This window comes from Tursiops truncatus, chromosome 8 (genome assembly GCF_011762595.2).
Source record: "Tursiops truncatus isolate mTurTru1 chromosome 8, mTurTru1.mat.Y, whole genome shotgun sequence".
Lineage (NCBI taxonomy): Eukaryota > Metazoa > Chordata > Mammalia > Artiodactyla > Delphinidae > Tursiops > Tursiops truncatus.
In genome coordinates, this window is record NC_047041.1 from 108,102,823 (window position 1) to 108,372,363 (window position 269,541).

General features: G+C 57.4%; 17 protein-coding genes, 1 long non-coding RNA gene and 1 other non-coding gene across 84 annotated transcripts in view; 9 read left to right on the top strand and 10 right to left on the bottom strand.

Annotated features, from left to right (window-relative positions):
- Positions 1–1,850: 1,850 nt before the first annotated feature.
- RASSF7 (Ras association domain family member 7) lies at positions 1,851–4,614 on the bottom strand. The gene is made up of 6 exons (XM_033861568.2): positions 4,496–4,614; positions 3,801–3,931; positions 2,929–3,641; positions 2,621–2,749; positions 2,464–2,545; positions 1,851–2,381 (listed from the first exon to the last, which is right to left on the bottom strand). The coding sequence occupies exons 2-6, from the start codon at positions 3,922–3,924 to the stop codon at positions 2,350–2,352; spliced, it is 1,080 nt and encodes a 359-aa protein (XP_033717459.1). The 5' UTR covers positions 3,925–3,931; positions 4,496–4,614; the 3' UTR covers positions 1,851–2,349.
- Positions 4,615–6,711: 2,097 nt separating this feature from the next.
- LMNTD2 (lamin tail domain containing 2) lies at positions 6,712–11,219 on the top strand. 2 transcript variants are annotated; one of them, XM_073809415.1, is made up of 13 exons: positions 6,712–6,899; positions 6,989–7,141; positions 7,545–7,629; positions 7,741–7,896; positions 8,203–8,274; positions 8,357–8,445; positions 8,735–9,030; positions 9,448–9,559; positions 9,675–9,864; positions 9,957–10,076; positions 10,161–10,357; positions 10,600–10,727; positions 10,819–11,219. In XM_073809415.1, the coding sequence occupies exons 1-13, from the start codon at positions 6,712–6,714 to the stop codon at positions 11,082–11,084; spliced, it is 2,052 nt and encodes a 683-aa protein (XP_073665516.1). In that variant the 3' UTR covers positions 11,085–11,219. The 2 variants fall into 2 exon arrangements, with proteins under 2 accessions (XP_073665516.1, XP_073665517.1); XM_073809416.1 differs by having other exon boundaries at positions 10,208–10,357; positions 10,819–10,986.
- Positions 11,180–29,110, bottom strand: LRRC56 (leucine rich repeat containing 56). 5 transcript variants are annotated; one of them, XM_033861558.2, is made up of 13 exons: positions 28,972–29,110; positions 27,128–27,198; positions 26,493–26,680; positions 24,351–24,438; positions 23,786–23,846; positions 15,966–16,062; positions 15,695–15,895; positions 14,728–14,911; positions 14,145–14,321; positions 14,002–14,066; positions 13,758–13,900; positions 13,411–13,544; positions 11,180–12,131 (listed from the first exon to the last, which is right to left on the bottom strand). In XM_033861558.2, the coding sequence occupies exons 3-13, from the start codon at positions 26,667–26,669 to the stop codon at positions 11,839–11,841; spliced, it is 1,620 nt and encodes a 539-aa protein (XP_033717449.1). In that variant the 5' UTR covers positions 26,670–26,680; positions 27,128–27,198; positions 28,972–29,110; the 3' UTR covers positions 11,180–11,838. The 5 variants fall into 5 exon arrangements, with proteins under 5 accessions (XP_033717449.1, XP_033717448.1, XP_033717453.1 ...); XM_033861557.2 differs by having other exon boundaries at positions 26,493–26,683; XM_033861562.2 differs by lacking the exon at positions 15,695–15,895 and having other exon boundaries at positions 26,493–26,683.
- A 182-nt stretch (positions 29,111–29,292) lies between these two features.
- HRAS (HRas proto-oncogene, GTPase) lies at positions 29,293–33,988 on the top strand. Of its 7 annotated transcripts, none has more exons than XM_033861573.2 (6): positions 29,293–29,363; positions 32,344–32,505; positions 32,673–32,851; positions 32,942–33,101; positions 33,197–33,273; positions 33,623–33,988. In XM_033861573.2, the coding sequence occupies exons 2-6, from the start codon at positions 32,395–32,397 to the stop codon at positions 33,684–33,686; spliced, it is 591 nt and encodes a 196-aa protein (XP_033717464.1). In that variant the 5' UTR covers positions 29,293–29,363; positions 32,344–32,394; the 3' UTR covers positions 33,687–33,988. The 7 variants fall into 7 exon arrangements, with proteins under 7 accessions (XP_033717464.1, XP_073665521.1, XP_004318859.1 ...); XM_073809420.1 differs by lacking the exon at positions 29,293–29,363 and adding an exon at positions 29,605–29,742; XM_004318811.4 differs by lacking the exon at positions 29,293–29,363 and adding an exon at positions 31,015–31,150 and having other exon boundaries at positions 33,192–33,273.
- Positions 33,989–38,810: 4,822 nt separating this feature from the next.
- LOC109552690 (USP6 N-terminal-like protein) lies at positions 38,811–70,414 on the bottom strand. 31 transcript variants are annotated; one of them, XR_012333680.1, is made up of 8 exons: positions 70,276–70,411; positions 51,701–51,881; positions 51,394–51,533; positions 48,712–50,204; positions 46,374–46,547; positions 44,726–46,205; positions 42,752–44,431; positions 38,811–41,755 (listed from the first exon to the last, which is right to left on the bottom strand). XR_012333680.1 is itself a non-coding variant. In XM_073809421.1 (5 exons), the coding sequence occupies exons 3-5, from the start codon at positions 43,828–43,830 to the stop codon at positions 40,311–40,313; spliced, it is 315 nt and encodes a 104-aa protein (XP_073665522.1). In that variant the 5' UTR covers positions 43,831–43,848; positions 44,363–44,431; positions 44,726–44,865; the 3' UTR covers positions 38,811–40,310. The 31 variants fall into 31 exon arrangements, 1 of the variants encoding a protein (XP_073665522.1); XR_012333676.1 differs by lacking the exon at positions 70,276–70,411 and adding an exon at positions 65,400–65,685 and having other exon boundaries at positions 51,398–51,533; XR_012333675.1 differs by lacking the exon at positions 70,276–70,411 and adding an exon at positions 65,400–65,685.
- Positions 68,956–77,041, top strand: RNH1 (ribonuclease/angiogenin inhibitor 1). Of its 6 annotated transcripts, none has more exons than XM_033861575.2 (11): positions 68,956–69,152; positions 71,356–71,441; positions 71,600–71,705; positions 74,272–74,442; positions 74,680–74,850; positions 75,297–75,467; positions 75,548–75,718; positions 75,811–75,981; positions 76,242–76,412; positions 76,574–76,744; positions 76,834–77,041. In XM_033861575.2, the coding sequence occupies exons 1-11, from the start codon at positions 68,956–68,958 to the stop codon at positions 76,919–76,921; spliced, it is 1,674 nt and encodes a 557-aa protein (XP_033717466.1). In that variant the 3' UTR covers positions 76,922–77,041. The 6 variants fall into 6 exon arrangements, with proteins under 6 accessions (XP_033717466.1, XP_033717470.1, XP_033717468.1 ...); XM_033861577.2 differs by lacking the exon at positions 68,956–69,152 and adding an exon at positions 69,335–69,472 and having other exon boundaries at positions 71,356–71,469; XM_033861576.2 differs by lacking the exon at positions 68,956–69,152 and adding an exon at positions 70,528–70,724.
- Positions 77,042–78,531: 1,490 nt separating this feature from the next.
- On the bottom strand, positions 78,532–106,659 carry PTDSS2 (phosphatidylserine synthase 2). 3 transcript variants are annotated; one of them, XM_033861583.2, is made up of 12 exons: positions 106,437–106,659; positions 99,120–99,221; positions 91,796–91,878; positions 87,484–87,551; positions 81,807–81,941; positions 81,516–81,566; positions 80,650–80,763; positions 80,403–80,521; positions 79,919–80,033; positions 79,701–79,846; positions 79,423–79,608; positions 78,532–79,302 (listed from the first exon to the last, which is right to left on the bottom strand). In XM_033861583.2, exons 1-12 carry the CDS (start codon positions 106,616–106,618, stop codon positions 79,143–79,145), a joined length of 1,461 nt encoding a protein of 486 aa, XP_033717474.1. In that variant the 5' UTR covers positions 106,619–106,659; the 3' UTR covers positions 78,532–79,142. The 3 variants fall into 3 exon arrangements, with proteins under 3 accessions (XP_033717474.1, XP_033717472.1, XP_033717473.2); XM_033861581.2 differs by having other exon boundaries at positions 79,701–80,033; XM_033861582.2 differs by lacking the exons at positions 87,484–87,551; positions 91,796–91,878; positions 106,437–106,659 and adding an exon at positions 104,609–104,745.
- Positions 106,660–116,511: 9,852 nt separating this feature from the next.
- Positions 116,512–133,363, top strand: ANO9 (anoctamin 9). Its single transcript, XM_073809460.1, is given in 19 exon segments — positions 116,512–118,783; positions 120,036–120,110; positions 120,220–120,345; positions 120,535–120,680; positions 121,809–121,855; positions 121,970–122,028; positions 122,110–122,183; positions 122,417–122,551; positions 125,409–125,470; positions 127,788–127,963; positions 128,292–128,396; positions 129,903–130,025; positions 130,126–130,223; positions 130,366–130,493; positions 130,568–130,720; positions 131,451–131,598; positions 132,150–132,251; positions 132,323–132,416; positions 132,536–133,363. Coding segments are annotated over 19 exon segments (2,133 nt in total). The 5' UTR covers positions 116,512–118,774; the 3' UTR covers positions 132,809–133,363.
- Positions 133,364–134,690: 1,327 nt separating this feature from the next.
- Positions 134,691–142,084, top strand: SIGIRR (single Ig and TIR domain containing). Of its 5 annotated transcripts, none has more exons than XM_033861589.2 (10): positions 134,697–136,142; positions 136,711–137,965; positions 138,841–139,039; positions 139,549–139,682; positions 139,782–139,922; positions 140,320–140,463; positions 140,753–140,855; positions 140,920–141,070; positions 141,258–141,447; positions 141,747–142,084. In XM_033861589.2, exons 2-10 carry the CDS (start codon positions 137,959–137,961, stop codon positions 141,908–141,910), a joined length of 1,233 nt encoding a protein of 410 aa, XP_033717480.1. In that variant the 5' UTR covers positions 134,697–136,142; positions 136,711–137,958; the 3' UTR covers positions 141,911–142,084. The 5 variants fall into 5 exon arrangements, with proteins under 5 accessions (XP_033717482.1, XP_073665526.1, XP_033717480.1 ...); XM_033861588.2 differs by having other exon boundaries at positions 137,803–137,965; XM_033861591.2 differs by having other exon boundaries at positions 134,691–137,965; positions 139,763–139,922; positions 140,354–140,463.
- Positions 142,085–142,952: 868 nt separating this feature from the next.
- PKP3 (plakophilin 3) lies at positions 142,953–151,498 on the bottom strand. 4 transcript variants are annotated; one of them, XM_033861586.2, is made up of 14 exons: positions 151,302–151,498; positions 149,830–150,055; positions 147,580–147,656; positions 146,843–147,474; positions 146,631–146,754; positions 146,026–146,230; positions 145,562–145,736; positions 145,053–145,170; positions 144,808–144,978; positions 144,540–144,725; positions 144,091–144,244; positions 143,686–143,878; positions 143,507–143,594; positions 142,953–143,335 (listed from the first exon to the last, which is right to left on the bottom strand). In XM_033861586.2, exons 1-14 carry the CDS (start codon positions 151,380–151,382, stop codon positions 143,300–143,302), a joined length of 2,466 nt encoding a protein of 821 aa, XP_033717477.1. In that variant the 5' UTR covers positions 151,383–151,498; the 3' UTR covers positions 142,953–143,299. The 4 variants fall into 4 exon arrangements, with proteins under 4 accessions (XP_033717477.1, XP_033717475.1, XP_033717478.1 ...); XM_033861584.2 differs by having other exon boundaries at positions 142,953–143,352; positions 151,302–151,497; XM_033861587.2 differs by having other exon boundaries at positions 149,830–150,025; positions 151,302–151,496.
- Positions 151,499–155,431: 3,933 nt separating this feature from the next.
- TRNAG-CCC (transfer RNA glycine (anticodon CCC)) lies at positions 155,432–155,504 on the bottom strand. Its single transcript has one exon. It is a non-coding gene; the product is annotated as a tRNA-Gly (tRNA).
- A 2,850-nt stretch (positions 155,505–158,354) lies between these two features.
- Positions 158,355–170,683, bottom strand: B4GALNT4 (beta-1,4-N-acetyl-galactosaminyltransferase 4). Of its 5 annotated transcripts, none has more exons than XM_073809422.1 (20): positions 170,250–170,682; positions 167,215–167,318; positions 166,743–166,838; positions 166,569–166,664; positions 166,403–166,493; positions 166,226–166,326; positions 165,994–166,061; positions 165,722–165,800; positions 164,455–164,521; positions 164,188–164,322; positions 163,991–164,100; positions 163,772–163,872; positions 163,594–163,694; positions 162,622–163,513; positions 160,500–160,801; positions 160,186–160,339; positions 159,989–160,061; positions 159,735–159,888; positions 159,292–159,418; positions 158,355–158,810 (listed from the first exon to the last, which is right to left on the bottom strand). In XM_073809422.1, the coding sequence occupies exons 1-20, from the start codon at positions 170,398–170,400 to the stop codon at positions 158,462–158,464; spliced, it is 3,351 nt and encodes a 1,116-aa protein (XP_073665523.1). In that variant the 5' UTR covers positions 170,401–170,682; the 3' UTR covers positions 158,355–158,461. The 5 variants fall into 5 exon arrangements, with proteins under 5 accessions (XP_073665523.1, XP_073665524.1, XP_033717483.1 ...); XM_033861592.2 differs by having other exon boundaries at positions 158,551–158,820; positions 170,250–170,681; XM_033861593.2 differs by having other exon boundaries at positions 158,678–158,908.
- Positions 170,684–201,627: 30,944 nt separating this feature from the next.
- On the top strand, positions 201,628–202,852 carry LOC101334835 (interferon-induced transmembrane protein 3). Its single transcript, XM_033861597.2, has 2 exons — positions 201,628–201,975; positions 202,568–202,852. Exons 1-2 carry the CDS (start codon positions 201,718–201,720, stop codon positions 202,757–202,759), a joined length of 450 nt encoding a protein of 149 aa, XP_033717488.1. The 5' UTR covers positions 201,628–201,717; the 3' UTR covers positions 202,760–202,852.
- Positions 202,853–209,590: 6,738 nt separating this feature from the next.
- On the top strand, positions 209,591–216,918 carry LOC109552689 (uncharacterized). Its single transcript, XR_002179600.3, has 3 exons — positions 209,591–211,689; positions 213,404–213,520; positions 215,740–216,918. It is a non-coding gene; the product is annotated as an uncharacterized lncRNA (long non-coding RNA).
- Positions 216,919–219,636: 2,718 nt separating this feature from the next.
- On the bottom strand, positions 219,637–232,792 carry PGGHG (protein-glucosylgalactosylhydroxylysine glucosidase). The gene is given in 15 exon segments (XM_033861598.2): positions 219,637–227,585; positions 227,587–227,669; positions 227,772–227,983; positions 228,058–228,155; positions 228,230–228,325; positions 228,452–228,585; positions 228,726–228,862; positions 228,955–229,027; positions 229,236–229,347; positions 229,569–229,700; positions 230,139–230,258; positions 231,086–231,521; positions 231,598–231,808; positions 232,127–232,410; positions 232,654–232,792. Coding segments are annotated over 14 exon segments (2,451 nt in total). The 5' UTR covers positions 232,386–232,410; positions 232,654–232,792; the 3' UTR covers positions 219,637–227,237.
- IFITM5 (interferon induced transmembrane protein 5) lies at positions 223,080–224,527 on the top strand. Its single transcript, XM_033861599.2, has 2 exons — positions 223,080–223,271; positions 223,855–224,527. Exons 1-2 carry the CDS (start codon positions 223,080–223,082, stop codon positions 224,065–224,067), a joined length of 405 nt encoding a protein of 134 aa, XP_033717490.1. The 3' UTR covers positions 224,068–224,527.
- A 1,616-nt stretch (positions 232,793–234,408) lies between the features above and the next one.
- On the bottom strand, positions 234,409–248,201 carry NLRP6 (NLR family pyrin domain containing 6). Its single transcript, XM_033861757.2, is given in 13 exon segments — positions 234,409–235,489; positions 235,932–236,091; positions 236,094–236,098; positions 236,177–236,329; positions 237,371–237,463; positions 238,325–238,874; positions 238,877–238,975; positions 238,978–239,214; positions 239,217–240,070; positions 240,345–240,381; positions 240,629–240,909; positions 243,209–243,315; positions 248,184–248,201. Coding segments are annotated over 13 exon segments (2,733 nt in total). The 3' UTR covers positions 234,409–235,350.
- Positions 248,202–250,742: 2,541 nt separating this feature from the next.
- PSMD13 (proteasome 26S subunit, non-ATPase 13) lies at positions 250,743–261,193 on the bottom strand. Its single transcript, XM_004322498.4, has 13 exons — positions 261,027–261,193; positions 259,304–259,382; positions 257,403–257,437; positions 257,264–257,319; positions 256,989–257,032; positions 256,717–256,803; positions 255,591–255,762; positions 254,527–254,606; positions 254,321–254,446; positions 252,724–252,786; positions 252,053–252,133; positions 251,753–251,869; positions 250,743–251,186 (listed from the first exon to the last, which is right to left on the bottom strand). The coding sequence occupies exons 1-13, from the start codon at positions 261,119–261,121 to the stop codon at positions 251,091–251,093; spliced, it is 1,131 nt and encodes a 376-aa protein (XP_004322546.1). The 5' UTR covers positions 261,122–261,193; the 3' UTR covers positions 250,743–251,090.
- Positions 261,194–261,339: 146 nt separating this feature from the next.
- Positions 261,340–269,541, top strand: part of SIRT3 (sirtuin 3) — a 16,920-nt gene continuing 8,718 nt past the window's right edge. For 4 of the 7 annotated variants that reach the window (XM_033861600.2, XM_019950998.3, XM_033861601.2 and 1 more), the window contains exons 1-4: positions 261,903–262,030; positions 266,599–266,784; positions 266,867–267,099; positions 268,795–268,895. In XM_033861600.2, the coding sequence (XP_033717491.1) occupies positions 261,948–262,030; positions 266,599–266,784; positions 266,867–267,099; positions 268,795–268,895 (603 nt within the window). In that variant the 5' untranslated portion in view covers positions 261,903–261,947. The other 3 variants (XM_033861603.2, XM_073809426.1, XM_073809427.1) reach the window with 3 other exon arrangements.

The following is a 269,541-nucleotide window of genomic DNA, read 5'->3' on the forward strand; positions in this document are numbered from 1 at the left end:
TGGCCCTGCGGAGCGACAGTGAGGATAGCTGCCTGGTACTCACAGCAGGCAGGGTCCTGCCCTGCCATCCACTGGTTTGATGGGAGCTGGGCCTTTCCTCACCTCGGCACATTTCACATCATTGTTTTCAAAGTACAGTTTAAAACTCAAAAGTAAACTTTTCAGCAACTCAAGGATTTGCTTAGTGATCTGAAGCACTTCTGGCAACTTTCGGGGGGTGTGGAATTTTGTTCACCTGGAACAGCCTCAGAGGAAGGTTCTGCCTCAGGACCCTCTCTGAGCTGGAGAAGAGGGCTGTCAGCATCCTCAGAGGCAGCCTCAGGCCAGGGGCAGGTCCCTGCCAGTGACTTCAGAAGGAACGGGTGTTCCCTGAAAACAGACACGGAGACCAGGGGGCTTAAGTACGCCCAGTTCTGTGTCTGCCGCCCTTTGGGGAGTGGGGAAGCCCACGACACTAGGAAGGGCATGGGCTGGTCCTCCCCTTTCCCCTGTGTGTGTAGGGTGGTCCCTGGATAGCACCTGGCCTTGCCCTCTGCTGGCCTACGTGCTCAGCTTGGGAGATGACGCCGTGCTAAGGCTCAGGGCTGGTGCCCAGCGGCCCATCCAATCCTCTGGAGCACAGGTGGGGGCTACAGGTGAAGGGAGCAGGCCCCTCGGACAGTCCCCAGCCCTCCCACCCAGGGCAAGGCCTTACTGGCCCGTGCACTCCAGGCTGCACCCTGTGTGGCCTGTGCTTGGCCCTATCTGGAGTCACAGGTCAGGCAGGCGTGTGGACAGGTGAGGGGATGGGCTGGGGGCTCCACAGAGGAAGCCAGGGCCAGATCCCTTTTGCCACCAGGCCCGTGCAGCCACTCCCATCCCTGCTGCAGCTCAGGCAGGAAGTACCGGCTCCTGGTTACTCCCATAAGCTGTGCGCTTGGTGGTTTCCTTGCTCCTTGCACTCAGGACTTCACGTCCCCTACTGTCGGCCCCAAAGGAAGTGGGGAATGCCAGGCCCGGCTCAGGGGCCACCCCAGGAGAAGGCTGAGTCCATCCCAAAGTTGCCCGCCCCCAAACTAAGCACGAAGACCCCTGTGATCTAGGCTGTCCCGTCCCCTGTTCCTCAATACACGTGGCTGCACCCAAGCCTCAGAGCCCCCCAGGTTCTGACCGGCAGAGCTCTCCCATCCCAGCCACAGCTCTCTGAGCTGGGAGCCTGTGGCCCAGCCCAGGACCAGGGCTGTGATTTGGACCTCGCCCTGCCCCAATTTCAAGGCTGCAGGCATGCAGCTGAGGCTTCATGCCCACCTGGGGAGTGGAGGTGGGAGGCACACCCTCCAGGGGCCAGCAAAGCTCCCTGGGCCTCGCAGACCCAGGAGTCCCCACAAGCTCTGAGACTCAGGAAACCTGATGGACGGGTCTGGCGTGTCCTTGAGTCCTCATATCCAGGAGCCACCCCAGAGCGGGCAGCGCTTTCTGCTGCTGGTGGGGAGCAGGCCAGAGAGGGAAGCCAGGTGGGGGAGGGGTCCAGACAGAAACCCAGGTCAGTGCTGAGGCTGCTTCAGGCGCCCAGCACCACTCCAACCCCAGGCTCAGGTTGCCAAGGAGAGAAACACCCCCCCCAACCACCACCACCACCACCACCACCACCACCACCACCACCCCGCACAGCAACAGGGAAGGGCCACCCCCCCAGGGGGTGGGTGGACACAGCAGCCTGAAATGTGAGCCCCTGGGAGCTCCGGCTTTAGACCAACTGATGACTGGTCCCTGGGAAACCCCCATCTCAGGATCTTAGGCTGCTGCCAGCCCCAGGCAGCTCAGGGGACTACGCACGGACCCCACAGACCCTGCCCATTGCAGCCTTGGGACACACTTAAGCCACGTGGGGCAGTTTATTGAGGTTTTAGTGTCGGGGTAGGAAGGCAGCACACACACGTGTGTGCGCGCACCTGCACACACACGGACGTGGGGAAGGATGCCTCCCACACGCAAGCGCATACCTACAGGCTGAACACAGGGTGGTCCGTGCACCTCTCTTCCCCAGCAAGGAGCTGTGGCCTTTGGGGCCTAGTGATTTCTGGGCTGGCCATGCCCCGTGCTTCTCCAGGGGTCTGCGCAGATTTGACAAGGACTAGAGCAAGAGTCCTCAGCCTTCCCCTGCCCACTGCAGCAGAAACCCTAGGGCTCCGAGGAGTCCCATCTCAGACCCAGGGTACCAGGGCTTCCCACTGCATGGTGGAAGGAGTCCTCTGTGACCCCGAGCTTGCCTTCTGTCATCCAGGCTGGGCTGGCCTTGGCTGCCCTTGCTCATGTCATCAGAGCCCAGGGCTGGGCTGGCACTGGACGTCCAATCTGGGGCGAGAGCTGCTACCTCCAGGAGTTCTGCCTCATGGGGGTGACTGTGGGGAAGACATGGGCTGAGAGGGCTGCGGGGGCCACAGAAGGACCTCATCCCACCCAGAGTGGGGGAGACAGACATACTCTCTGGGCTCAGGCTGGACACCAGGGCTGGACTCGGGGGGGCTCCCAGCAGGGGCTCTTCTCTGGACGGAGGCAGAAGATCCTGTGGGAGAGCGGGTCAGCATGGAGCTGGGCTGGGCCTCCCGCCAACCTGGCCACCCTCCAGAACCGCTCTGACCTGCGTGCCAGGGGGAGCCCCATCCGGCCGTGGGGACGGGGACAGTGCAGCCCCCGTCTGCCGGATGAACTGCTGCAGGTTACACTGACGCAGCTCCCGGTTCAGCTCCTCCAGCTCCTGGGCCTGGGCCTAGGGCACACGGGACCCTCAGAGGCACACGGGACCCTCAGAGGCACACGGGACCCTCAGAGGCGCACGGCCGTGGAGCCGCACAGCCTCATGCTCTCCCTCGTCTGATCCTGAGACCAACACCCAAATCCACCCTGCGATGGAGGAACTGGCAGGGGTGCGGGGTCCAGCGGGCTCACCTGCAGGGCGTGCTCAGCAGCCTCCAGAGCCCTGCCCACCAGGGCAAGGCTGCCCTGCACCTCCACACTCTGCCGCTCCTGGGCGGCCAGGTCCTGGCGCAGGCGTTCTGCGACAGACGCTGTGGGTGAGGGGGGCCCAGGGGCCTCTGCGGCCATAAGTAACTCGGCCTCCAGGGCGCGGGTCTGGGCGTCCAGGGCCTGCAGCCGAGCGGCATGCTCAGCCGTGGCCGCGCTCAGCGCCTGCAGGCGGGCCTGCCCCTCGTGCTCCCGGGCCTGCTCCCGCCGCAGCTCCTGCTCCCAGAAGGCCTCCTGGCCCAGCTCTGCTGCGTTCCTGCGCACCCTTCGCTCCAAGCCCTGCAGGTCTGCGCAGCAGCCCGGCTTTGGTGCTACGGGACCCACAGGCTCGGGGGGTACAGGGTCAGGGGCCAGCCCAGGGAACCCCAGGCTGAAGGCCAGCGCTTTGCAGGGCTCACGGTCCGGTGCTGGTCGAGGCTTTGGGGGAAGGCTAGCTCGGATTGGGCAGCGCTCAGGGGGAGGGCAGCTGTCTGAGGAGGGCCTCCCAGCGAGGCTGGGTCCTGTCCGCCTCAGGACAAACTGGACATCGCTGGCAAACTGTCCACAGGTCGCCTGCGCACCCACGGGACACTCCTGGGGTAGCAGCTGCCGTTCCTTCTCTCTGAGACGCTGCACAAGCACGAAGCGGCCTGTCTGGCCTGGAGTAGGAAGGAGGGGTCAGTCAGTCCACATCCCTTACCGTCTGTCCACCTGGCTTGTGCAGTTGGGGGCAGGCAAGAGGGATCAGCAGCAGCCCCACCCTCCTCGGGGCACCCCAGGTGCACCTGCTGGGCCCATCCGTGCTTCAGGGGACTCACCTATCGCTTGGGCCAGTGCGATGACCACTTCCTGACAGGTGGTCTGCTCTGAAACCCCACAGACCACACGCTGGATGCCATCCACCCACACCTTCAGCTCCATGGCCGCCAGCCCTGAGAGCATCCCTGTCCTGCAGGGAGGGTGAAGGCCACAGGGTCAGGCTCTGCCTGGCCCCAACACAGCCTGGCCCCGCTCTTCCTCCTTGAGGCCTGCCCCTCACCCCCTGAACTGGCTCAGGACTGCTGCCCCTCAGCGTCTGCTGCCCAGCCCCACCTGCAGGCCGCGCATTCCTGGGGGTGGGGTAGCAAAGACCAGTGCCCCCCAAAGGGGGAACCAGTGTGCCCTCCCGCAGCGCTCGGAGGCTTCCCCACTTCCCAGCCTGCTCTCGCCCCGCCCCACTCCCGGAACAAGGCAAATCATTAACCAGACCCAGCCACCTGGCTCGGAGGGTACAGCCCCTCCCGCGGGGCGTCCGCCCGCAGACCTCGGCCCTCCAGACCCACCGCACCCGGCACGGGCGGCCCCTCCCCACTCCCGCCCGTCCCCGCGATCGCCGCGAGGCCGCTGTCCCCGCCCGGGGCGGGTGCAGGTGCGGCGCGGCCCCCACGCCGGCCTGGCTTGCGCCCCTCCGTCGGAATCGCCGTCCAGGGCCGCTCCCTGCGCTCTGGAAGTTCCGGGACCCGGCGCAGCTCACCTGGACGCTCGCCTGCCCCCGGAATCCGGACGCGAACTGGCTGCTGCCAGGCGCCGGGCGCCGCCGCAACCTGCCGCCTACAGCGCCGCGGGAGCGCCCCGGCCCGCCACCCCATTGGCCCACGGCCGGAGAGCCCCGCCCCACACACTTCCATTGGCTCCGCGGCGCGCACTGCCCGCCCCATGCCGACGCCCATTAGCCACCTACTCTGAGCCTCGCCCCTGGCCCTCCCCATTGGCTCCCCGCCCGTCCCGCCCCCGGCGGCGCCCAGGTGTGGGCGGGGCTCCGGGGAGCAGCGGGGCGGACAGAGCCCGGGTCCACGTACGCCCCAAGCCCGAAAGCAACACGGAAGCGCGTCCCAGACCGCGGTCGCAGGCGGCGCGTGGGGCAGGTGCCTGGCCGCGCTCCACGATTGACTTCCGCAGAAGCCGCCCAGTCTGAGGAGCCTCCTGCCTAGGGAGGGGGCGCCGGCCTGGGACCCCACGAGCCCGGCCTGCGCCTAGCGGAGCCGCGGAGCCAGAACCGCCCCTCCCCCGGCCTGATGGGCCCGCGTCGGAACGCACAGGGGTCGGGGGCTCGTAGCGGGAGGCAGTGGAGCTGGTTGCCCGCTGCACCTCTCTGGCTGCTGCCGGGCTGACAATCCTGGTGGGTGAGGGGGCCGCCCAGAGGTTGCCTGGGACAAAGGCCCTGGACTCTTTGAGGTTCCTTCCCCCCACCCTTTCCTGCCCTCAGTGGGGCCCAATGCCTGCCCAAGCTGTGGACACGCTCCTGCACCAGGCCAGTCCTGCTCTCCTGCAGGAGACCCCAAGCCAGCGCAGCAGCCAGGGCCCCTCGTAGCCTCAATGCTATCTGTGTGGCCCAGCGGCAAGGGCATCCAGAGGCTGTACTCGCCCAATCAGACGGCCACGGGCGGGGGTGGGGGGTGGGGTGGGGGGTGGTGTCCTCCCTCCCACCACAAGCCCTACCAAGAGCAAAAGCTGAAAGTCTGAATGAATGAATGGTGAAGGAATGAAGGTGGGGTGGGGGTGGGGCAAATACTGGAGGGCGTGAGTCTAATGGGTCAGGTCTGGGGCCTCACTTTTGTCCAGAGGCGCGGGTGAGGGGACCATTGTCATCGTTATATAAGTGTCCCCAGGCCTCCCTGCAGTTGCTCAGTGGTGGAGGTGGATGGGGGAAGGGGAAGGGGAGGCTTCTCTCTCGGTCAGGTAAATGGGCACCAGCCGCTATGGGCACAGAGACCGTAGGAGGAACTCAGGAGGGGTTCCACTGCTGGTTAGAGCTCAGCAAGCCCCTCCGCCAGGTTCTCCGAGCTCTCACCTGCCTCTCCCTCCTCCCCAGTCAGCTCAGGCCCCAGTGAGGGCCACATTCTCACGAAGGCCGTCCTGCTGGCCTGTGGACACACTCACAGGGCAGCAATGCCACCAATACCCACTGATCACCATGGTCAGGCTGGGGAGGGACGGTGGGAACCTGCCCCAGGGTCGGTTGGAGGTGTTGGGCTGCGCTGGGGACCATGGCAGACCCTACTGGTCACTCTGTGTCCTCTGGGCCTGCGGAGGTTAGCTGGGCTGTAGCTCAGCCTCTCACAGCTTCTCCTTCAGGCTGGACAAGGAGGGGGCCCAGGGTCCACTCAGGGCCCTGGTCTGGGGTCTCCCTGGAGACTCCTGGTAACAAACGGCCCCTCCCCTTCTGGGTGCTGGTATCCATGGTAACACTGTAGAGCCTTTCTCTCCCCAGGCCTGCTTGGATTTCAGGCCTCAGGTGAGTGTTGGCGGGAGGGCCCTGGGTCTGAGGGGGACAGGGACATCACCGGCAAAGGACTAGCACCTTTGGGGACACTTGCACTAGGCTGGGGGGGCAGGATTACAGCTCCTGGAGGGCAAGGGTGACGGGGGGAGATGACAAGGAATGTGTGAACACCCAAGTGACATGGTGCCAGGGGTGGGGGTGACCTGCTGCCCTGGCCTGGTGAGAAACACGCAGGTGTGGACACCCACGTGACTGGCAGTGTGCTGTCCTGTGGGGCAGACACACACACACACACACACACACACCCCTTCTTGGAGAGTGACGCCCTGTGAGCCAGCGGTACCACCTTGGGGCTGCCATACACACGCACGTGCGCTGGCCATGTAAGGAGAGCCCTGCAGGGGTGCCCACACACGGGACCCAGGGCAGCCCTACCATCCTTCCTCTGAGCTCCCTCAACATCAAGAATGGACCCTGAGTCTTGTCAGGAGGCTGAAGATGCCGAGGAAAAGGCTTTCCCATCCCTGGTGGACCGAGAACTGGTCAGCGGCCACGTGGGGCCCCCAGCCAGCGCCTCTCCTGACCGTGGGGCTCCCGCATGCCCTCAGGACACCAAGCCCAGCTCCACCAGGATGGTCTCCTCTGTCAACCCGCAGTAAGGAGGGGAGGGGGGAGGTCAGCCGCTTGGGCCAGGCCAGCCAGAGAGCAGGGCCTGATCAAGTGGAAGGAGCGCTGGCCTTTCAGGTCTGCCCCGGAGTCTCTGGACCCCCGCACTCTGCGGCTGCTGTGGAGGCAGCGAGAACTGGAGATCCAGGCCCTGCGGTGGGCGATCGAGAACCACCGGGAGGCCCGACACTGCCGTATCCTGCAGGAAGTGGCTGGGCTTCCAGCTGAGAGGTCAGCAGCATATACTGCTGGTCCCCCGCCTGCCCAGTCCCCGTGCTGACCCTAACTCCGAGTTCATGTCTGACTCCAAAGTCCACTGCCAAGATCGCAGCCCTGACCCTGGCCCTGATCTTCGCCTCTAGCCCCTGTCCTTACCTGGTCCTGATCCCCCGCCCCAGCCCTGAAGAAGTTAATATACTGTAAAGCCACCCAGACCCTAATCCCGAACATGTCTGTGGGTGCTGAACCCAACCTGGACGCCACCTCCAGCCCAGACCTCTTCAGGGCCTGACCTGGCCTGGCCCAGTTGCACTCTGTGCCCTCAGGCCCCTAATGACAGCGAAGAGGAGCCCCTCCTTCTCTCCTTGGCTGCCGACCCAGAGGTGGGGGCTGCTGAGATTGCCCTTTCCCCCAGGAGCTCGTGCAGCCGGAAGCTCTTGCAAAACCAGGTCCAAAAGCTGACTCTGGAGTTGGAAGAGCAGAAGGGACAGGCCCAGCTGGTGAGGGGCAGGTGGGATCAGGGAGTGGGGTGCGGACGGGGGGCGGAGGGGGCAGGCAGGGGTTGGCCTTGGCCGGCAGGGTCTGCAGAAGGCCCCGCCCTCCCCGAACAGGAGAAGGCACACCTGGAGGAGCGGCTGCTGCAGACCAGAAACACGCTGCGGCAGCTGGAGGCAGAGTTGCAGGCCTTGCAGAAGTCCTGCCTCCTGCAGCTGGCCCGCTCCTCCTGGGTGGGCCGCACGCTGCGGTCTTCCACGGGCAGTGTGGAGGTGAGTCTGGCCTCTGGGCACCCCCGCCCCCCAAGTCCGCCCTCCTCGGTCTTCCCTCCGACAGCTAGCATGTCCCCTTGAGACTGGCGCTTCCGCCGCAGGTCCCTGCGCTGCCTGGGAGGCCTGCCCCCTCAGGCTGCCTCTGGAACCAGGACCGAGGCCTGGGGCAGGGAGGAGCTACAAGCCCCGTAGTCCCTGACGCCTGGTGCTTAGCAAGTGTGGGCCTCAGGCACTGGGGAGGTCAGAGGGCAGAGTGACCTTGGGCAGAGGGCAGCGCTTCCCCCCAGCCTGCTGCCCCTTGTGCAGGTGGTGACGGCAGAGACCCTGGTGGACCCCGGTGACCTCTCTGAGAACGATCGGCCCCCCACTGCTGGGGAGGTAAGCGAGGCCCTCCAGGTGTGTTCTTGGCTCTGCAGTCCTGCGGGAGGGTCAGGTCATGTGCTTCTTGCTCCCTGGCCAGGGTTTCCGGCTGGAGAATGTGGACTGGAACAGCGTCGCCCACCGGTACCCCAACCTCTTCACCAACCTCGAGTCCAGCTCAGATCAACAGTAACTGCACTGGGTGGGGACTCCCTAGGGGGGAGGGGAGGGGAGGGCTTGCCTTGGTTGGTATGGACCAAACTCCAAGTTCCACCCCTTAGTGTCCCTGGACAGGTCACTTAGAAGGGAAAGGGCTCTGGGGCCATCTCTGTCCAGCCATGAGCCCTTTGCCCAGGCTGGATCCTAGGGACTGGGGCCACAGCTTGGTGTGCCCTGCCCTCCTTATGGAGGCTGGATGGGGGCAGGGCTGGGGTCCACGAGCTGAAGCCACGGGCAGCGAGCTGATCTCGGCCTGCAGGCACCCCTGGGCCCCGCCGCTCCCGGAGCTCCCACCAGCCACGCAGCCTGACCAGTGGAACTCAGAGCTGTACTGCCGGCAGAGTGAGCATCGTCTCAAGAGCGTCGAGTGGAGCTCCCTGCCCCTGGTGGGCACCAGCAGCTCCGGGGGTGCCGACTCTGAGTCCAGCAGCTGCCTGCTGGCTGCACGTTACCATGTGCAGAAAGTGACAGGGGACCCTCTCCAGGCGCCAGGCCACATTGCTGAGCAGAAGGGGGCACAGAGCCTCTGCGGGGACAGTCGAGCAACATGGGAAGGTGGAGTGGGCGGGGCTCCCCTGGTTTCTCCCCCTCCCACCCCCGCGGGACTGTGATCTCTGCCCAAAGTCCTAAAGGGTGTCCCCCACCCTCTGGGCTTTCACAGTAGCCCAGTTTGAGGCAGTTGGGGCCTTTCCAGCCACATCCCTAGGGGCTAAGGTGGTCTTGGAGGACGGCTGCCACCGCCTTTGCGCTCTGGCCTGAATCCACATCCCCCCACGCCCCAGCAAGTACTGCCAGGCGCTCCTCTGCTTCGCGCAGCCTCCTGGGTCCAGCCGTCTCCCCTTTCTGCGATCCGACCCTCACCTCATTGCTGCTCCTCTCCCACGTGGAGCCTCAGGGCGCAGTGGGCCAGGTCTGGCCTCACCGGAGATGTCCCCAGTGGACCCTCCATATTGGGGTTCCCCTCCTGGACAGGCCGCCTCTCCCTGGATCTCCGGAAAACCCACTCGGACAGGCAGGGCAAGAATGGCCAGGAGCCTGAGTCCCGTGCGGATCCCCACCCCCGGCATTACGGGCGCTGTCCAAGGTGAGGACGGGAGGCAGCCCCGAGCGCAAGGGCGGGAGCAGGTCTCCTAGCGGGACCACGGTGGGAGGGGCCCGAACGTCTCGGCACAGCTCCCCTGCCCGCGCTCCCGCCCCAGCCCCACGGGCTCCTGCCTGAAGATCATGGCGGTGAGCCACCGCCGGGGGTTCGTGCGCATCCTCAACCAGTCGCTGGAGGAGACGGCCGACCTGGGTGGCTTCGTGCTGCAGCAGCTGGTGCGCGACTTCCCCGTGTGCATGTACCGCTTCCCGCCCAGCACGCTGCTGGAGCCAAGGCAACACATCACGGTGCGCCCTGCTCCCCGCGCCCCTCGCGGCCCCGCCCCGGCCCCCCCGCCGCCGGCCCCTCACCCCTCACTGGCCGCCGACGCCGTCCCCAGGTGTGGGGCGAGGCGCCCAGCAGCACCAAGCGGCAGCCACCCTTCTCCTTGGGCCAGGAGCCCGTCCACTTCCACTCCAGCCGGGGCTGCGTGACCCTCCTCCTGAACCCCCAAGGCGAGGTCAGTGCGGGTCCCAGCGGGGGTGGTGGGAAGGGCGGGCTTTGCGGGGTGGAGGTGACCACCGTGTCCCCCACGGCCCCGCAGGTCCTCAGCGAGCACCAGGCCGCTCACTGCGTGACCCCCGTGTGCAGGATCTTCGCCGACAACACCGACTTGTCCATCGACCGTTTCCCGCTCTCAGAGGCCCGGCCCGGTGCCGACCTCGCGGAGCGGCAGCCCCTGCCTCGACCCCCGCGCAAGGGTCGGGTGCAGGAGGCCCGGGCCGGGCGCCGGAGGCCGGGGTGAGAACCTCGGGTCCCCCAGTCCGTACCTTCTCCCCAGGCCCAGACTCGACAAAGACCCCAGACCCCCTACTAGGACTGTCCCCCACCTCCCCAGGGCCCGCCCTTGCCAGGCCCACCCGCCAGCTATTCAGGACACCCCTCAGGTCCTCCACCTCCCCTGGCCCCGTCCCCTCCGGAACCACCCCTTCCCGCGGACAGGCTCTGTCTCTCACGACCCCCCTCACCGCCCTTCCCCCCAGGACGCGGGTTCAGTTGCCCCGCCTGAGCACCAGAAAGCTCCTCCGCCAGCGAGAGGTGCCAGGGCGGCCCGAGGGCGCCGCCGAGACCCACCCAGAGCTCCTGCCCGCCAGCCCCATCCCCGTCCCCGGTGAGTGCGCAGCAGGGAGGGACGTGGAGGGAGGGGCGGACAGCGAGAAGGGGGCGGCCGGCCGACCCCACACCCTCATTGTCCCGCGCAGAGGCCGCGCTGGGCCTCGAGGACTGCCAGGCTAGGAAGGAACACAAGGTCCGGGTGAGTGCTGGCGCGGGCGTCCGGGCAGCCCCCGCCCCGCCCCGGCCCCGCCCTGCGGCCACTCAGGCTCCGCCCCCCCAGGTGGGCCGGAAGAGCGTGGACCGCGGCTGTCCGATGGTGGCGCTGTCGGTGCAGAGCACGGCCGAGAGCAGGTTCGGCTTCCGCTTTCTCAGCTGCCCGCCCATCACCGCGGACTCGCGCTGGCCGGTGTAGGGCCGGGCGGGGCGGCGGCAGCGGCGCCTGTGCTCCCGCGTCTCCACGACGGTGGCTGCGGGGCGGGGCGGGGAGAAAACGCCGGAGGCAGGCGGTGCCAGCTGCATAGTTTATTGAACCAACGCCGCCTACCAAGTAAACCGCATTTCTGTACACCTGGGAGTCGAAAATGATTCGCTTGGTTTCCGGGTATCCGGCCCCAAGAGGAGGGAGCTGGCCACCCCATCCCCGCGCGGGGAACCCCACAAGTCCACCAGGGATGGGAGGCGTGGTCGCACCCTGGTTGGCCTAGGGCAAAAGCCTCTGCTCGGGACCACGGCAACCCAAGGGTGGCTCAGAGCCCTGGGGCGGCTGGAGGGCTGGCCAGGGGATGGACAGGGCCCAGCTACAGCCACCTCGGCCTGGGCCCAGTCTGCTGTCTTCCAGGCCTGCTCCTCCAGGGAAGGCCAGGCCACACGGAAGAGGTGGGCAGCTGGGCCAGCGGTGGTGAGTTGGACCATCCTCTCCTGGGCTTTCCCTCTTCCCACCCTTGGTGGTCCCAACTCCTAACTTCCCTCTACCAAGAGGGTCCTCTCCTGTACCAGGCTCACTTCCCACCCCCCAACACACCCGCCCAGGTCCTCTGGCTTCTGTGAGGCCAGAGTTCACACGGGGGCTCCCACGATCGCCCTGGGGCCCTTGCCTACTGCCCGGGCCAGCCTGGCAGTGGGTAGTGGTGTACACTAGGGGTGGGGCTGGGCTGGGGCGATGAGGTTCAGGTGCGGCATGCACTGGAGGCTGGGGGCCTGGCTGCTGGATCTGGTGCTGACTTTGGGCCTGGACAGCCTTCGGCTCGAGGGCTGGGGCCTGAGGCCACCTCTAGGGCTCTCAGAGCAGTCACTGCAGCCAGCCCCTGACCCAGGCCAGGCCCCAGACTACCCAGGGCTCTGAGGTGACGCCCCCGAAACTGCAGATCTGTGGACCCCCAGGAGCTGCTGCCCCTGTCATATGGCATGAGGGACTTGGGAGGAGAGGGGGTCAGGTTGTAGCCCAGGGTCCTGGAAGGCTCTGGAAAAGAAGGAAAAAGACGGCATGTCAGACAAGGGCCCCCAAGGAGTCACTTGGGGCGGTCACCATGGGCAGGGCTGCAGTGTCCACTGTGGCTCCTCCCCTTAGCCCTTCACCGCCCCCCAAGGCAGCACCCCACTGCCCCACTTCCTGTGCTCCCCAGGGAAGCTGTGGCCCCTCGGCCCTGTGACCTCTGACCTTTGCTTGAGCTGGACCCACCTCTGGGGAAGTCTGGGCTCTAGCTTTGGGTCACTGGGTCCTGTCCCCTAGGGCATGCTCACAGGCTGGTGGCCCTGGGGCAGTTCCCAAACCTCCCCTACAGAGCGAGGCCCTGGCACCTACCTGAGGGCAGGCTGGGTGGGTGTGTCCGTGGTCACCCAGAGCCCACCCGGCCCCGGACTGTAGTAGGAGGTCCTGGCACCCCTTTGTCCCTCACTGCCTGTCACCCCTCCAGCCACTCCTCCTGGCTGCCTGCCTGCTCCCCCTCCACCTTTCCACCCCTCCTGGCTGTCTCATGGCCCACCTTCCCCAGCCCCTCCCCGCAAGCCGCAGCCAGCACAGGAAGTGCAGGGCTTTGACCTGCCCTATCCCTGCTCCACCCTGGCTTCCTTGATGCGCACCCGCCCCCAGTGCCACGCCACCCCGGAGGGTCATTGGGCCAATCTTGCAGCCTACATTCTGTGGCCCCTGCTTACAACGCCCCCTCCCCGGGTTTGCCCACCCAGCTGTTCTGCCAGTCGGGTCAGACCCTTCCTCCAGGAAGCCTCCCTGGGGCCTGCTGGGTGAGGGGTCTCTCTGCCTTAAGGCCCTGCATTTGCTCCTTTCAGCCATGGTCACTCTGAAGCCAGTGTCCCTGAGGGAGGGCCTCGCCTGGCTTAATTCTGTGTCCCGAGCCCAGCACAGGCCCTGTCTGCAGAGGAAGGGCAGTCCCCCTCCCGGCCTTGGTCTCCTGCCCATCTGGTGGCCTTGCTCCCTTGGCTGGCCTTGTGCCGTGCTCCCCGCAGGACTTCTGGTGGGTCTGTCCTGCTTGCTGTCCCGGCCCCTCACTGCCCCCACCCCTGGGGACACTTGCTCTTTCATCCAGGACCCCTCTGGCCGCTGCTCACACTGTGCTTCTCTGGAGGGCCTTCTCTCTCTCTCTCATCCAGCCCCGGTGGCCACATGGTCCCATGGGCTCAGGGGAGGGGGACTTGGGGTTGGAACCCCTTGGTCGTGAGGCCCCACCCCCAAGAGAGGACCTCCCCGTCCCACCCATCTCAGAGCCGGGGTCGCGCGGTACCTGGGGCCAGGCTCGGGGGGCGGGGGCGAGTCGTGGGCCCAGCCTCGTCCTGCTCTTCCTCAGGGCCCCTCTGTGGGCCCCCAGGGGCGGCAGCCGCCTCCTCCCGGGACTCCAGGCACCTACTGGGGAGGGGACTGGGGTGCGGGGAAAGAGAGAGGCTGCAGCCCTGCGCCTCCTTTGGAGCCAGTCCCAGATGAGTGTGGCTCGGGCTGGTGCCCCAGCCTTGGGCTCCCGTGACCAGCCCCTCCAGCCACCAGGAGGACCAGCGAGCACTCAGCTAAGGCAGGTCTCAGCCAGAAGGGACACACAGGGTGGCGGGGCCAGGCTGGGGGGCAGGGAGAACCCACCGCAGGCGCAGCTCCCTCAAGGCCGGAAGGCTGGCCGAGGCCAGGAGGTGGCGGCTGTCTGCAGGGTCAGGCCCTGGCGCGGAGGCCCGGGCGGCCAGGTCTTCGGGCCCGGGAGGCGGCAGCCTCTCTGAGTGCGCCCCAGCCTGGGGAGGGACAGGCTGGTTCAGGGGCACGGCCTTCGGGGAGGTGCTGGGGCAGGCGCCGTCAGGCCGGGGCACGGCCTGCTGGGGGGAGCAGGCTGTACCTGGCACTGGTGCCGGCGCTCCTGCAGGCCTTTGGCGGGGTTTCCACAGAGGACCCGGCCGGCACCTGAAGAAGAGGGTGCGGCTGGGCCTAGTTCGGGGCTGAGGGGCTACAGGCAGCTTCACGCCGAGGTGGGTCGCCTACCGTGGGTGAGGCTGCTGGCGTCGTCCTCTGGGGCTGGGCCCTGGGGAAGAAGGCCTGCAGGCAGGGGGACCCCGGGGACCAGCAGGGAGCGGGGCCAGGGCCTGGGGGCCCTGCGCTGGGTCTCAGGTGAGCATAGCTCGGGGCTGCGTCTCCAAACGGGGGATCCGTGGGGAGAACCTGCACAACAGTCAAAATCAGAGGTCATCAAAGCCCACGCCAGCCGGCCACCCAGGATCCCCCCAGCTGAACCCTGTCCACGGAGCAGGGCCCCCCACCACCCAGCATCCGTGTGCCCGAGGCCCAGCGCCACCAGGGGGCAGGTTTGGCCCTCCTTTCCCCCTGAGGATGGTTGGGGAGGCCCCCACCAGGGCTGCTCACAGGGAGGGTGTCCTGGCCTGGGGGTGGGTGTGCAGGGCTCTGGGGACGGGGCAGGTTGGGGTGGGTGGGGGGGTTCGTGGCTGAGAAGGGACACGAGGCGGCTCTCCGGCTCTGAGAGACCTGTGGGCGGGGCCAGGGGTGGGGGGGTGGAGCCCTCTCCTGGGGCAGCCCCAGCCCGAGGCCCCTGGACGGCTTCCGTCTGTACCCAGCCGGGGGAGCAGGCTGTCCAGGACGCTGCCCTCCTTGATGGCCTCCTTCACCACGAGCCGGTCGTGGTCCAGCTTCCGGGAGGTCGTCAGGCGTGTGTGTGTGGCCGGCAGCTCATCCAAGACCTGCAGCTGGGGGACGAGCTTCCTGACCTCTGCCCGGTAGTTGTAGCCCTGGGGCACCTGCGGTGGGGGTGGCAGGCCTGAGTCTGGTGGGCCCGTCAGGCCAGCATTGCCCTGTAGCCGCTGCCCCCAGACCTGCTGGGGGGCAGTGCAGGGGAGCTGGGGGTCGGGGATGCCATCTCTCTCTGCCCAGGCGGCCAGGCCAGCCTGGGTCACTCTGGGAGAGCAGGGACTGCAGGGACCCTGGGCTCTTACCCATGCATGATCTCACTCTCTGGGCTCACTGCCAGGGTCCAGGGGTGCCCTCTGGCCTGCGGAGCTGCCCTGAACTCAGAGCTCTGGCCCAGTGGGCGGCCGCTGTGCACAGGCACCATGAGTAGCTGGGCAGGCGTGTGAGCTCTGGGAGTGCACGGGCAGTGCGGGGGTGTGTGCAGCCGCGGGCGGTGTGCACAGACCCCCGGTTTACGAGCAGCGCTGCAGGGGGTGGGGCTGCCTCTGCACGGGGCCTGCATGGGTGTGTGTATGTGAGCGTGTGTGCTTGTGTACATGACTCTGTGGAGACTGTACAGAACACGCGTGGTTCCCCATGGCGTGTGCACAGACCTCTTGGGGTGTACGCGTGGCCCTTCGGAGTCTGGTCCCGGCCTAGGAGGACGAGCTGGCAGCCGCCGGGCCTCCAGCAACATGGGAATGAGCTCCTAGTGAAGAAGCCCCGGCAACAGGCGGGTGTGCCCTAGTCGTGTGTCCTGGGATCCCCTGCGACCCGGCCGGAGTTCAGGTGGACAAAGCAGTGCCCGGGCCGAGAGGCTGGAGCTACAGAGCGCCTCCCCGCCCGGTGCCCACCTGGTGGGCGGGGCCGGGGCCGGGCCACAGGCATAGCGGGTTGCCCTCCAGGGTGAGCGTGGCCAGCCGCGGGCACAGCTGCAGGTAGCGCAGCTGCCCTGGGTCCTGCACACAGTTGCCCTCCAGGTCCAGCACCTCCAGCTGCTCAAGCAGGCACAGCGGGCTCAGGTCCGAGACGTCGTTGTAGGAAAGGTAGAGCTCCTGGGGGGCACGGGGGGGGCTCAGTCAGGGCACCCCTCCCCCCGCACTCCCCGGAGCGCCGCAGACCCACCTTCAGAGCCGGGAAGGAGCCGATGCCATCCAGGTCAGCCAGGCCGCAGCGAGCCAGCCACAGCACCTGCAGGCGGCCCAGGGAGGTGCCCAGGTCCCTGCAGAGGGTAGGGTTGGCTGGTCAGTGCGGTCCTGGGGCGGAGGGTCATGTCTCGGTGGCCGTGAAGGCCCTGTGCCATGCCTCCTGCCCAGCCGCCACCCACATCTGGCTGTCTCCAGGTTCAGGGACAGCTGTGACTGGCTTGGGTGGCCTCCAGGCTGAGGAAGGGGCTCCAGAGCCCCCGGGCCCCTGTCTTCCCTCCTGGCTGCAGCCGCCTGTCTTGGGCACCTTATCCAACCCCTGCAGGGTCCGGGCCTGGCCGCGGGAGCTGCCCTCGTGCTAGACGGCCGCTGCCTGCTGTAGTGGGTGCCCCTCCCCAGCGGGGTCAGCCGGGGTGTCCTCCCTCCCTCTTTCCTCCCGGCCTTTCTTGTGGATGATTTCCCTGTGTCACAGCCCCTCCCCCTGCCCCCACCTGGGACTTGTTTGTGCCACCCTCCCTTGGCGGCCACTCCCCTGCCAGTGGGCAGGCCGGGGCTCTCCCATCTGCCCCCGACCTCAGTGGGCCCCACCTCTGCCCGCGGGGTCCTCTCAGCCTGGGTGACCCTCGTCTCCTGTCCGGGCACCGGACCACTGTTGCACATCCTTTCTGTCAGCTTCTGGGATATTCCCTTTTGTATTTTCTCTCCTCGCAGTCTCTGCTCTCATATCTGGAGCTCAGCCTCTCACGTGTGGTCTCTGAGAAGGAGCTTGTTCTCATCCCTTCTCTCTCCCATTTCCATCTCTTTGCCTTTCCTCTGCTTTCTGGGAGATTCCCTTCTCTTCCAACAATGCTGGTAACATTTTTTGTCAGCCCTCATACATTTAATTCCCAAGCGCCCTTCGTTGTTCTCTGATCTTATTTCATGGCATTCTGGTTTTTTTTTTTTTTTTTTTTTTCTGGTACGTGGGCCTCTCACTGTTGTGGCCTCTCCCATTGCGGAGCACAGGCTCCGGACGCACAGGCTCAGCGGCCATGGCTCACGGGCCCAGCTGCTCCGCGGCATGTGGGATCCTCCCGGACCGGGGCACGAACCCGTGTCCCCTGCATCGGCAGGCAGACTCTGAACCACTGCGCCACCAGGGAAGCCCTCTGTTTTTGTTTTGAGGGTGCAAAGAAGCCACGTCTTCTTCCGTGTCTCTCAGAACATTCACTGAAGGTGCCTGGACGTTTTACTCCCCTCCTGGCATTGTCTGCTTCCTCTGGGGTCCTGTGGGTTTGTCCTGACTTCCCTTTCATGCTGGGGGTATTATACTATTAATAGCTTCTTGGGCATTCAGATTGGGAGTGAGGGTCTGAAATGCTGACTCACTGGAGATGCTGAGGTGAGGGGCTTCCCTGCGGTGATGAGGTAGCACATGTTGGTCCTTGCTGGCCGCCCTGCCCTCCCTGCCCCGGCTCCAGCAGCTCTGGTCTCCCCATGGTCCTGAATCGCACCTGCACTCTGGTGCCCCTGGTCTTGGCATCTGCTCTTCCTCCTGCTTTGGGGGCTCTGCCTGCTCCCCTGGTCCAAGTGAAGGCGCCTCCTCACCTCTGAGGTGTTCCTGGCCCGCCTCACCTTTCTGCGTCACTGGGGCCCATCTTCCGGTTCACAAATTCCCCTTCGGTTATGTCTCATCCACCGACTAACCTGTATGTTGCGTTTTTTAAGTTTTGTTCTGTTACCGTAATCTCCACCTTTAGTTACAGAGATTCCATGTTTCTCCCCAGTCTACTGCCTTCAATGCATTTTCCAATCATCTTTTAATTGGCTGAAATTTGCGCCTCATGATTCCTTCAAGAGGGGCTAATCAAACTATTTTCCTTAATTTCTTACTCATTCCAAAATGTTGGCTGGGTATGAACTTCTTGATTCATACCGTCTTTCTGCTGGGCTGTGTAGACATCATTCTACTGGCTTCTGGCTTTGAGTGTTTCTATGGAGAAGTTTGAGGAAAACGTCCTTTTTTTTCTCTTCTTAAAGGAAGACTTGATCTCTTTCCTTGGCTGCCCCCAATATGATCTGTGTCTTGAAGTCCAGGAACTTTATTAGGATACGTTTCAGGGTTGCCAATTCAGTTTCAGTTTTTTATTTCAATCTGTAGATGAAAGTTTTCTTTTATGTCTGACAAGTTTTCTTTATCCTTTAAACAACTGTTAGGTTCTACTGTTTCTCTTCACTTCTGTAAAGATTACAATTCTGCACATGCCAAACCTCTGCTAGTTGCCCTTCAGGATTCTTTTATTTTTTATTTTCTTTTATTTTAAAAAATTGTTTAATTTTTGGCTGCATTGGGTCTTTGTTGCTGCATGTGGGCTTTTCTCTAGTTGCGGTGAGTGGGGCTTCTCTGTTGCGGTGAGTGGGCTTCTCATTGCGGTGGTTTCTTTTGTTGTGGAGCACGGGTTTTAGGCGCATGAGCTTCAGTAGTTGCAGCATGTGGGCTGAGTAGTTGTGGCTCACGGGCTCCAGAGAGCAGACTTAGTAGTTGTGGCGCACGGGCTTAGTTGCTCTGCGGCATGTGGGATCTTCCCGGACCAGGGCTGGAACCCGTGCCCCCTGCATTGGCAGGCGGATTCTTAACCACTGCGCCACCAGAGAAGCCCTAGAAAGTTAGATCTTTAAATATATTTATCAAAAAACTGGAAGGAGTAGAACAATTAAGCTAAGCATTCAGCTCAAGGAGCCAGAAAAAGAACAACAGCAAATAACAAAAGGACATGAAGGAAAGATGTAATCAAGATTAGAACAGAACCAGTAATAACTAGAAAAAACATAGAGAAGATGAACAGAGCCTAGTGCTGATTCTTTAAAAACTTAATAGACAATCCTCTGGCAGGACTGATCAAGGATGAACAGAGGGACAATGCAAATAAATGTATGGAACTTAAAAAGAGGAATAATTATGGCTATAGCAGCAATTTAAAACAACAAAAACCATTATGAACAAACTATATACCAACATTCTTGAAAACTAGACAAAGCTGGTGCCAAAAGAAAGAAAACTAGACTAATAACCACTAAAGAAATTAAACAGTGATTAACACCCCTCGCCCCACCCCCGCCAAGTCCCCGGATCTGGATCAGTTTTAAAAATAAGATCTATCATGGAATAGACAATCTCTATCTTCCACAATAATTTCCTGTACAGGAAGTTTCAAAAAATTAAGCAGTTGAAGAGAACAATAAAAGGGAGGGCCCCGTCCAAGTCAGTCCTTGATTCCAGGACCAGAGAAGTACAAACTGGGGCATTAAAGCACTATCACTCACGAAGACTGATGTGAAAATTGCAAAGCAAATATTATTTTAAGGTTACAGTGATTTAAAAATAACTCATCAAGTAGTGTTACTGCAGGAATGTAAGGATGAATTACCATCACAAAATCTGTCAGTGGAATCCAGTGCATAAATAGACTAAAGGAGAAATATCATTTTATGATCATGTCAATAGATGCAGAGGAACCCAGACACATACCCGTTAAGATCAGGAACAAACCAAGGATGCCTGCTACTGTCATTGCCGCTGTCTAACATCGTACTGGCTAGTAGATCCTGGCCAAAGCAATAAGACAAGAAAAAGGAGCAGGAGGATTTGAGTGAAAGATAGCACTCGTAACTTGCTGATAACATCACCATCAGTATGGAAACCCATCTGAATTAACAAATTATTTGAATTAATAGGACAGTTTGGCAATAATGTTAAATACAAAACAAAGGTACACTATTGCCAGAGGTAATAGACCCATTTATAAAAATCAATTGTTTTATTGATTTAAAAAAATCTATTCTAGGAAATCCAAAAAAGAGGGCATATATGTATACATATAGCTGATTCACTTTGCTGTACAGTAGAAACTAACACAATATTGTAAAGCAACTATACTCCAATAAAAGTTAATAAAATAAAAATTTTAAAAATCTATTCTAAATCAGCATAGTGTTTCTCTAAATTTGCAACAATCAAACAGAATACAGCAGAATCAGGCCCTCATCCATGATTATAAAAATACTATAAGTATGTGGGAATTAATTCAGTTCTGGTTTCAGGGAGCCCTGCCTTCAGAGGAGGCTGGTGTCCTGCCCTGTCCCAAGTGGCAGCAGGGTGCACAGGTGGGGGTCCTGGTTAGCCCACTCCAATCATAATTCCATTCCCTTGCTAGTGGTTGGTGTAAGAGAGTGTATACATGATACAGTTCTGGCCAAAGAAACACAGAAGAATGCTGGGAACCTTCTTGTTCTTACTGATGGACACAGGAAGGCACATTTCCTGTTATGGGATGAATTGCATCCTCCCCCCCCCCGAAATTCATATGTTGGAGTCCTAACCTTCAGGACCTCAGAATGTGACCTGACGTGGAAACAGGGTCTCTGAAGATGTAATTGGTGGAGGTGAGGTGGGCCCTAATCCAATATGACTGGTGTCCTTACAAAAAGGGGGAATTTGGATCTGGACACAGGAAGAAGAAGGCCACGTGAGCTGAAGGCAGAGATTGGGGTGATGAGTCTACAAGCCAAGGAATGTCAAAGGCGGCCAGCAAACCCCCAGGAGCGAGGAGTGAGCTGGGTTCTCCCTCTGGCTCAGAAGGAGATACACCTTGATCTTGACTTGTGGCCTCCAGACCTGAGGGAGTCAGTTTCTGCTGTTCAAGACACCTGGTTCATGGTGCTTTGTTCAGCAACCCTAGAAGACTAGCTACCACACTCCCTCAGCCCACCAACGTGGCTGCAGCAGCCCCAGGCATGGAGATGGGGGCCACATCCTGGGGGGCCACCGGCTGCGTGAGCCACCACCGGGCTACTTGTGTGCCCTCAGAGACAGGGATTCTCACCTGTTCTGTTCCCTGACATATCCTCTGTGCTTAGAACAGGGTTTGCCCCGTGGTCCTTAGGCACTTAAGGGATAAACAATTTCTCACTGCTCAGGCCGGTTGGCTGCAGGTTTCTGTAACTTGCAGCTGAAAGCGTTCTAACCTATAAACTTTACAGAAGAAGTTTAAAGACTCTATTAAAAACATTAAAGCACACATGAATGGAGAGCTATACCATATTCATGGATGTATATAACATAAAAATTAACCCAAATGAGCATGTGCCTTTTTAAAATTCCGAAACAAAACAAAACAAAATCCTGAAAGATAAGGGTGTGTGAAACCCAGCAAACTGATCGTAAAACTCAAATGCAAGAATAAGTGCTCAGGAATAGCTAGGTCAGTTTGGAAAAAGGAAAACTACGAGGAGGGTAACACATGTTACAGATTAACACAAAGGCGCACCAATGAAGACTGTGATGACGGAGAGCTCCTCACTCCGCCAGCGTGTCCGCGTGGGCCTGGGGTAGACGATGCTGGGAAAACCAACTCACCAGGTGGTGCTAAACAGAACTGGGTCTCCATCTCATATCAGGAGTGGAAGCAACCTCACAGATAAGTAGGATTAAAGACCCCAAACTGAAAAGTGAGACCATAAGTGAATAGAAGAAAAAGAATATCTCCAAGACCTTGAGGTGCAGACAAACCTACTAAAAAACACCCACAATACCAGCCAGAACTGATGGGCTGGAACAAATCAAAATGAGGGGTTTCTGTTTAAGTGAAAGCCACCATGGTCTGAGATCGCGGGAGGAGGAAGGGTGGAGAGTCTTCAGGGGACACACACGATTAAGTTGTAGTGAGAACTGTCCCTTCAATCATTTTAATGATCTCCAAGTTAGTTGCTGAGTTTCAGAGATTGTTACTGTGGTTTCCCCACACAGTGGTCCTGGTGAAGGATGCTCTTGTCAGATGCTGGCTGGCCTGGAAACCAGCCCCATCTGTCCTCACGTCAGTGACACTTTCAGGGGCTGAATTCTCTCTCAGCTTCGGATGAAGTGACAGCCATCACATGAAAATTACTTTCCAGTCCTCATAACACTGCCTGACGTTTTAATGTCTTGACTGTCATCAGCTAAGCTGTAATGCTACTTCATCGCACTGTCATATGGAATTAGCTTCCTTTTACAAATATTTGTTTACTGTCACTCCGTGGAGATTTGCAAACAACATTTGGCCAAGTTTCAGGATTCGCTAACAGACAACTTAAACATTCCTTACAGTTTTCACTGTCGTTATCAAGGAACAGAACACATGTTTTATATAAATAATGATTTAATTTTTTCTTGGAATTGATTTTTTTTTTTGAAATCAAATATTTTGTTTTGTTACAAATGGTAACAAATACTTAATTTTATACCTTCCACTTCTCTTTGTAGTTTCCATCCTTTATATGTTTTCTATATATTTTATTGTTTTTTGAGCTAATTTGTAAGCCTTAATAATGAAGGAGTAAATATGATTTTTTTTGTCTTTGTTAACTTAAAGTATTGACGTCTCTGTCAGAATATTGCTGAACCATGTATAGGTACTAAAGGCAATTCTGAGAACCTGCTTTCCAGACCCTTCCTTGCAGGCCCAGGAGCCATGCAGGAGCCGTGGAAGCTGGCATCCGCCTGCTTGTCCCTGCCTACGGGGGCCACGCGGCCTCTGATCTTCTTTGCTTCCACTTCTAGGCTTTCAGGTGTTTTTTCAAATTCTTTTTGATGTTTATTCGACAAACAGTAGTACAAATAGGAAAAATCGTGCAAGGCTGCTTAATGAATACCTTTATCATCTCCTCTGGAAATGACTGTATACTTACAGCCCATTTAAAACATCAGGAGAACTTTCTAGAATTGGGACTGGCCTCCCACTGCCCCAAGACGGCTGTCTGGCCGCATAAAACCAGCAGGGCTGGGCTTCCCTTGTGGGGCAGTGGTTAGGAATCCGCCTGCCAATGCAGGGGACGCAGGTTCGAGCCCTGGTCCGGGCGATTCCCACATGCCGTGGAGCAACTAAGCCTGTGCGCCACAACTGCTGAGCCTGAGCTCTAGAGCCTGTGAGCCACAACTACTGAAGCCCACGTGCCACAACTACTGAGGCCCACGCGCCTACAGCCCGTGCTCCGCAACACGAGAAGCCACCGCAACGAGAAGCCCACGCATCGCAACGAAGAGTGGCCCCCACTTGCCACAACTAGAGAAAGCCCGTGCACAGCAACGAAGACCCAACGCTGCCAAAAATAAATAAATAAAATAAATTTATAAAAACAAACAAACAAAATCCCAGCAGGGTTTTCCTGACACCCATTTTGTTCAAACACCCAATAAACTCTGATATTACCTCAGCTTTGTTCTTTCCAGCCCGACGAAGTAAGCAAAAACCTTAATCTGTCCTGATTTTTGCATTTTGTCTTTTAAGCTATTAAGATGCTGTTGTGTTTCACGTGGGGCCTGAGGTCCGGCTGGGCAGTAGCGGCCATGCTCCTCTGCTCGTCTTGCTGCGCTGATGGGGGCCGGCTCAACCCCCAGCTACGGCCCCACCAGCACGGGGACACAGCCCTGGGCTGTGGTGAGGGGTGGGGGGATGCCCCAAATCCAGAAGCTGGTCGGTGATGAGCCGCCCAGGCTCGCGGGTTGGGGGTCCTCTGCCAAAGGTCCGTGGGCGCCTTCCGGGCACCACAGGGAGGTCCCTGGAGACCTCGTCAGCCACAAAACCTGGTGTAACCAGCCTGACCCTGACTGCAGGCTCCGGGTGGCTGGCGTCACCCTCAGCGGGGCCTCCAGCGGGCCAGGGGTGGGCGACGTGACCGGGGTGGGCGTTAGGGCCAGGAGCTGGCGATAGTGGGATGCCCAGGACCCCACCCAGGCCGGCAGCACGCCCTCCCCCGTGACCACCGCGGGGGGTGGACACTCACCTCAGGGAGCCCAGGCAGCTGCCGTTCAGCTTCAGCTGGCTGAGGTTGGGCAGGTGCAGCCCTGTGGGGCAGCAGGAAGAGAGGTCAGCGCAGGCCCTGCTGCCCTTGCACCTTCAGAGGCGTCAGCGCCCTTCGGCCCCTGCCGCCCGATGGCTGCTCTGAGGCCCAGGGGCAGCCTTGGGCCACATGCTGTGTCTGAGGCCCGGTTTGAATGACGCAGGCCAGCAGGGGAGGGTGCAGGAGGCACCCCGTGGGGGCAGAGGCACACAGAAGGCCACGGGGCCATGGGACTCTGTGGGGTCTTGCCCCCGGGCCGCCTCCCACGGGGAACTGCAGGCATGGCCAGACCACACACTGGGCTCCAGAGCACAGCCCCCCCAGCCAGTGTCCCAGGCTCCCAGGGCCCCGGGAGAGGGTTATCAGTCCCTGGAGAGCGGGGTGCAGGGCAGGTCTGTGGGTGCAGTGGTCAGAGACCAGATCCTGGTGGGCAGGGCCCGAGCAGGCCGAGCCTTCAAGCACGGCCTGGCCATGACAGTGGAGGGTGTGCACGGGCAGGGGCTCTCACCAAAGTTCCCCAGGCTGTTCTCGTGGGTGTTGACACACAGCTCCAGCACGCTCACCAGTCGGAGGTCATCCACCTGGGCCAGGGCCTGCTGCAGGGGTCGGTGGGGAGTCAGCCCTGAGAGCTGGACAGAAGTCACACACACCCCGCCCCGCCCCCCAGTGAAACTCCTGCTTTTGGCTGCAAGCCTGGAGCAGGTGGCAGGCGTTTCCCTGCCTCACCCATGTTGACTGTGGCCACGATTGGCTCCAGCTGGACGATAAGTGTGATGTGACAGGAGTGGAGATTGTGATCCTGTGTGGCTGGTGGGGCCGTTGCCAGAGAAGGGTGTGACCTGAGGTGTGCTGGTGTTCTAACGAGACCCATGGAACAGACCCAGTGCAGCTTGGGGCCTGGAGCCCAGCTCTGCTCAGCATGGCCGAGCCCCAGCCTCCTTCAAACTCATGGACGGTACACCTGCACTGTAAGCTGATGAGTTTGGGGGTTGTTTGTTACGTAGCATCACTATAGCAATAGCTGACTCATACAAAACTTGGGATCTAGGTGCAGCTCCAATAGCTACCATAACACAAATGATGAAACGATGTGACACTGGATGGGCACTGGTGGGGGGCGTGTGACGTGAGTGTTACTGAAGCTGGAAAGATGGAGACCCAGGTCATGTGACAATGGGATTTTTGGTAAAAGGGTCTCCTGTAGCAACCTGGATGGCAGAAGATGCACACAATGAACCTGTGATGGGGGTGGAGAGGTGCCAGGCACTTGTGGGCAGAGTGAGCTGGCCACAGTTCACTGCATTTGATGAGGTTTTACACAAGGCAGAGTTCAGAGCTGGTGGAGAGAGCCCAGGGGTCCTGGAACTCGTGGCTTGGAAAATAAAATGGCTTCTCAGCTCAAACCAGTAAAAGAAGAAATGAAGAAGGGCTTGGAGTTAGGATGACTCAGTAAGACTCAGCCTCAGGGAGAAACCAGTTGCCACATGCTGACTACATGCGAGAGGGTCTGGGAGGACAGAGGCCTGAGACCCCCGGTTCCAGTGACCGAGGGAGATGCTTCAGCAGCCACGCTTTGGCATGGTGGGCACCGGACTCAAATATGTTAGGAAGCAAGGGTGGTCCTGGGGTGCTTGGGCCACGCTCACACAGGCAGGCTCTCTCCCCAGCCAGGAGCTGGGTGGGGGAGGGGGAGGTCCCAGGGTGGACGGAGTAGCTCTGATCAAGGCGTGTCCCCAGCACCCAGCCCGTGCAGCAGCGGGGGCCGGCGGCCTGACGTGACGGGTCCACGCTGGACCAGGACCCTGGGTACTGTGGGCGCTGCAGGCCTGGCTGGAGGGCGGACACACAGGGGCTGCTGGGGGGTGTGGGGAGGGGGCCAGCGGGAGTGTCCTGTCCACCTGCAGTGACCAGACCTCGTGGACCCTTCTCCGAGTTGGTCAGGGAAGTGCGTGGGGACCTCAGGCAGCCAGGCTTCCTTCTGTCGAGTGTTGGTGGGTGCGTCACCCCAGGGTCTCCAAGGGTCCCTCACCTGGGTGCAAGTGTTTGTGTGGGCTGGAGGGGTGCTGGGGAGTGCCTGGCCCTTAGCGTGGCTAATGACGGGCGAGAGCAATGGCCAGAAAGGGAAGGGGTCCGGTCACCAGGAGGTGCAGGGCTGCTCTCTGGGGTCACTGGGCAGGCACCTGCAGGCGAGAGGGCTCTGCAGAACCTGCTGGGCCCCAGTGTGGGGGTGGGAAGCAGCTGCCACCGCACCCCAGGTTTGGGAGAGAGGCTTCAACAACTGCGCCAGATGTGGTCAGTGGGACCCCAGGATGCCCCGCCCTGCAGATGGCCTGCTCCCTCCTCTGCTCATGGCTCCCTGTCTGTGCGCCACGCGCTCGGATGGGCTGTCACCCTGTTTCCCACGGGAATGAGGGGCCTTCTCTCTGGTTCACGGAGGGGTCCCTGGAGCCCAGCGCACGGTAGGGGCTCAGCAAATCTGAGGCTGGGCCTGGCTCGGGCCCTTCTGCGGCCTGAATGCCTGGGGGATGTCTGTGTCACCAAACACCTGGGGTCGGCCCAAGGGTGGAGCAGGCGCAGGGGCCCCAGCGGGCCGAGGGCATCTGTCAGCCATGCGGGCCCCTGCGCCCGAGCCCAGCCCCCCGGCACTCACCAGTCGGGCAGGTGACAGGTGCTCCTCCGGCAGCCGCCCGCTGTGGCTGCCCCCTCGGCTGCCCGGGGCCTTGCTCTGGGGGCGGGGCTTGTGCCGGCCCTGCCAGCTCAGCGCCCGCACTCGGACACTGGCTATGCTTGGCCGAGGCCCGTGGGCTCTGTCCCAGGCCTGGTCCATTCACATCCAACCTGCTGGGTGTGGGCAGAGGGCAAAGCTGCTCAGCCTCTGCTCTTCCTCTGATCCACAGCCCAGCCGAGACCCTGTGCAGCCCTTGATGTACGCACGCACACAGCAAGCCCCCAGAGCCCACCTCTGGCCCGGAGAAGGCTGTAATGGTGAAGCCCCAGCCTGCCCGGGGGCCTTGCCGTCTCCTCCCTCAGCCTGGGCTCACACCCCCGGCCTGGGCAGGCCACCCTCCCTGTGCTTCTGCCCGTCCTTCAGGGTCCACGCGGGGTGCCAGCTCCGGCCTGCCCTCTGAGGCCCCGTGTAGGCCGGGGAGGGGGGCTGCCTCGAGGTCCCGTTTGCCCATTTGCCGCTGTAACCAGCAAGCCTGTGCCTCGGGCCTCGTGCTGTGTGTCCTTCTCCACCTGATGGTCTCAGGCACCCCCCCCCCGTGCCCATTGAGACCCCCTCACCTGGAGGCTGCTTTTTCCCACCGTGGGCCAAACATCTAGGCAAGAGGGCAGCATGTGGCCCCAGGCGGCACCTGAGGGAGAGACAGTCAGGTTGGCCTCCTGGCCAGGTCACCATGCTCGAGGGACCTGGGACAGGCTGGGCCAAGGCCACAGGGCCCAGAAGTGAGCAGATGCCAGCCTGGGGGCTGGCCCTTAGGTCCTTTCAACCATCCTGATGGGGCACCTGGCCCGGCTGACTGGAAAGACAGCCATATGGGTGACCGACGCTAGGGTGCCTCTGGGTCCATCCAATGCAAATGCTTGGTCTTCAAATCCCCACTTCCCTCCATCCCCAACTTTACACTCTCCAAAAGGGGTCCCCAGCCTGTTGCTCTGGACCATCCCCTGTGGGCTGGCCTCCCAGGCACCCTGTCCCTCTTGGGCGTTACCCCCAGGGCCACAGGAGGTGGTCCACCTGCACCAGGCTCACCTGGCGTTGCTCCTTAAAGACACAGATGCCTGTGCCTGGCCCCAGACCCTGGAATCATCTCTGAGGGTAGAGCCAGAAGTCTGTATGGAAATCCTGGCTTCTTCCCTCCACCTTGGATCAGGGCCTCGCCAACCCCTACCCCTGTGCTCCCTCCCGACCTTCCTGGACTTACTACCTGATAAGACCGACCCCCTTCTACAGCCCTCAGTTCAGTTGAGTGAGTGCCTTGCCTGAGACAGCAAGTGAGCTCTGTGTGGGCAGGACACTCACCTGCCATGTCCAGTGTGCAGAACAGGGGCTCAAGAATATCCCCCAAAATCAGTGAATGTGGCAGATGCAGCTTCTGGCCACTGTTCTTGTCTATCACCCCCTGTGGATGGTCAAGATTCATCCTCCCTGGGGCGGGGGTGATCAGCTAGCCTTTGACAGAGAGGGTGGGAGGGAGTGCTGGGCCTTGGGACAAGCTGCCCGGGCTCCACGTGCCCTTGTCTGGAAAATGACCACACACCAAGGACCCAAGGAGGTGAAGGCCATGCAGGGGAGCCTCACGAAGAGCCTCACGGAATTTCTGGCCAGGATTTCTTTCCGAAAGTTCCTCTGCTGCCTGCCTTTCTCTGGCTGGTGAACGGCCCTAAGCCTCAAAGGAGGACCCCAGCACCAGGCCCCCTAGGAAGATGCTGCCCCCACCTACCCCAGGGCTGCTAGCCTTGGGCTCTGGGAAAGGGATGGGCTGGCCAGACTGTGGCGTGGGACGCCAGTGGGCCACTCTCTTCCCTTTGTGCCTGAGAACAGCTGACCTGAGGTCCTGCCCATGACTAGGCCCAGAGTATGGGTCTAGATTAGCCAAAGGTCTTGGGGTCCAAGGAGCAGGGCCTGGGTTGGAGGCTGAGGTTCCCATTGAGACACTATCCCTTCACATCTACTCACTGGCCTGGACCCGTCCACACTGTTCATGGCCCTGATCCCATCCTGCCCTGCCACTCCGTGAGTCCCCGAAGTTGGAAATGTGGTGGCCTTTCTCTCTCCACGGCCCAGACTAACACCAGCTCCTGGCCGGGCTCATCACCTCTCTGGGTCCCCTCCACCTGCTATCCCTTCTGAGGGTAGGGCCTCTCCCCTCCTAGGTCCCCATCATGGAAACTCCCAGAGTGGGTCCCTAGGCAGGGCTTGGGGTCCCTCCTGTCCCGGTGACCACGAGACCCTTAGCAGGGCCAGGGGTTGTGGGATGGGCCCCCAGGGGACCAGATCTGACAATTGGGGCATCACTGGGACCTCACTGTCTTTCTGCTCCATCCCCGGCCTCAGTTTCCCCCCCAACAGGGGAGGAGACAGCGAGGCCTGAGGCCCCGGACCCAAAGGCGCGCTCGGCTCTCACCTGAGGGGTCGGCCCCGGTGCCCCAGCCTCGGGGGCTTGGTCCCGGGCGCCCTCCTTCGCCAGGCGCTCTCTTCGACTTGGGGTTGTTCTCCCGGCCGCGGGGTTGAGGGGCCTGGGCGCCAAGGCAACGGGGGCGGGGCCTTCTCTGAATCTGCAAATATTCATGAGCCGCGGGAATCTTCCAGCTCCGCGAGGCCGAGCCACGCCCCCTAGCAACGGTTGCTAGGGCGGGCGGGAGGGCGGGCGGGGCGGCGGCCAACCAGATTGGGAGGTTCGAGCGTGTCCCGCCCCGCACGCGCGGGAGCGCCCCTGGGACCGGTAGGGCAGCTGGGGAGGTGAGACGCGGTCGAGACGGCGGGGCGCAGGCAGGCCAGGTGTCGGCTTCCGCAAAGGTGGTCTGGGGTGGAGACTCGCGCCCACCTTTCTCAGGTGGTAGGCGCCCGTGTCGGGTCGTCCCTGAGGCCAAGGCCCTGCGGGATTTAAAGGAAGCGCTTTGGGAAAGGACCCTCAGAAGACGAGGGAAATGCAGACCTGGACTCCTGGAGGGGAGTCCAGAGTGTCCGCGCCGGCGAGAGGCGCCGTCACCCGTTTTCACTTATCCGCCTTTACTTCGCGTCTACGCGCGTCAGGCGCGAGCCGGGCTTCGTCGTGGCCGCGGCGCAGTGCGCGGGATGGCCAACCGGACACAGCCACGGCACGTGGGGTCGGCGCCGTGCCTGGGGCGGGGGCGGCCCCCCCCAGGGGCCCGCCGAGGTCAAGGCTTGCAGTGGGGTGAGCTCCTGGGGAATAGCACGGAGCCGGCACGGGAGGGGGCCGAACGGCGCGGAAGGGGTAGGAATGGAAGGGGGTGCCGGCTGAGCAGAGGGGGCGGTTTGGCCTTACATGTAATGCACCATTCTTTCTTATAAACAAGGAGAATGTGTTTATGCGTTACTTTGAAATTTTTTTAAATGTTAAATCATGTACTTCTGAGAATCTCTAAAGGAGATACAATGTGCATATTTATGCTTGGGGTGGGGGAGTCTTCAACCCCCTATGGCAGCTTTTGGGTTGGATTTCCTGGGTACCGTTTGGGCCTCAGGGTGAGCTCCTGCAGGGCTGGGCTCCGGGCTTTGGGGAAGCTGGGTGGACGGGTAGTCTGCAGGGCCTGCCGAAGTTGGGGGAAGCTGGAGATCAGGGAGCGCGGGACAAGGGCCCTCTGCGGAGCTCGGGGCGGGGCTGCGCACTACGTAAGTGAAAAACAAGACCCCCCGCACTGGGTAAAAAGATTGAGCCGGACTCGCTGCTCTGCGGGCTCAGACGTCCCCGCCCAGCCGAGGCGCCCTGCGCCGCCTGGCCCTGGGCGCATGGCTGAGCCGCGCCCAAGGACCCCGCCGAACCGCCAGGCGTCCTGGGAGCCGGGAGGAGCCCCTTCCGAAGCCACCTGCACCTGACCCGCGTCCCGGCAGCCCCTCCGCTTTTCCCCGGCCTCGGGTCCGGGGGAGTCTGCGGTGCTGACCCCGCGGGCTCCACCCTCCCTGAGGCTCAGCCCTCGGGCTGTCCCCTCCGCTCCGGAACCCCTACGGTGTGCTGCGCGGCACGGCGCAGGGACGGCCTAGGGGGGCGTGGGCGCAGCTGTGCGCGCCGTGAAGGTGCCCAGGGGCCCGGCGCTGGGCTCTAGGAGCGGCGCAGGGGCTCGAGTCGGACATCGGCGACCCCGCCCCAGTCCACACCCGGCCGCGGACCCGCTTCGCCGCGGGGGTCTCTATCATCTCGCGAGTCCCGCCTGTTCCCGGGAGAGTCCTGGCAGTTTCCGGAGAAGTTGTCTCCCCCGGACCCCGTCCCTAGCGGAGCCAACCCCTCAGGCCGCGGCCCACGAGGCCCAGCCGGGCGGGAACCGCCCTCCGCGCAGCTCCCGGAAGCCCCGCCCGGCCGAGGCCTCTGACGGGCGGGCCTCTCGGCCAACCGGGGTGGGGCAGAGCGGGGCCCGGCGCGCGCGGCCAATGGCAGGCTGTGCCGGGCTGACGGACGGGCGCGGGGCGGGGCGTGCGCGGCCCGGTCGGGTGTCCGCCGCCCGCAGCGCGAGCCGCACCCGCCGCGGACGGAGCCCATGCGCCGGGCGAGCCAAGTGCCCCGACCCCAGCCCCCGCCGCCGCCCCCGCCCCGGCTCCGGCCCCGGGGGCAGTCGTGCCAGTGAGCGGTGAGTGCGGCGGGGGCGGCGAGGGCCGGGCCGGGCGGGGGGCCTGCTGTCCTCGCAGGGCGCGCGGGGGCGCAGGTGAGCCGCGGGCGGCGGCGGGCGGGGCGCTGCGGCGGGAGTTGCGGGCGGCGGCTGGTCCGCTCTGCCTCACCCAGGCCAACCCCTTCGGCTCCGTGTCCCGGGCCCTGTCTTCCGGGGCCCCACAAGTGCACTGGGTGTCCCCGAGCGGAGGCCCGCCCGTGACCATGGCGCTAGGCGGGGTCTCCCACCCGCCAGAGACCCAAGGACCCCTGCGAAGAGCTCGGGCACCGGGCGGCCATCACATACACCAGACGAATCTGAGGTTTAGGAAGTCACTGCCCACTGTCCCCACAAGGGCATCCCTTCTTTAAACGTCACAAATTGGGGGCACCCCAGCTAGGGGCCTTGGCCCCACGCCTTTTTCCTTTCTCACCTGTCTCTTCATTTCCACACCTCCTTTGGGTCTTTTCCTGTGATCGGCTTCTGCTTCCTGGAGCCCTGGTCCCCTGCTCACCTCCTCACCTTCCTTATGCTCTCCAAAGTTCTTCTGGCAGTGGGGCCCCGTGGGTTTCCCTTTATTTTTCCTTTATGTGGATTTTTTCTTTGGAGCGTAGCCCGAACCTGCCAAGGCAGGGGTACTTTCTGTCTGCTCGTTATCGTGTGCCTGGAGCAGTACCTGGCATGCAGTAGGTGCTCAGTGAATACTTGTCAAATGCACCAGCATGCCCGGGGGTGGGGTGGCCTGGAGCTGGTTGTCGGCTGCCACCAGCCTGTCCGGGCACGCTGCTGTGCCCGCCACCGTGGCAAGGCCTGTTCTCATGGGGGCGCTGGTAACGTCAGCCCACGGCGCTTCCAGTTCAGGCTTCTTGCCTACCCAGCAGCTTCTAATTCGGGTGCATGCTTGGGAGACGCTCTCAGCTGTCAGCCCTGCCTCTGGGGGACCGGCTCCCTGCTTCTCTCACACAGTCATTAAATGCAGCTGGAGGCAGGACCCCCCTCCCACCTCTGGGCTGGAGGTACCACAGGTGAGCGGCTGGGCCACCATTCTGGCTGCCATCCCTGTTACCTGGATGTCCAGGCCCAGAGGGCAGGCTGGGCCTGGGCAGGCTGGGCCAGGTAGCTCAGCGGGCCTGCCCTGCGTGGTCTGGCCGTGCTGAGTGCCGCTTCCTCGGCAGGTGGGACAGGCGACCACTGCAGTGCCTTGTGCTGTGGTCCTTTGAGGAGCAATGACGGAGTATAAGCTCGTGGTGGTGGGCGCTGGAGGCGTGGGGAAGAGCGCCCTGACCATCCAGCTCATTCAGAACCACTTTGTGGATGAGTACGACCCCACCATAGAGGTGAGCTGGCCCGGCCCCTGTCCACAGCCTGGCTCCTGGCGCGGGCTCGTCTTCTACCCGCTCTGCAGGAAGGGGTCTCTTCGTCGTAGGTCCTGGGGGGCACGAGAGGAGCGAGGGAGGGTCCCGTCCCCGGAGGGCCTGCTGTCTCTAAGCAGTGTCCTCCCCAGGACTCCTACCGGAAGCAAGTGGTCATCGATGGGGAGACGTGCCTGTTGGACATCCTGGACACGGCGGGCCAGGAGGAGTACAGCGCCATGCGGGACCAGTACATGCGCACCGGGGAGGGCTTCCTTTGTGTGTTTGCCATCAACAACGCCAAGTCCTTCGAGGACATCCACCAGTACAGGTGAGCTGCCCGCGAGCCCTCAGGGGCCTCCTGTCCTCCCTCAGGGGCCGCGGGCAGCCTGCCCGCCAGCTCACGCCTTCCCCCTTGCAGGGAGCAGATCAAACGGGTGAAGGACTCGGATGACGTGCCCATGGTGCTGGTGGGGAACAAGTGTGACCTGGCCGCGCGCACCGTGGAGTCTCGGCAGGCCCAGGACCTCGCCCGCAGCTACGGCATCCCCTACATCGAGACGTCAGCCAAGACGCGCCAGGTGAGCAGGCCCCCTGCCCCCGCAGCCAGCCAGGGCCCCGCCCCACCCCGCCCGGGAGCCGCACTCACTGCCCCCTCTCCCTTGACGCAGGGCAGCCGCTCTGGCTCTGGCTCCAGCTCCGGGACCCTCTGGGACCCTCCGGGACCCCCGTGACCCAGCAGCCCCTCTCGCTGTAAGTCTCCCCGGATGGCAGGGCAGCGAGGGAGGCCAGGGCCCGGGTCTGGGCCGACACAGCTCCCGGGGGAGGTGGAGGTCCCCGGAGAGAGCTGCCCTGAGCCAGACCGGAGCGGTGACCCTGGGGCCCCCACCCCTGGGCCCCCAGATTGCCCCACGGGTCCTGGTCAGCCCCAGCCCCTCAGTGGGCCGTGGGGGAGCTGCTGAGGACAGGCCTCCACGGGGTGGCCCCTGGGGCCGGAGAGGAGCAGGGTCCCGCTCCCCGTGTGCGGGGTGGGGTGAAGGGGCTGGGGTTCTGCTCGAGGCCGAGGCAGTGGTCCGCCCCTGAGCTGGCCGCCTCTTCCCAGGGCGTGGAGGATGCCTTCTACACGCTGGTGCGCGAGATCCGGCAGCACAAGGCGCGCAAGCTGAGCCCGCCTGACGAGGGTGGCCCGGGCTGCCTGAGCTGCAGGTGCCTGCTCTCCTGACAGCGGCATGGGCGCGGGCTGTGGAGGTGCCGGATGAGACGCGGGCTGAGGATGCAGGGAAGGAAGGAAGTGCTGCCAGAGCCTGGCCAGCCCAGGTCGGTGGACAGAGTGACCGCGGGCCTCCCGGGACGCTTTGCACAGACTGTCGTGAACTGACGCCGGCGGCCCCCAGTTGTCACTCTCCTCCAGCCCCGTCCTGGCCCACTGGGCACAGGCTGAGTCGCAGTAAATTATTTCATGTCTTGACCCTGGCATTTGGCTGAGGTCGGGAGGCTGCGGTGCGAGTGACGCCCCAGGAGGCATGCGGGAACCTCAGCTTCGTGCAGCTGGCAGCTTCTCTGCCTCTGGGGGCCCCAGGTGCGTCCTCCGGAGACCTCTGGGTGCTGTGAGAACCAGCCCGTCTACCACTTAGCACACGAAAATTTATTCACCTTTAACCGGCAAGAGGGGAAACTGAGACCAAAGACTGTCCCTTCCCTGGGAGGGAGGCCTTCACAGGGAATGGCTGGGGGGCGGGGAGCTTCTTCGGACTCCCGGTGGGGTCGATTCTCCTGAGTTTTGGGGACCCTGGAAGGCAGTAACTGACTTTGGCAGAGGGAGGAACACAGCCCGTCGGGTCCAGTGGCACCCTCTGCTCTGCCCCGTGGGGACCAGGTGGCTGCGTGGGGTCCAGCGTTTCGCTGGCCCTGCCTCCTTATGTGTGTGAGGGTGGCCCGCTGGCCCCTGCCGTCCCCTCGTTGGAGGTGGCCTGTTGCTCCCAGGGCCACCTCAGGTCACCAAAGCGGCCTGTGGTGCCCATCCAGGCCCCAGGTGGCCACATCCAGCTCCGAGAGGGCTCACCTTGCCTTGGGCAGAGCTCTGGACTGGCCAGGGCGGCCCCTTTAGTCATCATTGCAACTGTCGGGGTGCTCACAGCGCCCCTGCCTTCCCGGGGCCCAAGTCAGGCCAGGCCAGGCGCTTCTGGGTCAGGGCCTTGTGCTGTGTGAGGGGGTCCTGTCCTCAAGGAAGGCCAGCGTGAAGAAGTAGGGCGTGTCACTGTGCTCACAGTCACCTTGTTCTCTGGAGGCCCCTGAATGTCCAGCTTCCTCGTGGACGCAGAGGTTGGGGGTTGTGGGCACGTGCGGGGCTTGCTCTTGGGGCACTGCCCCGGCCCCATCGCGGCCGTGCTGGTCACTGCCCCAGGAGGGGTGCTGGCTGCAGTCGTCACAGGGCAGGAGGGGTGTCGTGGGCCTGGAAGTGCTCTCTTCAGTGGGCTGGGCAGAGCCAGTGGCTGGGACCTCAGTGGGTTTGCAGGGCCGTGCCTGTCGTGTGGCCCTGCGGGTGGCCCAGGCAGGTGTTGAAGCAGAGAGGACCCAGCATTCCGGCTCAGAGCCGATGTCTGGGGGCCACTTGCCTGTGGCCTCGTGGCTCACTGAGAGGCTCGGGAGGGAATTCCATCACTGTGGCTGCAGCCGATCGTGAGGACTGTCCTGGGCTGGGGACAGGCAGGCCAGACTCGGAGCCTCCGGGGCCCCCAGCGGGAGGCCTGAGGCCGTGGCCCCCTCGTGCCACTGCTCCTTGGCTTTCAGGATGGCCGGGCCGGGCGAGGGGCTGGGCTGCTCGTGCTGGGCAGGTGGGCCAGGGAGAGCCAGCCCATCTTCTCCGGGGAGCGTCTTGATGCTGGGAGGGGTAAGGAGAGGCCTGGGGGCTGGGGCAGGTCGCTCCAGGCCCAGGGGCCTCGTGGGGAACTCTTCAGGTTTTGCTGGAAATGTACAGACCAGGTCAGCTTCTCGACCAGGCCGTTCGGCCTGCGCAGGATGGGCTGGTGGGACCCTGCATGGCGGCCCCAGCCCAACACTGAAAACAGCTCTCCAGGCTGCTGACCCCTGGCTGTCCTGATGCCTAGCCCTGGCCTGGTCGGCCGAGTCTTAGAGCAGAAGAGCAGATGGATGGGGGTGAGGAGGAAGGCCTGGGGCTCGCCCCACCGCTCACTGCCCCAGAGGGTGACTCCGGAGGAGACTGCTGCTCAGTGCCCCTGAGGGAAGCAGGTCCCACTTCGTCCTGCGTAGCTTGGCCATCGAGGCCTGCAGCTGTCTGAGCACCACGTCGTCCTCCAGGGCCCAGGCCCGGGACAGCGTGTCCTGCAGGAACTCCTGCAGGCCTTCCAGGGGCAGCTTCAGGAGGCGTTCTGGGGGTGCGGATGCCATCAGGCCAGCGGGGGCCCCACCGGGAAGACTCAGCTCCCCACCCTGGGGCACCTCCCGTGGGCGGCGGCTGTGTTCCGCTGGGCACCACACCTGTAGGTCTGCTGTGCCCGGGAGAGCCATGGGCAGGGCCACTGCCAAGGGCGTGCTCCGGAGGGCGGCCTCTGGGCTCCTGTGCTGGCCAGCCTGCCTCCTCTGCGGCCTGCACACCACGCTCGGGGACCTTAAGGACTGTGTACACCATGGCCGTCGGCATGTGCTTGCTCTCCAGGATGTAGGCATCCCAGAGCTTCAGGGTCAGCGCAAAGGGGGTCTGTGGGGACAGCAGGCCCAGGAGGGGCAGCTTGAGCAGGGCACGGTGGTGGTCCCAGCACAGGGTAAGAACCCGCCACCGGCCTCCGGCCCCTGCAGTCGCCCGGGCTGCATCAGACAAGCTCCTGCAGCTCCTCATCTGGTGGGGCTCGTCCCGGTGGGGCCGTGGCTCCTGGACTCAAGGTCCTGAGGATCTGGCCAGCACGACCCCTAGTCTGGGGGCAACAGAGCCTGTGCACGCTCGGTGGGAACACCGCAGTGGAGCAGAACGCTGGCTTGCCCACCCCCGGGCTGACCCAGCCTTCTGATGGCAGCCAAAGCAGAAACGGCTGGGACTTCGAGATGCCCTGCGCCCACCAGGAGGGCTCTGGGCTGCTCCTGGACGCCCCGCGGGAGGGGCATGGCATGTCTGGGGTGTGGGGCTGGGTCCTCCCCAGGCATCAGGAGGGGTCAGGGAGCACCTCTGGGACTCAGCCTCCTGGGCAGCCTTGCCCGGTCGACGGAGCACCGCAAGAACCACCGGATGGTGTCAGTGCCCGTGGACGTCTGCTCCTCACCCTGATGGAGGGCACGGGCTCGGGGCCTGCGTGCTCGGCTGGAAACGCGCTCGCCGCTCACCCCCCCACCCCCCCTCGGGAGAAGGAGAATGAAGCCTGAACCACTGGATGGTGTCAGCGCCCGTGGATGTCTGCTCCTCATCCTGACGGAGGGCACGGGCTCGGGGCCTGCGTGCTCGGCTGGAAACGCGCTCGCCGCTCACCCCCCCCCACCCCCGCCTCGGGAGAAGGAGAATGAAGCCTGAACCACTGGATGGTGTCAGCGCCCGTGGATGTCTGCTCCTCACCCTGATGGAGGGCACGGGCGCAGGGCCTGCGTGCTCATCAATGCCTGTGGACGTCTGCTCCTCAGCCTGATGGAGGGCACGGGCGCAGGACCTGCGTGCTCGTCAATGCCCGTGGATGTCTGCTCCTCATCCTGATGGAGGGCACGGGCTCGGGGCCTGCGTGCTCGGCTGGAAATGAGCTCGCCGCTCACCCCCCCCAACCCCCCCTCGGGAGAAGGAGAATGAAGCCTGCAGAAGGCCAAGCCCCTGCGGTGGCTGTGGGACGGCGCCTCTGTGCGGGGGCGGGGGCGATGCATCTACTCACCAGGTGTCCTTGCAGCTGGGGGAGGGCTCTGCCTAGAATGTGCTCTTCGTGGGCCTGGAGTCTCAGCAGTTTTGGGAACCCCGGGATGGAGAAGCCCGAGGAGCCCCCGGACCCCCACAAATCAGAGCCGTGTCCAGCGAGGGTGGAGTACCGCAGGCGCCCCCGGCGGTGACCCCAGCGTGCAGGGCCCTCCTGAGCCCTGGCTGGACACGCCCTTCCCAGGCAGGACAGCCTGTGAGGCCGGGGCGGCCAGGGCAGAGGCCCTGCTCCCGGAGGCCCAGCTTGGCTGGCACCCTGGGCTGAGGGGTGGGCAGGCGTCCGGCCCTGGCGCTTGCCCTGGCCGCAGCGGGGGGTGGGGGACCCGGTACAGAGGGACAGGGAGTGCAGCCCACGGGGTGGGTGACGGGGGTGTGCCTGGCCCTCTCCTAGGCTTGGCAGCCAGGCTGGGGGCACGGGAGGGGGTGTTGCTGCCGCCAGGGCTTCGTCTGGCCGTGGGCTCGGAGGGCGCTGGGGGGTGGCAGGTGTGAGGCAGAAGGACCAGCAGGGAAGGGAGAGTTGCCTGGACGAGGCCGGGATTGAGGGCCGTGGCTCTAGGACCCAGAGGGCAGCACGGGGAGCCCGTGCCCTTCGCTGATGGGGACATAGACTGGGCCCAGGTCCCCGCCAGCCCACTGCTGGGGGAGCTCTGCAGGGAGACCCCTGGCCCTGATGCACTCCAGCTGTCCTCGGTGGTCACCTACCATGCATGGCATGTTTCTCGTCAGTCATCAGCTGGACCAGCGCCCAGAAGGCATCCTCCTCACCCAGGAATGTCAGCAGGATCGCCACGACCTGGCTTATGCCCTGGCAGTGTCCACCTCTTGCAAGAGCCAGATGTGCATGGAGGACCCACCTGGAGGCCTCTTCTGCCCCCTCCACACTACCACCTCAGCTCCTGGATGGGCTCCCGCCTGGCCGAGCTCACACTGCCCTGGAGGGGCCCCCTGAGATGCCCTGTGGGCTGGAGAGCCCCTGAGCAAGCTAGGCGCCAGCACCACAGCAGCCCCAAGCCGGAGGCTCTGGGCGCCGTCCTGGGTCCCCTTTCCCAGACGAGGCGAGGGAGGCGATGGGGCCCGGCACAGTCTGGAGGTCCTGCCGTGAGGTCAGGCTTGGGGGGCCTGACCTGGGAGAGCACAAGGCCAGGGGGCTGGCCCAAGACCCCACTGTGGGCAGCCCGTGGGGTCCTCTCAGCTGGTATTCCTCGAGGGAATGTTCTGGAAAGAGCAGGTAGAGCAGAGCTGCCTCCCTGGGGGCCCCACAAGAGTTCTGATTACTGGGAACCTTCATCCCTGCCAAGTTTCTGATTAATAATACAGCATTTTTAGGATCAAAACTCGAGTTTCAGGGGTAAAGTCTACATGCAATGAAATATAAATATCCCAGGTGTACAGTTTGACAAGTTTTTATTTTCTTTATTTTTTCTGTTGGCACACATCACAGTTCAGTCTCGGGGATGTACAGCCCCTTGGGTTTTCACACACGGGCGGGGCCGCCACATCCGTGCTCCGGCCTAAGATCCCACCCCGTTAGCCCTGGCGGCCGCTGACCCTCCCCCTCCCGGGGCTGTGCTTTTTCCAGAACGCCCTGTGAGTGGAATCACATGTGGGTCTGCATTCCTTCACTTGGCAAAATATGTCTAAGAAGACTCATCCATGCTGTTGAGTGAATCAATAGCTTCTTCCTTTGTGTTCCTGAATTAAAGTCCATTTCATGGAATCCCCCAGTTTATCCATTCCCTTGATGAAGATGATCTTGGTTGCTTCCAGTTTTTAACGATCACGAACAGAGCAGTGAATATTGCATGCAGGTTTTATGTGGGTTTAAGTTTTCAGCTCATTTGGGTAAATACCAAGGAGCATCATTGCTGATCACATGGTGAGAGTATATGTAGTGGGGTTTTTTTGACTGCATTGGGTCTTCATTGCTGCAGCACGTGGGCCCTAGAGCACACGGGCTTCAGTAGTTGTGGCTCGTGGGCTCTAGAGTGCAGGATCAGTAGTTGTGGTGCACAGGCTTAGTTGCTCCGCGGCATGTGGGATCTTCCTGGGCCAGGGATGGAACCCGTGTCCCCTGCATTGGCAGGTGGATTCTTAACCACTGCGCCACCAGGGAAGTCCCAATATGTGTAGTTTTGTAAGAAACCACCCAACTGTCCCCCACAGTGGCTACACCATTTGCATCCCCACCAGTGCTGGATGAGAGTTCCTGTTCCTTCACATCCTTACCAGCACTTTGGTTCTTATTCTGCCTGAGTCCTTAATTAGATATATGATTGGCAAATATTTTCTCCCACTCTGTAGCTTTTTCATTCTTTTAACAGTGTCTTTTGCAGAATGAAAGTTTTACATTTAGATATAGTTCTTTCTCTCATAGGTGTCTTCTGTCTCACCTAACCGGCCTCTTTCCCAGTGTCCATGGCCTCACCCCATCCTGGCGTTCTGGTTTTCTAATGCAACAAGTGAGTTGCCCTGCAAACAAGCCAGAGGTTTAAGATGGAACCAGAAGTTGGGACACAGCCGTGTTTCCTCATTTGTGTATCCAGTAGGCTGTGTTCTCAGACAGCAGTGGCTGGGCCTGAAGCCTAAGATATTTACGATGTGGTGCATTATAGGAAACCTCCCTGATTCTGTGCCCAGGCCTGCAGATGGGCAGGGGTGGTGGGTTGGTGGGGCCCACCAGGCTTATCCTCACACCCTGGGCTCCTGTCTGCGTGAGGCCTGCAGCCTGGGGGCTGTGGGGTGATGGAGGTTCTGAGGGCCAGTGGCGGCTGACTCGCCCTGGGCCCGGCCTTGGAGGTCAGCAGAGACACAGCCACGCTCCGGGCCGAGGCAGGCATGGGGCTTCCCAGCTTCGGGCCCGTGGAGTCTCCTCGGTAGAGGAATCTTGTCATGAGAGGAGCGTGGGAGGTCCAGGGCGACCACTCGGGCAGCACAGCCCACGCCTGCCTTGATGCTCCCGGCGCCGTCTTGGCCAGACCCCTCTTCTCTCCGGGGTCAGGGCTCTGAAGAGCATCTCTTGGTCCAGAGCGAGCTTGATCTGTTGGCTATTCATGTACGCCCCGAACCTGTCACGGCAGAACCTGCTCTCCTGCCCACCCACAAGGTCTCCCCGGCCGGCAGGGTCTTTGCGCCATACCCAGTTACCCAGATTGGAACAGGTTGTTCAGAAAGGAGTGAAGCGTTGGGAGACCCGATATTAGGGCTCCCACTGGGGCTGGATATTAGGGGGTTACAGTAAATGCTTCAGGTGTAGCAACAGGGTCAAGGGCACGCATAAGAATCCCTGTGTCTTCGTGTCCCGTCCCGTCCCCACCCCCCACCCCCCACCCCCCCGCAAAATCCCACTCAGCTTTGTGATCTTAGTTCCCCAACCAGGGATCAAACCCTGGCGCTCGGCAGTGAAGGTGCCGAGGCCTAACCATTGGACCGCCAGGGAGTTCCCAAGAATCCAGTTTTTTTTGTTTGTTTTTTTTTTGCGGTACGCGGGCCTCTCACTGTTGTGGCCTCTCCCGTTGCGGAGCACAGGCTCCGGACGCGCAGGCTCAGCGGCCATGGCTCACGGGCCCAGCCGCTCCGGGGCATGTGGGACCTTCCCGGACCAGGGCACGAACCCGCGTCCCCTGCATCGGCAGGCGGACTCTCAACCACTGCGCCACCAGGGAAGCCCAAGAATCCCTGCTTTTAAAATGCATACTGAGAACCTAGGGACGGGGTGAGGCCAGACATCTTGGGTTCTCTGTAAAACACCTGTGCTGGTCAAGTGTGTGGTGAACGCACGACACAGGACAGGACAGTGTCGCTAGTGTTGGACCTGGGTGATGGAATTTGGGGGTTCGTCACACTTTTAAAAAATAAATGATGGAAATTGTCTAAAAGAGCAGAAATATATAACTAAAAACATCAAGATGGGGCGTCATTTTGACCCCGCCGACCCGCATTCGTTCCATTCGTTCCCCTGGGCTCGGGTCCAGCCTGGTCTCTGGTGCCTGGAGCCCCTCACCTCCCGCGGGGCCCTCTGGGGCCTGTTGAGCCAGTCCAGACCGGTCCCCACTCTCCCCGCGCGCCCCCCGCCCCGTGCCCCACACCGCCGCCCTCGTTCCTCACGTGCCCACTCGCGCCCCCTCGAGGCTCAGGCGGCACCGCCAGGCCGGGGGCCGGGCACCCGCCATCCCAGCTTCAGACCCAGGCCCACGCCTCCCCCCGCGGGGCCCCGGGGACCCACTTGATGCCGTAGCGCTCCCGGAACATGATGCGGTTTCGGAAGGCGCGGTTCCCACCCAGGTCGATCTGCTTTAGGTCCTGGGAGTACAGCCGGGCCTGCGGTTTCGGGCTCTGTGGGCGGGGCCAAGGGGCGGGGCAGGCGTCAGGCGGAGCCCGGACCCACGACCACCACCGCCGGACAGAGGGCACGCTGCGAGGAGGCTGGCGGGAGCTGAGCTGTTTCTGCAGAAGCCTCACTGTGCGCATTTCTGAAGCCAGGGCGGGTCACGAGTGACGCCCACGTCCAAGGTCCAGACCCCCGCCCTTTAGGGAGGCACCGTCCAGGCCAGCTGGACCCCTCCTCCGCCCGCTGCATGCGGCCTCCCAGGATGACAGCGCCCCAGGGAGGCGGCTCCCAGGTGCGTGGGGAGGCGGAGAGGGCGGTTGGGCCTCTGTTCCTTGACCCCCGCCGGAGTCCCACCGCCAACAGGCGGGGACACGAGGGGTGAGGCGGGGCGAGGCGGGGCAAGGCGAGGACAGTAAGGGCGGCTCACTGCCTTGTTTCCCAAGAGTGAATCTGGCACCAGCCCGACTCAGGGTCCCCGGGGACGGGGACGGGAGGGCTGCTGGGGGCTCGGGCTCCCAACAGCCAGACGCTAAAACAGCCCATGAGGAATGCAGAGCCCCGCGGCCCTGACACCCCCCCTTCTCAGACCCCTGGTTAAGAAGGCGAAAAACATATCCTTGGGGCTCCCCTTAGGCCTAACAGACATGCATGTTTCCCGTTTCAGAACTCTTTATGTTCATACGGAGGGACATTCTTGATCTCTGTATGTATCTGCCCTGTTTCCGGGGGCCCTTTGGAGCTTCCGGACTGAGCGTGACGCTGGCTGTGGTCCCACAGTTAGTGGGTGTCCGCCACATTCTTAGCCTCGTAGGTTACCCGTCCTTGGGTTGCTTGTGGAAGCATGACCACTGTCACATTTCCCCTACTGGTCTTACTTGGTCTGGGTACACAGAGCGCCCTCCCCGGGCAATGTGACCTGGGGGTACCCTCGGTGGAGAGGGGGTGCTGGGCGGTGGGAACAGGCCAGGTGTAGGGACCTCTCTGGGGCGATGGGAAAAGACCTGCTTCTTGTCCGGATTCAGTCCTTCTGTTCAGCTGAATGCAGGCCTGTCGTTCATCTGGTTTGGCTTTGCTCTCTCCTTTCATGGCTTCTGTGGGTGTCTCCTTGCTCTTTTCCCCCTGGTTTCTATCCCTTGCTGTGTGACTCTGTCCCCCCAACTGTCTAGGAGGGCTTAGTTTGATTCCAGGTGGCATGTGTCCGTATCTGGACACAGTGTCTGCACTAGGCCAAGTGGGATGGGCAGCAGGGGGGTGGGTGGGGCCTTCCAGGCAGGTGGGCCTCGGGGCCTGCAAGCCTGGGAGGTGCCAGGAAAGTGCTGGGGATGGGCAAGGGGTCCCTGAGGCCCAGCCCCCCAAGCTCCTGATGTCCTGGCCTGTTGGTGCGGCCCCCGCACAGGTGGAGGGACCATACCTGGTCGTCCCTTTAAAAAAAAAAAAAAAACTTATTTATTTATTTTTGGCTGCATTGGGTCTTCGTTGCTGCGTGCAGGCTTTCTCTAGCTGTGGCGAGCGGGGTCTACTCTTCGTTGTGGTGCGCGGGTCCTTGTTGCAGTGGCTTCTCTTGTGGAGCACGGGCTGTAGGCGCACGGGCTTTAGTAGTTGTGGCATGCAGGCTCAGTAGTTGTGGCTCGCGGCTCTAGAGTGCAGGTTCAGTGGCTGTGGCGCACGCGCTTAGTTGCTCCACAGCATGTGGGATCTTCCTGGACCAGGGCTTGAACCCATGTCCCCTGCATTGGCAGGCGGATTCTTAACCACTGCACCACCAGGGGAGCCCTGGTATTTCCCTTTGTTCTCCACCTTCACCTTCTCCATGTCCAACAGCAGAGACCATACCTGACCTTGCACCTGTGGGGGGATTCCTTTGTAGACCATACCTGACCTTGCACCTGTGGGATCTTCCTGGACCAGGGCTTGAACCCATGTCCCCTGCATTGGCAGGCGGATTCTTAACCACTGCACCACCAGGGGAGCCCTGGTATTTCCCTTTGTTCTCCACCTTCACCTTCTCCATGTCCAACAGCAGAGACCATACCTGACCTTGCACCTGTGGGGGGATTCCTTTGTAGACCCGCCGGCGCATCTCCGGGAGAGAAGCCAGCTGTGAGACAGGTGCAGGGGATGCCAAGGAGGAGAGAGAGCGAGAGGCGTCTGGAGGATGCTCCGGAGGGGCTGGGTCTGCCGCAAGTAAGTGTGGGCCGTGGCCCCGCTGCTCCCTTCCTGCGGGGTCCCCGGCTGGGCTGGCTGCGGCCCTGGCATCGGACTCTCCCCGGGCCTTGTGGGGCACCCAGCCCAGCACCCTTCAGGGTCAGGATGCTCAGCTTGCTACCTTCTCGCCACCCTGGTATTTACTCCAATCCCTCAGCATCTTCACCCACTTGTCAGCTCGCCCGATCTCCTGGGCTTTTTGCTGGAAAATGGGAAATGGTGGTGCTGGCCCAGCTGCCAGCTTCCTAGGGTGGCCCTGATGGGCGTGACCTCAAAAGGGCCAGGAAAGGCGCAGACCCCTCAGCCCGAGGACCCCTTGACGGCTCTGGGGTCAGGGCGGCAGGGAACCGAAGCTGCACCCACGACGTCCTCCCCCCTCCCGCCGGTGCAGCATGGATGGCTCTTACCCTCGCTGAGTGGGTGCTGCAGCCGCTGATGCTGAGGCCCTGGGTGCTGAGGCTACGCAGCTCCCCTGACTGGAAGGCAAGAGAAGCAGAGCGTGAGGACCCGCACCCGGCCGGGTGCCCAGAAGGCCCCACCTGCCCCCATCAACCCCCAGGTGTCAGCCCAGGAGACTGCGGAGGGGAGGGCTGACCCCAGGAGGGTGCTGGCTCAGGGATGGGCTGCGTCCCACAGCAGCCCCAGGAGGTGCCCCACCTCCTGCCGATGCTGGTCACCCGCTCTGCTCCATGCCCTCCCGGCCCCTGCCCTGCTGGAGCGCAGGGGCCCCCGCTCAGGGCTCTCAGGTGAGTTGCTCCCCAGGGCCTCACCCTGCTCCAGAGTGGATGCCTCCGTCCAGGTGAGTCACTCCCCAGGGCCTCACCCTGCTCCAGAGTGGACGCCACCGTCCAGGTGAGTCGCTCCTCAGGGCCTCACCCTGCTCCAGAGTGGACGCCTCCGTCCAGGAGCCCAGCACCCTTAGCCCTGCTGCAGACCAGCTCCGTCCAGGTACATGCACGTCTTCTCCTCTCTCCCCCACCGTGGCCCGGCCCGGCCTTCTACCCCGAGTCTCCTCCCAGCCCCAGACCGAGGGGTCAGGTCGTCTTCAGCTGCAAACTCCGCCTGCGTCTGTCTCCTTCCCGTGAGCTTCTGAGGCCGGTCCTGCCTGCTCCCCCTGCCCGTCCCTCCAGCGCCTGAGGCCACACCTCTCACTGTCCTCCGGGCCAGAGCCTCGGAGACCTGTGGGCCAGGCGCGCCTCACCCTGTGGCCACGCTCTGCAGAGTCTGCTAACCAGGCTGAGCCTCCCTCTGACCTCGGAGGCAGAGGCCAGGGCCAGGCATGGAGGCCACGCGGCTGAGGCCCAGGCCTGGACCAGCGCCCAGCCCTGCCCCCGCCGCCTCCCCGAGTCCTCTCAGCTCCAGCCCAGTGCAGACCCTGACCCGCCGTGGCCACCAGGGGTCGAGGCCCTGAGCTGGGGCGATGGGTCCCGCCTCCAGAGAGGTCTTTCTGCAAAAGGAAACCTGCCCCGAGATGGGAAGGAGGGGCATCCTGATGCCTCATGGCAGAAAACGTAGCCTGTCGGCAACTTTGTACAGCGAGCGGTCAGCATCTTCCCCGGGTTCCACTGGAGCCCCTGCCTGGCCCTGAAACCCACAGAGGCCAGAGGTGTGGCCAAAGGAGGGGCAGGACACCTCCCCTGCCCTGCGTCCCAGGAGCACAGCACGAGACCCACCTGCCCGAGTGGGAGCTGCTCGTACCTGGCTAGGATCCTGCCTGGGCCACCTGGTCCCACTGGCTGTGACCACCACCCAGGCCATACCCGCCCCTCCGGGTGAGGATACCCACCTGGGTTCCGCCTTCTCAGCCTTGGCCGGGATCCCCGCCTGGAACATAACTGTTCCTGCTGCTGTGGCTCCCACTGGGCCGCACCTGCGCATACCTGGCAATGGGCCCCACCTGGGCCTCACCCGCCCCTCCTTGGCTCTGATCCCACCAGGGACATATCTGCTTCTGCTGGCTGTGCTTCCCCACCTGTGCTTCCCCACCTGGGCCTCACCTGCTGCTGGTGACTACGATCCTTACCGGGGCTGTACCTGCTCCGACTGGTGACGATACCCACTTGGGCCTCACCTGATCTACCTGCTCTGATCCCCGCCGGGCCTCACCTGCCTGTCCTTGGCTCTGATACCTGCCTGGGCTGCACCTGCTCTTCGTGTTCACCGTCTGCCGGTGTCTCACCTACTTGTGTTTGGCTGTTATTTCTGCTCGTTCCAGGGCCAGCAGGGTCTCCGGCTTCTCCATGTGCGACGCTGCAAGACAAAAATATCCAAATATCCCAGTGTGCTAAAGAGCTTCAGAGAGCCAGCAAGTTGAAGTTGGCTCCTTGTCGGCAGCTCCCCCGTCTGTCTGATGAGGGGAGAAAACCACGCCGCCGGGGTGGCGGGTCATGGCTCGCACCCACACCTCGTAACACTTACTTCCGCTTCCAGACTCCCCTCCGAGCCGCCTGGGAAACCCTGTCACAGTGAGGTGATGAGGGGCAAGCAGGGGGCCAGGAGACCCAGGCGAAGTGCTGAGCTGCGCAGTGAGCTGCGATCCCGGCCTTGGGCGCTGAGCAAAGGAGAGGGTGGCTGCCGGCTGCAGAGGGGCTCCTGCGGGAATCACAGTTTGCTCGAGCACCAGAAGCACGAGCAACACGGGACTTCCCTGGCGGTCCAGCGGTTAGGACTCTGTGCTTCTACTGCAGGGGCACGGGTTCCATCCCTGGTCGGGGAACTAAGATCTCACATGCTGCATAGCATGGCCACACACACAACAAATAAACAAGTAAAAAAGCACGAGCAACAGAAAAAAATTGATAAACTGGACTTTATCAACACGAAAAACTTCTGTGCTTCAAATGATACCATCAAGAAAGTGAAAAGACACACAATGAATAAAAAGATTTGTGAATCACCTATCTGATAAGGGGCCTAGTATACAGAATATATAAAAACTCCGAACTCAATCAAAAGAAGTAGACCAATTAGAAAATGGACAGAGGACATAGATAGACCTTTCTCCGAAGTCTACCCAGCTTCAGAGACAAGGCCACGGGACACACCACTCCTCACCCACGGAATGGCTATCACCAGTAACACAAGGATGCAGAGAAATTAGAACCCTCCTGTATTGCAGACAGGAAATACTGATCCGGGCTACAACATGGATGGAGATGATGCTCAGTGAAAGAAATTGGATACAAGAGACCACAGTGATCCCATTGATCTGAAACGTCCAGCATCGCCAGATCCGTAGAGACAGAAACTCGACCAGTGGTCTCCAGGGCTGGGGGAGGGGCTGGGGGGTTCTCTGCTGACGGATACGAGACTTTGTTACGAGGTGGTGAAATGTGGACACAGTGGTGACGGTTGCACAACTTTGTAAATACTCTGAAAACCACTGATCGGTGTATTTTAACAGCTAAATTTAGTGATGTGTGAATTGAAGAAAAAGAGCTCTCTGAGCCCGATTCCCCACAGTCTCAGCCCCAGGAGACCCTGAAGGTGGCAGGGGCGCTCCTGGTCAAGGGCGGCCCTGGGCTCCTGCCCACTAGGCTCCTCCCAGGACCGGGCGCCCACCCAGGATGGCCCCACTCGGGAAGCAGAGCAGGGACTGGGGACCGGGGGTCTCTAGGACGAGATGCTCACACCTACTCCAGCTGACTGAACTCAAAGCTGGTGCTGGCTGGTGAATCAGCTCAGACGACACCGCAGCTGATCAGGAGGGTGTGGCTTGGGGACAGGAGGACATGTTTGACCTCAGGCAGCCTCTGTGCTGCTGAGACCGTCTCTAGGTCCACAATTCTGAACAAGGCGATGGGGGAAGGGCCTCACGGTCCCCATTCACGCAGAGGGACCCACTCGTTCCTGGACACTTGCAGAAGGCCCAGCCCATCGGGAACACGGCTGGGATGTGTTGGGCCAGTGACACGTCAAGAGGACTTGGGACAGGGCACTGCTCAGGATGAGGCCCTGTGTCCCAGCCCGGCCCACAGCCCGAACACAAACGTCCTCACCTGGCAGTGCCCCTGATCTGGGGCACGATGGACAGGGTACTTCGAGGACGCAGGGCACAAGCACAGGGCTTGGAGAGGGCGCCGGGCTGTGGGGCTTCCGAAGCTCTGAGCACCTCCCCGCACCCTGCCCTGCTCCGCTCGCCTCCCCTCCATCCACACGCCTCCCCTCCCCTCCCTCGCACCCCTAGCCTTCACCCTTCACCTCCTCCTGCACCCTCCCCTCCTGCCCGCTTCTTGCATCCCTTCTCCATCCTTCCTCCTCCTCTGTCCCCACTGGCCACTCGCCTCCACCCTTCCTTCCGCATTCTCCCCATTTCCCGACACCCAGACCTACTCCTCAGCCACTCAGCCACTCTCCCCTACTGCTCCTGCGTCCCACCGCCCTCCATCTTTCCTGTCCTTCCCCCTCTTCCTGTCTTACCTCCTCCTCCCTCCGTCACCCTGCATGCACCTCCCCACTGGCTCCGTCTTCTATCTGTCTCCCCCTGCTCTTCCTCCCGCATCCTCTCTACCCCCTCCTGCTGTCCTTCCTCCTCCTCTGGGCCAGGTGTCTAAGCTCTGACCTCGGGCTCCTCACGTGGACACGGGCACCTCTGGCAGCAGCCCTCCCCCCACGGAGGCAGAAGGGGCTGCAGGGGCCTGGCCCAGGGTCAGTGGGGTGGGGTCCGAGTCAGCTTGACTGGAGCCAGAGAGGACGGAGGCACCCACCCATGGGCCTCTGTCCCCACTGTGGCCACAAGAGACGAGGTGATGCTTACCCATCTGACCTCTTGCTGCTGGGAGATGTGCCCCCTCGATGGAAATGCACCCAGGGAAGGGGCAGGAGAGATGGAGCTGGGCAGGTGAGGGTCAGAGAAGGTCAGGGACCCCGGGGGCCTCCAAACACCTACGGACACGAAGAAGAGTGGGTGCCAGGCAGCGGGTGGAACTGTGGGGTCGCTGCCATTCCAACCCACAATGGGCCTCGCGTCATTGGTCAGGGTTGGCACTGAGCCCTTTCCCTCCAAGGGGTCTTGCCTTTGGAGGAGGGTCTTGTCACCAGGCAGGGGAATGTGACCAGGGTCAGGTGGATTCGGGCAGGTGCTGGCTTCTGGCACATGGACCCTCAGGACCAGCCCGTCCCCAATGCCTGAGCACATTCCCCCATCCCTCACCCTGCTGGCTACCAGTGCCAGGTGGCTACTTATGCCCACCCTAAGCCTTCGCAGTCTGAGTTAAATCCCTATAGCCTTTTCCACCCAGGCCTCAGCCAGCTTCTTTGAGGTTCTCTGGGTCTGACGGCCACATCAGAGGCTCACCTGGGTACAACCTTTATAGGTACCTGCACCCTAAACAAATACAGACGCTCTGGACTGGCCTGGAGCCCCTGGCTCACCCCCTGCTCTTCCTCCCACATCCTCTCTACCCCCTCCTGCTGTCCTTCCTCCTCCTCTGGGCCAGGTGTCTAAGCTCTGACCTTGGGCTCCTCACATGGACACGGGCACCTCTGGCAGCAGCCCTCCCCCCACAGACCGATTACGTGGCTGGATGCGCCCGGCCCATGGTCAATGCTGGGGGGTCAGCGTCGTCTTGGCCGCATCCCAGGAAGGATGGAACCGCCCATCTGGTGACCTCTACCCCCAACGTGGCCACAAGGGACGAGGGTGCAGGTGATGCTCACCTTTCCGGCCTCTCAACTGCTGGAGCGGCGCCTGGTCTCTACAGATGGACTGCGGTCGGGTCGGGCGAGGGTCAGAGCAGGTCAGAGACCACGAGGGCTCCCAACTGCCTACGGACACGAAGCACAGTGGGTGCCGGGCAGCAGGCAGAACTGCGGTGTCGCTGCCCGGGTCAGAGGTCAGGATCAGAACCGAGCCCTTTACCTCAAAGGTCTCTTGCCTTTGGGGGAGGGTCCTGTCACCATGCAGGTCTCAGCCGGGAGGCCTGGCCCTCTCCCGCCATCCCTTGGCCCATCCTCATGGAGTCCAGCCAAGCCGCCTCCAGATGGTCCTGTATCACAGTTATCCACTCCCCCTCCCACAGCATCACTGAGTGTCTTTTTCATTTACCAGTCTTCAAAGTCTTCATGATTACCTTCGAGGTGTGTCTGCTGTTAATGGCTGTGAATGTGCATTTCGTGGGTCCATCAGGATGTTATTGAAGTCCCGCACTGACGGGCACTCATGCTTTTCAGATCTGACAAATGCAGCCGGAGGGCTCCAAGCTCATGCTCTTCCCACCTGGAAACGAGGCTGTCTGTCCCCTCCGTGCTCTTTGAGAAAATATTTGCAAATGAAGCAACTGACAAAGGATTAATCTCCAAAATTTACAAGCAGCTCATGCAGCTCAATAACAAAAAAACAAACAACCCAATCTAAAAGTGAGCAGAAGACCTAAACAGACATTTCTCCAAAGAAGATATACAGCTTGCCAACAAACACATGAAAGAATGCGCGACATCATTAATCATTAGAGACATGCAAATCAAAACTACAGTGAGATATCATCTCACACCGGTCAGAATGGCCATCATCAAAAAATCTACAAACAATAAATGCTGGAGAGGGTGTGGAGAAAAGGGAACCCTCTTGCACTGCTGCTGGGAATGGGAATTGGTACAGCCACTATGGAGAACAGTATGGAGGTTCCTTAAAAAACTACAAATAGAACTACCATACGACCCAGCAATCCCACTACTGGGCATATACCCTGAGAAAACCATAATTCAAAAAGAGTCATGTACCAAAATGTTCACTGCAGCTCTATTTACAATAGCCAGGAGATGGAAACAACCTAAGTGTCCATCATCAGATGAACGGATAAAGAAGATGTGACACATATATACAATGGAATATTAGCCATAAAAAGAAACGAAATTGAGCTATTTATAATGAGGTGGATAGACCTAGAGTCTGTCATACAGAGTGAAGTAAATCAGAAAGAGAAAGACAAATACCGTATGCTAACACATATATATGGAATTTAAGAAAAAAAATGTCACGAAGAACCTAGGGGTAAGACAGGAATAAAGACACAGACCTACTAGAGAATGGACTTGAGGATATGGGGAGGGGAAGGGTGAGCTGTGACAAAGCGAGAGAGTGGCATGGACATATATACACTACCAAACGTAAGGTAGATAGCTAGTGGGAAGCAGCCGCTTAGCACAGGGAGATCAGCTCGGTGCTTTGTGACCACCTGGAGGGGTGGGATAGGGAGGGTGGGAGGGAGGGAGATGCAAGAGGGAAGAGATATGGGAACATATGTATATGTGTAACTGATTCACTTTGTTATAAAGCAGAAACTAACACACCATTGTAAAGCAATTATACCCCAATAAAGATGTAAAAACAAACAACAACAACAAAAAAAACCCCATACATTTGGAAACATCTCTAAATAGTTCATGGGTCTAAGAAGAAATCATAATGGAAATTAGAAATACTTAGACGTGACAATACCAACAGGCACAGGAAGGCAGCTGAAGTGTGTTTCAGGAGAAATGCAGAGTCTTTACGTGTTTTAATGGAGTCACAGGAGACGCCGGAAATCCGTGAGCCGCTCATGGACTCGGGAGGCTGGACGCAGAGCAGGGCAGAGCCTCGGGGTGGAGGGAAGAGGATGAAGGAGGACACAGGAGGGCCCGGGGCTGGTCCTTCCAAAGGCCTGGAGCCCACGAGCTTATCCACCGGCAAGCACTCAGGTTGGGGACCCTTGGTGCAGGGACAGCCCCCGAGAGCACGGGAAGGAGGCTGCGCGTCTCCTCACCTGAGCTGCAGGGCCTGGAGGGCCGAGGCGAGAGCTGTGCCCGGGCGTCCGGGGACGCAGCCCATCTGGAGCTCCTCGCCGCCGCGGGGCGGCCTGTCCTCACAGTTGGTTTCCGCTGAGCTCATCACAAGCTGCGTGGACGTCTGCGTGTGATGCCACCAGGTGGCTGGACACTGGGGTTCTGGAGAGAGTGCGGGGGGCTGGATTTCAGGGAGGCTTTGCAAGGAGGTTATTTTTAAACTACAAGAGAGGACCCCAAGGGCCAGGCGGCCGCGGGGGGGTGCGGCCGGGGTCAGGGCTGCTGAGGAGGGGTGTTGGCGAGGAGAGGGGTGGGGGGGACGAGGGTGCAAGCCGGGGAAGGTCCAGAGGTGCAGAGGCTCCCTTCCGCCTGCTCGGTCCCTCCCAGAGGTGCCAGCATGGGCAGGAGGCCCAAGCTCCCACGTGGCAATTTCCCCGCCCAGCTTCCTGAGTCTGCTCCCTGCCGGGGTCACAGCTACAGCCAGGACAGCAGGTCCCGAGGAGATGCCTGCTGCTTCTCAACCCCTAAAACCGAGTCTAAGAGAAGCGAAGATCTCCGTGACCATCCATCCCTTCAGAGTTTCTGGTACCTGGGAAGTCCAAAGTGCCAATTAAACCAAAGGAACTCCGTCCTAGACCCCAGAGCTCTGAGGTGAGTGTGTCGCCCTGCCAGGCACCGTGTGCCACCTATCGTGGCCCTGGCGAGAGTCCAGGAACCTGGTGCCTCAAGTGTGTGAGACCCAACGAGGACAGCCCAGGCCCCAGGCACTCTCACCCCGCGTCCAGAGGCTCGGCTGCGGCTGTACGAGTACCCCCCCAGGTCACACTCTAAAGAAGACTCCCTCTGCCGCCACGCCTCCTGTCTCCGTCCGTCTGTCTCTCTCCATCTGTCTCTGTCTCTCTCCGTCTATCTTGAACTCCGCCAGCTGCTGGACTGAGCCCAGGTCACTCACTCTGGCCGTCAAGCCCTCATTACCTGGTCCCATGGTGCCACATCCAATTTCACTGTCCGTTCCCATCCGTGGAGCTAGCTGCATCGTTGTCACTGCCGGTAAGGACCCGCCCTGTGTCGTAACTGACGCTCGATGCCATGTCTGAGTCATGTGAGGTGGGCCTCAGCTCACCTCCCAGCCGATGCCCCGGGGGCCTGACTGGACGCGTGAGCCTTTCCCCTGGGGCTGCAGTGGGACCAGGAGTTTGCTTTCTCTGCTCCCTTCAGGGCAGCCCTATGAGTTCTAGCTGCTTCCATAAGGCAAGGAAAAGCAGACCGATTGGGAAGGAAGAAATAAAGCTCCCTCTTTGCATAGGACATGGCTGACTGTAGGAAATCTCAGCGTGTCAACAAAAGCACGTGTAGAAGGACAGAGTGGGCTCAGCAAACCCACACACGCGTCAGCAGGCGCCTCCGTGCTCATAATGATCAGTCACCGCGTGGAAACCAAATGAAGACACCACCCCGGCTATAGTGACGCCCTGGAAAATAAGACACTTAGGACTGAACGTAACAAAATGTGGACAGAACTGCATGCTGAAAACTACAGAATGCTGATAAAAGAAATCAAAAGCCCAAATAAACAGAGAGACAGCATGTTCGTGGATTGGGCGACAACGTGGTAACCGTGCCAGCTCTCCCAACTTGTGTTCCACCAAAGACCCTGCTGAGCGGATGAAAATATTTGCAAGCACATAACCCAACGAAGGGTTAGTTCCAGAACACAGAGAGCGCTCCGGAGACTCAACAGTAAAGCAGATATTCCAGTTAGGGAGCGGGCAAAAGACACAGCTGTACACCTCCCTGAAGACGGGCACAGCTGGCGAAGAAGCTCGAGGAAAGACGCCCATGTCAGTCATCAGCCGTGAGGGAAGGCAGCTCGGAGCCACACGAGATGCCCTCCACAGCCATCAGACTGGCTAAGGTAAAACAGGGACCGCGGCCCGGGGACAGGAACCTGCAAGCCCCACCCCAGCCCCGGAGCAGCCTGGCGGCTTCTCACTGGTTGAACACGACCCAGCGTCCATCCCAGGGAAATGAGAGCACAACGTTTACAGCAGCCTGGCTCCCAACAGCCCCTGAGTGGGTACGAGGTGCACACGTGGTCCAGCCCCGTCACCGCCCTGTCGTCGGCAGCAGGGGGGCGACAGCCGCAACACAGCAGCGACTCGAACCAGCCCCGGCATATGCGTTCAGCACCCCTGTCCCCTCCTTGCCCTGGAGGCTCCGCTTTGTGGACAGGATGCCCGCGGCGCTCCGCGGAGGCACGGGCTCCGGGAGCTCCCCTGTGGGGCTGTGCTCTCACAGGCCTGTCTGGGGGCAGAGGAGCCCCGTCCTGCCAGCGCGTGACGCGCTCTCCAGCGTCCGTCCTCTTCTCTTTATAACTTTTCTCTACAGATTTCAACTTCCCACTGGTTGACACAGAATTTTGGAGACAAGTACTAATACAGTCTGAGGAATAAAAGACTTCATTCTAGACCACGTTCCCGACCGAGTTCTAGACCTCTTGAAACCACGTCTTGGCAAACAGCTGCCCAAGTGTCCTGTTTTGGAGGTAATCGCGGGCACACGGACTCCTAGTCCTTCAGTGCTGGCCACCGGCCAGACTCACTGGCCACATGGTCATGTCCTCAAACAGCGAAATAGGAGGAAAAAGACTGTCTCTCCTCCCAGGTTCTGTGTTTATAAAACCCAGCGTCCACAGCAGATATCCAACACTGACGCCTGCAGTTCTGAGGCAGAAGTAAGTCAGGCTGAGCCAGGCGCTCAAGACAAGTTTTCTATTTATAGCCTCCTGGAGAAGAGCAATGTCTCCAAAGTGAGCCGTTAGGGAAACGCGGGCTGGGAGGTCCTGAATGGCCGCAAAAGAGTGGCCCCCGAGCGGCCCTCCGTCCTGAGGTCTGGGAGCAGAGCCTCGGGCCCTCCGTCCTGAGGTCCGGGAGCAGAGCAGCCCCCAGCAGCCTGCCCAGGACGGGACGTCCGCTTCCGGGCACGGCGAGGCCGCCGCGTGCAGGACCGGCGCCCGGGGACACAAGGAGCTTTTCTCAAGTGCTCCACTGGCTCTGTTGGCCACTCTGCTCTCCAGGCGGCCTCCAGACCTCTCCTTGTGCTGCTGGTGGCCGTCCCCGCGCCCCGTCCACAGGGGGCCCTGTGCTGCCTCTCGTGGACCCTCAGCCACGTGGCGCCTTCCTGTGGGCTCCCCCTGCCACCCCGCGCCCGGGACACCATGACACCCTAAGTGTCCCTCATTCCGCTACATTTATTAACCACCTGCTATTATGTGTCCAGACCCACTGACTATGGAAACAGAGGGGGTTTTAGTCTAAAAGGCCCTGTTCCTCTTAAAGCCCTCAGGGCATTTGGGCAGAACCAAGGCCCTTGTGGTTGGAGCAGACCCCACCTGGCAGGCCCCGGAGGGCACCAAGGCCTGAGGTCTGACCACCTAGGAGGAGTGGGCAGGCCCCCTGGGCTCCCGATGCCCCCCCATCCCCACCCCCACCTGCACCCGCAATGTCCTCGAGCCAGGGGCCGCCATGCCTCAGTGCCCACTGAGACCCTGGGCGCCCCTGACCAGCACCTGCCCAGTTCTTGTCTTCCCCATCAGTTCCCGTTACAAGTGCCCACCCATACATGTGCATTTGCAGATACGCCCAAGTGTGATCTTTCCTGTGGTTTTAAAACCACGGCCTTGGGACTTCCCTGGCGGTCCAGTGGTTAAGACTCTGAGCTCTCGCCGCCGAGGGCCTGGGTTTGATCCCTGGTCAGGGAACTAAGATCCCACAAGCCGCACGAGGCGCAGCCAAAAAAAACCAAACCACAAAAAACCCCACGGCCTCTGCCTTTCCATTCTGTGGCTCCACACGGTGGCTTCTCCCACCTCTGCAGCAGGACCCCCTCCAAGAAAGCCCGTGAGGTGGTGTCTTATTTCTCCTGACCCACCGCCTGCATCTGCGTAGGATTCCCCTCGAGCCCGCTGCGCTAGGCCTGTGCGCACACTGGTTGCCGCTGGTTCATTACACGGCTCTTTACTACACACGGCTCTGCCCCCTCCTCACCCGGGCAGCTTCCCTGTTGCGTTCCCAGAGCGTAGAGCTCGGGGTCAGCCTCACGCGGTTCCGGGGCCATGCTAGTGGATGTCCAGTACACTCTCTGCACGGCCATCCCTGTGGCCCCGCGTTTCTGCCACCGCAGGCACAGCTAAACCCTTCTCCCTGCACCCTCAGCATGGATGCTCCTTTCTGTGGGATGGCCCAATTCCCCGGAGAGAAAGTTCTAGGTCAAAGATCATATATCATTTCAATTTTGCCAGATGCTGTCAGACTGCTTTCCAAACAACTATCCCTCTTGACAGTGCTACTAACATTAGGATACATATTTTTGCCTTTGATGGAGTTTGCTTTTCATGTCAAATCTATCAACTCCTTACCTAACTCCATGCTAGTAAGATTTTCTCCTATGTTTTAATCTAAACATTTTATATTTTTAGATTTTATGTTTAGACCTATGACCCATTTAAAGTTAATCTTTGCATAAGTTATACGGTTTAGATCAAAATTCTTTTCTTTTTTCACATCAATATCCAGTTGCTCCCACACTATTTATTGAAAAGACGATTCTTTCTCTGCTGAACTGCCTTTGTACCCTTGTCAAAATCAGTTCGCCAAAGGAGTGAGGGCCTATTTCTGGGCTCTAATCTGCTCTGTCCATCTGTGTGTCTATCCTTCACCCATACCACACTGTCTTCATTACTGCAACTTCAGAGTGAGTTTTTAGGTTGGGTAATGTGATTCTCACACTTTATTCTTCTTTTTCAAACTTGTTTAAGCTATTCTCGTTTTTTCCATCTGTACATGTAAATTTTAGAATCAGCTTGTCTCTGTCTACAAAAAGTCTTGCTGGAATTGTGGTTGGAATTGTAATTAATCTGTAGATCAGTTTAAGGAGAACTGATATCTTTACTATGTTGAGTCTTTCCATTCATGAACATGGTATGCCTCTCCATTTATTTGTCTTAAAATTCTTCCTTCATATGTATAACTGAATCACTGTGCTGTACACCTGAAACTAACACAATATTGTAAATCAACTATACTTCAATTTTTAACATTAAAAAAAATAATTCTAAAAAGCTAAAAAAAAATTCTTCCTTCAGGATTTTGTAGTTTTCAACATACAGATCCAGTGCATGTTTTCTGGAGATTTATACCTAGTATTTGATTTTTGGCGCTACTGTAAATGTTATTTTAAAATTTTCTGGTTTCTAATTATGATCTTTCTGTTGCGATCCTGCATGCTAAGACCTTACCAAACTTGTGAATTAGTTCTACAAGTTTTTCTTTCAGAGTCCTTGGAATTTTCTACACAGATAATCAGATCGTCAGTGAATAAAGACAGTTTTATTTCTTCCCTTCCAATCTCTGTATTTTTATCTCCTTTTCACTGGGGTCGCTAAGACTTCCAGTATGATGTTGAATAAGGATGGTAAGAGTAGATTTCTTTGTTTTGTTCCTAATTTCAGGGGGAATATGTCCAGTTTTTGCCATTACATGTGATGTAAGCTGTAGGTTTTTGTAGATGACCCTTATTTGGTTGAGGACGTTCCCCTCTGTTCCATTTTACTGAGAGTTTTTATCATGAATGGGTGTTGGATTTTGTCAAATGCTTTTTTCACATCAATTGACATGGCGTGTGATCTTTTTCTTTAGACCATTAACATGATGAATTGTAATGACAGATTTCAACTAAAGAAGCAATTTTGCATTCCCAGGATAAATCCCAGTTAGTTGTGATGCATTATTCTTTATATATATTACAGGATTTGATTTGATTATATTTTGTTGAAGATTTTTGCAGTTGGCTTATGAGGGCTATTATCTGTAATTTTCTTTTTCTTTTTGGCATTCTTAGGTGTGGGGCTCAGGATAATGCTGCTCTCAAAATGTGAGTTCAGACATATTCCCTCCTGTTCTGTTTTTCTGGAAGAGACTGCATAGTATTATTGTTATTTCTTCTTTAAATATTTGGTAGAATTTGCCATTGAAACCATCTGGGCCTGGAGATTTCTTTTTCAGTAAGTGTAACTACAAATTCATTTTTTTTATGGTCACAGGACTGTGATATCGTGATTTATAATAAATATATATTTTGGTCTTCATCCCAAACCCCTTAGAATTTCCTAAGGGCAACGGGAGCATCTTTTGTTACAATATTTGGTCTTCTGGCCTCAGTCCCTGAAATCCCTCAGAGCCACGAAGTGAAATGGGTGTCTTGTTATTCATAACAAGTCTCTTTCCACCACTACTGGGTTTATGGTAAGAGGTGACTATTGGAAATCCCCTAAGGATGGGGATATTTTTGCCAGGGGAACCGACCATAATTAGAGGGTTGGAGCCTTCATGAAAACCCAAAAGGAGGGGGTTCAGAGAGCTGCCAGGTTGGTGAACCAGAAAGCTTCCACGGGCCAGGCCCTAAACTCCGCAGGGACAGAAACTCCTGTACTGGGAACCCTTCCAACCCTTCCAAACCTCGCCCTATATACATATCTCTCCATCTGGCTGTTCATTCATATCCTTTAATATCCCTTATAATAAACCCGCGATCTAGTAAGTAAACTGGTTTCCTGAATTCTGTGAGCCGCTCTAGCAAGTGAATCCAACCAGAGGAGGGGGTCGTGGGAACCTCCGATCTGTAGTCAGTTCGTCAGAAGCACAGGTGAACCTGGATTGGCGGCTGAAGTGGTGTCAGTCTTGTGGGACTGAGCCCTTAACCTGTGGAAGCTGGTGCTATCTCCAGGCTGACAGAGTCAGAATTCAGTTAAACTTGTGGGACACCTGGTCTGTGAGAACCAAGTCTTTGGTGGCGTGAAAAACACACACACCCTAAGGACTACCCCAGCTATCCAGTTTATCTTGAGTGAGTTTTTTCAGTTTGTAGTTTTGGAAGAATTGGTGCATTTCATCTAAGTTGTCAAATTTGTGTGTGTGTGAGTTGTCTGTGGTGTTTCCTTCCTATCCTTTTCATGTCTTTGAGGCTTGTAGTGATAGCCTCTCTTTCCTGATATTGGTAAAATATGTCCTTTCTTTTATTCTTGTCTGTATTGTTAGAGATTTATCAATATTTTGGTATTTTCAAAGAACCAGCTTTTGGTTTTACTGATTTTTCTCTGCTATTGTCAATTTTGTTGATATATATGCTTATTTTATTATTTCTTTCCTTCTGCTTGCTTTGGGTTTATTTTTATTTTTTGGTCGTCATTGTAGTTTCTTAAGGTGGATGCTTAGTTAATTCATTTGAGACCAATCTTCTTTTGTTATGTAGGCTTTTAGTGCTATAAATTTCCCTGTAAACACTGCCTTATCTGCAGCCCATAAATTTTTACATTTTATTTAGTTCAAAATACATTCTAATTTCCCCTGAGACTTCCTCTTTGACCTATGAACTATTTAGAAGTGAACAGGTTAATTTCTAAGTGTTTGGAGAATTTCATGGTATCTTTCTGTTAGCAATTTCTAGCTTAATACAATTATGTCATACTACGTGTATGTTTTCAATTCTTTTTTTTTTTTTTTTTTTTTTTTGCGGTACGCGGGCCTCTCACTGTTGCGGCCTCTCCCGCTGCGGAGCACAGGCTCCGGACGCGCAGGCTCAGCGGCCATGGCTCACGGGCCCCGCCGCTCCGTGGCATGTGGGATCTTCCCGGACCGGGGCACGAACCCGTGTCCCCTGCATCGGCAGGTGGACTCTCAACCACGATTTAACACTTTTTTATATCATTGGTATTTATAACGTGTTATTGGTTATGCCCATGCATTTTTGAATCATTGTAAATTTGGGAAGTGCTCTGTCAAGTTTCTTCCATGTACGAGGAGCTTCCACTTTCCTGTGAAGTGACGAGTCTTTGAAGATCTTCAAGGATCTGTGGACAAGGCGCTCTGAGCCATCAAGGCCGTCAAGGCCCTCGTGGTGCCACGGCCTCACTCCTCCTCGTGATCAGATCTGGGAGGAAACCACAACTCTTCTCTTCATTCTCCTGTCTCCGTTAATTGAATCACCTGACAATTCAAGAGCCTGTCCGTGACTTCTACTTGACACGGTCTCTTCCTCTTAATGAACGGTGTGATCTCAACATTCTTCTGTTGTATTTCGTGCCTCAATGTCTGAATAATTTCTGTTGATTTCAATGCTCATCTCCAGCACTTTTGTTTCATATTTCAGTATTTAAAATTTCCCCCAGTTCTTTAACAAGTAAATTTAAGGTGGGGGACTTCCCTGGCTGGTCCAGTGGTTAAGACTCCGTGCTTCCAGTGCAGGGGGTGCGGGTTCGATCCTGGGTCGGGGAACTAATATCCCACATGCCACATGGCACAGCCAAAACATAAATAAATAAATAAATAAATAAATAAATAAATTTAAGGTGGCAAAAGTCAATGTCCTTCATATTTGTGCAAATCAGGAAGATAGAATTTTTTACTGATATTGAAATATCGCAAAACATCTGTCCAAATGCAGTTAAGATGGCATATTCCTAACTCAGCTCTTCCACAGCCAGATGCCAGGTGATGCCCGCAGCTGCCTGTGCTCCATGCCACAGGGGGCGCATAATAGGGAGATACTGGAGTGGGAAGAGGCTGATTGAGTTAAAATGCTTTGTTCTGACAAATCTTACAACACATGTTGAAGAAACCCACTGCTAGGGCCCCTCCTGACGCCTGGAGGGGCTCAGGTGAGTGAGGGGTGCCAGGCTCCGCACTAAGTTGGCACCTCCCCCAGCCCCCGGCCCTCGGCAGCTGACCTGACCCCCTAAGGAGCTTTCCTTTACCTGGTTGACCACGAAGGTGGGGATCTGTCCAGGGTCGGCCCTGGGCCTCCTCCCCACGGCTTTAAACACCCACCAGGTTGCCATGGCCTCCCTCCACTCAGGCATCTCAAAGCTGTCAATAAATCCCCGGGTGTCTCATGGGCACCCCCAAATCCACATCACCGAAATAACTCCTCCCACTGCAAGGTGGTCTTTCCTCAGCCCACCCCCGCATAAGCTGCCCTACTGTGTGCTCAGCTACTGAGGCTGACGCCGGAGTGACCCCTCCTCCCATGCCAACAGCCAGCCTGTCACCACGCTCGTCAACTATGCCTTCAGAGCACCGTGACTCCTGCCCTTCTCTTCCCACTGGACACCCTGGCCTGACCACCTCCACAATTACCCCTGATGGGTCTCCCGCTCTCGGGATAGAACCTAAGCCCTGCTCCAGGGGCCATGAGGCCATCCACACAACTTGCCGGAACTAAGGGGGCTCCCAGGTGCTGGGGGCTCTGAGGGGAGGGGGGACTGCGGGGGCTGGGGGGGCTCCGGGGGAACAGGTGTGCGCCTCGAAGTCCGTGTTGGGGGAATGCAGGAGAGGGAGTCTTGCTCCACTCGGCTACTCCTCCTTTCTGCCTCGGGCCGTGGGCCTGTGGTGGAGCTTCCATGGCCATCCTACAGCTGCCCCAGCCCTGAGCTACGACGGCAGCATAGATGGTGTCCACCTCTGACCTAGATGAGGATGCTAAACGCCCCTCTGGGTAAGCCTCTGTGCAGTGGGCATTCTGTGATGTCAGCCGCAGTTCAGGATCTGGCCGGTGTGAAGGCAGAACATGAGCCTCAGAGAGCACTGCCCCCCATTCTGCCAACGCTGCCGCACCACTAATTCCCTTGTGCTCAGACGGCCAGTCAATTTAGCCAATTCCTCCTCTTCCCCCAGATGGGCTCCCTTGCCCCGCCCCCCCATCACGTGAGGTCATTCTGGACACTTCCTGCGCCTCCACCTCCGGCCCCTCCCACAGCGCCCCTTCCAGGGAGCCCCAGCCACCCCACACCTGGCTCCGCCTCCCTCCCCTCCTCCTTCCCACCCAATGCCAATTTGGGGGGCTGCCCTGATCCCCCACGTGGCCCCCTAACTGACCTTCATCACGGCCATGCTGCACCTGGAGCCCAGAGTGGTCTCTGTGCCACTGAATAAGTGGGCAAGTGGTATCTCAGAGCATATCTCATTTCAGTTAAAAAAGTAAGTCAATGTAATATTTCTCACACATTGGTGTCATTAACAGCTCCAGTAAATCCTTGTGTCTCTTTTCTAGTCTTCTCCCCAAGAGGGCAGGGTATCTCAGCCTGCATACCTGGTGTCTATGCTGAGTTGCTACCTCTAAATCAGGAACTCCTACATGCAAAGATAATGTGGTCATATCTATTCTCGGGAATATTTCTGTGCTTCCCAAGGGCTTGGAGTATAAACCCAAGTACAGGTTGCATTTCATACTCTTGAAAAGAGGGAGGTGGCCCCATTTCCTGGGATGGTGGAATAGAGGGTTCAGGTCAACCCTCTGCTGAGAAGTAAAGAGCTGGGAACAGTATCAAGACAAAACCCATACACCTCTTAGAACTCCTACCAAGACAGTGAGGAATTGTGGGGCTAAGACCCAGAAGAGGGCTCAGTCTGAGAGACGAGTCACCAGGAGTGTCTGTTGATTTGGAGACAGCAGCTGTGAGGCTGAAAAGCTGATCAAAACTTGCTACAGAGCCCAGGGGCTGTGGTAAGAAGGGTGGCCAGTGAACCCTTCAGGTTCGGGTTGGACCCTGGAAGAGCTATACACTAGAGCCAGAGTGAGCAGGAAAGAGATACGCCCCTGTAAGAAGCAAAGCTCAGCTTCAAGCGATCCCAACCCGTCAGGATGAAGGTGACCTGACGATTGCCTGTGCTCCTAGCCTGGCAGTCTGCTCCAACAGAAGATAATATCATCAGTGTGTCATCCAATCATCAAGTTCTTTATGATTTCTTAAATATAAAATGTGCAACACTCAATCAAAAGTAACCAGGCATTATCAGGAAATAAGATGTGATGAAGAAGAACAGGCAATAGAAACAGACCCAACAGAGGTGCAGATAATGGAGCTATTAGATAAGGACTTTAAAAGAAATACACTTGGACTTCCCTCGTAGTGCAGTGGTTAAGAATCCTCCTGACAATGCAGGGGACAAGGGTTCGAGCCCTGGTCCGGGAAGATTCCACATGCCGCGGAGCAACTAAGCCCATGCACCAAAGCTACTGAGCCTGCGAGCCACAACTACTGATGCTGCATGCCACAACTACTGAAGCTTGTGTGCCTAGAGCCTGTGCTCCGCAATGAGAAGCTACCTCAATGAAGAGTAGCCCTCGCTCGCCGCAACTAGAGAAAAGCCCGCACACAGCAACAAAGACCCAACACAGCCAAAAATAAATAAATAAATTTATTATTAAAAAAAAAAAAGAAATACATTTAATGTACTCAAGGAGCAAAAGGCAAGATTAACAGATGTGGGGAGGGGGAGACCTGGAAACAAAAACAAACAAATGAAAATTCTAAAAGAGATAAATAGAATAACTAAATTTAAGGACTCAATGGATAGTTTTGATAGCAGATCTAAAGATAAAGAGAGAATCGGTGAACCAGAAGGCAGGTCACAAGAAATTAAGTAGACCGAAACAGAGTCAAAGGATATAAAATCTAATAAAAAGCATAAGAGACATGTGGGTACAGTGGAAAGATCAAGCATATTTATTATTTATTTATTTATTTAAATAAATAAATTGGGTTGGGTCCTCGTTGCTGCGCGCGGGCTTTCTGTAGTTGCGGCAAGCGGAGGGCTACTCTTCATTGCAGTGCGTGGGCTTCTCATCGTGGTGGCTTCTCTTGTTGTGGAGCATGGGCTCTAGGCGCATGGGCTTCAGTAGTTGTGACATATGGGCTCAGTAGTTGTGGCTCGCAGGCTCAGTAGTTGTGGCACACGGGCTTAGTCGCTCTGTGGCATGTGGGATCTTCCTGGACCAGGGCTTGAACCCGTGTCCCCTGCATTGGCAGGCGGATTCTTAACCACTGAGCCACCAGGGAAGCCCTCAAGCGTATTTTTAATTGATTCTAGATGAAGAGCAGAGAGTGAGGCATCCAAAATATCTGAAGAAATAAGAGCTGAGACTTTCCTGAAACTGATGAAAGATATCAAGCTACAGATTCTAGAAGCACAGTGAGGAACAAAAAGGATAAATACAGGGAAAAACACATCCAGGCACAGTATAGTAAACCTGCTGACTGAGAATAAAGAGGAAAGCTTTAAAGTACCCAGGAAGACATGTCATCTTCAAAGGAGTGACAATAAGAGTGACAGAAAGTATGGAAACCAGAAGACAATGGAATAACATCCTCAGAATGCTAACAGAAATAAATGCCAACCTATACATCTATACCCAGTGAAAATGTCCCTGAAAAATAAAGAATGCACAGAAAAATTTTCAGAGAAACAAAACCTGGCAGAATCCAGTTTCCTGGTTTCACCAGGAAACTCATACCAAATGAAATACTAGAAGGTGTTCTCCATGGAGAAAAAAAAAAAAAAGTGACCCCAGATAGAAGTTTGAAAATGCTAGGATTGAAGAGGGACCGAGTTTGATCCCTGGTTGGAGCACTAACATCCCGCAGCCATGCAGGAAAGAGAGAAAGGAAGGAAGGAAGGAAGGAAGAAAAGGACTCAACCAGGTGAATCAGGTAAGTTCAAAAATAACAAGAATGACATAACTTCCAGTGAATCCCAAAGGGCCCCCCACTGTGGCCAGCACATGTATGGTGGTAAACTGCACCCTCAACTTTGGGGGGTGTCTCAAAATTGACAAATACGGGTGAGAAAATGAGGGGAAAGGCACTTCCAGACCTTCCTTCCCCTCCTCAGGTGTTTTACTCAGCTTTCAATTTTATGTCCTTTGGCTGGGCACCACTTGTTTCATTCAGTCTGTGGACACCTGGCCACACCCCTCACCAGCTCCAGTCCCCGCAGGTAACCCTCTCTGGCCTGGTGCAGATAATGGAGCTATTAGACAAGGACTTTAAAAGAAATACACTTGGACTTCCCTGGTGGCGCAGTCCTTCCCCTCCCGAGTTTCCTTCCATCAGGGATTTCTGTCTGCTCTACTCACTGTTGAATCCTCAGCAGCTACAACACAGCCAGGCACACAGGAGTTACTAAATATTTACGAAGAAATGCATTTAGGTGAGGCACGAATTGTTAACATTCATTGACAGTGTTAGATGAATGAAACATCACCTATAGATTACAAACGTTGCCTTAATTAACAGAGTTGCCACTTTCTTCCGAAACCAACTGTCTGTGTCTGTGTCTGACTCTCCAGCTCTAGTTGTCGGTGCTCGCAGAATCCCGACACTCAGACTTTGCTCCAAGTCAGAGAACCGACCCGCTGCACGCCACGTTAATGTCACGGCCCGGGCCCTGCTAGGCCTCATCCTCACCGGGTCCGACTTTCGAGGCCCACCTACGGCACGCGCGGGTCCGCCCATCAGTTTCAGCCGGGCTGGAGGCGGTGAGGGCACCTTGGGGACCACCGCAGGCCCCGCCCCACCCGCAGGCCCGCCCCTGTCCGCAGGTCCGCCCCTGTCCGCCCGCCCACAGGCCCCGCCCCTAGAGGCCCCGCCCACCTCCTGCTACCGCGCCGCAGCGAGGCCCCGCCCCACCGCTGGTCCTGACACCGCCCCCCCGGTCGGAAGTAGGCCGTCTCCCTCCCGGTCAACAGGCCAGGGACAGTTCGTTGTCGTGTCTAGGTCAGTCACTCCCTAGGTCCATCATCGGGTGGGCCAAACAGACGGCCGACCAGTCCGGGGTCAGTCCTTACCGGCGCCGGTCTTGGTCGGGCCGCGCGTGGACGCACGCCGGGCGCCACTGAGGCCACGCAGCCCGGGGAGACGCGCGCTCGCCAGCGTGGGGCGAGGGGTCCCCTGGGCGGGGGGTCAGCCCCACTCCTTGGGCCTGGGGGGCGGGTCCTGTCGGGGGCGGGTCCAGTGAGGCGGGTCCGCGCGGGCCGAGGCCGCGGCACCGCCCAGGGAACGTCGGCGCGCTCCGATGACGTCAGGGCGTCCGAGTTCGCCTCTGCGTGTGCGCGCCGCCGCCGGCCGTCCTCCCGGGGCACTCTAGGACCTCCGGCGCGGGGCGCTGGTTCTGCGCCTGCGTGGCCTGCGTCCTGGTGGTCCGCTCTTTGGCGCCGAGCAATCTACACCAGCAAGGGCTGGCTCAGCCAGACTTTCCTTCTCAAATTGAGTAACCCCCGACCTTATTCCCCAAAAGAACCGATCCCCAGGAAGGAAAGACAGCCCTGGCAGAGAGCACTCGACCGGGTGGCGCCCATAGGGTGCTGGGCCTTGGGATGGCCATGTGTCCGCCCTGCAGTTCTGTCCCGTTAGGTCACCCGAGTGACCCGGGGGAGCTGGGTGGGCAGCTCCTGTGGGAAAGAGGACATAAGTGGGACAGCACCTCGAGGGCCGCGAGTTCGGGTTGTCACAAGGTCTGGCTGAGACAGTCTAAATGTCAGCTTGTGGAGATTGGTTGAGTAGATTGAATACACTCGAACGGTGACACACAGCGTGCCCACTAAAGGTTAGCTTCCATACATATCTATTCACGTACGTGTATATTCGTGTATACGTATCTATTCTTAGATGAGAAATATAGCAGCTCCCTAATGCATTAGTTTCTTACTGCTACTGTAGTGAGTTGCTACAGACTAGATATTTTACAATTCTGGAGGTCAGAAGTCAGAAATGGGCCTTAGGGGGTTAAAAATCAACGTATCCACAGAATGGTTCCTTCCAGAGGCTCCAGGGGAGAATCTAGTTCTTGGCCTTTTCTAGCTTCTAGAGGCTGATTGTCTCCATCTTCAAAGTGCAGCCACTCCAACCTCTGCTTCCATTGTCACTTCCTCTCTGATTTTGACCCTTTTGCCTCTCTTTTAAGGACCCTCAGGATTACATTGGGCCTATCCAAGTAATCAAGGACAGTACCCCCATCTCAAGATTCTTAACTTTGTCATATCTGCAGAGACCCCTTTGCCATCTATGGTAACTATTGACAGGTTTGGGGATTAGGACGTGGTCATCTTTGGGGGCCATTATTCTGCCTACTATTGCTTATATTTCATTTTTATTTTTAAAACTGTGTATTGTGTGTACAGGAGGAGCAGGGGCAGATACACAGATGTCAGATCATTTGTCTCTGGAAGATGGGCATTCTTGGGCCTTTTTTTTTTATCTCTTCTGGTTTTTCTACAAAAAGCACATACTGCTCCTGTGATAAAAATCATGTTAAAGTTGGTTGGCATGCCAGTGCACCCAGAGGCCTCTTTCTGCCCCCTCCCCTCTCCCTGCTGCATCCTCACCCACCCCAGCCTGCAGGAGTTTCTGCCAGAAACCCAGCACCACGCTCATCCTCCTGCATCAGGGTGGGGGAGAGCTGCGCACTGTCTTCACTGGACAACTTGTCAACTTGCACTTGCTCTGCGGGAGCTCATGGTGTCGGGCGGGGGTGGGTGTCTGTGCCTTGGGGGCCCAAACCTGCGAAGCCACTGGTCTCTCCAGGACCCCTGGCCCCACGTTGGTGGCCCTGACCCCTTACAAACTACACAAGCAAGGACTGGCCCCGCCGGATATTCTCCCCAAGTTGAGTAACCCTTCCTTTATTCCCACAACGAACCAGCCCCCAGGCAACTGGTCAGCTCCCTGAGGTTCCTTTGTTAAATTTAGAGATCTTGGTTGGTTTCAATAACTGACCATCTGGGCCACATGTGCTTTTCTCTTCTGCTGCTGTAAATTCCAGCTCTGATTTTTTTTTGTTTTTTTTGTTTTTTTTTTTGCTGTACGCGGGACTCTCACTGTTGTGGCCTCTCCTGTTGCGGAGCACAGGCTCCGGACGTGCAGGCTCAGCGGCCATGGCTCACGGGCCCAGCTGTTCTGCGGTGTGTGGGATCTTCCCGGACCGGGGCATGAACCCGTGTCCCCTGCATCGGCAGGCGGACTCCCAACCACTGCACCACCAGGGAAGCCCCAGCTCTGATGTTTTAAGTTTACCAATAGTGAGCCTGCGAAACCCTAGGCCGCCAACCTTGACTCCAGTTAAAGCAGAACCCTAGCCGCCTGCCCCCAACCCCCCGCCCCCTCCCCACCTCGCTCTGTGGCCCCAGGTATGCCATGTGCATTCCAACACATGTGAGTAATAAACCTTTTTTTTTTTCCCAAAGCTTCCTAATGGTCTTTGTTGAAGGCTGCCTTGCAATCACAAGGGCAAGTCCAGCCACGACACTGGTTATGGCTAGGCCAAGAGGGGCGCAAAACAGGTGTGTTATGAAGCCTTTAACCATCTTCCTACTGGTAGACATTTAGATTGTTTCCAGGTTTGGACAGTTGCAAAATGCTGCAAAAAGACATTTTGAACATGTCTCCTAAGCTCATGCATGAATATTCCTCTTGATCGATACACAGAAATGCAGGGGTGTGTAGTGTTTTACATAAGCCAGATGCCACGCTTGTTACCCGAAAGACGTTTCGCCTTGTGGTGAGTGTTGAGCCAAAAGACACAGCCAAGCCACAGATCCGGAAAGGAAGGGTTTATTTCTGGCTGCAAGTAAGGGGAACACTGGGGATCTTCTCCAAAGCAGTGTCTCCCCGCAGAGTCCTGGGTTCATTTGATTGAAGTCAGGAGGGTCAGAAAAGGTCATCTTCACCCCTTAGATTCCGGTAGGTCTGGTGGTTGCGGCTTCAGGCTAATCGTCACCATTGAAACAGAACCGGGAGTCTTTACAACTGGAACATTATTTTTGCTGTTGTTACTTCTCTTGTCTGATTACAGTCGTTTGTTTCTGCGTTCTTTTGTTCCCTTAAGATCATCAATTACTGAGACCTGTTCAAGGGCAAAGCATTGTGGCCCAGCTTAGATCACAAAACGGCTTAGGCCAAAAAATGGCTTCTGTTAAGAAAGCCATGCCTGGTTCTCTCTCCCAGGAAACCTACCGTATCTGCTTACACACTGACGCATTTCATCACAGCCAAGACAGATAGTTTCCATCTTTTCCTGTGTGGCAGCAAAAAGAAGTGTCTCAGATATTCGATTTCTGTGCTTTGGGAAACTCCCACGTCCTGCCTGCTGGTGGGAGGGCGCAGAGAAAGCCCCGACGGCCTCTGTCTCCTTGGGGGTGGTCGGGGCTCCCCGCGCCTGCGCCCGCATCTCCGCCTGACGCCCCCTCCCCGCAAGGTGGCCTGCCCCCGTTCTGGGCGACAAAGTGGAAAACCAAACTGGGACGTCAACTTTTACCCCAGAGTTCAGCGGAAAGCGGCGAAGGCTTAGCTGTGGGCGCTGGCTCGGCGCGCGTCTCAGAAAAAGACCCGGGGCCAAGCCGGGGAGGGATGGAGGGATGTCGGGCGGGCCCTTCCCAGGGTCTAGTGTCCTCCAGCCGGGGTTCGGTGGGCGAGGGCGACCTGGCGCGGGGCTCTGGGCCCGCCCGGCCCCCACTCTCCAAGGCCCCGCCCCAGGACGTGACCCCACCCCCTGCCCGGGCGGAAGACGCAGCTCTGCTCTCTGGTCTGCGGTGGAGGCCCGAGAGGTGAGGTCCGGGGTCGGGACAGGGCGGGAGCGGGCCGGCGAGGGGGGCGCGGCGTTTTGGGGGTCCCCCAGCCGCTGACCGCGTGGCGGACGGTCCCCGGACCCGAGAAAGTGCGGGGGCCGGGGGCGCGGGGAGCCCTCTCCGCGCTTCTGAGCGGCCCGCCTCTCCCTGGAGAGGCCCCGGCCCGACCCCGCGCTGACCTCCGACCCCCGGACACATGCGGAGCCTCGGGCGGGCGTGGAGGGCGGCGGCGGCGGCGGGCTGCTCCGCGCGGACCCCGGCGCGCCCCTGCCTCCCGCCACCCCCCGCGCCTCGCAGAGGTAACCAAGCTGCGCCGGTAGCGGGGGGCGGGCCGCGGGCACCGCTCCAGGGAAGGCCCGGGCCGGATGCTGAGGCGGAGAAGACGCAACTCCTGGCTTCCGGCGCGGTCTTGCGCAGCGCCCTGTCCCCGCACTTGGAAGCATTAATTAGGGGCTGTTGTTGAGATCCTGGATCCGCAACTTGGGGCCTGGGGAGCAGCCCAGCTGGTGGGGGTCCTGATTGCCAGGGAGGCCGTGGGCCGGACATGTGCTTGTTCCTGTCCAGATCAGGCACCGTAACTGGGGGCTTGTGAGGAAGGCTGTACACGCGGCATCTTTGCGGGATGTTAACACTTTTACATGGGTTCTCAAAGGGATCCGTGTCCTCTGGAGGCTAAGACGCCCGCAGGCCAACCAAAGGGATACTCTGGGTCTAGTAAAGTCTGGGGGCTTGGGGGGCGCAGCTGCCGGGTATCAGTTTCCTACTCTGGAGAGGCGAGTCCCCTAATGTCACACTGGATTCTGGGAGGGAGCAGCCGGGGGGAGCGGTGTCGGGGCTGGAGATCCTCAGGGGCCCCGCCCCCTGATCCCTCTCTCGCGATGACTGAGGGTTCTGAGTCAGGGTTTGGGTGGCCACACCCTGGGCTGGGGGTGGGTGGCAGGCCTGGTTTTGCTCACGTGCTCTGGCCAGTGGGCTGGGTGGTCTCTCCCTGGGATGGCCCTTCCCTGGGATGGTACGGGAAGTGGCCAGTTACCCGTGCCCTCGCCTCAGTTTCTTAGTAGGCCTCTCTGCTGGGACATGAACACGCGAATCCGAATCTTACCTGATCATTGGCACCAGGGGCCTCCCAGGAGGAATGTACCTAGAGCCTTTGCCTGGGCTGGCCCTCCTCCCCGCTGTGGGCTCGAACCAGCCGGGGCCCGGCAGGGGGCATGCCCTCTTCAGCAAGGCCGGGGCTGTGCCAGGCACGGACACAAACATGAGTGAAGCATTGTTCTCAGGAATCTGGGGGTTTCGGGGAACCGGGAACCTCACATGGGTCTGAGTCATCCTGTCTCCAGAGACCTGGAAAGGCATGGCTTCCAGGCGTGGGTGTTTACTGAACTTCCTGTTGCTCTTGACTGAAAGCCCGCTCCCTGCCCCACTCCCGGGCACCCCCCAGCTCACGGCTGCCGCTGGGTTCCTCTCCTGCTGGCCCCCCCTTCAGGGCCACAGTCGGCACCCGCCCGGGGCTCTGGTTACTCATTTGTTCAGGCGCTGTGTGTGGCCCTGGTGAGGCTTCAGGGCCTGTGACCTCCCATCCCAGACCTGCTGGCCAGAGGCCTCCCTCTTTTCTCAGCCTGCTTGGTGGACTGGCTTCTTTGTGGGCTGGTCCCTGGGCTGAGCCGGGGTTGGGCAGAGGACGTGCCCTGTCCAGAGTCCCAGGCCCAGAAGGGGCTCATGGAAACAGGCGCCCCGGGCGGCCACCCATGAAGGCACCATCCGGCGCGCAGGTCGCTGGACCTGGGGTCCCCGCCCCGCCTTCTCTGTCCTGGCCAGGGCGCTTGTGGCTGGTACCCCTCAGGAACTGCCGGCTGACCACCTGACAGGGCTGCTTCAGGGCAGTGAGGCCTCAGGTGCTGGCATCCTGGGTGCGTCTGGCTTTGTGGATGCCGGCCAGGTGGGGCTGTGCGCTGCCTTCCTGTTCTCGGAGGGGAGAAGTCACAGATTGGGGCCCCTGCGCCCTCCTGGCTGGGGTCTGCACACTGTCCGGGCCCACAGGCGCCACCTCTCCCCGCCCCCCGCCACCTGTCCTTGCTGGCAAGGCAGAGGCAGGGCTTCGGGCGGTGAGCGCCGGTCTCCCCTTCCTCGGGTGGGAGGTGCCCAGGAGGCTGGGGGGTGAGAGCGGCCTCTGTCCCCGCAGCCACGTCCCCCAGCTCTGCGGTCCGTGGCAGTCTTTGCCCGGGAGCCCTCTCCCATTTCTGCTTCTGGAGGCTGACGTGGATAAAGGTGCTGAAGAAGGGAAACAAAGCAGGCGGTGAGGCTGTGGCTTCTCCTGGAATGTCCCCTGGGGTCCTGTTTGGACGTCTTCCGTCCACTGGATCTCTGGCCTGTCAGACCTTGAGAGTTTGGCTGAAATCCTCTCCTTCTCCCCTGCCTGTGTCTAGGCAACACCTCGCCTCCCACCATGAAGCTCGACATCCAGTGTGAGCAGCTGAGTGACGCCCGGTGGACAGAGCTCCTGCCTCTGATCCAGCAGTACGAGGTGGTCAGGTAGGACCAGCCGTGCCTGCGTCCCCGGGGTCATCACCCCGCAGGGGGTGAGGGGTGCTCCCAGGTCACTTCACTTACAGAAGCGTGATGTAAATTTTGTATGATTTTCACGTGGCATAAAATGTGACTCCTTTTGTATTTTGTTCCAACCGTTTGAATGTAAACCCATTCTGGCCCAGGCCTGGTGGGCAGAGCAACCTGGCCCAGGGTCTCCTCCGCTCGTCCCCTTCCCCTGGAAATGCAGTCGCCACAGCCGGCTCTTGTGGGCACTGCCTGTCCTCTGCCCCTGCCGGGCTGCGGGCTGGGAATCCAAGTCCAGGCTGACTTCTGCTGTTGAGGCCCTCAAACCCGCAGGTTCCTCAGGGCTCACGAGCAAGAGATGAGTGCCTGCCTATCTTTTTTTTTTTTGGATTTAAAAATATTTTATTTTTGAATAGGTAAGACATATGGTACAAAATCAAAAAGACACAAAAGGGAATATAGTGAAAAGTCTTACTCCTGTGCCCAGTCCACTCTGTTGCCCTCTGCATCAACTACCCTTGTTTCTAAGAATTTAGCCCCCAGGTATAATTCCGTAGATATAATGTGAAATAACATATGCACAAGAATGTTCATTACAGCATTATTTTTAATAGCAAAAGATAGGAAACAATGGAAATACCCATTAATAGGGGACTGATTAAATCAGTTATGATATATCTGTTCAGTGGAGAAGTATACGGTTATAAAATAGCATTAGACAGCCCTTGATGTGCAAATGTGTATTAAGTAAAAAAAGTGCAGAACAGCATGCACAGTATGCCATTTGTGTTTCTAATACAAGGAAGCATGTGTATACGCGTGAGTATCTTGGGAAGGGCCAGCAGGAAGGCGAGGGCTGGGAGGAAGAGCAGTGGGAACAGCGTTTAAGAAGGTGCAGTGCCCGAAGGGTACACTGAGGAATGGTGAGCTCTCCGAAGTACGGCGTGTGCGGCGGAGCGGCAAGGGCGAGGTTAGCAGATTTCCAATTCTTTTCCCCTCGGTTTTAGACAAATAGCAATAGCAGCGTAGGCTTCACTTTGTTGTATAACCTTCCTTTTTCCCTTAATCTATTTTGGAAATCTTACCCAGGCATTTAGAGACACTTTTTTTTCTTATTAGGGCTCCAAAGCAATTAATTGCTTCTAACCTTTTGTTATTATAAACAATGCTATAATAAATAGCTTCTTACATGTGTCATTTTACTCTTTTTAACACCTTCATTGGAGTATAATTGCTTTACAGTTTCTGCTTTATAACAAAGTGAATCAGTTGTACATATATATATGTTCCCATCTCTCTTCCCTCTTGCGTCTCCCTCCCTCCCACCCTCCCTATCCCACCCCTGTGCTGGTCACAAAGCACCGAGCTGATCTCCCTGTGCTATGCGGCTGCTTCCCACTAGCTATCGGTTTTATGTTTGGTAGTGTATATAGGTCCATGCCACACTCTCACTTCGTCCCAGCTTACCCTTCCCCTCCCTGTGTCCTCAAGTCCCTGCTTATCTTTCTTCTTTTGAACTTACTTGAAATAGTTTTATGGAATAGGTTTATGGAAGGTTTATGGAAGAGTCACAAAGACAGTGCAGGGTCCCCCGTGCCCCGTCGCCTGGGGCGCTGGTCAAAGCGAAGAGCCCAACACGGCCGCCTTGACTCACGTCACCGGCTTTTCCGTGCGTGTCCTCTCCTGTTCCCGGCTCGTGCGGGACCCGCCACGGCATCATCGCCACGTCTCCACGGCCCCTCCTGTCTGTGATGGTCCCTCCGTCCCGCCTCGTCCTTGGCCGCCTGCCTCTGGGGTCCGCTCACTCGGGCTCAGGTGAAAGGGCCTCTGGCGTCTTCTCAGGGTCGAGTCACACGTTTTGGCCACAGACAACACAGAAATGACGTTGTGTCCTGCCTGGCGTATCGTATCGTGGGAGGTCTTGTCACAGCGGTGCCATGTGGTCACCCCTAATGGTCGCCGTGACCACCTGATGCGGGCGCCTGCCACTTCTCGGCGTGACACCCCTTCAGACTCTGCTCACGTCCTGTTTCTGCTCGGACTTTTTGCCTGTTGATCGTCGCAGCTGTTGGTGGGTTTTTGGCCTGAAGTGTTCCTGGGACTCTGCCTCACTGGGGTGTTTAATTTTTTCATTCCTTCCACATTTATCACTTGTCATTCTCTGAGGAAGAGCTGGCTTTCCTTCCACCTGTATTGACTCAGTGGTTCACTTAATCGGTGGACGTGATCCTGGGTCAGGGTTTGGCACGTTCCACGCTGGCCTCTCCGAGCCTCTTCAGCCGGGCTCTGCCCTCGAGCTGCCGCCTCCAGGTTTGGTTTCTCTCCTGGGGGTGGAGGGGCACTTGTGCCCCCTGACCGTGTCCCGGGGAAGATGCGGAGATACGCGTCCATATAGGTGCCAGTATCTTAACAGTTTTTACGAGACGATCCACGCGCTTTTTCTCTTTCATTTTAAGATGTGTTGGTTGTGACCCACCTCGTCGAGTTCTTGGCCCAAGAATGGGTCACAACCTGCTGTGTGAAGTGACTGAGTGTCTGTCTGCAGGCTGGACGACTGTGGCCTCACGGAGGTGCGGTGCAAGGACATCGGTTCCGCGCTCCGGGCCAACCCCTCCCTGACGGAGCTCAGCCTCCGCACCAATGAGCTGGGCGACAGCGGCGTGCACCTGGTGCTCCAGGGCCTGCAGAGCCCCACCTGCAAGATCCAGAAGCTCAAGTGAGCCATGCCGGTCACTCCTGGGCTCTGGGCCCTGAGGCACACCTGAGCCCTCTCGCGGCCCCCACCCCGCATCTCCTCCTGCAAGGCCGGCTGCCTGGCCTCCCCCGTGGGGATGTGTGTGGTGGCGGCAGTTCTGTGTCCGCCTTGCTTGGGCTCCGGCAGATGGAGGGTGGCTCGTCTTGCGTGGGAGCCGCAGCCGGCTCGTGGGGCCCGCTGACGGCCACGTGTGTCCAGCCTCCAGAACTGCTGCCTGACGGAGGCCGGCTGCAGGGTCCTGCCCGGCGTGCTGCGCTCCCTGTCCACCCTGCGGGAGCTGAACCTCAGCGACAACCCGCTGGGTGACGCTGGCCTGCAGCTGCTCTGCGAGGGGCTCCTGGACCCGCAGTGCCACCTGGAGAAGCTGCAGTGAGTGTGCACCCCACCCGGGGCCCTGAGGTGCCCGCACCCACCCGTCCCCTGGGTTTCGGCTGCCTGCCCTGGGCAAGCCCCCTCCCCAGCTCATCGGCCAGGGAGCTTCGAGGAGGGGCTCTTCCCTGAGGCTGGGGTTGTGGCCTCTGAAAGCAGCTGGCAGCTGGCCTGTGACCCCGAGTGAGCACACAGACGGGGTCAGCCACAGAGGGAGGAAGCCAAGCCGGAAAGCCCCAGCTCGGGCTGGGTGTCTTTCTCCTGGGTCTCTGGGCGCCCGCCGCCCAGGGAGATGGCCCCTCGGCCGCTGCCGTGCTGTCACTGCGAGGCAGCCGTCCGGTCTCCGCAGGCCTCACGGCTGGGGTGGGAAAGCAGACCCAGACCGGTGCCCCCTGGGCCAAGCCGCATTCCTGCGGCCGAGGGGCTGACTGCCCGCCCGCCCCCAGGCTGGAGTACTGCAACCTGACGGCCGCGGCCTGTGAGCCCCTGGCCGCGGTGCTCAGGGCCACACGGGACCTGAAGGAGCTCATGGTGAGCAATAATGACCTGGGCGAGGCTGGCATCCGGGAGCTGTGCCGGGGCCTGGCGGACTCCGCCTGCCAGTTGGAGGCACTCAAGTAAGCTCCGGGCTGGGGCTGGGGGGCAGGGCGGGGGCTGCGGGGGGCGCCCCAGCTCCTAGCGCCTCTCGTGCCCCCAGGCTGGAGAACTGCGGCCTCACGCCGGCCAACTGTAAGGACCTGTGTGGGATCGTGGCCTCCCAGGCCTCGCTGAACGAGCTGGACCTGGGCAGCAACCCGCTGGGCGATGCAGGCATCGCGGAGCTGTGCCCTGGGCTGCTGAGCCCCGGCTCCCAGCTCAAGACCCTCTGGTGAGCTGGCCTCCGGCTGGGCAGACAAAACCTTGGGGGTGGCAGGACGCGTTGGGAGCCTCTCTGTGCTGACGGGGGACTCGCCTCTGTAGGCTCTGGGAGTGTGACATCACCACCAGTGGCTGCAGAGACCTCTGCCGCATCCTCCAGGCCAAGGAGACCCTGAAGGAGCTGAGTCTGGCGGGCAACAGTCTGGGTGACGAGAGCGCCCGGCTGCTGTGCGACAGCCTGCTGCAGCCGGGCTGCCAGCTGGAGTCCCTGTGGTGAGGGGGCCGCGTGGCACCAGGGGATGGGAGGGCCCATGCAGAGGATCCTGGGTGGCCCGGGGGGGCCAGCGCCGGGGGCTGGCGAGGTGCAGGTGCCCTCGGGGGGCGGGGGGGGTGTGCGCCGAGGTGGAGCCACTGAAGACAGGCAGAGACTCGGTGGCGGGGGCGGGGCGCTGGCGCTCAGATCCCCAGGGCCCTCCCGGGGCACCCCAGTGGCGTGGGCCACGGTGGCCCCAGTCCCCGTCTGCCGCCCGCAGGGTGAAGTCCTGCAGCCTCACGGCCGCCTGCTGCCACCACTTCGGCTCGATGCTGACCCAGAACAAGCGTCTCCTGGAGCTGCAGCTGAGCAACAACCAGCTGGGCGACTCGGGCGTCCAAGCCCTGTGCCAGGCCCTGTGCCAGCCCGGCGCCACACTGAGGGTGCTCTGGTGAGCCTGCTCGGGGGGCGCCCCGTCCGCCCGGGCTGAGGGTGGGGACAGCTAAGACTCAAACCCGCCCCCTCGCGCTCCATGATCAGGGCCTGGGCCCTGGTTGCACAGCCACCTGGGGGCGCACCCTCCACCTGACCTCGGCCCTGCCCTCCGCCCAGGCTGGGGGACTGTGACGTGACAGACGGCGCCTGTGGAGGCCTGGCCTCGCTCCTGCTGACCAATCGCAGCCTGCGCGAGCTGGACCTGAGCAACAACGGCCTGGGTGACCCCGGCGTCCTGCAGCTGCTGGGCAGCCTGGAGCAGCCCGGCTGCGCCCTGGAGCAGCTGGTGTGAGTGGCCCTGGGGTGCGGGGGACAGGCGAGGCACACGGGGCGGGGTGGGGGGTGTTGCTGCTACCTCACCCCCTCCCTCCCTGCAGCCTGTACGACATCTACTGGACGGAGGTGGTGGAGGAGCGCCTGCGGGCCCTGGAGGGGAGCAAGCCCGGCCTGCGGATCATCTTCTGACGCCCCTCCCCAGACGGCCCTCCTCCCACGAGGAGTCCTGGCTTTAACCGAGAGAAGAGCTTAAATCAGCTTATTTTTGGGAGAGCATTTTAGGCACTTTATTAAAACGCTTTTCTGGCAGGAGGGGTCTTTGTCTGTTCTCGTGGTCCCCACGAGGCTCTGGTGTCAAGGGGGTGATGTTTTCGTGAGCACCACAGACGTAGCAGCCTTAGGCAAGTCAAGTCGGGGGTCCGGGCCTGGTGGCGGCTGCGCCCAGCGGGGTCCTCCGTGGGGGTCCGGTCTGAGCTCCCCAGGTGCTGGCGGGGTCCTGCTCCTTGCGGCCTCGTAGGCCACCCCGTCCTACAGGCCTTCCCCGCCTCGGGTCTGTGAGGACGGCACCCCGCCTGCACTAAGGGGCACCAGAACGTGGCCCCTGGCCTCGGGGCCTGGCTCACCTTGGCCAGCAGCGTTGGTCATTGGCTGGCAGCGTGCTCGGACCTCCTGTGTGTGGGCCGGAAAGCCCGGCTGGGAGCTGCTCCCAGGGCCTGGCCGAGCCTGCCGACAGCTGGCTCCCGAGTGCTCTCCTGGTGGAGGCTGGAGCCCTGTGGACGTAAGGGCAGGGTCTGCTCCGTCTCACTGGCCTCGTCTGGCCGTGGGCGGACAGCGTAGGGGTGACCTGTCCTGAGCAGCACGATCAAGGTGTGACACTGGGCAGCTTTCAGAGGGTCGGCGCCTGGGCAGTAACTTCCTGCCATCACGACGAAGCCCTGAAGGTACCCAGGGCCCCCAGAAGAGAGCAGGATTTGTGGAGGACTGGGTGGACCCGGGAGACGCTCCAGGGGAACCTGCACCCACCGTGGGCCAGAAACCGCTCCTGGGGGCCACGCCTGGGACCAGTGAGCAACACGGGCCTCCAGCCCTGCAGGGAGAGCACAGGCCACAGGAATGAGGTAATCTGGGACCAGAGCGACTGAACCCTGTGACGCCGAGAACCCCGGGTGGAGGTGGGCAGACAGGACGCTTGGTGTCTCCGCAGTGTTGGGACAGGCGTCGGCCCTAAACCCAGATCAAAGGTGACACTCGGACAGCAGCAGGTGGGGTGGGGCACACTGAGGCCCCGGGTCACACCCCTGACGTGAGGAAGCCCACGGAAGCCAGAGGCTGAGAAACTCAGCTCAACAGCACAACGCAAGAGCAGAGGGTGGGGTGGGGGCACAGGCACGCCGCTGTCCGTCCTCACAACCGCCGCCCTAGGTTTGAAATTCTCCCTAGAAATAGTTGCGGGAAAATAAACTAAGGAAACAAGTCCACCACCAAGGCCCTGGCGCTCTGAGAGGCCCTGCCCTTGGGAAGGTCGGGAGTGTCACCCTTGCTCGGAAATCAGGGCGCTTCCCTTCGCCGGTGCATGTGAAGCCTGAAGACAGTGTGCCGTCACCCACACCCTGCCCAGAACTAGCTCCCTGGGACCGGCCCGAGGGGCGGATGCAGCAGGAGGCGCCGGGGGGCCGGCGACCCTCGTGCCCTCTGGTCGTCTGCCAGGATAGGTGTCCAGCCCAAGTGGCTCCCAGCTGCCCTCTGGGCGGCACAGGGTGGGGCAGGGGCGAGGGGCAGCGAGGAGCTGCGGAGCTGCAGGCCGTCACCGTGGCTTTTATTTGTTCTGTTTGCTCGTGGGGGTGACCTCAACCCTGGGCCACAGAGACCCTCCCTCACGACCCACCCTCCTGACGGCGGGCACCAGGCCTTGGAGTCTCTGAGTCGATGTGCGGGCAGCCCTGTGCACGCACCTCCAGGTTGGAGGGTCAGATGGAAGCTCCCGAGGAAGCGGATCTGCCCTTTCCCAGCCACGCCAGGGCGTCCCTGGACGACTGTCCTTCACACGTGCCGCCAGAAGGTCGTGGGGGACCGGCGGGGCCCAGGGAGCGGAGAGGGGCACCGAGACGCTGCTGCCTGGGCTGGGCCGTCTGGGCACCAAGGCTCGGGGTGGCCAAGGCGGCGGGCTGACTGCACAGAAGGGGGACCAGCCGGCCCAGGGCGAGCCCCAGGGCCTCAGGAGCACACGTGCACACACACACGCACCCACACGTGTGCACACACCACACACACGCGCGCGCCCCACCCCACCGTGCACGCGGGAGAAAAGGGAGATAGAACCTTGAGGGCTGAGGCCTGCTGGAAGGCTCCTGGCGGGAACCGCAGAGGGCGGAGGGCGCCGGGCCTGGGCTCTGCAGGCCCAGCCACAGCGTCAGTGCGGTGCTGGCACCCCCTCCCTCTCGGCCTCCTCGGGCCCCGAGGGGTCGTCGGGCCCTGGTGGGCGCCCGTCCACGCTGCCGTCCGCCCTGCCCTGGTCGTCCCTGCCCTGCTGCTTCTGCCGCCGTGTCTCCTTGTACCTCAGGGTGATGTCCCTGGGGACAGCGGGGGCTGCGTCACCACTGGCTGGCCCACGGAGGTCCCTGGACACTGCCCCGCAGGGGAGCTCAGAGCCTGGGGTGGGGAGGCAGGACCACCGGGGCCACGGCGCTCACCGCAGGAAGAAGCGCCAGACGGTCCAGGTGAGGGCGAGCACGGAGCCGAGCGTCCAGCACTGGGCGATGTAGAAGGGCAGGGACAGCGTGAGCGTGTGCGGGTCGTACTTCACCACGATGAGCAGCTCCGTGACGGTGATGGCCGCCACCAGCCAGGCCTGCTGGCCCAGCTTCTTGTGGAGCTTCCTGCAGAGGGAGGCGGGTGCAGGGGTGAGGCTCGAGAGCGCCCCGCCCCCGCGCCCCCCCCTCCACGGCCCAGGCCCCACCCTGGCCCTCACGGGTCGTCCATGAAGTCGTAGATCTCCCGCATGGCCACGCCGCCCACGTTGACAAAGAAGACTAGCCGCAGGAGGACCAGGTAGTGCTCGGGGGGCATCCACAGCACAAACTTCAGGTAGAAGGTGTTCAGCTCTGCCAAGAGAAACTGGGGGCAGAGGAGGGTGGAGGGCGCCCGGGGCGGGGAGGGCAGGGGCATGCAGGAGGCCACAGGCCTTACCACCAGGATGATGCCGCACACGGCCAGCCAGCGGCGCAGGCTGGAGGCTGGCTTCCACTCGAAGCGGACCCAGCTGTAGGGCGTGAACTGGAAGACGATCCTCTTCATTTTGCCCCTGGAACCGCGGCCCGTCAGCCCAGGGCAACGCCCACCGGGCACACTCGACCCCGGCCCGCGCCACCCACCCCCCGGCCCCCCAGGTCTTTTCCTGGACTGTTTCTCTACTTCTTCACAGAGGGAGGCGGCTGGGAAGGGACGATCCCGAGAAGGGCCAGCAGGGAGTAAGAGGAGCCGGCTGGATGGGGACGGGCTGACGTCCCGGCCGCCACGAGGGCAGCACCCAGGGTCACATCCTCGGTGGAGTTTACAGAGGCAAGATCCTCGCCTGTAGCACCTCACGAAAGGACCTCGCGGGGGGGGGGGGCCTGCAGGCCCCACACTGGGGTCAAGGCCTGTGCGGAGCAGGGCTGCTCTCTAGACGTACTTGTAGGTCGGAATGTTCCAGAGGCCCTGCCACTTGTACGTCTTTAGGGACAGCCACTCGAGCGTCTTCATGCCGCAGTAGATGCCCAGCCCGTTGCAGACGAGCACGTCCATGATCCACTGGGGGCGGGAGCCAGGTGGGAGGGAGGTGGGTGCCACAGGCCCCCAGGTCGCACGGCCCTGGCTGAGGGGAGCCCGTGCCGCCCGCCGCCCCCCGCTGTGGCCGGGACGCAGAGGGCGGCACTTACGTGGTCCCACCAGCACTCGCTGAAGTTGGGCAGCTGATGCTCCAGGCTGTACTCCAGGAACTCAAACATCACGCTCACGATCGTGCACATCCACCAGTCACGGATCATCAGGGTCTGCGGGCCGCCAGGACGTCAGCCCCCAGGGCGGGATCCCCCAAGGACAGCCCGCCCCTACCCCCGCCCCACTGCCCTCAGGCGGGGCACGGCGGCAGGGCAGCTGTGGCTCCAGCCGCCCCAAGTTAAGACTTTGAGGGCTCCCCTGGTGGTGCAGTGGTTAAGAATCCGCCTGCCAATGCAGGGGACACGGGTTCGAGCCCTGGTCCGGGAAGATCCCACATGCTGCGGAGCAACTAAGCCCGTGCGCCACAGCTACTGAGCCTGTGCTCTAGAGCCCGCGAGCCACAACTACTGAAGCCCGCGTGCCTAGAGCCCGTGCTCCGCAACAAGAGAAGCCACCGCAATGAGAAGCCTGCACACCGCAACGAAGAGTAGCCTCCGCTCGCCACAACTAGAGAAAGCCCGCGTGCAGCAACGAAGACCCAACGCAGCCAAAAATAAATAAATTTATTTAAAAAAAAAAAAGACTTTGAGGCAACTTGCAGGTATGTCGACGACTTGTGTGTCCAGGCCTGAGGATGCCCAGGGCTGGGTGGGATGGGGGCCGGGGGCCCCCCGTGGGTCTCTCCCCTTTGCTCTCCAGCGGCCACCGCAACGCCCAGGACACGCAAGGTTGGGTCAGGCACCCCCCCAGCTCAGCAGCCCGCCTGTCCTGCACCGCGGCCGCAACCCACCGCACGGCTGGAAAATGGCCCAGAGTTCAGGGCGGCTCCGAAACCAGGTACCCCGCCCAACGAGGAGGTGCCTACCTTCAGGTACCAGCCGATGAAGTGTGCGGGCACAAAGCCGTCCAGCTTGTCCTGTGGGGCACAGAGGCAGGCCTCACGCTCGGTCCACCATCGTGAGCTGGGAAGGGGCCCCGCCGCAGCCAGAGGCATCCCCGCGTGTGGGCGGCATGGCCCCTGGTACCCTCATCCCATCCAGTCCAGAGTGACTCGGGTCCCAGAAGCATCCATGCCTGGGGCAGCGCCGAGCTTCCCGCGTGGGAGGTGGTGGGGCCCCCGTGTCATGAGGCCGGCCGTCCCCCTCCGGGCACCTACCCAGACATTGTGGAAGGGGTCGGTCTTGTTGTCGGCATCATAGATGAGGCAGTTTCCCCCGTAGTCCCTCTCCGGCAGCGGGACCCCCAACCTGGGGTCTACGTACTTCAGAAACTGGCGGCCGTCCTGGACGGTCTGCAAGGGCGGCGGCATGTCAGTGGGGCAGGGTTTGGGGTGCGCAGACAGCACCCACCAACCGCGAGGGGAAGCACTGTCTCGGCATCGCCCCCACTTCAGCCGGGCAGAGCGGGGATGTGCCAAGTCCGAGGATGTCCTCACGCCCCCATGGGACCCCAGGACAACACCATGTGGCGTCGCAAGGGCACCTCCCGTGGGAAGGTGCTCAGATCACCAGTCTCCCCACCTCTCCTCCCTACGTCCGGTTCGGGGTCCAGACCCCACACCGAGGAACAGCACAGTGGGACACACTTCTCCAGGCGGCGCCCGGACAGCCTCTCCCAGACGCCAGCGTTAGCCAAACAGCCCTCCAGCCTCGGCACAAAGTGGGCTTTTGGGGGCGCACCCTGGCAGAAGAGGACCCCCCCCATTCCTCCCTTCAGGCCCCCGCTGGCTGCCAGCTGGGGCCTTTGGTCCACAGGAGGCACCCTGGGACACCCGTCATCAGGACCCTATCCCCTCGCTCCTGCCCCGAGTACCAGCGAAAGGGCACAGCGGGGAAGAGGCTCTAGGCTGGGGTGACGAGACGCGGTCCGTGGGGTGTGTGGACAGATGACACTCAGACCTGCATCTTGTCAACATGACTGAGGTGACACCACGAACAACTGAACCCTCCCCGCCACGTGTGCCCTGGTCACACGGGATCTGAGGGCGACACCGCTGTGTTCCTGAGTCAGGATGGCCCCACGGGCTCTGCTCCGGAGCCAGGTCAGTAGGGGCTCAGATCCCTGGACACTCAACCCTCAGAGAAGCGAAAAACAGCACTGTAACGAGTCTCTGTCTCAGGGCATCTGAGGGCTGACGTGACCCAAGGAAGTCAGCTCCGGTCCCAGCTGAGAGCTTGTCACCCAAGCCCAGAGGGCCAGACCATGAACCTCCACTCCAGCAAAGGCCAGGGAGGCCGACTGACCCCTCGTGACATGGCTCTGGGAGAGGACAGCAGCCTGGGCAGGGGGGCCTCCCAGAACCGGCCATTTATAAGTCTGCAGACTCACTGGTCAGGACCCACAGGGCTCCGCGCTGCTGGCCGAGAGAGCCCACATCTTGGTTCCTAAGAGCATTCATTCTCCAATAAAGGAACCAGGCTTCCTGGAGAAATGGCAGATTCCAAGATGGGCTTGGAATGTCTTCTAGCACCAGAAAGGAGGGAGGTGCTCAGAAACCCAAAACAAAACACCAAGAACCCACGTAGGTGGGGTATGGGAAAGCTCCCAGCAGCCGAGGCTGGAACAGTGGGAGCAACAAATCAAGTACTGAATTGTAACCCAAAGGATAACGTAGATACCTACCCACGAGTCTGCGCTGATGTAAGAAATGACCGAACACATCAGTGAGTCAGAGAGAAGAGACAAACCTCCCACACAGAAGGTTTCCCATCGGATTACGGAGCTGCCTCCGCGCACTCCGCAGGGGGCCTCCCTCCCGAGGGCGAGGCGTGGAGGGGACCCGACAGACACACCTCTGCCAGGGGGTCGGGGTCAGCACCGACGGTCAGAATCATGTGTCAAATCACGACAGAAACACCAGACAAACCCCCAGCAACCCTGATACCAAAATCAGAAAAAGACATTCCAGGCAAACTACAGGCAGTGTCTCTTATGAACATGGATGCAACAATCCTCAACAGAACACCAGCAAAGTGAATCCAGCAGCGTATACAGAAGGCCACACACCACGGCCAAGCGGGCTTCATCCCAGGAATGCTAAGCTGGTTCAAAATGAGAAAATGAATCAACACAAAACGTCACGTTAATAAAGGGAAAAAACCACGTGATCATCTCATTTCATGCAGAAAAGCATCCAACCAACAAAATCTAATACCCTCTCATGAAAAAAACACTCAACAAATTAGGAAGAGTGGAACTTCCTCCATTGACAAGGGGCATCTGGTGAGGGCTGAGGGCTCCCCGCTAAGAAGTGGGGGACAGTGTGAGGCCAGGGACGGACAGACAGACACTCAGGTTGGAAAGGAAGAAGTGAACTCCCCCTATTCCTGCACAGAGACCCTCTCAGGAACCCCCCGAACAGCAGCAGAGCTGTGGGAACGAGTGAGTAGGCACAGAGGACCCAGACCGACAGAGCAAGCAGGCTGCATGTCCAGATGCCAGTGACCAGCAGACCAACACGAAATCAAGACGGTCCCACTCAGGACAGCATCAGAAAGAGTGAGATACTCAGGAATACACTTAACAAAGGAAGTGCAAACATACACTCCGAAAACCGCACAATGTTGCTGAGAGAAATGAAAGACCCACGTGAGGGGAGGGTCCTGTGCTGCAGAGGAGGGGAAAACCTGAGAGGAAGTGTGGGTTTTAGTTAATAATGATTAACTGTAACAAATGCGTCATATTAGTGTAAGATGTTCATAACAGGAGACCCTGGGTGAAGAAACTCTCTGCACTAACTTCACAATCCTGTAAATGTGTCTTAAAATAAGAAGTTTATTTTAAATAAATAAAACAAAACATGAACCATTTAAAAAAATCAACCAGAACAAAAGCTGATCTCCCAAAAAGACATACAAACATCCAACAAGCACATGAGAAGATAGGAAAATGCAAATCAAAACCACATCAGGGGCTCCCCTGGTGGTGCAGCGGTTAGGAATCCGCCTGCCAACGCGGGGGACACAGGTTTGAGCCCTGGTCCGGGAGGATCCCACATGCTGCGGAGCAACTAAGCCTGTGCGCCACAACTACTGAGCCTGCGCTCTAGAGCCCGCAAGCCACAACTACTGAGCCCACGTGCCACAGATACTGAGCCTGTGCACCTACAGCCCGTGCTCCGCAGCAAGAGAAGCCACGGCAATGAGAAGCCCGCGCACCGCAATGAAGAGTAGCCCCTGCTCGCCACAACCAGAGAAAGCCTGTGCGCAGCAACAAAGACCCAACGCAGCCAGAAATAAATAAATAAATTTATTTTTTAAAAAAAAGAAGGAAAACCACGAGATATTTTACCACTTCACCACCCCGCCCCCCCCAAAAGGAAAATAACAAGTGTTGGTGAGAATATGGAGAAATTGGAAGCCTGGGCACTGTTGGAGGGACTGTAAAATGAGTACAGCCGCTGTGCAGAATAGTCTGGCGCTCCTCTAAAGGTTAAACAGTTACTCAGCAATCCCACTTGTAGGCATGTCCTCAAAGGAATGGAAAGCAGGGACTGGAACAGATACTCGCACACCCACGTTCACAGTCACCAAAAGGTGGAGGCAACCCAAGTGTCCATCCATTTGAGTGGATACACAAAATGTGGTTTAAACACACACTGGAACATTACTGAGCCTTAAAAAGGAAGGAACTTGTGACACAGGCTACACAGGGTGAACCTTCAGGACATCACACTCAGTGAAATAATCCAGTCACAGAAGGACTAATCCTGTCTGATTCCACTCCCTAGGGGTCCCTGGAGGAGTCACATCCACAGAGACAGAAAAGTAGACGGTGGGGCCCAGGGCTGGGGGAGGGGAGGGGAGTGAGTGTTCATGGGGACAGAGCGTCCGTTCGGGAAGACGGAACGTTCTGGGGATGCAGGTGGGGAAGGTAACACGACCATGTGAATGTGCTTCGTGCCCCGCCCTGTGCGCCTAGAGATGGCTGAGATGGTAAATTTTATGTTATGTTTTTTACTGTAGTTAAAAAATACTTTTAATTAAATACACTGCAATAAAACCAAAAAAACTGCACAGTATTCTACATACACGTGTGTGTGCACACATGCATGTCAAACTGAACTGTGACCAACTCTGTGGAGTGCATTGATATCAGTTTCCTGGTTTGATACTGTCTTACATATATATATATGTATACTTTAAATTAAAGTATAGTTGACTTACAATATTATGCTAGTTTCAGGTACACATACTGTCCTACATTTGTGCAAAATACTGAGGGCCTGGGTGAAGCAACACAGGACCGACCTGTACAAGCTGTTCACAACTTCCCGTGAATCTACAATCGTTCCAAAACAAAATGTAAAAAGAAATTCAACATGAATAAGCAATCTCTGTGTAAAATATAAAAGCAGGTAGGTTTTAAAAGGAAGTATAGGAGAAAATCTTAATAAATTGGTGTTGGACAAAGAAGTCTTAGATATGACATCAAAAACACAAAAAGAAGAGACATAAGGACCGCCACTGCTGAAGAACGAAGGCCCAGCACATCCAGCAAAGGACCTTGTAACCAGCACTAAATAAAAAGCTGTCATAACTCAACACTACAAAAACAAACCACCCGATTTTTAAAAAGGGCAAAAAATAAACACTTCACCGAGGAGGATGTTTGTTTCATGGCTCATATATGCAGGAGAGGTTGGTCAACATCGTCAGCCACTCCAGAAATGCAATGAAATCCATGAGACACCGGCTAAAATACAAGACCCTGGTGATGGCAAGTACTGCCAAGGATGAGAGAGGGTGCTGGCGCGACACAGCTGCCCTGGGCGTGAGACACCTAACCTATGACGCAGGAGTCCCTCCAGAGTGTTCACCCTCAAGAAATGAAAGCTCAGGTCCACACAAGAGCCTGTACCTGAGGCTCAGAGCAGCTCCACGCACATCTGCCCCAAACCAGACACAACCCCAGTGAATGGACAGATGGCGGTCCCTCCACCAGGAACCCCATCCACGATAAAGAGGACCGGCTGTAGGTGCGCACGGCTTGGTTGAGTTTCAGAGGCAGTGAAGGCCACGCTCTGCACAACTCCACTCACACGAGACTTTCCAAGAGACAAATGGCGGTGACTCAGGGACAGATGGCGGCTGCGAGGCCTGTGCGAGGCCAGGGCCACGGAGGTGGCACCCGAGGGGGGCTGGGGCTCTGTGCCTAACTGTGGTGTCCACACAAACACAAACAGGTGTTACAGCCCCCAGCCCTGCACGCCTACCCGAAATGCAAACCTTCCCACGCGACGCTCAATCACTCAGCTATCGCTGACTGTTTTGAGATGTGAATACTGAAGACCACCCTCAAAGGCGAGCTCCATAAGTCCAGCAGAACAGGAGTATCAGTCAGACAGATGTTAGCGGCAACAAATCCTGATCCAAGATTTACCGAGGAGCTAAGTTTCCAACCTCCACCCCAACCCCCTTGCAGAACGTGTGACAGAGGGAGAAAAGCACACGAAGCCACAGCCGGTCACCCGCAAAACCAGAAGCGAGGCCCATGGCGACTGGGCCCGGGCCCACTGCCCACTCAGAGCGCCTGTGCTGCGGGGTCAGGGGCGCCCCCTGCGAGGGGCTCAGCCCCGCTCAGATCTGGAGCGCCCGCCAGGCATCCACGTCTGAACCCATCGTCCCCCGGCCACGCGGCAGCTGCGCCCAGAGGTCCAGGCCCGCTGAGAACGGAGACCCTGCCGCAGGCGATGGCTGGCGCCTTCCCACCCCTACAGCCCCTGCCCCCTTCGGGTGGGGTCCAGCCTCCTACCAGAGCCCTGGGGGCTGATACGCAGAGCGTTCTGTGCCACCTCCACTTTCACAGTTCACCCAACCAAGAGACCCGCTTACCTGGAAGAGTATAAAGATGAGCACCAGCTCGTAGACCACACTGACGCAGAGCCAAAACCTCCAGTAGGCTGTACAGACACGGAGAACACAGCGGCATCAGGGGGCGCCGCCCTGCGGCCCGCGGCCCCGCCCCACACAGCTCCCGCGCGCGGCCTCTGCTCGGGGCCCTCAGGTCCCTGGGAGAGACTTCAGAAGCAAGCTCTAACTCAGGTCTGAGCACAGTTTCTCTCTGACTGTTCTTCCTTCCTTCCCTTCCATTCCCGTCCCTAATCTTTCCCGCAGCACAGAAGGCCCGCAAACCACCAGATTCGAGCAGTGACAGCAAACATCCTTGTCTTGTGTTTCCTAGGTATGCTTCTAACCTCCATCAAGTAAGTTTGCAGGGTTTTGGTGGATACCTTTCGTCACGTTAAGAGAGCCTTTTAATTCCAGTATGTTGTGTTTCTATCAGGAATGCGTACAAAACTTTATTCTTCTGCATTTACGAGGATCCATTTTTTTCTTTAGTGTTAATGTGATAAATGAAATTAACGCATTTCCCAACATTAAACCATCTCTGAATTCCTGGGATGCCAATTTGTTTTAGGAAACTGTCTTAAGTTTCAATCAGCACTTCTGTCCCTCCGGTGACTACACTTGGCGGTTCTATATTATATACTTTAAAGTTGCTGAGAGAGTTGATCTTAGATGTTCTCACCACACACACACACACACACAAAAAGTTGAGATTACATGAGATGACAGAGGGGTTAACTAACCATACTGGAGTATGCAATACCCATGTATCAAATCATCACACGGTACACCTTAAACTTATGTTACGTGTCAATCCTATCTCAATAAAGGTGGAAAAAAGAACGAACATGTCCCTCAGAACCCCTCTCACTGGCCGGGACTCCTCTCTCTCACCATCTGCTTTCCATACTCTCAAGTCCCTGGGGGATGAGATAACAGGAAGGGGAAGGTCTAGAACTGTCCTAAAAGCCAACGGTAACTTCTATCTTCCAAGAATCTTCAGAATCCTGTTTAATAAATGCCTAAGGGCACTTCCCTGGTGGCGCAGTGGTAAAGAATCTGCCTGCCGATGCAGGGGACATGGGTTGGATCCCTGGTCCGGGAAGATCCCACATGCCGCAGAGCAACTAAGCCCGTGCGCCACAACTACTGAGGCTGTGCTCTAGAGCCTGCGAGCCACAACTACTGAAGCCCACCTGCCCCAGAGCCCACGTGCCACAAATACCGAGCCCACGTGCTGCAACTACTGAAGCCCGCGGACCACAACTACTGAAGCCTGTGCGCCTAGAGCCCGTGCTCTGCAACGAGAAGCCCGCGTGCCGCAACGAAGAGTAGCCCCCGCTCGCCGCAACTAGAGAAAGCCCGTGCGCAGCAACGAAGACCCAACGCAGCTAAAAAACAAATAAATAAATAATAAAATAAATAATAAGATATCTGCTTACCCTATGCTTATGTCTGTGAAGAAAAAATAAACCACCAGCCTACTTTTAAAAGCTAATTCACCTTGAATTAAAAAAACAAGCCGTGCTCACAAACTGGAGACACACGGCTTGGCCACGGCTCTTCCACAGCTATTCCAGGATCTGTGACAGCACCACGTGCTCTCCCGCCCCCGCTTCAGTGCGGACCCAGGGTACAGGCAGCCGGGCAGGTGAGCGGCAGGGGTGCGGGGCCTGTTGTGCCAGAAGAGGGTGAGAACTGCACACACGCCAGGCTCCGGGGCCAGCCCGGCACCCTCAGGCCTTGGGCCTAACCCGCTTGCCGGGGGAAAAACCGCCCCGGAGACTGACGAGAATCCAGCCTCGCATGGGCAGGAAATACAAACGTGGCTGAGTTCTTGGGAAGGTGGGCTAACGTGTTCCGAGACAACGGACGTAAACAGCCGAGGTGACAGGCTTATTCTTCGTGCCCTTGAAGACAGGAAAAACCTGGAAAATTCTCCCTGGTTCAAGGCTGCAGCAGCAGGTCGAGGGCTGTGGAGCAGGGACTTGGGGCGGCCGAGTGTGGCTGCCCAGCTGCGGGGACGGCCGCCTCCTCCCATGAAGGCTGCGCTGTCCCTGCCCCAGCCACCCCCACTCTGCTCAGACTCCCCACCACTAGAACCCCGCAGAGCCCACCAGGACCCAGGCCTGCCGCCCCCAAGTGGCCAGCGGGTCCTCGCCCCTCCCCACGGCCAGGGTCCCCACACCCTGCTGCAGCTACGGCTCTCCGCCAGCCACCCCGGAGGCCCCTGAGCACGGGCTGCCCTGCTCCCAGACCCGCACTCGTATCTTCTGCCCGAGCAGCAGCTCCGGCCACCTCAGCAGCACCTGCAACGTCCTCGTCTACTCCAGCTTCTGCAGGGAGCCGCTCACGAGGGCAAGGGGGCCTCTTCAGTGGCAGCCCCAGCTGGAGCTGCAGCCAACTCGTTTGCAAATACAGCAACGCCCCACACAGGTCGGCTGTCTGCTCCCCCTGTGGCTACCTGAGCCGGGCCCAGAGGAGGGCGGGAGGCACGCAGAGACCCCAGGGCGCCTCCTTTGTGGAGTCCGTTCCTGCCAGTGTGCACACGTAACCTGATTTGAGAGGCTGAGGACCTCCTGCCAACTACCAGGTGAACAAGCCACCTGGACGGTGCTCTGGGGCAGGTCCCCCCGTGAACTAAGCCGAGACTGGCAGAGAAACAGGGTGTGCGCACAGCAGCCAAACTCAGGAAAGGCAGAGCCACGCTCAGACGGCAGCTCGGAAACCGCGGCACTGCCCGCTCCAGAGGGGCAGCCGGCCTGACACTCACACCGCTCAGAGCCGCACGTGGAGCTTTCCTGAAGCTGAAGCCCCGGGATGACGCGGGCAGGGCCCTGTCTGTCCTGCTCGCGGCTCGTCCAGGGCCGGGTGCCCACGAGAACTTCGCTGCGCCCCCACCCACCGACAGCCTCTGGGGAGCTTCCGGCAGCTCCTGTTCTCCCTTCCAAGTCTGTCGGACGAGCACTGAACACCCCTGGTTTCTCACTGTGACTCTGGTGGTTCTGACACTTCAGCTCACTTTTCCGTTGCTCTGGTTAAGAGTCCACGCCCTTCTGAGGCAAGATTGGACGGGCCCACACCAGTGGAGACGGTGGAGAAGGTCCTGCAGCCCCTCCCCAACCCCCAGTGGGGGCCGTGCCCTTCGGCTCAGGAAGCTCACGCTGCCCCGGGGGCAGGGACCATACAGGCTTCACCCAGCACCAACGTCCCCACCAGGCATTGAGGGGGCAGAGCCCCCGGGGGCCTCGCTCACAACCCCTGGCTCGCTGGCCCCTGAACAGATACGCCCCTTCTAGGGGGCAACTGGGTAGCACCCATCAGGAGCCCCAAATGCTCATGCCCTTCATCTGCTACGCCCCCTGGACCTTTGGTCCCATGGATAATCAGACAGGTACACAAAAGTGTACATGTGGAAATTCACTACAGCCTGGTGTATTGCCACGAAATTGGAAACCCCCAAGTATACGATCATACAGGACTGGTTAAGTCTACGGTAGTACATTCAAATGATGATAAACAAGGAGCCATCAAAAGTCCAGTTCTCAAATGAAAAATTAACAAGGGTATGCATGTGTTAAGCCTGAGGTGAATACTGCATGATACAAAACCACACATACAGTATGATGCCAACTTCTTGTTTTTACACCTGTGTACGTATACACGCATATACACTCATTAAATCTTAACGGTGGTTATTTTCCTTATTTTAAATATTTAAAAATACTTTATTTAAAAATACTTTATGTATTTTCCAAATTTTCTATGATAAATACACACCCTTAATAAGATAGAAACTCGTTACTAAATTGAGACCCTTCAGGAAAACTCACCACCCCTGCCCCAGAGCCGGCCCCTCGGGGAGGCTGGAGCCCGGACAGGCTGGAGCCCCTCCAGCTGTGAGGGGATGTCCCAGGGGTTGCCAGAAGGCCCCACGACTCCGGGGTGGGTGGGGTGGCTGCGGATGGCGCCCTGTGAGCCTCCCAACAGCGGGGGGGGGGGGGCACAACCACCAGCTCGAGGCCACACCAAGAGCACTGGACTGCCCCGGGCGCCTCCGCCTGCAGGGAGACCCCTCTGACTAGCACAGAGAGGGCAAGGACAGGGGAGGAGCGGGGGCGGGGGCGGGTCCCCGGGGGCTAGCGCCCAAAGAGGAGGGGCTTCGAGGTGGCGGTGAAGCCGGCCAGCCGGGAGGGGCCCCAGGGGGGACGGGACACTCACACGCAGCAGCACACAGAGTGACCCTCAGAACAGCACGGCCACACGGGCACACACGGAGAAAGAAATGGCAAGTTACCTGGATGAGGTCTGGAAAATGGCCCGTCTTTAGCTTGTGTGACTCCAAAACATAAGAAAACCAAAACACTGGCCACGATACCTCTGCAAATAAAGAACAGACGGCCCTCAGCGTGCGGGAGCGCCACGCGCCACAGCCCTCAGCGCGGGAGCGCCACGCGCCGGTCGGCTCCTCCCCGGCGGGAGGCGGGAGGGACCCCGGGCGCCCGCCACGGGGACGGCCCCGACCCCCGGTTAGGGCAGAGCAGAGGCTCGGCCGCAGAGAGGCTGGCGGCCCAGCACTGCTGCCCTGGCCCCAGAGGCAGCACCAGCCCGGGGAGAAGGCCCTGCCACTGGGCTGTGTCACGTGTACCGTCAAGAGCCACGTCACTAAGACGTGTGGCACACTAAAAACACACAAACAAAAAGCCCCTAAAATTCCATACAGGATGATTCAGAGCTCACTAAAGCCCTAAGATGGAAAGGTATTATTAGGATCAAATGGTTTCCCACTCCAACAAGGCTGGGGCCCCGCTAGTAGCTCTTTCGTCCTGTGGGGCCACCGTATCCAGTCCCAGCAGGAACCCACCAGGAAACAGAGTGAAAGCCACGCAGACACACACGGCACCCCTGCCCACGACAGAGGAGCAAGGCGGGCCCAGCTCACCCCGCCCACGGGGGACTGTCACGCCACAAGGGTTCACAGTCTTGCGTTCGCAGGCCTGGGTGACTGCACATGAAGCTGCCGTGCACGGACGCACTTCTCACGGGACGCCTGAGGCCGCCGTCCCCAGAAGCAGGTCTGAGGATGCAAAGCCCTGTCCCTGGCACTCAGCGGTGGGGTGGGGTGCAGGTGAGGCTGCCCTGGGGGCAACGGTCACCCTTCCAGGGTCTGGTGAAAGGGCCGCTAGACACCCTCCTGCCCCAAAGGGAATGATGTGGGAAAATCTGTCACCCAGAAGGACTTTTAGAGGAAAGCAAATAAATTACACTTTAAAATAATCTTTTAATTTTAGAACAGAAAAGTTACAAAGACAGTACAGAATTTCCCACACTCCGTGAGCGTGGGACAGCTGTCACAGTCAGTGAACCAAGACTGATCCAGTAACTGAAGTCCACAGTTTTTTCTTTCAGATTTCTTTACTTTCTACCTAAAGTCCTTTTCCTATTCCAGGACCCCATCCAGGGCTCCACATGACAGTCCTCAAGTCTCCTTAGGCTCCTCTGGCCTGTGGCAGGTTCTCAGACTGGCCCTGTTCTGATGACCTGGACAGTTTTGAGGAACACCGGCCAGGTATTTTGTGGAATGCCCCTTAATGAAGGCTGTCTTTTTTATTAGATCAGGGCTGTTTATGATTAGATCAGGGCTGTAGGATTTTTGGAAGTGAGATCACAGATGTTAAGGACCATCTTCACATCATATCAAGGGTACACACCATCAACACGATTCTGATTGTTGGTGCCGACCCTGACCCCCAGGCAGAGGTGTGTCTGTCGGGTCCCCTCCACACCTCGCCTTCGGGAGGGAGCCCCCCCGCCCCCCCGCCCCCGCACAGCTGGCAGGGAGCAGCTCCGCAACCTGATGGGAAACCTTCTGTGCAGGAGGTTTGTCTCTGCTCCCCGATTCACTAATGTGTCCGGTCATTTCTTACATCAGCCCAGAGCTGTGGGTGCCTACGTCACACGCTGGGTTATAATTCAATACTTGATTGATACCGGTGCTCACACTGTTCCAGCTTTGGCCACAAGGAGCTTTCATCCGGCTCCTGTACTGCTTTGACACGCCCCATCTTTGTGGAGGTTTGTATTCTTGTTTCTGAGCACCTCCCTCCTTTCTGGTGGTAGAAGACGCTCCAGGCCCATCTTGGGGGTTCCCTGTCGCAGCCCTGGAATCGGCCATTTGTCCAGGGAGCCTGGTTCCTTTGCTGGAGAACGAATGCTCTTAGGAACCAAGATCTGGGGCCCGAGTACTCCTTGCCTCTGGGCCCTCTCGGCTGACAGAGCAACAAGATACGTGCGTGCCAACCTTGCATACACACACGTTACAAATATTCCTGTGTGTAACCACCTGTCTCTACATTAAACGAACGTGAGTTCTCACTGACGTCTCCAACCAGCATCTGTTATCCAAGATCATTCTCCCCTTGGTCGCCTGTAACCTCCCACTCCTCCGGGGTGAGAATCCCGGCCCCCACCATCCGTGTACTTTCCTGTTCAATCCCAGCGCACGTGTACAGCAGGGACACGGCTGTTGACTCATGCCCCACGGGAAACAACTTCACCACGAGAGCCCAGTGCTGTGTGCACGTCCCTTGCCTTCAGGCCTACAGAGCCCACTCGTTTCCAAAGTGACTCAGGTCAGCACCTTTTGTACGTTCTCCTGTCACAGTCTGCATTCCTTCCTGGGGTCCTCCACCTCTTAAACGACTTTTTTTTTTTTTTTTAATTTATTTATTTTTGGCTGCGTTGGGTCTTCGTTGCTGCACGAACGCTTTCTCTAGTTGCGGCGAGTGGGGGCTACTCTTCATTGTGGTGCGTGGGCTTCTCATTGCAGTGGCTTCTCTTGCTGCAGGGCACGAGTTCTAGGCGCGCGGGCTTCAGTAGTTGTGGCTCGCGGGCTCTAGAGCGCAGGCTCAGAAGTTGTGGCGCACGGGCTTAGTTGCTCCGTGGCATGTGGGATCTTCCCGGACCAGGGCTCAAACCCATGTCCCCTGCATTGGCAGAAGGATTCTTAACCACTGCACCACCAGGGAAGCCCCTAAATGATTTTTAAAATTTGCATACTTAGGTTTACTCTTTGTGTTGTTCAGTCCTATGGGTTTTGACAAACACACAGCGTCCTGCATTCACCATTACAACATCAACAGAACAGTTTCAAGAGCCTAAAAAAATCTCACACTCCATCCATTCATTCTCCCCCTGCCCCGGAAACCACTGATTTTCTTACCATCACATAGTTTTTGCCTTTTCCAGCATGTCACAGCGTTGGACTCATACAGTATGTAGCCTTTTCAGGCTGGCTTCTTTCCCTCAACAATATGCATTTAAGCTTCGTCTCTGTCTCCATGGCTTGACAGCTCTTTTCTGTTTATTACTTAATGATATTCCATTGCATGAAGGTACCAGTTTGTTTACCCATTCACCCACTAAGGACATTTCGGTGGCTTCCGAGTTTTGGTGATTGTGAACAAAGCCGCTACAAACGTCCCTGTTTGGGTGTGGACTTAAGTTTTCAGCTCCTCTGGGTAAATACCAAGGCGCACAGCTGCTGGATTCTGTTTAGTTCTCTGAGGGAGTCTCCAACCATCTTCCAAAGCGGCTGCCCCATTCATGTTCCTGCCGGTGATGGATGAGAGTTCCTGTTGCTCAGTCCTCGCCAGCGCCCGCTGTTGCCGTGTTTTCAATCCTGGCCACTCGAGCAGGTGTGTAGTGGCGTCTCCAAGCTGATGCATGGCGCTGAGCGCGTCCTTTCACGCACTTGTGTCCTCTTTGGTGTCCGTCCAGACCTTCTGCCCGGCTTGGAACTGTGCTGCTGGTTTTCCTCCCGCCGAGCTTCAAGAGCTCTCTGCACAGTGAACACAATACTTCATCAGACGCGTATTTGGCAAACATTTCCCACCAGCCTGTGGCTTGTCTTTTCTTTGTTATGTTTTGCAGAGCAGAAGTTTTTAATTTTAATCAAGTCCGACTTATCAGTTTTTTCTTCTATGCATCATGCTTTTGGTGTTCTATCTAAAAAGTCATTGGGACTTCCCTGGCGGTCCAGTGGTTAGGTCTACTGGTTAAGACTCCACACTTCCACTGCAGGGAGCGCGGGTTTGATCCCTGGTCAGGGAACTAAGATCCCACATGCGTCACGGCGAGGCCAAAAAAAAAAAGGCATCATCAAACTCAAGGTCACCAGATTTTCTCCCACGTTTTCTTCAAGTTTTATAGTTTTCTATTTTCTATTTAGGTCTATAATCCATTTCGAATTCATTATTGTGAAAAGTGTAAGGTCTGTATCTAGATTATTTTGTTGAAAATTCTCCTTTCTCCGCTGACTTGCCTTTGCTCCTCTTTGCATGGGGCTACTTCTGGGCTCTCTACTTGTCCAGCCTCTGCCAGCACCACTGTCCTGACCACCACTGCACAGCTTTACGGTCAGGCCTCTGCCTCTGTGCTTCAGTACTGTGAATGCATTATATTTCTACACATTACAAATATGCAAAATATTTTATATTGTACATGTATTGATTTATTTACACATTTACACATGCACATGTGTATATATATGTAAACATCCCAATGTCACCAACAGACAATGGATCAAGGAACTGTGGCGTGTCCACACGGTGGACCACCCCTTGGCAATGGACCAGGATGACTGCTGACAGACACGGCAACGTGGGTGTCACAAAACCATCATGCCGAGTGGGAGGGGCCAGACACAAGGGCGCATGCTGGATGACACTGTACAACAGGCAAGAAGGGCCTGTGGGGACAGATCGGTGGTAGCCTGTGGCCAGCAGGGCAGACTAACCGCGGCCCTCAGAGGAAACTCAGCGCATACCTCCACCTAGTTGTGGCACGTAGATAAGCCACACGTTTTAATTACGTGCATGTTATATTAAATGACACAACAATAAAGTTGGCCTAGGAAGAAAAATCTACTCCCTTAAAGTGGCAGAACTTGTTAGATCCACAATGACACACAAGGTGAAATGGAAAGCTTAAGGGAAACGAACCAATTTCCTAGATTTTTAACAACGTAAATATTAAATTAAAAAAAAAGCCGTAACCTTTGGGAAGTATTTTACATATACAAAACCTTCCCCTGAGAGCATCAAAAGCTCTGACGTAATAAAAATCAGCAGCCCAGAGGCCTCCCGAGACCGGGGGGACCTCATCACAGCCCAGGCAGATGTGCTGACGCGGGGGGCAGGCTGTGGGCCACTCTGGGGTCCACGGGGGTGAGAGTGGACTCAGCAGAAATGAACCCACACGTGTATGTGACTGTCCCTGGAAGAAGCCGCAGAGCCTCAGACAGGTGAGGGCGGGGCTCCAGGCTCCTAGAAGTAGGCTCCAGGCACCGCCAGCAGCCGTACAGGGCCAGGCGGCAGCTCCTCTGTGCCCCTGCCTTCCCCCGGCCCCGCCTTCAAGGAAATCACACAGGGGACCCCAGGGAGGGGACTCAGGTGGCCCTCTCGGTGGCACCTTCTGGGCTCACTGTGCCAACCTTGCTCGGGCAGAAACAGCTCAGGAGAAAGGCCAGTGCAGGAAGAAGAGGTGGGGAAGCACCCACCCGGCTCCACAGCTGCTGTCCCGGACGAGGCCAACAAGCCCCCTCGGCGTTGGGGGTCTGAGTCCCTGGGCCCCTGGGTGCAGGGCAGGGCCCAGGGCAGCAAGGCTTTGTGACTCGCCTGGGCCCCTGCCTCGGGAGGCATCCCGGGACACGCTGCTGGGCCCACTCTTGCTGGGGGGGGCCCGCTCGTCCTTGTGACTGGTCTTGCCCTGTGACGTCCCAACTGCTCATCTCTAGCCCAACTTCACAGCCACGTGAGGACACCTCTTCAGTGTGACCAAGCTCTACCTTTTTGATCCTCCCTGCCTGGCTGTGCCCAGCAGACGCTGCAAACCCTCCATAACCACGTGCTGGCAAACAAATGCACAGGAAAGGCCAGGTTCCAGCTGGAAACCCCCTTGAGGCAGACGTGGGGCTCCGTCTCCAGGTCCACAGGCCCAGCGTCCCCCTCAGAGACCCACCCAGAGGAGCCCAAAGAGCAGCCCAGCTCCCTCCTCTGCTCTGGGCTCCACGACCCCTGCTGCCAGGCCTGCGCCTTACAGGGGAGGGTAACACACACCTCCTGGTGTCCTGGACCCAGGCGTCTACACCACAGTCCAGGCGGAGGGTTGGACCCCAAGGGTGAAGGTGTACGAGCCCAGCCCACCACCCAAAGCTGACCAATGGTCTCCTGCCACCTCTGGGCTCCGGATGCCGCCCTCCACCTCTGTCCCTGCCTGGCCTCCTCTAGCTGTCCCACCACAGCAGGTGGAGCCTGGGCCCCAGGATCAGAACAGCAACAGGGGCTTCATGGCACCAGAGAGGGAGAGGTGAGTCCGTCCAGCGTAGAAAGTGCACAGAAACGAGTTCTGAAACCAGCTAGTCTTCCCCACGCACTTCTGAGACTGCCTCCAGAATCCATGGGATTCAGGCAAAGGACACAAACCTACCAGCTGGTCTATTTCTGGAGATAATGCTGGAAAGACAGTCTACCCACTTCCTGCCCTGGAGGAGATGGACCACCAGACTCCTAAAGCCAGTTTAAAAGTTTCAAAAAGTCTTCTAGTCAACAGAGTGTAGAAGAACGGTGCTAGCTGGTGGGCACCACCCCTGGCCTCACAGAAAGCCCAGCCACTCAAATTCACGGTCACTGGGAGATTGTGATTTAGAGCAAGAGATGCGTATTTGGTCTTCATCTGTTTCAGGCCAGAGCTCCTAAAACCCCTGGTACTGCCCAAGCGCTGAGGGCTACAAAGGTATCTTTTGTTATGTTAACGAGGTGACTTTTGGACCCCACCTCCGGATGGGAGCTGGTTGCCAGGGGGCCAAGCAGACGACTGGAGGGCTGGTCTGGAACTCTCCGTCCTACCCCCAGACCCCTGGGAAGGGGTAAAGATTAAGTCAATCGCCAGTGGCCAGTGATTTAATCAATCACGCCATGTGAGGAGGGCCTCCCTAAACCCCAGCAGCACGGGGGTTCAGAGCCCCCGGGCTGGTGACCACGTGGACGCTCTGCGTCCCATCCCCACACCTTGCCCTACGCATCTCTCCCATCTAGCTGTTCCTCCATCTTTCTATGAAAAAACCTTTGATAATAAATAAGTAAAATGCTTCTCTGAGTTCTTTGAGCCGCCCTAGCAAATTAATGGCACCCAAGGAGGAGGCGGTGGGAACCTATGGTTTACAGCCCGTCAGGTGACGACTGCTCTTGCGACTGGGGTCTAAGTGGGGAGGGGATGAAGTCTGGCCGGACCGAGCCCGGGACCGTGGGGCCTGGCACTGCCTGGGATGGTGTCAGAACTGAGCTGACCTGCGGCACACTCAGGTGGGGCCTGGGGTACTGAGGGTGGGATGTGTGGGGAAGCCGCCCCATCGGAACTGACCTGAACCCCCTCAGACCCCTCCCTGGAGCCGCCACAGCACCTTCTGGTTTCTCGCGCGCAAATGCAGCATGAGCAGGGGGTCCCACGGGAGCCGTGCTGTCGATCCCAGGGATGGGGACGGGCAGAAGAGGGGCTGAAAGTGCACACAGCACTCAGAGACCCCGCCAGCCGCGTGGAGCGAGGCTGGGCCGGGCCGGTACCTCTTGGTGTTGTAGGCCGTGTCCCGCGGTGTCTCTTCCAGCAGTGTCACGTAGCCCAGCACGCAGGTGAGGATGAAGAGCACGCTCAGGGTGTGGGCCCGCCTGCAACGCAAACAGCCCGCGTCGGTGCACGGAAAGCACGCGTGGGACCGCGGTGCCACGGGCCGCCAGAGGAGCGAGCTCGGCCCTCGACCTCCAGCTCAAAATCCCCCGAGCGCCAGCTACGGCTGCGTGACTCCCAGACGGTGCTCTGCTGGCGCGGCGGCCCGTTCGGGCGGGGAGAGTGGACGGCGCGTTGGCTCGAGGCGTCCCGGGCAGGTGGCTCTGCTTCAGAGGGACCAGGCGGCCGGTTAAGTGGGCTCCGGGCACCGAGCAAGATCGCCCCGAGACCAACCTCGTGACTCATGAAGTGACCACGGCTGAGAGATTCGCCGGGATGACAGCGGAGCACTGGCGGCAGAGAGAGGCCCCAGGGCCAGAGCAAGAAGAGCGCGGGCCGGCCACAGCCGCCGGCCCAGAAGACCGGGCAGAGAGATGGCTGCCCGGTGGGGTTGAGACATGGGCTCCCCGCTTCCGCCTGCCCACCCTGGCTGGGCCTCCAGAGCCCCGATGTGGGAAAGGGGCGGCGCTCGGCAGGCAGCGGGAGGCCTCTCCTGGAACCAGGGCCCACGACAAGTCCAGCACCAGACCGCACGCCGCCTGGTCACATACCCACCCGGGCCCCTCTGCGCTGAACAACTGCCTGCAGAGGGGCAAGAGGCCCAGCTTCCGTGTCCGTGGAGAGACGATGCAGCCCTGCATTTCTAAACGAGGGCACCTCCAGCCTTGAAGGGCACCCTGAAGACGAGTGAACAAACACACGAAAAGCATCGAGCCCAGTACTGGCCTCCTGTCAAAACTCCGTGAAACACGCAGTGAAGAAACGAAAAAGCCAGCTACCAGCCAGGAGAAAACACTGATGACACGTACACCCGACAAAGGCCTTTGTACCCAGAACACACAGAGAGCTCTTACAGCTCAACGATAAAGACGATCTCCCGAAACAGGAACGAAAGACTGAACACACACGTCAAAGAAAAAGATCAACAAATGGCCAATACCACACGAAAAGATGTGCAGCATCCCTGGTCGTCGTGGGAGCAGACATGCAGCATGGCCGTCAGCAGCGCCCGCCCCGGGACGGGATCACGGACGGCACGAGTGCCTTCGAGGAAGGGTCCTCGCGAGGACGCGGAGCCACCAACACACACGTTCCAGGTGGGGCTGCAAGAGGGTGCAGCCGCTTTGGAAAAGCTTCCCAGTTTCTCACAAAGTTAAACAGAGTCTGTCACCCAAGCCAGCCATTCCTTCCAAGTGTTTACTCGTGAAAAATGAAAGCATATGTCCATTCAAAGACTTGTACGTGGACGTTAACCCCATGCTGACAGCCAGGCATGAAAGCAACCTGCTGTCTGTTTCCACCGACAAGACTCACAAGAGGTGGCGATAGAGCATGGATGGCAGATTGGCGGGGGAGGTGCTAGGGCAGCAGCTTCCAAGATGGTGGAATGTCCTGCATCCCTACCCCGGTGGTGGGCACCATGTGTAAGGCGCTGGAGTGTGGATATGGACCCTCAAGTGGGTGTGTGTCATGGAAAGCAATCGTACCTTGATTCAAGTAATTTTCTAAAAAGCAAGAGTGGGGCTGCATGAGATTAGACTGGCGCTAGAGACCTGGACCATAGCTAGAGCCCATCCCGACGTCCGGCAGACCAGCCCTCTTCTCCATCCCGATTATTCTTGCATATTTACTCTCCCATCTTAACTGTGACATCAGTCTGACAGCTGCCACAAATAATTCTAGTAGGATTCTAATTGGAACTGCACTGAATTTTTTTTTTTTTTTTTTGCGGTACGCGGGCCTCTAACTGTTGTGGCCTCTCCCGCTGCGGAGCACAGGCTCCGGACACGCAGGCTCAGCGGCCATGGCTCACGGGCCCAGCCTCTCCGCGGCACATGGGATCCTCCCAGACCGGGGCACGAACCCGCGTCCCCTGCATCGGCAGGCGGACTCTCAACCACTGCGCCACCAGGGAAGCCCTGAACTGAATTTATAAATTAGCCCTGGAAGAACCGATGAGTCACAACTAGATGAGAGTTCCCCATCCACAAGACAATGAGTATCTCTCCATCTATTCAGGTGTTACGCCCTTCACTTAAATTTTATTTTCTTTGTGAAAACAAAAACAGTCATGTTCAGATAAGTTAGCTGCAAGTAAAGAAAGCAGAGAGCACATTCTTTTGCCATATTTCACAATACTGGCATTTAAAACTATTAGAAGTGAAAAAAACTCCTATTTTAACTATTTTCATAAAATTCAATGTTAACATATTCACATTTGAGTCCTAGGCCATGAGGGAACTTCAGGAAAATCTCAGCCTTTCAGCTGAACTCTGTATAGTAAACATTTCAGTGCCCGAGAGATCTGTGGAATAATTACAGCACACAGACTACAGTATAAGGTCCTACCTTAGACCTTCACTCCTCAGGTTCTCTGGATGTGGTGACCTAGAAACTGATCCTCTGCTGGACATTAGCCAACACCTACACACAGAGGGACTCAGCTGCCTCTCCTGGGTCTAGGACATGGCCCACCCTTCCCACCCCAGAGGGGACATCAGATTTTAGCAGGGAGAACAAGAGTCACTGAGAACCCACCAGGGACCGAGGGCATCTGGATTATGAGGGTGACAACGGTAAGTCACGGGCCTCTCTGTCACCTTGGCCCCTGAGGCTGGTCAGAGCTATAAACGGCAATGTCAGGGTCACGCAGCTCGGTGGTGAGGGTCTGGGGTCTGAGCCCTGCTCAGGGTGCCTCTAGCACACCTGTATCACCTCATGAACCCTCGCCGTGAGGTGATGAGACCCAGGGCCAGTGGGCCTAAGTGACACAGACGCTAAGCGGCGCAGAGCAGCTACCAGGTGCCAACAAACCCCAACCCTGTCTCCCTGAGCTGTCGTTCCAACACAGCAAGACACACGGAGGGCTGGGTATGGAGTCAACGAAGCGGGGTGGGGTGGGGTGCAGAATTAGGGAGGGCCTCACGCAGGACACCTGGGGACGCAGGTCCAGGCCAGCAACGCGAGAGCAAAGGGCTGAGGGGCCACCATGGCTGGAGGAGGGGGTCCCGCCCTGGGAGGCCCGGACTCACGTCGGTGGGGCAAGAGCCGCTGCAGAGCCCAGAGCAGACGGGGCTGCCTCGCGACCCTCCAGGGCGGGCAGGAGATGCTGGGAGTGGCTGGTCTGGATCTGCCCAGAAGGTACAGCTGACGTGCTGGACGGGACGTGGAGCCCAAGCCGGCCGAGCGTGACTGAGCAGAACCGCTCAGGGCCGGCGGGGTTCAGCTCCAGGCCTGTGTAGACGTGCCTGGCGGGCCGTGGGCGGAGCCACGGGACAGCACCCTTGGCAGGCAGGCCGGCAGGCAGGCCCGGCCCCCTGAGCTCCAGAATGCCCACTGCCTGCCCCAAGAGGCAGAGTCACGCCTACCCTGGTGAGCATTTCCAGAGGAAAAAAGCAAAAAACAGGCATAAAGTCAGAAATCAGGATGTGACAATTGGTCCCAAAGGCCCCTGCTTTCAGCCGCCACAGCACAGACTCCTCACCAGGCTTCTCTTCAGCTCAAACACCAAGTCTGAGCTCCGATTTCTCCTCAGAAACCACGGAGGCCAGAGGAAGTGGGACAAAATTTGTAAAGCAGCGAAAGAAAAGAAATGTTAAACCAGGATCCCACGTACAGCAAAAACACCCTTGAGAAACGAAGGTGAACTAAACATTCACGGATGGAGGAAGAAGTAGAGAATCCGGTGCCGGCAGACCTGCTCTAAAAGAATCACTCACTCCAGGAAGGTCTCCAGGCAGAAGGGAAGTGAGACTAGAAGGAAACTAGGTGGCCAGGAAGCAAGACGGAGCCGCTGAGATGGGAAGGCTGGGCAGAGCAGGTACTGTCCTCACGAACACTGTGTGACGGGGACCACCAGAGCCCAAGGGGAGAGGCCAGACGGATTGAGATGGACCTGATGTGGCAAAGCGACGATGCTGGGCTGGAAAAGCTCTGCATGTTCACTGTGGCCACAGAGATGTGATAAAAACAACAGGTCGGTGGCGCAGGACAGCAGGGAAGATTCCATGTCCCTCTCGGGTGCCAGAGCTGGGCAACGACCTCTTGCTCCTAGTTCCCGGTGCCCAGGAAGACAAATGCACCGTTTGGTTGAGTGACTAACAGATGACGTGGGGATCCAGGCACAGGGAGAGATGGGTCGTAAATCCTGTGACTCCAGCCACTGGGCCAGGGTGAGGGCATGAAGACAGCAGGCTCCCTGCCACGGCGAGCGGAAAATACCCAGTTGTCAGCCCCTGTCTAGAGGTGACCATACTCATAGGCCGAGCGGGCAGGGAGGCAGCCTGCCAAACCAATCAGAGAAGGTACAAAGATGTGGCTGCAAGACTGAGTGCACAGCGGCGGCTTGGCCAGGTAACGTCAAGACCAGAAGGCCTGTCCCAGGCCTGCGAGAGGCACCTGGGGCCACCGACCCTCCTGGCCTGCTGACCAGCAGGACCAAAAAGGCACCAGCTGGCAAGTCATGCTGCCCTGATGTGGGCGAAGCTGGCAAACCCCAACACACACTGACTGAGGTACGTGGGGCGTCTAAGATCTACCCCGCAGGTCCTCACAGCTACTGTGAGACGTGTTGCTGACAGCAGAGCCCGCGCTCACCAAACGCTCAATGCTGTAAGATGTGAGCATGCAGTGAGCATTTCCAAAATGTCACAGCCATCCATCTTGCCCCTGACTCGAAGCGTGGTGACCCAACGGCGATTCACCTATCTTCCACCTATAGGTGGCTACGTCCAGAGGCACCCGTCGGGGCACTGGGTCTCCGAGAGCGTCCAGACAATTTTCAGACAAATTGAGCTGCCGCATCTTTGCACTGTGTCTGCTGTCCTGAACGTTTCCACCAGGTGTTCCCCGATAAAGACAACCACGACTGGCAGAAGAGGTGGTGTCTGTGCCACCGCAGACCCCAGCGGTCCTCTTGCCCCTTCCCCGAGGTCCAGTTTGGGGCAGCCCAGCCTTGGGCTCCACAGCTGAATCCTAATTCCATACTCTGTGGCTGACAAATAATGCCAAAGAAGCTCACAATCCTCATACATGGCCCCCAAGAAGCCCAAGCTCCTTTTGGAAACGAAAACTGTAAAAACAAGGTTTTGAACATGCAAGAGTTCTTTCAAATAATTTTGGAACATACAGTCGTTTCCACAAATACATACTTTTTAGTCTTTAGGTTAATTTTTTGGTAACATCCATTAATAAAACTCCCTAAAACTCAAAATAAAGAGTTCTTAAAATCCCAGCACAGCAAGTCAATGATGAGAGACTCAGAAAAAGGTAAGTGGCTGGGCCCTACAAGTAAAAATAAGTCATTCTCGCCAGGTGAGCATCTGGTTACCTGCCTTGAGGAAACGTGAAGCTTCTTCCCCTGCACAGGTGAGGGCAGAGGCCCGGGACGCAGCAACAACCACACACGCCAGCAGCCCACACACCTGCAGTGCAAAGGCTGCAGACACCCGCCCAGGAGGCCGGTACCCGGAACTGGCAGCCCCGCGGCACGCCCTCCTGGCTCCATCAGGCCTCCCCACAAGTGAGCGCAGCTACGGCAGGCCTTTCTGTGTCCCCGTAGGCAGGGACCCGCGGGCCGCTGCTCTGTGCTTCTAAAGAAACCCGCACGTGCCCTCGTTACCCTCTGGCTTCTGTGAGCACCGCTCAGCACCCCCTTGGCCAACATGCTGAGCCTTCTGAGGCTCCGGTCTTGTGCCAGAACCTAAGTTTCTTGTTTAGTTCTCTGTTGTATCCCCTAGAACAGCAACTGGCACCCCCAAAATATGCACTGAATGAATGGGAAAGGAAAGCAAGCCTGGCCACCACTCCAGAACCTCAGTCTCCCTCCTGTGGTCACCAGCCGGGCTGTCGGAGGACGGTGCCCTCTGTCCTGAAGTCTGAAGGGGCCCTGTCCCCAGAGCAGGAGACGCCTGGTCCACTCACAGAATGTCTCTAGCTCTGGGGCCACACCCCCGCCGAGGAGGGCACCCCACCCCTCTCCCCCTCCCCCTGGCTCCAGGCCACTGGAGCACAGTATCTTCCCAGAGCAGGGCTGGGTGGCCACCCCCAGCAGCTGCCCACACCCACAGGGAAGATCCCGACCTCGCTAGATGCAGGGATGCCTCCCCCACCACATCCGCTTCCCTGTCTCTCCCGAGTCAGATACAAGCAAGACACCAGTGGCCCCACGTGCACCTCCCCTGAGGTTTCCAGCTGTGTGGCACCTCGCCGACTGTCCAGTGGCTCCATCAGGCTCTCCTCCTTTCCTGATCGCATTTTCTCTGCGGTTCCGGGCTCCCTCTCTGAGGAGCTGCTTCCACATGGCATCCTTGCTGCCTACACGTCTGTCTCTCCCATGAGCTCTCTTGGCACCAAAGCCACAAATGTCCCCAGGGCCTACCACGGGATACAACTTTAGGTGGCCGTGAACTGAACAGCATGGAACGGCCACAGCCCTCCTCTCAAGAAGCATACTTTCTAGCGTATGGGGTTTGTGCCTCTAAGAAGCAAGGAAAGAGAAGCTCAGACTGGCGAAGGGTAGCCCAAGGTCACTGAGCCACCAGGTGCACGAGCCACACCTGGGACCTGTTGGTCCAAGACTGCTTTCCTGGACCCTCAAACGCAGAAGTGCCCAACTCGGCCTAAAGCAACATCATGAACCCTTCCAACTCTGCTCCTGGCGGCCCCTCCCTCCCTGACCCCCGCGAAGGTAGACTAGAGGGCAGCCTGATCCCGAGGCTTGGCCGGGACCGAAATGCACAGGGGTCAAAGGGCTGGCCTGGCGAGGAGCCACTAAAGAGAGGAAGAGCCTTCCTCTACACTCGTTCGCTCAGCTCCTGGCGCGGAGTAAGGTGTCCATATTACCGCCACGTGCCGGGGAAGGAGACGATCATTTCCCACGGCATCAGCACCGTCAGCGAAAGGGATCACGACGGAGGGCAGAGGGGGACTGCAGACAGGGAGGGCAGGAAAAGCCTTTCTGAGGTGACTTCGGAGCCAAGTCCTCCCAGGATAGGGGGCAGGGGGCAGAGATGAGGGGCTGGACCACCGGGGAGGCCGGGTCGGGACTGCAGCAGCAAGGGGCCGGTCCCGGGGTCCTGCGGGCACCCCCAACCCGCACGACGTGGCTACGCCCCTCGCGACCCCAGCCGGCACTGAAGCGAACCACCGTCCCTCACCAGAAGAAGGTGTTGGTGCCGTCGTCGTAGACCTCTGACTCGGTGCTGCGGCGGCCAGCGGCCGGCCCGCTCGCTCGGCCCGCGGCCGCGCCGTCCAGCGGCTCCTCCAGCGAGGCCTTGCCCACGGGCACAGGGGACCCCGGCCGCGGCCCCTCGGCACCCTTGCGCTCACCCCTCCGCATGACGCCCCGACCCCAGCAGCTCTGCCCCGCGCCTTGACCCCACGCACCAGAGTCACCGCGAGACCGCGCGAAGAGCGCCGGGAAAGGGTCGCGGCGCTCGCTCCGCAGGGTCTCCAGAGAGCAGAGGCGGGGGGCGGCAAGAAAAGGGCGGGCGGTGCATTGTGGGACCTGTAGTCCGAGCGCCTGGGCGCGAGGCATGCTGGGATTCGTAGTCCCCAATGTCGTGCGTTAGAGGCAGTGCTTGCTGGGAGGGATGCCGCCTGGTTGCTAGGTAACCAGCGCGGCAAAGTTGCGGGAAGAGCGAGGTCTCCCTATACTGCTGGGGCGCCCGGGCTGCCCCAGACCCTCCTCGCCCGCGGTCTTCCCCGAGCTCCGCCCAGACCCTCCTCCCCAGGCGGCCTGCCCCGCCGGCGCGCCACCAGCACTCCCCCTTTCTCAACACCCTGGGCCCAGGCTTGTTCTCCCCAGTCTCCATTCGGAGCTCCAGACTCCAGCCTGTAGAGTCCTCTTCATGGCCGGAGAGTAGTTCTTAAGAAAGTAGTAGACATGCTGATCTTGGTTGACTCAAATTATTAATGTAGACAGAGCCCCATGCAAAAACATTTAGCTCTGACCCACTTGAAAAAGTCCGGCAGGACTTGCCTGGTGGCACAGTGGTTAAGAATCCGCCTGCCAATGCAGGGGACACGGGTTCAAGCCCTGGTCTGGGAAGATCCCACATGCCGCAGAGCAACTAAGCCCATGTGCCACAACTACTGAGGCTGCGCTCTAAAGTCCGCGAGCTACAACTACTGAAGCCCGCACGCCTAGAGCTTGTGCTCCGCAACGAGAAGCCACCACAAGGAGAATCCTGCTCACCGCAATGAAGAGTAGCCACCACTTGCCGCTACTAGAGAAAGCCTGCGCGCAGCAACGAAGACCCAACGCAGCCAAAAATAAAAAATAAATAAAATAAAATAAAAAAAGTCCGGCAGCTGCTCAAAGGGTGAAACAGAGAGTTACCATGTGACCCAGCAATTCGTATATACTCAAGAAATGAAAACATATGTCCATGCAGAACTGTACATGGATATTGTCACCTTTAATAATAAAATAGCCAGTTATTTCACCAGCAAAGGCAGGCTTATTCAGGAATAGCAGAGGAATTGCAGCTCAATATCTCTGACCCCTGGTGGACCACTGGCAAATCCAGAGAACAAGCAGGGGGAACGTGCTATTATAGGGAAAAAAGGGAGCTGGGAGGGGCTGTGATGTCCAGAGCCCATTGGAGGAGCTGGGGGTCCAAAGTAAGGAGGCTTCCCATGGACTGGGCCACTGCAGTCTCTGATTGGCTGGGCTGCCGTGGGAGGAGAGAAGTTTCCTTCCTCCGGCTGGGTGGTCCGTAGAGATGCCTTCCTTTCGGAGGTGTAGTGGGGGGGTTCTATTTCTGTTTGCATTACCAATGAAAATAAATATACCATTCGTTTTGTTTAATTTTAGAACTGCAGTCCTCCAATTTAATCTTAAGAAAAACGAGTTTGGGGAGATCAAAAGTTTCCCATAATGGCCATTGTAATTCTGGATTACTTTGGCCCACTTAGTTAAAAAATAGTCATGTAGGGCGGTCCCTAGATTTTAAACATGAAACCAGCTGGAGTCCCCAAAGGAGAGCTGCCCTCAGAGCATTTAGATGGCCAGGATCCCATTTCCCTAAGTCCTCCTGAAAACCCAAGAAAATTGGTAGAGTCCTAACCCAGATTCCAAAGGGAATAAAACAAAACTCTTAGATCCCAATTAGCTCAGTCCCCAAAAGAGAACCTTGCTACCGTGCACCCCAGAAAACAGCTGAGTACTCACCAAGGATGAAACCACACCCCTGAAAGGACAAAGCCTCTGTCCTGAATAAAGTTGGAGAGCTCAAAACGCAAAAAGAGGAGAGCTCAGAATCCGAGAGGAGACTCACCAAACCAAAAGCTGGTGGCGACTCACAGAAGCAATAAGCACAAAGGGCTTGGTGCAATGCCTCAGTCAATTTCATCCCTTGGGGTTTGCCTCCAGACCCCACTACTGACACCACATGTGTCCACTTCAATAATATAAATACCTAGTTATTTTACTAGCAAAAGTGAGTTTATTCAGGAATAGCAGAGAAATTGCAATTTGAGATACGTGAACCATGGTGGACCACAGGCAAATACAGAGAACAAGGAGAGGGAACTTGCTTTTATAGGGAAAAGGGGGATTGGAAGGGGCTTTGACAGAGTCCACTGGAGGAGCTGGGGGTCCAAAGTAAGGAGGCTTCCCATAGGTTGGGCCACTGCAGTCTCTGATTGGCTGCAATCAGAGTGAAGCAGAGAGAAGTTTTCTTCTTTCTGCTAGGTAGTTAATAGAGATGCCTTCCTGTCAGAGTTGTAGGGGGACATCTCTTACTGTTTGGGGGTCATTGACGATGCATTGAGGGCATGAGAGCTTCCCCTACAGGCCTGTCCCCACTCCAGCTTTAGCTGGTTTCTTTCATTAGTTCCACAATGTTCATAGCAGCGTAATTCATGATAACCAAAGGGGAAGCAACTTAATGTCCACCAACTGAGGAATGCAAGCAAAAAACTGTGGTATATCCATGCAATGGAAAATTATTCAACTGTAAAAAGGAGTGAAGTTTTGACACATGCTACAACATGCGTTGTACATTATGCTTGAAAACTTTGTGCTAAGTGAAAGAAGTCAGTCACAAAAGACTATATACTGGGCTTCCCTGGTGGTGCAGGGGCTAAGAATCTGCCTGCCAATGCAGGAGACACAGGTTCGAGCCCTGCTCCGGGAAGATCCCACATGCCATGGAGCAACAAAGCCCGTGTGCCACAACTACTGAGCCTGTGCTCTACAGCCCGTGCTCTGCAACAAGAGAAGCCACCGCAATGAGAAGCCCGCGCACTGCAATGAAGAGTAAGTAGCCCCCCGCTCGCCACAACCAGAGAAAGCCTGCACGCAGCAATGAAGACCCAACGCAACCAAAAATAAACAAACAAATACATAAATTTTTAAAAAAAAGACTATATACTGTATGCTCCACTTATATGAGATGTCAATAGGCCAGAATAGGCAAATCATGGACACAGAATAGTGGTCACTACAGGCTGGGAAGGGAATGTGGAGTGACTGCTCAAGGGTACTGGGCTCCTTTTCAGGGACATGAAAATATTCTAAAATTGACTGTGGTGATGGTTGCATGTATCTATAAGTATACTAAAAACTACTGAACTGTTCACTCTAAATGCAGACAGTTCCCAACAGCTTCACAAATGGTACCTGTTGTGATCTTTACACCCCCAGGTTCTATTTTTATCTCTGGCTTAAAGACGAGAAACTGAGGCACAGAAAGGTTGGTAACCCACTGGCCCAGCCTGTTCTTCCCCTGGAGCCTCTCCCCTGAAGCCCTGCACTCTGCAGAGACCCCTGCACCTGCAGCTTTGCTCCTGGGACCTGACGTCTGGGTCTCACCTCCGCCTAGTCCCATGACGCTTCACCCTGGACACCTTGAAGCCCCCTCACCCCTCCCACTGCGAGACTTGGAGACAGGCCAGAGGGGGAGGGGCAGGGCATCTGCAAGGCCCACCACACTTTGTGGCCCAGGTGGCCGGGTGGCAGGTGTGAAAATTAACAAAAGGAAACCTCATTTAAAATGGAGTCGGGAAACCCTGAAGGGGGAGCTCTCACACACACGTACCTTACTTTACATTCCTGGGCAGGAAGAAGCTTGCTTTACTACCCAGCAGAGGAAGGAAGTTTTTCTCCTTGCCCAGCAATAGCCAGCCAGAGAGAAGCTACCACCACTCAGCACACGAGAACCCATCACCACCCTGAGCTTTTCTCCATGGACTTCTGGTTCAAAGCAGCCCCTCCCAATAAAGTAACAGCTCCTCTCCTTTGTTCTCCAGTCTTGCCTGTGGTTGGCCATAGTCTGTGTTTCCTGAACAGCAGTTCCTCTGCCATTCCCAAATAAACTCATTTTGCTAGTGAAATAACTGGTTATTTCGTTTTAAAGTTGACACAGGTGTGAGGAGTTAGCAGAACAGCTTTGAGGACATGGCCCGCTGCGGTTCTGAGAACCTGTGGGGCTGCCCCTGGGACCCCATGTGGGGAGGGTGCAGAGGCCGTGACCTTCCTCAGCCAGGGCGGTGACTGTGGGAAGCCTCAGCACACTGGAGCAATTCAGGGGCTTTGACAGTGGCCAATTCTGGCCTTGCTCAGGGATTGCTGGTGTCCTGAGGCCACACCTCAAAGAACCAGGTCAAAGGTTACATGGGAGTGGCCTGGTCTCAGATCCCAAGGTTTCCTTAGGCCTGCAGGACACATTTATGGTGGTAAATGGTGAAAATATTGGCAGAAATGCTTTCCAAAACATTCTTGCAAGGAAGGCAGAGAAAAAGTTGCGAATTTGTAAAAGAACCATGGCTATCCTTTTCCACTGGAGTGGAAAACCTGCAAAGGTGAAGGGTTCCATAGAACTCTGCCCGCCACTCGCACACCTGCCGCCTGGGAGTTTTATCAGGGTTGATGGAAGGATCTGGGACAACAGGGCTGTAAACTCAGCCAAGAACAGCTCTCTGCTCCCTGAGAAAGAAAGCAGGGGACTTTCCTGGTGGCGCAGTGGTTAAGACTCCACGCTCCCAATGCAGGGGGCCCGGGTTGGATCCCTGGTCAGGGAACTAGATCCCACATGCATGCCGCAACTAAGGAGCCCGTGAGCCTCAACTAAGGAGCATGCCTGCCGCAACTAAGACCTGGTGCAACCAAATAAAAATAAATGAATAAATAAACAAATAAATGGCATTCACTATTTAAAAAAAAAAAGAAAGAAAACAGGAGCTGCTGAAATTTAAGGCCCAGAGGCATTGGTGGGGAGCAGCAGGGAGACAGAAGTGTTCTTGGGGTGAGGACATCAGGGGCCTGGGTCCCCACCCCAATGCCATCCTGGTGTGACAGGCACGGGCCAGCTTCCTGCAGACCGGAGGAGCAGAGGCCCAACCTGGGGGAGGGGTCTCTCCTGCAGGGGCCTGAGGCCAGCGAGGTCTATGGCCCAAGAGAGGCTCCATCAGCCAAAGAAGCCAGAGGGGGGTGGGGTGCCTGGGACCAGCCTGGAGAGGACTCGGGAGACCCCAACCTCAGCCGCCCTGCCTGTGCTGCCTCCGAGGAGCAGCCTCAGAAAGACCCCAGAGGGTCTTCGGCCACATCCAGGCCACTGGGGTTGGGAGGACAGATTCCCCCGGTGAGGATGAGCCTGGGGCACTCTTGGTAGACTTGTCATTCTGACCTCTTCCTGGGGGAGGCGCCCTAGAGACAGCGGGAATGGGGGGCCTGCGTCCTGCTGCACTTTGGCAGCAGGATTCACAGGGGAGGAGCTGGAGGCCCATGTGCACCTCGACTGGAGTTCTCCGCCCAAAACAGGGCAGGGTCAGCCTGCGGACAGCCGGGGTGGCCAGGCCACACTGCCTGAAGGGGTGCGGCTTCTTCACAAGATGTACTCGAAACCAAGGCAGAGAGTGAGGCTGAGATTGAACAAAGTTCCTAATAATAGACTTTAATATGACAACAAAGTGCATTTAATAATACAAAGTTTATAAAAGTGATGTGTGTCAAAGAAAGCAAACTGTAGGAAGAAAAGCACAATTCCACCATCCGCACGCAAATATGAATATCAAATATAAAAACTACTCTCCTGCGGCTTCCCTGGTGGCGCAGTGGTTGAGTCTGCCTGCCGATGCAGGGGACACGGGTTCGTGCCCCGGTCCGGGAAGATCCCACATGCCGCGGAGCAGCTGGGCCCGTAAGCCATGGCCGCTGAGCCTGCGCGTCCGGAGCCTGTGCTCCGCAACGGGAGAGGCCACAACAGTGAGAGGCCCGCGTGCCGCTAAGAAAGAAAAAAAAAAAAAAAACAAAACTACTCTCCTGGTATTTTAATGCATTTTAACTTAGTTGAGATAAAGAAATGTATATATGTTTACAATCTATGTTTTTTTCACTTAACAGTGTAACATAAGCATTTTCCTATGCTGTCATAAACTCTTTGAAAGCATCATTTTTAATGACTGCTTAATCAGCATATGAATATACCGTGTTTGCTCAGACATTTCCCTATTATTGATAATCCAGGTGGTTTATAATTTTTGCCTCAAAGGACATAGTAATACATATTTTCAATATTTTGGAGTTTTTCTTAGGATAGTTTAGAAAAAGTTAATTAATGGACCAAAGTATAAACAATTTTTAAGGCTTTAGATTCTTATTGCTGGACTGCTTTCCGAAAGGGCCGCACCCATTTCCTCTCCAGATAGGACTAGATGAGACCTGCCCTTTCCATCCTTCACTGAGAGTAGGGGAGCTTCCACTGTGGGGCGAGGCCAGGGCTCCTCTTCCCGCGCCGCTCCGCCCCCAGGCTGGAGATGCTGCGCTGCCTTCGCCCAAGGGGCCAAGGTGCAAGAGGCTCTTGGGCAGCGAGGCTGCTGGATATAATTTAGGTTCCCTCAGACCCTTGGAAGGTGGGAAAGAGAAGAAGCAGTGTTTCTGTGGCATTAAAAGTGGGAATGCCAAATAAAGACATTGAAAAAGGGAGCAGCTGTGTAGACACTTGGGGGGGAACTAGTGGACTCTTTTCACAGAATGAAAGTGCAAATGCAGACTGTCCTGAGCAGGTTGAGCTGGAGACTGGGGGAGATGGAGAGTCCAGGAGACGGCTGGTCATAGGGATCTTGAGTTTGGATTACTCATGCTCAGAATCTCTTGCTGACTCTGTTTCCTGAGCTCTAACACAGCGTTTGAGGCCCTCTCACCTGTGGCAGAGGCTGCTGGGTGCCCCCAGGGTCCATCTACCTTCTCCCTTAGGAAAAATGATCATACTTCCCGTGCTTCCTTGCAGTAAGGTGTGGCCAGGTGACTGGCCAGGTGACTAACCACATGCAGGATGGAATACCCCTCCTTCATCCTTTGCTCTTCCTGCTGTCTGGAATGTGGATGTGACGCCTGGAGCTTGAGCAGCCACTTTGAACTATGTGATGGGTCCACGCGCTTTCGGTGACAGAGCAACAAGTTAATAACCAGGCGTCTGGTAGGACCGCCTCCAGATGTCATTTATGGGAGAGAGAAGTAAACAGGCTTGTTTAAGCTGCTACTGTTTGGGGTTTCCATCACACCAACCTCAATGCATTTGTGCAGATTTGCTCCATCAGAGTTGCACAGGTTCTGTGCTGCCAGTTCACTCTCTTGTCTTTGCCACTTCGTAGTTCAGTCCCCGCTGCTGTCACAGCCTGCCATGGGGTCCCGCAAACAGAAATGTGGGTGGGGCCATGTTATCCCTGCGGGAACCTAGAGCAAACATGTCAACCATGGGTCTCCACTGCAGGTTTGCCTGGGCTGCACAATGCTGTATCGTGACATCGTGGGTGCCCCCTGTGACACTATGGGTGCCCCCTGCTCTCCTCCAGCTGCCCCCATACTGCTCAGTGTCTCCACCTGTCTTCCCTCCTGGCTCCTGCCCTGTGTCCTCAGCTTCCCAGCAGCTGTCACAGCCTGGATACCCCACCTCCCTATCCTGCAGGACAGTCTCTCTCAGGTGGCCCAGAGCCTCCTCCAGCTGCTGCCCGCTGGACCACAGGATGTCGTAGAACTGCCCTCTCAGTCCTTCATTCCCCACCCAGCCCAGCCAGCCACCTGTCCTCAGGACCCCAAGGGCTCCCCTCCCCCAGCTGGCGTCCACAGAGCAGGGGCTCAGGGAGCTGATTGTTTCTTGCTGGGGTTTGTCTCATCTTCAGTCCTCTGGGCCCGTTTCTCCTCTAAGGGAATCAACACTAGACTTGAAAGGGTCAGAGGTTGGGTGCTCTGGAAGGGCCTGGGGAAGGTGCGTCCTGGGGTCAGGGAGAGTGAAGGCGAGCAGGGAGCTGCGGTCATCATCGGGGAGGGCTCCCCTCCGCCTACCGGATGCCAGTCTAACCCCGTAGTGGAGGGGACACTCCCCTCTGCAGGTGAGGCCTCGGGCCTCGGGGCGGGGGCGGGCGCGACGGCGGCGTCCCCAGGAAGGTGCCCCAGGTCCGGGGGACTGGGGGGAGGGTGTGCCTTCTGGCCCGCGGGCCACTAGCTCCTCCCCGACGGCGCCGGGCGGCACAGGGGCCTGAGGAGGGAGGGGAGAGTCGCGCGCGGAAGTCGGGAAGGAGCGCCGGGCGGCTTCGCAGCCACACTCGGGTTCCCACCGGCGCTGGGACTGCCGGTCCCTCCGACCCCTCCGAGCGCGGCGCCCAGCACTGCCACCAGCGTGCGGGTGAGTCCGCTCCGAGCCACGCCCACCCGGACGGGGTCCGAGCCGAGGCCCCTCCGGCCGGCCCTGCCCCCTCACCTGGAGGGTGCCTGGGGCGGCCGCGGGTGGGGTTCTGCCCAGCCCCGGCCGCGGGGAGGCTGGCCGGGCTGGGATTGGGGCGGGACAGAGGAGGGCGGCCCTTCGAGAGTGAAGGGCGTACGCGGGGAGGGCAAGTCCACCCCCTGGGCCCCGAGCCGGGGTTCTTGGGTCCCTCCGGCCCGGCTCTCACACTCACACAGAGTGTGCGGGAAGGCATATCCACCCCTGGGCCCTGAGCCAGGAGGAAGACCCCAGACCTGCCGCTCTGCCCTGAGGGGAGGGGCTGTGGTCTCTAGGGTGGGCTGACCTGGGGATGGGGAGTCCCAGGGTGGCCAGCTGGGTCCTTGGCTCCCTGGGGGTTCTGCCTAGGCAGGGGTGGGAGCCCGCCGAAGGCTACTGGATTCTGATTCTGGGGGCAGAGCAGGAGGCCGTGGGGGCCCTGGGGAGGTAGGCGGGAACATCCTGGAAAGACTTCCTTCCTTCCCTCCCCAGGGAAGAGGTCGGTCTCCGGGGCGGGGGCCAGCCCTTGGGCAGCTGGCGGGGACCCGTGCTGAAGTGGAGAAGGAAAGCGGCCTCCCACTCAGCCCCCTCAGGGCGCTCCCAGGTGTGGGCCAAGCAGGCGGCCTCTCACTCTGCCCCTGCCCTTCCAGAGCCAGCTCTGGAGCCCCGGCTGCTAAGGCTGGCATGTGGGCATACGCTGGCCTGACCCCGAGCTCCCCTGGCTGCCCCTTCCTCCCATGCCAGCCCTGTGCTGGGGTGGAAGGGAGGCGGGGCTGGCAAGAGTGGGTGGGGAGGAAGCCCCTGGTTTGACTGAGGCAAGAGAATCAACCCTTGGAGAAAGACTGATGCACACGGCAGAGAACTCTGTGGCCCCAGCTGGATCTGAGCACACCCTTCCCTGCTCCAGTCCCTTCCATGGCTCCCTGCTGCCCCCAGCTGAAGTCCAGGCTCCCCAGCCGCTGAGAGGCCCTCTGGTCTGGCTTCTGCTAACCCCCAGTCTCACCTCCCGGCAGCTCCCTTCTTGCCCTTTATGCTTCTGCAGAGCTGAAGTGCTGAGTACCGAGTCCCTGGGAGGTAGCACTGAGCCCCTGGACACCAGTTGCCCGCTGCCCCTCGGGGCCTGTCCACACCACAAGGGCAAGCTCCCCTGCCAAGTAGGCACCTGCTCTCCGGGCCCGTGTCCACTTACACTACGCACCCGCCGTGAGGGCTGCACACAGAGCAAGCTGTGTCTGGGGGTGGATGACCGGACACATGAGACAGAGGGATGGCAGAAGGGAGTGGGTAGGCAGATGACAGGACTCGGAAGATGAGTCAGAGGAGGAAGCAGGGGCTTCCCCGGCGGTCCAGTGGCTATAGGACTCCTCGCTTCCACTGCAGGGGGTGCGGGTTCGATCCCTGGTTGGGGAACTAAGATCCCACATGCGAGGGGGTACGGCCAGGGGAAGGGGGCTGGGAAGGGAAGATGAGGAAGCAGAGCCAGCAGGTGGGGCATCCACTGGGGGGGTGGGGTCAGAGGCCGGACGAGCGAGGGCGGGCCTCTCCCTGTTCATGCTGGGCAGTGGGGCAGGAGGGTGCGGAGTGCCGGCAGGGCTGTGGTGTGACCCTGGGCGTGAGACGGGCCGTGGAGAGTGACGGAGGCCCACGTGTGCCACATGCAGCTGGGGTGGTGTCACACGGGTGCTCCCCGTAGCCCGCAGGGCCAGGACTGCTGGGAGCTGGGTGGCAGTCGCATTCGCCTCTCCGGTGACCTGGAGGCTGGCCTGGGAAGGGACAGACAGGGGCAGGACTCGCCCAGCTCTGGCTCCCAAGGCTGGGAAGGTCTCCCAGGAGCTGCAGCATCATAAGAAGTTTCCTCTTGCGGAGCCAGCGGGTGAGCCCGCTGGGACTCCAGTCTGTACCAAGCCCTGGGTGCATGGCCTGCAGGGGTGGGGGCTGGAAGGCCGAAGGGAGGACAACAGAGAGCCGGGTGCCCAGAGCCTGCCCCCCGTCCAAGTGCAGGGACTTGCTGGGGGTCTGCACATGGCAGGGCTGGGATCCCTGAGGCCAAGAGTGCCAGGGTAGCCCCTGTAGGAACCCTGCAGGAGCCCTGGGGATTGGGAGCCTGATGGGCACACATGGCTTCCTGGGGGTGGGGTCTGATAGACAGGGACGCAGGGGCCCCAGACACCTCACTTCGGGTGCACCAAGCAGTCTGGTTGGCTGGACGTGGGGGTGACTTCAGGTGGACCTGGTTCCCATCTGTGAAGGCCTCTTTCCCTGGAGGACAGGTGGACAGATGGACAGCCTGATGCTGGAGGCTGTGTCTGTGACCACGGCCCAGAGAGGGGCCTTGCATGTGGCAGGTGGCCTGGGGATGGGGCTGGGGAGCCCAGAGTATACAGGAAGCTGATGCTCAGGACCTGGTCCCTTTGCGGCTGTGGGGTGTGGGGTGGCTAGACCAGGGCTGGGCAGGGGGCACTCAGACCTGGCCGCTCCTGTGACTGCTCGCCCATTGCCCAGGGGTGACCAGGGCAACCCTGAGGGGTGCATGTACCTTTGCCCTCGGTGGGGGGTGTCTCCCTGTCCAGTGGCCCGAATCAATGGTGGGGGTCAGTGCCCGCAGGACACCTCTGGTCCAGATCACACACCATCCTCCAGGGAAGGTTGCGTTCCCCTTTTCCAAGAGGCTCTGGGTAATGTCCCAAAGCTGTGTGATGTCTCTGGGGAGGGAGGGCTGTCTGGGACCCCAGAGCTGCACCAAGTCCAGCAGCTCAGTTCTGGCGCCGCCTGAGGGCCAGCCTCCCGCTGTCGTCTTGGCGGGTCCCTCACGGGCAGTCTTCCCCAGGCTCCCTCCTGCTGCCTCCTGCCAGGGTGGCTTCCCTGTGCCGTCCCTCCCCGTGCTGGGGTCCTGTCTTCCCGTTCTTCAGCCTCAGGCCGGTGCTCATGTGAGGGAGTCTCTCCTTTCAGCCTCTGTGGGACTGTCCACCAGGGACCCTCGAAGGGTCCTCCTGCAGGAGGTCCCGGGCCTGGGGAGAGGTGGGGCGAGCCCTCATCTTGGGTCTGAAGTCAAGCACGTGAGGATCCGTTTCACTTACGAATTTGTCCAACATGACACTTAGCCCCTAAGGCGGGCAAGTCAGAACCTGCTGTTTGCTCACTGGGAGTAAATGAAGCCTAAAGACCCCCCTCCACTCCCCGCCCCGCCCCCCCACCAACCTGGATGCCAATCCCAGAACCCTCCACTCCACTTGTGCAGTTTTTACAGGTCTGTGAGTTTTCGTAAAGAGTCACAAAGACGGTGCAGGGTCCCCCGTGCCCCGTCGCCTGGGGCGCTGGTCAAAGCGAAGAGCCCAACACGGCCGCCTTGACTCACGTCACCGGCTTTTCCGTGCGTGTCCTCTCCTGTTCCCGGCTCGTGCGGGACCCGCCACGGCATCATCGCCACGTCTCCACGGCCCCTCCTGTCTGTGATGGTCCCTCCGTCCCGCCTCGTCCTTGGCCGCCTGCCTCTGGGGTCCGCTCACTCGGGCTCAGGTGAAAGGGCCTCCGGCGTCTTCTGCTGAGATGGGACTATAGGGGTTTTAGGGTGGGATCACGTACTATCGCATCACATGCTGTCAGGAGGTCCCCGACATCTCAGTTACATCACCGTGACCTTGACCTTCATCACCTGGGTGGGGGGCACCTGCCAGGTTTCTCCTCTGTAGGGTGCCTCTTTTTCCCTTTCACGCTTCCTTCATTAGTCACTGAGTCCAGCCCACCCTCGAGAGGGCGGAGTCTGCACCATCCTCCGGAGGCAGCAGCATAGGATGTGTGAGGTTTGTTAATGCTGCCGCAACAGTTAACAAAGAATCGGGGAGACTCAGGGGCTCGGCACCATCCGCTTCCCCCTTAAGGTTCTGCCCGCTGGTTTTAGTGTCCGTCCGTCTGTCCGGGACGTGCCTGCAGCAGTCGCTCCTGCACAGTTCTCACTGGACTTACTTTTAGGAAACTCAGTACCGTGTCACACTGGTCCCCAACGCCCTGCGTGCAGCGGTGGCCCTCATGTTCCTGTTGTGTGTGCTCATGGCACAGTGTTTTCATCCATCTGCCTACCGATGGGAATTTGGGTTATTTCCACAATTCTGATATGAAATGTGCTGCTGTGAGCACCCTTGTCTGTCTCCAAAGGTGGCTGGCCCGGGGTGTAGTGTCTGGGACGGTCAACTTAGTTTCCCAAGTTCCAGCACCAATGTGTGAGCCACAGCAACACATGGGGATTCTGCTGAGTCACCGGGCTTTTTTTTTTTTTGACGTATAGTTGACTTACAACATTATAGTAGTTTCAGGTGATTTACAATATTATATTACATTCAATATTTTTATAGATCACCCGGGCTTTTTTTTTTTTAATATTTATTTATTTATTATTTATTTTGGCTGCTCTGGGTCTTAGCTGCAGCAGATGGGATCTTCATTGCGGCATGTGGGATTTAGTTGTGGCATGCATGTGGGATCTAGTTCCCGGAGCAGGGATCGGACCCGGGCCCCCTGCACTGGGAGCGTGGAGGCTTAGCCACTGGACCACCAGGGAAGTCCCACCCAGGCTTTTTTTTTGGGGGGGGCGCACCAAGCGGCATTGGGGATCTCAGTTCCCCGACCAGGGATTGAACCTGGGCCACGGCTGTGAAAGCACTGCATCCTAAACACTAGACAGCCAGGGAACTCCCACACCTGTGTTTTTAGAGCTGTCTGGCCGTAAAATGTTGGCTACCAAATGGTGGAAGGTGGTGCCTCTTGGTCACCTGGCCTGCGTTTCCAGATGGTTCCCTAGCTCCATGGTTTCAGCTTCTGAGTGCCCCTCTTTTGTGAAGTGTGCCCACTTTAAACTGGGCTGTCTGCCTTTTCTTATGAATTCTGGGAGCTCTTTGTATAGATTTCCAAACCAGCCTCTGCCGGCCGCTTGTGCTGTAGCCTCGGTGCACGCACTTAGCCCCACCCGGAACTACCCCTTTGCTACCAGAGCACCCAGCCCAGGAGGTGCTTGTCTGCTGCAATGAGCCCCATCCTCCGTCTGCTCTTCACCCCCAGGGAGAAGAGAGCCTCCGGATCCTGGTGGGGACCGAAGGGGACAGCCCCCTGCAGATGGACATCAATACCACTGAGGTGAGTCTCTGCTTGAGTCTCTCCTGGGCTTGGTCCCACCTACTGCCCCATGGCCCGCACCTGGCCCGCCCTGGTCCCCAGTCCCAGTCCCCACACCTCTTGCTTCTAGACTGAGGCCTCCGAGCCATGGGACTATGTCGTTGTGGCTGATCACTGCACCCAGAGAAACCCCAGGCAGGTCCAGCGGCAGCAGCAGTTCCTGGAAGAGCTCGAGAGGAAGGGCTTCTGCTACAGGGTGGGCGGGCCGAGGGCCTCGCCTGGGCGCAGGGGTCACGTGGGACTGGGCGGATCCCGGGGAGGTGTCTGGGGAGGTGGGCTGAGGCCTCGTGCAGGAGAAGGATACGAGGGGATAGGCCATTGGCTTTGGATGAAGGGGAGGGTCCCAATGTGGAGTAGAGGGTCCCATGCTGTCCCCCACCCTCAGGCGAGGGAGGACCAGGCGAAGGTGTTCTTTGGGATCCGAGCTGACAACCGGGTCTTTGACCGGTACCGCAGACTTCTCATGGAGCCCGAGGCTACCGCCCCCGGAGGGGAGCTGGCCAGGCCAACTTCCATCCCAGCCACCACCAGGTGAGAGGCTGGCCCAGAGTGGGGCCAGGAGGACCCCTGCCCACCCACATGCCGGTCCAGACAGGCAGCAAGGCTCCCAGGAGTGGTCCCAGGGTGGAGGGCCCAGGGGGCAAGGGTCTGTGCGTCAGTTTCCATGTCTGTAATACGGGAAAATGACAGTTCTCACCTCTCGGAGTGTTTGAAGGTTACATGTGACTATGTCCCCCAGATGCAGAATAGAAACCAGCCTTAAAGGGTGGGCAGAATTTGGAGAGGCTGAGAGGATCCTCCCAGCTGTCCCTCCTAGGCTCTGAGGTCATCTCCCTGGATTCACATCCTGACTTCTTTCCTCCAGACCAAATGCCCCTCCCTGGACATCTATCCCCTGCTTCCCAGGCATCCAACACCTCCTCTCTCTCCAAGCACCTGCTTCTCCCCACCCCGATCCTCTAGGCCTCCAAGCCAGCCCACCTGCCCTCCCCACAGCCCTCCTCCATCATCTTCCTGGCTCCAGCCCCGGCCCCCTGAACTCATCTGGGGCCCGATCAGGGAGACTAGTGAAGAACACTCCTGGAATTTGGATACGAGGCAGTGGAGGGGGGCTTCCTGTGAACACAGAAGGACTGGCCGGTCTTGGGAGGACACATGAATAGAGGCATCTTGATGGGGCCTGAGAGGAGCAGGCTGTGGGGAGTCCCCTGGACACTCAGGGGGACTGTATAGTCAGATGCCCGAATGTGCCGCTTCCTGGCTGTGTGGCCTTGACCAAATTACTCACTCTCTCTGAGCTTCAGTCGCCCCATAGGCAAAATGGCTCACAGGGGTGCAAAGAGGATTTGTGCACATAAAGAGTGTGCTCTCGACGTGTGGGGGCTCCAGGTGGGACAGGTGATTGGAGGTGGGAGGTCTGGGAGGGACCTGGGAGAGACTACTGCAGGGCTGAGCATCGGGGCCCTGGGAAGAGAGAGACCACCCTGAGGGAGGCCCACCTTGGAACCATGGCACAGCTAGGCCCTGGGAGGATTTAAGGAGGTGGGCTCCCAGAGGAGTCCTGGATTCTGGGCTCTGGTCAGGTGGTCTGGGGGCTCTGCTAGGACACAGAGGACCTGGCCAGTAGAGGGCCATCCTGAGCCAGCTCTTGTGTTCCAGAATCCAAATTGTCAACTTTGTGCTGAACAGCAAGATGGCAGCTGGTGGTAAGGACTGGATGGCAGCAGCCCACCAGGAGGGGCAGTCACACGGGGAGAACGGGACAGGGTCCTCCCTCACCCCTCACTCCCTTCTGACCCGAGAATCCCTGTGACCACCAGACACGCTCCAGGATTTGGTGAAGGATGGGGTCTTTGAGGCCGTGTTTCCCCTACACAAGGTGAGTGGTGGGCCGGCTGGGAGAGGACCTGAGGGCAGGACCTGAGGCAAGAAGCTCTCACTGTCTGTCGCCTGTGCTCAGGGGGAGGAAGACCTAAAGAAGAAATGGGCCTGGTGGAGAAACATGTTCCAAGAGCAGCCAATTGGTGACATCAGGTACTACTGCCCCCCGCGGACACACCTGCGCCCCCGCAGGCAGGCTGCGCCCCCCGCGGTTATACCCACGCCTCCAGCAAACTGCTGTGCGGACTCCCATTTAGACACACGTTTAGATGCCCTCAGTACAGACGCTCCTTGCCCGCCCCGCATGTGGCATGCCTCACCCCGGCGTTGGCGGTGGACGGTCACCCCTGCTGGGAGTGGCCCTGACGGGACGGCTGTGCCCCTAGGAACTACTTCGGTGAGAAGGTGGCGCTGTACTTCGCCTGGCTCGGCTGGTACACCTACATGCTGGTGCCCGCCGCGGTGGTGGGCCTCATCATCTTCCTGAGCGGGTTTGCCCATTTCGAAGCCAGCCAGATCAGGTGGGGCGGAGTCAGGCAAGGGACGGGACTGGGGGGTCAGGGAAGGGGCAGGACCGGGGTGGCGGAGGTCACGGAAGGGGCGGGGTTAGGGCGGGGTCGTGAAAGGGAGGGACTGAGGGTGGGGAGGAGTCAGGGAATGAGCGGGACAGGGGTGTGTAGGGTCGTTTTCCATGTCTGCATGGGCGGTAAGGCTTTGCTTTTAAAAACATACTATGGGCGTTCTTTTGTGGGATGCCCTTGAATTTATTTAACCACTTCAGTTGGTGGACATTCGGGTTAATTCCAGTTTTGAGGTTTATAAATAAAGCTGCAGTGGGCATCCCATGTAACACACATGCACGTGCACATGCACACACTTCCCCGCACCTTCCTAATTAATGAAATGAGCAGTTTTCGTTCAATCAACATATCTTTTCTTGTCTTTTCTGAAGAAAATAATTCCTCTATGTGTTCTCTATGTTTGTTCAAATGTTGTAAGTTACACATATACTGCCAATTAATCCCAAACTCTCTAGCAGAACTTTATTTATTTGCAAAATTTATTTATTCAGTTATTTATTTATTTTTGGCTGCGTTGGGTCTTCAATGCTGCGTGCGGGCTTTCTCTAGTTGTGGCGAGTGGGGGCTACTCTTTGTTGAGGTACCCGGGCTTCTCATTTCTCATTGCGGTGGCTTCTCTTGTTGCTGAGCACGGGCTCTAGGCGTGCGGGCTTCAGTAGTTGCGGCACACGGGCTCGGTAGTTGTGGCTCGTGGGCTCTAGAGCGCAGGCTCAGTAGTTGTGGCGCACGGGCTTAGTTGCTCCATGGCATGTGGGATCTTCCCGGACCAGGGCTCAAACCCGTGTCCCCGGCACTGGCGGGTGGATTTTTAACCACTGCGCCACCAGGGAAGTCCCTCTAGAAGAACTTTAGAAGAAACCAACTCCTGCCAGTATGTTCAAAGACATCATGAGGTCCTTGGAGACGCCCTCGTGGCATCTGTCCCCTTCTCTTGGGGCTGTGCTTGGCCCTTTCATCCTGGGAAGCCCCTCACTCTCTGCCGTGTAGGATCCCAAGTTTTCCAGTGGCTTCCTGTGAAAGGGTACATGGGAAATCATATGTGCTGAGTTTCCTCTTTATTGGGGGCCTGACTGAGCGTCTGCTGGAGAGAGTTCTAAGTTGGATATGGTTTTCCTCAGACTTCCGAAGGGTATTTTGGTTTCCGGCTTCCAGCGTTCTGTTCCGCAAGTCTGGCGTTAGTGTTCTTCCAACTCTCTGTGCATCTTCTCACTGTCCCCCGTCTTCTGGAATTTCTCAGCCGTGTGACTTGGTGGGTCTTTTTCAGTCGACGTGCTTCGGTAATTCACATCTCTCTCCTCCACACGCCAGCTTTCCTCTCTCTGCCGGCTGATTTCCACCATCACACAAACATGCTGTCACAGTTCTTTCCGGAAGTCTTCTCATCGGCGAACCTGGTTTCTGGTTCTCCCGCCTCGCGCTTCTGCCTCCCCGGTACTCTCACTGCCTCCTGGCGCTGACCTTTGCTCTCCTGCTGACCTCGGAACGTCGCCTGGCCCCGAACCCTGGTCCCTCAGACTCTGCTCTTCCCTTGCTCCCCCTCCATAGCCGTCGCCACCCAGGACGTGACGCACATTTATGTGTTCACTGTCTCTCTCAGAAATGGCAGCTCCCCAGGGCGGAGGGTAGGGCGCTTGTCCTTTGCTGAATGCTCAGCTCCTGCAGCCGGCCACGCGTGCAGAATCAGTGCTGGTCAAATGGAAAGAAATTACCGGGTACTCACTGGGCCTGGAGCCTCAGGGCCTTCAGTTTTGAGAGATTTTCTCATGTACCTGATAGTCTCCTGCTTCAGCTCCCTCTCCTCCCTTCTGAGGAATTCTTTTTGTTTGGAAATTGGACCTTCTGAATTGATCATCTACTTTTCTTGGCTTTTTTTCTCCCATTCTGTTCCAGTTTCTTGGAGTTTTTCTCAGCTGTTTTCCAACCCTTCTACTGAACGCTTCACTTCTGCTTATGTTCTCAATTTCAGAGCACTCCTTTTGACATGTGCAGATTCTTCACAGCCCCCTCTTCATGTCACCTGGACACCAGGGCTTTGCTTTTCTGAGGATGTGGCCTCTCTTTTTCCCTTCTACTCTGGCATTTCTTCTGTTCCTTTCGAGTTTCTTTGATGCTCTTTCTTTGATTGGTCTCTGATTCTGGTGTTAGAGACCCCCCGCCCCCGCCTTAGATGTCTTTTATTCTTGGCCACCTGTCCGTAATTGAGAAAGGCGTGTGCCAGTGGCTTTGCTCTGGACTATGTGTCTCCTGTCGGGACCTCTTGCTGTGTCGGTTCCTGAAGGGGAATCCCTGGTCTCCTGCCTGGAGGCAGAAGGATGCCCGTCAGTATGCTGGGAGCCCAGCTGGGGAAGGGACACTGTGGGGTCTCAGTGTCCATTGGCCCAACCCTGCGATCTGAATCTTTGGCTGTTCAACCCCCTAGAAATGTCTTTGTCTTCTTGTGTGTGTGTCTCTTGTGTGTGTGGGGGGGTGGATTAGGGGTTGGATAGGAGGCCCAGAGGTTCAGCCGGGCCTGCCTCCCACCCAGTGGGTGCTCCCAAGCTACCAGAGGTGCCCAAGTCCTGGGGTGTTCCAGGCTCTGGGCAGGGTTGTGTTGCTATTCAGACGTCTTCCCTGCAGGCTTAGATCCAGCCTGATGTCTCAAGTGGGCCGCAGGCCTCCCCAGTTCCCCTCCACCTCCGGGGTGATGCCTGGCAGTGGGTGTGGGCGGCCACAGCCGTTTTAACTGGGAGTCGGCAGTGCACATTTAAATTGGGAGGCGTTGCTAAAGCACCCCCCAAAATGCTGTGCTGACTCACAGAGCCACACACTGTGTGCGCGACTGCACACTCCACGTTGGCCCGATGAACAAAGACCTTAAGGGTGCGTTATTAAAACCTATTAGTGAGAATCCAGCATCTTTCCAGATATTCTTTGGCCATTACGTTTCTTTTCCTATAAGTTGTTCATATCATCTGAGCATTTTTATAACATCAAGGTCAAGTGGATTCTCTTCTGACTCATCATGTCACATTTTACTGTGCTTCTTATCTGACCGTTTCTTTGTTGTGCAGCTCTTTATTTTTCCTGTTGTTTTTAATTGCCTTTTTTCCTCCTTGCATGTCTTTATCTTATCAAGGTTATCCAGCCTCTCCATGTCAAACTGCCTATCGCATGGAGTCTCTTTTCTCCCAGAGACCCTCCATTCTCCCCACACTGGGCTGGTGGCGCTCTGTGCCTCCTGCATACCTGTCTCCCTGGGACTTCAATCTGCTGCTTTCCTGGGTTAGGACCATCATTTCCTGGACTCCCAAGCCTCCTTCTTTCTTGATTTTTGCTTTCATTTATTTTGAGAAGGTATATCGGAGAGGTAAACTCTCTGAATTCATGTATGTCTAAAGGTGTCATGTTCTACTGTTGCACAAGATTGACATGGCTGGGTATAGAAATCTAACTTCAAAACACTTTTCCCTTCTAGAACTTTAAAGACATTGCTCCGTTGTCTTTGAACATGCAAAATGGATGATAAGAAATGTGCAGAAAATCTGATTTTTGTTTCTTCCTAGTTGACCTAGAAGCTTTAGGATCTTCTCTTTAAACAGGGGAACAATCTAGGGTGGGTCTTTTCTTCACGCACTGTGCTGGGCAATTGTTGGCACCTTCCGATGAAACAGCCCGTGTCCTGCTTAGGCTCACTACGTTTTCTTCTGTTTTTCCTTAGGTTGTTTTTAATTTTTATTGGAGTATATGGTTGGTTTACAATGTTGTGTTAGCCTCCACTGCACAACAAAATGAATCAGCCATACACATACAGATACCCCGTCCCTTTTGGACTTCCCTCCCATTTAGGTCACCACAGTGCATTGGGTAGAGTTCCCTGTGCTCTGCAGTATGTTCCCATCAGCTGTCTATTTTATACATAGTGTCGATAGTGCGTATGTGTCAGTCCCGGTCTCCCAGTTTCTCCCACCCCACCCCTTTCCCCCTTGGTATCCATACATTTGTTCTCTACGTCTGTGTCTCTGTTTCTGCTTTGCATATAAGATCACCTATACCATTTTTCTAGATTCCACATATATGTGTTATCATATGATGTTTTTCTCTTTCTGACTTACTTCACTCTGTGTGCCACTCTCTAGGTCCATCCACGTCTCCACAAATGACCGCATTTCATTCCTTTTTATGGCTGAGTACTTTTCCATTGTATGTATGTACCACATCTTCTTTATCCATTCCTCTGTTGATGGACATTTAGGTTGCTTCCGTGTCCTGGCTATTGTAAATAGTGCTGCTGTGAACATTGGGGTGCATGTGCTTTTTTGAATTGTGGTTTTCTCTGGGTATATGCCCAGTAGTGGGATTGTTGGTTCAGGTGGTAGTTTTATTTTTAGTTTTTTTTGGTTTTTTTCCTTAGGTTTTTAAAAATATTTTTTTCCCCTCTGCTGTCTATGGAACGCCTGGTCCTCTTGGGTTTCTTATCTTTTTCTCTCATATATTCCATCTCTGTGTCTTTACATTCCACATCTGGAAAGATATCCTTCACTTTGTCTTTTTGCCTTTTTTTTTTTAATGTTTGTTTATTTATTTATTTGGCTGCACTGGGTTTTAGTTGTGGCACGTGGGATCTTTAGTTGCAGCATGCGAACTCTTAGTTGCGGCATGTGGGATCTAGTTCCCTGACCAGGGATTGAACCCAGGCCCCCTGCATTGGGAATGTGGAGTCTTAGCCACTGGACCACTAGGGAAGTCCCTGTTTTCTTTTTTTAAGTTTAACAGTTAAAGTCTTAATTTCCAAGAGGGTTTTTATTTTTTTATCCTTTTATTTTTTTAAAGTGTCCTTTTCTTGTTTCCACAGATACAGTACTTTCTTGAGGATATCAATGTTCTTTTTTCCCCTTAAGTTCTCATCTGTTTCCTCATTATCTCATTTCCTAAAGGGTCCATCTTCCTGTTCCTTTATCGTAGTCCTTCTCTTTTGTACAGCTGGTTTTCCTCGAGCCTGAAGATTTGTAGCTGTCCGTTCATACTGAAGAACGAAGGACTGAGTAGGTTTTCCCTGGCGGGATGGGATATGTCTTTATAATAACTCACGTCTGCTGACACTCACCCGTTCTATCCTAAGGGCCTCACATTCATCAGCTCTAATCTGCACAACAGCCCTATGGGGTAGGGACTCTCTAAACCCCATTTCACAGATGAGTAGACCGAGGCACAGAAAGGTTAAGTCGCACAGTCAGCAGGCGGTGGGGCAGATGGAAGCCTGAGTCTGGCGCCTTTCGTGTACTGGCCCTGCATGTGGCATCCCTGGGAGGAGAGGGCAGGAGCCTGTGCAGCCACTCGTGTTTCTCTGGAGGCGGTTCCTGTTTCGTCACGAAGGTTATCAGTGTGTCTGTTTATAGTTCCTGTTTTTCATGCCGTGCTCAAAAAGGCCTCCCCTCCTCAACATTAAAAACATGTTCAGGGGCTTCCCTGGTGGTGCAGTGGTTCAGAGTCCGCCTGCCAACGCAGGGGACGCGAGTTCGTGCCCCGGTCCGGGAGGATCCCACATGCCGCGGAGTGGCTGGGCCCGTGAGCCATGGCCACTGAGCCTCGCGTCCGGAGCAAAACAAAAAAAACGTTCAGCTGTGATTTCCCTTAGATGCTTATGGTTTCAACATTTTAAACATTTAAATCTTTGATTCACAAGGAATTTGTTTTGCTGCAGGCGGCAAAGGAGGGAAGCCTGTTTTGTTGTTTTCCAAGTGACAGCCAGTTGTCCCCAAACCATTTGTTGACTGTTCCATCGCCACCACCACCCTTCTGTCACACAGTAAGTTCCATCATGCACTTGACTGTTTTGGCGCTCCGTGGATTCTGATGACTCTGGTCTAGTTCCATCATGCACTTGACTGTTTTGGCGCTCCGTGGATTCTGATGACTCTGGTCTAGTTCCATCATGCACTTGACTGTTTTGGCGCTCCGTGGATTCTGACGACTCTGGTCTAGTACATTTCTGTGTCATTACTACTGTAATGCTTTCCTGTCAGATAGGTCTGGCGTTAATTTTCTTTTTCTCTTTTTCACTTTTCCTTTTTTGTAGTTATTTACGTGTTTATTCTTCTAGGTGAACTTTAAAATAATGTTTGTCAAACTCCATCAAAATTCTGTGGGATTTAGCTTAAGACTGCAGTGAAATTATACATTCTTTTAGGGAGAACTGACATAGATACTGTATTAATTTTCTGTTGCTGACCACAACTTAGTGGCTTTAAACAACACACGTTACATACAGTTCTCGAGGCCAAGAGTCCAAAATGGGTCTCACTGGGCTAAAATCAGGGTGTTAGCAGGGCTGTGTTCTGTCTGCAGGCCCTCAGGGAGAGCCCACACTCTTGTTTTTTTCAGCTTCTAGAGGCTGCCTGGCCCGCTCCGTCCTGTGTCTGCAAAGCCAGTGGTGTCAGGCTGGGTCCTTCTCATCCTGCCATCTCTCTGGCTCTCCCTCTTACTCATTTAAGGACTCTGGTGATTACAGTGGGCACACCCAGATAACCCAGGATTCTCTCTCCATTTTAAGGTCAGCTGATTAGCAACCTTAATACCACCTGCCATGTCAGATAACATATTCACAGGTTCCAGGAATTAGGATGTGGTATCTTTGGGGGCCTGACATTCCACCTGTCACAAAAATACAAGCGTAAGTTTTTCTATCGAAGAACAAGTTTCCTCTATTCAAGTCTTGTTTTAATGTTCTTTAGCTGTGTTATAGTTTTCTTCTTATGGGTCCCCCGTATTTCCTGTGAATTTCACTCTGTTTTATAGTTTCTGCCGCTATCTGCGACAGATATGTCCTCCTGCTACATTTCTCAGTGGTTTTGTTGCACCTAGGAAAGCAAAAGGGAGTTGAGCTTGATATCAATTTTATATCCACTCTGAGCATTTTTCAGATTTCCCTGCCCAATCGTTCAGTTGATTTATTTTGGTTTCCCAGATATATAATCGTATTTTCTACAACAAGTTTTTCCTTTGCAAAGTTACACCATTCTGGAATAGTAGTTGTCATGAACTGTAGTAACAGGAGTGCTTGTAGGACTTCACCATTGAGCATAATAAGCCCAACGTTTGGTTAAATATACCTTTTTTATCATGGAAATCAGGTGATTTAAACACAAAGTAGCCCTGTGTGCACAGTTACCTGGGGAGAAACTGAGGCCCCTCCTCACAGCCTTTCCTGAGCCTGTGAACAGCTGAGAGGTCCCCGGCGGTCCTGCGCGCACGCAGGCCTGTCTGGGTTAGCCTCTGCTCACCTGTGGGGCGGGTCTCCTTCCTTCCCCTCCAGGCCCCACTGCTCCCCGACTCCCACTCCTGTCCTGCCCCCTCTCTCAGCCTCGCTGCCCTTCCCAGGATCAACGGTAACCCCGGGAAGTTGGTGCGCCTGGCAGGGCTGTGGAAGCTGGAGGAGGTCAGTCTGTCCGGAGGCCTTACTGCCCTCTTCCTGAACTGCCCCAACCCCCTGGTCACCCCCAGGCCCCGTGCCTGACCTCTCACCCTTGCCCCCGCAGTGCCATCTCAGCGGCTGCATGACGGACCTGTTCGTGCAGGTGGCCATCATCATGGGTCTGAAACAAACGCTCAGCAACTGCATGGAGTACCTGGGCCCGTGAGGACCACCCTCCCTCCCGGGGCGCCACTCGCACCACAGGGAGCCCCCGAACCCACAGGACCCCACCTCCCAGAGCCAGCAGTCCCGAGGGGTCCTCAGCCCCCCTCCCCGTCCCCCACCCGGTCCTCCTCGCTCGCAGATGCCTGGCCCACAAGTGTCGCTCGATGCGAGCCACGTCCCAGGACCCCGAGCTGAGGCACTGGCGGCGCAACTACCGCCTGAACCCGGTCAACACCTTCAGCCTGTTCGAGGAGTTCATGGAGATGAGTACGCAGGGCGGGGCTGCTGGGCGGAGGGGCGGGCACCGCGCGGGGGCCCACGGTGACGACCCCCACCCCCAGGGATCCAGTAGGGCTTCACCACCGTCTTCGTGGCCGCCTTCCCGCTTGCCCTGCTGCTGGCGCTCTTCAGCAACCTCGTGGAGATCCGCCTGGACGCCATCAAGATGGTCCAGGTGCAGCGGCGCCTGGTGCCCCGCAAGGCCAAGGACATCAGTCAGGGGCCCGACGGGGCGGCCTGAGGGCGGGCGCTCCAGCCATGGGGGCATGAGCCGCGAGGCGCGCTGGGGCCACGCCAGTCCCCTTGAAACCACCGCTCTGAGCCATGGGGGCAGGGCTCAGGCCCCAGGAAGAGGCGGGGCTGGCAGGCACCTCGCAGGCCTTTCCCCCCCAGGGGTCCCATTGAAGGGCCAGCTGCCGCCCTGCGGAGGCCGTGCAGAACGGCTTGACTCTCAGGGAGCTGAGGGAGAGGGGTCCAGCAGCTGGGCACAGGGACTGAGAGCAGGTGGCCTTAGTCACCTTGACTGGCCTCGCTGAGGTGGACAGGTGTCAGGGATGAAGCCAGGAGTTGTGGCGTTGGACATAGGCAGTGGGAGAGAGAAGTGTGAGGGAGACTTGGGACCAGGTTAAGGGGGTCTGCCCTGGGGAGGGGACCCAGGAGGTGGAGCAGGCCTGGGGGCAGCCGAAAGGCTCAGGCATAAGATGGGGGGCGGAGACCTGAGCCCCTCCCTGTCCACGTCAAGAAGAGGGGTGCAGGAGAGTGGAGGCTGCTCTCTGTTGGCCCTGGCCCAGGTCTTCCTCATCAGGGACCTGGCCCTGCGGCTGCCACAAGCAGAGACATGATGAGGCCCTTGACCATCCAGGCTCCCAGCTTCAGGGGATCACCAGAGGTGGGGGGGCAGGGGGCGGGGAGACAGTGCAGGCCTCACCCCCTGCCATGGCCCAGGGACCTGGCTGCAGGTGCTGGCGATAATCGGCGTGCTGGCCGTCACTGCCGACGGGATGGTCATCGCCTTCACATCTGAGTTCATCCCCCGAGTGGTGTACAAGTACCGCTATGGCCCGTGCCGACAGGGGGCCCACCCTGCAGTCGAGTAAGGGGACACCGCCACACAGACCCTGTCCAGAGACCCCTGGGAAACTGGCCCAACCATGGCCCAGCCCCAGGGGACCCCAGGGAAGGGCTCAATGCTAACAGTATTGCCTGGGGTGGGCTGCCCTCCCACAGCAACCTGCAGACCCTGAGTGGACCCCGGGAGTGCTGACTGGGACCCCAGTAGGGGATTAACGTCCCAGAACCAGCTGTTTTCTGAGCAAGTGATACTGGAATGGCTCCCCTTCCAAAGGCAGACCCTTAGTGGTCTGCATGCTGTCCTCATCCAGTTCCTCCAGCCCTGCAGGGGGGCAGGTCTCCAGGGGTAGGTCTCCCCCAGGAAGGCTGGCAAGGAAGCCTCGGCCCCTGGCAAGGAAGGCAGGTGGTGGCCTTCAGCCTCCCCCAGGGGCCCCTCTCCCATGTACAGAGATGAAGGAGGGGGGTCTGCACTGTGGCCCACCCTGATGGCCCCCACCAGGCAGGGGTCGGTTACAAGCCAGCACCCCAGAAGCCTGAAGGGACCACACCAAACTCCTCTCCCCCTCCCCCCAGCTGCCTCACGGGCTACGTCAACCACAGCCTGTCCGTGTTCTACACCAAGGACTCCCAGAATCCTGTTGAAACAGAGGGCTCAGAGAATGTGACTGAGTGCAGGTTTGGACCCCCATCCCCTGTGAGCACCCTCTGAACTCCTGACTCCTGACCTCAGGTGCTCCCCACCCCAGGTGCTGGGACTGTGGCACCGCTCAGAACTCCAACTTCACTGAGCAGCCCTGGTTCCTCCTGGCCGTCCGTCTGACCTTCCTCATCCTCTTCGAGGTGAGCCAACACTGGGGACAGGCCCCAGGGCGGGGCAGCTCTCTGCAGCCCTCCCTGGGCCCCTGCCCCCTAAAGTCCCTGCTCAGCGCACCCTGACCTCCCCACTCTGGCCCTCCCAGCACGTGGCCTTATGCATCAAGCTCATTGCTGGCTGGTTTGTGCCTGATGTGCCTCAGTGGGTGAAGAATGAAGTCCTGAAGAGGAAGCACCAGAGACTTGGGGAGGCGTGGCTGCCGGGGCCTGGCCCCGAGTCCCGAAGTACCAGAGACTCCGGCCAAGAGCACAGACATGGAGCAGGCCCGGAGCCGGTCAAGAGGCCAAGTTGCAGAGCTGCTGCCACCACCGCCCACCCCAGCCCCGGCTGTGTGTGTGTGTGGGCGGGCTTTAATTAGACCCACGTATATGTGGGGGTCCTGGGAGCCCCTGTATGTTTGGGGTGTCTGTGAGCTGCACACCTGTCCATGGTCTGGGAGGCCTGTTCCACCTGTGAGGGCTCAGGCTTGGTACTGCCTGACTTGAACTCTGAGTGACCCCTGCCACCCAGAGAACTGGGGCGGGGTTGGGGGGGGGAACAGTGCAGGCCTGTCCTGTCTTCTCACGCCGTCTCGACAGGAAAACTGGCCCAGTTTCCTGGGCCCCAGATCCTGCCCCACCCCACTGGCTCCCCTCAACCAGCAGAGTTTTCTCTAATAAAATAAAACTGCTTTGTGTTAATTTCTGGGCTTCTGGCCGATTACGTCTGCCCTCAGGGCTAGCTGGGAAACTGAGGCCGTGACGGGGAGAGGCCCGGAATGTGGTAGCCTCCGCCCCGCTCTGGTTTTCCGTGGGCTTCCAAGTGAGGGGTGCCTTACAGAGGTCACAGAGGTCTTACCCTCCCTGCACCTCGGGTTTAGGAGCGGGAGTCAAGGCAGGCTTCCTAGAGGAAGACAAAGAGCTTGGGAGGAGGAGCAGAACCGCACCAGGTGCTCCTGGGGACGGTGGAATTTCCGAGGAGTTCCTGGGGCACCGAGACTCTCGGGGCTGGTCGGGCCGGTTTGGCCTCTGCCCCCAGGCGCGGCGGCCGCGGCTCCAGGGGGCCGAGCGCAGGACCGTCTTGAACACCAGCCTGAGGCTCGAAGCAGGACAGTTGGGTCCGCCCTCGCCCCGGCTGCTGGGCGGGGCTGCACCTGCCACCGTCGCTGGGGCTGTCGCCGCTGCGCACCTGGCCCAGGTGAGCCGCTCCACCCTCGCGGCCGCGCAAGCCCCGGGTCTTGTCAGCAGGTGAGTGCCGATCGCGGCTCCTACCTGCGGAGGTGAGTGGAGGTCGCCGGCTCCCGGGAGCCAGAACCGGGCCTGGAGCTTGGGCGGCCGAGGCGCCTTTTGCCCCGGGGAGCCTCTGGGCCGTGGCGGGTGCGGTTCCGCAGGAAGCGCCTCGGAGCCGAGCCCGTTGCCCGCGTCGCCCGGAAGCCTCAGCTCACCCTCGTTCCGGCCCCTCCGGCCTTGCGGGGGCGAGGGCCGCTCTTCCCGCTCCGCCCGACTTGGCCCTCGGCCAGGAGAGGGAAGAGGAGCGCCGAGGCGCTGAGGGACCCCGCCTCCGCCCCAAAGTCCGAGCCCAGCCCCGAGGCCTCCCAGAGCGCCGGGGGCGGACGGAGAAACCTGCTGGAACCGCTGCGCACCTGTGTCCGGGCGGCGCTACAGCCGTCCGCGCACCCCGCCCTTCCGTGCGCGCCCCCGACCTGCCCGTCCCCGCGCCCCCCAAACGTGCGCGCCCTGCCTGGCTCACCCCACCCGGAGGAAGGGGGTACTAACGCCCCTCCGGGAAGGCGGAGCGCGGGTGTGGGGTGCGTGGCGGGCCCGGGGGTGCAGGACGGGGCCTCTCGGCTCGCGGGGCCACAGCGCTTTGTGCAAGTTCTTTCCTTCGGGACAGACGCGCCAGGCGCAGAGGGGCCGCCGGTCCCAGATGAGGGGGAGTCGCTCAGAGACTCGGGTGCTGAGCAGCAAATCAGACGGCTGGGCGCCTGGGGACAAGGCGCGGGCGCGCGCCCGGCGGCCAGGCCGACGCCGAGGCTCCGGGAGGCGGAGAGCCAGCGTGAGGCCGGCGGGTGGGAGGGGCTAGGGCTTCCTAGGAACCGCGCGGGTGCAGCCGAGCGCGGTGGGCGGTGCAGGGGGCGGGCTCGGATTCGGAAGGGCTGTTCTCGAGAGTGCCTGAGGCGACGTGGGGTTTTCTGCTCACTTTGTGGAGTGGGCCTGGGGGACAAGGGAGGGTGAGGGTGGGCGTTAGCAAAGGGTGGACGGGCGCCCAGTCGCGGCTGTGAGGTGGTGGTGCGGGTGGGCATGCCGAGAGGCAGGCAGTCTGGCAGGAGCTTTGAGAGGCAGCAAAGCAGGTGGGGACACCAGGGAGAACCTAGCTCTTTGCCTCCTGCCTGGGCTCTCCCGGGCAGGTCACTGACTGCTGGCGGCCACCAGCCTGTCCATCAGGTGCTTACGCTGTTCACTCAGCCTCAGGGCCCACTGGGGCTCCTTGGAGGAGCTGCGGCTCGGTGGGGAAGGCGTGCAGTCAGGACTTCTTCCAGTTCTATTGGACCCTGAGCCCAAGATGCACCATCGTCCAAGGGTCTTGGAGGCCACGGGGGGGGCGGGCGTTGTGCAGGGTGCCTTGGACAGGGTCAGATTAAGGATGTAGGAAAGCTGACGCTGCAGTGAGGATGCTCTGCCCCTGGAGGGTGAGGGCAGGGACAGGGACCACAGGGGACCCTGCCCGATTGCTATGAGCAGCGCCATCAGCCACCAGTGCTGGGCCCTGAGTTCCAGGTCAGTCCGGGATGGTGGTGCAGGGGGGTCTGTTGTGACTCCAGGAGATGTCGGCTCTCCACCACCTGGGCTCAGAGCTGGGAGCCTCGCTGAGGCCTCCTGTTCGCTCCCTTATCTAGAAGAGGGGGCTTAAGGTCCATGTGATACCCCAGCCCCCTTGTAACTGCTCACCATTTGGGGGCTACACCTGGGAGGTGGGCAGGGAGGGGGCCAGAGAGCCCTGTTCAAGGGCCCGTTATTGGTGAGAGTTTCCACAGGAGTCCCACCCATCATCCTGGCAGGTCAGAGGTCAGAGATACATCGGGGCTGCTCACTGGGGCCCGGGGAGCTACGTGGAGACACCCGCCCCCCGCCCCGTCTCCTGGGTGTTGGGACCATAGGGAGTGTCCGGGAAGCAGGCCATACTGCCCAGCTCCTCAGGCGTGTGCAGGACGGCCCTGACTGGGGGTCCGCTGGCCAGGACCCCCACATATCACCGTGGCCCCCAGCCCTTCTGCCACCTCCCCGCTCACCCAGGCCTGGCCTTGGGAAGGGAAGGACGGTGCCGGTGCCAGTGCCCGGGTGGGCTGGGGCGGGCCCTAGAGGAAGGAGCTGCTTGACTCAGAGTTACAGGAAGAGTGGGGCAGGCGGGGCTGGCGGGGAGAACCACCAACTGCCCGCCCGCCCGCCAGCCCGCTGGGGAGGAGGGTGGGTGCCTGGGTGGGGTTTAGGTTGAGGAGAGGATGTGACTGCAAAGCCAGGAAGCTACGGGGAAAGTTCTTATTAAAACGCACAAACAAAAGCCAGGTCCTCGCCGTGCTTGGCGATGCGTCTGGGGCAGCCGTGGTGATTTGGACTGGGCCGGGGGCCCAGCCGAGCAAACAGTTTGCTCCCAAGCACACGTGAATGACCTCAGTGACGGACATCCCCTCCTCAGGAGGAAAGAGCTGGAACCAGGTGACTTCGTGTTCTCGCTGCTCAGCCTGAGCCTGTGTTCTCGTCCTTGGATGCCTTTTCCGGCCTGAGCCCTCTCCTCGAAATCAGGCCTGGCTGAGGGGAGGCCTGCAAAGCACGTGGCTTGCGTGTGCACGTGTGTGCGTGGTGCGTGTGTGCCAGTGAGAGAGCGAGGGGTGATGGGAGGCTGAGGGTGGGTGTGAGGTGCAGTGTGTGTGGTGTGGGGTGTGCCAGGTGTGTGGACTGCCGGAGTGTCGGAGGTGTGGGGAGTGTGCACGTGCAGGCATGTGTGGGGCGTGCAGGGGGTGGTCGTACAACACAGAGACGATACAGAGGACGGGGAGGGTTGCAGCGGAGGGTGTGCAGGGGGACACCTGTCGCCTGGCCATGTGGTTTGGCCTGAATTTCCAGGAGGGTCCGAGGTTGCCTTTCCAGGGGTAGGAGGTCTTCTGAGGTTACAGAGGCCAAGGGGCCACTGTAGGAGTTGCCCTGGGACCCGCTGGGCTGGGGGAGGGGGCTTGAGCCGCCCAGCCTCCCATAGCCCTCAGTGGGCTTGTCCTCCTGCTTCAAGGGCCTTCCCAGGACTGCCCTCCACTCCAAAGGACTTCTGGAAGGACCCTCCGCACCAGCCCCCCGGGAACGAGCCTGCCGCTCCACCGATTTCTGAGGAAATTCCAGCCCAGCCAAACCAGGGGCTTCCAGCTGATCACGGGGCCACATCGGGTCACCCGTGCCGAAGGAATGGGGGGCAGGCTAAGACTTGTCCCTGCACAGCCTCAGGGGCCCTACGGGTGGGGGGAGGGCCTGAAGGAGCCGGGGCCCTGGTGTGTCCACTTAGCAGGGAGCAGGGGGAGGACTAGGTGCCCAGTAAATACCCGCTGGGCACCAGGGAGGAGGTGCCCAGGGCCCGGCTGCCAAGGAGTCTTCCTCAAAGGCTCTGCCACTGGGGCTTCGTGCCCCGCCGTTCAGCCCAGGTCACTGGAGAGCTTTTTGGGTCAAGAGGCGTGTGGCTGCTGCCAGTCTGGCTGGGAGTGGTCCCAGACGCCGCGGAGGAGAGAAAGGTCACCGTGGGCGGGTGGGGGCTTCCCTTGGACAACTATACGGACAGTGTGGACAAAAGTGTCTGGGTCTGAAGATGACAAATGGGTGGAGGCGCCAGCACAGGACCCAGAAGGAGGGCTGCCCTGTGAGACCAGCCTGATCCCCGCTCACCCCTCCTGCCTCGACACCTCGGCCCAGTGCAGCCTCAAGTGCAGGGTTCACGCGTGCGTGGTGCACCCAGGACGGCGTCCAGAACAAAACCCCATGGCTGGGAGCGAGGCTCAGTCAGGCAGCCCAGCACTCGAGAACCCCGAGCCCCCCGGAGCCTCGGTACAGGCTGAGTGCGGCTATACTGCAGCCCCCCTGCCTGTGGGTGGCAGCCCTGTCCCAGGGGACCTGGGAACGAGGCCAACTCCTGGGCTCACGAGGTGTGCCGGGAGTGCTGTCCCACCCTGGGCTGTCACCGCGTCCCTGGGGCAGATGACGTGCAGTGCAGTCTAGGCTGTGCCTGGTGCTCTGGGGCCTCCACGCGGCAGCTGGGGCAGAGGCAGTGCTTCAGTGGCCAGAGTTACACGTTAACTTATCCTGTTCTTGTTTAACTTGCTTCCGGGGATGGCGGCAGCCTCTGACCCATCCTGGTGCCCTGACTGACTGGCCACAAGGACAGAGAGTGAATCCTGCCCAGCCCTTGAGGGATCAGTCTGCTCGGCCAAGGAGCCCCGGGGAGCCGTGGGTGGCACCAGTGTCCAGCCTGCCTTGAGGAGGCCCCGGCCAGACCATGGCAGGTAGACGGCCAGAGAGGGATGGGCATGGGCTCCACTCCCACCTCCTGCCCCTCAGGCTGGCTCCACGCTGCAGTGTGGCCTGGCCTCTCTGCTTGGCCTCAAGCCAGGGGTACAAAGACCTCTGTTTGCCCCTCCCCTATGGCCCGGGGTCCTGAGCCCATGGTTAGGATGGGCCCACACCGTCTCCTGCCCAAGGCCTCTAGACCAGGCTCGTGGGGGTCAGTAAAGCCCAGGGATACTGGGAGTGGGCGTGGTGGGCGGCCATGGGGGGTGGGCTGCTGGGAGACCACACTACCAAGATGATGGCAGGCTTCTATGACTACCGGCTCCGGCTCATCACCCCAATTAAAAGATCTTGGGGAGGTGAGAAGGCTTGCCTGTAGCCAGGAGTAGAGGGTCCTGGAACCCCCAGCTCCCATACCAGGTGGAAGGTGCTGACGCCCAACCCCTGACTCCCCCAAACCACTGGTGTCCAGCAGAGGGGCCGGGGCCTGGGCATCAGAGCAGCGGGCGACAGGTGCACACAGGAAATGAGTGCTGGCTCACGTCCTGGGTAGACAGGCAGCTAGGCGGGCCCTGCTGAGCTGGAGGGCGGTGCTGGGCCAGCTCAGCCATGACCCCGTGCTAACATCTTCTCTGGGGACGGGCAGCCACACCTGGGGCAGGCAGAACACATACGAACCGGCTGCTGCTGGGGTTAGATGTGCCAAATGCCAGGCCCTGTCCCCCGTGGGACGTGTGGACAGACGTGATGCAGTTACCAAGCAGCACATGCCACTGGCCACCGTGGTTTTCTCCTGGCCCACAGACCATCTGTGGACAGTGGGAGGCTGGCATCGTGGGCACAGCTAACCCACTCGGTCCTCTCTCTGCAGGAGCCTGCGACAGGGCCCCTGACTTCCTCTCCCCATCTGGAAACCAGGTCCTGTGGCCTGCCCTGGGCAGTGTGGTCACTCTGAACTGCACGGCCTCAGTGGTCTCTGGGCCCCACTGCCCCTTGCCCTCGGTCCAGTGGCTGAGAGATGGGCTGCTGCTGGGCAATGGAAGCCACTATGACCTCCATGAGGACTCCTGGTAAGAGATGAGGGTGTCCAGGGTCAGGTGACCACGCTGGATATACCCCGCCCCCCCAGTGGCCTCTCTGACCTACATCCTGGTCTGTAATGACCTGGACATGGGCTGGGGAGTGACTGGCCAGACATGCCATGGGCAGAGTGCCACTCTGGACGCACACTAAGAGTCAGTGACTGCAGGGACAGATGGCCCCTCTAGACACTCACCTTGTAGACCACCCCAGGCCATGGGTGCCAGCAGAGTCCTACAGCCTGACTTACTCACTGACCATCGGGCCAAGCCTAGGATCTGAGGACCCCCAGGACCCAGACCCAGGATTAGGGTGACTGTCCCAAAAGAGATCCACACCCCCTTCATGTTCTGGCTATTTCTCTTAGCTTAGGGCCCAAGGACTGCCCAGGAGGCCCAAATCTGCAGCCTCTCTGGGTGAGTCCCAGACAAGTGGGGCTCTGGGGCATCCGGTGATGCTGTCGAGCCCCAGGTGAGGGGGTGGGGCCTGGTCTCCCCAGGGTCAAGGCCAACTGGTCAGAGGTGCTTGTGTCCAGTGTCCTGGGGATCAACCTGACCAGTACTGAAGACTTCAGGACCTTCACCTGCTCCGTCCAGAACATCAGCTCCTCTTCCTTCACTCTTTGGAGAGCTGGTGAGTGGGGTCCAGTGGGGCAGAAGGTAGGAGGGAGGCCTGGGGAGCCTTTAGGCTTGGAGGGTGCTAGGCTGGCTCAGTCAGTGGCTCTGTCCCCAGGCCTGGCTGGACACGTGGCCGCGGTGCTGGCCTCACTTCTGGTCCTGCTGGTCCTGCTGCTGGCAGCGCTGCTATACGCGAAGTGTCGACTCAATGTACTGCTCTGGTACCAAGACACGTATGGGGAGGTGGAGATGAACGGTGCGTGGGGCGCGGATGCATGGGGAGGCGGAGTCAGCCACGGGGCCTCCCTAGGCCCAGCTCTGGGTGGGGGGGATTGGCTCTGGAGGTGGGGGCGAGGAGGCATCCGTCCCTGGAGGGCACTGGAGAGATCCCAGTCCAGGAAAGGGGGGTGTCTCTGTGCAGCCCAGGAGGGCACAGGGCCGGCAGAAGGGGGCCACGGTAGCCTGGTTCCAGGGCTCCACTCGGAATCCTGTGCTGAGGAGGGGTCTAAGCGGGGCCCGGGGCCGAGATCTGCTGGATCTGCGTCTGGGGGGCTGGCCTGGACCCTGGGGCACAAGGGGGGAGGTTTAGGGGGCCCCGAGGGTGGCAAGCCTAGGCCTGGAAAGCGGCCGCGCTGACCCGCCGCCGTCCGCAGACGGGAAGCTCTACGACGCCTACGTCTCCTACAGCGACAGCCCCGAGGACCGGAAGTTCGTGAACTTCATCCTGAAGCCGCAGCTGGAGCGGCGTCGGGGTTACAAGCTCTTTCTGGACGACCGCGACCTCCTGCCTCGCGCGGGTACGGCGGCGCCCTGCCCCTTTCCGCTCGGGCCCAGCCCCGATGCGGGGCGCAGGCCCCGCCCCTGTTCCGGCCCAGACCCCGCCTTTCCAGGGCCACGCCCCTCAAAGCCCGCCTCCTCCCCGTGCAGGGCCCAGCCCCATCTCTACTTGGTCCCCGCCCCTGTTCCGGCCCAGATCCCGCCTTCCTAGGGCCACGCCCCCTCGGGTCCTCCTCAGGCCCCGGCTAGGGCCCCGCCCCTTCTAGGGCCCCGTCCGCACCGCCCCCGCCGATACCCGGGTTCCCGCAGAGCCGTCGGCCGACCTCCTGGTGAACCTGAGCCGCTGCCGGCGCCTCGTCGTGGTGTTGTCCGACGCCTTCCTCGGCCGGGCCTGGTGCAGTCACAGCTTCCGGTGGGTCCCGCGCGGGGCTGGGTGGGCCCCAACTGCGCCCCCCCTGACTGTGCCGCCCTCGCAGGGAGGGCCTGTGCCGGCTGCTGGAGCTCACGCGCAGACCCATCTTCATCACTTTCGAGGGCCAGCGGCGCGACCCCGCACACCCTGCGCTCCGCCTGCTGCGCCAGCATCGCCACCTGGTGACCCTGCTGCTCTGGAGGCCCGGTTCCGTGGTGCGGAGGGGCAGGGGGCGGGGAGGGAGGGGGCTTGTGGATGGGAGCCCGTGGGTGGAGGTGCCATGGTCAGCCGCCCAGAGGAGTGGGCTCTTTGGGGCCAAGGAGACCAGGGTGTTTCCGTGTTGGCACCCCCTCACCCCCCCCAATTGTTCACGCTCGCTAACTGCCCCACCTTGGCCTCCAGACACCTTCCTCCGATTTTTGGAAAGAGCTGCAGTTGGCATTGCCACGGAAGGTGCAGTACAGAGCGATGGAGGGAGACCCCCAGACCCGGCTGCAGGATGACAAGGACCCCATGCTGATTGTGCGAGGCCGGGTCCCAGAGGGTCGGACCCTGGACCCGGAGCTGGACCCTGACCCTGAGGGGGACTTGGGTATGCCCACCGGCCCCACCCCTGACCCTGAGAAGCTCAGCCTGAGTTGGAGGGGGGCTGCATAAGGTGGAGCCCCAAAAAGGGTCCAGGTGGCAGGGACTGCTCCCTGCAGCCCGTGGGTGGGCTTAATTCCCAGCACCTCCCACTGCCTCTTTCCATGAAGGTGGTCGGGCCCGGGGCCTGACTGGGAACCTCCAGGATCTCAAATGCCACCATGCAGGAGGGGCAGCAGGGAGTGACCCTGGCAGAAGGCAGGCTGTGGGCGGCCCAGCCTCAGGCCTGGCGGTACCCCTCCCCAGGTGTACGAGGGCCTGTCTTTGGGGAGCCAGCAGCTCCACCGCATGCAAGTGGGGTCTCGCTTGGAGAGGGCCAAGGCAGTGAAGTGGATGTGTCGGACCTTGGCTCCCGAAACTACAGTGCCCGCACGGACTTCTACTGCCTGGTGTCGGAGGACGACGTGTAGCCCCTGCGCCGTGGAGCAGCAGGTTCACCAGGGACAGCTGGGGCAGGGCTGGGGTGGGTTTTTTCCCACTCAGCAGGACCACGAGCCCTGCCTCCCTGCAGCCTTGGGGCCTCGGGGAAGGAGAGTGGGCCCAGCAGCCCTCCTCGTGCCAGGAATAAAGTCCTCTGGAATCCCGCCCGGGTCTCGGCCTCTGCTCCCCTGGGGCAGGAGGGGGTGCAGTGTTCTGAGCGGACACCCCACCCCTCACTTCCGTCTCGGGCACTCCAGGGCCCTGGATCCCTTCCTTTTCTCGCTCCATGGCCACCTGGTCACCGTACCTGGGTGTCCCCTCAAGCCCACCCTCTCCCCATCCTCCTCCGTCCTGAGCCAGCTGAGGCGTGTCTCTTGCAGCGGCCTCCTCAGGTCTCCCTGCTTGGGGCCGTGACTGTTCCCAGTCCCACTGTGATCCAGACAGTCCCTGGGGGGCAGGCCCCTTAGAGACTTCAGGTTCTGAGCTTTGCAGAAAAAGCCTGTTGTTGTAAAAAATGTCAGTGGGAAATTTACAACCAACGGGCCTGGCTTGGTGAGATGGAGAGGTCCCAGAACCTACTGGACCCCAAGCCTCAGACAGCATGAGTATACCTATGAGGGCACCTCCAGGCCCAGGAAGGCAGGGCAGGGAGAGGTGTTGGATGCATCTGCCGCGTGAGCACAGCCCGGCAGGGCAGCACCGAGGCCAGTAGGAGTCACAGCTGCCCCAGAAGTGCTCGTTCCTCTACACACCAGGTCCCCCAGCTCTGCTGCTTCTGCGTCTCACTTGGCTTGAGGCTGCCTCTGCTGTCTGCCCCATCTCCTCCATTCTCTCCGCCGGCTCTCCTACTGCTGGACATGCCCTCCTCCCTGTCCTGGGTCCCCTGACTTGGAGAGGCCTGTGTATGGGCCCAGGGGGGAGTGTCCTAAGGGGCAGGCATGGTTGCAGGCATGGTTGCTCTTGGAGACATTGCTGAGTCCTTGGGTCCGACCCTCAAGTCTGACCAACCAAAGAAGCATGAGGGGCTGTGGCTGCGGTGTTCACGGCCACCTTTATTCCCATTGCTGGCTGTCCCGAGGCACTGCTGGGCCACAGCCAGAGCCACCTCTGCCAGTGTGACCTGGCCACCACCCCACGCATCAGAGCAGCCTCAAGCCCTGCCCCACCCCCTGCCCTGCAGAAGCCAATTCCCCAGCCGCAAGCCCCTGTCCCCTTCCCCGTGGCCCAGGCCTTCAAGTTGCACGTGGATGGGGCTCCAGCGAGAGCCCCTGGGCCGTCATCAACCTTCTCCTCCAGGCCAGCTGGCGAGCAGCCCTGAGCTGAGCCCTTCCCTTGGAGGCGGGTCACATCGCACGCTCCTTCTCCAAGGGAGGCTTCGCCTACGGGCCCAGGAAGTCTTCCTTTCGGTAGCCCTTCTGCGGCGGAGAGGGGCCTGGAGTCAGGGCGCCGCTGCTCTGCATCCCGCCCCCCCAGGCCCCTGGTCTTATGGGTGCCCTGGGCCACGCGGGTTTCCGTGTCCTTCCCTGCCGTCCCGTGCCCGCGCCCCACGCTCGCAGCCCCGCCTGCCCTGGGCCGCGGGAACATACCGCCCGGAAGTCCCGGTGGAGCTGCTTGTACTGCCACAGGTTGGCCAGGAGGCTGGAGGCTGCCCGGGAGGACTTCTCACTGTCAGGGCTGGGGTAGGGGGCGGGGGTCAGTGGGGTGACAGGCTTGGCCAGGAGGCAGGGCGAGCTGGGGGCGGGGGGCGCGGGGCTCGGGCCCTCACCTGTCCCGCGTCTTCTTGATGAAGAACAGCTTGTGGAGCCCGTCGAAGTAGAGTAGGTCTCGGGCGGCCACGGGACTGGCCGCCAGCAGGTTGTTGAGGATGGCTATGATGTTCACCAGCACGTCGGCCGGGGGAGAGTCCTCAGCCGGGCTGCCGGGCAGCTTCTCCATCAGGTGGCTCACCAGCTTGGTGGCTGCCAGCAGGTCGGGGTGGTCAGTCTCCATTGCCCGCCCCCTGCCCCGCCCCCTCGGCGCCTGCCATTCCCTGCGCCCCCTCGGCGCCTGTCTGTCCACCAGCTCTGGCTTCCCAGAAGCCGGCCGGAGAAGCAGCAGTACAGACAGAGTCCAGGCACGCGCCCGGCCCCCAGGGGAGGCAGAACCCAGGCCTCGGGACGGCTGGACTCACACAGCTCATCCTTGTTCCTGGCATTCCGAGACAGGTTTCGGATGAGGCCGGTCAGCGAGCGCAGCTGGTGGTGGTCAGCCGTCCGAACTCGGTCCAGCAGCGGGTTCAGGATGCGTTCCTGCTCCAGAGCCAGCCGGCTCAGCACGCCCGCCCACTGCCGGCAGGAGAGGGGCCTGTGAGAATGGATGCTGGTGCCCCGTGGAGGCCCCGGGTCTGCTCCCTCCTGGCCCAACCCTCCCGGCACCTTCCTTAAACTCAGTGCAGACCCCGGGGGCCGAGGTGGCATCCTCCAGCCGCATCCTGCCTGCCTTCCTCTCTCGCTCTGAAGTTCTGGCCCCCCGATGCACCATAAAGTCCGGGAGAGCGGGCTCCTGTCCCCCGTTCACCCCTTGCGTCCCCAGTGCCTCGCGCCCCAGCGCGTGGCCAGGTGTGGTCCCAGGCCACCTCACCCTGCGGTCGCCTGCGGTGATGTTCTGCAGCGCGCCGGCAGCCGCTTCCGTCGTGTGCCGGTTGAGCTCACAGCGCTGCAGCAGCCGGTTGTACAGCGCCACGACCTGGGGGCTCCACAGCCACTCCAGGCCCTTGGGGTCCTTAGACACCTCGGTGAAGGTGAGTGCGTCGGCCGTGAGGGGCAGCTGGGCAGGAGGGCGTGGAGGTCAGCCGAGGTCACCCGGGATCCCTGCTTCCGCCCGCCCCCCTGCCCAGGCCCGCACCCACCTCTCGGAGCCGCCGGCTCTGTGGCGTGAAGCAGCCCACTGCCTCGCCTGGCAGCGCCCCTGCCGTATCCCGGCGGCCTCGGCCCTCCAGCCGCTGCAGGGCCGACGGTGGCATCTCGTCGTACAGGCGGTAGGACAGGTTCCTGAGCACGCACACGGCGTTCTCCACGCTCTGTGGACAGAGGGCGGACCTCGGTCAGAGCAGGCTGGAGCCCCTCGGGCCCCGGGGCACTGGCTGGGCCTCACCTTATCCTCGCACTTGCCCACGTCCAGGGCGTGGTTGATATAGGTGACCAGGGAGTCCACGAGCCCGTGGCACTCACGCATCTTCTGGCGAGTGGCCTGGGAGGCCGAGCTGAGGTTCCTTTGGATGGAGGCAGATCAGAGACCCCCACTGGGACCACAGGCAGAGCCCACCCCTCAGGGACCCACCCAATGCTGAGATCCTGAGCACCAATCCCCTCCTCCCCTCCGCATGCCCATCCCCCACCCACCTCTCAAAGTGTCCGGGGCTCTGGGGAGGTTATAAATATCAGATCAAATCCCTGATTTAAAGAAATTTGAGCCTGCAGCCCCCAGTCTGTTGACGTCTGGCCGGGGGCCACACCTGGCGGCCCGTTCCACTCCCGCGTCAGCGCCTCTGCCTCTCTGTCCACTTCTCCCAGACCCCCACCCCCGGTGGCCCCGCCTTGTCATTCAGATCTCAGATCCTAACGCCCCTTCTCTGGGCCTCCCCTGCCTGCTGCCCGTCGCACCTGAGGAAGCCCGTGGCGTTGTAGAAGATCTCCGCTTCCGAGGCGTTCTGCTGGGTGAGGAGCGGTCCCCTGGCCCCTGAGAAGGGGCTCAGCACCAGGTCTGTGAGCTGCTCCAGCGTGTCTCGGGCCAGACGGTCCTTCAGGTGGTCACTGGAGGACAAGTTCCACAGGATCCCTGTGGCAGGTGGGGCGAGGCCGTGGTCAGGGACGGCCCTCCAGCCCCTCTGCCTCTTCCGGGGACGGTGCCCAGGGCCCCGCCTGGCACTTCGAGCCTCACCCAAGAGCCTCGCTGGGGAGAGCCTGAGTGTGACATGTAGGGTCACGGGGCCGCAACAGCGCAGAGAGGAGGACGCTTGGGGACACGGGGCCTGGGGCTGGAGTCCAACTCCAAAGAGACATGCCACAGGGATGGCCGTGGGGACCGAGGGAAGGGTGGCAGAGTGGCGGGCGGGGAGCAGGGCCACCTGTGACATTCTTGCGCAGCTCGTCGTCTTGCTCACGCAGCGAACGCAGCAGCTCGAATATGCCGTTCTCCTCCACCAGGGCCAGCTTGTTGTCCGCGTTGTCGTAGACAAGGTTGCGCATGGCGCCCGTGGCGTGGCGCTGCACCTCCTGGTTGGCGTGGTTGAAGAGCTTCACCAGCCTAGCCACAGCTTGCAGGCTGCGGGCCTGTGGGCATAGCCACACGGGTGTTAGCGCTTGTGCACACGCTGCATAGGTATGTGCAAACGTATGCAGGTGTATATGGATGTGTGAGTACATATGCAGGTGTATAGAGATGTATGCGGAGGTGTGTAGAAACATGCAGATGTGTGCAAGTGTGTGCAGGTATATGGAGACGTGTGCATACACATACAGGTGTATGGAGATGTACGCAGGTGTGTGCAGAAGCGTGCAGGTGTATTCAGATTTGTGCAAGTCAGTCCCTCCGGCTCCTCCTCTGCTGAGGAGGCCCTGGGTAGATGGGGTCTGCCCAGGCAGCTTGGGGATCAGTGAGGGGTGGTCAGGGACCAGACAGAGGACAGTGAGTGAAGGGGGGCCCGTGAGGGTGGTAAGCAGGGGTGGTCACCTGCTTCTTGGCTGCTGTGTCACTGTAGCACTTGTGCTGAATGTAGGCTGCTCCCAGCACCTGCAGGTTGGGATCTGAGGCCATGAGGTACTTGACTGCCGAGGGCAGGTCAATGTCATCAAAGCTGCGGAGAAAAGAGGCAGGTCAGGCTGAGCCTGGGGACAGGCCAGGGTTAGGGCAGAAGCCCCCTCCCCGAGCCAGGCCCAGCTCACCCGCTGCTGAGCCTCTGCAAAGTGCGGTGGCCACCGTAGCTGTCCAGCCCACGCGTGTCCGGCAGGTGGCCCGAGTTGCCCAGGCTGAGGCTGAGGCTGCGCACAGATGGCGCCCGGGTCACGGGCTCCAGGACGCCCCCTGGCACTCCCCCAGCTGCCACACGGCTGCGGTGGCCGCTCTGGAACCGCTGCAGGGTCCGCACGGCAGGGGCACGGATGGTCCGGCTGGGCGGCCCCTCGGCAGCCTCCAGCCAGCCCAGGCCCCCAGCCCGGCCAGAGCTGGAGCTGGCCCGGCGCTCAGAGGCAGAGGCCCTGTAGGGGGAGGCGGCCGCCGGCTCCAGCCACTCCTCCACCACTCCGTAGCGGTCATCCGGGCCCCCGGCCCCCAGGCTGAGCGAGTGCAGGGACAAGGTGTCGTGATCCGCCCAGCTCCCCACCCCGCCACGCTCGTGGAAGGACGTGGGCCGGGTGGGCGGGGGCGCGGCGGGCCGGGCACCCCCATACCCTGCGGCACCAAGGGCGCTGCCCCTGCTCTGGGCTGAGCTCAGCCTTCGGCCGGAGCTCAGGTCCACGACCGAGCGGGAAGACCAGGAGACAGGGCTGCAGGCAGGCCTGGCGACGGGCCGGAAGATCTGTGGGGCAGGGAGGGGAGGGCAGTGAGGGCCGCTGGGCTTCCTGACGCTGGAGCCCCCAGAGCCCCCAGAACCTCCCTCACGGGACTCCGGGCTGTCACTCACCGAGGTGTCCCCGCTCCGGCCTTGGGAGCGGGAGCTGAAACCGGCCTGCAAGGTGTGGTACTGAGCCCGGCACGCACCTGCGGACAGGGACAGCGCAGCCTGGCTGGGCCGATGGCAAGGCACTGGCCTCCTGCCTCCCCTCCTGCCCTGAGCCCTGGTGGGGAGGCCAGTGGACTCTGGCGCAGGTACCTTGGCTTCCGGTCCCTGCCGTCACCTTGTCATCCCTCCCACAGCCCCCGTCCCTTCCAGCTGTGCCCCTCAGCGGGGGACGGATGTGCTCACCCTGCTGACCTCCCGGCTACCTAGTGTGCCAGCGCCTCCTTCCTCAGCTCCCCGATCCCTGCCAGGGCACAACGCCTGGCCACTGCCCCCAGGAAGCCACACTGACCTCCCGGGAGCCCATCCTGCGCTGTTGGTCACTCGCCGCGGACACAGTCTCCCTGGACCAGTGCCCTGAGGCGCAGTGCCCTGACCCACCTGGCCGAGCCACACCCACCCCTAGCCACACACAAGCCGGGGGCACCGGCGCCAGCCCACCTGCATGGCGAGTGGACAGACGGGCAGGTGGATGGAAGGTGGAGGGGGGAGCGATGGGGGGAGGGCGGGTTGGACCACCGGAAGGGTGGGTTGGATGAGCAGACTGGCTGGTGTGTGACTGGTGTGTGAAGGGGTGTCTAAGTCGGGAGGATGGAGGCTGAAGGGACAACGGGATGATGTGTGGACGACAGGTGGCGCGGTGTGGCCGGTCGGGTGCATAGGAAGAGCTGAGAACACCCGGAGAAGAGCTGGGCAAAGGTCAAACCAAGGCAGAGCAGTGGGAACGGACTGGGGGGCGCATCACCTGGGCAATGCCAGGGGCGGGGTCTTTGGGTTGGGGGGGTGTTCCTGGAGTGGTCAGCCTCTGCTAGAGCCCCTGCTGTGGTCACACCTGGAGGGGGAAGAGTCCCATCCCCCGAAGGCCAGGGTAGAGTGACTAGGCTGAAGGGATTCAGGGTGAGGGTGAAGGGGAGGAGGGGCCTTGGACGCTCCCACAACCTCTGCCTCAGTTAGGTCTGGGGGGACTCCCCCACCCAGCACGCTCCCCAGACAGGCCCTGGTTAATGAGGCTTCTGGGCAGGGGCTATTAACCCTTTGACGCTAGTGAGGCCCGGCCTTGAGGGGGCACGGCCCCCACCCCCAAATTCTAATCCTCTTTCCCCTAATTAACCCCTCCCCGCTCCCTCCTCTACCCCATGACCCCTGGGCACCCAACTTGGCCACCAGCAAGGCTGAGGCCCAGGGAGGGGAGGACGCAGGAATCCAGCCAGCCCTGGCGGCCCCTGTGCTGGCTGAGCCGCTTATCCCCCGACCAGCAGCTGGTGGCCAGCACTGGGAAGGGCCCTCTGGAGATCACGCGAGCCACCGTGGAGCGGGGTCTTGGCCCCGGACATCCTGGAGGCTCCTCTTACTGTCTGACCTTGGTCCCTGCGGCTGCAGCTGGCAAGGGAGGAAGTGGCATTTCTAGAAGTGCCCTGAACTCGCTGCACACACTCATGCACACACACATACACACTCACGTACACCCGTGCACGTGCCCCATGCACGAACCGGGGTTCCTACACAGGGAGCTGCCTGGCCCTGAGGGGCATTCCCCCACCCGCTGCTCTCATGGAGAGTATCCGGGTCACCCCAGCAGGGCCTCCCCCCCTCAATTCCGCAGGGAGACCCTGGCCCAGACAGGCCGTGGCTCTCCTCCAGTAGTCCCAGACCCCGCCCCTCACCTTTCTGTCTGCTTATTCCTGTGGGGCATGGGGGGTGGACGCTACAGTCTGGGCGTCTGTGTCTCTGCGTTTGTGTCTCCAGGGGAGTGACGTGTGTGTCTGCGTGTCTCTGAGACCGTGTGTGAGCCCGTGGGGTGTGGGACCGGACGCGTGCGTGTTCCGGGTTTGCCGACAGAGACAGACCTGGCCGGCCACATGCCGCTTCTCCCGTGCCCCCCTGGGGGGGTGGGAGGCTCAGGGCCCGGTGGGCAGGTGAGGCCCAACCCGACTTGCAGGGAGGACCCCGGGGTCCCTGCCAGGAGGTGGAGGCCTCACCTCTGGCTTCTCCCACGCCTGCAGGGGTAGGGCGGTGACTCAAGGCGGGCCTGGGTGAGTCAGGGAGCTGAGTCCGGAGTGGCCCCACCGCGGCCTCTGGCCCTCGCACCACCATGCCTGCTGGGGCCACCTCCACCCGCCACCCATCGTGGGCACCCGGCCAGCGTCTGCCTACCTGTGGCCGCCCTGGCCGCGCCGTCGGGCTGGGCCGGCCCGTTCTGCCAAGGCTGCTGCCCCAGCTGCAGGAGGCGAGCGCGGACCTGCTCCTGGACACGAGCTGCACGCAGCCTCTCGGCCTCTGGCCCTTCGGTGCCCCGGCGGTCCAACTGTAGGTCCGAGGGCAGCGCCAGGGAGCACACACCCATCTCGGGCTGCAGGGCCGACAGTAGGAAGTTACCGTCCTGCATGGCGGCAGGCACGGGGGCCGGGATTTGTCTCCGCTGTCTCTTCCCGCGCGGCCCTGTCCCCGAAGTCCCCTCCCCGCAGGCTTTGCCCAGGGCTGGCCCGGAGACCGACCCCGCCCAGCCCTGAGCTCAGCTAGGGGCGGGGACACCTGGGCCAGGTGGGAGGGAGGGGCCCCGCTTAAGGTGGAATTTGGGCGGAAGAACAGGCCCTGCGTGACCAGGCACTGCAGCCATGGTTGGAGTGAGGCCTAGCAGGGGTCAAGTGCTAAGGGACAGCGTTGAGGATAGAAGGCTTGTAGTGGAGCTTCAGGGTGGAAAGGGGCTCTATGGGGCCCTCGTCCTGGTCCTTGGTGCCCAAGAGACCCCAGAAGCAAGAGGCGAGACGGGCCCACCCCAGGCTCATGACCCTCCAGACCTCCATCCTGCAGACTCTGGAAGTGCTCCCAGCACCCCCACCCCCACCCTGGCCTCTGCAGAGCCCTCCAAGGGGCTGGCTAGCCCTCCTGGGCTCCCGCCCCCTGTGGAGGTGGGAGGCCTCTCCCAAGCCATGAGTCAAGGCTCAGCTCAGCAGGCGCAGGCGGGGCTGCCCCAGGGGGTTGACTCAGAGGGGCCCTCCTGCCCTGGCTGGGGGCTCAGGATCTGGCGTGCTCCAGGGAGAGCCCAGGAGTCCAGGCGAGCAGGGTCGGAGTTGTGTGGGGAGGGGAGGCCCAGCAGTCGGAGGTGGGAGGGGAAGGGCCAGGCTTAGCAGTGCTCGCCCCAAGAAGGTCTCCCTGGAGCGCCACGCCAGCTGGACGGGCGCGTTCCAAGGCGTCCCGGGTAGGCCTGGCTTGGATCCAGGACAGGCCCCTGGCGGACTGAGTGGGGGCTGAGCCCAGGAGGGCTGGAGGGGTGTGGGCTGAGTGGCCTCATGTACCTCCTGGGTTCCCCTGGAAAAGTCTCCTGGGGCCACCCTCACAGGCCTTCCCTCCCATGGGAGGCCCTGACCCTGGGCCCTGGCCCCCTGAAGGCAGGGGACGTGAGCCCCAGGTGGGAATGGTGGCTGGGGGCAGTGGCCTGGGGTGAGGCGGGGTCGAGGTCAGAAGGCAGCCCTAGGGGTGAGGTCAGTGCTGGGGAGGGGACTGGGGGTGGGAGTCAGAGGTCAACGTTGGGGGTGAGAGAGGGAGGGGAGGGTCCCCGGAAAGGACAAGGTGAACCCTGGGGTGGAGCCTCCCGGCTCAGGGGATGTGCACAGCGGGCGACCTACCCTTCTGGTGGTCCAGATACTGCCAGCCCCCGGGCTCATCCCAGAGGCCTCTGCTGCCGGCTGAGGAGTCCTGGGCTGCATCCTGGGCCCAGCACTGCCGTCAGGGCCTCCGTGTGGGACAGGACTGCCGGGGCACCGGGAGGGCGGAGTGGGAACGCCCGCACGCCCAGCGAGCTCATCAGACCGGTTGCTTCCCTGGGAAATGTGTTTTGTGTGGAGAAATCCCGGGATACAAGTTTGTACAGCGCTGAGTGTGCCTGGAGGCCCGCCCTTCACTCGAGTCCGCCTGGGCCCACCTGGCAGGGCAGCGGGCCTCGAGAGGCAGACTGCAGGTGGGGTCCAGGGGCCCTGGGTGGTGGGACAGGGCCGCAGAGGGATGGAAGGGGCTTTGGTGGGGTCGGAGCCGCGCGATGGAGAGGAGGCGCCAGGCAGATACCCCCTAGGTCCGGTTTTCCACAGCCTGCGGGGCTTCCCCCTCCTCTCGGCAGGGAGGGCTGGGGGGCCCCCAGGCTGTGCAGAGCCTGCCTGAGGACCTGTGGACCCCTCCACCTCCCCACCTCGGATCTCCTGCCTTTGTGGCTCAGTGCCCAGGGAAACCCTGGGGATCCCGGGCGAGACTTCTCTAACCACTGCAGGGCCTGAGGGACTGGCTGTGGCTTGGAACCTGTGTCCATGTGAAGCTCAGAGCCCAGTCCAACCCCTGCGACCAGCCTTCTGCTCCGTCCTCCCTGAGAGCCCCCTCTTCCTGGAGCCGGTGTGTAGGGAGAGAGCACGAGAAGGATTTTGTGCCGGCTTGAGGGTGAACTTCCTGGGGGAGGGGACTCTGTGGCAGATGGGGGAAGATTCACCCAGGGAGCTTAGAGAACAGGCGGTAGGTCCTGGGAGTCTGCGTTGGTGCACTTTCGGGTTTGAGATCCCGGGACCTGAGGGCCTGCAAGGGTGAGTGATGCTCTTACTTGGGAGGTGGGGGGATGGGGGAGCCTGGACTCTGCCCTGGGGCCTGGGAAGGAAGGGCTACGGGGGCCCAAGAGGGGCAGGTTAGCATTTACAACCCCGACAGCTTAGAGGTCGGGCTGGGGTATTTACTGGAGGCGGGGGACCCCAGGCAGTTGTTACAAAAGTCTCTGGAGGAGGGGTAGCGGATGGGGGGCGATATGGGGTGGTTTTCAGGTACGAGGGCCAGAGTAGGGGGCGGGTGGAAGGACGGATGCCCTCCTAGTGCTGGCTTTGGTGACCTGAGAGGCGCTCACTGTGAAGGGGCTAGGGGCTGCCCGGTGTGTGCGGCCGGAGCTGGAGGAGGGGTACAGAGGGCGCCCCACCCCACCTCTGTGGGGAGTCTGGAGTGGGGCTATTGGGGGCAGGAATGGAAGAGAAAAGCTTGAAGATGTAGACAGCAAAATAATATTCAAAACAAGATTCAGGAGCGCGCTGGAGCACAGAGAAGTTAGGTAGATTGTCCGGGGCCACGGAGCCTGCAGGGAGCGGGATGGATCAGCGCGAGGGCGCGTACCAGGCGTGAGGGCGCAGCGCGCCGCGGGGGCCGTGGAGGTGCGGGTCTTGCTGCTAGGGCTCCAGCCGTGCGCGTCCCGGCGTTTCCTGTCAGCAAACTCGCGAGCGTTCCCACGTCCCGAGGGCTGGGCTCCCGCCAAACCCAGCCCAGCCCAGCCCAGGGTTAGGGTTAGGGTCCCTCCTCCATGAACCCTACCTGGACTTGCGCATCGGGCGCTGCCCCGGATCCCCCTGGGGCGGGGCATCCTCTGCGCCCCCTGGCGCCTCGCCCCTTTGGCGGGGAAGGTCGCCAACGGTCACAGCCCCACCGCCACCCGTCCACCCCCTCCCCTCAGGTCTTCCGTCCACCTTGCCGGTTCTGCGCTCTTCCATGCGCTGGCGCTGCTCCGGGGCAGGTGTGTGACCAAGACAGACGCAGCTTCTCGCGGGAGCGCTCCTTCTGGGGTCGCGGGGTTGGGGGGACACAGACACAGAGGCCCGCACGTAATGATGCTGGTCTGGGTGGCGGGGCAGCTGAGGGCCTCTGGGACAGAGGGGGCGCCTTGCAGAGGCCCCAGAGAGGACCCTAAAGGGAACGGGGTGGCCGGAGCCCATGGTTGGGGGTGCTGCAGCAGGGGAGGAGGATGAATTGACTAAGGGGAGGGCCCCAGGGCGGGGAGGGTGGAGAGAAAGCTGCGTCGCGTCCCTGGAGGGGTGCAGGATGGTGCTTCCTCCCTCCTGAGGCCCGTCTCGGGTCCTGGAGAAACTCGTCACCACCCATGGGCACTGTTTGCGAGGGCTCGGCGGTGGAGGCTGGGTGGTGGGTGCTCTGTTTGCGTTCTGTCCTTAATCTACACAGGAGCGCCGGGAGGCAGAGCTGCGACGCGGCTCCATTTCACAGACCGGCAAACAAGTTCCCCAGGCGAAATAAGCTTGCACGAGTTACGAAGCAAGTGAGGGTGCGTAGGGAAAGGCCTCCCTGAGCGGGACAGGGCTGAGCTTGGGGACTGGCGCTGGCTGGTGGGTGGGCGTCTTGGTAGTAGTCCCCCAGCTAGGGCTGGGCCGCTTTCTCCACTGAGGGTAAGAGGGCGTTCGTTTGCCTTCCTCCCGGTGGTTTAGCTTCAGTCTTGTTCTCAAAGGGGTTCCCGCTCCCCTGGGCCCTTTCCCATCGCTGCCTGAGGAGCCCTTTGCTCTCACCATCTGCTCCGCTCCGAGACCTGCTGTTGCCTTTTTGGTTGAACAGCATCAGAGCTGGGTAACCCTTCAGGCTCCAGCTTCCTTTCCCGAAGGACCTCCGTCCCCTGGAGCTGTCAGAACCGGCCCAACCCGGGGGCCGGGGGTGGGGTGGGGGGCAACCAGGGATCTTGTCGGTGTCTGGATTTTGGCCATTCTTATAGGTGTGTAGAGATATCTCGTTCTTTTATCATATGCATTTCTCCAATGACATAGGATGTGGAGCATCTTCCCATGTGCTCATTTGCCATCTGTATTTCTTCTCTGGTGAGGGGTCTATTAATGTCATTTGACCATTTTTCAGTTGGGTTACTCATTTTATTGTTGAGTTTTAAGAGTTCTTTCTATATTTTGGATAACAGTCATTTCTCAGATGTGTCTTTTGCAAATATTTTCTCTTAGTCTGCGATTTATCTTCTCATTCTTTTGACATTGTCTTTTGCAGAGAAGAGGTTTTTCATTTTAATGAAGTTCTGCTTATCAATTCTCTCTTTCATGGATCAGCCTTTGGTGTTGTGTCCACAGAGTCATCAGCACACCCAAGGTCATCTAGGTTTTCTCCTGTGCTCTCTTCTAGGAATTTTACAGTTTTGTGTTTTACATTTCGGTCTATGATTGATCTTGAGTTATTTTTTGTAAAGGGTGTAAGGTCTGGGTCTAGATTCATTTTTTGCATGTGGATGTCCAGTTGTACCAGCACCATTTGTTGAAAAGACCATCTTTGCTCCATTGTATTGCCTTCGCTTCTTTGTCAAAGATCAGTTGACTGCATTTATGTGGGTCTATTTCTGAGCTCTCTACTCTGCCCCGCTCATCTATTTTGTCTGATCTTTTGCGCATACCACACTGTCTCGATTGCTGTAGCTCTATAGTAAGCCTTGAAGTTGGATACTATCAGTCTTCCAAGTTTATTCTTCTTGAATATTATGTTGGCTATTCTGGGTCTTTTGCCTCTCCAGAAAAGAATCAATTAGTTGATTGGTGGGGGTTTTGATTAGGATTGCATTGAATCTATAGATCAAGTTGGGAAAAACTGACATCGGGACAATATTGAGTCTTCCCATCCATCAACATGGACTATCTCGCCATTGATTTAGGTCTTTGATTTCTTTCATCACAGTTTTGTAGTTTTCCTCATATAGATCTTACACATATTTTGTTAGATTTTAACCTAAGTATTTATTTATTTATTTTGGTGCTAATGTAAATGGTATTGTGTTTTAAATTTCAAATTCCAATAGTTCATTGCTAGTATATAGGAAAGCAATTGACTTCTGTATATTAACCTTGTATCCTGCAACCTTGCTATAACTGATTATTATTATTTTTAAATATTCATTTATTTTGGCTGTGCCAGGTCTTAGCTGCGGCATGCGGACTCTTAGTTGCAGCATGCGTGCGGGATCTAGTTCCCTGACCAGGGATCGAACCTGGGCCCTCTGCATTGGGAGCGCAGAATCTTACCCACTGGACCATCAGGGAAGTCCTTATAATTGATTATTAGTTCCAGAAGTTTCTTTTTTTTTTTCTTTTCTTTTCCTTTTTTTTAGGCTAATTCTTTTGGATTTTCTCCATAGATGATTATGTCATCTGCAAACTAAAACAATGTTTCTTCCTCCTCAATCTGTATACTTTTTATTTCCTTTTCTTGTCTTGTTGCGTTAACTAGTACTTCCAGTATAATATTGAAAAGATGTGATGAGAAGTGTTTATCATTGATTTCTAAAAATGTCTTCAAATGTCACCTCAGACCTCCTCCCCTTCCCCATCTGTGTCCTTGGCAGCCTCATCAGCACCTCAGGGCTTTGCTGGGATGTCACCTTCTCAGGTCAGGCTTTTTCTTTAATAAAAATTTTGCCCATATTTTCTTCTAGAATTTTTTTTTTTTCATTTTTGGCCGCGTTGGGTCTTTGTTGCTGCGAGCGGGCTTTCTCTAGTTGTGGCGAGCAGGGCCTACTCTTTGTTGTGGTGCGCAGGCTTCTCATTGTGGTGGCTCCCCTTGTTGTGGAGCATGGGCTCTAGATGTGCGGGCTTCAGTACTTGTGGCACGTGGGCTCAGTAGTTGTGGCACACGGGCTTAGTTCCTCCGCGGCATGTGGGATCTTCCCGGACCAGGGCTCGAACCCGTGTCCCCTGCACTGGCAGGCGGATTCTTTAACCACCGCACCACCAGGGAAGCCTGGTCAGGCTTTTTCTGACCACTGTTTACAGTGGCAGCCACGCTCAGACTCGCTATTCTCTTTCCGGCTTTACTTTTCTTTACAAGCGCTGCCACCAGCTGATATACCGGATATGGCTTTACCGTGTCTGTCGTCTGCTTCTCCTCACGCTTCACTAGAATGTAAGTTCTACGAGGCAGGGATTCTTGTCTGTTTTGTTCACCACTTCTTCCACAGTGTCTGGCACATAGTGGGTGCTCAATAAACAGTTGTTAAAGTGGATTAATAAATTATGGTATACGTATAGTCCACATCAGATGAAATGTTGTCTGACATTTTTTTCTGCTTCCAGAGGTAGTTATTTTTCTGATGTGCATGCTTCCCCTACCTGTTACACTCCCCCCGCCCCAATTTTTGGAAGTATATATTCTTTTTTTTTTTTTGCGGTACACGGGCCTCTCACTGTTGTCGCCTCTCCCGTTGCGGAGCACAGGCTCCGGACGCGCAGGCTCAGCGGCCATGGCTCACGGGCCCAGCCGCTCTGCGGCATGTGGGATCTTCCCGGACCGGGGCACGAACCCGCGTCCCCTGCATCGGCAGGCGGACTCTCAACCACTGTGCCACCAGGGAAGCCCTGGAGTATATATTCTTAATTCCAGTGCTAGTTCTTTTCTTGTTACTAACATCTGTATCTGGGGATCATTTCTTCCGAACTAGATACTTAGGGAGGAGCGGGCAGTATGAGCTGGGGCATCTGGTAACTTCTGAGTAGGTGTGTGGCAGGTTAGCTGTGTCCTCCACCCTGCGGGCACCAGCAGGACTCACGTCACGAGTGACTTAGTGTTCACAGACACCCGCGGGCTGCCCTGGTCAGCAGCCACAGAGCTGAATGCCCCGGGCCATCTCTAGGGTCTTCTCAGGGCCCGACTGGAGTGTCCATCTGGTTTCTCTTTCCCTGAAATCCTCCCTGCTGCCCTGTGTTCATGGCAAGGTAAACCTTGCGAGGATTGTGTGGAGTGCTGGGCGGACGTGCTGCCTTCCCACAGAAGGAGGCAGTACAGAGTAAAAGCCCCAAAGATGTCCATGCCCTAATGCCCAGGACCTGTGGCTGTCACCTCCACGGCAGGACGGACTTCGCAGATTAAGTAAAGGATGTTGCTTGGGATGGAGCGATTATCCTCGGTTATGTGGGTGGGTCCAGGGTCATCCCAGGGGTCCTTATAAGAGGGAGGCAGGAGGGTCAGAGCCAGAGAAGGAGATGTGATGATGGTAGTAGAGGTGTGAGAGACAGGGAGAGTGATATGAAAATGGTAAGCTGCTGGCTTTGAGGATGGAGGAAGAGGTCATGAGCAAGGAAGTCCAGGTGGCCTCCAGGAGCTGGGGAAGGAGGGAAGCAGATTCAGTCCTAAAGGCCCCAGAAGGGGCGCAAGCCTGTGGAAACCTCGATTTTAGGACTTCCGACCTCCAGAGCCATAAGACAGGAAATTCCATTTTGTTTGTGGAAATCTGTTACAGCAGCTGCAAGGAACTCATATGGGCAGGTGCGCCCAGTGCCAGGCAGAGCACTGGCCTCCCTGCCGTGACTGGGACCCCAGGGAAGGGGGGGCCCTCGACAGCATCATGCAGCCCGTCTGACTCTCCAGAGGGCTCCTGACCCCGGACTTCCGCGAGACAAGTCAAGCAAACCCCCCGTTGTGTTTAAACCAGCATGCATTGGGCTTTCCATTTATGGCAACTGAGTCCTAACTATACCCCAACCTGGTTGTAGCATGTCACCCACCACCCCGGGGTGCCTAGTGTTCCCACATCCTTGAGGGTGGCGCAGGACTGACATCCAAGGTCTGTTTTCACAACAAAGGGGACTAAGCAGACGGTCGCAGGTGGAAAGGCCTCATGCCACGCTGGTGACTGGCGGCTCCACGCACAGGGTGGTGAGGAAGGGTCCCCAACCCCCTTGCCTCCAGGGCCCGATACAGAAGCTCAAAGGGAAAGTGCGGGAAGAGGTGAGTGGTCTCGAGGGTGGAGAAAGGTGCGGTCAGCACGGCGGCTGCAGCTCAGGTCAGGAAAGGGAGTCAGCAGCAGGCAGTGCCCAGGGCCACTGCGGGTGCAGGGTCTCTTGCTGCCGCCCAGGCCCACCTCTGCCCTCCCAAGAGAACCAGGCCCAGAGGATGAGTCAGAACTAAAAAAAATATTTCATTTCATTCTGAATAAAAAACGGAACAGACAGAACTCTTGGAAATCCTGAAACAATGTCATTGCTACGGCAAAATTTCACAGAAATCATCGCACAGGGCGTGGGGGGCAAGCCCAGGCCCCGCCGGCTACGACGGCCGCCTCTCTGCGGGGGGGGGGCGGCCACAGAGGGGGCAGCAGCCTGGGGGGCCAGAGAGGGGCAGGCACGGGTGGTGGCTGTGCCCCCGGAAGAGCCCCGCTGGGTCCCCAGGGTCCAGGCTCAGAGCCTGGCCTCCAGCTGCCACGGCAGGACAGCAGCCGGGGCGGGGAGGGTCGCTGGTCCTCAAGGGGCCTCCTTGCGGGCGGCCTTGCGGCTGTGCACGCCCCACATCCCGCGCTTGGAGTGGAAGTGGTGGTAGAAGTTCCGCACTCGGAGCCGCTCCACCTCCAGCCCTGCCTGCAGGACCCTGGGCGGGGAGGGCGAGTCAGGGCTGCCCCTCGGCCCAGAGGACCTTTGGGGGGTGATCCAGACTGGGGGTACGGGGGTGAATGGGGCTGCAGGGGGAGAGCATGCCTGTCAGGGCTGCCCCTAGACTACAGAACCCTGGGGGTGGGCTGGAATGGAAGAGCTCACGCCCCTGGCCCAGGGCCTGGGGTGTCAGGGCTTCCACTACTGTCCAAGCCCAGCAAGAGGAGAGGGACCCAGGAGAGGCCTGCAGGGTCTGGGGGCAGAGCTGGTTCAAGGGCTTCCCTGAGTCTGTAGGATCCTGGAGCTGGGAAGGGGTTTAGGGGAGTGGGGTGGGGTCCAAGGAGCTCTCTAGACCTAGATCTGGGGGTCGGAGGGGGAGGAAAGCAGAGTCCCGTCAGCACGTGAGGCCCCTCCCACCCACAGGCGGAGGATGTGGAAGTCGCAGTCTCCGCTGGGGGGAGGCGGTCACCTGTCCAAAAGTTCCCAGTCCTCGCCTCCCCACTGGTCCCGGAACTCCTCGGTGTTCATGCCTCCAACGCGGTCGAAGTCGGACTTGTAGATCCCGAAGAGGCCGAAGCCGTTCACCTCCCAGTAACCTGGCGGGGATGGGGTGCCCTTCAGACGCCAGGTCCTGCAAGCCCTTCCTCAGGAGGGCTCCTGGGGTCACTCCAATGTGTTGGTCATAACCTGGGAGGCCTGTGCATGACTTGGGTGTTGGAGAAGGTTCCTAGGGGCCGAGCACGGTCCTGGGCACTCTGGGGGTCCTAGAGGCCACAAGGAGTCCCAGGCGTTATAAGGGGCATTGATGGGGCCCTAGGCCTCCCTTGCGGGTTGGGAGGCCCCCGGGGGCCTGGGTTTTGCCCTGGCATGGGTGGGACCCCTGACGTTACCGAGGGGCATTCAGGGCATTACCGTGAGGGTCCCCTGGCGAGCTCCCGCAGCCCAGCCGCATGACCACAGGCGCAAAGGCCAGCTTGCCCTCCACGCAGTGCTTGCGGATGCCATCCAGGATGCTGGGGGGGAAGTGGATGTGCAGGTCGCAGAGGAAAACGATGCTGCTGGCATCCTGGAGACAGCGGGGAGGTCTGAGCCTCGCCCTCTCCTCCGGAAGGGCCCCCCCCGCCCCCCATCTCATTCTCTCCACCCACACCATCCTGCCCACGCACCTCCACCGCGGCCACTCCAGCTTGCAACCCCGCGGAGCGCTCAAAGTTCCCGCTTCGCCTTAGGTATTGGTATCTGGGGGAGGAAGGGGATATGGGGTGGGAAGTCATAGCCACCCGTTTCTGGGGCAGGAAAACCCATGCCTGTCCGGGAGGAGGGAAGCTGCACCTGGCCCGCCCCGGGAGGTGGGGGCCGTTACCTGGGCAGTGGCGCCGCGCGGAGGGCCCTCTCCACATCCATGTCATCGCTCTCAAAGTCCACCAGGATGACACTGAAGCGAGAGTCCCCTGTACGGATGTGCAGCGCAGCCATGTCTGCCAGGAACTGTACCACCCAGCGCGCCTGGTTCTTCACTGGAGGAGGATGGGGATACTGAACCCACCTGGACCCGACCTGGCGGTACCCTGCCCAGGACCGGTGGCACTCCCCCCCTCCCCATAAGGCCTGCTGGACAAGGCCCCCCACCCCCCCACAATCCCAGGTGGCTGGCCGGCCAGCCCCACTCCCACGCACCTGGCACGATGAAGTGCACCATCACATCCTGGCGCCAGGCCAGGCGCAGTGGCCGGCACAGCTCCGGGCGGCCGTCGGGGTGCACGGAGGCGGCTGGGGAGACAGCTGGAGCGGGCTCAGGACTCTCCCCGTCTCCATCTGTGTCGCCGGCACGTACCCGGGGCAGGCGCAGGAAGACGTACTCAGACAGGCGCAGCCGGCGCCCACCGCGCTCCTGGAGCTCCAGCTCCAGGAGGAAACGGCTTCCCCGCGCCGAGTCCCGGCGCTTCTCCACGTTCACGATGCGCAGAAGAGCGTACCGCCTGCGGGGCGGGACCCAGTCAGCCCCCTCGGGCTCCGAGGCTGCGCCCACGACTCCAACCCCATTCTTCCCACAAGCCGCCCCCAGCCGCAGAAACGAGGTGGCCACTCAGGTGACTTGGGGTGGGGTGCCGCACGCCCCCCGTCCCCCACCACACCACAAGGCCTGCTGGGGAGCTCCCTTCTCAGAAGGCAGGCCCACACACCGGGGCTCCCTCGCTGTGGGGCAGCCCACAAGGGAGGCGTCCCCAAGCCCAGGCCAGTCCTCTCCTCGGTGCCACCACCCCTGTCCACAGCTGCACGCTCAGAAACCTTCAGGGGCGCCCACGGCCCACAGGCCGAGGCTCAGACGTCTGAATTCTAAGCCGGTAAACGGTGTCTACCTTGTGGCCTCGATACCCCGTCAGGTTAGATACGCAAGCTGCCCCTTCCCGTGGGGTCTTTGCGCTAGGTGTCCCCTGCCTGGATGCTCGCCCCAGGCTCCCCGCCCTCCTCTCCAAGGTCCTGGGTGCCTCCTCTGAGAAGCCTCATTTTTGCCCCCCGAGCACCAGCGCAGGGGCTGCCCTGATCTCTGGGGAAGAAGCCTCCGGGCCTTCCGCCGCTGGCTCTTCCCCAGCCCTGGCCTGGGAAGATAGGGCCCTGCCCTTGACTAGGTCACTCTCCCTTCTGCCGCACGTCCCCCCCATCCACCTTTGCAGCCAGTATCCCTCACCCTCGGAGCCTACCGGTGTGACCTCCCAGGGGTCTAGATTCCTCCCTTCACCCCCTGCCCATCCCCACCATGCTCTCAAGTATCAGGGACTTTCTGCCCCAAACGCTCTGGGTCTGTGCTCTCATTCCTTGGGGCCACCCACACCCTTGCACGGCTCAGGGAAGGTGGGGCTGCAGCCATGACCTTTCTGCTGGACAGGCCCCCTCATGCCCATGGGACGATGAGCTGCTCTCAGGAAGCTCAGAGCCAAGCGCAGGCTTGCCTTCTCAGCCACCTAGAATCAATCTACCCCAGCCCCTGCCAAGGGTCCAGGCCATCCCATTGCTGCCCTGGACCAAGCCTGTCAGTCATGGGCTCCCCCTTCCACCCCCTCCTCTCCAACACAGCCACATGCTTGTCTATGAACCAGATGGGCCAAACCTGCGTCCTGCTCCAAATTGTGTGTATCGGAGGCAAGAAGAATGACTCCTGCACCTGGCCTTCAAGGCCCATGAGGCCTGTCCTCTGCCCACCAGCCTCCTGGCCAGCCTTTGCCTGTCTCTGAAGGTCCTGCCCCTACTTAAGGACTCAGCACAGCTCTGAGAACCCCTCAGGGCCTCCCCTCAGGTCAAATTGGGGCCTCCACTCTCCAACCCCCATACCTGCTTGGGGTGGAGACAAGACTGGATTCCTGGGGCCTGGGGGAGACCAGAAGGGCCAGTGGGGCAGGAACCCTGAGCCCTTCCCTGAGGACCAAGACCCCAGCCAGCGAGGTGCCAGTGGGGAGAGGGATCCAGGGGTTCTTAGCTTGACCTTCGTGCGTGTCTCTATCTGCAAGAGACCTGGGTGGCTCAGATCCATCCTCAGGTCCAGGTCCAAGGTAACAGGTGTGGGGTTTGGAGGTGCAGGACAAGGGAGCCAGCCCTGGGTGATGGGAGAAAGGCTCCTAGCACAGAACGGGGGCCCTGAGCAGTAAGGGGCCCCAGAAGGGTAAGAAGACACTTCCGGGGGGGCCGGGGGGGAGGGGGGCGTGTACCATTCCCAGAGCAGTGCCCCATTAAACCCTGGGGAAGTCTGAGAGTCCCATGGAGGCCAAGGCCGTCCATTTCCATGCGCGCCCCTCCCTCGTACCCTCCATGGCGCGCGTTGAGACGCTCCATGTACTGAGCCACCACGTCCACGGCCTCGGCCTCCTGCAGCTGCAGATTCCCCGACACATTGCAGCGCAGGTCGTTCCAGTCCGAGCGCAGCACCTCGAAGTCCACGCTGCCCACGCTGAACGTGCGCTGCCAGTTGACAGCGTCCTCCTGCCAGCGGCCGCGCACCGCGCCGGCCTTCTCTTCGCTGTCCTCCAATGCAGCCTCTTCGCCCTGCGCCCCTTCCTCGTCGTCCCCTTCCTCCTCTTCCTCATTCTCCCCGGGCACCTGGGACAAGCTCAGGAAGGAGGTCACGGGCTGCGCTTCGGACGAATAGTTCGAGTCCGTGGTGGGGGCCGTGAGTCCCGGCTCGCGTGCCTGGCCCTCTCGGCTCCCCTGGGTGGTCGGCGCCGGGGCCGGGGGCCTCAGCTTTGCAGCCTGGGGGCCGCCGGTCCTGCGGCCTCGAGCCCGGGGTGGGCGTGGGCGCGCGCGCAGCTGCACCCTGGGTAGGGGTCTGGGGCGCAGGAAGACGCCAGGGAAAGGTGGCCGGGGAGGGCCGCGTGGGCTGAGCGGTGCCGGGGCCTGGGGCGGGACCCGCAGTCCCGGCCGCACCCGCGTGACATACACCTTCGGGGGCCGCTCGGCCGCGGCTGCTGGGCGGGGGGGAGGTGCGCGTCCCCAGAAGAGGGGAAGGGGGCGGACGGCCCAGCTCAGCGCCCGTGAGCGCCGGGGGGTCGGCCGGCCCACGGGGGCGGGAGGCGTTGGCAGGGCGGGAGTGGCCGGGGCCTCGGTGGGGGCCGCGAGCCGGCGGCCGCCCTGCGTTCCGGGCGCCTCGGTGGGCTCAGGACCGTCGAGCAGCTCCCCATCGTCCTCGTCGTCCAGGAAGTCTGTGGGCAGCGCGGGTGAGGTGAGCTGCTGCGCCAGGGCGGGCCCAGCTGAGGGGGTGGGGGGCGCGGGGGGCACTCACCGTCTGGGTTGAGGAAGAGGAAGGCTCGGCGCTGCACCTCCTCCTCTTCGTCTTCCTCCCCCTCCTCCCGGTCCATCTTCATGTATTTGTAGAACCCAAACCTGGGGCAGGGGCGGGGCGTCAGAGACCAGGCTCGGCCAAGGCCCCGCCCATTCTTCCTTGGGCACCACCCACCCACCTTTCCAGATACAGCGGCGACTCGCGGTAGAAGCACTTGTTGTCCGTCTCCATGTGAGTCAGGCGTGTGTGGTCATTGGGATAAACGAAGGACAGGTACACCTGGGGCGGGCAGAGGGCTCAGGTTGGGGCGTCTTCCAGAGGGCCTGGAGGAGGCTCCGGGGACCCTGGGAAGAGGGAGGCCTGGGTCTCAGGGAAGACCTTGGTGAGGGGCACTTACAAACTGCAGTCCCTGGTATCTTGCGATGGGAAAGTCCTTGACGACGTAGGTGGGGGCGTAGGTGCAGGGCTCCAGCACATTCTCCAGACTCCAGGGCTCCACCCGAGGCGCTACGGGAGGCGTGGTCACATTGTGACCTGGAACCCCTGCCCTGCCCCACCCCGCCCCCCACCCCACCCCGGGGGTCCTCCTCTCACTGAGGAAGAAGGTGTCTCGGGGATCGGGCCGCAGCATGTCAGCTCTGGGCTCCTCCTGCAGCAGGCGCCCCCCAACGTGGCTGGCTGGAGACTGGGGCACGTGGGCCACGTGGTCCATCTTCAGGGCTGACTCATCTAGGGGCAGAGGATGTGTGGGGACCCCAGGAGTTCCTAGAGATCCCTCCTCACCCATATCCAGACACCACCCCAAAGAGACCGCCCATCAGGAGCCCTCCCCTTTCCCCACAGAGGCACTGGGCTCCGCACCTGTATACAGGGAGATGTGAGCAGAGCCTATGACCTCGAACTTCAGACCCGGCAGGAAGGCTCGCCACTGGGGGTTGGAGAGGGTGGTCAGGGCCAAAGGATGGGGGTCAAGGTGGGAACACAGCTGGGTCAGGGAGGAGTGAATCTTCCCTGACGTGGGGCTGGGGAACTAGTAGGGGCAACCCCTTCACGGACGCAGGAAGCTTGGGGTGGGGGGGGTGGATGGGAGAGCAGTCCTGAGAAGGCACAGCAGGGAAGCTGGAGAGGCCTAGAAGGCTGGGGTCCCTGGAGGCAGGTGAGGATGCCTTTCCTGACACCCTGGGTGCTTCCGGACCTTCTGGTTATGGCCTCTGCCCCCACCTCCCCCCGGTTCTGCAGACACTGCCCTTCTGGAGGTCAGAGCTGGCCCCCCAGCTCCCCGCTGGACCTCCCCATCCCCACTTCCCCCACTTCTGTGGCTGTGCCTTCCCAGTCTCCCTTGCAGACTCTCCCTCCCCCACCGCTCTCATGTTGGGCTTCCTGGGGGCTGTCCCAGGCCCTCTTCCCTTCCCAGCTCATCCTCGGCCCTTAGTCACTCCCCCGGCTTCCACAAGATCACCCCAAATCTGCATCTGCAGTCTGGGCCCTCTGCTAAGCTGAGCTGGGGTGATACCCACCACACACAAACTAGACACCTGCAACCTCCCACCACCCCCTAGCCCACCCTGGTCATCACCCCACACCCAGCCAGGCTCAGGCTCTCAGTCGCTGGGCATCTCCCCCCGCCGCCCCCCCACCCTCCCCCGGACCTTCCACTTCTTCTATTCCCACCTCCCTGGTTCAGGGACCGATGGATGGCCACCCACGAAAATCCCTCCCAACAGGCAGTGGCCAGAGGGTTTTCCCTGAAATGCAAATCCAGTTGCCTCATCCTTAGGAGGAAGCCCTGCTGGATCTGGCCACCAGACTGCTTGGAGTTCCAGAAGACTCCAGGTGGTTCCATTCCTCTGCTGTTCTTGAGACCTGGAATTCATCTTTGCACCCCAGATTCTCTCCCCACTGGTCTCCCTGTGAACGTCTCTCAGCTCTCGAGAATCCGCTCAAGGGTCGCTTCCTCTGTGAGCACAAGCCCCGCCCCTGAGCACCTGCTTTGTCAGCTAGATGGGAAGCTTCTCTGGGGGGGGCGGGCGGGGTCCACATCGTTGTCCTGCGGGGAGTGGCCGGAAAGAGGAGGGCAGGGCAGGGGAGGTGGGGTCTCCAGAAGCCCTCAGAGGGCAGCCGCACTCACGCCCACTTCCACGTGGTCCGAGCCGCGGTCATCCTGCTTGTGCAGTAGCTCAAAGTAGTACCTCCGGGAGGCCATGAGCCTGGGGACAGGAGGAGTGAGGGGGCGGGCCCGCCGTGCCCCAGAAGCCCCAAACAGATGGGGAGCCTACAGGAGGCGGGGCTTGAGGCGGCAGCATAGCAACAGCGGCTTCACGCATGCACGTGTCACCCAGTCCTCACACACAGACGCACACACGGGTACGCACTCATGCACACACTCCCACAGTCACTCACCGCCTGGGCTTGGACACCTGGGAGCTGAACTTGGTGAATTCTCCAGGTGCTGTCCACTCCGAACCAGTCTGGAGGGTAACAGAGAAGGGGCAGGGGGCTCACCCTCTCCTTGGGGCACCAGCCCCATCCAGTCCCCACTCCTGAGAAGCTGGAGGGGACAGGTGACCAAGCCGCAGGAGGCCCACGAAGACAAGGGGTGTGGATGGAGGGGCTGGGCTGCGCGTGGGGGTACCTTGCCCACAAAGGCCACCAGCTGGGCACCCGCCGGGCTCTCGGTTGGGCTCAGCCAGAACTCAGAGTTGTCATCCGAAGCCACGGAGAACTGGACATCTCCTAGGCCACAGGACAGGGCTCAGGGGTCGGTGGGGGCTTCGTGACACCCTGCCCCCCAACACCCCCGTCCCCGCACCATCTCTCGCCGGGTGGATGAAGCCGAAAATCCGGAGGCCGTAGTTCTTCCACTTGGGGGACACAGCCAGCTTCTTCACGGTGGTGCGAGTCTGGGGGGGCAGCGGCCTCTGATGTCAAGGCCCCCGCCCGCCTGCGGGCCAGCCGCCCCCCACCCCAGCACTCACATGAGGGAAGAGCGGGAAGTGCAAGTTCCTCCTCAGATGGCCCACGGCGCCCCCGCACCAGTCCTCGAACACGTGCAGGTTCACCTGCCCCTTGTACTGGGGGTGGGAGGAGGGCTTACCTTCTGCACAGCTGCCCCCGCCCTCCCCAAGGCCGAGCCGCTGAGCAGAGCTCACCTCCTCCCGCCACGAGGGCGCCTGACGGGTGAGGTTGAGCGACAGTGGCCTTCCAGCCCCCCAGGGAAACAGCGCGTCTGGGTCCCGACCTTCGGGCTACGGGAGAGAAGGGGCACCAGGGTCAAAGCTGAGGAACGTGAGGGCAGGAAGAAGCCCCACAGCCACACGCACGCGCACCAGACACAGCGCGCGACACAGCCCGCCACACCCGCTGGCTCACTTCACAGAGATCCCTTCCACGTGCAGCCACGAAGCCCTGACTCCATCACGCCCCGGCCGTGCACACCCACCCGAGCAGACCCTTGGCCACCCCACGTGCACCAGATGCGTCCACCCAGGCTGGGGCCACGCTCCGTGGTGGAGCACAGCGTGCTGCTGTGTCCTCACGGCCTACAGGTCCTGAGGCCACCGGCACAGGACTGGCCTTGGGTCTCGTGTGTGCTGTGGTGCTCTTCCCCGCAGCCCTGCTCACCACCCGCTCCTCCTCACGGCTCTCGCTGGAGTCCTCTGCCCTCTGTGTGGACAGTGCAGCCCGGATGCCCCGGCCATCTGTCACACCGCTCAGCTTCTCACCATCTGTGGGCGGCACATGAGGCGGGGCTGGGGTCCAGGCTCTCCAAGGCCACAGCCCCTGCCGCTGGGGTCAGCTGGGGTCAGGATGGCCGGTGGTGTCTCCACTGAAGCCCTCCCTCCCCACGTCTGCCCCTTCGTGCTACCCGATGCCCCACCCTACAGCTGGAAGTGCTCTCGGCTGGGCCCTTCTCCCACATGCCCCCTCCGTGGGGACGGCCCCTGCCTGAGTCCCCCCCGGCCTCTCCCAGCCCCCCCTGGCATGAGGGAGCGGCCATGTGTGCACATGCCAGCGCATATGCTTGCACACACACACCCGTGGGGCTGTTGTCATCAGTGACTCTGCCTCCAGGAAGGCCCCCAGGATTGCTCTGTGCCCTCAGCACTTTTCCTGTGTGCTGGAGTGTTTGGTGTCTGACTCCTTTACCAGAACTGAGAGCCAAAGGTTAGTGCTGGAGTTTGTTGTCAGGTGAGCTGGCACTGTGGTCTTGAGGCTACGCCAGCCCCGGCCCATGGCACGTGTGCCACCTGCTGCCCTTGAGGCCAGGGCTCAGGACCAAAGGAGCCCTGGTACCCACCTGGGCAGAGGAGGGATTGGCACTCTGGTCCAGCTTCCAGAGGACATGGGGCCAAGGCGGCCCCGGAGGGAGACTGTCCCCCTGGGGATCCCTTCTGTGGACACCTCTAGAGCTTGGCACCCCCCTAACTCCCCACGCCTGGGGCAGACCACCTCCACACCCCTGCCTCCCTCTGCTTCCCAGACCTCCTCCCTAAGCTGTGGGCCTGGGGTTCCATACCCTGGGATCTGAGCCTCCGAAGGCAAGGCTTCACTGTGCGCCACGTCTGCCTCCCCTGGTGCTCCCATCCGGGGACCCCCCGTCCAGGAACCCCTCTCCTCCAGGGCCAAGCCTGGCCTTCAAAGTCTATGCCCGTCCCTCGATCCAGACCCCAGGAGCTAGATTCCCGGACTGACACAGTTGGCCTGGGCCCTTTCTCTGGGGGAGGGGGCTGCCCGCGGTCTCGTGCCTGTGAGGCTCTGGTGGTGCCTGCCCACTTGCTTCTCTCCCCCAGTCACTGTCACCTGTCCAGCTGGGAGGTGAGCCCCTAACAGGCTCCCAGCCAAATCCCCACAGCCTGGCCCTGATGCTCCCTGCCCACAAAGGTAACTCTGTGGGTACTGGGAACCTTCCACAGTGGGGTCCCAAGCCAGGATGCCATCACTGTCCTGCAGGGGCTGAGCCCCAGCACAGCGAGATCCACACGGGCCTCCTGCCTCCTGGCTGCCAGCACCTCCGCCTGCGCAGGCTGCTGGACCCCGGGAAGGTAGCCTTTCTGGTGGGAGTGAACACAGTGCTGACAGGACAGTCAGAAGGGCCTCAGACATGTCCAGCTGCTCAGCTTCCCACAAGCCCTGCCCTGGTGGGAGCCCAGGTAGCGGGACAGGAGGCGGGGCTGCAGCCCCAGGGGCGAGAGCCCCGGCTGGGTCTGCTCCTGGCAGGAGCTGCTTGAGGGTTTGATCTTCCATAACCTTGAACAGCTCCTGCCCACCGAGGAGCAGCAAGGACAGCTTCCTCGCTGGTCCAGCTGAGAGCAGAGGAGGCCTCAGAAGTGGGGTTCCCACACCTCCGCCCCCTCGCGGTTGCCGAGTTAGGCTCCCCGGCTGCCCGGGAAGTCAGGCTAGGGAGGACTGTGGTTGCTCAGAAAACACAGGGCAGCTGAGCAGGAGGCTGGTCACGTCTGTGTCACTGGGTCACGCTCCGGGGTCCTGCCTTATTTGATGGTAGCTGGGGGGCCTCTATGAGGGACTGAACAGTGCTGGGGGCCCCTAGAGGGTGTGGTAGCTGTGAGATGCGTGGACTCTGGGGGTGGGGTGGGGTGGGACAAGCCTGTGACCCCTGGCCTGGGGTGTCTGTGGTGCCAGCTGTGGGGCTGAACAGGGAACTCTGGACCCCTTGGTGGGGTGGGCCAGGACTTCATGGGGCAAGATCATGGTTCTGAGTCTTTGGGAAGCAAGATTCTCACCACCCATCCTAAGGACACCTCTCTTCCTAGAGAAGGGCCAGGAGCAGCTTGGCTGGGACCATCCCTGCCCTGAGGTGCTTCCTTCTCTCTCTCATCACCGCCCCCCCGCCCCCCCCCCCCAGCACTCTACTCCTCCTCTTCCAAGTGTGTGTCAAAAGTCACCACCTCCAAGAGGCCCTCTGGGATCCCCCTAGCTAAAGTGGCAGGACTCCTCCCCAACTCTTCCCCACATCGCTCACCAGGACCTGATTTGTGGGTTCACTGTCTGTCCCCACTAGAGCGTGAGCTCGAGGAGCCTGGGAGAGTTCACTCCAGGCCGTTCGGTGCTCCCCAAGCTGGATCCCTATCCCTATGCCTCACCCCGCCTCAACACACAAGCGTCTCAGTCCCTGATCACAGGTTTACCTAGGGCACCTCTTCCAGGAAGCGTTCCAACTGCAAGGGTCAGCTCCCTCCCGCCAGTCCCCTCTCTCTCCGTCCTGAGGTTGGGTCTCTGCCCCTCCCCAGCAGATGCGAAAACCGAGGCTCTGCTAAGCAGGCACGTGTCGGAGGCGCAGCCAGACTTGGCCTCTCGGAAATCCCAGCATGCAGGGCCCGGTAGCGGAGATCTCCCCAGGAGCCCACCGTTAACCCCGTCACTCACTACCCGCTCCAGGCCAGACCCCGGCATCCGCCGGGGTTCGGGGACGCTCCCCAAGAGGGTCGCGCACGTCACTGCTGACGTCATCGGCGTTCTGGCCGGGCTGAGCCGAACCGCGCCCCCTGCCCCAATGTCGCCGAGCTGGGAAGGGCGGACGGGGTCTCCGGGCGGGTCTGACCCACGCCGAGGCCTGGGCGCAATGGGAGGGCCCGGGACCCGCGTTGCTCGCGACCCTCACCGCCCCCCGCCCCCAGGGCGCGCGCCCCCTCCCGTACCTCGCCCGTAGCCCAGCCGCTGGCGCAGCGCGCGGCCCTGGCGCACCAGGCTCAGGTGCACGTACGTGAGCCACGCGGCGCAGGTGAGCAGCAGCAGCAAAAGCAGCAGCTTGATCTGTTTGCGGATCTTCTTCACCGGGAACCACGGCATCGCGGCCGTCTCCGCCCCGGGCCGCGCTCAGCGGCGCCGCCGCGGCCCCCCGCTCCAGCGCGCCCCGCGCCGCGTCCCCCGGCCCTGCATGGCCCTTTGTCCGCCGCCCGCGGCCCCAGGGTGCGGCCGCGGCCCCGGGCTGCCCTTGGCCGAGGGCACGGGGTGGGCGGCGGAGCTGCTGCCGGCGGTGTCCCCGCCCGGCCCCGCCTGGCCGCTCGGGCTCCAAGCTCCTGGGGGCCTCGGCGGGACGGAGCAGCAGCCACGCTGCGGTGCTACCCACCGTGAAACGGGCCCGGCCACCGCGCCGCGCGAGCCAATCCGGGCCCGGCCAGCCTGAGGGGAGCCAATCCACGGCGCGGTGGGCGGGGCCGGAGTGTTCGGGTGTGCCCGCCGCTGGTCTCCACGCAACGCGCGCGCATCCACCTGGGCGCGCCGGCCCGCGCAGCGCGGGGACGCGGGGTCCTGGGGTTGCGGAGGACCCGGGATGCGGTGTATGGGGAGGTGTGAAGAACCGGGGACAGGGGTCAAGGGGCAGAGAATGCACGAGACAAGGAGTGGTGCATAGGACCGGGGGACATAGGGACTCGGGGTCACGGGGTGTAGTGATGGAGGCCGCGGGAGGAGCAGGCTATGGGTCGGGGGACAGTGGGGACACGGAGAACAAGGGTGTAGGGACGCGTGATGGGGAGACACTAGGAGCTTGGGGAACGTGAGGGGAAGGATGCGGGCAGCCTGGGCTTGCAGTTGGAGTAAGCCTCCTGCTAAGAATGCGGCCAGGAGGAATGGGGCTCAGACAACGTGGGAAGAAGAAAAAGGAAGTTTGGGGGAGAGACATAGTGGGGTAGGTGATGATGGTGGGTCAGGGGGGCTGGGGGCGCGTGGGTGCACAGGATCCATGCAGGCAAGACTGAGGAGGGTCTGAGGGTCCCTCAGACTGAGGAGGGTCTCAAAAGCACCTGGCTTCACCCTGAGGGGCGTGCGCAGCCACCAGAGGACTTAGCGTGGAGGGCCAGGGTCTGAGCTGGCTGCCAGGCGGACAGCGGCAGCGGAGGGGCGAGCTGGCGGCCTCCACTGAGGGCAGGGTGAAGATGGAGAGGAGGTGCCCCGGCTGTCTGGAAGGGGGCGGGAGGGAACGTAGCCCTCCTGTTTCTGACCTGAGCCTGGGGTCCAAGGTGTGGCTCTTGCTGAGCTGGAGGTGGGAGGGGAGTGTGGGCCGATGCTGAACTTTGCCCACTTGGTTCCCATTCCTGCCTGGGCCACTGCCACCTCTGCCTGCCCTGTCGTCTCCTCCAGCCCTCCCTCTGCCCAGCTGCCCGGCTGACTCCTCTCTGTCCCTTCCTCCATCCGTTAAAGTTTTCTGTTACTGTGTAACGAGCCACCCAGCATCAGGGTTGTAAAGCAACTGTTAGTTAAGCTCCTGGAGTCTGTGGTTCGGGACTTTTGACGGGGCCCCGCAGGACAGCTCTCCTCTGCCCCAGGATGTCTTGGGCCTCAGGTGGGAAGACGTGACCAGCTGGGGGTGGCGACTCCGGTGGCTGGGCTGGACTCACCGGGAGACTTCTGCACCCTCGTGTCAGGGCCTTGGCAGGGACGGTTGGGCTTGGCCAGGATGATTAACCAGAGCACCAGGGTACGGCCACTCCAGGGCAGCGGCCTCTGGGCTCCAGCAAGCAGGGCAAAGCACCTGGAGAGTCACGGCATGCCAATTCTGCCACACGCTGTCATAGGCCACCCAGCCTTGAGAGGAGGGGACGTGGACCCCACCTCATCTTGGCAAGATCATCCAGGAAGTTGCAGTCTTAACACGGCCACACTACCCTTTTTTCCCTTTTATTTTGACCTCGGGGCATAGCATCAAGTTGGCCACTTTCCGCCGTTCTGTCGATCTGTCCTCTGTCCTGTGAGCAACACCTACATCTCTTCAAACCTTCCCCCACCCCATTCTTGTTTTTTCCCCTCCTCCAATCCCCTTTCCATGTCCATGTTATCTGCACATTCATTAAGATATACATCACATCGTGTGTATTTTAAACATATATCAATAGTTTTGTGCTGTAAATCTCATTGTGTCTCTCCAGACCTCATATATACAAATGTATATCTCCGTGTTGCCGTGTGCGCACTGCTTTCCCTCTGCCCCCTGGTCCTCCACCATGTGCCCATTCAGCCAATAGATACCTGGGGTCCTTGTGAGCCAGAGACTTACGGGGCACAGTATCTAACAAGGCAGATACGGTCCCTTCTTTCATGGAGTTTCTATTTTCCTAGGCAAAGGCACACGTGAGCAAACAATAGTCTCCAGTGGTGATAAGTGCTGTGAAGACAATAAAGCACGATGATGGCCTAGAGAGAGGAGGGGGAGGGTTTCTTCTTCCTCTTTTTTTTTTTTCAAATGTTGGGTTTTTAAATTTTATTTAATTAATTTATTTATTTTGGCTGCGTTGGGTCTTCATTGCTGCACGGGCTTTTCTCTAGTTGCAGCGAGCGGGGGGCTACTCTTCATTGCCGTGCGCGGGCTTCTCATTGCGGTGGCTTCTTTTGTTGTGGAGCACAGGCTCTAGGCACGTGGACTTCAGTAGTTGTGACACGCGGGCTCAGTAGTTGTGGCTCGTGGGCTCTAGAGCGCAGGCTCAGTAGTTGTGGCACACGGGCTTAGTTGCTCTGTGGCATGTGGGATCTTCCCAGACCAGGGATCAAACCCGTGTCCCCTGCATTGATTCTTAGCCACTGCACCACCAGGGAGGTCCAGGGGGAGCGTTTCTTCTGCTAGAGTGATCACTAGAGGTTCACTGTTTTGGGAAGTGACATCTGATCTGAAACATAAACGAAATCTTTAGAAAGCAAGCATCAGAAAGTGGGTGCCAGGGACTTCCCCGGTGGTGCAGTGGTTAAGGCTCTGCGCTTCCAATGCAGGGGATGCGGGTTCGATCGCTGGTCGGGGAACTAAGATCCCACATGCCGCAGCAGCACGGCCAAAATAGGTAAATAAATAAATATGTCGATTGTCTTTAAAAATGCGAAAAAAAAAGAAAGCTACTCGAACGTTAAAAAAAAAGGAAAGTGTGTGCCAGGAGGAAAGTGTTGGGGACACTGTTGCCTGGGAGGCTCCAAGGTCTCTCTCGGCCTGGAGGCCAGCAGGTGGATGAAGGGCAGGGGGCAGAGAGTGGGTGAGAGGCAGGCTGCCTCTGCTGGACGCGGCTGCTCCGTCAGCGACCACGTGTGGCCACGACAGCCTTTTCAGAGAGTAGCAGCCACCACCCACTGCGGTGTCTCCAACTTCACACAAGTTCCTTTTTTGCCCAACTCGGACCCAAACCATACAGGGAAGGGGATCTTGGGAAACGTATTCCCAGCTTAGCAACAGAATCCCTCGCAGAGAGGCTCCTTGGCAACTCGGCACACACACACACTTCTACTATTTATTTATTTATTTTTTGGCTGCTTTGGGTCTTTGTTGCTGCGCGTGGGCTTTCTCTTGTTGCAGCAAGCAGGGGCTACTCTTCTTTGCGGTGAGCGGGCTTCTGTAGTTGCAGCATGTGGGCTCATTAGTTACGGCACGTGGGCCGTAGAGCGCGTGGGCTTCAGTAGTTGTGGCATGTGGGCTCAGTAGTTGTGGCACGCGGGCTTAGTTGTTCTGCGGCATGTGGGATCTTCCCGGACCAGGGATCAAACCCATGTCCCCTGCATTGACAGGCGGATTCTTAACCACTGCGCTACAAGGGAAGTCCCACACGCTTCTACTTTAAACCATTCTTAACTTCCAAATAAAAACAAAGGCAAAATTATGCTTCTGCTTAATGTGATGCAAGTATCCTGGCTAAAAAGAGGCTAATCTCTCCAGAAGAGACTGATGGGCGTTTCACATCACTTTATCCATCTTTGGGTGGTACTGACTCTAACTGAACAATATGTTCTCTTTAAGAATGTTGAACACTTGAACACTCTCAGAGAGAGTGTGTGAGCATTCATAACAAACACTGGGATGTGAGGTCAGCTATTGTTAACATACGTTAGACAGAAGGGGTGGGAGAGGAACAGGGAGGAAGGAGGGCGGGTGGAACTGGTACAGGTGTACCTTGCGTGAAGGTAAGGATGAGGTTCTCGTTACTACGGCAGCCACGTGGCGGTAGCCGGCGCCTGCGTCCCCTGTGCACTCCACGTCCCCGTGTCCCCAGCCACCACCTCAGCTGCTCATGGCTCTTTGTCTGATGGAGTGACCCCAAGGGTCTATGCCTGTTTTGGGTGGTTCTAGTTTTCTGTTGGTGTTTACTCCAGGACCAAGGGGCACTCAGAGACACCCTGGAGTGTCTCCTGCCTTCCAGACGTCGCCTGCTTACCCAGCTCTGTCATGAAAGCTCAGCCCCCCTCTATGACCATCATCCCCGCCGGCGCCGGCGCAGTGAGCTTCTGTCGATGCCCTGGTGTGAAGAGCCCCCAGTGGCCAGGTGGCTGTCAGCTGCAGTCTGACATATGCCCCCTGGTGGATGTGCTCTAGGGCTTGCCTGGGACTGAGGGGATTCTAGGATGTGGGACTCTCAGTTTTAAACCTAGGAAAGTCCTGGCAAACCAGGATAGCTAGTCACCGTAATGCACCCCTCCCTTGGAATCTGAGGCCACTGGACAAGCAGAGCCCAGAGTTGCAGGGATGGGAAGCAAACATTTCACTGGTGGACCCTTTGGGTTAGTAGAACACTGCTATTCCTATCTCTTGAGAGCTGGTACCGTGGGCCTTGGCTGTGGGGGACCCCGTAGGTTGCTGATTGAGAGCATTAACCCATCTCGATAGTCACGTCTCACAAGGGCCATTCCACCCTCTGTCCACCGTTCTACCAGGCTGGCTGCTTCGGGGAGATGGGAACATGCAGGACCGGTGGACTCCATGAGCACGGGCCCACTGATGCAGTTTACCTGCCGTGAGGTGAGTGGCTGGTCGGGAGTCGTGCCGCGTGGAGGATGGCATAGGTGGATGCAGCTTTCTGTGAGCCCACGGGGAGCGGTTCTGGCAGAAGCACTGCAGGCAGGGAAGTGTCTATTCTCGGACGAACGAGGCGCTGCCCCCAAGCCGCTGCCCCTGGGAGGGGAGAGGGGCTAGTGCTGGTCTCTGCGTCTGGCAGTTGGGCTCTCGGCAGTGACAGCAGCCGGCTAAGCCCTGGTGGGCGGATGTCCAAGTTGTGACGCCGTGCAGAGCCTCCCATCCCCCGCCTCGGCCACTTGGCTCATAAACCGACTGGCCAAGGGCGAGAGGTGCCGGGGCAAGAGGCTGACGTGCCCTCAGAATGGCCACCTTGTCCTCCTGATGCTAAGGCCCTCCTCAGCTAAGGCAGCACTCGTGCGACACAAATTCTTTATACTTTGTTCACACCCAGAGAAGTCCATGTTCATACTTTTCCCCAGACGTCCTCGTCACCAGTTTTCCAATCACATCCCTTCCTAGTGTCCGAGCATCCAGCCAGCTGGAGAGCTAGTCACTGCCCGTCCCCAGGGTAGGTCTCCGCCTCTTACCTCGTCCTGCAAGGCGGCATGAACAGCCAGGGCACTGCTTGTCCCTCTCTGAGGGCTCACCCTCATCTCTGTCCTGCAACCCCCTGACCGTCCACGTCTGGGCAAGGCCCGCAGCCCCGTCTGTAACCAGGCCTGAGCTCCTTCCTTCTCAGGCACCTGGTCATCGGGAAGCCCCGCGAAGCCTTGCTGCAGGTTGGGAGGGCTGAGGCGATGCGACGGCTACCTGGTCACGCTCGTTCATGACTCTCATGTGACTTCCTTGGGCCTCCGGGGCCTGCTTGAGAGCAATCACATACACGCCACTTCCACTGACAGGGCACCGCCGTGCGCCCGGCCATTCAGCTCGGGGGTCACACACCCGCCCACGACGGCAGCTCTGGCGGTATAATAACCGCGGCTCATGGCCAAGCGCGTGGTACCCAGGCGGTTATCTTCAGAACGTGGCAGAGCTCTGTGACACCGCGGGGCCATACTCAGGCACCTCGGGCTCTGCTGGGTGGTGCGGCCCCTATGGCAGGGTGACCTGCTGCCGGGCTGCCTCTTCTCTGAGCCTCTCAGCTCCAGGGTCAGAGTGGTACAGCCACACGGGGTGAAAGTCACCTCCCGGGAGCAAGACACGTCAGGCATCAGGCCTCTTTCTTCCTGGTCGAAGGCACTGCACGCAGCCACTTGCCTGCGACTTGGGGAGGGACGTCTAGGTGTGCACTGGGCTGCTGGACCCCTAGGCATTTCAGAGATGGCCTGGGCTTTTTGTGGAGTTTACCTTGCACTCTGGTGTATGTTTGTCCTACTGAGGGTAGTTGCTACGTTCTGGTCATCGAGTTCGAACAACGTGGCATCACCCATGGAAGGACCAGTGCGGCAGCTGTGGGAGGGACCAGTGGGCCAGGTCCCCAGGGACTTGGTGTGACGTGGGGTTGCTGTCTCTGAGGGAAGGCTGTGGAGGCGTGTTGCTGCCTCTTGAAAGCCGGCTCTTCCGACAGTCTCTACTAGCCAGGATGGAAAGACCCATCGCTCGATGGCTGGGCTCCCGGCTGGGAACTAGTGGGGCTTTGCTTCAGCAACGAAAGCACGTCAGGAACAGCGGCTGCGGTTGGAGTTGCCACCTGACTAGCTTTGCGGTCATTATCTGTCGTCTGCTGCACAGGCCCAGTAGGAGAGGGCTGTGCTGGGAGTCCCCCTCCTGGGCCCTAGGTCCTTGCCGTGGCACCGACCTCTGCACTCCCGTCGGGGAGGCCTCACTGCTTTGCTTCACTATCTTCCTTGGACCAGGAGGTCCTGGCGGCTTCCCCTCCGCCTTCCCCACATAATGGCCCTCCCTCGGCGGGACAGGAAACCAGCATGGGTTCTGCCAGCTGCTGCGTGTACCCACTCCGATGACTGCATTCTGGAACGGGGGCTGACCACACATGGGTCCAGGGGCCCCTGGACCCACCGTTAGATAGACATGACCCAAACATTGTGGATCACCTGAGCGCCGTAAGCCGCTGCTCTGACTGGTGGTCACAGGGGTGGTTTGGGTACCCTGAGAAGCCTGAGGTTTTGCTTCCCCATCCTCAGACACCTGGTAAGTGTCCCTGAGGGGCCTCAGAGGAAGGCGCGGAGGAAGATTCACAGTACCTTTTTGGTCGAGTGACAAGGTCCTTCCTCAAGGGCATGGGCCTCACCCTCATCCAAGGAGGCTTTGGGTCTGTGGACCAGCTCAGCCCGGGAAATTGGTCGGGGGTCTGTGGCTTTCTGTCACGGTGATTTAAGTCAGGCTTCTTGTCATGGACTGAACGTTTGTGTCCCCCCTCCCCAAATTCACATGCTGAAACCCTAACCCCCAATGTGATGGCGTTTGGAGATGGGCTTTGGGGAGGTAACTAGGGTTAGATGAGGCCATGAGGGTGGGGCCCTGGTCTGATGGGGTTAATGCCCTTACAGGGAGACACCAGAGACCTCACGCGCTCTCCACGCACACCCCAAGGAAAGCCCGTGTGCACACGGAGGTGACAGCCACCTGCAGCCAGGAAGAGGGTCTCACCAGATGCTGACCACACTGGCTCCCTGATCTTGGACTTCCAGCCTCCAGGGCTGCAAGGAAACAAATGTTTGTTTATGAACAAATTGGACTTACGGTGCTCTCGGAACGGGACTCTTTCGTGTGGAGCAGACTTACTGTATGGGTTTGAAGGATGAAGACAATAGAGGTAAAAGACCCTTTTCATCGCACCGTGTCCAGGGTACATAGTATCAACGTAACTTATGGCTGTTGACGCTGCCTGTGATCACCTGGCCGAGGTGTGCTTGTCAGGCTTCTCTGCTGTAAAATTACTCCCCCTCCCCCTTCCATCGTGTGCTTTCGGGGAGGAGGTCCCCATGCACAGCCTGCACTTAAGGGTGGGGGGAGTCCAGCTCTCCCCGCTGTGGGGTGGAGTGTTCACAGGATCTATCTGGAATTCTCAGCATGGGAGATTTGCCTCTTCTCCGTTTATGAACTTGTTCCATCATGTATGTCAGTGTGATCACATGGATACGTATTTTACGCTTCGGGTTATGGTACAATATTACTTTGTTGATTTTGTTTCTCAAGTTATTCCAGCTCTGGCTGCTGGGAACTCTGTCAGTTGGCTCCTGTGTCCCTTTGACTCACCCCATCTTCGTGTTTTTTGTTTTGTTTTTTTTGAGCACCTCCTTACCTTCCGGCTACAAGATGCTCCAGGCTCATCCTGTATATTTCTAGTTCCAGTCCTAGGGTCAGCCATTTCTTCAAGGAATTCTGGTTCCTTCCTTTTGTTAGAGAATGGTCTTAGAAACCCAGATCTGGGAGATAGATGTGTTCATTGCTGCTGCGGTCTTGTTTCTTTGTGCCCCCTCAGCAGACAAAGCAAAGAAATATATGTGCGTGCCAACCTTGCATACACACACGTTACAAATATTCCTGTGTGTAACCACCTGTCTCTACATTAAACGAACGTGAGTTCTCACTGACGTCTCCAACCAGCATCTGTTATCCACGGATCAGTCTCCCCTTGGTCGCCTGTAACCTCCCACTCCTCCGGGGTGAGAATCCCGGCCCCCACCATCCATGTACTTTCCTGTTCAGTCCCAGCGCACGTGTACAGCAGGGACACATGGGAAACAACTTCACCACGAGAGCCCAGTGCTGTGTGCACACCCTTTGGCTTCAGGCCTACAGAGCCCACTCGTTTCCAGAGTGACTGAGGTCAGCACCTTTCATCCGGCCCCTCTGTGAGGGGGCTTCACACACTGTAAGGCAGGTACATTCTCCTGTCACAGTCTGCATTCCTTCCTGGGGTTATTTGTTTTCTTATCACTGAGTTTTAAGAGTTCCTTGTTTATTTTGGACACAATCCTATATTGAATATATATTTTGGAAATATTTTCTCCTAATCTATGGCTTGTCTTTTCCTTGTCTTTACAGTATATTTAGCAGAGCAGAATTTAAAAATTTTAATAAAGTCCAACTAATCAATTTTTTTCTTTCAGGGGCTGTGCTTATGTTGTTGTAGCTAAAAAATCATCACCAAATCCAAGCTCACCTAGATTTTCTCTTATGTTATCTTCTAGATGATTTATAGTTTTGGTCTATGATAAATTTTTAGTTAATTCTTGTGAAAAGTGTAAGATCTGTGTCTAGAGTCATTTTTTGGCCTATAGATGTCCGCTTGTTCCAGGAAGTTTGTTGAGAAGCCTATCTCTCTCCGTCATATTGCCTTTGCTCATTTATCAAAGATCTGTTGACTGTATTTGTATGGATCTATTTCCGGACTCTATTCTGTTCCATTGATCTATTTATCTCATCTTTTGCCAAAACCAGGCTGTCTCAATTACTGCAGCTTTGTAATAAGTCACATAGCATCACTCCTCCAACTTTGTCATTCCTTTCAGCATGATGTTGGCTAGTCTGGATTTTTGCCTTTTCCTATAATCTTTAGAATCAGTTTGTCAATATCAACAAAATAACTTGCTGGGATTTTGACTGGGATTGCATTGAATCTATAGGTCAAGTTGGGAAGAAATGACATCTTAACAATACTGAGTTCCTATCAGTGAACATGGAATATCTCTCCCCTTATTTAGATCTTTGATTTCATTCATCAAAGTTTTGTAGTTTTCCTTATGTGGATCCTGTACATATTTTTTTCTTTTAGATTTATACCTAAGTATTTAATTTTCTAGGGTGCTAATGTAAATGGTACTGTGCTTTGAATGTCAAATTTCCATTGTTCAATGTAAAATAGATAGCTAGTGGGAAGCAGTCGCATAGCACAGGGAGATCAGCTCGGTGTTTTGTGACCAGCTAGAGGGGTGGGATAGGGAGGGTGGGAGGGAGGGAGACGCAAGAGGGAAGAGATATGGGAACATATGTATATGTATAACTGATTCACTTTGTGATAAAGCAGAAACTAACACACCATTGTAAAGCAATCATACTCCAATAAAAATGTTAAAAAAAATTTCCACTGTTCATTGCTAGTATATAGGAAAGCGATGTACTTTTGTACATTAATAACCCTGTAATAATTGCTTATGCATTCCAGGTGTTTTTTAATTTTTCGTTTTGTTAATTCTTTGGTTTTCCTACATAGACACTCTTGTCATCTGTGAACAAAGATAGTTTTATTTCTTCTTTCCCTATCTGTGTATATTTTATTTCTTGTCTTATTTCATTGTCCTGGATTTCTAGTATGATGTTGGATGGGAGTAAATAAGAGAGGACATCCTCGCCTTGTGCCTGATCTTCAGGGGAAAACATCTGGTTTCTCACAATTAAGTATGATGTTAGTGGTGCATTTTTTGGTAAATGATCAAGTTGAGGAAAGTCCCCTCCATTCCCATTTTGTTGAGAATTTTATTTTTTTTAATTATTTATTTTAAAATTTTATTATTTATTTATTTATTTACAGCTGCGTTGGGTCTTCGTTGCTGCGCATGGGCTTTCTCTGGTTGTGGTGAGCAGGGGCTTCTCTTGTTGCAGAGCACGGGCTCTAGGCACGTGGGCTTCAGAAGTTGTGGCACATGGTCTTAGTAGTTGTGGCACGCGGGCTCTAGAGCGCAGGCTCAGTAGTTGTGGCGCATGGGCTTCTTAGTTGCTCCGCTACATGTGGGATCTTCCTGGACCAGGCCTTGAACCCGTGTCCCCTGCATTGGCAGGCAGATTCTTAACCACTGCACCACCAGGGAAGTCCCAAGAATTTTAATTATGAATTGGTGTTGGGTTTTGTCAAACTCTTTTCTGCATCAATTGATAAGATCATATTATTTTTCTTCCTTAGCCTGTAGATGTGATAGGTTACATTAATTGATTTTAAAAATATTGAATCAGCTTTGCACACCTGGAATAAATCCCACTTGGTAGTAGTATATAATTGTTTTGTGGTGTATAATTAATTGTTGGATTTAATTTGCTAATATTTTGTTGAGAATTTTTGCAGTTCTATTCATGAGATATTGATCTGTAGTTTTCCTTTCTTCTTATGTCTTTATCTGCTTTTGGTTTTATTAGGTTAATGCTGACCTCAGAATGAGTTAGGAAGCATTCTCTCTGTTTCTATTTTCTGGAAAAGATTATAGAGAATTGGTATCATTTTTTCCTTAAATGTTTGGTACAATTCACCAGTGGAACCATCTGGGCCTAGGCCTTTCTTGTTTGGAAGATTATTAATTGTTGATTCAATTTCTTTAATAGATACAGACCTATTTAGTTTATTTCTCCTTGTGTGAGTTTTGGTAGTCTGTGTCTTTCAAGGAATTTGTCCATTTCAGCTGCGTTATCAAATTTGTGGCATAAAGTTGTTCATAGTATTCCTTTATTAACCCCTTAATGTCTGTGGAAACTGTAGTGACGGCCCCTCTTTCACTCTTTCATTTCTCATTGTAGTAATCTCTGTTTTCTCTTTTTATTTCTGGTTAACCTTCCTAGAAGTTTATCAATCTTATTTACTTTTTTTCCCTCAAATAACCAGCTTTTGGTTCATTGTTTAGTTTTTTTTGAATTGATTTCCTATTTTCAATTTCCTTGATTTCTGTTCTAGTTTATATCATTTCTTTTGGCTTACATTACCTTTCTTTCTCTAGTTTCCTAAATAAGAATTTTACATCATTGATTTTAGGTCTTTTTTTCTAATCTATGCATTTATACTATAGATTTCCTTCTAAGTGCTGCTTTCACTACATCCCACAAATTTTGGTAAGTTGTGTTTTCGTTTTAATTTAGTTCAAATTCTTTTTAAAAAATTCCTCTTGGAACTTATTTTTTGATTCATGCCCGAGTGGTCTTGGGTTAAGCTACGTGCAGCAATCGAGGCTGAAAATGCTCAGTGACACTGCTCCCATGGTTTTTTTTGGGGTTTTCTTTGGTTTTTTTTCTGCGGTACGCGGGCCTCACACTGTTGTGGCCTCTGCCGTTGCAGAGCACAGGCTCCGGACGCGCAGGCTCAGCGGCCGTGGCTCACGGGCCCAGCTGTTCCGCGGCATGTGGGATCCTCCCGGACCAGGGCACGAACCTGTGTCCCCTGCATCGGCAGGAGGACTCTCAACCACTGCGCCACCAGGGAAGCCCTGCTCCCATGTTTAAGCAAACCCACGTGCTGGAGACCCAAACCAGATTCAAGCTGGGCCACCTGTTCGGATGTGGGGATGTTGGGCCTCAGATGCCTCTGCATGGGGGAATGGGGCTACCTTCCAGCCATCATCACCTCTGATTATTGCCACTTAACCCCCATCCCCAACCACGTGCTCTCACTGGACCCCCAGGTTGTCCTGTCTTCATGCCCAGAGACCATGGTCAGAACCCCGTCTACCAGGCTGGTGAGATGGCCCAGCCCAGGTCAGCACCTGGGCGGGTCACGATGGCAACAGACGGCCGGCTTGAGCCTGCCCTGGCTGAGTGGGGAGGAGCGTCTCCTCCCATGTTTGGGTTGATACCACTGTCAGGCCCTCAGAAAAGAAGCTAAGGGTCATTGGAGGTGCGACCTGCACCCCACCTGGGACTCGTGAGGGTCTGAGTCAGCATCCCGGGAACATGGCAGCGGCCGGGTCTGTGGGTCGCCTCACCCCGCAAGTGGACTATCGAGCAAGTGCGGGACACACTGAGCAGGAGTGGCCCAGCCCCTGTCAGCCCTCCGACCTGTGACAATTTGAGTTTGGCTGGGGGTAGGATTATCTCGAGGGAAGCTATTGGCAGGGGGCCCCCATGCACCCCATGTGTCCTTGCTGAACGGCTGGATTGCAGGGCTGACTGTCTGAGGCCGAGTGCTTTCTGTCGCCATGACGACTGCCACTAGGCAAGTCAAGGGGACCCAGGGGGACCACCATCGACTGCCCACTCCTGTGGGGAGGGACTTCTGTGTCTGCTGCTTGCCCCAGGGCCCCAAGTCCCTCAACTGTGATACGACCCAGTCTGCATGCAGCCCATCACATCACCCTGGAACACAGGGCAGGGACCTGGTGCTGCCGTGTGAGGCCTGTATGCTGTGAGCCCGAGTCCCGCCGGCTCCTGTCGGCACCTGTGGGTGGTGAGCGGTTTGTTCTTGGCGCCCTCTATGAGCCCGCAGTTCTACCACCTCCCTGCAGGGGCTGCTTAGCCCCCGCATGGGAGGCCAGACCGCTCACCCAACACGACCAGCACAACGCAGGCCTCGCCACTGCCCCGTGGCTGTCCTCCTGAGTCACCTCCCAACACACGTCCAGATCTGGCGTCTGACCACTTCTCTGGATTCGCGTCACTGGAGGGACTACAGCCCTTCTGTGCCCCAGGGCCCTTGCACGGCTGTCTCCTCTGGCCAGAACGTCCTTGTCCCTTAGGGAATTTCCTCCTTGGCTCTCACTGACCTTGCCCTCACTCCCTCGCGTCTCATCACATTTTGTACGTCACACTGCTTCATGAGCTTCTTAGCCCTTACCAGATCCTGAAATTATCCTGCTTACTTTTTTTTTTAATTAAAAAAATTGAGGTAGAGGGAATCCCCTGGCGGTCCAGTGGTTAGGACTCCGCGCTCTCACTGCGGAGCGCCGGGGTTCAAGCCCCAGTCCGGGAACTAAGATCCCGCAAGCACAAGCGGCCCGGTGGGTGGGAGTAGTGGGGGAAATTGAGATACAGTTGATGAGGGTAGGGCCTGGTCCTTCCCCCCGGTGGGTCCCCAGCGCATTGGCGGGGGCGGGCGTCCATCCTCGCCGGCCGGCTCCCTGGGGGAAATCAGCAGTCCCCTCCCGCAGACCCTGGCCCTGACCCACGGCAGCAGGGCTCGGCCAGCCACCGTTCCGCCGGCCGTGTCTGCCGGTCGGAATCCATCTGCGCTGGGCCAGCAGCCGCGGGCTGAAACAAGACCCCGCACCCGGGTCCCGCGAGTCCCCGCTGCCTCCTCTCCCGGCGGCCGCCCCCACCCCCACCTTTCGCTGTCCCCGCAGCCGCGTTCTGTCCCCGCGGCCACCAGGTGGCGCCGCAGGCCCACGCACGGCCGGAGGGCTCGGCGCAGGGCCGCCGGGCGCCTCTTTCCGGGAGCCGGTGGGGCCGGGGTAGGAGGTGGGGGTCTGCTCCTGGCGAGCGGCCGAGGGGGCCAGAGTCGTCCGGACGGCTCGGGTGGTGTCTTCGGAGGGGGCGACACGTTCCCTGGTGCGCCCCGGGGGCCGCCGGCGGGACTGTGGTTGTCGAGAGGGTCCCTGGGGGAGCCCCGTGACCCTCGACCCCTCCAGGCCCCGGTAAGAGGCGGAGAATCCAAGGGAGGGGGGCTGCCCGCGGAGGCGGGGACTGCGGCGAGGCGAGCGGGGCGGGGGGAAGGGGGGGAGACGGGGACCGGGGGTGGGGGCGCGGGGCGCAGGGACTGGGGCGGGGACTCCGGGGCGTGCGGGGCGATGGCCTGGTTGCAGCCTCCGGGCCTCCCATTTCCCCGAAGTGACGGGGCGCGCGGGGGCGGGGGAGCGCAGGAGGCCTGGAGGCAGGGGCTGCGGCCGGAAACGGGAGGGGCGCGGGCACTGGGGACAGATGGGCCCTGCGGCCGGCAGAGCTTTGTGTCTGAGAAATGGTGAAAGTAGAGAGACACGTGGGTGGGTTTGTGGGAGCGCTCCGCTCTGCGCAGAGACCCTGCTGAGGAAGGGGGCGGCGGGGAGAGGGGGCATCGCCTCTGCTGAAGCTTGTGACGCTTCTGGGACAGAGCCCAGATTAGAAAAGCGGCCACGGCTGGGGCCCTGACATTTCCCCTCAGGTCTGAGCCTTGGGGATGAGACCGCCCCAACCTCCCCGGTGGGACGGCAGCCCCTCCAGCTTGCCCGGAACCTTAGATCCCGAGCCTGCAGGCCAGCCGCAGACTTGCCTGCGGAGTGAGGATTCGGGGGACCCTGACTCCCTAGAGTAGGGGCTAGCTGGTGAGGGGAGCGGGGAGATGGGGCGTGGGGGGGATGTCGTCCTTGGGGCAAAGGTGGTGCCGGTGTGGTGTAGATGCGTCTGGTTCCCTCTGCCCAGGCCTCCTCTCCGGTCTCCAGACCCCCTGTGGGGGACACCTGGAAATTGTTACGAGAAGGGAAGTGTCCTTTCTCTCTGACCCAGGGTCCATGTACTCGAAAACTGTGGTGGGTTCACTTGTCAGCTTGCAAGGTGGGTGAAATCTCAGACCCTTCAATTCTTCACAGAAGAACCCTCGAACCCTGGGTTTTACTGCAATCTCCCCCTCCCCCCAAGCCACCCCTCCCGCTCCCCCTCCCCCCCCCCCCCCCCCCCCCGGCCCGGCCTTTGTTCTCTTAACCAATTAGACCTGAGGCTAAGCCCGCCACTAGGGTGCCCCTGCTCAGAAGCCTCACCCATCAGGGTGGGGGCCAGGCCTCCCTGCAAACAGCAGCCCTGTGGGAACCCTCCTGGGGCTGCTGGGGGCCGGGGGCTTTTGCCTCCTTAATACCCTACATCGGATTAACTCCACGTTGTATTCTGGCCCCGGTTCCCATTGCACCTACTTTCCACCCCAGATTACCCTTAACCCCGTTAAGTGCAGCAAAATTATACTTTCAGGTCAACGGCAGCATAGAGGCTCTGACGCTGTGACAGCCCAAATTTGAGTATAAATCTTTTCCCAATATCCAGTATTCCAGGAGAAATTACGGTACAAGAATTAACCCTTTCCCGAAGTAATATAAGCCTCAAAGACATTGAACTAAAATTCTTAAGTTCAAGTCCAAACAAGCTCAAGTACTAGGAAGGAAAACAATCTCAAACAAATCAGTTGGGCTTCCCTGGTGGCGCAGAGGTTGAGAGCCGCCTGCTGATGCACGGGACTCGGGTTCGTGCCCTGGTCCGGGAAGATCCCACGTGCCACGGAGCGGCTGGGCCCGTGAGCCATGGCCGCTGAGCCTGCGCGTCCGGAGCCTGTGCTCCGCAACGGGAGAGGCCACAACAGTGAGAGGCCCGTACTGCAAAAACAGAAAAAACAAAAAATCAGTTCTGTGTTGCAGTTTCTGATAAACAGGTCACGTGACTTCCCGCCTCCTCTGGGCGAGGCTGTGGCCCCGGGGCTGGAGGCTGGCAGTCAGGAAGGCGGGATGGATTCCAGACACGGAACCCCGCCTGAGTTTGCTGTTTCCTGGCAGCAGGAGCTCACAGTCTAGGCTTTTCTTTGACAGTCAAAAAAGGCTGCTTTGTTGTGTCTAGTGGGAGACTTTCCCTTCTTCCCTTCTAGGGTCTTCGGCTTGTGTAATAATTAAATTGACATAAAACAACTTAGCAGCAGAAAAACAAATTTTGTGCATACAGGAGCCCCATAAAAACATGAGACCCAAAGGGCAGCCAGAAAATTGTGGCTTTGATAACTTCCTGAGCCAAGGAGAGGGGTGGGGTCTGGGGTACAGAGGAAGGCCGGCAGCAGGATGTTGGTGCAGAAAGGCTGCTCTGCAGTGTATCTGTTAGCTCGCTTCCTGGTCTCCAGTGTAAATTAGGCAGTTGAGAGGGAGGTAAAGCACTTTTCCTGAATCTGTTGGACTCTGATTGCCTTTAAAGCTCTTCAGGAGACCACCCAAGGCCAGATTAAAGGAGCGCAGGCCCTGCGCACACCCTGATCCTTATCAGCAGCCCTGCCCTTGAACCATTGCTATAAAACTCCTCACCAAATCCTCCCCGGCTGGAAAACAGTTCTGAGGGCATGAGCCCACTGTGTCCCTCTACCTGGCAAAGCAATACAGCTATTCTCTTCTACTTCACCCAAAACTCTGTCTTTGAGGTTCAATTCAGCACTGGTGCACAGAGGCCAAGTTTTTGGCATCATTATCACTGTCCCTCTCACCCTCAATCATCAGGCAAAGTTGAGAGAGCTAAAGGGATCCTCAAATGTCTAAATTGTCAAACCTACTGGACTCCGCTGGCCTAAGGGCTCACTGGCTGTTCATAGGACCCCCTTTGGGAAACAAACTCACTCCGCAGGAGAGAGTCACCGGGAGACAGATGTCTATTGGTATCTGACCTTCTGCTGATCCCTTGTCCCACGCTAGTGCGATCAGCTACCGTAAGTCTCCACTGTCTTATGCTCAAGCTTCTCATCAACACTTTAAAGAAACTTTCCCAGTCCCAATTCAAAGAATCCTGTTGGTCAGTCTGGAGCCTCATGACTGGGTCTTCTGGAAACTTCGCCAGAGGAAGACAGCCTTCGATGTTGGTGGAAGTGACCTTACTAAGTGCTCCTGACCACTGACACTGCTGCAAAATTAGAAGGTACTGAGCCTTGGGCACACACCTCACAGCTAAAGAAGGTCCCACCTGACATCTGGTCCTGTGCAGACACCGGGGACCTCAGGATCAAACAGACAAGGAGAAGCGGCGGCTGCCACCCAAGACGCTGGATCAAGGTTTCTAACTAAAACGCAAAACGCTTTCTTATTCTTTACTCTGGCATTGAAACCAAGTCCCCCTTAAACCGAATTTCTCTGCAGACTTTATAATGAACCTCTCTATCCAAAACTTTACTCCTTTTCTTGTCCCACCCCTTGTTTCCCTCAGCATAGAGGAGTATCAAAGAAAAGGGGGGATTGAAACTAAGCAGGGTCCTGTGGGGCCCTTCCAAGTACAAAAACCCCTCTGTGTCCTCCTGTTTCTTGTTTGTAGAAAAAGGCTTTGGTCTCCCAGGCCCTCCCTGAGTTCCAAAGAGCAGGGACAGGCAGTTACTAATTAAGGAAGTGAGGGAATGCAGAAGCAGAGGAAAAGCAATTAAATGAGAAAAGTAATGACAATAGTTCAGGATAAAACAGAGTCATAGCTTCTCCTCAAGGGACGTGCACGACAGTCTGACAGAATTCTTTGCTCTTCAGGAGCTAAGCCCTTGCCGGCCTCCTCAAGGGACGTGCACGACAGTCTGACAGAATTCTTTGCTCTTCAGGAGCTAAGCCCTTGCCCGCCTCTTGTTTGTGGACTCTGGACACCCCCTCCTCTGCTGCTTTAACCTCTGAGACATAAGCCTCTGCTCAGCCGTGCACATACACACGTTAGTCACTAAAGGAATTCTGTCCACAGCTTGGGGTGTATGTGACAGCCCCCTTTCAAGAAACCCCCATGGCGATAAGGAAATATGAACAAGAAAAATTAACATGTCTTACCTTTCTCTGAAGGAACATCATGACAAGACCAGGTTAATGTCAACCGGAGTCGACTGACCAAGAACAAAGACCTTGGACTGCAGCCTCTCCTGCTTCCTGACCTCACCTCTGCACGCTTCCCCCTTCCCTGGCATGAAAGAAGCCTGAATTAAGGTGGTTCTTTCGGATATTAGTTTGCCATCTTCTCGGATCGCTCGCTTCTGAATAAAGTCGCTATTCTTCCCCAACACCTTGTCTCTCAACTCACTGGCCTGTTGTGTGAGCTTGGACTCGGTTATAGCTACAGGTGTCACCCTCATCTGTATCTCCCGGGCTTTGCTAAGGGGGTGGCCTTTTAGACGGCTGGCTCCGTCATCAAAGATTCTGACCCACCTATGATGCTGGAGACCCCTGGTCCTCCCTGAGGCCAGTTTCTCTTCTATTCCAAATGTCACCGCAAACTACAATTGACTCCTTAGAAATCTCTATTGACTTCAACTCTTACTGTCACCGAGTCCAATATCATACTGCTTACCACATGACAGACCAACACATCAAGACATGAGGTGTTGGGACAAGGCATAGTGACTATTTGGAAAGCCAGCAGATGGAGAAGACGGCGGACTCGTGTCCCAAAGGACCACCTTCCCTGAGTTAGAATTCGGTTTTCTTTTATACTAAAAGGGGAGGGGGTGTGGCTGGCTGTTGCAAACTTCTTCCAGACCTTGGAGGGGATGTGAAAATTCTTTGCTCTTGCAGCACTGTGTAGGTCTGGTCACAATGTTTCTGTAACCCTCCAACAAGACAAGTGTTATTCTCTATTCGGCAACTTTTTATCTCTATATGAATGAAAAATTGTTGTGCCTTTAAAGTGCAAACCTGGGAGGCAGAGCCTTGAGGAGGCCCAAGCCTCAAATATTATGTATATTTCAGGCTACAGGCAACATTCTTTTATTTTTTTAATTAAAAAAAATTAAAAAATATTTTTTTGGCCATGCTGCTTGTCTTGAGGGATCTTAGTTCCCCAACCAGGGATTGAACCCATGCCCTCGGCAGTGAGGGCGCAGAGTTCTAAGCACTGGACCACCAGGGAGTTCCCAAGGCAACATTCACTTAGTGTTTGAGGAGACAGGATGCAGAGCCAGCATGACTAAGAACAGGCGACAGAGCACAAAGGTTAGAGCTAAAGGAATAGATCTGACACGGAGTCAGGTTTGTTCTTCTCTGTTACCTTATGCCAGAACACCTGTGCCTTGTTTTTAACCATTCTCCAGTTATAACTGTACCTGCCCAGTTAGACACAAATACCTAAATAAATCTTAGCGCGTCTGCATCCTCACCTTCTCGTGATTATCTAGATCAGGGCTGCCCCCACCAACTAAGAGATCTTTCCAGCAGCACTCATGTTTGCAAGATATTCAGAATGACTCCTTATTTCAGACTAGGAGATTTCTTACCACATGTGCTAAAAATCTGGCTGACCCCTGGCTTAAACGGGTAAACACAGCCAGCAATTCCTGTGAACAAATCCATGAACAATGTGCCCTAACGGGAATGGTCTGGGTTTATCTCTGTCTGTGACGGTTATCATTCTTCTCGGGCCTTTGGTTGTCCAGATGGCTGGCACACAGCCAGGTAATGCCTCTTAGGTTATGTAACTGTGCCCTTAGCTTTCCACAAACAAAGACCCCTCATTGGTGACTCCCCTGGATTCACATTGTAGTTAGGAAGGACCTACCAGGAGGACTTCATGAGTCAGGATTCGTACCTCCCTGGTTAGGAGTAAATGTAAATGAGGATATGATCAGAAACCTCTCCTTAATGCTTGAAGACATTGCAGAATCTGCTGTTAGGTCAAGAGCTGCCCAATAAGCATCCTTAGAGTCTGGGCAGTGTTGTTCTTGGTAATAGGACAGCCCCTGAGTATCTTCGAGCTGAGGCAGGAGGTGTCTGTGCATGGCCATCACCACCCGCCCACCCAGGTTCACACTCCTGGGGAGGTTGAAACTCAGTTAAATAAGATCACTGAGCAAACCGCGTGGCTTAAAAAGGTGACTTCTTCCATGGGTCTTTGATTTATGTGATTTTGATTCGTTTGGGTCTTAGGGACCAAGCTCCAAAGTGCCCCGCAGACACTGGAAATATTCCTGCTTATAATAATCATAGTATCTCCCTGGTGTTCCACGTCCTCTCAAAGGCTTTACATACACGTTCACAGCTGCTGACCACGGAGCAAATGATCTTCCTAAGACTGGACTGTCAAAAAAAGAACAAAGAGCATTATTGACTTAAAAACTGTGAATCTGAAATTGTGACCTGTGAATATCACAGAGACTGAGCAAAAACCGTCAGGACCTGTGAATCTGACATGAAGGAGCCACAAACACTGCAAGAACTTCAGAGCGGTAGCTGGGGGTGGTGTTTAAATTTTAGTTACATCTCCCAGTGAAGCTGAGAGTCTGAGCAGAAGGGGGGACTGTTAAAAAGAAACAACAGGCCCCAAATGGAGTCATTTGTGCTAAGCCCCACACCAGCCAACCAAGACTTAACACCCAACCTAACTGCAGTTTCAACCTTCCCCAGGAGAGTGATTTTTAACCAGTCAACCTGGAATTTCCTGGTCAGTCCTAGGAGGAAATATGCTGATAGACCCCTTCCATTCCCCTTAAGGGGGCAACGTTGCCTAAAATAATGCATTCTTTGCTAATAATTTCCTTTTTTCTTCTCCCTTCCTACCTTTAAAAACCTTTTCTCTCTGCAGCTATAATGGAGTTTCTTTCTATTGCTGGATGTGATGCTGCCTGATTCATGAATCACTTAACAAAGCCAATTAGATCTCAAGTTTACTTTGTTGAATTTTTGTTATTAGCGCCTCATTCCAAACAGCACACAAACACAAACTGAGGAATATTCTACACGATAACTGACGATACTCTTCAAACGTTTCAGGGCAAAAGGCAAGAGTGAAGACTGTTATAGGCTGGAGGAGGCTGGGAGAAATAACGGCTCAATGCAACGTGGGATCATGGAACAGAAAAAGGATGTTAGGCAAAAACCTGGTGACACTTGAATGAGGCCTTCAGTTTAGTCAATAGCATTGTACCAATGTTAACCTCCTGGTTTTGCTCATGGTACCACAGGGAACCTGGCTGAGGAGGTACAGAAGCTCTCTCTGTATAGTCTTGCAATTTTTCCATATGTCTGAAATTTCTTGAAAATACAAAGCCAGGAAAAAGTCAATGTTAGGCTTGTTGAAATAAGTAATAAAGAGGTGGGATAAGGAAGGTAGCATTGTGGCTGCGCCTGGAGCCAGCCTGCCTCGGTGCCAAAGCCTGCTCTGCTCCTGTCCAGCTGTGTGACATTGGGCAGTTTACCTAATGTCTCTGTGCCTCCATTTCTTCTTTTCTAAAATGAGGAAAATAACAGCACGTATCTGATCCGGTTGTTCTGAGGTTTAAATCTATTAATATATGTGAAGCATTTAGAACAGTGCTTGGTGCAGACTTACCACTCTTATGATGAGCAGAACTGTAAACAGGGGTGGACCCCCCGAAGGGCAGCTTAGTGTGTGGGACATTAAGCTACAGCGGTCCTGGGAGGTGATGGAGAGGCACATAGTGGGATGACAAGGGAGCTGAGCCGTGTCGGGGAAGAAGTCCCCACGTCCTGGGACAGAAGAGGAAAGGAAATGAGAGGAAATATTCTTGACGAAACAACGAAGCTAAACTTCCCAGAACTGAAGAAAGATGAAGGGCTTCAGCCCACAAAGAGGCAAGATGAGAAATAACCCACACTTAGATATGCTACAGTGAAATTTAAGAGTATCAGAGGAAAGTTTCCAGAAAGGAAAGTTCCACAGAGAAAGAACAGACCGCCTACCTGGGAACAAGAATCATATTGATACCAGATTTCTGAGCAAATCATATAAGAAGATACAGGGTGATATTTTAAAGAACTGAATTTAATCTAGAATTTAATATCCAGCCAAATTGTTATTCAAATGTAAGAATATAATAAAGATATTTCCAGAAAGCCTCAGCATGTGCCCCTCCCAAACACCTACACTGATAACATTTTTGGAGCAGGAACTGAAAAAGAGGAAAAACACACCCAGGAAAATCCATGAGTCATAAAGGAAGCGAGGAGGCCAAATGCCTTTGTGAAGCCTTTTCTTATTTTAGGAACAAACCATCACCAATGAAAAGGCAGGAACAAAGGGCAAAAGTGCAGGATGTGGGCTTCCCTGGTGGCACAGTGGTTAAGAATCCTCCTGCCAATGCAGGGGACACAGGTTCAAGCCTTAGTCTGGGAAGATCGCACATGCTGCGGAGCAACTAAGCCCGTGCGCCACAACTACTGAGCCTGCGCTCTAGAGCCCGCGAGCCACAACTGCTGAAGCCTGCACGCCCAGAGCCCGTGCTCTGCAACAAGAGAAGCCACCGCAATGAGAAGCCCGCACACCGCAACGAAGAGTAGTCCCTGCTCGCTGCAACTAGAGAAAGCCCGCGTGCAGCAACGAAGACCCAACGCAGCCCCAAAAAACAAACAAACAAACAAACAAACAAATAAATAAATAAAGTTTTTAAAAAAGTGCAGGATGTGCAGCCATGCAAACCCCACCTAAAGTTCTGGGTGGCGCCAACATGACAGGAGGGACGATAAAGGGCCACAGGGAGGGCCACCAAAGGGCCAAGGTGTCAGGGGCCCGGGTGCTCAGTGCTGGGAGTGGACAGAAGCCAGCAGACACGGCCAGAACGTTCATGTCCGCCACAGCTCTGGGCAAAGTTATAAGAAGAGGGCTTCCCTGGCAGCGCAGTGGTTGAGAGTCCGCCTGCCGATGCAGGGGACGTGGGTTCGTGCCCCGGTCCGGGAAGATCCCACATGCCGCGGAGCGGCTGGGCCCATGAGCAATGGCCGCTGAGCCTGCACGTCCGGAGCCTGTGCTCCGCAATGGGAGAGGCCACAACAGTGAGAGGCCCGCGTACCGCAGGAAAAAAAAAAAAGTTATAAGAAGAAAAAAAAATCCACCAAATGACAGTCAACAGAAATGAAAAAAGAAACAGAAAAGTAGAGCAAATAGCAAATATGAAAAATATGACAGAAATAAGTCCTAACAGAAGAATTATTATGTGAATTAAAAGACAGAGATCCAAAAAGGGATACAATTTAAGAAAAGACCCAGACATATGGAGAAATCTCAGTCTCTGAAATTGGATTTATTTTTCTTTTTTTTTTTTGATGTGGACCATTTTTAAAGTCTTTATTGAATTTGTTACAATATTGCTTCTGTTTTGTTTTGTTTTTTTTTTTTGGCCCCAAGGCATGTGGGATCTTAGCTCCTTGACCAGGGATCCAGCCCACACCCCCTGCATTGGAAGGTGAAGTCTTAACCACTGGACCACTAGGGAAGTCCCTGAAATTGGATTTGGGTGATTCCTTGCCAGAATCATCAGGATCCTCTCTGGGGTGAGACACCATCTCAGGCCTGAAATTAGCTCTGAACCCAGAACCGAAAGATAAATAGGCACCCCAAGAGACAAGAAAACTTGCTCGGGGATCGGCAGGAAAAACAGACGACGGAACTCTGGGTACTGGAATTTCCAGATAATGAACTAGCTGTGCTTGCTAAGCTCCTGGAGGTGAAAGGTAAACTTAAACATTTTAGCAGGCATGGGAAGCCATAAAAAGTGATATTGCAGATCTGAAAAGGAATTAATTAGAAATCATAGTACTGCAAGATACGGTAACAGAAATTAAGAACTCAGTGGGCGGTTTACAACATGTGGAGCACACCTGGAGAGAACACGCAGTGAGTCCTGGATCTCTCAGAATACTGCTCCCAGGTGAGGCCAACGCTGCTGCTCAAGGACCTCACTTGGAGAAGATGGATGAGAAGAAACCATTCAGACAGTGGAGGGAACCACAGACAGCAGGAAGAGATACTGAGGACGGTGAAAAGCTTTAATCTATGTTTAATTGGAGTTCCAGAAGGAGAGGATGTGGAAGATGGGGGAAAATCAATATCTGAAAATACAATGGATGAGAATTTTCTAAAACTGTTGGAAGACATTAACCCACAGGTGTAAGCAACCCAAGAAGTCTCTACCAGAATAAATAAAAATGAATCCACACCTCTACACGTCACAGTAAATCTGTAGCAAACAAAAGGTGTAAACGAAATCATAAACAGCCTGATAAAAACCCAGATTTCCTAATAAGGAGTAACAGCTCATTGGTAGCTGACTTCATAGTAACTGCAGAAGCAGAGAACAGTGGATTTGTATCTTCAGCGCTGACCTAAAATTCTTTACCGAGTGAAAACACTCTTCAAGAATGAGGTGAAATAAAGATTTTTTTTGGAAAACAAAAACTGATGGGCTTTGGCCACCAGTAAGCCCCCACTAAAGGGAGCTCTTCATGCTGAAGAGAACGACCTGGACGGACTGGGCATGCAGGAAGGGGTGAGAAGCTGCGAAACCTGCGTGTGGTCAGTGTCAGTAGGTAGTAGTTGCACCAAACAATGACAACATCTTGATTTGTCAGAAAATGAAAAATGAAAGAGCGTGGCAACAGCGGCATCATCAGGAGGGAGGTAAGGGCCTTGTGTCGTTGGGCAGGTAAGAGCACCTAAGGGTCTCAGAGCGATGTCATAATTTATTAGTAACAAGTAAGATAATAGGAAAGGAGTGTTGAGTATCCACACTGTCGGATGAAATCATAAAACCGTAAACACCAGCCAAAGTAGAGACATTACTGGAATTAGTAAGAGAGTCTGGCGAAGTTGCGGGATGCAAAGTTCATATCCAAACACTGGTTGTATTTCTTTAGCCAGGAAATGGCCATCAGGCATAACGAAAGGTGTCAAACTTCTTCGGTGGGTGGATCGCAGAAGTGGCCCCTAGTCTCCAGCCCACCCCGCTCACCCCAACGAGGGTCCTGGATGCAGTGCTGGGAGCCACTGTGGCCACTTTTGCAAACAGCCTTCAACACTTGTCTGGTTAATGAATGGAGGAAGTGACACGACCAGTTCCCAGACCGGACTCCAGAGCCCCTCACACACCTCTGCTCTCTGTGGGGACCCTGCCGTGGCCCTAAGAACAAGCCCAGCCTGACATCCCGGAAGGTGAGGGCTCCCATAGGAGAGCTGGCATTGTCCCCTCAACCCACAGCTGACAGCAGAAAATGAGGAGCCTGGCCAAGGCCACCCGAGGCGGTCCAGGTCAGCCGAAGCTCCTAGGCTCTTGGGCAAAAGCAAATGCTTATTGGTATATACCACTGAGGTTTTGGGGTTTGTCATTATGCAACCTTATTGTGGCAATAGTTAACTGCTACAATCTAATTGAAACCACAAAGAGACAGCATTACACAACCCCCAGAGCGGCTACCCTTGGGGTCAGGGGCACTCTCAACAGCAGCACTGTCCCTCGTAATCACAAACGGCAAGCGACACTGCCCATGGACAGGAGAGCAGACAAGCTGTTATACAATGGACACAACACAGATCAGAATAAATGGACTACAGCTGCAACCTCGGCGCGGCTCAAGAATGTAATGTTGAGTGAAGGACTACGGGCACCAAAGAAGACAGCATCGTTTCATTTACATGAGTTCAAAACAGGCAGAAGTAAACCATGGTGTTCAGATTCAACCTCCACTCAATCATGTTCAGTTTAGCCCACACTTGGGGGTTAAACCGCATATGAAAAGCAAGAATGTACACAGCATAATGACCCAGAGAGTAGTGGCCTTCCTGGGGCAGGCATGGCGGGTACCGCAGGGTAGCAGCAGTGCGCTGCTTGTGACTTGGTAGTTTTGTAGGCATTTGCGTTTTAGCAACTTGCTAGGCAGAACGTTCATGTTTCATGCATTTTGCTGTGTATTTGTGAAATTTCACAATAAGGAAAGGTTAAAAGTATATGCACATAACAACACAGACCGAACACATCAGGCACCAGCAAATGGAAACGCTGGGAGCAGTGCACTTGTTAGTAACTGTGTTTCTGAAGTCATCAAAATTCTGCCAGGAAAAGGCCTGGGAAACATGTGAAGGCAAAAGGCTAGGGTCTCCCGTGGGTGGGGGATGAGCTGGGGGCTTGCAGGCGGCCGCCTGGAAGGACGCATTGCTTAGGACAGGCTGCAACAGACAACCCCAAATCCCTAAGTCCTGATCTGACCACACCCCCAGGAGGGGCGCGGGGCCGCTGCTTCCCGCGGTCAGGCAGCGACCAGGGGAGGTGCCACCTCCAGCTTGGAGGCACAGGAAGGCCACTCGGGGACTCACACCCTGGCTACGCCTGGACTGGGCGGCACTAAGGAACCCCACATTCACACCTGGTCAGGAAGACCTGGGGGCGCTCCTTCCTGTGTGCGAAATACACTCTCCCCCAGGGGGACCATCCCAAAGTCTCCTCCAGCCCCACGAAGGTCAAAAGTGATGCGAAGGAGGCCTAGCCATGCCTCCTGGCAAGCAGCACGGCTAAGAGGCCAGATCACTGACCCCCAAACCCGCAGTGTCAACTGAGCAGCAGAAAGGCGGTGGACACGGACGTGGGGTCCGAAGTCCTCTGGGTGGCTGTGCTGAGGACCCCGGCCCAGGGTGGATGCACTCCTGGACTAGACCGGCGGGGCACACCACCTGCCGTTCTCCATGGCCTTTGGGTGCTGAGGTGGGCACTGGAGACCCCAAAGCTTTCCCATCCCCTTCTCGCCCACAGAGAGTCGGGGTCCCAGGGTTATTTTAAGTCTCGAGCCAGCACAGTCTCTTCGGGTCCAGGCCGATGATTTTTGGGGGGACAGTATCTCTCTTTCACATGTGTAATCGACTTTTAAAACTTGGACTTAATTTCAGTCAGGTTCAGATGTCAAAGTCATGCCCGGAGCTCCTTTCCCCACAGTTCTCGTTTCTGCTGCTTTTCTCTGCATCTTCACCCCCTACTCCTCCCGCCCACCCTCCCCCCCGCGCGAGGCAGGTACCCGGGCGTGTCGGGCTGACGTGGACAAGCTGCGCCCTGACTGGAGTATAACTCGAGAGCTTTGTGATTTTATCTTTCACTGCTTCTGGTGGAGAAGCTATCGCTCTTCTAACCCCCCAAGTCCCTGCCCTGGACTTCCTCTATTTCCGTTCATTCCTGCCCACCCGCCAGCCCTTCTCTCTGAGCCCAGAGGCCAGAACACGCAGCCAACAGTGAACAGCATGCGATGGGCCTTTGGCAGCCAGCAGCGGGGGTTCTAGGGCTACAGGGTTCTAGGTTCTTGGTCCGCCTTCCAAATATCACAGGGAGCCAGCTGACCCTCCCTTTCCTCGCTGCTTGTATTAGTCGGGGTTCCCTGGAGAAACAGACCCCCGTATACTTAGATGAGACTTGTCATAAGGAGGGGGACCAGGGCAGCCGCGGGGCCGCCAGGCTGAGGCCAGGGCCCAGTCGGAAGGAGCTTCTGCCCTCTTCCGCCCTCTCCTACTCGGCCCTCGGAGGGGTTGGACAGACGGCCCACACTGTGGAGGGGGTCTGCTTTACTCGGCGCGCCTTTCAAAGTGAAGCTCATCCAGGAAGACCCCCGAGACACGCCAGGATAACCTCTGACCCGGCGTCTGGGCCCTGCGCCCCGGCCGGGCTGACACAGGAAATTCACATCACGCTTCTCCACGTGGGTTGGATCTCTCCCGCCTCGGGAACGTAGCTTTTCGTTGCGGCCTCCGGGCCCGGGCCCGAGGCGCGTTTACGGCGCTGCGCCGCGGCGGTCGGGGCGAGCTGCACGGTGCTCTGACGACGAGTGATCTGGGATCTTAACGGCGGCCAAGAAAGCTCTGTTCCTGCTTCTGCTGCCACCTGACGTGGGCTGGCGGCCGTCAGCGGCGGGTCCCCCTCACCACCGGGGCCCAGGGTGAAGCTCCCATCGCGGGCTTCGTGACCACCACAGGGATGTGCGGAGTCCGCGTGATGCCCGCGAGTGACCCCGCACCTGCGCCCGCGTCCCAGGTGCTGCGGGACTTGGTGGGGGAGGGGTGGCGGGGTGCGGCTCCGCGCTCCGCGCACTGGGAGTGAGGGTGTGAGGGGCCAGAGCCTCCCCCGAAACTCCCGGAAGACGGCGGCCCCGCCGGCCCTGCCTCCGGCTGCTCTCACGTCTGTGCTGATTGTCTGCGGTCCCGGGGCAGCTGGTCTGTGAGCGCGGGCTCCCTGCCCGCTGTCGCTCCGCCGTGTACCAGCTGCGACGGGGCGCTGCAGCATCAGCACCACCCCGAGGGGCTGGCCCTCACGCCTCCAAGAGAGGGGACCTCCTCAAGGACAGCGTGTCAGAGTGCCTGTGGCCACGGCGGATGCTCTGTGCTCCTGATTTCCCTGTGAAGCAGAACTCTGTTGATTCTCTACTCCATTCTGGCCAGCAAGAGGCCCTGTAGAGACTTGCTTTTTCCTTAAAATGTTAATTCATGCAACTCCAGAGGCTAGGCTTAACAAAAGGAAGAGATATCTTTCTACATCCTAGACATGTTCAATATCTGGTTTTATACCGTGTTAATCTGAGCAGGTTCACAGATGGATCTCGTTTCCCTGTGTAGTTAGAAAGCTAGGTGACCCTAACTGTTACAGGTTGTTCTGGTCTCTCTGATTATTGGTCCTTGGAAATTCATTAGGAAAAGTTGTGTAAAACCCCTAAAACTTTGCAGAGGAATGGCACCTTCCAAGGGGATCGGCCAGCTGTACCATCCCCTCCTGCCTCCACCACCTCGCCTGCTGCGCAGGGACCCAGCACAGACTCCGAGAGACCCTGCCCCGCCTGAGAAAGGACCTCAGACTTGGGGAGCTGGTGGAGGGGCGTCTCCACAAGATGACATGTCCCTTCTGGGGCCTACTGTTGCAAGTAGAAGGGGTCAGACCCTCTTTTCTTTTGCCTACAGATCACCATGGCATGCGCATAGCAGAGTGTGAGCTGCAAACCCAATTTAAACTATCCCAGTAGCCACGTTAAGAGAGAAAAAGAACAGGTGAGGTTTATTTTAAGGATCTGTTTTCTTTGAACCTAAATATAGAAAATATTATAACAACATATCATTAATGAAAGGTATTATTTTTTTAAATAAATAAATAAATTTATTTATTTATTTTTGGCTGCGTTGGGTCCTCATTGTGGCGCGTGGACTTTCTCTAGTTGCGGGGAGCGGGGGCTACTCTTCGTTGCGGCGGGCGGGCTTCTCACTGCGGTGGCTTCTCTTATTGTGGACTAGATGCACAGGCTTCAGTAGTGGCGTGCGGGCTCAGTAGTTGTGGCACGCGGGGGCTTAGTTGCTCCGCGGCATGTGGGATCTTCCCGGACCAGGGCTCGAACCCGTGTCCCCTGCATTGGCAGGCGGATTCTTCACCACTGTGCCACCAGGGAAGCCCCATGAACGATATTATTGATGAAATATTTTATATCTTAACAAAAAATTCTTTTTTTCTCACCAAGCTTTCAAGGACAGCTGATATGAGACTTATGCATACATCTTTTCTCCACTGGAACCCTCCACGTTCCCGGGCCTGGTGGCCACTGTGAAGCGCTGGAGCAGAGCCACCCTGGAGGCTGTTGTAGGAGTGGGAGCTGGCAGGGAGGACCCCCAGGTGGGGCAGCAGGAGGGCGGCCACCAAGTTCATTCCCCCAGCCTGACAAGGGGAGGGCACAGGGGACTTGGAAGCTCCTGGAGAAAAGGCAGCCACCCTGCCCTGGGTGGGGGGCTCTCAGACGGCAGAGCAGGAGGGGCTGGGGGGAGCCAGATGGACATCGGCATGGAGGGGGCTGCGGGAGAGGCGGGTCAGGGGCCAGGCCTACTATGTGCGTTACTTCTCTGTGACGGGGAAACAGCACAGCGCTCATTGCCCCTGAGACACCGCAACGGCCTCACCGCAAGACACACACCGTTCTCTGCTCCGATGTCACCATCTTGCTGTGGGGTGGACAGAGTCAGTAAGAGGAAAGCGTGTAATTCAGGAAGGCTCTGGGCGGTGGAGGCACTGACCCTTCCCGAGGCCCCTCCATGCTGCCCCTTAAGCTCCTTGGTCGGCATATCAAATGTGGGGGGGGGGGCGGGAGGGAGGAAGGAATGACGGGGCTGAGCAAATATGCAGGCCCTGGGCTCCTAGCTGCCACCAGATGCTCTGGACCCTGGGGTCTCCCACCACAGCTGCCTCCTCAGGTCACGCGGAGCCCAGTGTCCCCACACCCGGGAGCCCTTGGGAGATCATGGGAGGCTCCTTTGGGGCAGGCCACCCAGGCTGCTGGCTGCTGACCTGCAACCAGGAAGGACCCAGACCAGCCTGGAGCAGGGACTCAGGGCCAGGAAGGCCAGTGCATTTCCGAGGGGAGGGCGGTGCAGTGAGGGGTGGGCCGTGGGCCAGGGCTCGCTCTGGGGGCTGGGGTGTGGAGGCTGAGTGAGGCTCTGGGAGGGGCCCTGCGTGAGGACAGCGGGGCTGCAGCAGGCTTGGGCCTGAGACCCCCGGGCTGGGGAAGCGTCCCGGGGCCCGACCACACCCCTAAGTAGGGAGGTGGGGTGGCTGAGACGGGGCCTGGCTCGGGTGTGAAGGGGAGCAGAACTCATTACCCCAAATGTGCCTCTTCGCCATATTGATTACTTTAAGCTGCTTATTTTTAAGCAATAGGACACCTGGGAGGAGCCAGCCTTTCGAAAGACACTTACGCGCACAAGGGAAACCTCCAGGCAAGTGTGTCTCCTCCTGTGTGGGGATGAGGGGGACGGCCGCATTTCTAGAGACTCTTGTGGCTGGAGAAGCTCCGCAGGAAACCTTACCATTGTTTATGTGCTTTTCCTTGTCACCTCCCAGAGGGGCCTCTCTTCCCCACCCCGCAACACCTTCTGTCTTTAGCTGGAGGTGGCATTTAAGGTGGTGGCTTTAGCATTTCGGGGAGTCACTCAGTTTTCCTGGGTCTCTCCCATGTATACAGGAGGTATACATGTTATTAAACTTTTATTTGTTTTTCTTCTGTTAAACTGTCTTTTTATTACAGTGGGGTCTCAACCAAGAACCTGGGAAGGTAGAAGGAAAGTCTTCTGCCCCTTCCAGCCTCTGGGACGGGAAGCTCCCTCCAAGCCCTCAGCCTTCCTCCCATTCACGCTGGTGTAACCTGACACTCGGAGGTTCTCATCCCGCCTCCTAGGACCAGCCCATCCCAAATTCCCCAACTTCCAGGAAAAGGAAACTTAAGTGAAATCGAAACTACTGGGGAAAGGGAGGACCCCTGAGATTGTCCAGGCACCTGGATCACAGCTGCCTCATGTCCACCATGAACCACACATCCCAACCGTTCTTCAATGGTGCCCACAGCGGGATCCCCCCGAACTATGAGATGCTCAAGGAGGAGCACGAGGTGGCCATGCTGGGGGCTCCCCAGAGCCAGGCCCCCGTGACGACCACGGTGATCAACATCCGCAGCGAGACCTCGGTGCCCGACCACATCGTCTGGTCCCTGTTCAACACGATCTTCATGAACTGGTGCTGCCTGGGCTTCGTGGCGTTCGCCTACTCCGTGAAGGTGGGTGGGCGCCTGGGGGGTTCTCCAAGGAAGTGTGTGTGAGCCTGGAGAGGCCCCCCCCCGCCTGGCTGGCATGTGGGGTGTGGAGAGCCCTTGTGTGTATTGTTCTGTGTGTGTGTGGCTTGGGGGATCACTCCCAGTGAGAGTTCACAGCGAGGCTGCAGGGGCACACATGGGGATGGGGGGCTATGTCTCCACCATCCCAGGAAGTTCTCCTTCCCAGCCTCATTAGAGATGTTACATCCTTCACACTTCGGATTCAGACCTCGAGTCTGGTCCAGAAAAGAAAAAGGTACTGAAAGGGCACTGACCACTGGTGCGGTGAGTGGCCAGCAAAGGGGACAGAGCAGAGGGAGGGTGAGCCCTGGGGCCTCCCGGAGAGGCTGAGAGTCCGTGAGGAAGCAGATCGAGGCCCAAGGAGGGGACGGGGGCCCACCGGGCACTGTCCTGCTTGGGCTCCGGGGAACGGGCAGGGGTGGGTCCCCATGTGGGTGAACGGGCCCTGGGGGACGAGCAGGGGAGGGCCTGAGTCACAGCACCTGGCTGTCACCTGGCCCAGCTCCAGGACCCCTCACCGTCTCTTCTCCCCCAGTCTAGGGACCGGAAGATGGTGGGCGATGTCACTGGGGCCCAGAGCTATGCCTCCACCGCCAAGTGCCTGAACATCTGCGCCCTGGTCCTGGGCATCCTTCTCATCACCGTCTTGATCGTTGTTTCCGCCACTGGCTCCGTGATGATTTTTCAAGCGGTTTCCCAGGTCATGCAGGATTATGGAGGCAACTAGTAGCTGCCGGCAGCCCGAGGCAGTCACCCCTTTTCACTGCAGTTTACACACGCATCTGTCCACAGCTGAATGAAATAAAGCATTTGTATGTGAGGGTGTTGTGTGTTTTTGTTTTGTTTTGTTTTGTTTTTGCGGTACTTGGGCCTCTCACTGTTGTGGCCTCTCCTGTTGCGGAGCACAGGCTCCGGATGCGCAGGCTCAGCGGCCATGGCTCACGGGCCCAGCTGCTCCGCGGCACGTGGGATCCTCCCGGACCGGGGCACGAACCCGTGTCCCCTGCATCGGCAGGCGGACTCTCAACCACTGCGCCACCAGGGAAGCCCGGGTGCTGTGTTTTGACCTGGGGAGGGGGCCCTGTTGAGAGTCCCAGCCTGCCCCTGAGACTGAGCCCCTCCCCCCCGTCCCATCTGCTCTGCTGCTCTGAGTGGGACCTGCCAAGTCCTAAGGCTTTGCCTGTTTTTGGCCTTGAGCTGGGGCAGCAGCAATTGGACAGGCGTTTGGGGTGGTGCCTTCCTCTGGGGAAGGGTCATGCCAGGTCCAGAACACCCTTGACCCTGTTGACAAAATACAAAACAAAACAAACGAAGCCCGCAGATAAGAAAAGAGTTTATTTGGAGTTTTAGGATTTGCAATCTGAGAAGTGCAGATTCAAGTAGCAAGTCAGACGTGCTGCGAGGAAAGTACAAGCGCTGGGGGTTCTAAACACAACAAAGACATTCCAGAGAAGTTACAGGGCTTGTTTACGAAGCGGGATCGGTGCCAGCAGGCAGTGGGTCACATGTCAGCAGCTGATTGGCTGCTAAACTGAGGCTTCCAGGGAGTAAAGACAACAGGTTCCAAGTGGTCCCAGGACGGCCAGGACGTGTGCAAATTCCAGGTCCGCAGTGGCTCCCCTGCTCCCTTGCAGACCCTTTGACATGTGTCTCCACTTTGCTGTTCCTGGTCCATGGCCCCAAGGACCCCGTCAGCTCAGGAAGGCTACAAGAGTGCGCGGGCCACCGCTGCAGAGACAGCCCCCAGGAGGAGGAGAAACCCCTGCCCTGCCCCGGAAATCAGCCCCCATCCCTGGTTCTGTCAGGCCTCTAGATGTGTGGGCACTTGGGGTGCCCCAGGGCAGACCCTGCCCACAACCAGCTGGGCAGGTGCGGTGTGAGGTGGGGTGGCCCTAGCCTCCCCTTCGTACCCTGACACCCGACCCCAGCTGTGGATCCCCTCCCGACCCGCACCCACGCCCCTTTATCTGTCCCCAGCTGCAGTCCCGACTCCAGGAGATGGCCAAGGGGCTGGGGTCTCAGGGTGGCCATGAGGGAGCCCCTCTCCCCGGGGGTCTGTCACACGTGAGCAGGGAGGGGACAGCCCCAAGGAAGTGCGGGAGGAGGGGAGGCTGGCAGACCTGCCCCTCTGGATTGGGAAGGACTGACGCCAAGGTGAGGAGGGGCCCGCAGCCAGTAAAGCCCTGGAGTCCGGCAGGGGGCGCTGCCCAAGCGACTCAGACCCCTGCTGGGTGGGCTGGGCAGGTGGAAGCTTCCCGGACCAGCAGCGCTCAGGAAGGGAGCCAGGGGCGAGGCCAGGAGAGATGATCGTTCCCCCCACCCCCACCCCGAGCGCGTCTGTCCTGCTCTGCCCTCACTCCCTCGGGACCAGACCTGGGCGGGGCATCTTCAGGAATCCTAAGGGCAGACTTCCTCCAGGCCAGACTCCAGGCAAAGCTGGCCTGCCACCTAGCAGGATCCTCACCCCAAATCCGTGAAGATTGACGGGGTTACAGTCAGTGCCACCCACCCTTTGCGACTGCTGTCCACCCGACAGGGGGGTGTGGGACGTGCCTAGTCAGCCAGCCGGGGTCGGGGGTTTGGGGGTTTGGGGTCATACGTCTGTCCCCCCACCCCCTGCCTGGGGGAGTGTCCTTCCTGGACTCAGAGAGGCAGGTCCTCCAGCCTCCCCTCCTCCGGGAACCAGCTTCCCTGGGGCCGAGCCTCCCGAGCTCACATGTGGGACCCAAGAGAGAGCGGGCAACCTCGTCTGAGTCACCGTCTTCCAGGGAGGACCCCAACCTACATAGCCCCCGAGGTAGGGCCTTGTGAGGGTTTGGGGTCTAGAGTCCTAGGTGCCAGGACGGAAGGAAATCCACTGTGAAGAGTGCTGAATTCAATGAGAGCCGGACAGAACTGGACCTCAGCCCCGTGAGGGAGCCCAGAAGAGCCTGGATCCCCAAGGGGCCTGTGGAGAAGGGTCACTGCCCCAGCACCAGCCTGTGGCCGCCTGGACTCCTCCAGCCTCTCCTGGGTGATGCACAGCGCACCTGGGATACTGTGCAGGGCGCGGTGGGCCAGCCGGTAGGGTGCGTCCCCTGCGCCCACTCCCTCTGGGGCTCAGAGACAGGAATACCTGCCTGGGGTGCCCCTCCTTGTATTGGGCTGAGGCGGGTCCCCACCTCCCCATGTACAGCCCAGACTCACACCCAATGCCCCAGGGTCCCCAGTGTCTGTGAAACACTTCCACCCAGCAGGGCAGCCACGTTTGCGTGGGAGGGAGTGGTCTTTCCTCTGGGGGTTTCTGTCGACCGGGGCGGGGTCACCAGCTCTGCTCTGGGCTTCTGCTGTCAGCCCACAGCTGAGCGCTCTGTGCTTCCCCGAGGCAACCGGGGACTCACAGCAGTGTCCCCTCGCAGGGGACATCACAGCACCTTCACAGATGAGTGCACTTTATTGAATTCAGCTGTCGACAGCTCTGTCTCCATAAATTGCTGTATAAAGGGGTGGGGGGAGGGGGCAGGCCCACAGCCCCAGGTGCAGGGCCGGCCGTGGACGGTGGAGGAACTGGGTTGCCTCCATGTCCAGCGGCTAGTAGCCTCTATTATTCGCCATCTGTAAAGCCATCTGGTAGGCTTTCAGGTAAGCAAACACCAATCCAACGATCAGAAAGATGCCCAGGGCCAGGGCACTGATGCTCAGGCACTTGGCGGTGGAGGCATAGCTCTGGGCCCCAGTGATATCGCCCACCATCTTCCGGTCCCTAGACTGGGGGAGAAGAGACGGTGAGGGGTCCTGGAGCTGGGCCAGGTGACAGCCAGGTGCTGTGACTCAGGCCCTCCCCTGCTCGTCCCCCAGGGCCCGTTCACCCACATGGGGACCCACCCCTGCCCGTTCCCCGGAGCCCAAGCAGGACAGTGCCCGGTGGGCCCCCGTCCCCTCCTTGGGCCTCGATCTGCTTCCTCACGGACTCTCAGCCTCTCCGGGAGGCCCCAGGGCTCACCCTCCCTCTGCTCTGTCCCCTTTGCTGGCCACTCACCGCACCAGTGGTCAGTGCCCTTTCAGTACCTTTTTCTTTTCTGGACCAGACTCGAGGTCTGAATCCGAAGTGTGAAGGATGTAACATCTCTAATGAGGCTGGGAAGGAGAACTTCTTGGGGTGGTGGAGACATAGCTCCCCCCCATCCCCGTGTGTGCCCCTGCAGCCTCGCTGTGAACTCTCACTGGGAGTGATCCCCCAAGCCACAGGTTCCACAGTTCCCTTGAATCTGCGTCTACGTCTACTTGGGAACTGTAAGTGGTAGTGCAGTTTCCCATCCACGTGGAGCCCCCAGGCTGCGGTCCTCATGTGTGGAGTTCTGCTGGTACAATCCTCCACGAGTCCTCAGACTCCACAGTAGGAACTGTTGGTGTTTACCAGCTGGAGTCAGACTGGGTCTGATTTAAAAACTGAACGGGGTTTCGAAATGAACTAGGTCCAATTTAAGCTGGACTGGGTCCAGTGCAGGTCCTCGGGCGAGCAAAATCTTAAGCAAAGGCTAACAGCGAATGCGAAATTTGCAAGTTAAAAAAAAAGGTGCAAAAATTGGTAGTGCAGGTGGAGCATTTAAGAGCTGTTAGACCACTTGTCTCCTAACCCAAGGACTCCCATGTTAGGATCAGTTGATCGTGGAACAGGTTATATTGACTCCAGGTCACCCACCAACGTCAAGAAAATTTCCGAGCAGCGAGATGCACCATGAACCACACACAATCTGCATCCCAGAGAAACATCCCTTTGAGGTTTTAGTTTGGCTCAGAGAGAACCCAAGGCTTAGCTAGAAGAAAGGAACTTGCCACCTGCCGGCACAACCGTTTATTGTATATCTAAGAACTGTTGTCCCAGAAGCTGTAGATATCACAAAAATGGGAAAAGTCTTACTAAAACAACCTAGAGTCACAATGGGCGTTTATAAGGACTATTCCAATTAGATAAAATCATTTAAGAGGTGTACTTGAAAGCAAAGTTTCCCAAATCAAACAGAGCAAATGGGATACCTGTTTTTATTGGTATGTGGAAGCTTCCAAAAGCCTTCAAAATTCCAAAATACCTTCCTTAAAAAATTATTTGCAAAAAGCTAATGACAATTTAAAGACACAGGTCATAATCAAAAGTCCACCAAAGCATTAACATTACAGCTACTACAGCTCCAAGACCAGACACCTAGGGGCCCAGGGAATGATGTGTCAGTTGTAGTCAACTGTGGCAATGGAAAAGAGATTGTCCTCAAAGGGGATTTTTCAACATCAACTCGAATGCCCTCCTATCTATCCCCAAAGGAGGCCCCATCTGGGCCCCTCCCAGAACTGATGGGACTCTGACGGGTCTCGGGTAAACTGCTACACTATTCCCTTAAACAGCCAAGGAAACTAAAATTAAAATTAATGCAAAACTGGAGCCTGCACAGGGGATCCTGGGAAAGCTGACAGAAGCCAGAGAAAGGTGAGGGTTCTTAGCAGAGTCAGCTCTCCTGTGTCTTTGTCTTTATTGCCCGGTCGAGAGAGGAAAACAAAATGTCATGGTGTTCCTTCCTTTCCAAACCAGACCTACAGATTACGGATCTTTCTCCCCCAAGGACTGCCGTTGTCTTCTTGCTCGTCTCACTTTGTGTCCTAGGAGGGGGGCTTGGCTTTCTGCCTGCCTGGGACATGCATGTTGTCAGCTCTTTTTCTGGCTGTCTTTGAGGGTGACTCTGGATCTTGGGGAGGTGGTAACCTGTACACCTTCTCTGAGGATGCCTCTTGGGTCCACGGAGTTGTTTGACATTGCCAGGAATATTTACTGTTTGTCCTGGCTGAGACCTGACAAGATATTTAAAAGGATACTCTAGTGCCGATGAAAAATTAATCAAACTAAGAAAGAAATGGAAAGTCTTATTTGAGCCAAATTTGAGGCTTATACCCTGGGAAGAACGTCTCAGAAAGTACAGAGAACTGTTCTGCCCATTAGAAGTCCAGGCACAGTTACATAAGTTTTTTGAGACAAGAGCGCTGTACGTTAAATGACGCGTTATCGACAGTTACGCGATCCAGAGCTAAGCGACAGCGTGGCCCCTTACCAGGTCAGGAAGCGGTGTTATCTTTAAGGAGCTGCCTTGCTGACGGGTGAATATTGCTCTTTATGGTTGAACCAATATTTCTGCCGCTGGGGGAGGTTGGTTGATGCGTAATGTCGATACACGGTGCGCAGTGCAGGGAGAGAGGAGGCCAGAGGGCAGAGAAAGTTTTTTATGTTTAAGGTTTTCTTGTCTTGCCATAAAATGTGAATTTAACTTCACACTAGGATCAGAAATTTGACTATATTGGAAGCTGATGTTCAAAGCCTGATAGAAATTTTTTAGGCCTCCTCCCCTAAGCTAAATCTACCAAGAGGAAGGGAAAAACCTCCTAAAGCTCTTGGGAAAGGATTTTTTTTTTTTTTTTTTTTTTTTTTGCGGTACGCGGGCCTCTCACTGTTGTGGCCTCTCCCGTTGCGGAGCACAGGCTCCGGACGCGCAGGCTCAGCGGCCATGGCTCACGGGCCCAGCCGCTCCGCGGCATGTGGGATCTTCCCGGACCGGGGCACGAACCCGTGTCCCCTGCATTGGCAGGCGGACTCCCAACCGCTGCGCCATCAGGGAAGCCCTTGTAAAAGGATTTATGAGTGGATCAACCTATGGTGTCATTTAAGTTGCAACCCAGTTCTTTGAGGAATTAAAAACAAGTGTCTTTATCTTACAAATCTTTGGAAAACCAGAAATGTGCCTCCAGACACAGTTCAAAGTTCACCTGTTTCTTAAAAATTTGGAATCTGAAGTTGTGACCTGTGAACATCACAGGAAGGATCTTCAGAGCGGTGGCTGGGGGTAGTGCTAATGCCTTAAATGTTGATGACATCTCCCAGCTAAGCTGAGAGTCTGAGCAAAAGGGGGGACTGTTAAAAAGAAACAACAGGCCCCAAATGGAGTCATATGTGCTAAGCCCCACACCAGCCAACCAAGACTTAACACCCAACCTAACTGCAGTTTCAACCTTCCCCGGGAGAGTAACCTTTAGCCAGTCAACCTGGAATTTCCTGGCCAGTATTAGGAGGAAACCCCAATAAGATCCTTTCCCTCCCCCCATAGGTGAATTATTTAAGCCTGAAATCTAAATTATCTAAGACTTTTTTTTGTTTATGACTTCCTTGTCTTGCCTTTAAAATCTTTTCCATTTTTGTAGCCTGTCGATGGAAAAAAATGCACACTGTGAAGAGTTGCGAGTGAAGTTTTATTTGGGGCAAAATGAGGACTGCAGCCCGGGAGACAGCATCCCAGACAGCTCTGAGAAACTGCTCCAAAGAGGTAGCGGGAAGGTCAGCGTTATATGCGACTTTAGTGAAGGGGTCGGGGGGGGGGGGGTGGGGGCGGGGGGGGCGGGGAAGGTCAGCGTTATATGCGACTTTAGTGAAGGGCTGGTGGGGGCGGCGTGCAGTCAAGCCCGCATTCTGGCAGAGGCTTGCTGCTGGTCACGAGGAACAGAGTCACCTTGAAGGATTTTAGTGCTTTTCTAGATATGAGGAGATGCAAGAATAGGGCTCCTAAAATCTCCTGAAAGTATCTAACTATCTGAAGACCTGTCCTGCCAGTTTTTCCCAGAGCACAGAGGGCCTCATTCCTGGTCTCCACCCTGAACTCCTTTCGGGGGGTGTTGAATGGAAGTCAGCAGCTTCAGTGGCTCGTGATTTAACCCTCGTAGAGGCAGACGGCGAGTGCCGATTTGTAGTCGGCAAGCCCACTGGAGCTCCTTTCCACTTGTTGGATGGGATGCCGCCCCATTCGTGAATCATTCAGTAAAGCCAATTAGATCTTCGAATTTTCACCGTTGAATTTTTTGGTATTTAATAGGTTCCTGGACCCAATTTCAATGTGTGCGTGTGTGGAGGGGGAGGGGGCTTCCTGCAAGGTGTCTGAGAATTCTACTCAGTTCAATTGAATTCTGACACTGTTTGCCCAGACACAGCTCCAGATCCCACAGGCTAGGGTCTCAGCTCCACAGGACAGCCCCCCGGCCACTTCAGACACCAGGTTATCACCTGGGCTTCTGACCCCGGCTGTAAACCAGAGGGGCCCACGAGGCCCTCCTTGGGTTCAACTGATTGCCACAGAAGCTCGCAGAACTCAGAGGAACATTTTACTTATTTATTATAAAGAATATGACTCAGGAACAGCCAGAGGGAAGAGACACACAGGGCAGTTATGGGGGACGGGGCACAGAGCTGCCCTGCCCTCTGCAGGCATCTCCATGTGCTCACCACCCTGGAAGCGCTTGGAACGCTGTCCTTCTGGGGGTTTTGGAGACTTCATTACACAGGCATATTGAGTAAATCATAGATTGTTAGTGACTGACCCAACCTCCAGCCCCTCTCCTCTCCCTGGAGGCCTGGAGACTGGGACTGAGAATTCCAACAGTCTAAACACATGGTTGGTTCCCCTGAGAAGTGCTCATCCTCAGGTGGGGTCCAAAAGTCACCTCATTACACACGAGGATACCTTTGTCACTCTCATCACTTAGGAAATTGTAAGAGTTTTAGGAGTTCTTTGCAAGAAACAGGAAGAAGGTCGAATACATATTTCTTTTTTTTGTCTTTTTCTTTTTTTTATTTTCGAATACATATTTCTTAATATAAATCACAATAACTCAACAGGCAAAGTATCACTTGGCTGCCCTTTCACGCAGGGCACGTGGGGCTAAGGAATCAGGGGGCTCCAGGCCCTAATCAAACTCTGAGTGGGGCCCGACCCCGTCCGGGCATTTCCCACCCTTGGGGTGGAATGGGAATGGAAGCAAGTGGTGCTCGGCACATCCTCACATGGGATCAGTGGCTTCTGGGTAGGAGCCACGGTCATGGGGCTGGCTGGTGGGGACACTGGAATTGCTCCCCAGTGCCCACCCCAGCAGGGAGGAAAATCAAAACCAATAACTAAGTCACCTACATAAGAATCTTCAAGTTGCGAACTTAAAATGATGCGAAGGTGTGTTCGCATATCCAGTCACGTAAGTTAGGTCACGTGTCTGGCGTACATTGTCATGTGCGTGCATCCGCTCCAAGTGGTGGTGCTTTTGCGTACTGTACCATACGGTACTGTTGCTGTGCATCACGAGGAGCTGACTAACAAAGACCTGATGGAATTGGAGGCCCAGAGAAAGGACTAAGAGAGACAAGAAGAGGAAGAAGTAACTGAAGAACGGAAGAGATTCACAGCGCAGGAAATGGCAAGGGGATTTTCTGTATTTGAGGAGGCACTGTTAGTTTTTGAGGCACAGGACCTGAATATAGAACAGTACATGAAGGTTTCAGTAGCCGTTCAGAATGTAATCCAGTGCTACCATGTCACCTATGATAAGAAAAAAAGAGCTACCAGACATCACTGGATCTTTTTTTCAAGAGGGTAGATAGAGTTGAACCCAGCAAGGAACCAGAGCCTGTGCCATCAGCGTCAGGCGTGAGTGAAAGTGCAGCTCGCCCTCCGTCTCCTGTTGCTGACGACCCTTCAGCTCTACCGTCTCCCACCACCTCTCCCTCCTCCAGTCAGTAACTCTTCCTGCCTGTTCCCTCGATGCCAGCCCCGGCATGCCAGCTGTTGTGCTGCACTACTGTACTTTTCAAGGGACTGCACTGTAAGTTTAAAAATCTTTTAAAGTCTTTAAAAAAATCTTTTCTTTTTTGTGTTTGTTTTTTATATGTTATTTGTGTGAAAAGTATTATAAACCTACTACAGTACAGTACTATATTGCTGATTGTGTTAGTTGGGTACCTAGGCTAACTTTGTTGGACTTAGAAAAAATTGGACTTATGAACACACTCTTGGAACAGAACTCGTTCGTATGTAAGGGGCTTACTGTATCCCAGACTGGGAGTGAAGCAGAAATTAAGCCACCTCAAAGCCTAAAGGGTGCAGGGGTGTCACCCCCACCAAACCTCCATTTCGTTCACCTGTCTGGCCCCAGACCCAGATGGAGCTGGTGGAGACTCGGGGCCGCGGCAGACTAAGCCGTGGGAGTCCAAGTGCAGCTGCTGTGCCAGACGTACATCAACCGGGCCCGGGACTAGGGTGTGTGGACAGAGGTCTGGGGAAGGCGGTCTTTCCTGTCCTGTCTCTAAAGTTGGACATGGCCACCCGGCCACCTCGTGGCAGATCTGCCAGCCGTAGGAGGGTTGTGTCAGACCCACCAAAACAGAGCTTTGTTTGTGAAACAAAGAATGTCCACCACTCAACGCTACACGGTTCAGGTTGTCAGCCACGGCACTTGCGGACCAACAGGGCGTCCTGAAAGGAGTTCGGGACAAAGGTCAGGAGGAGGCTCCTTGGATGTAGAGAAATCTCTGGAAAAAATTTTAATGAACCCAATTTCTTGTATCTTCCTGAAACTGTGCACCTCAGGTTGGGACTTGAGCCCACGGTCTCTTAATTAGAATCACTCACCTGGTGTCTGGACTTACTGAGGCTCAGCACAGAAGGAATTCAGTGAGAGGCAAAGTGATGGACTTATTAATACAGGACGCTCGTGAGGGATACAGGCGGGCAGGCGAGGGGGTTCTGCCCCAAGAATTAAGCAGGCTACATTTTTATAACCAAAGGGAAGCGGGGAGGGGGGAAGACCGCCTTCTTCCTCATTCTTTGAGTAGACGTCACTAGCTCTTCCTTCGTATCAGGCGGGAGAGTGTTTGACCTTACGAGGTCAAACTACGACTGTCATAGCGCTCATTCAAATCAGCAGAAGGGTGGTAACATATACTGAAATATGTTGCATCATCTCAGGTTTCCCTATAATGAAGGTCTCCTACTTTGGAACGTCATCTTTCCCTTAAGTTCCTGTCCTTGGTCCTAAGGATCATTATCTTGCCGAACTCCACCAGCAGAATGCAGGCCTCATTCTTTCACTTAATGACCTGGGCATATCTCATACTTTTATTTATGGCTTTATAGTTAAGCAAGACTGCTTCGTTCCATTAAGTTCCGATAGCTTTCTTGAGTGATCATTAACCTACAGTGGTCTCCCAACGTTCCCTAGGTTTCCCTCTCTGTCTATAATTCCCTGGTGGGACTTGTACGACTACCTGTGTAACTATCCTACTCTATCCCTGTCATTCCCATACATGGAAGAGCCCTAAAAGCATTAACTGAGATATCTGATCCTCGGAACTAGCAGGAAATTTTACTGAGATGTGTGCTTCACTGCACTTCCCAGCCAAAACCATGTGACACTGGCTTCTCCCCTACCTCGTAGTTTCTCAGAGCTACTGGGAGGCTGTTTCCCAGTCTATAGTCCTCAGTAAGGTCCCTGAATAAAACTCAACTCATAGCTCTTTCGTTGTACATTTTTCTTTCAGTCGACAGTTTGGGTGACCACGAAGGGACCCAGAGCAGACGTCTCTCCTTGCCTGAACTCCAAGAGGATAGGCAGCCTTGGTACTAGCGAGGGCCCCTTGTGCCCATCCACCTCCTTGGTGAGTCAGAGGAATGGGTAAGTTTCTCCTGAGTCTCAGGTCTCCCATCCTGGTTGGCAATCCTGAGTTTTACAATATCTGGTGGTTATTAAAGTCCTCGTTATAAGGAGTAGCTCTTTCTTTGATCTTAAGTTGAAGAAGGGGTACCTGGATTCCCCAGTTGAAAGACCCTGAAAAGGTTTAGACTCTGGGTGACTAGGTAGGAGGCTGGCCTTGTGTCTCTCCTTGAATTGGCTACTTTAACAAAGTTTGTCTGAATGAAAGTGACGATATCACAGGAGAGCTTTCAGCTCCAAAGATAAGGGACCCAGCTTCTCCCAGCCAGCCATGGCTTTGTTTTCTCAGGCAACTGAGAAAGTTACAGGAGTGGTGGAGTGGGATCTTCATACCATGCAGCGGTCCCAAAGGGACAGCCTCTCATTAAGCAAAAAAACAAAAGCAACTCACTCGTCTGAAGATGCGCACAAAAGGATTGGCCATCCGGTGCTCAGGTTTTAGACTGCTAGAGGGAGACACCAAGACACGTGAGAGAGCTAAACGGCTCGGTGGTAACACCTGAAGGAGTTAAGCTCACAGATAGCACGCCAACCCACACAGAGCTTTTAACAGCAATTTTATCTCAGCTGACCATGAAATGGGAAACAAAAATCTCTCCCTGCAATGGCCAAGATGGAGCTCTTTCAGCATTCCAAAACTGTTCTTCGCGTAAGCAGTTAGAGAAAGCTGGCTTGATAAAATATCTTTTCAGAAGTCTGACCCTAAGGGAACAAAAGTCCTTCTAGAAGAAGCTTGCATTTCTCTCCCTGTGCCTTTGAGATATAAATGTTCTACCAGGTCAGGGAACACATATCCGGGCCATCTCCAGGTCCTGATACTAACGGAAAAAAGGGGGAAGGGAAGAAGCCTTTTTAAAAACTCAAGCAAGTAGACTTAGTCTATTTCAACTGTTATTTATAAACTAGTGAGTTTTATATTTTAATACCTGATTCATGACTGTTTTAAAATGAAAATGATGAGATCTCTGTCTATCTGAATGTATGTACATTATAAATGTTTCTACCTCCAGGTGGTATTTTCAAATTTAATTTGTAAATGAGCTCTATTTAATTGACTTAAAAGAAGTTAAGTGCTTACATAAATTCTCAGAAATATAATAGAAACTAACCCAAATGCATCTCATGTTAAGTGATCAGGGAAATATCCAGTATTAAATTAATATTCAGTATTAAGTTTTGTCTGTTTCATTTAATTAATACAGACATGTCTTTAGAGTCATCAACACTAAGTATACTACTTTTATTGTACCTAGATTTACTAAAAGTCAGATAAGTTTATGTTACCTCTGTTACAAAATTTGTCAGCAAGAAAAATAGCTTCAGATGATGGCTGACTTGTTCTGATGTCTCATGAAGTTTTCATGGGTCATCTAAACATAATTGTTGGGAACAAGTGAATTAAAGAGATATAAATGGGGTAAGAGCTTTCAGATAAACCTTTTAAGAATAATTAGGTTTTATGATATGTCTACTTACCAGATTTTTGATAACTTGAAACTTGAGAGTTTTGCTAAATAAAGTTACATGATGAAAATTTATTGAATGTCTCTATTATTTCCAAATAAGATAAAATACTGAAACATTAATTACAAAACATAGGCTTCCTTTTACAGAAAAATTAAAGATATTAGTAGATATGTTTGGCGCCATACTGAGGCATATTCTATAAGAAAGCACACATTTTTTGAAATTATAAATAATATTTATAAATTTGCCAATTTACAGAGTGCTAAGGTAAAAGTTCATAATTGCTTACTTCTTAGTTCTCACTAGAAATTAAGGTTTTTAAAGGTTAAGGATTCTAATTAAAAATGTAATTAAACTACTAAAAATTAATGAGGAAAACATCTTTGTATGCAAGGAAAAAGAAAGTGTAAGTAATGGAAATGCATTTTGTTAAGGGAAAAGAAAGTAATTTTCTTCTAAAGAGAGAGAGAAAAGGGGAAAGCATAGGACAAAATCTGAAGGTAAAAAATTTCCAATAACTTTCAGGTCATACCACTGAACTGGGCAAGAAATGACAGAATTCTAACGAAAAACCTGATGGCTTCATAAAGCTGTTAACAGAAGGTCAAGACCAAGAGGAATTAGTACATAGGCTGAATGATAACTTTTATGACTTTCTGTCTGAAATATTACTGGTTTTTCATCTTTGTTTTCCAGATCTAAGGAAACCCTTCTCCTGAAGGTTGCTATGACTTATGGCGATTTGGTAAATTATACCTTTGTAAGCAGAACTGAATCATTTATCTTTTCTCTCTACCTGATCCCTCCAGAGTTTGGAAACTTCTAGTGAGTATTCTTATTTTCATGGCAATATAGTTATTTGGATAAGTTCAGAAAGCATATGTTCTCCTTATAACAAGACGCAATTGGGAACACTGGTTGTATTAACCTGGCTTTGAAATGTCATATTGGACAATATGCAATCAGAATCAGATATGACCACACAGCTTTAAAGGACTAAGGTGAACTTCATGGAGCCTGAAGTCCCTTGGGAAAACAGCCTGGTGCCTTGTTTACGGGGTTCCTAGCAGTCTTATCAGGTGAATAAGGAAGGCCACCTCCTGGCAGGTGCGGGAATTTCAAGATATCTTGGGGGACCTTGAGAAGAGAAGAGTCTACCCCAATCTACAGGTATTACAGGCAGAAGCTGATGGTAACTGTTTGGTGTGATTTTCATGGCCTTGAGAGGACTTTTAAAGTTCAGTCTGAGATTCCTTATAAAAAGTTCCAGCAGGGACGTCCCTGCTGGCACGGTGGTTAAGAATCCGCCTGCCAGTGCAGGGGACACGGGTTCGATCCTTGGTCTGGGAAGATTCCACATGCTGCAGAGCAACTAAGCCCGTGGGCCACAACTACTGAGCCCGCGTGCCACACTACGGAAGCCCGCGCGCCTAGAACCTGTTCTCTGCAACAAGAGAAGCCACCGCAATGAGAAGCCCATGTACCGCAACGATGAGTAGCCCCTGCTCGCCACAGCTAGAGAAAGCCTGCGCACAGCAATGAAGACCCAAGGCAGCCAAAAATAAAATAAATAAAAAAAAGTTCCAGCAAGGCCAATTTAGAAGAGCCTATAGGATCAATTACACTTATGTAAATAATCAGGTCATGTTTATTGAAACCAGGCTTATTTTGTAAGCAAATTAGTCTTAATTTGGCTATATTTTGTAGAAACGAGGGTAATTTTAGAGAGAAAAAAATTTTGTTTCAGTGGATATTAAGTTCTAGTGTTGTTAGTTGTCTTTGAGGTTTTGTATTTACTGCCTGAGACTCACTGCCTAGATGGCTCCTTGTTACTGTGTTGCATTACCATAAGGTTTAATTAAATTGTTAAAAGGACACTCTAACCTTGTTTCTGAAGCTTATCACAATAATCTCTCTTTGGATGAACATCAGATGCCCCATAACCTGCAACCAGGAGATTATACACACTGGAAAAGACATCATTTAAAGGATTCTCTCCAACCCAGATAGAAGGACCCTCATCGGGTGCTCTTAACTAGCTCACACACAGCAAGACTGAAGGGAATTAGTTCTTGGATTCATATTTCCCATTTACAAAGGGCCCTTGCACCCGACTGACTGGTCTATAGAGGACTGCTGACCTCAAACTCACCTTAAAACGATGCTCACCTAGAGTCTGTCATACAGAGAGAAGTAAGTCAGAAAGAGAAAGACAAATACCGTATGCTAACACACATAATGGAATTTAAGAAAAAATAATCATGAAGAACCTAGGAGTAAGACAGGAATAAAGACACAGACCTACTAGAGAAGGGACTTGAGGATACGGGGAGGGGAAGGGTGAGCTGGGATGAAGTGAGAGAGTGGCATGGACATATATACACTACCAAACGTAAAACCGATAGCTAGTGGGAAGCAGCCGCATAGCACAGGGAGATCAGCTCGGTGCTTTGTGACCACCTAGAGGGGTGGGATAGGGAGGGTGGGAGGGAGGGAGACGCAAGAGGGAAGAGATATGGGGACATATGTATGTGTACAACTGATTCACTTTGTTATAAAGAAGAAACTAACACACCATTGTAAAGCAATTATACTCCAATAAAGATGTAAAAACAACAACAACAACAAAAAAAAACAATGCTCAATCATAAGAGAAACCATGCCCACACGGGGACAAGAAGAAGGTGACATCAGAAGTAGGCAGCTGGCCCAAGATGCCAGACCTGACCCATATGATCATTTATAGTGTTTTCTTAACTTCTTGAACTTTTGCATATGAATCGAATGTTTTCCTATCATGGGCACAGTCCTATGCAGAGTTCTAAAATCAATCCAGTTGTTGGGCTGATGGTCAATTAACTACATTCAGTACATCTGGTTATCTTGGTGGATTTCTCCTGCGGCTCTGACTGGCTCTGAATGGTCCTTAGGAGATCTATTCTAGAAGAAAAAAATTATAGTTCTGTTCAGGCCACTATCGAATTACTAGGTGGGATCCCCTCACTTGGCTAATTAATCATACTTGCTCTGACCCTGGCCAGAAATATGAATTTTCTTTAAAAGTTACTCGAGTTCAATCAGAGCAGTGAGCTAAATTTCAGTCAAAAACCATAATCACTTGCTTATTAGGAGGGACCCTCCCTCAGTTATGGGGTAGATTTACCAGGTCACAGTCATTTAAGTTTAAGGGTCCCCTTGTGCTGGGAACAATTAAATCATACTAAGGGTCATCAGCCTGATGACACTAGGAAATTGGGCTGTCTTATGAACAATGCCAATATGTCGTTACCCCTAAAGATAGCGATTGGTTCAGAGCAAACTGTCAGCCGACTGGGAGTACACTCGGCCACACCTAATGGAAATTCTTGGCCTAACTTCTTACTTACGATTTTATTAATGCTACTAGCTATAGCACTTGTCTTCTGCCTGTTCTACAAGATTGTTGTTTCTTGTATTGACCAATGTGTAAGTGAGCTTCCAACAAAAATAATAACTAAGCAACTTGAAATAGTCTACCAAATATATAGTTCTATATGAGGTTACAATGATCGTAATAATGTAACTCTAGATATGGGAAGAAGTAACACGGGAGAGTCACTTTCTGGACTGTAACAGACTAGAGTGACGGGGGGTCCAGAGACTTCACGGACACCTCTGACAGGGCCTGGTCCAGCAATAGCACATGGAGCCCTCTGGGCACCATGGGGCGGATGGTCATGACATGCCTCCCAAACCTTGGTTAAATTTATGACCAAGAGGGGCAAATTGTAAAACAAATACTGTTGCCCACCATCCAGTTCTACAAGGATCAGGCCATTAGCCACTGGAGTCTCTGACTGACAGCTCACCCTGAGGGCAATTCAGGATGAAGAACAGGACGAAAAGGCTGTCTGTGCTTTGGAAAACCAGGCCCCTTAGGCAGGGTAATCGCAAGAGGAAATTTTTTTTGCAGTATGCGGGTCTCTCACTGTTGTGGCCTCTCCCGTTGCAGAGCACAGGCTCCGGACGCGCAGGCTCAGTGGCCACGGCTCACGGGCCCAGCCGCTCCGCGGCATGTGGGATCTTCCCGGACCGGGGCACGAACCCGCGTCCCCTGCATTGGCAGGCGGACTCCCAACCACTGCGCACCAAGGAAGCCCGAAATTTTTCTTTTTTAAGACTTTTTTTTGATGTGGACCATTTTTAAAGTCTTTATTGAATTTGTTATAATATTGCTTCTGTTTTGGTTTTTGGCCCCGAGGCATGTGGGATCTCAGCTCCCCGACCAGGGATCAAACCCGCACCCCCTGCATTGGAAGATGAAGTCTTAACCACTGGACTGCCAGGGAAGTCCCAAGAAGAAATTTTAATGAACCCAATTTCTTGCATTTTCTCATATAGAAAAGCACTAAAATCATTAACTGAGATGTCTGATCCTCGTGACTCTCGGGAACCTTTTACCGAGCTGTGTGCTTCACTGCACGCATTTCCTAGCTAAAACCATACGTGCACTGGCTTCTCCCCTACCTCTTTGGAGCAGTTCTGTTACCGAGTGCAGAGTCCAAGTTCGCGCTGCTCCCACACGACAGGCTGATGAGGCAAGAGACAAGGTGATGGGGAAGAAGTAGTGACTTTAATCACAGGCCAGCAAACCAAGAAGATGGTTCCTAAAGAACCATCCGAGATTAGAGGGTGAAGGCAGATTGCAGACTTCTCAGAGCCACCTGGCCTTCAAGGAAGCGCAGCATTGCTTCGTTCTTCTGCTTGCTCACGCAGGCTGGATCACAAGGCGCCTGCAAATCCTCAAGTCCTTAGCAGTTATTTTTACTTTACAGTCTTATCTCTGCTTATTTGCAAGGTTTCCAGGCTGAAAGCAAACTTATCTACAACAAGTAATGGCCATAAGTAACCCAGGACCGTGGGATGGGAACGTTCTTCAGGGAACTTAATGGGCTATTTGGGAACAAACAACATTTCTCTACTGTTTAACTCCTGGCGTGTGGGGACGAAAGCGATGGACTACATGGGCCGAAGAATGGGTGTTGGGGGAGGTGGTGCCAGGTCTGTTCTTCCTGTTACAGTTTCTCAGAGGCACCAAGAGGCTGCTTCCCAGGCTATAGTCCTCAGTAACACCGTTAATAAAACTTACCTCACAGTTCTTGCATTGTGTGTTTGTCTTTCAGTTGACAGTTTAGTCCAGCAGCAATGCATTCAAGGCTGGACGTGCAACATTCCAGGTCAAACAAGCAGGTTGTCCTGACCCTGTGTCATCCACCACTGCTTCCCAAGGCCTGTCTCTCTGCTCACACCTGGGGCTGCAGGGGGATCCCTCTGGGACCAGATGATGGGGAAGGAAGAATTCCCAGCCCGGTTCTCCATTGGTCAGCTTAGTGTGAGGGAGACGGCTGGTCACAGGATGGGTCCTGCACTCCAGCCCAATCAGGAGTGGCCTGAACACCGGGGTGAGGGGCAGAGCTGCAAGCGAGTTACTTTCATTGGACCCTTGTCCCCAGAGGGGCAGCGCGTAGCCCTCAGGAACTCGGAGCACCGACCCTGCACAGGAGTCCACGTCATATGTCATCCCCAGGGATGGGAACACAGGCTCAGGTCTGCCAGTCATGTCCCACACCTTACCACCCCACTGCACCAAGCAGAGGGTGGGCACCCCTCCTGGCCGCAGTTAGCCCTCAGGTCAAAGGCCGTTAGGAGGTGCCGTGTGGCTGTGGGTAGAGTACATGGGCCCAGGGCCCCAGGGCAGGACCGGGCAGCTCTGCCTCTTCACTTCCTGGACCACTGGTGCCTTCACGTTCTCCAGCCCTGCTGCTCTGGGCTTTGTGGGTTCAGAAGTTCTGTCTCCCAAAGCTTCCTTCAGGCGACACAAAAAGGTGCCGTTGACCTACGATCTCTGGATGCCCCTTTGTTTCCCACGCCTGGGTCACAGGCAGGGCCACTTGACTCTGGTCCGCAGGAGGAGGGAGGGATGCTCCACACTGGGCCCCCTCTTGCCCAGTGTTATGGTAAATGGCCAAGTGCAGCACTCTTGCCCCAAGACGGTCACGGTGACCAAGGCCTGGGTCTCTTGGAGAAGGGGCCACATCACACCGTGACCCACTGGGCCTAGCAGAGCTGGTAGCTGACGGTGAGCAGAACGTCGCCCTGCTTTGGGCGCGTCTCAAACGTCCTCCAAGCTCCAGAGCGCCTGCGGGCTCAGCTCAGGCCTTTGCCGGGCCTTACTGCGGCTCGAGCGCCTGCGGGCTCAGCTCAGGCCTTTGCCGGGCCTTACTGCAGCTCAGCTTCTACTGCCCACCCTGTTCTTTCCCTCCCTTCTTCAGGGTTGCACACAAAGAGCCTCCCTATTCAATGTCCTTCTCAGAGTCCAGGAGCGTGGCCTGGAGTAACCCTGCAGGGCCTGTGAGCCACTGCAGCGACTCTGGATCTGGAGTGAGGTGGGGGCCCTTGGGGGGCGCAGGGGGCACAACTTGTTTTCTGTTGTAACAGGATCACTCTGGCTGGAGTAGTGAGAACGCCGAGGAGGGGGGCCGCTAACCCAGGAGAAGGTGAGAGTGGCTTGGTCTCAGAGGTCACAGCGGGGGTGAGATTCTGCACATTCTGGAAGGTGGGACCAAATGGATCCGGTGTGAGCGGCAGAAGGTGCAGGCGTAAGCCAGTGCTTTTGTCCTGAGCAGTTGGCCGGGTGGAGCGGCCACCAGCTGTGCCCGCAGAGACCGGGCAGAGGGTGCAGTGGACTGGACACTTGTGTCCCCCTCCCCCGCTGAAATTCTAAAGTGACGGTGCTAGGAGGTGGTTAGGTCATGAGGGTGGACCCCTCATGGTAGGGTCAGTGCTCTTATAAAAGGGACCCCACAGAGCTTCGCAGCTCCTTCCACCAGTGAGGAGCCCTGAGAAGTCGGCCCTCTGCAACCAGGAAGCGGGTCTCACCAGCACCCATCGACGCTGGCACCCTGATCTCAGACCTTCAGGCTCCAGAAATGTGAGACATAAATTTCTATTATTTGTGAGCCGCTAGTCCAGGTACTTTGCTACGGGAGTCCCAGCTCAGACAGAAGCTTTGGGGGAGCCTGAGGTTTCCTATTGAGGGGCTAGGCTGGAGACCCTGGGAGCCCTCCTCCGCGGAGCACGGCAATCTGGCCCTTTGACATAAATGTGATTGACGGGCACATAGATGGCATTTTAGCCAACAGGCTGCTGGGCCCTCTGGAGGCAGATGAGACCGGGGTGCGGACACAAGCTCAGCCCCGCCCTCCCAGCCCCCTAGCTCTGGATTCAGGAGAAGCAACCAGCAAAGGAGCCTGAGAAGCAGCTGACAGCTTGGGAGGGAGGAGGGCAGTCCCCAGAGCAGGCCCTGGAGAGCTCACTGTAGCGCCCGCACAGTAACAGTCCAGGTCACAGCTGGTCCCCCAACAGGCCACCCCCCCCCCCACCCCCGCTCTCCCTCTTCCCCGCTGTTCTCTCCTGAGCATTGTTCTTTTCCACCCGGCAGGGTGGGCACTGATGACCAGGTGATGCGGGCAGTTCTGGGGACAGAGGGGCTGTGGTTTCAGCAGCCCTGGTCCTGAGGAGCCCCGCCTAGCCCTGCCCTCAAGCCGAGGCAGCGGCCCACCCACCATGGCCCTGAGCTGGTGCGTCCGCCTCCTTTCGTCGGCGGGGGCGGGGGCGGGGGCGGGGGCTCTGAGGGGAGACCGCAGCCACCGCATGGCCCCACCAGCAGCCTTGCAGGGGGCTCCCTAGGCTGGACTACCCGGACAGGAGGGGCTCTGGTGGCCCCGCACCGGCCCCCAGCCTCTACGGGGTCAGTGTTTCTCCGCGGGGAGCGGGGCTTTCTGGGGGGGAGGGGGACTCTGCGGGGGTTGCGGGGTGGGCTCGCGCAGGCGGGGCGGCGGGCGGCGGGGCGGGCGGGGCGACCGCTCAGCCCCGGGCTGTCATTTGTCGTTAAATTTAGCGGCGGGCCGGTCAGCCGGGCGGCGGCGGGGACTATAAGCGGCCGGGGCGCCCACCCTCGAAGCAGGAGTCCGAGCGAGGAGACGGCGCTGGAACCCATGGACACGTCGTACCCCCGCGAGGACCCCCGGGCCCCGACGCCCAACAAGGCCGACGGCACCGCCCACACGGCCCTCACGCTGGGGGCGCCGCTACCCCCACCTCGAGACCACTTGATCTGGTCGGTGTTCAGCACCCTCTACCTGAACCTGTGCTGCCTCGGCTTCCTGGCGCTGGCCTACTCCATCAAGGTGGGCCTTGGGGCGCTTCGAGGGGGCCCAAGAGCATCTCACGGGGGCTGCTTATCAAGTTGGGGTGCAGGAGCATCCACGGGGCCATCCGTCAGCCTGACGGTGGTGGGAGCCCCTCCCTCATGAGGGCTTCTCCACTGAGGCTGGGGTGCTGTTCATAAAACCGAAATGGGGGGTCTAGTTTGTCCCGAAGAGCCCAGGGTCGATGGGGCCTTATCCAAGGGCGTCTCTTCCATCAAACGCTCTCAGCACCTCTGAGAACTCCCTACCCTCGGAGGTCCTTGGAGGCTGATGCTGGCCTGGGAGCGCCACTGGGTCCATAGCTGGAGTGGGAGGATGCAGGGTCTCCTTTCAGCCCCACTTTAGGCTGAGCCCCTGATGACCCGAGGCCCCCTGGGCGGGCCAAGCCCATGTGCCCAGCTGGGGACAGTGAAGGGAGTGGGTGGAGCCGGGCAATATCCTCTCAGGCCACACCCCTCCATCTAGATTTTGGGTCCAGCTCGGGTCCTCCAAGGTGTGGACCCAGCGGCTGCCTGGGACCGGGTGGCAGGTGTAGAGAGCTGGCCCTGCTGTTGGCCCGCAGGCCCGAGACCAGAAGGTGACTGGAGATCTGGAAGCAGCCCGGCGGCTCGGCTCCAAAGCCAAGCGCTACAACATCCTGGCCACGGTGTGGGCGCTGGTGCCGCCTCTGCTGCTGCTGGTGCTGGTGGTGACCGGCGCCCTGCACCTGTCCCGGCTGGCCCAGGGCTCCGCCGCCTTCTTCAGCACCAAGTTCGACGACTCAGACTATGACTGACAGGCGGGGCCCTGTCCCCGCCCTGACCCAGGGACCCCAACCCCAGGGGCTCCATCCTAATCGCCTGGAACCCTGACTTGCCTATGGGCCTGAGGCCCACCCTCCAGCCCCAGCCTGGGCACCTAACACTGACCCTGAAGATCCTCCACAGGGACCCCAGGGCCTTACCCTCACCTCGATCGATGCCCCCAGTCCCCTAACCCCACCCCCCACCCCCGCCCCCAGGCCAGCTCCTCCCTCCCCAGCCGCCAGGCTCAGCCTCAGTTTCACAATTAAAAGCGCCTGGCTCCAGAAAGTGCCTTCCAGGACTGTTCCTGGCTGGGGTGGGGGAGGGTATCTTCCTGAGGGGAGCTACCCTAGGGACCACTGCAGCCAAATCCCCCTGGACTGCCCCCAGCGTCCATGGTGGACGCCCTGCCCTGTCGGCTTGGTGCCCCGACTGTCCCCTTTGCTCAGGCACTGGGCGGCCTGCGGCTTCTGGGTGGAGGTGCCTGAGTATTTTAGAATGAAGTTTGAGAAGTCGGGCTTTGATCTCTGCCGCTCTGTGGCTTAGCGGCCTGTCTTTCAGAATGTGTGTGCTGTGTCTCTGCGTCCACGTGCCTGCCCATCCCCGAGTCAGCGTGTGTGCACACGTGCTAAGGGGAGTCCCTGACCAGTGAGACTTGTCCTTGCCGTGCACGTTCCTGTCTGTGGCTGGGCCTGTGTTGACCTCCTTCTTTGGGTCACTCTGTCCTTGTGACCCTGCGTCCCTTTAATTCTGATCTGTCCCGGCAGTGGGTTCCCTCCTTCCTGGATCAGTGGGGCTGGACACAGACACACAGGCACACAGACATGGTCACGCCGTCACCCGTGCACACGTCCATCACGCACAGGTGCACAGGAGCACCTTGTGCACACGCACGATTGTACAGAAAGGGAGGCGTGGGGGGCGAGGGCGTTTTCCCAGTGCCTCTGTGCGGGTGCACGTCCTCGCATCAGTTACCTCCCTTATGTAACCCCCCGGCAGCCCCAGCAGAGCCTGGCAGAGTGGGGGCTGCCAAAGACACACGCACACCCTGTGTGGCTGGGGGTGAGGCCCCTGGGCCTTGCTGTGGCCGGGCCAATGACAGGGCAGGCTAATTGCAGGGGCCTTAACCACAGGGTGGCTCAGGGCTCTGAATACCCCACCCATGGTCCCTTCCCTCCCTTTGCCTGCCCGCCCTGCCTGGGCTGGGGGCGTGGGTCTCTGTCTAGCTCCTGTACTTGGAGCCCCCAGAGTAGCCCCCCTCTTGTGACGGCCAACAGTTGGTCCAGCTGTCTCTAAAGCGTGCCAGCAGAGATGAGCCCCGGCCGCAGGCCGGCAGTACCCCAGCCCCCTGCTGAGTGTGCGCTGCTCTGAGCCAGCCCCTGAGGCAGAGGTTGTGCTGGCCGGGGCCTGGGGTGGAGATGGAGCAGTGCCCCTTCCTGGGCACTGGCCCTACATTGGACTAAGGACAAGGCCAGCGCTCGGACTAGGATGGAGACGGCGTTCCAACACTGAGCTCCAGGTTTGGCCCAGGAAGGGACCAACCCATGCTGGACACAGAGGCTGGGAGCAGGGGTCAGCCTGTGTGTAGCCAGGTACATGTCTCCGAGCAGGGGATGGTCTTCTGGTCTCCACATTTGGTGAGGGGAGCAGACATTGTCCAGCCCTTGCCCAGTTGCTGAGGACAGAGAATACGCGGTCAAGCCAGGCACAGAAGGTCACCAGAAACCCTTCCAGCCTGTGTCCTGGGCAGGTTGAAGGACCCTGGTCAGGTTCAGGCAATTGGCTGTCATGGGCCGGACCAGCCAGGCCAGCACACACATGCTGCCACCGTCACGGCCCCTTGGAGGGTTGCCCCTCCACAGGCACAGGTAGGTGTGCGTGCGCGCGCACACACACACACGGCACACACACGCGGCACGTATCAAGCTACGTCAGTCCTGTGGGTGAAGGGCCACCTACCACCCCCACCTGATGCCTGTGCCCACATCTGGCTCCAGGGCTGCAAAGGCAAATGTCTGCTTCATGGGGACAGTCCCTGGCCACCATGCTGTGCTTCAGCAGACCTGCCTGGGCCTTTGCGGCACTGCCACCGGTTGAGCGAGAGCCTGTGGGCCCCTGGGGGAGCCCCACCAAGTCGCGGGATCCATTCTGAGGCCACAGGCCCTCAGGGAGCTGGTCTGCAGCTCGGCCACACTCCCTGCAGCCACCCCTTCCCTCTCTCCCTCATGGGGCTTCAGTCCATCACAGTTTGTCTGCCTGGTGTCTGCTTCTTGGAGAACTCGGGCTAACTCTCCACTGAGAACAGAGAGCACGGTCTGCAGATGAAGGAGGGGCGCAGACGTTGACGGGACTCGCTTACTTGCTCTGCGCGAGCAAGTGACTGTGCTTCCCAGCCGCGTGGAAGGGAAACTTGATCCTTTACGAAACCCTCACGTTCAGCAGGGAGCTCGCCAGCTCCTCACAGCAGACAAAGCTTGCCCATTCCTCAGGCAGATCTGCTGCAGCAGGCTCGGCCCTCGCCAGGATTTCCATGGCAGACACCATCTCCCCTCACCCTGGGGAAACCCAAGTCTGCTGTGCCAACTGAGGGGCTGAAGCCCAGGAAGAGACAGTGGGCAGAGCCTCGGCTGAGGGCAGCCTGCCCAGGACAGGTGGGCCCAGGGCCATGGCCTGGAACTCACGCACACCCGGCCCCAGTCCTTCTGGCTGGTCAGAGGAAATGCAGGGTCTTGCTCCACACCCCACTCCCCTGCCTTCCTGGCTGAGGAAAGGCATGTGACAGAGACCATCCGACTTGACTGAAGTGGCCCAGAGGCAAGAGGACCCAAGGACTGAGGATGCCCAGTGCTCACAACAGCCCAGGAGCACCTGGACCCAGCCATACCTGATGCTCCCTTATGTGACACAGAAGGGTCCTTTGTGAAGCTGCGATGCGGTGTCCCAAGTAATCCCACAGGAGACTGAGTCTCCCCCACGCCCCTCATCCTGCCGTGCTCCCCATCAAGGCCGGCATCTGCCTCTGTCTTCGCAGAACCGCTGGCCCTTCTCCCACCTCACCCTGTGGGGTCCTAGGGAAGGGGCACTGAGGGAGGGCGGGAACAGACATGCTGTGTGAGGCTGCAAGAAAGCTGACCATCTATGGGGGGTTAGGCTGGGGAGGGTCTCAGGCTAGAGGCAGAGTCTTGAACTTGGGCCAAAGAGTCCAGACTTTCCTTGGAACCCGTGAGTCTGGCTGCCGTGTGGAGGAGGGTGGGAGGGGGCGGCAGGCTGGGAGGGCGTTGAGGAGGGGGGGGTGCAGCCAGCAGGGGCACCCGCAGAGGGAGTGGCCGGGGGGAGGACCTGAGAGACATCCCTGAAGCCAATAGCCCTGGTCGTTTTGGGGGAGGGGGCAGGACTGGGCGGGGGGCGGGGGGGACTCAGTGGGGCTGGAGGGCCCAAGGGTGTCCCAGAGGGGGTCCTGTGGGCTCTGCGCAGATGCTTAATGTCTTCAAACAATCTTCCCAGGAAACTCTTGGGGCAGAACTTGCTGCCCCTGCTTCCTACAGGTGTGACCTCTGTATCCGGCCAGATGAGCAGGGAAAGGAGACCTTGTGTCCTGCAGGGAGAGGAAGCATTGTGGGGTGAGGGCACACACTGGGGGCTACCTTGGGGGTCACGTGCCCTGGACCCCTGGGTGGGTCTGGGAGTGGCGGCCTACCTGGGGACAGGGGGAGCCGATTCTGTGATGGCCACAGCTCAGCCTCCAGCGGGGGGGCCCAGGGCCCTGCTCGGGCAGTGACCTCAACTGTCACAGACCCTTCAGAGAAGGAAAAGTCAAGCTTGCTCCCCTGGTAGGAGATGCCAGAAACGCACACTCTGGAGATCCCCGCTGGACACATGGGGTCGAAGGTCAAACCGGCCTCAGTGATCCTGCGGCGAGGGGAAGGTTCTGTGAGGAGGGGGGTGGCGGCAGGTGGTTGCCCTCTGCCTGCCACTGCACTCACCTGAATCCCGTGACCCCAAAGAGCACCGCCTGCAGGAAGCCCCCCATGCCTGTCAGGAAGTTCACGGCACCCGACCTGTCTGCATTCTCCGTCCACACCTGCAGGGGGCAAAGCAGTCAGTGCAGGAGGTGGGCGTGGTCGGCGTGTAGGTCGAGGCTCTGGCCAGGCTGACCTTGAAGGGCTCCGTGACGTTGGCGAAGCTCCTCTGCAGGAGGCCCCACGCCCGCCCGGGGTCCTTCAGCTCCATCCAGCCCACTGCAAACATGCTCTGGGGACAGAGATCAGAGGTCACGCTGGGGTGAGGCCCACTGCGGGGGGAAGGAAGACTGAGGCCAGTGGGGCAGGGCCGGGGCTGCCCTGGGGACCACCACCCCACACCCTGCAGTTTCCTTACCCAGGTCATGGCAGGGCCCTGGGGGGACGTCACAGCCTCATACATCTCCAGGTTTTGCCTGCGAACTTGAGGACTCAGGGGGAAGGGGACGGGGTACCCCAGGAGCACAACATCTGCCTGCTTCACCTCCTCTCCTGGGGGGAGGGGGGAGATGCTGCTGATGGGGTGAGGTGGGGAGGGCAGGGGCTGCCCTGTTGGAAAGGGGGCATCCAGGGCGGACACGAGGTCCTGTGGGAGGGGAGAAGGGCCCTGAAGGAGCTCCAAGTCCACTCACCAGGCTGGTACCCATCAAACTCAGGGTGGAAGTTCAGTTTCGGGTCAAAGGGCACCTTGATCTTATCAGCCACCACCAGCCACTGGTTGGGGACGGGCTGACCCAGGTCCTGGGCCAGGGCAGCAGCAAAGCGCAGGCTAGGAGTAGAGATGGGGAGAGGTGGGCTGCAGCCCTGCACTCCTGGCTGGCCCCCTGCATGGTGGAGGTGGGGCGGGTTCTTGGATCTGACCTGTTCTGGACCAGGACATTGGTGTACACGGAGTTGTCGACCCCTGAATGGTATTCGTCAGGGGGCATGACTCCTGGGCACATAAGTACAAGGTGGTATTCAGTGCAGGGTCTTAGGGACCTGCCCCTGATGCCAGTCGCCAGTGTGGGCCTGGCAGCATCAGGTGCTGGTGACCACATGCTGAACTGAGAAGCACCCACCTGCTTCCCCACTTGTGACCATCCACTCCCCCTGCCCCTTCCCCGTCATCCACACTCCTCCCACCATGGCCACGCTCTCACCCTTCAGGTGGAACTTCTCCTCCCCGGGGCTCCACTCTACGCGGCTGCACCAAAACTCAGCCACGGCACTGACCACCTCCCAGCCCCCAGCCTCTCGGAACAGCTGCAAGTCCTGGAGAGCAGGAGGTGGTGCATCAGAGGCCGTGGCACCTGTGATTCTAGTTCCCACTGGTCACTGCATTTCTTGCCAACGCCTACCCTTCTGAGTGCCCAGAAGTGAAGGCCTGGCTCTGAGATGCTCCGCCAGACCGGCCGGACAGGAAGTCATGGCAGTGTGGAGGGCGTGGCCTCGCTAGGTAGGAGGCCACACGTGGTGGCACAGCGACACCTCACCTGGGTGGTGTGGTAGTACAGCTGGAAGGCCAGCACCACGGCCCCGTTGATGTGGATCTCCTGGGTCCCATAAATGGCCTCAGGGCAGACCTCCAGGCCGGAGCCCGCGCTCTCCCAGGCAAACTTGGCTCCCTGCGGGGTTGGAGTAGACTTGACTCCGCTCTCGGGGGGCCGGGGGTAGCCCACCCCGGTTCTCAACGCTCTCAGCCTTCAGCCATGGAGGGCAGACAGAGGCGGGGGCACCAGTTGTCCCGCGTGACCTCGTGGGGGCCTGTGGGCTCTCAGTGCCCTCTGTGTGGCCCCATCGTGGGCCAGGTGGCTTCTGCCCCGTTTCCACTGTGTACTTGCCCTGGGGCAGGGCAGTGAGGGGACGTCCTGCGGGGTCCCGGTCAGGCTGCTGTTCCCACACGTACAGTACAGGCTGGGGGATGCCACAGAGCCTCTATGAGAATCCAGGACATTCCAGCCACACCCACAGAGGGGGCTGGGTGAGGGATGAAGACCTGGGGGGTGGTATGGGACGTCAGCCCTTGGGGGGGCCCCGTAGGGTAGGTGCTCAGTCCCCCTCACCTGGTAGCCTAGGTTCTGGGCGTTGTACAGGGCTCCACCGAGCGTCCGGATGCGGTACTGCAGGAGGGCCCTGGCGGCCTCCGGGTGGAACATCAGGATACTGGGGAACATCCAGAGGTCCTGCGAGCACAGCCGAGGGGCCCCCTCGTCCTGGCGCTACAGCCGAGGGGCCCCTCATCCTGGCGCTCTCCTCTCTCCCCACGGGCCACACCCAGCTCCCTCCTCTCCTGCCTCATCTGGGTCTGTCCTGGGCCCTCTGCCTGCCAACCCCACAGTCCGATCCCCAGCCCAGATGATCCTCAGACCTGGTCCCCAGCGGGCATCTGCATCTGCCCAGGGCTCAGGCCAGAGTCTGGGTGTGGGCAGCCTGGTGGGGGTGGGGGGGTGCCTGCTCTGTTGCTCACTAGCTGGCCAACCCAGAGTGAGCAGCTCGGCCTCTCTGAGCCTCACCTGTAAAGGGAGCACAGCAGCAGCTTCTCCGGCATCAGGAAATGTGCAGCAGCATCCCGGACCCTCCCAAGCCCAGCCGGCAGCCGGTCCTGGCTGCCTCACCTCGCTCCACCCTCGCTCCACTCAGCAGCCACAGGGGTCTTCCCAGAGCCCACGGCTGCCCATGTCCTTCCCCAGTTAAAGTCTCCTCAGCCCCCTCTACAACAGCTCTTCCTGCAGCGGTGAGGGCCCCCTGCACAGATGCCCTGCACAGATGCCGCACCTGCTCAGTTCTGGGCCTCTGAACCTTCTGGTCCCCTTGCCTGAATCACATCACTCGTTTTCACCAAATGCCTACACAGCCTTCAGCCGAGACACTACTTCCTCCAGGAAGCCTTCCGTCTGCCACGGTCCCTGGGCCTCCCCAACCACAGCCCCACCCCATGCAAGATAGAGGCAGCAGCTCTGTGTACAGCCGGCTCTGCAGCAGGTGTGCGTTAAGGGTGGGTGGCGCGCACCTGGTCCCAGAAGACGTGGCCCCAGTAGCATTCCTCACGGCTCCCGTTGGAGAGGCCGCCTGGGCTGAGGCCGTGGCAGACGTATCCTGGGGCCCCGGGCTGGGGCAGGGCACTGAGCAGGTAGTAGAGAGCTCCACGCAGGGCCTGGCGCAGACGCAGGGGCCCCTCCACATCCAGGCCACAGCCTGCCCAGAGCTGGGCCCAGGCCTGTGCATGGGCCATGTAGAGAGTGCGCCTGGCCTGCAGCTGCAGGGCATCGGCGAGGCAGGCCTGGGCTTCGGCCTGGCTGCCACCCACCACCGTCAGGAACTCCCACGTCCCATCCTCCTCCCCTTCCCCAAGGGTCAAGGCTGGGGGCACCGGCGTCCACAGCATGTGCACCTCCTGCTGTGCCCCCCCAGGCTGCTCGGGGGTGAGTGTGTGGCCGTACAGGTACCTGCAACAGGACGGCTGTGTCTCAGGGACGGGCTCCCTCCTCGGGCTACCCAGCCGGCCCCCCGCCCCCTCCTCACCGGGCTCCCTGGAAGTCAGGACCCAGATGCAGGTCCAGGTCCGGGCTTTCTGGGGAGAAGGTTGACTGCAGCAGCACGGTGATGGGCCAGCTCCCTGTGGCCAAGCGGGTGATGGACACACTGAAGGCCAGGACGTGAGGCAGCGTGCGGTGGGCATAGATGCGCTGGGAGGCGCGGAAGCTGGGGCCCTCCAGGGTGTGCAGAAAGGAGCCTGGCGGGGCGGGGGTGGGGAGGGGAAGACAGGACAACTCGCACACCCCACTCAGGGCCGCCGAGGACAGTCCCAAAGCTGCCGCCGGGGAGTGGAGTCACCTCCAAGCCCCAGATGCCCTGTCTGGGGAGCGACAGCTGCACAGGCGCCGCCAGCTCCTGCCAGCCCAGGAGGCCCGTCGGGCTGAAGGCCTCACAAAGTGGCCTCTCAGAGCTTCCTTTTCTTTGGGAGTCGGCATCCTCTCGATGGAACCTCTGTCGGGTCACCCACTCACTTGGAACAATGGCGGAGAGGAGGGGGAGGTCAGGCAGTGGCTACCTGTGTTAGTGTCCAGGACAAAGGTCTTGGTCAGCTGCTCTCCTGATCCTGCAGGGGGCTCCAGCTGGACATTGAGGGGACTGGGCAGAATGGCCCGGTGCGTATCCCCCCAAGCCCCATTGTACACTCCGCTCACATGCAGTGTCTCATGATACACGCGTGTGCCCAAGTAGGCATTGGTCACAGTGGCCAAGAGCCGGGGGTCACTGGGCAGAGAATGGGCAGTGAATCTGGTGGCGTCCTTGCCAGCATCCTCCATGGCAAGGTTGGCTCAGCGGAGGGGCCTGCAAAAGGGGGAGTCAGAGGCCCCCACCGTTGGTTGGGCCTCCCTTTTCTGTAAACCCCGAGGCTTGCCTTGGAACCTGGTTAATGCCCCCACGGGTGGAGGGACGTGTGTGACCCACCTGGGCAGCCCCGACTGTCCAGAACCCCACTCTCAAGCCACCCCAGGAAACACCCTCAACCCTCAGAGACCCTCGCCCCCAATACTGATCTCCAGGGACACAGCAGAGGCCCCGGACTCCCACCTTAGGGCCTCAGTCCCTTCCAGCTCTCTCCGGGCGCACTGCCTCGAAGCCGTCCAGCTGGCGGGAAGGGAGGAGGCCTCAGCCGGCGGGCCTCACCCTCCAGGAGGCCGGCTGGGTACGGGGTGGGGTGCCGGCAGCAGCTGGGGGTTGGGGGGCAGGCGGGCCGTCGGCCGCGTCCCTGGGGCTCGCCGCAGCCCAGCAGCGTCCCTCGGCTCCAGCGGGTGGCCGCCGGACCGGAGGGAGAAGTAGCCAGGGGCGGCCTTGTCACCGGAAGGCCCCGCGGTCCCCGCCCCAGGGCGCGCAGCGCGGGCCGGATGGAACGTCCCCACCCCCGGGGCGGGCGGGGCGCGGGTGGGGCGGGCCGCCTCGACCAGTCGTGCCTGCGAGGCTGCGAGGAGCCCAGCTCCGACTCTCCCTTGAGTCTTCTCCAAGGGTGGAACTGAGAGGGGCGGGGTTTCGGCTTAGGTGTCCCCTCTCTTGCCGCCGGGTCCTGCCTCTCTCCCTGAACCCCCGTCCGCCCCGGAGAGGTGAGGCAAGTCCCCCTCCTGGAGCCCCGCCTTCCTTTGTCCCCGCCCCACTTTCTGGCTCTCCCCAGCCTCGTCTCTCAGCCTCTACCCACTTGCCCCCTGCCCCGCTGGAGGCTCCAGGCCCTGGGGCTGTCTGGACCTCGTCTCTCTGGCCCTGGTCTGACCCGAATGACTGTGCTCTGACCACTCGCCCAGCCAGAGACACTCGAATTCAACGTGTCCCTGAAACCTGCCCTTGCCGTGGCCTGCCCAGCACAGGCCGTGGTGACTTCACCCATCCCGCTGCTCAGGCCCGCTGTCCCCCCACCTACATCCACCGGCGCGTCCCCCTTCCAGGGCGTGCCCGCTCTCACCAGGCCGTGCTCCTGGGTTAGTGCAGTCCTTGCTCTGGCCCCACAGCCCTTGTCAGCAGAGCCAGAGCCACATCTACCCCAGGAGTGGGCAAGTTCTCACAGCCTGCAGTGGTGCCCACCTCACCGGCAGGACAAGCTACCCAGGGCCGCCTCCCCGCCCTCAGCCCCTCCCCCATCCCGCTGCTGCCACCCTGGCTTCCTTGCTGCTTCTACACCAAGCTCGCTCCTTGTTATGGATTGAATGTGATCCCCCCAAACCCATCCGTTGAATTCTAATCCCCAGTGTGATGGTATTTGGAGGTGGGGCCTTTGGGACGTAATTAGGTCACGAGCTGTCAAGAACGGGATTTCTGCCCTTATAAGAGGCCCGAGAGCTCGCCCTCTCTCTACCCCGTGAGGACACAGCCAGAAGACAGCCATCTGCAGGGAGAGGCTCCTCACCAGACACCAAGTTGACTGGCATCCTAACCTTGGGCATCCCAGCCTCCAGAGCTACGAGAAATAAACTTATCTTGCTGACAAGCCACCCGGTGTATGGTATTTTGTTACAGCAGCAGCCAACCAAGACAGGCCCCTTTGCGGCCTTTACACTTACCATCCCACTGCCTTTTCTTCAGGACATCCTTAGGGTTGGTCCCTCCCTTCCTTCCATTTTCAAATGCCTCGTCCACAACCAGATGTTCCCAGACTACTTACATGTAAGAGGAAACCACTGGCTCCATCCCCCCAGCCCCCTGCTTTCCCTTCCTCCTAGAATACCAGCTCCAGGAGGGCAGGGGTTTTTGGTTTGTTCTGTGGAATGAATAACTGGATTATGGAAGGGAATTTGGGGAAGTGGAGGGGCTGACTGGGGTCCCAGAAGCTGGCCAAGTCCAGCAGGGTTGAGCAGAGAAGGCTTCAGGATTCGGGGGCTGTCAGTCGCTGGCCCTGCCCATGGAGGCCAAGCCTCACGTCAGAGCTTCCTGCATCAGGGTGTTCCCCTGAGCTCACCCAGGAAACGGGGGCTACAACCCTGTCCCACTGAGATGGGCTGGGGACCAAAGGAAAGAGTATGAACACCTGTTAGGATGCCTGGCTAAGGGCAACAGAAACCGACAAAAACAAATCCCAAGGAGAATTTATCATCAGTGCACGGGGGCGCTGCCCACCACATGCGCCATCACAGCTCCCATCCGGAGCAGGGGCTACTGCTCCTGTCCACTCTCCTCTGGCCTGTTCCTGAAGTCCTCAGACAGCGAGTGGACACCTCTGGGCTCAGACCACACAGCCTCAGGGATGGCTTCACTCCTAATGCTGAGACCCAAATTCCTGAGGAGGGACGGTGACCCACCTACCTTCAGCCACGGGTCAGCCCCTGCTTGATGCCCTATGGCTGGAGCCGAGTAGCGGGCTCTGGGTGCCCATACTGTGCATGGGCACAGGATCAGCAAATGGGTCATCCTGCACCAGGTAAAGGCCAACACACTGTAGGTCCTCAATTCCCGGGGGCGCTCAGCGTCACCCTTGTTGCTGAGGGGCGCCTGCAATGGGAGGGCTGGAGGTCCCAGAAGAGGAACGTGGGTGGGGCAGCAGTGGGGTTAGGGGAGGGGACCCCCTCCTCCTGGTGGGGAGGACAGAGACATACCTGTCCCCAGGGTGTGGGGAGGTCTCGGGGGCTGTCCAGGAGCAGGTAAGGGGCCGTGTCTCTCTGGGTCTCCCACCTGCCTGTCCAGGGCCCCTCAGGCTCAAGAGTTGCCCACAGCAGAGAACACCAACCTCTCGCCCTTGGAGTGGGGAGGGCTACTCCGTAGGGCTGACTAGAGCCCTCCCCCAGGGCCTCAGGGGTCACTGCTGAGCCCTTTGTGAGGCTGGGGGTCGCTGTCCAATGCTGGGTGGGTGACGGCCAGTCCCGCCTTTGCTGTCCCCACGGCCCGCCGCTCCTGCAGTGACCGCTCGCTCAGTTCCACGGACGTTAGACTGTAGCCGTGTGCAGAGGACGGCAGTGGAGCTGGTGGGGGAAGGAGGCCAGGGCTCGGGGAGGCAGCGATGGGGAGCTGCTGACCTGGGTTAGGCCGAAGGCACACAGGGACGGGAGGCAGCCACTAAGGGGGCTGTCAGAGGCTGGGGGAGCGGGTAGGGCCTAGGGGCCAGAGCCTTCAGGGGAGTGAAAGCGTGCCGGTCCAGACTGTGGCCATGTGCACCAGACACTAGATGGACATTTGGTCTGGCGGAGTGGCTGAAGCCCAGGGCTGGGGCCAGGGATTTAGGGGGTGGGTCTCCAGGGGCTGAGTTTCAGCAGGGTCCCTCGGGAGGGCCCTGGGCGGGACTCCTCTGTGAGGTCTGGGGGAAGCCCCTGGCGCCCACCCCAAGCCAGGGTGGAGAGGCTGTGTTCCCGCACCTTTCCCGGCGCTGCCCCCACCTGAGGCTTTGCAGGCGGCACCCTGGGAGCTGCAGGACGGCACACAATTAGGTCGCCATAGTCCCCGACAGCTGGCAGCCACTGAGGTCCAGGGTAGTCAGCGCTGGGCTCTGCTGGAGCAGGCCAAACACATACTGGGAGCCTCCTGGAGGCCCAGCTGCTGCACCCTCGCGGGCAGTGCTGACCGCAGGAGCTGCCATGGGAGCCCCCGTCTCCCCCTTGGTCCCTTCCAGGCCGGCCCTCACCTGAGTGTCTGCAGCCGGCACTGGGGTCAGGCCAGGCCCTCACTCAGCGCGTGCAGGCCGGCCTCGCTGAGCCAGCTGTGGAAGAGGCCCAGCTCCGTCAGGGCCTCAGAGAGGTCTCTGCAGACCAAGGCGGGCAGTTTGCAGCGGGACAGCCTGTGGTCAGGAGGTACGTGGGTCCCCAGCCGTGCAAGCTGCCCACTCCCTGGGGGCTGAGGTTCAGTCTGCAGACGTGCTGGCTGCACACCTGCCTCCCTGGGCCCCACAGAGCTTCTCCTGCCCTTTGTCACCATGTGTGTCCCTGCTGGACTGCACTCCCCTCTTCCCTCAGGGCATTCTCCACCAGCTTCTGGATGAGCCAATAAGAGACCTTGTTCTTAATATGTCTAACTCCATATAGTCACCCACCAAGTGCAGGTGGGCTGAGCTCATTTAGTTAGCTGGGCATTATAAACAATGCTGCGAGGAACATCTTCACGCACTTAGCCGGGCAGCAGAACTAATGGGCCAAGTGAGCTGATCACTGTTTCGGCTCCTGACGTTTATGCCAAGTTAAGTTACCCTGTGTCACCACTGACACAGGACTGTGCCTGTTTCACCACATGCCCCTTCGGTACTAGTTCCTACAGCCTTTCTTACTTTCTGCTTACTTGGTGGTGGTGAACAGTCCTCGGAAAGATTATGTACTAAGTACTGCCTCATTAATTCTCACATCAACCTTCTGAGGTGGAAGCTACTGGCTCCATTTCCCAGGGGAGGAAACTGAAGCTCAGACGGCGGACAGGCCTCAGAGCCCGCGCCCTGAACGCCTTCCATATCTGCTTGTAAGAATCCAGAGGGACCGCCCAGCAGTTCACAATAGCACTGAGCAGCCTTCCTTGGGGAGGGAAATACGGTCTGGCCTTCTTTATCCCTCCCCCAGGATGCTCAGCTGGACTCTGCTTCCCACTCAGACTGGGGCCAAGCCCTCTGTCCTAACTAGCACCTAAGCTGGTGCTGGAGCCCTGCCCCCATCCCCTCTTCCCTCCTCTGTCCTGTGTGGGCAGAGCCTGTCGACCCCAGCAAGGGACACCAGAGGCCACAGGTTCTCAGCCTGTCCTCTCAGCCATCCCCAGACAGGGCGACACCTCTGTCCCTGCCCAGGGCGTCCTGCTCTGCATCCCTTCCAGGGGAAGGGCTGGGGGCATGTTCACTCACATCAGGGTGTTCAGACCACACTGTCGGTCGGTCCACTCACAGAGTGGATGCAGTGGGGAGCCCAGGAGTTTTCTCATGGTGGTTCGAGAGCTACTAAGAGAGAAAGGAAGGTGAAGGCCCCAGCCCCTTCCAATCCCTCACTCCCACAAAGGACTCCTTCCTATGGTCCTGAGGTATTGGAGCTGCTTCTGCCCTCACCCACAAGCTGGGCCAGGACCCTCCTCCCTCTTCATCCCAAGCCCAGAGTGAAACCACTCAACTGTGACCACAAGTACCTCCCCACTGAAGCTGTCTATGTGAGTCCCATGGAGGCATGTCACCTGCACACACCAGGTAGGCCTGTCCTTGCACCTGCAGTGGGCAGCCCCAGCCCCTGTCAACGTCCTGACATTCATTCTCCCAACAGATGCTGAGCACCTGAGTCAGGTGCCGGGCTGGAATTAACTGCACAGAAACAACGGCACGAGCTTTGCCCCTGGAGGAGCAGAGGGTCTGGTGGAGGAGATGGGCACGGGCAGATGTCATGGCATACGGTGGTCAGTGGGGCATTTCTGAGGCCAAAATGGTCTCAGGCCAGCTGGGATGGCTTGGAGAGGCTTTGAGGATAGGCAGTGAACAGTATTCTGGGTGGAGGGAACAGTAGAAGCAAAGGCTCAGGGCACAGAGGGCGTGGTATACGCCAGGACTTATGAGAAGGCATCGTGGTGGGTGGGGGGCTGCTGGGAGGGTTGCCTCGGATGTGGGTGCTGAGGTGCGGGGCGTGGTGAGGACACCCTGGGAGCTGCCTTGCAAGGAGGTGGGAAAACCAGCCTGAAGTCGTGCCTCTCCTCTGGGGAGCAGGCGTCAGATCTGGACACACTCCCCAGGCCCAGATGGACGCTTCAGTGCATAAGATGCACATATGCCGCACACAGAGGGCCTGCAGGAGAGGGCCGCCCTGCTCTGGGGACTCACGAGCTGCCTCCCAGGCTGCCCTGTAGCCACTTCATCAGGCTCTTCTTTTTCTTCTCCTGGGCAGTGGCCAGTCTGCAGCTAACCAGCTGCAGGGCCTGCCCCGCCGGGCAGCACAGCACGCAGTAGCTCGGGACGGCCAGGTCCATTCTGCTGAAGTGCACTCACTCCAGTGCCAGCTCAGGAAGGCCGCGCAGGGCCTGGTGCACAAGGGCGCCCTCCTGCGTCTCGTACCGGCAGTACAGCAGCTCCAGCAGGTCGCTGAGCTCTTCGCCCTCCTCCTCCTCTGACTCCCCAGTGCCCCGGAGCGCTTGGGTCCCCTCGGTCCCCTCTGGTGCCACCCTAGGGCAGCCCTGGCCCTGATCCTGCACCCACCTCAGGACATCCTGCTTCCCGCGCTCTGAAACCGCGCAGCTGAAGTGGTGCTCGATGTCGCGCATCCTCTCTGTGTTCAGTAGCCCGAAAAGGAAGCGCGTAGTGAGCGCGAGGTGGCCACGCAGCTCCGGGTGCCCCCGCAGAAGTGCCCCTACGCCGCCAGCAGGTGTCTGGGGAGCCCTTCGTCCTCCAGCAGGTAGGACAGCACGGCTAAGAATTCCTGGAAGGTGTGGTCGAGGAACCGGTAGGTGACCTCGGTTTCCAGCACGCCTGTCACATCTTCTTGCTGAGAAACTGCGCCTGGACTTTGGAGCCGCAAAGCTCCAGTCGTTCCAGGTCCTTCTCAGAGACCTGCGCCCTGCCCCGGAGGACGCCTTCGCAGGCCAGGCGGCACAGCTTGTGCAGCTCTTCCTGCAGGCGGGGTCGGTCGGCCGCGGGCGCCGAGCTCAGGACGCTGCCGATGAAAAGCAGGTACACGGACGTGGTGGTCTTGGAGGTGCGCGACAGGTCAGGACCTGGAGCAGCTGGCGCAGAACGGGGCACACGGTCCAGCACACGGCGAAGCACAGCGAGAACAGCGTCTCATTCTCCTTCGCGCAGCGGCAGGCACGCTCTGCCCTCCACTCGTCCTGGAAGAACCTGTAGAAGTACTTCTTCTTGTCGTTGTCGGAGGGGCCGCGCACCTCGGCGCGCTGCGGGGAGCACAGGCGGCTCTGCAGCCTCCCGGGGGCGGCGGCGCGCGCGGTCACCAGCACGCGGGCCGTGGGCAGCAGCGCCTTGCTCGGCAGGCCGCCCAGCATCCGCGCGCCGCTCGCGGCCTCAAGGGGGTCTGTGCAGGGCGCGGCCTCGGCGGGCCCTGGCGCCGGCAATTCGTTCACGCCGTCCAGAATGGACAGCAGCCGCGTGGACTGCGCTAGCATCTGCCGCACCGGCGCGTTGCGGTCGGGATACTGGTCCAGGGTCAGGTCGGCCAGGCTGCACGTGCGCGGTCGCTCCAGCACCTCGCGGCAAGACACAAAGAAGGCGAAGTCCACCTGGCCGTGGTACACCTTGCCCGCCGCCCAGTCGTACAGGATTTTCCTGGCCGCCATGGTCTTGCCGATGCCCGCCGGGCCCTGCAGCACCACGGTCGGCGGTCTCTGGCCCTCCCCGTCGTGGCCGAGCAGGCGGTTGAAGGTGTGGGTGTCGGATCGCCGAGCGCGCTCCAGCTCCGGCTCTTCCGCGGGCCCCGGCGCCTCGTGCTCCAGGGCAGCGCTATCGGGCGCGATGAGCAGTTTGGTGAAGCGCTCGCTCATCTTCACGGAGCGAGCGTCCCTCTCCTTCACCTTGGCGTGCTGCCGCAGCACGTGCTCTCGGTATTTCTTCTTGTACTCTTGGGGGCAGGGAAGGGCCGGACAGAGGAGAGGGGAACAGGGGGTCGAGGAGGAGGCGGGCTGTGTCAGCCGACTCTCAGGGGCCTGTTTCCCTCCCCGCCGGGCTCAGACCTCAGTTTCCCCTGTTGCGCCACAGTCCCCCTCCCATCCGCGCTCCTCCCTGGGACCAGCTGTCAGGAACCTCCGAGTGACTTCGAGGACACTCGTACTCCAAACCCAGGGCTCAAGGCCCGGAAAGCTCGGGGCCTGCGCCTCCCGCCGAGAGAGACCTATCGGACGCGGAGAGCAGCGCCTAGGAGCTGAGGCCGAGCCCTGGAAGGGAGGACTGCTGTGAGGCCCCGCCGACTGTGCGGTGCGGGGAGGGGCGCAATCAGGGGTCGGGGCCACCCGCAGGATCGGAGCCCTGGGGCCCGCGAACTTGTGGACGAAGCGCGCCCAGGCCGGAAGAGCTCCGGGGCTTTTCTGGGGAAGTGGAAGGATGGAGGCCTGTGGCCAGGACTCTGCCCAGGCGGGAGGGAACGGAGGGCGGGGACCCTGGCGAGCCCCACCCCGCGCTCACTCCGCAGCCGCTGCTCCTTGAGCAGCGTCGCCACATCACGCACGCCCGCCCTCTTCAGGGTCTTTCGCGCCGCGTCCAGCGCGCGCTCCGGCCCGTCGAAATGGATCAGGTGCTCCGCGAGGTCCACGGCGTCCGTGCCCTCCAGCCGCCCCCACGGTTTGCGGCGGCCGTGCAGCGGCGCGTCCCGCAGCTTGTGGCGGAAGCGCTTCAACCGCTCCTGGCTTAGGTCTTCAAGCGCAGCCAGGAGCACCTCCCGGGCGGCGGCAGCGCGGGCCTCCGTGCTGAGGGCGGGCGCACGGGGTTAGCACGCATGCCGTGCCCCGGTGACTCCGGCCCCTCCCCGCCGCTCCGGACCCCAGCCCCGGGCGCCCACTAGCGGCAGGGGCTTACACGCGGCCCCCATCTATCCAGGTGGCTCCAGGCCAACGCTCGATAGCGCTCTACCGGGAGGGTCGTCCTCTCCTCCCAGCACCCCTACGGAGGACTTCGCTCCAAGGCGTTCCAAAGCTTTGGGCGGGCACTGGCCTCCTCTGACCCCAGAGTTAGGGGGTGCCTTCCTGCTCCGCACCTACCTTTCTGCTCATTCTTTTCCACGCATCCAGGTCAAACGTCCAAGATAAGATGTCTACCAGGGCCTGTGCTCTCCCCTTTCCCGCTTTTCCCTCCTTTCCCTCCGTTCTCTTACCCAGGAGCCCGGAGCAGTTGGCCTCAGCAGGGAGCTGGACTCACCACCTGGTCCAGGCTGTGTTCCGGAATTGCCCAGGACATCCGTGCTCACTGGGCCCTTTGGTGAGGCCCAGCCTGAGGGCCTTGCACCAGAGGCAGAGACTGAGCCCCTGGTGGAGGACAGACTCCACAGATGCCCTCTGGGGGGATGGAGTCCCTAGAATACTGAGGCTGGGGGACGGCAGAGGAAGGATGTGTGAAGGACACGGGGCGTGAAGCCCCAGGAAGGCAGCAGGGGGAGGTGGAGGACCCAGAGGGCTGAGGCCAGCCGCACTCACCCAGAGCGGGAGCCTCTGGCTGGTCTCCAGAGTCTGGCCCCGAGGTCTAGCACTCAGGGGCAGAGGTGGGGATCAGAGAGGCGACCCCTCCCTAGCCTGACTGGAGCCATAGCCTGGGGGCATTGTCTGGCCCCGTCCATGCCCCAGACCCAGGTGCTCTAGCTTGGCCAACACTGAGATGTCTGTCCGACAGTTACCAAGCTCCCAAACTCAGGCACCGTGGCACCTTCGCACGACCGGTGTTTAAGAGCTCTGCTCAGTGACCTTTGGTTTTCTACTGTTCCTTTATTCAGTTCACGTTCTCTAAGAACCCATGGGGTGTGGCAGCGAGGCATGGTTGTGAGAGGTAACTGCAGAGCAAGGTGGGCTGTATGGAGGAGGTGGCTGGCTCAGAACAAGACCTTAAACTTTAAGGCCTCAAGATTGGTTAAATTCTGAAGGCAGAGGTGAGCAAGGGCTTCCTAGGTAGAGGGGGCAAAGGAGGGACATGCACAGTGTCACTGGGGAAAGGAAGGCTGTCACCCGGGAGCCAGGAGAAAATGGGACAGGGAAGTGCTCTGCGGCCTCCCAAACCTGGCTTAAGCAGGCTGATGGGAAGAGCTTTGGACGTGAGGCATGTGTGTGACTGATGGGTGACCGCGTGGGACCCCAGGAACGCGCGTTTCTACTGACAGCGTCTGCCTGTGTGTGATGTGGGTGTGTGTGTATGTCTGTGTCTGCTGGTGTGGCCACCCTAACACTGTGTTTGCGTAAACGTATCTATGGTAGGCTATACGATAGTCCCCAAAGATATCAGCTCCTAGTTCCTGGAACCTGTGAATGTTCCCTGAAACGTCAAAAGGGGCTTTGCAGGTGTGGTTAAATTCAGGATCTTGAGATGGGGAGATTATCCTGCATAGTTATTATTGAATGTCATCACAAGTGTCATAGGATGGAGACAGAGGGCGCTTTGGCACACAGGCAGAAGGCAGTGTGACACTGAAGCAAGAGGCCAGGCTGCAGGCTTTGAGGATAGAGGAAGGGGCCACGAGGCAAGGAGCACAAGGAACACAGCCCTAGAAGCTGGAGATTCAGCTGGGAAGGAAGACATTCTCCCCTGGGGCCTCCAGAGGGAGAGCGGCTGAGCCATCGCCTGGGCCTCAGCCCAGTGAAGCTGACTTTGGACTTCTGCCCTCCACGACTGTAAGAGAATACATGTGTGTTGTTTTCAGCCGCCGAGTTTGTAGTAATGGCTAAGCAGCCACAGGAAGCGAACACAGTATGTCTCTGAGTGTGCATTTCTGTGAGAGTGTGTCTGCAAGAACAGGGGCTGCGGCATCATCACTGCCTTTCAGGCTCCACAGGTCATCCCTGTGTTCAGTCCTGCTTCCTTCAGGAGCCTTGAGAGCTGCCCTTGGGGAGGGAACCCAGAGTCCTGGGAGCCTCTGTTCTGCTGCCCCTTCCCCAGGAGGAAAGGGTCCACAGAGGTTCCCATTCTACCTATGAGTTTTGTTTCTATTTAAGACAGACAGTCCCCACCTCTCCCCGAGGAAGGCGCAGGGAGAAGGCGAGGAAGGCTCTGTTTATCCGCACTCACACCTCCCCCAGGGCGCCCTCCTCGCTCTTCCCTGCTCCTAAACTCCTGCTGCTGCCCTCCACATGGGCAGCCTCCCGGGCACAGAGCAGGATGGGTGACGGGAGAGCCTGAAGGACACACCGCCAGCACACTTCCTGGTGGGAGGGGCACTCTGTGCTTTTTAAAGAACGTGAACAAGTCTCTCTTGTTCCCACAGAGGCCTGAGAGGACGGAGCCGTGTGCCTGCCTGGTGTGTTGGAGCAGCCCCACCTGGGCCAGGCCCAGAGCAGGGATGAGACCCTCCCTCCAGACCACAGTGTGGGCAGCGCCCAGCAAAGCAGAGGAGGGGGCAGGGCCTCCGAAGAGTTAGGGTCCTGGAGACAAGCCCTGAGCAACGTCTGGCCTCAGTTGCCAGAGCCCTGTGAGCCCTGTGTGGGGTCCCAGATGCTTCGACTTGCCCCTGACTTAGCTCCTCTGACACGCTGGGATTCTGCAGAGGGGGCTTTGCCAGGGAAAGCAGCAGCCTAGACCGCAAAAGCAGATGTTTTAGAGCTCAGCTGTGGACAGAATCTGGCCCTGCACAGCGCTGGGCCATCACGGGGCCCCTGGCCACAGCCCCATCCTGAAGACCCAGGGCGGCCCTCACTGATCCCCTCGTTGAGCCTGAGATGCTGCGCAGACGGATTTCGCACACAGGCCGCGGCTGTTTCTCCTAAAAGCACATTCACTTTTCTCTCTCCACAGTGTGAGTTCTTTTTTTTTTTTTTTTTTTGCGGTGCGCGGGCCTCTCACTCTTGTGGCCTCTCCCGTTGCGGAGCACAGGCTCCGGACGCGCAGGCTCAGGGGCCATGACTCACGGGCCCAGCCGCTCCGCGGCATGTGGGATCTTCCCGGACCGGGGCACGAACCCATGTCCCCTGCATCGGCAGGCGGCCTCTCAACCACTGTGCCACCAGGGAAGCCCTATATATTTATTTTATATAAAACTATATATAAACATACACACACACTCCCCCATGGGAAACTACTTTATAACCTGGAGTACAGTGCTTATTTGCAGTTTCTTTTGCCTTTATTCTTACAGACTCCACTCATTTTTAAAAAATATTATGTATTTATTTATTGTTTGCTGTGTCTGGTCTTGGTTGCGGCGTGAGGGCTCCTCACTGCGGCACGCCAGCTTCTCTCTAGTTGTGGCACCCAGGCTCAGCAGTTACGGCACGTGGGCTTAGTTGCCACGCGCCATGTGGGATCTTAGTTCCCCAACCAGGGATCGAATCCACATCACCTGCATTGGAAGGTGGATTCTTAACCACTGGACCACCAGGGAAGTCCCAGACTCCACTCATTTCTGAAGTTACTTAAGTCACCACCTTTCCCCCACTCCCTTCCCTGAGATTCATTCGTACATGTGTAATATGGTTAGATTCTTTCATGACATACACTGTGTTAGCCCTTGGATCCCCTGACATCCCAAGTGGTATTTTTAGTTTGCAGACATTGATGTTCACTCTTTGTGCTGTAAAGTTCTATGAATTTTGACAGGTGCATAATGTTGTATATCTACGTGGTGCCCGGGTCCTGGTTTCTAGTGCCATTCACCAATAAAAGGGACCAGGGTTCCTTGGCTTATTCTAGCACTGGGGCAGAAAATATACAAGGAGAGTCTGGAGCATTTTACAGTGCCAGTAAGTAAGAAAGTGTTCAAAACAAATTAAAAAAAAAAACCCAAAAAACTCAGTAATGAAAAGGGTATGCCAAAGGGACACAGAAGCCAAAAGAAAGAACTCCCAACACCAAGTCTGGAAACATTTGAGCAACAAAATGAAGTACTATTGATTATAATCCAAGGCATAAGACAAACACCCATGAGTCCATACTGATGTGTCTGTGCCCTTGATAGTCTGTGCCCTTGACATGATGTGATGAGAAGGGTGCTTTACCTCTGTGGTCGTCCTCCCAAACCTCATAACCCCAGAGAATCCTGAGAAAAACAGGAGACAAGTTCCAATAGAGGGGTACCCTATGACATACCTGAACAGTTCTCTTCAAAACCGTCCAGGTCACCAAAGACAAGGAAAGCCTGCGAAACTATCATAGCCCAGAGGAGCCTAAGGAGATGTGACGAGTGACTGTCATGTGGGGCCCTGGATAGGGTCCTGGAATAGGAAAAGGACATCAGAGGGAAACTGAGGAAATATGAATAAAGTATGGACTCTATTTACTTAATAATGATGTATCAATATTGGTTCATTGATCGTGACAAGTGTAGCATACAGTTGTATTAGTCAGGGTTCTCCAGAGAAACAGAACTAACAGGATATAGATATGCGTAGAGATTGATTATAAGGGATCGGCTCACATGGTTATGGAGGCTGAGAAGTCCTGAGAGCTGCAGCTGGAGAGCTGGACTCAGGACACCCGACCATTAGCTCCGTCCTGAGAGCCGGCAGGCTTGAAACCCTACATGAGCTGATGTTTCCGTTGAGTCTGAAGCTAAGAAAAGACCAATGTCCCAGACTAAGCAGTTGGGCAGCAGTCCCTCTCACTCATGGGAGGGTCAACTTTTTGTTCTATTCAGTCCTCCGATTGGGCAAGGCTCACCCACATTTTGGAGGGCAACCTGCTTTACCCAGTCCACCAAATGTTAATCTCCCCCAGAAACACCGTCACAGATACACCCAGAACAATGTTTGATCAAATACTGGGCATCATGGCCTAGCCAGGCTGACACATAAAATTAACCATCACACCGAGAGAACTGTGAAAATGCCCTACCGACTGGCTCCATGTTTCTCTGTGGGCACGTCCCGTATGAAGAGGGTAGAAGCTGAGTTTCAGAGGAGGGGCATGCAAAGCGGAGGGGGGAGGAAGGGGGCAGCCCGCCTCTCGCAGAGTCTCTACCCATGAGCTTCAGTTTCGGTAAATTCTGCAAAACCTAAGAAGTACTTAGTGGAAGTGTGTTTTTCTAGATTAAAGGAGGGGGCTGAGTTTTGCAACCTGGATGAGATTTTAATTTTTCGGAAAGTGCTCATTTAGTTTTGAATGAAGTTATGAAGCATAAAGTTTTTATATGACATGAAAATGGTTCTCAAACTTGACTGTGCATCAGAATTCCCCGGGTGGGGGAACGTCTTATAACAGATGACTGGGACCACCCTGGAGTTTCTAACTGATTTCTACCAAGTTCCCAGGTGATGCTGCTGCTGCTGGTCTAGAGACCACACTTTGAGAACCCGCGTTTTATGTGGTGAAAGTAGATTTCCAATGCGATAAAAGTAAGATGCGAATGTTTGCATTTGGGTGCATTTTTTCTGGGTCCTTGACGCTAAAGATGCCTGCTGCAGAGGGCGGCGCCACACGGTCAGTGCCTTTCTTCAAGAGCTTCTGTGGTTCCGAGTGTGGACACAGGGCGGTGCCATGTGTCCACAGTGTCCACCCCAGACCTTCCAGGTGGCCTCGCAGCTTTGCAGGGGAGGGTGTGCACGGTGGCTGGTCTACCCCCCATCCCCGCCTCTCCCCACCCATGGGCAGCAGGGACAGGTCTAGGGTCTAGATCTAGATCAGAGCTGGATCCATAGATACGTGCTGAGGATGAAGGAGGGACACTTCTGTCCACCAGAGCCCTGGAGAGCTCTTGCTAACCCTAACCTGTCCAGGACAGGCCAGAATAGGCCTGGCTGGCCCCAAGCCCTGTTCCCTCTCCATGGCCCAGTTTGTCCAGCTGTTACAGGGGGCCCTCGTCCCCACCCTGCAGCCCCAGGGCCTTTCACTACCTTATTCAATGTGACCGCCACTTGGCCACCACTGCTTTCTCCATGGGGCACATCGTTTTCTTTCCAGGAAAAGGCAGACCCCAGTGGAGAAGGCTGGTCCAGTACACAGGGCTGCACTCTGGTTGGGGGGGTGGTCAGCACGGCTGTGGGCATGAGGGAGAGGCTGGGCCAGGCTTCCCACCCCTGGCAGCCTGGGTGTGGGTGCGGGCAGCAGGGATCTGCAGAGAGTTTGGTTCTGGGGACTAAAAACCTGGTTGGGGTGTGGCCTGAAGCGGACTGCCATGGGTGGTAGGAGCCCCAGAAGCTGCATGAATGGGAGGCGAGCAGGGCAGGTTTGCGCTTGGAAAGGTTGGTGGGAGGGAGGTGGACGTGAAGGGGCTGGAGCTGGTGTGGCTAGGTTGAGCACAGGCCTGCGAAGTCTCTCTCCCCTGGAGGGCGGCCCCCAGCTCCCCGGTCCTGGTGCTCACCCAGGCCTCACCCATCAGCGCTGGGCTGGCCAGGGCCTTGCTTGCTAGACTGGGGCTGACACCCCGGAGCACAGTGGGCACTCTGCTGCCCAACCCCCGCCTACACGCCCACCCCACTCAAGCCAGGATGGGTGGAGAAGGAGGGCTGCCTCAGAACCAGGCCTGCGTGAGGGGGGCGGGAGGTCTTATCTGTGAAAGAAGAAACACCGCAGGCCGGGTGACTGACCCTCTGATCCACAGCCTTATCCCCAACTGGACCCCAAAGCTATAATTAAAGGTTCAGGCGGAAGGGATTATTCGAGAGGAGCGGGAGAGCCCCCCACAGCCTGAGGCTGGCACCGAGGCCCAGCGTGGCTGAATTAACATTCAGGACACACTCCCACCTCTGGCCTCCCAGGACTTGGCTCCTTCCTGGGAAACCAAGTCACAGGAAGACGGTCAGGCTGGGGCCCTGGAAGGCGGGGCTGGGAGCCCAGAAGCGAGTCCCGCATTTAGAACAAGCGTGGTTTCTAGGGAAGGGCAAGGTAAGATGGTGTTCCTTGCGGAATGTAGTCACATCACCGATTCGCCAGCAGGCTGACTCGGGTGTGATCATCCTTCGTGAGGATGGAGACTGTGGCTGAGCCTGGGGGCTTAGGACTGACGTGGTCATTATGTCCTGCTGCTGCTTGGCTCCTGGGCTCGCCCCGACGCTGATCTGGTCTGGAGACAGCCGAGGAGCACGCTCTGGGATGTGGCCTTTATCACTCTCACCGATAACCTCTTAGTCATTCTGACGGTGGAGTGTGATCCCGCAGTCTCCTGTCATGTCTGATTCAACTCTGCATTCCTCCAGTCTAACCCAATGCCTGGCATAGAGCCCCGGCTCCACTCAGCCTCCTAGCTGCCCACCTGTCCATCCGTCCATCCATCCATCCATCCAACATTGAAAACCTGATCTAGGCCCCAAAGACTCCGTGGTGAACACACCAGTCCCCGACCTTGTGGGGCTGACACGCCAGCTAAAACAAGACACGTCTGAGGAGACATCGTTTGATCAGGGCCTGCATGACCTGAAAACACATGAAAACATGAGGGAAGGGCTCCCAGGCTCAGGCACCAGCATCGGGTGGAGAGGGGCCACAGCAGGGATTGGGCCTGGAGGCTGCTGGTCTGAGGCCCCTTCTCTCCCAGTTCCAAGCAGGTCTCCTTCTGCCAAGCCCTGTGACAGGAGTGGACAGCTGAGGCTGCCTCCCTGAGCTATAAAAAGCCCCAACAAGCAAGTGAGCAGAGGCCACGCCAAGCACACACCGGGACTTCACTAGGCTAGGGAGGAGCTCGGCCCCGCAAGCATGCTGAGGTTGGCTCCCGCCGTCAGGCTGCTGAAAGCACCCCTGGGGGGCTGGGTGGTCCCCAAGGCACACATCTCTGACAAGCCGGCCAGAACACCCACTTCTCCAACGGTAGGTCCCGCCAAGGCAGTGGGGCATGGGGGGCGGGGATGGGGGGTGGCCTGACCTGGGCAGGGGGAGTGGGCAGTCCTGAGATGTTCTCAGGATGAGGTGGGTTTGGGGCAGGACACAGAGGGGAGAGGGGTGTCCTCTCAGGCCTGCATGTAGAGGGGATTCTGGTGCTAGGTCTCATTCCCTTGGCTGGAACAGTGTCCCAAGTCCAAGAAAGGGGTCCCTGCAGCCATCACCTGCAGGCCAGACTCCCAAGGCAGTCTGCAGAGTCAGTTGGGGGGGTGGGAGGCTCTCTGTTCTCAGGCCCCTACTTGCCGTCTGGCAAACAGTGGTGCTGACGGCTGGGCTTGGAGGGCGCTCAGTGCATCTCGTTTACAACCCGTTAAAGGGGAAGAGTGGGCTGGTTTGAGGGTCTGTGAGAGTACAGGTGAAAATGCAAACCTGTGACCCTGGAGCTCCAGGAGAGTCAACAACTATCTCTATTTTAAGCATAAACAAACCAAGGTCTAGAAGGTCATCTGCCCAAGGTCATAGGACTAGGACTGAACACGTTTCCTGTTCTGGAAACGTCGCTCTGAAACCTCTGGGAGTGAAAGTCTAAAGGAAGGATTGGTCTCCAACCTGGTGTCTGATTCACTTGGGGGAGGGGTGGGGCGACTGGTCCAGGCTGTTTCAGGAAGAAACAATGAAGGTGAAATATAGCTAGTGCTTCAGAGCCTGGCTCTGAGGGTGCAGTCACTGAGAAAGAACACAGGGTGGCGGGTGGGACGGCCTCTGAACACATGCATGCATGTGTACGCGCGCGCACGCGCACACACACACACAGGGAATCCCACCCAGGCTTTCAAACAGGACCGCCACTCAGCAACTTAACACATGCCTGACACGCAGTCCGCAGGTGACCGGAAGGGAGGGCGCATGTAATGCCTGGTGGGAAGGAGTTCAAGGCCCAGGCGCAGGCCAGGCTCTGGGGCAGGGGGTGGGGCTGTGATGAGAGGCCCCACCTACAGACTGGAGCCCAGTAGGCTGTCCTCCCTCATGACCGCAGGGGTCACTGCTCATACCTCGCAGGTCTCTCCACCTGACACCCGGTAAGTCTGTCTGGGGCAGACGGCGTGAACACGGCTGGGCCGAGGGTCCAGGGCAGCCTGTCTAGCTCTCCACCCTGCTCTGGTTAGGCCCCAGGTTCAGAGGCAGTCAGCCTGGGCCTAGTGGACTCATGCGTTTTCTCAACGCAGGAGCAGGCCATCGGGCTCTCTGTGATGTTCCTCGGCTTCCTGATCCCCGCGGGCTGGGTCATGTACCACCTGGAGAGCTACAAGAAGAGCTCCATAGCATGAAGCCTTCACGGTCACCGCTCCAGGCACAGACTGGAAGATCGGATTAAACCATCCTTCCTCCTAACGTTTCCTTAGTGATTCTTTGTGTATGTGCATCTCCACCCCGCAACGCCCGCCCCGACGCCCAGCACCCGGCTGTCTGCGGGCTGGTTCCTGTCAGCACCCGGGCACTGAGGCCACAGAAGCTGCCAACTAGGTGGCAATGGGGTAGACACCTGTCAGAAGGAATAGACACCACGTCTCTCTGAGCAACAATAAAGGCAGGACTCGCCTCCTTGGCTGCCGTGCCCACCGCCCTCTGCTCTGGCTCTGCCCTGTGCCCTGTGTGGGCAGGGATGCCCTTTCCTCAGAGCAGAGGGTGAGGAAAACCAAGGCCAAATCCCCACCAAGCCCTCCCTAGGTTCCATCTCCTGCTTTTTAATCACTTTAGGCATAGGCTTGACCTGGACGCTAAGCCTAAGGAAACAGAACCACGAAAAGGACAGAGCAAGGCATTAGTTATAGAAACATTCTCAAACCACGCTGGAAAACATGTTCACACAGGTGATGTAATGGAGGCCAACCCTGGAGTGGGCCCCCTGCACACTAGGGCTACCCCCTGTGACTCCAGGGGCGGGGGGCCCACACTCCTGCTACCTCATCACTCAGCCTGGCGGCTCCTCCCCACTGCAGGCTATGGTGACAGCCACAAAGGAGGCGTCTGCCTGTGGCTGGGCACCCCCATCGATGACAGTGCTCTGTGACAGTCTTCACAGCAAGAACAACAGTCCCTACTCCAAACTGAATCCCACCCCCACCCCCAATTAAAGGCAGGTCTTCTCAGCTGCCAGTTTTATCAGCCGTGAAACACCTCTCCAGACAGGTCAGGGCAGGGGAGACTAGGTGAGGATGTCGTGGGCCTGGTGTTCCACCAGCATCTCCATGCTCTTCACGTCGGTGCACCAGAACTCCAGGCGGTCCTTCATCCCCTTGATCTGAGGGCAAACCAGGACACACGTGTGTTAAGGCCCTTGGGAATCACAGCACCTGACGGGGCAGTCCTAAATTTCCAGCTAATCCTTTCGGGCAGCATTAATAAAAAGGATATCAGAGCTGGGAAAGCGGGGTGTGTGAGATGGGATTATCCCAGCCAATTCTATCAGAAGGACATGAGGAAAAACTTGCATGAAAGAAAACAGGCAAGAATAGAGGAAAGCCACAGGATTAAATTTCCAGCAAATATAAATAAGATGGATATGAGCTCAAATCACAGAACCAGGAAAGTATTTGATCAGAGCACCAAATTAAAGATTAAAAGACATCATCAGCACAACCAGCACTGTTGTCACAATACGCTTTAAATGCAGGGCTCAAATCTCAAGCTTGCATTCAATTAGGTTCTTTGAAAAGCCCTTAGTCCCTAGAGCAGTAATTCATTCTCCGAAATCTCCTGTCTAATAATGCTTTCTTCCTAAATGGCTTCCATCCAAATGAAACAAAGGCAGCACAGATACAACCCAAAACACCCGCAAAGCTGAACTATGTATTTCAAGCACATCACCTGTTGCAAATCCAACACGCGGGGCTGCACCCAGGTCATGTGAACCCGCTTATCCACCTCGTCAATACTGCCTTTCACCAGCCCCACCGAGAGGGCCTTCATCACCAGCAACTCCACCTGTGCAGAGAGGGGGTCGTGTAAGACACCCTGGTGCCAACACGCACGTACCTGCGGACCCCGCCAGCTGTGAAACACGAGGGGAACGAGGAGCAGTTTCTTTCTGTGATCTCACACAGGAGTCCTGACCGCCCCCGAGGAGCAGCTTTGCTGCTGCACGTCCCGAGTCTAAGAACTCTGTACCTCGTTCACGGTGACTTTAGCACTTTCGGCAATTTCTTCAAAGGTGAGTTGTCTGTGATTGGCAGGTCGTGTGAAAGTCATCTGAAAAAAATTTTTGTTTATTAACTATTTTTCCAAAAAAAGATTGTCAGAGAACTGCTTGATAAGGGATATGTCTGTCAATACTTGCTCTGAAAATACAGATCTTATCAGTACCACACATACTAAAACTTTCTTAATATTAGTCATATATCTTATCTCACTAAGCTTTCAATTCCTAGATAAGAAGGTGAAGTACGCTTTATGGTAGTTTTCTACAAGAGTCACTATTCGTTTCCTGAACAAGTACTTGAGGCTGCCACGTGCCAGGGCTGTACCTGGAGCTGGGGATTCCATGGGGAACTAGAAACACAAAGTCCCTTTTCTCAAGAAGCTTAAATTCTAGTGTGGGAAACCGGATGAGCATGCAAAGAACGGCAAGTGCAATGAGGTGGCAGCTCCCGTAGCGCAGGTGGTCGGGGAATACCTCTCGGAGGCGGCGTCATCTAAGCTGAGAGCCAAACACAAACTAAAAAAGCAAGTGGTGGCAGAGGAAGAGGAAAGGTGCTGGAGAGGGTGCGGGGCAGGACGGCTAGCGGCCCAGCTCAGGCTGCGCGCCCCGAGGGCCTGGAAGTGGGCGGGGCCTCGCTTACCTCCATGAGACACAGCAACTGGATTTTCCTCAGAAGCTGGGCCTCGCTGGCTGCTAAATCAGGCTGCAAAGCGAAAGGGTACCAGTTACCTGACCTGGCTTTGAAATTCTTTCTACAGCCGTCAACTGAACAAAAAGAAACTGGGCAGGTCCAAACACTTTAGATCACTGAGGCTCATCATTTGCTTCAAGGGATCTGAACTTCACTTTTCTCAGGAAATCATTAGAAGAGTGCTTAGTTGAAGGCCTAAGGATTTTCCAAGACAAGGAGTTTACAAGGTAGGATTTGTGCTGCTGTCACCAACACCAGGGGGCAGGGCCACAGGGTGTATGCAGGTGCTGCAGGAGGGCTCCTCGCGAGGAAAGGCGGGGAGGGCACAGCCGACGCCTGAGCGGGTCTGGGTGCACTGCCTGCTCAGTCAGCTGGGTGTCAATGGGGCCTCTGAGGGACACACCGCTGGAGTTCCGGAGACTTATTCTAAACTGAAAGAGCAAGTCACTAATTTGTCACGAAAAGTGGCACTGTCATGAGAACCAGAATGCACCTTCTGCACAACCTGTACAATCTCCTTGCAGTTGTGTCTAAAGGCTATTTGCTGAGCACAGAGCCAAACCGTGGAGAGCGGCTTCCTTGACTCAGACGTTTAGTAGCTCAGACCCCGACACGGGCAGCCCTGACAGTGACACTTCTGCTACAGCCATGGACAAGTCAAGCTCTTCAGAAAGGGCCCCTCCCCCTGAACGAGCTCTTGCTGCCTGGACTGCTGGCAAGCACCTCTCAAGTTCCGACTCTTCCTGACATCTCCGTGCCAGCCGTCTTTCTTTCTGAGTGGCACACCTTCCTGAGACGCCAACACACAGGCCTCGTTAGGCTGGCTGCATCTGCTTTCTTCACAGCCCATTGTTATCTACTCTGTGCCCTTATGTGTGAGTCCTACAAGTTCACCTTGAACTTTGAGAAGATGGAAAGTTCCAGAAAAGTACAAAGACTATAACACAACCATAATTCCTATCACCATTAACATTTTAGTAATTATTTGCTTCTAATAATTTCATTTAAAAAGAATAACCTTACTGTTAAACTTCAAATCCTTGTTAAGCGCTCTCCTCACTGACTCCCACTCAACACAGGCTCCTTCCCTCTCCCCGGCCCCTCCCCCATGCAGACCCCTCTCCCCCCACTCCCCGCACCTCTGCTCCTGTCCCCTCCCCACCCCATGATCTCCCCACTCTCTAGTCACTCACGCGCTCTAGCCCCACGCGCCCTGTCTCACTTTGCCAACATGCGGAAAGCTTCCTCTCCCTCTGCTGGGCATATGCTCTTCCACACTCGTCACTAGCTAATTCCTACTCATTCCTAAGGTCACACACAGAGCAGTCCTTCTTTGGGGAAGCTTTCGGTCACACCCCCTCCACCCAACACAGGGGAAGCTCTCTCTGCTTGTGGCCCTGAGCACTGCCACAGTAACCGAGTTACCACAGCAACTAATCAGCGACCGAACCACCTGCTCAATGAGAGCAAAGTGGCGTGTAGAGGGAAGGCGCTCAACAGACAGCGGACACACGGATGAACTCCGCCAGCCCCGCCTGTGACTGACCTGCTGGCCCCAGGCGGTCTTCAGAGTCTGGAATCGCTCTACATTGCCGCTGTTAAAGGCATAGAGGGTGTCAATCAGCCACTGCCGGTCAGTGTTCCTCAGTGACTCTAGCACGGGGTGCATGAGCTGTGAGGACGGAGACGGTCAGCTGACAAAAAGTCACAGTGTCCCCTGTGTTAAGGAATCTGCACCCCAGGCCCACTTACCAGCTCTCCAAAGTTGAAAACTCCCTCGCCAAGAAGTCCTGCTAGTCCCAGCGTGAAAGCTCTCTCTTGCTGCTCAGACACTACGGCAACAACACAGCTCCGGTTACGCGCCAGGCACGAGACTCAGTCCCGTTTGGCTTTAGGAGTCTCTCATAAAATGTAAAGAAACTGTTCTGTGTAATGGTTGTATTACAAAGCCCTATGATCAGCCATCTCTTGTAAAGTATTGGATTGACTTAGATCATACCTGGAACCACATAAATGGCTTTTGTGGGAAAGGCACTCATTGCTTATCCTCACCGAACTATACGTTTTCAGCCTGTCTGCTGCCTGGCAGGTGTGCCCCTCATCCCCTCGCCTGCGTGGGAAGCAGCACCACTTCTTATTTACCTTCAAGCCACCACATTTAGCTTCTTTTGACTAGAACTCTGTTCCCTTATTCTCTTGACACATTAGTTGCTTTTTCCAATATATTTTTCTTGAGATGCAGCAATTGAAACTGTACTAACAATTTTAGGAGTTGCTGGTCCCCTTAGCTTCAACAGTATATTGTGGAAAACATCTAAAATATGCTGAAATAGGCTACATTTCTTTTCTAAACACATATTCCTTTTGCACTTTTCCCAAAAGTCACTGGCCACTTTTCTTTCCACCCTCAAACCCTTGAAAATTCCATAATTTATTCCCCTGGGTCCAGCATTTCACTTTTTACGACAAGAGTCCCAGGTTCAGGGATCTCACCGTGCCCTCCATCCTGCGAGAGGTTAAGGCACCTGCATCACTGTCCTTCTCACAGAGGCCTCTGACTCAGAGAACACAGAGACCTGGAGAAGGGGCAGTAAAGGGGCTACGAGGTGCGAGCCTCATTTTCACCTGAATTAAACGCTGAAGACAAATACAATGCAGAAACGAAGCTTAAACAACTCTTCCCACCACATGGACTTTCTTCTAAAAGGAATGAACACATCTGAATAATTCCTGAGATTGGCTGCCTCAGGCATGTCACAGCTGCTATGACGTGTGAGTGAGTTCCTCGTGTGACATGGACTTTCTGGCCACGTTACCTGGCAGATCCTTGATGTCAACACAGCCCAGAAACCGCAGCGCATCTTTGTAGTAGGATGCATGGTTTCCGATTGTTTGATAGTATTTACTGGAGAGGTCGTAGAAACGACTGTGAACGGATGTCACCCCAGGGAGGTTATTGAGCATTTCTTCAACATCTTCAATTGTTTCCTACACACAGGAAGTGAAATTGCCTTTCTTTGTAACTTGAAACATTTTTCAAGTAACATATGACAAGATGAAAAGCAAAAGCCACAAATGACTAATTTGACTATGTTAAAATGGAAAACTTCAGTTCATCCAAAACACAGAAAAAAGAACAAAGACAAGCTATAGACTATGAAAAGATATTTAAAGCACATGCAACCCATAGGGGAATATGACCAAGGCTAAGTAAAAAACTCTTAAAAATCAAGAGAAGATAAGCAACACAAAAAAATGGGCAAAAGAAAAGATAAAACGGGCAATTTATAGAAGTGGAGACGTGAGCAGAGTGGTAATCAGTAATCAAGAAATGTAAAGTAAACTTTCAGTGAGACACCATCTCATCTCAACAGATCAGTAAGAGCTGAGCAGCTGAAAATGCCAAGTGTTGAAGGGATGGCGCGTCGGGAGTGTCTGTATGATGCACTGACCACAGAAGTTGGTCTGCTATCCATATTCACACCTATCCCCAAAATTACACTAAAATGAAAGTAAGAAAGGCATAAACACAGACAGGAGTCTTCAACAATGATAATTAGGAAGCAGAAAGGGCTGGGTCAATGGTGAATGGCGAGAACCCACGTGCTGTGGACCACTGGAGGCTGTGTGGGCTCCTGCTGGATGGGCGTGCTGTGGTCACACAGGGGAGAACTCTGTTTAAGGGCAACAGGCATCGTATCAACAAGTTATTCTTAAGTGGTTTTGAAAAGAAAAAAAAAAAACCACATACACACAGAACAACAAGGCAAAGTGGTGAAATGTCAACAATGGGAGTCTGAGGTAAGGGTAGAGGAGAGTTCTTTTGCTATTTTTGCAACTTTCTTGTAATTTAAAATTATTTAAAAATAAATAAAGAAGAAAAATAGGATTTTTGCCCCCTACAACTTTAAACAACGATAATCTGTACTGCGGCAATCTCACCTTTGTAACTTGTAGGTCCCCGATATTTAATTTTAGAGCTCCAATTGCGGTTTTACACAGGATCACTGCCTCATCGCTACTTTTCACCTAAAGAATCAGAAACAAGGGAGCCTCAGAACTGTGGGCAGCAGACTAACAAGGAAGGTATCTGTACACTGATTTAACCTGCAGGACTAGAGACACACTGGTGTCTAGAGTTGTGAACAGTAAGCACAGACACAAACTATAAGTCAAACATATTTTAAAAGATCTGGCTCAAACTTCACATTTACCTTCTCACGAGTCTTTTCCAGAAAAGTAAGAGCCACATTAGGATCTAGAAAAGAGAGAACAGAGTCAGAAGAACCACCAACAGAGTATCTTTACAGATTACTTTTGACCAACCAGGACATTTTTAGGTGGGATAATCTTTAGGTTTAGACCGTAAAATACAAAACTTAGAATTTTACATTTTCTACTGAAATGCAAAAGTTCAAATAACTTATACTTCAAGATCATTTAAATTACCATTAGGATCTATTCCTTTATGAAACAAAGTGAGACTCACCAGTCATCTGTCTAACTACATGAAGAATGATTTCTACCAGGGACAAAGGATTCACCCTGAAATAAAAACCACATCTTTGAGTGTCAACAAATATCAACGTATCCATTTTCAAAAACAAAAACTGACAAAAGAGTTTTACCTGTGTTCAAATTCACTGATGAAGTTTTCATAAAGCTGTAGAACCAAAACATGGAGAGTAATTACAGGACGTCTTTCACTCGGCAAAAGCAAAACTTCAGACACTACCATGATGCCCACACGCAGCAGGCATTGCGTAAATGTTTGCTGAATGACAGAAGACCCATATTGGGGCTTATTAAGTTCACATAAATGATCACCAATCAATTACTGAAGAAAGCTATGGTTTTTTTTTTTTTTTTCTGGCTTTGGGAATTAGAACCCTACCCTGTGAGAATCTCCCGAAGACCAACTTCTCTATTCGTCCTCCAAAGTATGCTGAGTAAACAGACTATCAGTCTGAAAGGTTCACTAACCTGACAGAGGTCAGAAGGTGGCAGGCTAATTACGTCCCATTATCAAATAGCTTAGCCATTCAGCAAACATTTGAGCACTTACTCAGACCCTTTGCTAGGCACTACAGACAGAGAATGTACAAGACAAAAACTGAGCTTTTAAGGAGCTTCTGGCCTAGTAGAGAAGAGAGACTTGCAAACAAATAAGTGACAACACTGTGAGTTAAAAAGCAAAGAAGAAAGCACATAGCTGGAGCAGCCAATGAGAGAGGTTGCAAATATTCTGCTATGAGTAGAAAGTGATTTAAAGACAAGAAGCCAAAGAAGAGAGACGAACAATTATGAATTATCCATAACGATGATACAGAACCTTAGGGAACAAATATTAAGACAGCTCTAATTTATCATTTTCCCACATACTCCAGAAGACAGCATGCCCAGCAAAATCTCCAGACTTACAGACGATTACAAGTTCCTCTGAACTTGTAAAATGTCAAACTGGTAGATATAAACCACAAGAAAATCTTAGAAGCCCAGACGGTGGAATAACAAAGTGGTAAGCTTCACTGTGAGCACATTTAAAGTAATGTACTCAGGGCCAATAATTCAAACTACCATTATGAACTAGCTTGCAGTTCCAATGCATGAATCAGTTCCTCTGATTCATCCAGAATCCAAGAGAAAGACAACAAGGAGAGATGTCAGGAAAGACTTCAAAGAGTAGGCTACCAGTGAACAAATCTGGGGTGGGGTGGGTTTGTCAGGGGATCTGGGAAAGGCTGGGGCAGAGAGTGTATTTTTCTGTTGACAAAATTCTAGAAGTGCTCTATTACAGAGGCAGCATGATACTAAGCAGCATTCCCCCTCCAAGCCTCCTGTCCCCCAGTGAAGCACATCCTCCACACTGCCCAGGACAAAGCGTTCGGGCAAACAAGCAGCGTCAGTGGGGGAGAGGGAAGAGGAGTGACGGCAGTTATAACAGTTGTCCACCTTCCCTGGTGGTCCAGTGGCTGAGACTCCGCGTCCCCAGTGCAGGGGGCCCGGGTTTGAACACTGGTCAGGGAACTAGATCCCGAATGCCACAACTAAGAGCCCGCATGCTGCAACTAGATCTCGCACGTGGCAACGAAGATCCCTCATGCCCCAACTCAAACCCAGCGCAGCCAAATAAATTAACAAAAAAAAATCTATAAACAATAAGATACAGGGGCATGCTAAGAGAGAGCATTTTAGGTCGGGATTTTAGAAGGAGCCAGAATGTCTGTGTTTGAATCCTCTTCTGTCACTTATTAGCTGTGATCTATGGCAAGTCACTTAATCTCTTGGTGTCTGCCTCTACATAAAAAAAAAACAGGACAGAAATAGGACAGCAGTAGTACTTATCTCCCAATGCTGTTACAGGTGAATGAGTAAATGTGTAAAGCACTCAGAACAAACGGCACCTGACAAAAAGTGGTGGCTGAATAGGCTTATTGTTATAGATATTATTATTGTAAAGCCCGCCTATTATTTTAAAAAGTACTTGAACACATTTATATACTCTGACCTAGCATGGCAAATCATTTACCTTAATGAGACCATCTCCTTGGGCAAAGCATGGGTCCTGCACAAAGTCAAGCACCTGAAGTGTCAGCTGATGCCACAACCTGAAAAACACAAGGCTCTTAAGACCTATAACCTAGCGTCAGTCACAGACATCTTCACCCTTGATGGTCCTATCAAATAACAAATACCAACCAGTCTCTACTGTGTAATACAAGAATGCTAAAGCGGATGCGTTTTAAAGCTGAGTTCTTTCCCTGGCTCTGCCCCTCAGTGGTTATGTCACCCTGAGATCACTTAACCTCTCCAAGACTCAGTTTCCTCAGCTATGAATGGAGAACACCTTTCCAGACTACCTCAAAGCGTTGAGAGGCTTGACTGGAAACAAGAACTCTGGAATCACACATACCTAATTTGAACTCCTGGCTCTTCTACCTATTAGCTGAGTATCTCAGGGAAGGAGCTTAAACTGAGCTTCAGCTTCCTCATCTTTAAACGGGATGAAGGACTGAATGAGCTAATACAGAAAGCCTCTAGAACAATGACATAGCACACTTGAAACCAAAGGCTAATTTCTAAGAGTGCAGATAAAATGCTCTGAAAAATACAAAGTGCTACACATGCAACTATTTGCCAAAAACTAAGAATTTTCTCTCAAAAATTGCTAATAGCAGAAGGCTGCTGAACATCATCAAAACACATACTGAGGGCTTCCCCGGTGGTGCAGTGGTTGGGAGTCCGCCTGCCGATGCAGGGGACACGGGTTCGTGCCCCGGTCCGGGAAGATCCCACGTGCCGCGGAGCGGCTGGGCCCGTGAGCCATGGCCGCTGAGCCTGCGCGTCCGGAGCCTGTGCTCCGCAACGGGAGAGGCCACAGCAGTGAGAGGCCCGCGTACCGCAAAACAAAAACAAAAACAAAAAAACCAACACATACTGAATATCCATGTGAAAGGCACTATGCTAAAAGCTAGGGTTGTTAACAGGGAGGTATTACAAGAGGTGTATTTTTCTATGGAACATCACTAAACCAATGCCAGCAACTCATTCGATTCATTTAAAAAGAGGTTATTGCTCAGCAACTGATAATTTAATTGTTCTGAAATTCACCGTTTCTAAGCAAAACTGAGACCTCTCTAGGGGCACAAAGCCCAACATGAAATGCAATAAAAAGTATGGGCCACGGGAGAGGGGAGAAGTGGTTGCACCCCACCGTGTAACCTGAGGCAGAATCAACGGGGGGAAAAAAAATAAACTGCACTGGCCTCTGGGTTATCTGCTCCAGACTGCCGAGAAAGACAACTGTAGCTACAGTGCCACTATGACAAAGCTAAGTACAAGACACCGGTATCTGTTATACAAAATGTATGGCAGCCTGACCCCGAAAGGGTGTTTTGCTTGTTTGACGGGAATCAAGAGGTAAAATCAGAGCCCTGAACCGTTTTCGTAAGACCAGAAGGAAGGGGAGTTTCGAAGCCTCAGTCACAGCCCCTCGGTCTGGAAGGCAGTGAACCCTAGATCCCAAAACCCAGCCTATGGCTCTCCTCCTCGGTCCTTGTGGGATGTCACCCCCTCCCTCGTCGGCCCTGCCTTCCGGGGTCCTCAGCGCACCTCCTCGGTCTAGCCTGTCCCCACTCTCTCCACACGGGTCTGAGCGCCCTCAGTCCATCAAGGTCCCGGGCCTCCCCCGTACCCACTCCGTGTCGCTCTCCCATCCCAGAACGCCCGGGTCCCCTTGGCTCGGGGCTCACTTCTTAGTGTAGAGCTCCTCCAGACGGTGCCACACGGCGGCCTGGCCGGGACCGGAGCTCTGGCTCTGCTGTAAGAAGCCGGGTACGTCCTTCATGACGGGAGGAAGACGCCGGGACAGCGGTACTGCGGGGACGGCCAGGCCGCGGGGTAGGGCTGCCAGAAATGCTCACTCACTTCCGGCGCCGCGTCGCGCGGGGCAGGCCGGGAACGCCATACGCGACGTGGGGCGCTCCTGGTTGTCATGGTAACCGTGCCTATTTCCTTCGGGCAGAGTTCGCCTCAAGATTTGTACCGGAATCCCCTGGCAGCTGGCCGTGCTACTCTGGCGTTGAAGAGTACGGGCGCCTGGGTCGAACCAGCCATCGACTGGCTGTGTGGCCTCGGCCTTTGTGACCCAGTGTTCCCGATTCAAGTGGGATGATAACAATACTACCTTCCTAGTAGTGGCTTTCGAGGACTAAGTATAAATATGATGCCTGTCCATAGAAAGCACTCCCAAAGTGTTAGTTATCATCGCCATCTCAATTGAAAAAAGCTGGGAGCGAGGGTAGAGAAATGCAGGTTCCTGGTTTGGTCTCGGGTACCAGAGGAGGGAGATCATCAGACTAGGAAACCGGCCCCACCTTCCGTCCACCTCCACCTGGGCTGCCGGGGCCGGGAAAGAGAGCGCGAGGCTGTGGTAAGGGCTTGCGGGAGCGGGGCGCTGGGGGACGGGGAAAGAGAGCGCGAGGGTGTGGTAAGGACGCGCTGGGGCGGGGCGAGGGTGCACCGAGAGGGGCGGGGCGCGCTGGAGGTGGGGAAAGAGAGCGCGAGGGTGTGATAAGGCCTTGCAGGGGAGGGACTTTCGGGGGTGGGGCGTGCTCGGGGGCGGAGCGCGCACGTGACCCCTGGGCGCCTGACGCTGCGGGCTCTGGAGGAACATGGCACTGTGGGCTTGTTCGGTTGTTCCCGCCCTCAGGCTTTGGGGCCTGGGAGGTGCGCGGCCCTGGACCCGCCGGCCTTGGTTTGTTCTGGGTGACGGCGGCGGCGGGGGTGGCGGGCGGGGCCCAGGGCGGAGACTGACCCGCTCAGGGGAGCGGGGGAGTCAGGCTTCCCCCTGCGTGGTCGGCGGGACGATTGGAGGACCTGAAAATGGCAAGTCCCTGCTCACGCGGCCCTGAAGGGTGTTCCGGAGACACCCATGGCATTCGTTTCTCGTTTCTTCCCGGGGTATTTTGGGCGTGTATAAGCAACATTACTTGTTTATTCTTGACATCCCGCCCCCTTTTTAGTTAGATTCTATTCTGTACCTGTCCTTTTTTACTTAACATGTCTTGGAGTTACTTCCATTCTAAACAAATGTTTTCTGAGCCTTTTATACTAATCTGTAGAATTCCATTATATGGATGTTTCATACTTTAACGAGTCTCTTGTTGAAATGGGTTCTAATCTTTAGTTATTACAGATAATGCTGTGTTGAATAACCTCGTTTGTACCTCACTTTTTGGATAAATTTCTAGTAGTGGAACTCCTGCGTCTACATTTTATTGCCCCACATAAAGGTGGTGCAGTTAATACTCCCACCAGCGTATGTTCATACCCCTTCACAGGTTCATACACAATAATTGCACATTTTGAGTTCTTGTCTAGGAACTGAACCTACAAGTGGAAAAATCTTAAGGCCCATAGTTGCTAATCAGAGTTGTTAGGAAACTAACTTAAATGCCCACTAATGGGCAAGTGTTTACGTAAATAATGGTACGTTCATTTAATGCCTTCTTACACAACTACCAAAAATATCGAAGTTTCATAAAAAAATACCAAGGAGGAGTCTTTCTTTCATCCAAGAAACTTTTAATTGGACTCATTATCTACCAGACTGTTCTAGATGCTAGGATGGAGCTGGGGTCAGACAAACTGTTGCCTCCATGGAGCTTATTCCAGTTTCAGAATCTGCAGGCAGTTGTGTGGGTGGGGCATGGCTAAACAGTGACCCGGGCCACCAGGTGCTGATCAGGAGACCGCCATCATTCAGTAAACCCTGCTCCCACTCTCCCCACCCGCTGCTCCCACCATCAAGCAGAAGGCTGGAGGGTGCCTGCGAGGAGCAGTCCGTTTGCACAGGCTGTCTGCAAGTTGGAAGTTGTGCCTTTTTAGGGCTCTTATAAGAAATTGTCCTTTGTTGCCGTTTCCCAGGCAGCACCCATGCTTGCCCCTCAGAGCACCCCTACTCCCAGTAACTCTCATTCCATGTAGCATATACTTTAAGTCATTCAGTATGTTCTAGACATTCGGCAAAATTCTGCCGGGTGTTTTTCAGCGACAGACGTTTTACTGATGTAGATGAGAAATACACATCAAGTACCCTGAGTAATACCTTGCATGCAAGTAGGCACTCAACAATGGTAATGACTTCTACAACATGGGTATTTTTTCAACACCAGCAAGCAACTCTCCGCTTTTCCACAGACACCGACGGGGTGTCAAATTTAACTGAATTCTGACTCTGTCAGCCTGGAGATAGCACCAGCTTCCACAGGTTAAGGGCTCAGTCCCACAAGACTGACACCACTTCAGCCGCCAATCCAGGTTCACCTGTCCTTCTGACGAACTGACTGCAAATCGGAGGTTCCCACGACCCCCTCCTCTGGTTGGAGTCACTTGCTAGAGCGGCTCACAGAATTCAGGAAACCAGTTTACTTACTAGATCGCGGGTTTATTATAAGGGATATTAAAGGATATGAATGAACAGCCAGATGGAGAGATATGTATATAGGGCGAGGTTTGGAAGGGTTCTCAATACAGGAGCTTCTGTCCCTGTGGAGTTTAGGACCTGGCACGTGGAAGCTTTCTGGTTCACCAACCTGGCAGCTCTCTGAACCCCCTCCTTTTGGGTTTTCATGGAGGCTCCAACCCTCTCATTGTGGTCGGTCCCCCTGGCAACTATATCCCCATCCTTAGGGGATTTCCAATAGTCACCTCATTAACATAAACTCAGTGTAGTTGTGAGAGGCTTGTTATGAATAACAAGACACCCATTTCACCTTCACGGCTCTGAAGGGATTTTAGGAACTGAGGCCAAAAAGCCAAATATTGTAACGAAAGATGCTCCCGTTGCTCTTAGGAAATTCAGAGAGTTCTGGGACAGAGACCAAAATATATATTTATTATAAATCACAGTATCACAACTTCCCTCTCATTCCTTTTGCATTTCTCATAATAATTTGCATTTAGGAGGAGCTCAGTAAATGTTTGGGTGAGGACCTTAGGTGAATAGATGTTGTTGATGCTGTGTGCAGGGGGGCATTTAATAGCTGTGGTTGGAACCAGAACCTTCTCTTTCCTTCCTAACCATCTGACTGGTTTTCATCGGAAAACCCTCTTTGGAGATTTCATTGACTTTTGCACTCAGAAGAGCTGCCTTCACAGGTGATTTTATGCAAGTCTTTGATGCAGCAGAACTTTCTTCAGAATCTAGGGGCCTCTCTGCAAGAGCCTGGGGAGGAGTGGGGAAGCATTGTTTTCCCTGCTGCATCTATTTCCTGTACTTTCTGCTGGGAGGTTTACAGCTATGGATTTTTTTCAAAAGACTGTAGGAATCGTCTCTGGCTCCCTTGCTTTTAGCTTCGGCAGCTGAGGCTCAGGGTGCTTGAGCGACTTGGTGAGACAGGCAGTGAGCTAGGGCTGTGCCTCTCCTTTTGGTGCCCTCGGCCCTGCCTTCCCTTGCCACGTTCCTCTTTCTCATCACACACCTTTCTGAGGTCTGTTCTTTGGAAAACCAAGATGATGCTTTGTGTGTCAGGAGAGGCATCACAAATGGACTGAGTGGCCAGCAAGCCCCTGAGTTGCACTGTCATTTACCCCAGAGTGGAGTGTGAGAGTGCAGGAAGGGAAGGGGTGACAGGCACCCTAAAGGGAGGAGGGGGAGCCAGCACTGTCACCTTTCAGAGGAGGGCGAAGTGACTTCTCACTGGGTTCATCAGTGGCTTCATGAAGGAGGTGGCCTTGACTCTGGGAGACTTTGGACACGCTGAGGTGGAAAAAGGTCTTTTCAGGCAAAGGAGCTGGGTTTAGGGTGTATACGAGAACCAGGAAAGGAGGGGTCTGTGAGAGGGAGTAGCGGGGTTGAAGCCATCACTGGGGCGGGGTGTGTTGTGCTAAGATGTTAGCGTGCTCTGGCTGGCAGAGGGCGTCTGGGCAAACCTCACCAGCCGTGTGTAAGCAGGTGGGTCTGTGCAGATTTTTCAGGAACAAAAGAAAAACCAAAGACAGAGCAAACAAGGGAGTGAGTTAGGGTCGCACTCCTGGAAGATAAGCTCTGGGTTGTCCTGACCTGTATGTAAAGATGTGCTTTTAGCGTGCCTATTTCTTGCTTGTATCACAAATGAGTAAAATAAATACTCTGTTTCCTGTTTTTATGTCTGTATTCACTTTAGATTTATCAATCATTTGGGGAGGGCTGTCGTTTCAGTTGGTTTAATGTCTTTTCCTGTCAGGGTGGAGGGCGATGTCCTGGAGGCGGGTCATCAGGCCCTTCTCCTGGAGGATGGGTGTGGTAGCTGCCAGCCCTTGGGGTGTGAGGAAGGTGCCCTGTGTGGTGGGGCTGGCCGTCTTGAACTCTGGGTGAGCTGCCAGAGTGATGCCAGGCGGTGATGAAGTTGTGCAGCTCAGGCAGCTGCCAGATGAGGGCCCCGAGAGCAGATCAGTAAACCCAGAAGGCCTTCAGGCCCGCACTCGTCTCTAGCCTGCGCGCCCCCAGTGGCTGCAGACTTGCTTCAGTGGAACGTTTTTCAGGTGTCGCTCCAGGCTCTGTGCTGTCTGTGTTGCCCTCGTCTTCTTCCGGGTGCTTTCCTGGGTTTGGAGTCACTTACTGAGTCCTGATGCCTCTCCGAAGCCTGTGACTTGTTTATTGTGTGTCTTGCTCTTTTTGTGTGTGGAAGAGCACCTCACCCCTGACCGTTAAACTTGTTGAGAGCGTCTCAGCTCCTGGTCTCTGGAGTTTTGCGGGGAGACCCCGAGGTCCAGTCTGCCCACTGCCTTGCCTGGGTTCTGTGACTTGTTTGGCTGCCATGTAACATGAGCAGCCTCCTGAGTAGTTGTGGACGTTGCAGTTTCTGCAGCAGTTTGCATCGCTCACTGTTAGGATATGAATGTTTGTTTTTGGAATGGTCTCTCGAACCCACTTATCATCCTGGTAATATTGGTGTACAGTCTGAGATGTTTAACTTTCTTCAAATGTCACTGAGTGTTTGCCGCGTCCCAGGTATGTTAGGGTGTGTGGCTCTGCAGAGCATCCCCGGAGACCCCGCAAAGGGGCGCCCTCGGCTCGAGCTTAGCCTTCAGCACCAGCCTTTGATAACAGGAATTGTGAAATGATACTTTCCTTATTTGCACAGTTGCTATTAACCTGAAATACGTCTTGATTTCTGAGTTTGTATTTTATCCATGGTGAGAAAGGTGGTCGTTTGGGGGGCAGGAGGGAAGTGTGCGGCCATTCTCAGTGGTGGGGTTGGGGAGGGGAGACATGGCTCATTCTTGCTAGCATGAACTGGATTATCATCGGTTACGTGACTGCTCTCCTTTTCCTGTCAGTGTTGCAGGTGGAGGAAGGCCCATATCTTTTTCTGCCGGTGCCTCAAGTGTCTCTGGAAGCGGAGGCCACAGTCAGAAGTTTCTCCTGCAGGACATTGCTGAGCTGATTAAAACCAGAGCCTGCCAGAGGGTGGTGGTCATGGTGGGGGCCGGCATCAGCACACCCAGCGGCGTCCCAGACTTCAGGTGCCGTGCAGTCCCCATGCACCTCCCTGGCTGCCTGGGGCTCTCTCCTGAAGGGCTCAGAGCCTCTTGCTTCTCTCTGCAGATCTCCAGGGACCGGATACTACAGCAACCTCCAGCAGTACAAGATCCCCTACCCCGAGGCCATTTTTGAGCTCTCATTTTTCTTTCGCGATCCAAAGCCGTTTTTCACTTTTGCCAAGGAGCTGTACCCTGGGAACTATAGGCCTAATGCCACTCACTACTTCCTGCGACTGCTCCATGACAAGGGGCTGCTTCTGCGGCTCTACACACAGAACATCGATGGGCTTGAGAGAGGTGAGACCTCCGTCCTGTCTCACATGTTCTCACTCCTGCAGGGAAGGCTCAGGTGCCTGTTTCTGGGTAGGGCTGAGGCCCAGTGCTTATTCCCCATCCTTGTGACTGATTTTGAGCCAAAAAGTTTTGCCTTTGTCCCCCAAAAAAATGTCCTCTGTGTGTTTAAGTATCACTGTTGGGACCTCATTGGTGGACCCATTTTCTGGGCTGTGAGTTTGGGATAGAACTAAAGTTGACGTTGGGAGCTTCTGATCCGTTGATTTCTTTTCTTTTTATATGTATATATTTTAAAATATTTATTTATTTATTTATTTGGCTGCATCAGGTCTTAGTTGCGGCACACAGGATCTTTGTTGCGGTGCGTGGGCTTCTCTCTAGTTGTGGCGCACGGGCTCCAGAGCACGTGGCCTCAGTAGTTGCGGTACACAGGCTCTCTAGTCGTGGCACGTGGGCTTAGTTGCCCTGCGGCATGTGGGATATTCGGTCCCCAACCGGGGATCAAACCCATGTCCTCTGCATTGGAAGGCGGATTCTTAACCACTGGACCACAAGCGAAGTCCCCTAATGATTTCTTTTTTAAAGTTTTCATTATGGGATTTTCCGAGCACACAAAAATGAAGAGAAGAATGTAATGAATCCTCATGTCCTCATCACCTCATCATGGCTAGTCCTGTTTAATCTGTGTCCTACCCCACCTCTCTCTCACCCCCAACTATTTTGAAGCAGATCCCTCTCATCATAAATTTAATACATAAATCTAGCAATGGATATCTTTAGAAGATAAAGACTTTTAAAACACAACCATGATATTGTCGCACAGAGAAATCACTCATAATTCCTTAAGTTCATCAAACTCAGTGTGTGGTGATTTCTTGACTGCCTAGGTGGCGGCCACAATCAGTGATTCATGGGTCATACTGTCATACAGACCCCTGGCCGTGCACCCTAGAGAAGCAGTTGCCGGGGCCTCTTCTTACGTGCAGTGACGCTGACAGGTGCTGACAGGCAACTCTCAGCAAGCCAGCGGCAGCTCAGCCAGGCTGTGGGTGTGTTGTGATTCGAAAAATGGAGTTATCTCGACTCCAGGAAAATGTTTCTTTGCTAGAAGGACTCTACAGCTTGGAACCACATAGGCAGCCGTGAATACCCCATGGGGACAGTCTCTCTCCTGGAGTTGCAGCAGGGCAGGCCTTGTGGGAAGGCGGGAGTGTGTGGCTGTGAGCTTCGGCGTATGTACAGTGAGGACAGTGGGAAACCACTGCAGCTAGGACCAGGTCTGTGTACCTACAGTCTTCCAGAGCTGACGGTGATAACAAAAACTTCATGATAAGTTACCTTTTGTCTGTTTTTCTACAGGTTTTTGGAAATGTATTTATAATATTTTCTCACTTTTACTAGGTGTCTGTAGCATAGAAAATGTTTTTCTTAGTATTGGGTGTACTTTTATCTGGACTTAAATGTTTTTTCCACTGTGTTTTCACAGGCTTTGTTTTAACTGTGGTTCGGCTCCATGTTGGAGCCTCACCCCTGAGGTTATTCTGATCAGTGGGTGTCGTTTGTAGGTGACAGAGGCGGGGCTGTCGGGCTTCCACCAAGGGCAGTGACTCCTGGAGGGCCTGCTCAGCCCAGAGGTTACACTAAGGGGCTTCCGCCCAAGCTGGGGGCAGCAGCACTTAGCTTTGGTTTGAATTTCAGCGTCTGGCATCCCTGCCTCAAAGCTCGTTGAAGCTCATGGATCCTTTGCCTCTGCCACCTGCACCGTCTGCCGAAGACCCTTCCCAGGGGAGGACTTTTGGGTGAGTTGTCACACTGACAGTTCTCTCCCTTCCGCCTTTCTCACTGGGAGTAAGCTGGAGAAGCAGTGTTGCCTAAGCATCATGTCGGAAGGACAACAGAACAGTAATACTAGGAAAATATTTTTAATATGTACTTGTAAAAAATTAAGGCAATACAAACAACAAGGATTTACGGTATAGCATAGGGAACTATACATTCAATAGCTTTAATAACCTATAAGGGAAAAGAATAAAAAAAGAATATGTATACATACATATATAGACACATGTATAACCGAATCCCTTTGCTGTACACCTGAAACTAACACAATATCGTAAACCAGCTGTACGTCAGTTTTTTAAAAATGTGCAAGTCCTAACTCCCAGTACCTGTAAATATAAACTTATTGGGCCATAGGATCTTTTCAGATTAAAAAAAAATAAGGCAATAGAGAAATATATAGGGAAAAATGAATCTGCCTTCATCCAGTTCCTGTAGCCCACTTTTAACAGTTTGGTGTATAATGTTCCAGGCCTTAAAAAAAGAAAGATACGTATATACAAACATACATGCACACTTCTGGGTACTTACACCCACACACAGTTACAATTTCTTTTCATTAATGGGGTCATTAAGGCTAATGTGCAACATGCTTTGTCACTGAGC

Excerpts from the sequence above, each read along its gene's own strand:
- LMNTD2 (XM_073809415.1), top strand. The coding sequence starts at position 6,712 with ATGGACCCTGAGTCTTGTCAGGAGGCTGAAGATGCCGAGGAAAAGGCT. Across the intron at positions 8,446-8,734 it reads GAGTCCAGCTCAGATCAACA|GCACCCCTGGGCCCCGCCGC; the intron begins GTAACTGCACTG and ends CTCGGCCTGCAG. Across the intron at positions 9,865-9,956 it reads AGCCAAGGCAACACATCACG|GTGTGGGGCGAGGCGCCCAG; the intron begins GTGCGCCCTGCT and ends CGCCGTCCCCAG.
- LOC101334835 (XM_033861597.2), top strand. The coding sequence starts at position 201,718 with ATGTCCACCATGAACCACACATCCCAACCGTTCTTCAATGGTGCCCAC. Across the intron at positions 201,976-202,567 it reads CGTTCGCCTACTCCGTGAAG|TCTAGGGACCGGAAGATGGT; the intron begins GTGGGTGGGCGC and ends CTTCTCCCCCAG.
- HRAS (XM_033861573.2), top strand. The coding sequence starts at position 32,395 with ATGACGGAGTATAAGCTCGTGGTGGTGGGCGCTGGAGGCGTGGGGAAG. Across the intron at positions 32,852-32,941 it reads GAGGACATCCACCAGTACAG|GGAGCAGATCAAACGGGTGA; the intron begins GTGAGCTGCCCG and ends TCCCCCTTGCAG. Across the intron at positions 33,274-33,622 it reads ACCCAGCAGCCCCTCTCGCT|GGCGTGGAGGATGCCTTCTA; the intron begins GTAAGTCTCCCC and ends GCCTCTTCCCAG.
- PTDSS2 (XM_033861581.2), bottom strand. The coding sequence starts at position 106,618 with ATGCGGAGGGGTGAGCGCAAGGGTGCCGAGGGGCCGCGGCCGGGGTCC. Across the intron at positions 81,942-87,483 it reads TCATCTTTATACTCTTCCAG|ACCGTCCAGGACGGCCGCCA; the intron begins GTAAGCGGGTCT and ends CCGCCCTTGCAG. Across the intron at positions 79,303-79,422 it reads GTCTGGCGCTTCTTCCTGCG|GGACATCACCCTGAGGTACA; the intron begins GTGAGCGCCGTG and ends CGCTGTCCCCAG.
- LOC109552690 (XM_073809421.1), bottom strand. The coding sequence starts at position 43,830 with ATGCGCCGGCGGGTCTACAAAGGAATCCCCCCACAGGTGCAAGGTCAG. Across the intron at positions 41,756-43,782 it reads CCCCACAGGTGCAAGGTCAG|AGCCCGAAACCGCAGGCCCG; the intron begins GTATGGTCTCTG and ends CCCCGCCCACAG. Across the intron at positions 40,468-41,645 it reads CGGGAGCGCTACGGCATCAA|CCAACAGATCAAGCTCGCTC; the intron begins GTGGGTCCCCGG and ends GTACATGAATAG.
- PKP3 (XM_033861584.2), bottom strand. The coding sequence starts at position 151,382 with ATGCAGCCCAGGACTCCTCAGCCGGCAGCAGAGGCCTCTGGGATGAGC. Across the intron at positions 145,737-146,025 it reads GCTGCGCAAGAATGTCACAG|GGATCCTGTGGAACTTGTCC; the intron begins GTGGCCCTGCTC and ends CACCTGCCACAG. Across the intron at positions 144,245-144,539 it reads TCACCGCAGGCGACCGCAGG|TGGGCGGGCGTGCTGAGCCG; the intron begins GTGAGGTGGCCT and ends TCCTGCCGGCAG.
- RNH1 (XM_033861575.2), top strand. The coding sequence starts at position 68,956 with ATGGAGGGATGTCGGGCGGGCCCTTCCCAGGGTCTAGTGTCCTCCAGC. Across the intron at positions 75,468-75,547 it reads TGCCAGTTGGAGGCACTCAA|GCTGGAGAACTGCGGCCTCA; the intron begins GTAAGCTCCGGG and ends TCGTGCCCCCAG. Across the intron at positions 75,719-75,810 it reads TCCCAGCTCAAGACCCTCTG|GCTCTGGGAGTGTGACATCA; the intron begins GTGAGCTGGCCT and ends TCGCCTCTGTAG.
- SIGIRR (XM_073809424.1), top strand. Across the intron at positions 139,683-139,781 it reads CTTCACTCTTTGGAGAGCTG|GCCTGGCTGGACACGTGGCC; the intron begins GTGAGTGGGGTC and ends CTCTGTCCCCAG. Across the intron at positions 140,464-140,752 it reads CGACCTCCTGCCTCGCGCGG|AGCCGTCGGCCGACCTCCTG; the intron begins GTACGGCGGCGC and ends GGGTTCCCGCAG.
- LRRC56 (XM_033861558.2), bottom strand. The coding sequence starts at position 26,669 with ATGGACCAGGCCTGGGACAGAGCCCACGGGCCTCGGCCAAGCATAGCC. Across the intron at positions 24,439-26,492 it reads ACCTGTCACCTGCCCGACTG|CAGGCCCTGGCCCAGGTGGA; the intron begins GTGAGTGCCGGG and ends CGACCCCTGCAG. Across the intron at positions 16,063-23,785 it reads AGCTGCCTGGGCTCCCTGAG|GGACCTGGGCACCTCCCTGG; the intron begins GTGAGTGTCCAC and ends TACCCTCTGCAG.
- PSMD13 (XM_004322498.4), bottom strand. The coding sequence starts at position 261,121 with ATGAAGGACGTACCCGGCTTCTTACAGCAGAGCCAGAGCTCCGGTCCC. Across the intron at positions 256,804-256,988 it reads TGGAAAAGACTCGTGAGAAG|GTGAAAAGTAGCGATGAGGC; the intron begins GTAAATGTGAAG and ends CTGATTCTTTAG. Across the intron at positions 252,787-254,320 it reads AGACCGCCTGGGGCCAGCAG|CCTGATTTAGCAGCCAGCGA; the intron begins GTCAGTCACAGG and ends TTCGCTTTGCAG.
- IFITM5 (XM_033861599.2), top strand. The coding sequence starts at position 223,080 with ATGGACACGTCGTACCCCCGCGAGGACCCCCGGGCCCCGACGCCCAAC. Across the intron at positions 223,272-223,854 it reads CGCTGGCCTACTCCATCAAG|GCCCGAGACCAGAAGGTGAC; the intron begins GTGGGCCTTGGG and ends GTTGGCCCGCAG.
- B4GALNT4 (XM_073809422.1), bottom strand. The coding sequence starts at position 170,400 with ATGCCGTGGTTCCCGGTGAAGAAGATCCGCAAACAGATCAAGCTGCTG. Across the intron at positions 160,340-160,499 it reads GGTGCACTTCATCGTGCCAG|TGAAGAACCAGGCGCGCTGG; the intron begins GTGCGTGGGAGT and ends ATCCTCCTCCAG. Across the intron at positions 159,889-159,988 it reads CTGGAGTGGCCGCGGTGGAG|GATGCCAGCAGCATCGTTTT; the intron begins GTGCGTGGGCAG and ends CGCTGTCTCCAG.
- RASSF7 (XM_033861568.2), bottom strand. The coding sequence starts at position 3,924 with ATGCTCTCAGGGCTGGCGGCCATGGAGCTGAAGGTGTGGGTGGATGGC. Across the intron at positions 3,642-3,800 it reads CGCACTGGCCCAAGCGATAG|GCCAGACAGGCCGCTTCGTG; the intron begins GTGAGTCCCCTG and ends TTCCTACTCCAG. Across the intron at positions 2,546-2,620 it reads GGGCTCCCCCTGGCACGCAG|GATCTTCTGCCTCCGTCCAG; the intron begins GTCAGAGCGGTT and ends GCTCTCCCACAG.